Source organism: Podarcis muralis, chromosome 16 (assembly GCF_964188315.1).
Source record: "Podarcis muralis chromosome 16, rPodMur119.hap1.1, whole genome shotgun sequence".
Classification (NCBI taxonomy): Eukaryota; Metazoa; Chordata; class Lepidosauria; order Squamata; family Lacertidae; genus Podarcis; species Podarcis muralis.
Genome location: NC_135670.1, coordinates 26,001,841 through 26,244,061, shown reverse-complemented (window position 1 = coordinate 26,244,061; position 242,221 = coordinate 26,001,841). Strand labels below are relative to the sequence as shown.

Here is a 242,221-nt window from a genome sequence, read left to right as displayed (position 1 = left end):
CTTTATCCCCCTTTTGTAGCATCCTTTTATCCCAGGTCCCATTTGCACCATAAATTTAAAGCGCCATGATGCCACTTTGAACAATAGGTAAAGGTAAAGGGACCCCTGACCATTAGGTCCAGTCTTGCCCGACTCTGGGGTTGTGGCGCTCATCTCGCTTTATTGGCCGAGGGAGCCAGCTTACAGCTTCTGGGTCATGTGGCCAGCATGACTAAGCCGCTTCTGGCGAACCAGAGCAGCGCACAGAAACGCCGTTTACCTTCCCGCCAGAGCGGTACCTATTTATCTACTTGCACTTTGACGTGCTTTTGAACTGCTAGGTTGGCAGGAGCAGGGACTGAGCAACCGGAGCTCACGCCGTCGCAGGGATTTGAACCGCTGACCTTCTGATTGGCAAGCCCTAGGCTCTGTGGTTTAACCAACAGCACCAACCGCATCCTTTGAACAATAACTTTGAACAATAACTTTCTCCAAAGAATCCTGAGAAGTGTAATTTGTTACGGGTGCTGTGAGTTATTAGGGGAGCCCTGCTATTTCCCCTTCCTAGCAGTCTAGCAGGCAATCGTTTTTCCCAGGGAACTCAGGGAATTGTAGTTTTCGGGGGAATAGTTGGTCTCCTGACCTAAACAACCCTCAGTACCTTTAACAAACTACCGTTCCTACCATTCTCAAGGGAAAGCCATGTGCTTTAAAATGCATGTTGAATGCACATACTGTGAGGAAGCCACCTCAAAGAGGAAGGAGTCAGGGAACATTCACACCATACATTTAAAGCAGGACAATAACACTTAAACAAGCTTTCCCCCCAAGAATCCTGGGATATCAGAGTTCTTAGAATACCTATGTTTGTCTGTATTTTAACAGTATAACTGGTTTTTATATTTTGTAAACCACTTAGAAGCTTATAGCAAAATAGAAATCAAATAATAACATTCCAAAACTGCTATTATAATAAGGGGAAAAATCATGGTGTGCTGATTTACTCCACTGCCCAGCTCATCAGGGTGCCACTTCCCACGGGTCCCTCCAGTCAGCAAAAGAAGTCATCTCCAGACAAGTCAAAGAAGCAAAGCAGCGGCGCCCCAGAAGACGCCGGGGCGACAGGATAGTCAGAGGAAACAGTACGATACATGGTATCCACTTATTGCTACAATTTTATAGACTGCTTTTCTGTGCCTCTTTCCTGTTGTGTATGTATGGTGCTTGTGTAAACAGTCATGGTTCTGACCTTAGTTTGAGGCTGTGGTGGGGACTTGGGAATTTTGAGGAGCCGTTTAACTGCACACCCCACCCCTGATTTTAACTACAATCATCTGTCATACTTGTAATGGTACATACTTGTTCCTGGCACACACGGGAAATAATAAAAAGACAATTTAAAAATTGGCACTATGGTTTAAAAAAACCACCCAGAGTTTAAACTATCATAAAAAGAATTTAAATGACTGCAGGGCCTCTCGATGAAATATGCAAAGTTGAGACCACTTTGTTCCGATTTGTCCCACTCCTCAACTGTCACCTGACAGCAGCCACTCAGCCTTCCTAAACTTGGTGCTCTCCAGGTGTTTCCCCTTCAGCCCCAGCATCACATAGCCATGCTATTATTATTATTATTATTATTATTATTATTATTATGCTGGCCAAGACTGATGGGAGTTGTAATCCAGAACACTGCATCATGCTACAGCAGAGAGATGGGAAGAAGGCTCCTCCAGCAACCTTTTGGACTACTTCTTACCCTGATTTGTTTTCCCATTCTAGCTCGTATTTTTAGGAACTCTGTAACTAACAACTCTGATGCCTGATCTTTTTTTTTTAATTTTTATTTTTATATCTATCTATATATTGAAATGCAACATACAGATTACTGAAATATAGTACCGTAGATTTGTAGAGTTGGAAAGGACCTCAAGGGTCATCTAGTCCAACCCCCTCCAATGCAGGAATCACAGCTAAAGAATCCCTGGATGCCTGATCTTTTTTACCTGGAATTTGCTGCCACAAATTCCTTTGCCTACAAATTGAGAGAAGGCTACCAGTGGCAACTATGCTCTACCTCCATAATTGCTGGGAATCTTCAGTGGGGAGAGTTGCTCTTGAACTCAGGTCCTGCTTGCAGGATTCCAGCTGGGCAATCTGGATGGCCACTGTGGGAACAGGATGCTGGACTAGATCGGCCTTCTGGCCTGATCAAGCTGAAGGGCTCTCACTCCCCCACTCACCCCACTCTCAACATCATTTCATTCACAAGACCTCCACCCCTTCTGAAGGTCCCTCAGGGGCAATTGTGATAGTACCAAGGTGCATATGATTAACAACATTATTACGCTGATTAGACTTAAGAGACCCCAAATATCAGTAGGTGTATAAGTAGAGCCTTTACTTCAAACAATATGGCTGACTTGCCTCTTCAGCAACATTCCTATGGCTGCAGATGACTAAATGACAGTAACAAGAAGAATTCCACGCAGACGTAAGGTAATGTAAAAATGTGTTTATTCTAAATTACTTTCACAACAGTGAAAATTAGTGAATCACAATGGTGTTGCACAGTGGTGCCATCTTTTGCTAACCATAGGCCAAGTACAATCAATACATTATTTTTTTTGGGGGGGGGGGGAGAGAGAAAGAATACAAATACAAAAAAAAAAAGCACAGCAGGGGAAAAGGGAACTCCAGAGGCCATTTCAAACCCGCAAGTAAAATATGACATTCCAGAGGGGAAGCCGTGTTTGTATGCAGAAATCCAAACAGCAGAGTGTTTTTCTGGCACCTTAAAAAGCAGGCTAGACTGCAAAATCTTCTGCCCCCATTAAAGACAATTCCAACAGATGCAGGCAACAGAGTGGGGATGTAGAGTCCATGAAAGCTTACACTACAATAAACTTGCTGGTCTTTAAGGTGCCACAAGACCCTTTGCCGTTTCAGGAAAATATGGAGACTGGACCATTTGAACATTAAATATACAACCCACATGAGCCATTACCAGTGGGACTCACCCCAATCCAGCACCTTCTGAATCAGGCTAGGTACTTTTGTGGTCACCTTGGTTGACAGATCCCCTTCTGCTCAGGTAGCAGCTGGCAAAACTATAATACTCCACATGTTTAAAAGGTCCATCCAAGGAAGTTAAATCTGCTTTAATATTTTAAATCCATAACAATTTTCTCTTTGCCGATTGCCACAGATTTTATTCTTTAAAAAAAAAAAAAGCTTTACAGCAAACCGTTTAACAAGATTGCTTTCAGAAGGGCAGCTTTAGTTCCATGGTTCTCATTTTCATGAACTGTAAAAAGAAGGAAATGCCAGAGATCCCTTATATATTATGATGGTATTCAGTTTACCTTATCAACAGTAGGTGGCACCATCTTTCTCCCCAACAAAACAAATCTAAGATATGCAGGTTCTAGGAGGCAGCACAGGTTACAGTCTTTTTTATGTCGCTGACAGGCCCTTGAGCACTTTTTGGAAAACCATTGACAGAAGGATTTTACATTTTTAAAAAAGGGAAACGCTCTCACTGTGACTACTGGGAATGCAATGACTGGTTTTTACTATGCTATCAGACCTTAGTCAAAAAAAAGAAGCCCCCCTTATGCAATTTGTTCTTTTCAGTATTGCTGGCTGTGATTTGTTCAGCAACTCATAAAAAATTGCTGCTACAGAAATTGGGAAAGGAGTAGGGAGAAAAAAACGAGATCAAAAGCATTGCAAAACGAGAGAGAAACCCAGGAGTCTTTGAGAAGAGACCCTTAGATTTACAAGAAAGTGTGAGGTCAGGGAGTGAGGAAGGTTCATTTTTGGTCCTGTGAATCTCCCAGGATTCAGCAGCAACAGTTTTAAAGCAACGTTCCCAGGCTTCTTCCACTCCTGCAAAGGAATCCCTTGTGTAAATAGTTCAGATCCATTTAAGTGGGATACTCTTCCACGTGGGTCCCACTGAAACGAAGAAGACAGCTCCCCCAACCTGGTGCTCTCCTGAGATTTTGGATTAAAAATGTGGGGAACCCTTGGCTCTCCAGATGCTGTTGAACAAGAATTCCCATCATCCCTGGCCATTGGTGATATGCATTGTGGCTAAGAGGGGCCGCAGGTCCCCCCACTCCTAGACTACAACATATGGAGAGACAAGGCCAGGAAAGGTGGAAACCGGAGCATGGCTCTGATTTGTTTCAATGGGGCTTGTGTAGGAGAGCTTCCTGCTGGCTCATGCTCATGATCGACCCTTCAAAATATTATCTTTGGTCATCTGAAAAAGCTCACGCACTAACAAATGACCCCTTGGAGCTTGAGAACAAGCCCCCAAGTTAGGCTGTTATTCTCACTATGCAGAAACTCTTATGGGGGAAGAACAAAATGCTCAAAAGAAGATTGTCCTCCACTTTTCCCAAACTAACCATTCCAAGAAGTTGGGGGACAGGGAGACGACAATTTTGGATCCATCTCAGGAAGGAGCAAATGAGTGTCAATGACTACAGTAACCAGAACTCTCTATATCCAAATTAAGAGCTGAAAGCTGTTATACAAGTTTTAGGAAAACAACACTGCTTTCATCCATGCGGATGTGTGCTGTGCAACAAGCCCAGAGGGGACCCCTCTGGTGTCCAACATCCCCACCCCCAGCCCTGAGATGAGAGAACCTGCCCCATCTGGTTCCAGGAAGTTTAGGTATTTTATTGTTTCAGGGTGAGAGAGTCTCTTATCCCTTAACTTATGTTAAGTATCCCTGGGAAAAGGTCAGCCAGGTGGGAAACAGCAGGAAGAGAATACTCCTAAGGTGACCTCACCTGCCAAGTTGTACTCACATAAGAAGGCAATTTCCAGGAGCAAGTTGGGTTTCGGTCAATCTATGCAACTGGATTCTGAAGCAGTAGGTCCATTGATCTCCTTCCCTTCAGTGCTGTTGGGTTGCAAGGCTCATTTGAGAAACAGGGCAAGTGTTTCCATGCCTGGCCTTGCCACCCACTCTCCCTCCAGGGCCAGCACCTGGTTTAACGGCTTGGCACATGATTTCAAACAATGCTCCCTCTTGGCATGTGGAGCTCAAAGCTAGGTTCGCAGCCTTAGCCAGTTACCTGTTGCGTGACACATGGCTGGACTTTAGAATGCTTTTAAAGAGAGACCTTTAATTCCATTTACTCTGGCGTAATAAGCAAGAGTCCTCCTCCCACTGCAGCAGACATCGGGGCTTGCGGGAGCCCATGAGCTATGGAACCAGACACCGAGAGGCTGGCAGTGGGGCACGGAGAAAAAGAAGCAGTCGTCTGTGACCAGTTCGGAGCCCCACAAACCACGGTACAATACAGGGCAAGGTTAAGCGATCAAGAGCCAGAACATGATCACCAGGGCCACAAACAGGAAGAGGCGGGACAGGAACTGTTCGTCCACATACTGGGGAGTCCCTGGAACCGCTGGGAAGACAGAAAGAAAAGGGAACCTCTCTCAGCAAACAAAAGCAGTGTATTTCCAGATCCAGTAGCAGAAAAGCATGGAATCAGCCACCATTCTGCATCTTCATTGTAAGACTTCCCTAGGCTCTTTCAACTGTCCCAAGTTATCTGAAGGATTGCTTGAACCCATATCAACAATGGCAGCCTTCCTCATTTGCTCATGGCCTCAGTTAGTGAAAATGGCAGGGGTGACAGGGCCTTTTAAGTGGGAGCACCCTGGATCTGCAGTTTGCTGCCTGTCAACATTCAAAAGATTAGCACACTGCAGGCCTCTGAAAAGGCTCTGAAGACCCTGTTTCACCAAACGATACATTATATTTTTGCTCTGTGAAATGGATAAACCGGGTTGTTTTGGTTCTGGGTTGTGCACGTGTTTTATTATTGCTGGATCATTTCACTTTTATAGTGGCTCAGAATTTGCTGAAACGTTGCGTTTTGCACTGCTGTTACATTCTGGAAATGTATATTACATAAGCCACCCTGGGGAGAGCTTTGCTCAGAAAGCCAGCCTGTGATTTAAAAAATAATAATAATAATAGTGATATCCCCTATTGGGACGCTCCTTTACTAGTAATATCCCCACATCTTGCATTGTTGTGACTCCCTGCATATAGCCAGAGCTAAGAAGGACAAGGCAACAGCCGCAGTGTCCATGAAAAAAGCAGAAAGGTGATCAAGTAAGGATAGCGCGCCTGTCACTGAAAACACCCAGCACATTTCAAGTTGAAAGCGTTGGTTTTAAGAAGTCTCTGTTAGCAAATGGCAGAGTGAAAAATTAATTCTTAAGTAGTACAAAACCACAAGGGTTTTCAGTTTTGCTTTCAAATCTTAACATAAGAGACAGGAAACTTAATATATTCGGTGGTGGACATGAAATACATTTACGTCAAAGGCCACCAAAGCCCCAAAGTTATGTCAAAGGCTTTGGCTCATGAACAAAGGAGGGGGCCTGCTCAGGATTCAGGGCCACCGAAAGTGACTCAACTGGTTTTGCTCCATATAGAGAGCACTGATGCTAATCAGCTCGGAGGCTGTTCCTTACAAACTACCAGTGAGAATCACTTCACGGGTGAACTGCTAAGCAGAAATGTATTGTTCTCACTTTGTACTTAAAAAGCAAAACAAAAATGGAACAGAAGATAAGCAGCACTCATCTGATTGAAGTTTTAAAAACAGAATAGCTTATCTATATTTAAAGGGTTCTAAACAAATGAAACATCAGGACTTAGCCCTGGTTACACAAACAGCAATGTAAGTACAATGGACAGGTGCCAGCTTTTTTTTGATCTGCCAGTCCTATAATTATGGTGAGTGCAACCAATGATTTGCTGGCTTGCTAGGGTTTTTTTAACCAGCTAGGGGTTTTTTTATTCGAAAGTGCTCCTTACCTGGGGGAGGCCGACCGTCGTTTATGTTGAATGCTGTAGCGAATATACCAAAAGGAAATGCCCCAATTCCAAACGACATTTGAAAGCCTCCATCGCCAAACCCAAAACCCTGGAAGCCCTGGGAAGAAGCACAAATGGGGGAGGGAATAATGAAACCTTCCAAGCATGCTAGTTTACGAAGTGAAATGCTGACCTGTTTGCCTTCTCTATGATTTACTATGACTGGCCCCTGGCTGTGTGCCATGATTTACACACCCACCCACCCACCCTCCCACCCACACACTCACACACACCCGCACCTCTCTCATGAGCCCAAAGTGTCCCCTCACAGAAGAGCCTGCTCACTGTATCTCTGCACAATTTCCTGCTCTCGCCTCTTTCCACTTAGCCTCTGATGGGGACGTTTGGATTGCCCTGTCACTTCTAAGGCAGAGATGCAGCAAGACACCTGCTCTTAGAGACCATTATCTCTTTGCATCTTTATAAATTACAAGGCCTGCCTAGAGAAGCCACAACACAGGCAGAAACATAGGGACCCAGCTCCTTTCCTTCTTGCTACACTCTGAAAGGAATCCTTTTCAAGCTGGAGGGGTTTGTTTCCAATTTAGATCCAGAAAATAAGTGTGACACACCTATCAAGAATGTGGGAAATGTTGCACCAGGATTTCACCAGCCTTCCACAACCTGGAGCCTTCCAGATAGTCTTGGACTACAATTCCCATCAGCCTCAGCATCATATACGCTGGCTGGGGTTGATGGGAATTGCAGTCCAATGAGAGAACTTGCCACAGCTGAGCCTCTCTCTCTTCACGTGGGACAGGCCACATGGCTTGTACTACCAGCTGCTGGCCACCTGATCAGAGAGGGGGCATTCTGTGCTGATCCTCAAGGCCATGCCAGTAGAGCAGAATGCAAGCAAGGCCTTTTTGCTCCAGCAGTCTTAGTGCTGGCAGCAGCATCTGCTAAAAAGGTGCTCTCAAGTTCAGCTGCTGATTTAATAAGGCACCACCAACTCTGCAGGGAGTGCGGAGAAAAGAAAAAGGCTTCTTAATGACACCCAACAGAGCTGTTTGTTTGAAGCAATGAGGCCCACAGGTAGACCCTGGAGGCTCCAAGCTGCCTTGCATGGAAAAATGCAATTATTTCATCAGGTCAGGTGTGCTCCCCATCTTCATGCTAGGAAATTCTGCAGCCTGTCCAATATCTCTCAACCCCACACTATTTATAACCCCCATGTCTACACACACTGTATGTTTACACATATCAATCTTCATTCCCCAGTAGCACAGACTTGCTGGAGACCAAGTATAATCAGAGGCTGTTTACATACACAGTCCCCACAGGCTTTCAAAATCCACATTTTTATAAAATCCTACAAAAAGGAAACATGATTACTGAGAGCCAGTGTGGTGCAGTGTTTACAGAATCAAACTAAGAGACCTTAGGAGGCCAGGGTTCAAACCATTGTTCAGCCATGAGGCTCACTGAGTGACCTCTGGCCATTTACGCTCTCTGCTTAACCTACCTCACAGGATTGTTGTGAGGATGAGGAAGAGTGGGACAGGTGATCAGTGCTGTCTTCAAGTCCCACTTTTGGCAGGAATTGGCTTTGTTCAGGACCTCCGGTTGGGAGCTCTCAAGCAGAATCAATCCCAGCGACACTGAATTTAAGAACTGTGCTTGCCAAGAAACTATTCAGAGCACATTTTAAGGCTTCCAGTGGTTTCTTTGTGACTGTATCTTTACTTGCTCCACACCTGATGCAATATATAATGACATGTGAGGCGGATGGGTGTGGCTTGAGAGAAAACAGCCTCATGGGCCAAATTAGGTCCACGGGCTGGAGGTTCCTGACCACAGGGCTAAAAGAATGTACAAGGGGCCAACAGGGGCCCAGAGGAGAAGGAAAATCATTCTCCAACCCAAGGAAAAGTATGGGAGAGTGGCAGGTCACCCAGTCTACTGTCTCCTGTAGGCTTGCCCTGTCAGGCTGGCTGGGGCTGATAGGAGCTGTAGTCCAAGACATCTGGAAGGCACCAGACAGAACAAGGCTGTTCTGATGCTTTGGTTTAAGCTTGTACGTTGCACTTCATAGCCCTAAGGGTGAGCAATATGCCTTTTTGTCTCGTTTGTACTTCTGGGAGATACAGAAGTAACCCCCAAAGGCTGCAAATCGTAGCTTACTCACCCCTCTGTTTTCCGGCTCAGGTCTCTGGCCTTGAGGCCGTGGTGGTGTCTTCTCTCTGCAAGAGACAATTTATTCAGTCAAGCCCAGCCCAGCTCTGGTCAACTCCGGGACCTGATGAACACCACCTGGACCCAAGAGCTCCTTTCTTTCCTTCCACTGCATTCCAGCCATGGGGTGGGGTGGCTGAGGAGGTGTTCCCATGCCTATCTTCCTCTTTAATTGCTGGCCTGTGTTGAAACTCTTATCATTATTATTTGAGAGAAAGAGTGTATGTGTTGCACCACCAGTGCAACCATCACAGACTGCAAGAGGGTGGAGACCTTTCACAATAGTGGAATATAGGAAGCTAAGGTAAAGGTAAAGGTACCCCTGCCCGTACGGGCCAGTCTTGACAGACTCTAGGGTTGTGCGCCCATCTCACTCAAGAGGCCGGGGGCCAGCGCTGTCCGGAGACACTTCCGGGTCACGTGGCCAGCGTGACAAAGCTGCATCTGGCGAGCCAGCGCAGCACACGGAAACGCCGTTTACCTTCCCGCTAGTAAGCGGTCCCTATTTATCTACTTGCACCCGGGGGTGCTTTTGAACTGCTAGGTTGGCAGGCGCTGGGACCAAACAACAGGAGCGCACCCCGCCGCAGGGAATCGAACCACCGACCTTGCGATCGGCAAGCCCTAGGCGCTGAGGCTTTTACCCACAGCGCCACCCGCGTCCCCAATATAGGAAGCTACTTGACATCAAGTCAGACCACTGCTCCACCTAGCTCAGTACAGTCTACTCTTGACTGGCAGCAGCTCTTCGGGGTTTAAGGCAGGAAGTATTTTCCCAGCCCGCCCTGGAAAGGCCGCTGGGGATTGAACCCGGGACTTTTCATCTGCAAAGCAGATGTTCTACCACTGAGTGACAGCCCGTCACTATACTGAGTCAGACAACTGACCCATCCAACTCAGTACTGCCTACCCTGACTGACAGCAGATCTCCAGAGTTTCAGGAAGGAATCTTTCCCCAGCTTTAACTGGAAATGCCAAGGGCTGAACCTTTGCATTTGAGGCAAGGGGGCAGCAGCTGGGTGATGGAGCTGCAAATGACTATCAGACTTCGAAAAGCTGCTAATAAATAAATAATAATAATAATAATAATAATAATAATAATAATAATAATATACACCACCAATCTAGCTGGGTTGCCCCAGTCACTCTGGGAGGCTTCCAACACACATAAAAACATAATCAAACATTAAAAACTTCTTGTTACAGGGCTGTCTTCAGATGTCTTCTAAAAGTTGTATAGTTATTTATCTCCTTGACATCTGATGGGAGGGCGTTCCACAGGGAGGGCGCCACTGCCAAGAAGGCTCTCTGCTTGGTTCCCTGTAACCTCCTGTAACTTCACTTCTTGCAGGGAAGGAATCACAGAATTGTAGAATTGGAAGGGACCCCGAGGCTCATCTAGTCCAGCCCCCTGCCAGGTAGGAATCGAGAACATTTGATAGTCTAGTATATGAGTCACAACACTTTTCACTGCCACTTTTACAGTTTACAGCAATGCTTCATAGCATAATGAAGTGTCTTTTGCACTGATGTGCCTATTGGGGCTGATGTTATCAGACTGGGTTCTTTTAAAGACCAGCTCAAGATACTTATTCCTACAGATACACGTTGCATAATTCTAAATCTCTGCTTCCAGAACACAGAGTCCAGAAGCACTGAGTACCTTAGAAACACTCAGGATCTCAAATGCATTTTCATGAACAGTGTTGCCACCCAGTTCTCATGCTCTAATCAGCCTTGTCTATCAGCCTGCAGTGAAGGGGAATAGCGAAGTTCTCGTACACAGGCAAATGCTCCAATTCCAGCTCCCATTATTTCCTCAGGTTAACAAATGAAACTAAATAGTCTTAATTGGATTTTGGATTAATGTGCAACTAATTGTTGCAGTTCTCAAATAGATGGTGTTATTATCTTCCTTAGTGGGTTATGCAAAGCACCATTCTATATAATGCTTTTTTTAATAGTGTAGTACACTGGGGGGCATTGGGGATGTGTTTATGGAACCAAGGGGGTGGCAGCCCAAAAGGGTTTGGGAACCACTGCAACAGACAGTTCAAGCAGGGAGATTTTAAAAGATAAGACTACAGATGGGTGAAGGCTTTGCAGGCATTTGGCAACAACATCACCTAAACTCTCCACGTTCACTTCTGCAAATCCCACTCCATAAGGGCTTGTGGCTCCCACAAAACAAAGGCTGTTTTTGTAACACAGGCATGGGGCACCTTTGGCTCTCCTGATGTTGCTGAATTACAGCTCCCATCATCCCTGACCATTGGCCATGCTTCCTGGGGGCCAGTGGGAGCTGTAGTTCAGAAACACCTGGAAGGCCGCAGGTTTTGCACCCCTACGGCTGTAAGAAATGGCTTCCAACATTCTTACCTGGGGTCCTGCTGTCCGGTGCTGCCCCTTCCGTAAAGTGGGATGACCTTGTCGCGGCTGATACCTGCTTTACATACAGGACACACCTGCCGATTGGGCCTGGTCTCTAACCACTGGAAAGGCAGGAAAGAACGAAGAAACCTGAGCAAGAGACTAGAGATGTGCCTTGCATGAAGCACACAGGACTCCCTATTGTGCAATTCCCTTCCTAGAGAGGCTAGTCCGGCTCCTCCTTTATTATCTTTCCATCAGCAAGCCAAAACCTCCCTGTTCAGAAAGGCCTTTGGAAACGAGGTGCAATCAGTATTTTAATGCTGGTTCTGAATGTGATTTATTTTATTTTAAATATGGTGTTTAACTAGCTTGTTTTCATCCCTTTGTGTTTTAGAACGAGGTTTGTAAAATGCTGTAAAATCTCCTTGAATCAAATTTGGGAGAAAGGTGGGATTTAAATACATTAACGAATCAGAATCAGAATACCACCACCGAAAGCATTTGCTAAGTGTCATCGCATGTGCCATTCACAAAATCTTCTGGGCACAAGGAATCATCTCCACCTCTCCACCACTGCCAAACATCTTCTCATGCTCTCAGCACTTTGGGACCATTTTTACTGCATGGTTCTGTGGCAGCAATTTCCCAATCTGGCTCCCTTTAGATATTTCACTCTAAAGCACCTTCATTTCAGCCAGCATGTACTTCAACTCCCCAGCATTGTACAGCTGTGCTGGCTGAGGCCAGTGGGACCTGGAATCTACAGCATCTAGAGGGCCCCAGGTTGACAAAGGCTATTGTGTGGCATGCAGACCCTTCTACCCCTTTTGTGGCCTGACCCACACTTTTTCCTCGGCATCCCTTAACATACAACAGGCCACAACTCTTGCCTCAGGCCTTTAAGCTGCACACTAACATATGGCCTCTCCCACCCCAGTATTTAGAAGTTGGTGCAGGGCACAGAGATGGAAACTCCTCACTTTTGCCAGTGACAAAAGTGGGTGACACTGACGTAACCTCATTTTCATATTGATACTGACCTACCTTTACAGAGCTGTTGCACCAAGAGAATGTACAAAAGTGCTCTGAACACTCAGCCACCTCGCAGATACTTATTATTTATCTGTGCCATCTCACTGAAACCAACAGAAGCTTCCAACAAAGAACAATCACCCCCACAGAAAAAGCTGCAGATTACAAACTATTGCATGCTAACAGTTATTAGCAGATTGGGTTGCCCTAGAGATCTCTGGTGCACAGGCACCGTTTAGAAACTGAAAGGGATATTGCACCTTCTCAGTTCCCCCAGAGAGCTGAGGGGTTGACGGAGCAAGAGGAGCTGATGAAAGACAAAGCAAAAGAAAAGAAAAGCTGCCTTACCTGGTGTAAACAAGGCCAACTGTTGAGAATCCCAGAATGATTTGTTGACAGGGCAGGAGGAGAGCAGCGGTGGAGGCAGGAGGAGAAAAGGGAGAGAGATCAAAATACACTGAGCAAGCAATAGACTGGAATCCAGCCCTGCCGGTTCCACAGTTGGGTATTAAAACAATAATATTTAAGTAAGAAAGCAGCTAGGGGTGGTTTTTTTAAAAAAAAAATTGCTTCACTTCCAGATAATACAATTTGCTTCTCTTCTAGGTAGTACCAAGCCTTATGCAGTTGAAGGAATTGGATATGGTTAGCCTGGATATGATATGAAAGCCATCTTCAAATATCCAAAGTGCTGTCGCAACGTTGCATGGAAGATGGAGCAAGCTTGCGTTATCCTGTTCCAGAGGGTGGGACCCGATCCAACGGATTCAAATTACAAGGAAGGTTAGACCAAGTAAGCATTAGGAAGAACTTTCTGGCAATAAGGGCAGTTCGATAGTGGAACAGGCTCCTTCGGAAGGTGGTGGACTCTCCTTCACTGGAGGTTTTTAAACAGAGGTTTGGTGGCAGTCTGTCAGGGGTTCTTTGGCATTCCTGCATTGCACTCAGAAGGCAACTGGCCAGCCGGCAGATTTCCCCAGTGCATCAGAAATTCCTGTTCATGCATTGTTTTATTTTAAGTAATGATAGGAATGGAGGGAGAAGAAAAATCTGGCTTATACAGCTGTCCTGGGCACACACTCTGAAATGGGCACAAGGCAGAGGTGTGGAGAGAATCATCCCAACTTTACCGAGAGGCAGCTGAGCTTTACATTCAAGCAGCCTCAGAAAAAGAAAAACCCAACACAGTGAAACTTGAGTATGCAAATGGAGGATGAACTAACAGGACCACACGAGGGTATTTTGGGCTGAAAGTTGTTTCCCCACAGGCGTGGCAGCATCTAGAACTGGCTTCCCACCAGTGCTATGGAAAAGCAAGCCAAAGGCCTTCCTCAACCTGGCATCCCCTCCATATGACAACTTTGCCAGTGTTCAGGGACAATGGGAGTTATGTTCCCAATAAGAACAAGAATAATGATGATGATGATTTTTCCATAGCCGCTTTGTCTTATGGCCGATTTTATCATATGTGTTTGAATACACGTTCATTCACCACTTAAGGCATTCTATATTAAACAGTTTATACATTCACAATCAAATACGTAAAGCAGCAAAACTGCACTCATGCCAGTCCCCAGGCTCTGCCACCCTCAAGGTTTACCACAGCACTGAGGGCAGGGCTCTCTAGGTAAAGGTGTGGCACTAGGAAAGCAGGTCTTACAGCAGCTCTCATGGAGTTCCATGAACAAGTGCATCCGATACCACAGCAGGAGCCTGATCCTAGCACACCTGGCATCACTGTGCCCACAACTGCACCCCTTTCATACACCCTCGTGGGATTAAATGACTGCCATTCATTCCCATGGGAAGAATGCAAAGAGCCGCATGTGGGGAACTGAACTTCCCAACTGACGCCTGGCTTGCAGGGGCACTGCCAAGGAGAGAGATGAGTGAGGGGCACACACGGGGTTGGGGGTGGAGAAGCAGCATAAACTTTTCTAACATTTATGTAGGCAACTCAAGCGTGTTTGGCGTCGAAAGCAGATGAACAACTGGCCAAGAAGACCAGGATACTGACCAGAAGAGGTGCCCGCATAGGCTGATCACAGCATCCTTGGCCGTATCCAAACAGATGTTGCACTCGAAAGTGCTGTCCTGGCTTGCCCCGTCCCCGCTGCTGCTGTTGCCACTGGTCCCGCCAGCATTGTTGCTTTCGGTGGAGGTAGAAGCTGCTGGCCCTTTGCTGGCCATTCTTGTCACACCCAGTCAGGAAATTTTTAATGCAATTGAACTCTGAGAAAGAAAGAAAGAAAGAAAGAGAGAGAGAGAGAGAGAGAGAGAGAGAGAGAGAGAGAGAGAGAGAAAGAATTTAGGGGACGCCATTATATTATCTCCCTAATCCAGACCCAAGGAGGAGGTGGTGGCACTACCATATATCTCCAACTTGGCATCCTCCACAGGTTTTGGAGTAAAGCTGGGCTGGCTGGTGCTGAAGTACAAACACCTGGAGGGCACCAAATTGAGGAAAATAATACTCTACAGCGTTTGTTTTTGTACAGTGAAAGCCCTCAGGCCATTTTTTATCGTTGTCCAGAGAAATCTTGGGCAAGCTGAGCAACAACCTGGTTTTAATATGCCCTCATGACTGGCACTGATGGGACCAGAGCAATCTCTAGGCCTCCCAGTGAGTTCCCTGCTTGTTTCTTTTAACCAAGCCCCACAACATTTAGCATAGCAATTTACAAACACTCCCTGAAATTCAGTGCATGATAGTATTAATACATCCAAAGCCTTTTTTGGTTTTTAAATTCATGGCACTTCCCAGTGGGCTTGGCACATCTAAGGCTGGGGATGGGTTTAACAAAGATGCATGGATGCACAGCAGAACACCTTTGAGAATTAAACAGAATACGCTAAAAAAAACTTTTTTTAAGAGGCTTCTTTCTCAATTTGTATTCATTCAATTAATCTTAAGATCCTTCATTTCCAACTTAACAAAATCCACAGACAAGCCACCATATGTCTACAATGCAGGGTGTAAAAGCAATATACTGGCCCACTTATTGCAACAACATCCACCCTAACATTCAATTCAAAAGCTAAAAACAACCACCAACAATTAGACAAAATAATTGATTTCATCTGGCAGCTCCATGTTTTATGCATGAAAAAAATGACAGCAATTTAAACTGAGGAATCATTTACTCATTAACCAACTACTCAATGAATTTATTAAGATTCAAAGGTATCAAAGAAAACACAACCTGGAATTTAACAAACAGGACCCTCCCACTCATTGTTCAAAGAAAGGTTCTCCCTCTCATTTCTGCCACGTCAACAAACCAAAACATACATAAACATGCGTGTTCTTGAAAACTCAGCTCACCAATTATAATTTATCTGCTGGCAAATGACTAATCAAACTTTCGTAGATTACCCTACTAATTAAAGCTTACAGCACTTGTAAAACCCAGCAGTGTGTAAGCAGCTGAGAAGTCCACTTCTTACACAAGGGGACCCCCGTCTTAATATACTATGCGGCTCTTCCAAAAACAGAATCCCCACCCTGCTATCTTATCATTTTGCCTCGCTTACCTGAAGCGAATTCAGCCCCTCTCTGCTTCCTTTCCTCGCAAAAACGCCAAAGGAGAAAGCACAAGTACTGAACTGGGACCTTATCTGCATCGCCACTTGGCTCCTGTGAAATGGTGCTTTTTGCATAGGGGAACGCAGCTCCACAGTGGGTCCAGAGCAGCTTAATGCCCACATCACCAGAACTTCGCAAGTGGGAAAGAGGAGGCACCTATTTCAACAGAACTCTTTTCATTCAGTTACATCATTTTGCAGGGGGCTCCCAAAGGGCAGCCTTGCAATCAGCTAGCAAGCTTTAATAGATGCAGCTTCTGAGCTCTACAGATTTTTCAGTGGTTCAGCCACTGCTAGTAAAATCATGCATGCATTTTAAATGAAAAAAAGTGGCAAAACACACACACACACACACCTTTATTAAGCCGGGCACTTCTCATGAAACATTAAGCTGCAAGCTTATGAACGTACTAGTGGTTTCCTGCTTTGGAGAGAAGTTATCTAATCTGGACGTTACCCTTTTATATAGGTGTCTGCACCCAGGATATACATACACCTTGATTTACATGTTGACTTCTTGAGGCTCTATTTCCCATTCTACTATACTGCCTTGGACCTTTGCTCCAGTTTTGCAATTCTCAGCTATCCTGAGCCTTCAAGCCACTTTGACAGCACAATCCTATCTATGCTTATTTGGAAGTAACCCCAGTTTGTTCAATGGACTTACTCCATAGTAAATATGTTTGATTTTTATTTAAATAGTCTTTAAGTAAAATAGTGTATAAGCATTGTAACAAAGTCTGGTCATCTGTGACCACAAAATCTTTTGGATTAATTATGCACAGCTCACTAGAAGCAAACGAGCTAACATTAAAAACAAAACAAAATCAATGCCTGTGGAATAGGGTTGGAAAAATCTCAGGTGGTCACTCATCCAGGCAGCTAAAATTCGTATTTTGACACACATGATTTTTCAAACATTTCTTTGTCTCTTTGCAGGGCTGAACATTAGGGACCCAAAGCATTTTTCCAGACCAGGTGATTAACTGGATAACTTTGGGAGGGGCTGCCCAGATCACCTCAATATGATCTCCTGCACAGATGTTCGTTTCACGCTCTTAACATACTAGCTCCTAAGAAAATAAAAAAATTGTCCAGTAGCACCTTAGAGACCAACTAAGTTTGTTCTTGGTATAAGCTTTTGTGTGCACATGAAAGCTTATACCAAGAACAAACTTAGTTGGTCTCTAAGGTGCCACTGGATTATTTGTTTTTTATATATATATTTCAACTGCGTCAGACCAACACGGCTACCTACCTGAATCTAGTTCCTAAGAAAACATTTAGCATGCATTATTCCTTTATTCTGGAAAAAATATACATCCAATTTAACCTGTTAGATCAGTGTTTCCCAACCGGTGTTCCGTGGGACGGAGGCGGGCGACTCGGGCGGCGAGAGGCGGGGCGGCGGCGGCGAGCACACGCGGGGCGGCGAGCGAGCGAGCTCCCACATCCCATCGCCGCTCGCTTCGGCCGGCCTACTGGAGGAAGGCGCGAAAACCTCGCGCATGCGCAGGCCTTCCGCCTGCGACAGCCCAGTAGGCCGGCCGAAGCGAGCGGCGATGGGATGTGGGAGGGAGCTCGCTCGCCGCCCCGCGTGTGCTCGCCGCCCGACTCGCCCGCCTCCCTCCCACGGCACACCAGCCTACCTCCGTGTGCCTTTGCCCAAAAAAGGTTGGGAAACACTGTGTTAGATCATGCATGTAAACTACCGTATCTCCATGTCTGGAATAGTTCTGCATTAATACATTTATAGTAAAGTCTTTTGACTTCACCCTTAAAGGCACACTCCTCCATTGTCTCCCGAGCCAGACGGATTCCAGAAACAACAAAGTAAGGTCAATATCTGCACATGCCCAAGCATGGCAGAAGGCAGCCACCATCCTATGTAACTAATGTAACTATGTAACTAATTGGGAGTAAACCCTGCTGAACTCAATGGCACTTACTTATTTGTGCCATTTAACTGAGACACACAAAGGCCATTCTTGAAGAAGAATAGAGGAACAACATCAGAAAATTCCACAAGTCAAATGCAGCTTCTACCAACAGTCTTTGCAAAATGCTCTGGTTTTGAATGGAAAAAAATGAAGAAACACATAGGAATAAATCACCAGCACTTACACAGAATTTATAAACAATCTTAACAATGAACAACACTAATTGAATGGAATTAAGTAAGACCAGTTCACTCAATATTTTTCATGTATCAGTTAAGAGTCTTGCACTATGCCTGTACCAAGATGTAAAGGCTTGGGGCGACCCGAGAGATTCAAGATAACAGCAAATTTTTGCCTATACGGCCTGATACAGAGGGAAATGAAGTCTTTGGGAAACACACAAAAAACAAGCCTTTTAAAAGTTTAGAACTGAAAGCTATGGCTACATGCCATTAAAAAGCATACTGACAGCAATCCTGGCTTGGTTACATTGTGCTGGATATATCGCTAGTCTTTTAATGTTGAAATCTGTTCATTACAAGAAGAGGGTTCATTTTCCAAGCTGCTACTCTATTCTATTTTATTTCAGAATTTATTAGCCACTCTACAATCAGAGAATACCCAAGTGATGCACAGACCCAAGAGGGAAAACTGCAGGAAAAAACACTTCAGTCTGATAACATGGAAGTCTACACGCTATTCTGAATCCCAAAATCTTTGGTTTTTTTAGGCCTCCCTGTAACTGATCACCACAGGAATGCAGTGAGTGGGGAGGGGCACCTCTCTTCCTCACTCTGCACTACAAGGCAAGAAGTACATTTTAAAGTTTAAAAAGTAAAAGAGGTAGTGTGCTGGGCTGTTGGTTCATCTAGTCCAGTATCCTGCTTTCAAACATGGTCACCTTGGTGCTTTCAGAAAGGACATGAAGGTGTGCACTTTCCTAAATACCAGTAAAGTGTATTTTTTAAAAGAACTTGAAGTTGACAGCCCATCCCCCATACCCTATAGCAACTGATATTCAGAGGTAGATACTGTCCCTGAACATGACGGTTCCAATTTGCTACCATGGCCAATAAATGTCTGCAGAGCCCTCCTCCTCCTTGAATGCATCAAATCCTGCAATTCCTGTTGCAGACCATTTACAATCACAGAAATGAGGAGGGTCCCAAAAGAATACATCTCAAGTGTGAAGATTTTGTGCGAGTTTTAATCTGTTTGTTGTTTTTCAATGGTTTTATTTTTAAATGTTTTAAGCAGTTGTTTTTAACAATCATTATATATGAAGAGAAAGAGAGTAAACTGCTTTGAGGCATTTCCCCCCCCCCTTTTTTTTACAATCAAACAGTATATAGATTCTACGAAACAAATAAAAGCCACAGTGCAAACATGCCAAGTCTTCGGCATAAGACAGCCAGTATACCACAGCAGCTACAGTGTTGGACCAGGACCTGGGAGAGAGACTAAGGTTCAAATCCCACCACAGCCATGAAACTCACTGGGAGACTTTGGGCCAGTCACTGTCTCTCTAGTCCTAACCTACCTCACAGGGTTGTTGCGAGGATAAAATGGACAAGGGGAGGAACGTGCCAGACACTTAGAGCTCCTCGGAGAAAAGGTAGGATATAATAAATAATAGCAATACAGTGGTACCTCAGGTTACAGACACTTCAGGTTACAGGCGCTTCAGGTTATAGACTCTGCTAACCCAGAAATAGTACCTCAGGTTAAGAAATTTGCTTCAGGATGAGAACCGAAATCGTGCGGTGGCAGTGGGAGGCCCCATTAGCTAAAGTCAAACCTCAGGTTAAGAACAGTTTCAGGTTAAGAACTGACCTCCAGAACGAATTAAGTTCTTAACCCGAGGTACCACTGTAATAATGTTGGGGAAAATAAGGTTCTGTTCAGCTACAACAACAACAACAACAATGTTGGGGAGAATAAGGCTCTACAGTATTTGGCTACAACAACAACAATAACGTTGGTGGAAATAAGGCTGTATTCGGCTATCCTACCACTGATAGGCTCTCCCTCCCTACCCAGCTGGATTGGGCCAAGCTGGGATCCATGGAGATTCCAGTATTCCGTTTCCAACAGTGGTCAGCCAGACGAGCCCCCCCCCCTTTACAGTGGTACCTCGGGTTAAGTACTTAATTCATACCGGAGGTCCGTCCTTAACCTGAAACTGTTCTTAACCTGAAGCACCACTTTAGCTAATGGGGCCTCCTGCTGCTGCCGCGCCGCCGAAGCACCATTTCTGTTCTCATCCTGAAGCAAAGTTCTTAACCTGAAGCACTATTTCTGGGTTAGTCTGTAACCTGAAGCGTATGTAACCTGAGGTACCACTGTACATGAGGGGATGATGAAAGGCAACGTACTGAGCCTGACCAGCAGCCTCGACCCCTATACCCCCCACCCCACAGAGAGCAGGAGGCGAGACGGAGCCCCGGCACCTGATCCCAAGGCGGGAATTCTCTCCTGACAGGCCCCCGGCCCGGCCAAGGTCAAGCTCCCCCTTCGCCGACCTCGGGGGGCCTCCCCCTTTGCCTCCTGCGGGGCTCTCACCGGAGTCGGCGCGGGCTCCTCCGGCTGGCGCCTTCCGCCGCTCGCGGCCCTTCGCTCTCTCGAACTCCACCTCCGCCCGAACGGCAACTGTCACCTGATTTCTTCCCCTAGCCGGAAGCCCGGCCCCACAACAGGAAAGGGGGTCCCTTATCCCAAGGGCACACGCCGTCCCCCGGCGCAAAGGGCTCTCCCTACTGCCCCGGAGGCAGCCGCGACAAAGGTTCCGCCTGCCAAAAGGCCCGCCACTCTACGGAGGCGGCTGCTTCCTCGGAGCCCGGGCCTAGCTCTGTGAGAAAGGTGGGGCCGAGCCCAGGGCCACGTCACTTGAATGTATGGAAATAGACGACGAGGAGGAGGAGAATGAAGGATTCATGACACGGTGTGGCAGCATTTGCACTTCGGAACTCCCTGCCTCTTGATGAGGTGCTGCTGCTGTTTCTGACGCCTGCTATACATTTTTGTCTTGGCAAGCCTTAGCAGCGTGAGAGCAACACAGCATGCCATGGAACGTGGCATGTTATAGTAATATCATTAAACTAATAACTGGGTGAGACAAATGTTGAAATTTATGTGTAGCCAAAAAGTCTGCGAAGTTGAGATGGACATATGCAAGATATGTTATGAGGCGCCTCGGGCCAGTGGAGAAAAGCAGTGTCAGTATGGAAACCTTACAATTTCAAAAGACTGAGGAGAAGGCCACCTATGTGATGGATGGACGATCTAAAGCTATCAGCGGGGCTTATATATAATATAAATTAAGCCAAACCCGCCTTTCTTTGTTATTTTTCTTATCACTCTCTGACGGTGAATTAAGTGTTCTGTGTTCTGTATTCCACACATATGCTGACCAGCCCAATGAAGACATTTAGGGTCGTTTTCGCCATTCAACAGTTTTGGACTACAACTCCCATCAGCCCCAGGCAGCACAGTAATGCTCCAATCGGACCCAGTATCATCTGGCTATGCTACTGGGAGTTGTAGTCCAATTCCGAGGGCACCGGGCTAGGGAAGGGCTGAGCCACGAGGTCTGGACCACAGTCCCCAGGATGCACTGCGACCATGGGGATTTCCATCATGTCGGCTACCAGGAGAGCCAGCAGCAGCAGTAGCAGCAGCGAGGAGGAGGATTTGGGGCGCCTCCGGGAGGCTGCCTGGGACCCGGTGCTGCAGCGAGCAGCAGCAGCGGCCCTGCTGGTGCCCAAAGGCGGTAGGGAGAGCCCTGAGCGGCAGGCCTGCCAGCACCTTCCTCTCTCTAAATAGAAGCTTTACCCATCCCAAAAAAGCCCTGCAGGAAAGCCTTTTTTGTATGTGCCATAAATAGGGCTGTATCCAGTTGATCTCTTAAAACCAGGAATGGGGCACCTGCAGTTTCCTTGTACTGCAACCTCTGTTATCCCTGGCTGGGGCTGATGGGGGCTGGGCGCTTCAAAAGCCAATGGCCACATATGCCTGCCTTAGCTTGATGGATAAGAAGCCTATAAAATCAATTGGCACGAGGCACGTGACTCAGAAAAACGATCCACAAAGATTTTGATGCTTTTTTGCAGCACCAACAAAAATCTGTCAAAAATCAGTCTTCTAGCAGCACTTACGCTTTGGAACATCACTGTATTCTTACTCTTCGACACCTGCTAAGAACATTTTCATTTAGGCAAGCCTACCTAAATATCTAGAATGCTGATGTGTTTTTAGTTTGTTGCTGGTTTTAATTTTTTTAATAATTGCTTTTGCTAATAATTTTATTGCACCATTATTTTTGTAAACTGCTTTTGTCAAGGGCTCGCTCATGAATCTGAACTAACGTCGCTTCCATGTTGGGCCTAATTGTTAACTTTTTACAGGTAACTTTAAGAAGAGCAAGTTGCCATCCGCTGAACCTAGCATCAGGTAACTTTGCTTTTTTGAAAGTTTACTGAGTGTTGTGTTCTGTTCTACTAGAAACTAAAATTTGAGCTACATAGCCATAAGAATCATGTAGTACATTTGGCCTGCCACTTATGTGAAAGTTTGGTTCCAGGGGTCTGCACGCAAAGGCAAAATTGTGCAAAGTCAAGAACCCCAAGAACCCCCGGTAATAAAGTTTTTATTGAGGATAAAGAAATATAGTAAATATAATATATATAAATATAATAAATAAAACACTCAGAACAAGGGAACACTCTATTCTACAACCTTTTCCATTCTTTTTGACATGTTTTAGCCCCAAGAGGCTCTCACCAGGCATGCTGGTCTAAATGCATCCCTGAGTCCTCTGCCAGAAAGCTGGTCATAATTCTAGGTTTAATTATGCTTTTCTCCAATTTACCCAGCACAGGGGTAGGATAGCAGGATTGTACTTACCTGGATCTTAAAACAAAAACAAAAAAACCCTAGGTGAGTTATAAGTCTGTTTCTCATACCTCCATGTCGTGTATTAGACAACCTGAATTGGTGCCAAATGTGTTTATATAAGATCTTTGGCCTCTCTGCTTGGCATTCGCACTGAGGCCATAACCCAGATCTTTCATACTGCACAGCCCTCTGGCTGGCTCATTACAGTTTTCAGGATCTGATTCCAGCTTCTTCTTTTCAAGGCAAAGGGAACTGTTTGCTACAAACTTCCAAGATAATTTAGTAGTTTGTTCTCTTTAAACAGAGAGAAGGTCTCTGATCACGGGCAGGATGGGAATGAGCTGCAGACCACTCCAGAATTCCGAGCTCATGTTGCAAAGAAATTGGGAGCAATTTTGGACAGGTATATGTTCTCAAAGATGTGACATTGATGCTCCTTGAGCCCTTCCCTCAGATAAAATTCATATTTTTGGAGAGTTCTAAGTAGAAATTGCTTTGGTGCAAGAATTCTTAAGGACACATCCAGTGCTCCAAATTAAAGGCAGATGGTAAAGCACTGGCATAGCATGACCATGAATTTTTAAAATCATTTTCAAAGCCAGCCCCAAGTTTAATGCACTTCAGTCATCCAGGTCATGTATAACTAGCATATTTAAGGAACAAATACAAAGCTTTTTTTAAAAAGCAACTTTGTAAAATTAAATAAAAGCACCTGCCTTAGAACATAAACCCCTGTCTTTTTTACTTTTGTTTGAGGGAGGAAGGGAGGGGCAGGTCATGCAATCACAGGCATGCTAAAATCCTGGACTAAAAAATTACTTCCACTCCAGGTGAGAGGGGAAAATAGCTATGAAAGAAACCAGGAAGTTCCATCTCTGGGCAGCTGTAACTACATCTAGAATTTACTGTCTCTGTGGGTATTATTGCTGCTTCCTGGTCAATTCTAGCTGACTGCAGCAGGGAGTTTCCCCAAAGCAGGTGGGTGGAATAATGCCTGCACATTTCAGCTCTGGTTTTACAATCATAGAATTACAGAGCTGGAAGGGATCCAAAGGGACATCTAGTCCAACCCCCTACAATGCAGGAATCAGAGCTAAAGACTTGCTTCTTTAAATACAAAAACAAAAAACAAGCATGATAATGAAAACTGGGAATCTGGACCAGCAAATGATTACCAGATTGTCTGGCCAAAACCCAACCAACCAATGACTCCTAGGCTTGCTGTATCATTTGTGTCATGCCAGTATGACCCTTGGTTTCCCTTTTCGTTGTGCAAATGTAATTCTTTCTTTTAGCTCCATTACTATTTTGAAGCATTCTCCAGGACCTGCACAGGACGATCTGCAGTCCTCAGAAACTGAAGACGATGGTGAGTGGGTTCTCTGCATAATCTAAAATGCTTTACACCAACTTAAGTGTTGCTTTGGTTCTGTGTGTTTGTGCAAGCTAAATTTGCTGTGTCAGGAACTCTGGAGTTTGAAGCAAGGACCTTGGAGCCTGAGGCTGCGTATCCTCAAACCTCAAATATTTTATTGTTAGGTTTTTGTGTTTATTAGTCACATTTTTGTAGTTGGGTGTCTCAAAGCAACTTCCGCAATAAAAATAGAAAGAACTAATACATTAAAACCAAGCAGGAAAACAACAATACCCCCAAACTAAAATACTAACCCAGCAATATATTTTAAAAGAACAAGTCCTTTCCTGCCCCACTTAAAGGATGAGCACAAATCTCGTTAAGTACCTTCCCAATAAAAAATTAAAAAGGCTTGGTAAACAAGTGTCTTCTTGCCTGTTGCCTAAAGACAGGCAACAATGGCACCAGGCATTCTTCCCTGGTAAGACCATTCCCGAGGTAGGGAGCCACCACCGAAAAGGCCAGTTCTGTGCCACCACCCTCCATGCCACAGAAGACTTGGCCTCTGACGGCAAACACAGTACTCTGTGGAACACAATTCAGGCACAGTAAGGGATAGGTATATGCAACACCAGGCTCTCAGATTGACAGGCAGTATGAAGCTCCTGGATTGGTGAGGCCTGGTAGAATTCCGAGAAGCCATACCTGCTGCCCTGCTGGTCAACAGAGCAAGGCCCACTTGCGCTCCCAGTCTCTCGCTCCAATACAGTGTTACCTCTGGATGCAAACGGGATCCGTTCCGGAGCCCCGTTCGCACCCTGAGCAGAACGCAACCCACGTCTGTGCGTCTGCTGGTAGCAATTTGCTGCTTCTGCGCATGCGTGTGACGTTATTTTGAGTGTCTGCGCTTGCGTGAGTGGCGAAACCCGAAAGTAACCCATTCCATTACTTCTGGGTCACCACGGAATGCAACCTGTAAATGCTCAACCTGAAGCGTCTTTTACCCCAGGTATGACTGTAGTCTTTATTATTATTTTTATTATTTATTAAATTTATATACTGTCCTTTATCCAAAGATCGCAGGGCGGCTCACAGCACAAAAATATAAAATGGAAACACAAAACGCTTAGCTGGGTTGGATAACTTGCACTCCTACATGCCCTTTGGATATATGGTCCTGGTCTGACCCCAACACAGAGGGTGCCCTAATAACTTCCCCGCTTTTCTTTCAATGTCTTAGGCTTCCGCCTCTTCTCCTCATCAGTGCCAGGAGACTGTGGGGAGCCAGAACCTCAGACTGCAGGGAGGCGGCGGCAGCGGTACTGCAGCTCCAGGTGAGATGCTGCTCTGGCAGGTGTGCATGACAGAGGTGGAACTGGCCAGCCAGGCAGCTGGCTTGGAGGCTGCAGCTGATGCTGTGTCTGACCCTTGCGATGCTCCCAAGGCTCCCCCTCCCTTCCCCAGCACTTGGGATTCCCAGGTGTGTAGATAGTGATTAATTTATAATAAGCATGGCTAGTAGCCATCCATACCCCTCTTCTCCGTGAATTGGTCTGATCCTCTTTTTAAAGCCATCTTAAGTTAGTGGCCGCTGCTCCATATTGCAGAAGCAAATTCCAAGGTTTTAACTCTACCACTGTTTTGCCTGTAACTCTTTGCAGCGAGCAGGACAGTGACGAAGAATGGCAGAGGTGCCAGGAAGCCACGGTGACAGCAGCAGACATCCTGAAACATAGCAGCCTCCCAGCAGCGCTCCAGACTTCCAGCCAGGACCACCACTGCCCGGCCACGGAACCCAGCCAGAAGAAGAAGAGGAGGAAAAAGAAGGCAAAAGTGAATGGAGAGAATAGCAGTGAGCAGGAGGCCAGAGAAGGCGCACATCATGGGACTGAAGGGCCCTCGGGCTTCGATGGAGCAAGCAGGAGAGGAGAGAACGCGAGTACGGAGGATATGGCAGTGATGAAGAAGAGGAAGAAGAAGAAGAAAAGGGGGAAAGCGGAAATAAGGATGGAGTGATGTTTTACAGACACTTGGTACTAGGAAGAGTTACCTGATGTGACTCTTGATTGGTCTGGCCTGCATTTAAGGAAACACAGTTGTTGAATTTTATATTTTATGGAATCAAAGAACTTAGTTTGGCACTCCCTGCCGCGAGGGATGCCCTGTAAAAACGCAGGGAAAGCTCCCCATGTTACAGAGAACGAGGACTTGTTGGAGCTGCTTACTGGACTGCTCAGGTGGGCAGTGGGTGGATAAGACATCTGTGGATGGCTCTCCTGGGCTTGTGACCTCCCAGGCTGCCCACTAGCCATGGATCCAGTTCTCCCAAGTGCTCGACAACTCTCTCTACTTTTATATTCTCAAGCCACAAAACCAAGAGGTTCATCGGGGCCCCTGCTCAGCTCAGCTGCCCCATGTCGCCAGTGGGCTATGATCAACTTGGTGGGCAGGCTGAACTGAGGTCGTCGTCGTCAAACACTGATAATGGCAGTGGATGGGTGCCTTCCTGCCAGGCACGTCACAGTTTGATGCAGACTGATTCCATCTCCCCTGTAATGTCGTCTCAGGGATATTTTTTTAAATAAATAAATAAATTTTTACTGATTTTCTTTTTCTCATAACAAATATCCAATATCAATAACGTTCATTTTCCAATTTCCCCCCTCCCTATTGACTTCCCTCGGCTTCCATTTCTGGTTTATTACATCAAATGTTACATTCTGCTATTTGTATATATTATTGTGTTGTCACATTGTTAAACAAAGTTGTAAATGTTTATTTAAATCCTGCCAGCGGGTCCGTTTTTTTGTTGTTTCTGCAAATATGTTGTAAAAGGTTTCCATTCTTTTTCAGAATTACTATTTTCCTTTTCACACAGCTTATCCATTAACTTTGCCAACTCTGCATAGTTCATCAACTTTTCTTGCCATTGTTCTTTTGATGGTATTTCTCCAGTCTTCCAGTTTTGTGCTATTAAGATTCTTGCTGCTGTTGTAGCATACATGAATAATGTCCGTTTTTCTTTTGGCAGTTCTTGTCCTAAAATACCTAACAGAAAAGCTTCTGGTTTTTTACAAATGTTATTTTAAACATTTTTTTAATTCATTGTATATCATTTCCCAATTTTTTTAACAATCTTACAATCCCACCACATATGGTAAAATGTACCTTCCCCTTCTGTACATCTCCAACAGTTCTTTTGTTCTGTTTTATACATTTTTGCCAATTTTGTTGGTGTGACATACTACCTATACATCATCTTCATATAGTTCTCTTTCAACAATATACAATCCATAACTTTCAAATTCACTTTCCAAAGCCTTATCCAATCCTCAAATTGTATACTGTGCCCACTTAATCATTAACTTCTTCATCTTTAGTTTCCCATTCCAAAAGTATACGCCTTCTTTAATAATTTGGACTTATCTATAACATCCTTTTGGAATTTGGAAAGTCTGTAAGTGAATCCTCCCTTGTTATCCTCTTTGAAGATTTCATTTAATTGTCTGGGTCTCAGGGATATTTCCGACCATGAGCTCCATGGTGTAATTTTGGCTGCACTTGCCAGGCATGCAGAAGCGGCTACTTCAGCCTCTGGTGCTGAAATGACTGCTGAAAGTGTCCTTGCTCGAGGGACGTCAGAAGGGCGTGCGCAGCTGAGTTCACAAATGTTTCTGATGTTCCAGTTCGTGTCTGCTGCAGCTACAGTTTTACTGTAGCACGTACAGAATGGTTGAACCTTGTGCACAATTAACTTGTGGGATTTCAGCTGCTTGCAGTTAACCTTGCGCGGAAAAGGAGTTTTAGCTCTCTGCCTTGCTAGAGGGGCAAGACCCACTGAGCGTGCTGGTTCTGGGATGCTCTTGTGAGATCTTGTGGGGCCGTCAAAGTTCCCATGAGATCTCACATGACCATCCCTGGCCTTCCGTAGTTGGTTCTGTGTCCTTCCTGCCCACCGACCCATTATCAAATTTATTTTTGTATGATGTTAAATCTGCTTGAAGTGCGGTCAAATTTAACCAGAGCTGTCTCTCTCCATCTCCTTTCACAGAGGCTGATCCTTTTTCTTTTTTTTAATCTACCTTCACTGCACTTGCTCTGACGCCTGGTAACTAATGCAGGGCAACTTTTCCAATGGGAACTTGGTTGCCCTCAATATCATTACCCACTTAGAAGCAGCAGGGAAGCACGGTGATGATTCTGAGGGTTTCTGCAGAGCTGGCCCTACTGTTGGGCAATGGCCTCAAGTTGCGGGTTCTGCAGAGAGAATGTGTTTGAGAGCAGAGCTGTGTGTGCCTTGCAGCCCTTAAGCTAGCCTGCTCCTCTTAGGGAGACTGCTCCTCTTAGGGAGAGAATTGCAGAGAGCTCTACAATTCCATTATTATTATTATTATTATTATCATTATTATTATTATTATTTGTTTGCCAAGTGACTTACAACAAAGCAAAATATACAACAACAACTTATACTCCATCAACAACAACAACTTATACTCCGTCCATCTGGCCGGACCTCCCCAGCCAGTCTGGGCAGCTACCAACAGAATATTAAAAACATGATAAAACATCAAACATTAAAAACTTCCCTAAACAGGGCTGCCTTCAGATGTCTTCTAAAAGTCAGATACTTCTTTATCTCCTTGACATTGTGATGGGAGGGCGTTCCACACGGTGGGCGCCAGTACAGAAAAGGCCCTCTGCCTGGTTCCCTGTAACCTCACTTCTTGCAGTGAGGGAACCACCAGAATGGCAGTTTCTATGGAGAAATTATCTGAATGCTTTGGTGTTGAAATCGCACGTGTTAGAGGGAATTATAGGGACAGAACTACCTAAAATATATAGAAACTTATTCATGTATGCAACTACAGCAGCAAGAATGTTACTTGCCCCAAAATGGAAAGAAGCAGAAGTCCCGGCAAAGGAAAAATGGATACAAAAACTTACAGAATATGCAGAAATGGCGAAACTCACCGGGCGAATAAGAAATTGAGATAACAAATTTTTAAATAAAAGAATGGAAATGGTTTATTGAATATTTACAGATAAATTATAAACAGATAAAAACTTTGGTAGGGTTATTGTAATAACCTGTAGTTTTATAAGAGTATGTATTTAAAGAAGACAAATAAATGAGCAAATTAAGTTAATTTGGGTATGCAGAAGATATTAAAAATGAATTTAAAGAACTGCAGAAAGAGGGGGAAGGAAGTTGAGTTTTGAAATATTAAAATGATTGTAAAATTAGTGAAATGTATAAACCTGAAAAGCATATTATTTTATTTTTAAAGTGCAATTTCAACCAGACAGCTTTCAAGGCTGAAATTGCAAGAGTTAGATGCGTGCAATATGCGATTGTACAGTACCTTTAAATGGCAACAAATTCCCACTTGCGCCATTTATTACTCTGTTTTTGCCACGTCCACGTTAGAGCCATTGCCAGTCGTGTGGATTTGCTGATACCTCGGGCTGTTTCTGCTCCCAATGTGTTTCCAGCTTCTGGCTTAGCCTTTGCGTTTTCCTTTGGGGGGGGGGGTACCTGCAGTTAAAGTGGAAGCAATGAGCAGCAGCTCCTCACTTCAGTACCGGAACAGACCTGGTCATCCTCTCAGTCCATGTGGAGCCCCAGGCAAGGAGGGGGCAGCCGAGGGCATCAAAAGTAAAACTCCTCTGGCTGGCTTTGCAAGGGGGGGGTGAGGTGGGGAGGGTCAAAGGTGAGGGGGTTGTCTTTACCTAGTTGCTCCTGACAGTTTGAGGCATTTGGAGGCATTCAGGAGATTTGAATGGAGATTGGCCAACTATTGACAACAGATTTGGTGTGTCCGATGAAATTAAGAAGAGGGTAAATAGCTCAGAGGGACGCGGGTGGCGCTGTGGGTAAAAGCCTCAGCGCCTAGGGCTTGCCGATCGAAAGGTCGGCGGTTCGAATCCCCGCAGCGGGGTGCGCTCCCGTTGCTCGGTCCCAGAGCCTGCCAACCTAGCAGTTCGAAAGCACCCCCGGGTGCAAGTAGATAAATAGGGACCGCTTACTATTGGGAAGGTAAATGGCGTTTCCGTGTGCGGCTCTGGCTCGCCAGAGCAGCGATGTCACTCTGGCCACGTGACCCGGAAGTGTCTCCGGACAGCGCTGGCCCCCGGCCTCTTGAGTGAGATGGGCGCACAACCCTAGAGTCTGTCAAGACTGGCCCGTACGGGCAGGGGTACCTTTACCTTTAAATAGCTTAGAGGAAGAGTATTTCTCCAGTAGGAAGCAGCCTTATGCCTAATTATAGAACGATAGACCTGCAGAGTTGGAAAGGGACTCTGAGGGTCATCTGGTCCAACCCCCTGCAATGCAGGAATCTCAACTTGACCATCCATGACACATGATATATACCTGAAGGAGCGTATACATGTATACCTGAAGGAGTGTCTCCACCCCCATTGTTCAGCCCGGACACTGAGATCCAGCACCAGGGCCTTCTGGCAGTTCCCTCATTGTGAGAAGTGAGGTTACAGGGAACCAGACAGAGGGCCTTCTCGGTAGTGGCGCCCGCCCTGTGGAACACCCTCCCTTCAGATGTGAAGGAAATAAGTAGCTAACTTATCTTTAAAATACATCTGAAGGCAGCCCTGTTAAGGGAAGTTTTTGATATTTAATGCTGTATTGTTTTTAACACTTGATTGGGAGCCGCCCAGAGTGGCTGGGGAAATGGGCAGGGTATAAATTATTATTATTATTATTATTATTATTATTATTATTATTATTACCATCCAACCTCTGCTTTCAAAACCTCCACAGAAGGAGAGTCCACCACTTTCTGTTTTTTTTAAATAAGTAAAAGATATTTATTGAAATTTTGAACAGTAAAACAAACTTCACAATCAAAACCAAAAAAGAAAGAAAGAAGGAACATTATCACAATCAAATAAAAACAGAAAGATGCAATACAAAACATAAAAAGTAGAAGAAAAAGACATAAAAAAGACATAAAAATCCAGTTTCTTACTTATTGTTTTCATAACCCTCCTTCCTGACTTCCTCACATCTCCCTTTTCTGTGTTCCCTTTTACACAATCGTATTCAGCAGTGCCCTACCCTCTTTCAAATCTTATTCTATGTTATACATTTCAACTATTATGTCTCCAATTTTTCCCTTTATATCATTTTGTTTAAATTTGGCATAATGTTCTAGCTTTTTCACCCTTATTCTTATAAAACATTTTTTTACATATTCCTTTCAACTATGTCACTAATGCCATATTGTCTTTATATCCTTTATATCCTGGAGAGTCCACCACTTTCTGAGGTAGCCCCTTCCACTGCCAGACAGTTCTCGCTATCACAAAGTTCTTCCTGGTGTCTCTTTCAGAATCCCCTTCCTTGTCATTTGAATTCATTGTTTGGAGTGACCCCCTCTGGAACAGCAGAAAGCAAGTTTGCTCCATCTTCCATGCAACAGTTTTTCAGATATTTGAAGATGCTATTTTATCACATCTCAGTCTTCTCTAGGCTAAACATCCCCAACTTCCTCAACCCTTCCACCTAAGGCTTGGTTTCCAGACCCTTGATCATCTTGATTGCCCTCCTCTGCACACCTTGCAGCTTGTCAACATCCTTCTCAAACTGTGGTGCCCAGAACTGGACATATGACTTCAGGTGTGGTCTGGCCATCATTTGAAAAAGAAAATTCAGAGCCGCCTTGGAAGGGACCCCTAAGGGTCATCCAGCCCAACCCCAACTTTGCATCGAGATTTGATTCATGTGTGGGCACAAGATTTAGGACATAATATACAAATGAAAAATTGGGGAAAGTTATGAAAGGTGGACCTAAAATTTAAGGATTGTATAACTTTGAAAGAGAATTATATTAAAATGATGTATCAATGGTATATGACTCCTGTTAAATTTGCTAAGATGTATACAACAAGCTCTAATATATGTTGGAAGTGTAAAGAGAAAGAAGGAACCTTTTACCACATGTGGTAGAATTGCAAAGCAATCAAAAACTATTGGGAAATTATCTATAATCAGATGAAAAAAATGTTTAAAATAACTTTTGCTAAAAAAACAGAACCTTTTCTACTAGGTATTATAGGACAATAATTGCCAAAAGAGTTGAATAACTTATTTATGTATGTTACAATGGCAGATGGGGTCCGACTAGCTCAAAAATTGAATGACGATAAGATACCAACGAAAGAAGACTGGCAAGTTAAAATGATGGAATATGCAGAAATGGCGAAACTTACAGGAAGACTAAGAGACAAAGACAACAGAGACTTTTAAAAAGACTGGGATCTGTTTATGTTGTACTTGCAGAAATATTGTAAAGAAATAGACCTTCTTGCAGGGTTTGAGTAAACACTTACAACTAAGCAAATAAGTATAATAGATAAGGAACAATGATCTGGAAAGCAATTAAGTGCAAAATGTAATCTGAATGATATGGTATAAAAATGATAAGAAAATAAGAGCATTTAGTTAAAAGATTTTGAAATTAAGGTAAAATAATGTAAGCAGAAGCAGTAAATACTTAAAGAACCAGAAGGGGAAGTTGAGGGAAGTCGCTGGGTGGGGGATGGGGGGAAGAATGGGATTTATGCATTCTTGTTGTTTTTTCTTGTTTATGACTATGTTGATATAAAACTGTAAAACCCAATAAACAAATTAAAAAAGAGATAAATTTGATTCATGTGGCAAAAAGTTCTGGCCTCCTTTGCTTTTGCCAGTTGCTGTGGAACCATTTAAATGATGCTGTCTCCAAGGTGGCAGTTATGGAACTGTGTGAGAATGGAATGCTCAGGAATGCTTCATTCCCAGCAACAAACTGACGCAGCCATTACCCTCCAGAACCTTCCTTCCTTACAGACCCTCTTGGGTGCTGCCTCTCGGTAATTTCTCCTCCCTCAGAGGATCGCAGTGGGGCACCCCCCAGGGCAGGGCCTTCTCTGTGGCGGCCCCTAAACAGTGGAACTCCCTCCCCAAAGAGGTACTCCTGGCACCTTCCTTACACAGCTTCCAGAGGATACGGAAGACGCACCTCTAGAACCCGGCTTCTGACGTCTGAGGTGTCTGTTTTTAGGACCCGGCTCGTTTTTTATGCTTGTAAGGTAAAGGTAAAGGGACCCCTGACCATTAAGTCCAGTTGTGACCGACTCTGGGGTTGCGGCGCTTGTCTCACTTTATTGGCCGAGGGAGCCGGCAAACAGTTTCCGGGTCATGTGGCTGGCATGACTAAGCCACTTCTGGCGAACCAGAGCAGCGCACAGAAACGCTTGTAGGTTGTTTTAATACTGCGTTTTAATGTTGTATCCCAAACTGGGACCTAGGAATGAGGGGCGGCAACTAGGGAGGGGACTTGGAGTAAGCCCCAGGCCAAAAAACTCCATGATTACACAGGAGTAGTAGCCATGCAAAACCCAATTCAAAGAGGTGACATGGTCGGAGTTGTAAGAAAGGGAAATGTCACTTTTCCATAAAAGCAAAGGGTCTCAGAAAAGTTGAATCTGGGTAGAAGGATTGCAAACAGTGAGGTAATTGTGAATTAGAATGCTTCTATGGCGGTATCTCGGTTTACGTACAGCCCTGTTTACAAACTATTCGGTTTACAAACTCCACAAAACCGGAAGTAGTGTTCTGGTTTGTGAACTTTACCTCAGTCTACAAACGGAATCCAAACGGTGGAAGGGCACCGCCGGCAGGAGGCCTCATTAGGGAAAATGTGCCTCAGTTTAAGAATGGATTCAGTTTAAGAATGGACTTCAGGAACGGATTAAGTTCGTAAACCTGTTTTCAAAACCTTCACCACTTTCTGAAGGAGCCCCTTCCACTGTCAGACAGTTCTCACTATCATAAAGTTCTTCCTGGTGTCTCTTTCAGAATCCCCTTCCTTGTCATTTGAATTCATTGGTTGGGGTGACCCCCCTCTGGAGCAGCGGAAAACAAGCTTGCTCCATATTCCATGCAACAGTCTTTCAGTTATTTGAAGATGGCTATTTTATCACATCTCAGTCTTCTCTAGGCTAAACATCCCCAACTTCCTCAACCCTTCCTCCTAAGGCTTGGTTTCCAGACCTTTGATCATCTTGATTGCCCTCCTCTGCACACCTTGCAGCTTGTCAACATCCTTCTCAAACTGTGGTGCCCAGAACTGGACATATGACTCCAGGTGCGGTCTGGCCAAGGCAGAAAAGAGAGGGACTATTACTTCCTTGGATCAGGACACTAGACTTCTGTTGATACAGCCTAGAATAATATTAGTTTTTTTTTCTTTCCCTCTTTTCCCCCCCCTGCTGCTGCTGCATCACACTGTTGACTCGTGTTAAGCTTGTAGTCCACCAAGGCTCCTTGATCCTTCTCCAGGTGTCCCCCATCTTATATTTGTGCATCGGGTTCTTCCTGCCTAGGTGAAGAACTTTACATTTGTCCCTACTGAAATTAACTCTGTTAGTTTGGGCCCAGTTCTCCAATCTGTTAATGTCATTTTGAATTCTGATTCTGTCTTCTGTGGCGTTAGATACCCCTCCCAGTTTGGTGTCATCTGCAAATTTGATGAGCATCCCCTCAATTCCTTCATCCAAGTCATTTAAGAAAACGTTAAACAACAACTTGCCCAGGACAGAACCCTGCGGCACCCACTTGTCGCTTTTTTTCCAGGATGACGAACCATTAATGAGTACTCTGGGTTTGGTCAGTCAACCAGCTACAAATCCACCTAACAGTTACCTCGTTCAGCCCACATTTTACCAGCTTCCTCATGAGAATATCATGAGGGAATTTGTCAAAAGCCTGACTGAATTCAAGATGCACTATGTCCAGAGCATCCCCGATCCACCAAGCTTAACTTTGTCAAAGCAGATATTCTGCCACTGAGCTATGGCCCTTCTCAAAGGGACTTCAGGGGTGTGAATGTATGTTTGGATTCTGTTCTTTCCAAAGGAATTGATCTGAATATGGTTTGCCTTGGATTACCAGAAATTCTCAGGCAGGGTGGGTGATGGGGGGAGAGAAAAGATTAGGATTGGCTCCACTTTGACCCTGGTTCCCCCCTCCCTTGTTTTTTTGCAACAGTTAAAATGGAAGAGCAATTTGAGGATGGGAACCTTGTGCAAGACCTGAAGGAAGACCCTGAGGAGCGAGACCTGGCCTCTAGCCTCCCCGATGGAACCCTTGCTCACAGCAGCCCAGAGACAGGAATTGACCTATGGATATGGGTCCCCTATTTGGAGGGTGAGGCAGAGTCCAGACAGGGTGGGGCGGATGGACTGGTTGGTTCAGAAAACATGGGGTGGGAGGGTATTTGAAGGGAGGAGTGAGGCAGTCGCAGTGACTGGAGAAGGCAGATGGGATCTATGCTTGTCCACACTTAGCCAGGTCCTGTGTTCCACCCAGGGGGCTCATCCTGGCCTTGAAAACAGATATAGGAGAAATGAAAAAAGATCTAGGTGAAATGAAAAAAGAAATGAATGAAAGGGTTAAAGGACTAGAAGAGAAATTAGAATGGAAGGAAGAATGGAGGCAAACTCAAAAGTCTCAGAAGCATTTGTCGGGCAGGTGAATGAGCTTACAGTACAGAACAAAGAACACTAAAAAAATATACAAGAAATAAAAAACAAGACTCAAGGTTAGGAGGAAGTTGCGAAGAAAATAACAAAAGAGAATAGAGAACCAAGGAAAGAATATAATAAATTTTAAAAAGAAATAGATGAGTTTAAAATCAAACAAGAAGCTACCTAGGATACACTTGCAATTCTACAAATGCAAAGTACCGTGGTACCTCGGGTTACATACGCTTCAGGTTACATACACTTCAGGTTACAGACTCCGCTAACCCATAAATATTACCTTGGGTTAAGAACTTTGCTTCAGGATGAGAACAGAAATCGCGCAGCAGCACGGCAGCAGCGGGAGGCCCCATTAGCTAAAGTGGTGCTTCAGGTTAAGAACAGTTTCAGGTTAAGAACAGACCTCCAGAACGAATTAAGTTCTTAACCCGAGGTACCACTGTAGAGAGAAAATACTGAGATTTTGAGGGATACCCGAGGAACCTTGGGAAAATTTACAGAAGAAAATAATAGAGAATCTAACCACCTGGTTAGGATTACAGAAAGAGGACGTACTCAGACACACAGAAAAAATATTCAGAGTCAACTCCGTGAAAGTGAAAGCTAATAAATGGCCAGGAGATTGTATTGTAAGGTTTACTTCAAATTGGATTAAAGATAAGATACTAATGACAAGTAGAGAAATGAAATAAAAATCAATGGAAAGGAGATTATAATTTAAAAGGAAATCCCACCCTGTCTGCTTAAGAAAAGAGACAAATTTCAATTTCTAGCGAAGGCATTAAAAGCTAAGTCTATTGATTTTAGGTGGGAATTTCCAGAGAGAATTTCTATTTCAAAGGAAAAAGAAAATGATTTGAAACGGTAAAGGATGCTAATATCTTTTGGATAAAATACTGGAAAGAACTTGGGGGGGGGGGGGGGACACAAACAGCCCATAAATGGAGAAGATAGTGAATAATCAGTTGATGAACAATGAAAACACGACTGACTGCTAAAAAAGTAGAGTAATAATTATGCTTGAACCTCAACCTAAAAGATATTTCCCTCCCTCACACTAGTAAGTGATGTAGCAGAGCAGATACCCCTCAATATAGCTGGAAGCTAGTTTGCAGGTTCGTTTTAATCTCTTAGTTAAGTTTATTTCTGGTGTTCCCTTTTGATCCCTCTTAAAAGAATAACAACACAAGAGTCTTTCTGAGTAAAGTAACAAAAAGTTGACACATTTCAGTTTGCGATATGATCCCTGAAAAGCAGACTTTGCTTGATAGTTACACAAAGAAACCGTGTGAGAACTCAGGTGCTGCTGGCTGAGAGCCAGCAGATAGCAAAATCACATTAAGATCACAAAATGGCTGCAGGAGAGCAGCGTGGCAGCAAAAGATCAGCAAGCAAGACAAGAGAAAAACAACAACCGAGAAAATGGCTGCATGACTCGGCTCTTTTATGGAGTCAGCCAGAGCCAGGCGCATCTCCCAGGTCACATGCAGGAGGAAAAGGTCCAGACCAGTGGAACAGGCAGTTACACTGACTGGATGTCCCACTGCCTGTGCCCCTCTAGGTAGTGGCGTAGCAAGGTCAGGTGGTACCCGGTGTGAAAATATTTTTGTCACATCCCCCACATTGAAGTTTTCTCTCCCTCCCTCCACCCCCATCAAAGAATGCTGTGCAGGCAGCAATCTGATGTAGATCCTGCCTTCTCCTCCTCCCTCCCTCCACCCCCGTCAAATAAAGCCACGCCCTGCCCTCCTCCAGCAGCATATATAATGAATAAAAACAACAACCCAACAATAAAAACAGCATATATAATCAATAAAAACAGCAACCCAATAACACCCCCCCCAATAATAGAACATCAAACATTAAAAACTTCCCTATACAGGGCTGCCTTCAGAAATAATAATAATTTTCAATGTTTGATGTTTTAGGGAACGGCTAGTCTAACTATTTTAATTGTTACGCTGTATACATTATATATTTTAATTATGCATGTTTCAAACCTGTTGTTTTACTGTAAATTTTAATTCCAAGTAGCTGTGTTTCTGCAATCGGTTTGAGTGTTGTTTTGCTGTTGCCCTCCCATCAGATGTCAAAACGATAAACAACTACCTGACATTCAGAAGACATCTTAAGGCAGCCCTGTCCAGGGAAGTTTTTAATGTATGATATGATATTTTAGTGTTTTTTGGTTTCTATGGAAGCCGCCCAGAGTGGCTGGGGAAACCCAGCCAGATGGGCGGGGTACAAATAATAAATTCTTATTCTTATTCTTATTCTTAAGATACTATCTCTGTCTTGCATGGGGTTGGTCTAGATGACTCTATGAGTCCCTTCCAACTCCGTGATTCCATGATTCCTTGACTGTTTTGGTATTTCTTCTTGGAATGAAAGTTGGTACCTGGATAATAAATGAACAGCAGCATGGTGCAGTTGTGTAGCTGACAGCTTTGCATGCCCTTTCTCGGTAGGACCCAGCTGGAACAGCACCCCCTTGCAAGGCCTGGAGCGGTGCCTGAGGGAGCTGCCCCAGAACCCCCCCAGCCAGCTGTGGTTGCCAACTGCCATCTCCTCCAACAGCAGCTCCCCGGAGAGGCAGCACCCGTGGACCATGGAGGAGGTGGAGGCCCTGAGTTCAGCCCAGGAAGGTGAGCCTCTGGAGTTGCACCTCTAGCAAGGCAGTGGGAAGGGCAGACAATGGTGGTGGAGGCAGGTGATGTCACCTGCCTTGCACCTTCTTGGTAGGGCAGGTGTACATTTAAATCGGAGCTTACTAACCTGACATCAGTACCTGGAAAGCCTCTGAGCACCTACATCACCCCTTTAGCTGTGAAGGGCTGAGGAGGTTATCTTTTTTCTCTCTTGGAAAGTACCGTATTTTTTGCTCTATAAGACTCACTTTTTCCCTCCTAAAGAGTAGGGGGAAATGTGCGTGCGTCTTATGGAGCGAATGCAGGCTGCGCAGCTATCCCAGAAGCCAGAACAGCAAGAGGGATTGCTGCTTTCACTGCGCAGCGATCCCTCTTGCTGTTCTGGCTTCTGAGATTCAGAATATTTTTTTCTTGTTTACCTCCTCCAAAAACTAGGTGCGTCTTGTGGTCTGGTGCGTCTTATAGAGCGAAAAATACGGTAAATAGAGGTTTTCAGGGCGCAGATTCTATCAGATCTGACTTTGACCCAGATCTCTTGGAAAAGTTTGGGTACAAATAACAATAACAACAACAACAACAACAACAACAACAACAACAACAACAACAACAACAACAATTTTATTTATTTATACATACATACATACATACATACATACATACATACATACCCCGCCCATCTGGCTGGGTTGCCACCTCCATGTGGCTCCCAATAGAATATGAAAAACACGATAAAACATCAAACATTAAAAGCTTCCCTAAATAGGGCTGCCTTCAGATGTCTTCTAAAAGTCAGATACTTCTTTATCTCCTTGATATCTGATGGGAATACGTTCCACAGGGTGGGTGCCACTACCGAGAAGGCCCTCTGCCTAGTTCCCTGTAACCTCACTTCTAGCAGGGAGGGAACCACCAGAAGGCCCTCGGATCTGGACCTCAGTGTCCGGGCTGAACAATGGGGGTGGAGACGCTCCTTCAGGTATACAGGGACAAGGCAATTTAGGGCCTGAAAGGTCAGCACCAACACTTTGAATTGTGCTCAGAAACGTACTGGGAGCCAATGTAGGTCTTTCTGGACCAGTGTTATGTGGTCTTGGTGGCCACTCCCAGGCACCAGTTTAGCTGCCACATTCTGGATTGATCATAGTCTCTGGGTCACCTTCAAAGGTAGCCCCATGTAGAGCGCATTGCGGTAGTCCAAGAGGGAGGTAGCCAGAACATGTGCCACCCTGGCGAGGCAGTATGCTGGAGAACCATTGCTACCAGCTTATGTAGTCTTTCTCAACCTTGGGTCCCCAGCTGTTGTTGGACTGCAACTCCCATCATTGCTAGCTAGCATGTCCAGTGGTCAGGAATGATGGGAACTGTAGTTCCAAAACAGCCGGGGGCTGAGGCCTCGGAGAGGATAGGAGAGGCGTCCCATCCCTCAGCACCTTCAGTTGGAGTGTTTTTGTTCTTCCTAGACACGAGATCAAAGGTGGATTGGACTTTGTGGCAGAAGGGGACGGAGTTCAGGCCTTGGAGCGCATTGCTCACTCCAGAGGAGGAAAGGGGGCTTCCTTCCACCCAAGAACCAGAGCTTATCACCATGGGCAGCCAAGCTTCGTCAGCCTCCCCGCTCTCCATCCTGGAGAGATTCCTGGCCAACATTGCCATGAGCCAGCTGTTCCCCTCCAACATCCCACCTGGCGATGCCAAGGGTCTGGGCGACGGGGTACCCAGGGGATCCTGGCAAGGGATGGTTGGATCACATCCCACAAGTAAGTGAGGCTGTGGGTAGACCTTTATGGCAGTAGGTTTGACCAGGGACCTCCACCTTGCTAGTAATTCATTCATTAGTATGCTGTTCATCCTCCATAGATCTCAGCGGGGTTCATAACATAAAAATACAAGGTAAAAACCCAAAATGTATCCAAGCCAAGCCTCCTCCTCAAGCCACGCCCACCGACCCTCTGGACCGTCTTGCAGCGGGAGAGGCGGAGCCAAGCAGAGGAGGTCCTGAAGGATCCCCCCATGGAGGTAGAAGGAGAGAGGGAACCCCACAGTCCAGTTCAAAGAGGCGACATGGTAGAAAACGATAAACTGATGCCTGGCATGAAGAGAGGGGATAGTTCTCCCCCTCTCCCACTAGTGTGCAGGAATCTGAAGGTTGGAAGACTCAGGGGAGATAAAACAAAATCCTCCCCACAGCACAAAGTTGAACTGTGGAACTCCCTGCCACAGGAGGCAGCGATGGCCAGCGACTTGGATGGCTTTGAAAGAGGGCTAGACAAATTGATGGAGGAGGAGAGGGCTGCCGGGGGCTCCTGGCCAGGACGGCTCTGCTCTGCCGCCTCTGAATTACCAATTGCTCAAAACCGCGGGAGGGGAGAGAGCTCTTGGGCTCGGGTTCTGCTGCAGGGTTTACCACAGACATCTCTTTGGCCACTGTGAGAAGAGGATGCTGGGCTAGAAAGGCCATTGGCCAGACCCAGCAAACTCCTCACGTTTCTACATTTATTAAAGGTTAGGGAAAGAGTTCTATAGTCCTGGCTGTCTGGTTGGAGAGAGAGAAGAGAAGAAGAGTTTGGATTTGATATCCCGCTTTATCACTACCCGACAGAGTCTCAAAGCGGCTAACATTCTCCTTTCCCTTCCTCCCCCACAACAACCACTCTGTGAGGGAAGTGGGGCTGAGAGACTTCAGAGAAGTGTGACTAGCCCAAGGTCACCCAGCAGCTGCATGTGGAGGAGCAGGGAATCGAACCCAGTTCACCAGATTACGTGTCCACCACTCTTAACCACTACACCACAGAAGGCGGCCTTGCCCCTTTCCTCTCAGGAGGTAGATCCAAGAGGACCTCTCCCCCTGGAGGTCCAGATTAAGAATGGGAAGAGGAGCAGGGAACCGTAAAGCTGGATGCAACCTCAGGTTTCTCCCTCTAAACATCAAAGAGACAAGAGAGATGTCAGCATAGAGAAGATGGTCCAGGGGAGCTGGGGTTCCCCCACTCCATTAACCCATCAGGGCATGTCGAATTTCTTCAGCTTCCAGCATCACAAAAATAATAGCGGATTTGAATTCCTCACATCCCAGAAACATATTTTTAAGACCCTTCACCGAAGAAATGAACAACAGTTAAGTTTCACCTCCTAAAATGACAAACCCTGTTACTCCATGCAAACTCCTCTCAGCAACCTGAGTTGCACTCAGATTTATTTATTTGGTTTTTCAGATTCAAACTTTTCAGTCACATATCAAACATATAACATAGAAACAAGATTCCAAGGAATCTCCTGGACTTCCCTCCTCCCCTTTGTGTGTCCAAAATTCACCCTTAAACTGCAAGTAATATTCCAATCCTACTAACTGTTTGCAATAGTTTTTAAGACAGGTTATACATTTTCCCCATCCCTTATTGAAATTTTGGTCTTCCTGACTTCTGGTTCTTCCAGTCATTTGGCCATTTCGGCATAGTCCATCAACTTGATCTGCCATTTCTTCTCTGGGAGGGGACCTTTATCTTCTTCCCATCTAATGGAAAGAGTTACACCTAAAAATTCCAGCAGGGGACAGCCCCAAACGCTGATGCAATGCATTCCTTGATTTCTTTTGTTTCAGCAGAAGCTGCTGCAGATCCTGGCCACCAACCTGTGCTAGATTCCTGGAAGGAAGAAGAGCAAGGTTTGTAAACTTGGGAAGGAGGAGGTTTGGGACAAAGGAATGGACCTGTTCTCTTGGCTGTGGTCTGTGATGCTTGTTCCACCATCGAAGAGCTCTTCCCATCAGAAAGTCGTTTCTGTGATTGAGTCAGAATCTCTTTCCTTCTCTGTTTTCATTTGATTTTTTAAATATAAACATACAACAAACAACAATTCAAAATCCAAATACTGAGATTACTCTGAATCTCCTGACTTTCCCCCATCCCTTCCATAGGTCCTAATGAAAATAATTACAACTGCAATATCAATATTTTATCAAAAATATTTTTTCCTGCTGAATTGTCCATAGTTTCCTTTACATTACAAGTGTGTTTAAAATCCTGCCAATGTTTTTAACCTGCTTTGCAGTGGTCTCGTATATAAAATTACAAACTTTTCCCATTCTTTTTTAAAGTTATTGTCTTCTTGATTTCTGAGCTTCCCAGTTAATTTTGCCATTTTGGCATGGTCCATCATCCTGATTTGCCATTCTTCTCTGATCGGTGTTGTCTCTTCCTTCCATCTCTGGGCCAGTAGCATCTGTGTGGATGTTGTTGCATACATAAACAATCTTTTCTGATCTTTTGGAATTTTGGTACCTGTAATTCCTAATGAGAAAGCTTCTGGTTTTTTTAAACAAAAAGTTATTTTTGAAACCTTTTTTTTTCATTTCATTATACATCATCTCCCAATTTTTTCTTTACTACTTTACATGTCCACCACATACGATAAAAGGTACCTTTTTCTTTACATTTACAGCAAGTATTTGTACTTGTTCTGTACATTTTTGCTAATTTAACAGGAGCCAAATACCTCTGGTAGATCATTTTCCTGTAGTTTTCTTTTAGTGAACAACATGCCATGAATTTCAAATCTGTTTTCCATAGCCTCTCCCAATCTGTCCTTCTCATTTGAATCCATTGGTTCAGGTCCTGCCCTCTTGTTCCATCTTCCATGGTGGGACAGCCTTTCAGATATTTGAAGACAGCTGTTTGGGGGGCTAATGGGAGTTCTAGTCCAAAACATCTGGCAGGGACCTTTTGGGACGCGTGAAGGCTGACTGTTTTGCACTGTTTCCTCTGGATAGCAGTGAAAATTCCCTGAGTCTTCTTCACCTTCCTTTCCCAGCCTGGCTTGGTGCTGCTTCCCCAAACAATGACATGGCTTTTTCTTCTTCTTGTTCAGAAATGGTGGCAAAGAAGAAGCCCCTGAAAGGGGTGCTGAAGCGCCTGAAGGAACTGATTAACAGCCACCCGCCTCACATATTCCGCAGGAACCGCAACAGCAGCTGGCAGTCAGCCCTGCAGCAGAAGACGAGGAAAGGGACCTGTGGGTCTCCCCATGGCCAAGGTGGGTCTGAACACAGTGCAAAAACACGCTCTGGTTTAAGGATACCCAGCAGTTCCTTCTGGTCCACCCTGGCACCTTGCTTGGACTTCCTTGCGTTGCAGGGGTTGGACTAGATGGCTCTTGGGGGTCCCTTCCAGCTCTAAAAATTTCCGTTGTTGTTTGTTGCTGCTGCTGTTGTTATATCAGAAGAAGTGTGCAGACACACAAAAAGCTTATACCAAGAACAAACTTAGTTGGTCTTTAAGGTGCTAGTGAACAATTAAAAAAAAAATATTAGAGGAATTATTTTAAAGACTTTCTTAGGACAAAAAGACTTGATTCTTTTAAGGGAGTTTTCTTTGGAACAATCTTCTTTTTAAAAATCTATATCTATATATCTTATTAGTTGTTTGCCAAGTAACTTACAGCAAAGAAAAATATACAATCACCACCAAACCACCACCACCATTTACTTATACCCCACCCATCTGGCCGGGCCTCCCCAGCCACTCTGGAAGGCTACCAACAGAATATTAAAAACATAATAAAACATCAAACATTAAAAAATTCCCTAAACATGGTTGCCTTCAGATGTCTTCTAAAAGTCAGAGACTTCTTTATCTCCTTGACATTGTGATGGGAGGGCTTTCCACAGGGCGGACGGGGCACCAGTATCGAGAAGGTCCTCTGCCTGGTTCCTTGTAACGTCACTTCTCGCAGTGAGGGAAACCGCCAGAAGGCCCCTCGGAGCTAGACCTCAGTGACCGGGCTGAACAATGGGGGTGGAGACGCTCCTTTCAGGTATACTGGACCGAGGCTGTGTAGGGCCTGAAAAGGTCAGCACCAGCACTTTGAATTGTGCTTGGAAACGTATTGTGAGCCAATGTAGGTCTTTCAGGGCTGGTGTTATATGCTCTCGGCAGCTATAATACCATTGGGGGGAGGCGGAGGAATGGGGGAAATCGTATAGCGTAACATCCATAGGGTGGAAAAAAGCATACTATCCATATAAATAGGAGCAAACAACATTATCAATACTCAAATAATAAAATGAAAACTGGACTCATTAGCAAATAAACAATACCTCACCCCAAGAACGGCTTCGACTGGCCAGCTAAATCAGGTGAGGGTAGCTGATGGGTCTCAAACCCTCAGGGAGTTAGGGACCCAATTTCACCTTGGTGGTTTTTTTTAGGGGCGGTACTGGTAGTCTGAGATGGTCCCTGATTCCTTATTTCTGTGCATAGTTAATTGGATGCAGAGGATGAGGAACTGCCTGCCAATAGCCCTGAAAATGCTGCTGCACGAGGTGGATCCAGCCCTCCGATTGCTCCCTCAGGTCGCTCTTCCACCTTCCAGACTGAAAGAGGAAGGAAAAGAAGCTGGTCAGAGGCGGAGGACAGGAACATCTTTGCAGTGTGTAAGCTGTGGGGTTTGTTTACGTCAAGGACATATTTCCTGTTGCCAAATCCAGTGCCTGGTGAAAGGGGACGAGGTTCAATGGGCTCATAGCTCTAATGTGGTTTAAACTCTGGGTTTATCCACACTGGTGCTTCTTTTTATCCCCAGGGGAAACTGCTCTTTAGCACTCAGTCTGGAGCAAACAGCAATCTGGGTTTTCTCTGGGTTGACATCCACTCTGATTTTAGTGCTGATGTAGAGGTGGGTTTCTCCCTGGGAAAGGAGCGGGGCGAGGGGGAAAGCGTTTGGACACAGCATTCATGTTTTTGAGTAACCAGCAGTCCGTATTCCCTGAGCCTCTCCCAGATCTCAGGAGAGTGTCCCTGTCTCTTAAAGGCAGGAGACTAGATCACCACAGGGGAAGGGGGTTCAGCAGGGGGCTCTTGCCATGGGACATCCCCAGTGGAGAGACCGCAGTGAAGTTCGGGCAGCAGCCACTGTGATAAATTATCCAAGTATGGATGCGAGCTTAATGTGTCATGTAAAAGGTTTTCCAAGTCTGTTTCAATGCTGTGTGAATGCATGCAAGATTTTCACATCTGTACATGCATTTTGTCCCTGCAAGACAACACTTTAAGCTTGGTAATGGTTTTTAAAAAAACACCAGTTAAATTTGTAAGAAACAGTTGAAATGCTCAGGTGGAGAGCTTTGTCATGCCTGAAGTTGGTACACAGGTTTAGGGGCCCCCGTTCCCTTAAGTGGGGTATTGGGGGGTCGGTTCTGGAGTACAGTATGATCACATCGTATGCAGAGGCTTGGTTCCAAGGGTTCTGCCTATCCGGAAAAAACATGCATCCTCTGTACACCTTCCAGCTTGTCAACATCCTTCTCAAATTGTGGTGCCAGAATTGGACATATGACTCCAGGTGTGGACTGGCTAAGGCAGAACAGAGAGGGACTATGACTTCCTTGCATCAGGGCACTAGACCACTGTTGATGCAGCCCAGAATAACATTAGCTTCTTCTTTTTTGCTGCTGCTGCTGCTGCATCACACAGTTGATTCATGTTAAGCTTGTGGTCCACCAAGGCCCCTAGATCCTTCTCCAGGTGTCCCCCATCCTATATTTGTGCATCTGGTTCTTCCTGCCTAGGTGAAGAAGTTTACATTTGTCCCTACTGAAATTAACTCTGTTAGTTTGTGCCCAGTTCTCCAATCTGTTAATGTCATTTGGAATTCTGATTCTGTCTTCTGTGGCATTAGATACCCCTCCCAGTTTGGTGTGCATCCCCTCAATTCCTTCATCCAAGTCCAATTTATAAAGGCGTTAAACAACAACTTGCCCAGGACAGAACCCTGCAGCACCCCACTTGTCACTTTTTTCCAGGATGACGAGGAACCATTAATAAGTACTATGGGTTTGGTCAGTCAACCAGCTACAAATCCACCTAACAGTTACCTCATTCAGCTCACATTTTACCAGCTTCCTCATGAGAACATTATGAGGGACTTTGACAAAAGCCTTACTAAAATCAAGATACACTTCGTCCAGAGCATCCCCCTGATCCACCAAGCTTAACTCTGTCAAAGCAGATATTCTGCCACTGGAGCTATGTCTCTTCTCAAAGGGCCTCCAGGGGTGTGAATGTATGTTTGGATTCTGTTCCTCCTAAAGGAATTGATCTGAATATGGTTTGCCTTGGAGTACTGGAAATTCTCAGGCAGAGTGGGAGGTGGGTGGGGGGAGAGAAAAGATGAGAGCTGGCTCCACTTTGACGTTGGTTCCTCCCCCCCCCCTTGTTTCTTTGCAACAGTTAAAATGGAAGAGCAATTTGAGGACTGGAACCTTGTGCAACACCTGAATGAAGCCCCTGGGGAGGAGCGAGCCCTGGCCCCTAGCCTTCACTTGGCTGTGGAAGAAATGAAGGGACAAAACTTTTGTTAATTTGGACACAAATGAGAAGTTATTAAACATTTTTCTTATGTGGGTTTGAGTCTTCCTAGAGGTTAATGAATCCTGTTTGAAATGAAAAGTTATTTCCTGGAAAATCTCTGTCAGGAATGATGTTCCTATAATGCATAGGTATATACATACAAAACAAAACCTGATAAATCAATAAAAATCTATCAACAACAACAACGAGACAATTAAGAGTGGGAGAACTCTGAAATTTAGCTGTGGAAAGAATTTTGCATGTTATATTTGGAACTGGGCAACCTTTTTTGCATTGTTGATGGTTCAGTACTTAACCATTGAGGCCAACAGAAGCCAACCAGAGAATATTGAGAAGCAAAGCAGCTAGTAAGCCTGATCTTTATTAAAGCTGTTGCAACAGGGTGCTCCCCCACACGTAGGAGGGAGGAGACCCAGAACAAAGGTGTGCAAGCCCCCTTATATAGACTTTGAAATTGCCACCCTGTAGCTCAGTACCATCCCCCAATGCATACATCATAGAAGGAGGTGGTCCCTAGCAGAAATACAGTGGTGCCTCGCAAGACGAAATTAATTCGTTCCGCGAGTTTTTTTGTCTTGCGATTTTTTCGTCTTGCAAAGCACGGTGTCGGGAAAGTTTTGGAAAAGCATCAAAAATCACCAAAGTCTTCAAAAACCTCAAAAAAGGCTACCACACCGCGTGCTATGAGTTGCTCCTCGAAGTCAAGTTGCAACTATATTAACGGTGTTAAGAAAAAGGAAACAAACTTGCAAGACGTTTCCGTCTTGCGAAGCAAGCCCATAGGGAAAATCGTCTTGCGAAGCAGCTCAAAAAACAAAAAACCATTTCGTCTTGCGAGTTTTCCGTCTTGCGAGGTACCACTGTACATCACAGGGGTGTGGTCTACAGCAGAAAACCTGTTAATCTGTCTGCCAGGATACCTAATAATGGTCACAGATTGCATTACCTGGGCAGCCAGGCCACTCTTTTGTGATGAAAAATACTTAATTCCTGAGTCCAGGTCACAGGCGCACTCTATTCATATACAGATACATCCTTAAGACAAACACATATACAGATGTTCAGACTTATTTTGTATGCAGTGTGCAGCCATCCATGTGGCATAAAAAGAAACTTTGAAAATATTTTATATTACAGATTACGCTCATAACCACAAGGTATTGTAGCACCCTGCTCGTGGTTAACGCTTAGCTGGAATGAAATATTCAACGCAGCAATAGAGAAATTAAAATAATAATTTATTTGTCAGACAAATAAATGATAGGCACAGTGGTATATGGTTACCAAAGCTCTGCCTCTCTCCAGCCCTGATGGCCAGTACTTATATTTCCTCAGCCCAGCCCCCTTGCTCCTCCTTTGGCTGCCTCTGTCCAATCAGCCTGGTTGAAATTCCTATTGGCTGTTTGCTAGAACCAATCATAAAAGATACACCCATTTCCTATTACCTTTTATGGGAGACAAAGAGCTATATTTCCTTCTATCCATAAATGGCAGACAAGTAGCCATATATCTTACATTTGCCTCGACAAGGCACCTTAATTACCAGATCACCTTTTGCCCCTGTTGCCCCTGCATTCCAAAACAAATGGCTAAAACAAATGGCTCATGGTATTAAATTCTATCTAAACAGAGATCTTGGGTTCACATTCTCACACACCATCAATGAAATAAGAATCTAACATAAGAATCTAACATTTCTTACTTTCTAAATCCTTTGCATAATTACATTAAGCCAATAAATCTCATACATAACATAGATAGCTTTTTAGAAGAAAAGGCCTTTGCAAAGTAAAGAAGGAACTCAGTAAAAACAGCTTCAAAAGAAGCCTCTTCAGTTTACACCCCCCCTTTCCCAGCCAGCTGCTTTTCCCATTAACTCTTCCCAAAATTTATTGCCCTTTAACTCTCTCAGTATACCTTAAACCTTAGGAAAATATGGCTAGAGTCTGATGGGAGGCACATGGTATTATTTTCTGTTAAACAATAAATCTTACTATTTACCAACCCTTAATTAGTGTTTTTGCAGCTTGATTGTATTCTGTAATATGTAGGGTCAGTGTAACATTTGCCCCCAGCCTGTAATTTCCTTTTACAACTTTGAGAAACTTGTCTCCTGCTACTGCTATAAATCAGGGGGGCCCTTGTTCAGGAGAGCAGGAAGATAAACAAAGTACTTAGCCAGCTGGTTTCCGCCTGGCATGAAACATACAAACATTTGCAAATATATCTTTAAGCTCATTTTAAAATACAGGCCTTGATCAGATGCCTCAGTATACTTCACTCTAAAGCATTAAGACAATTTCTTCATATAGTTGCTGTTGCGACTGAGACGGAAGGGAGATTACTATTGTTATAGAAATAGGAGGGGATCCCCCTAAACACTAGGAACAAATAAATACTAGGATTTTGACTGGGATATGGATTAAAACATAAACTGCACGGCTGTGTCAGACAGAGAATTCCTGGGCTGCCTTATGCAAATCAGCCTGGCTAGCTGAGGGAAGAGCATTACAACAGAGAGCCATTGAGGGTCTTCAGGAACTTCTTGTCCCAGGTGTGACCAGAGACTGAGATTTGGAAGGTTGCCAGGGTAACTGTTCTGTGGGAGGACAAGGTGCTTCTGGGAAGAAGAAAGGGGAAGAAAGGCCGAGATCCGTCTTGGTGAGGTAGAAGGAAGGACTCCCTGCAATGCTTTGGGTCATGCTGTAAGATCTGGACCTCCTCCATGCAGACTGAGGGTGTAAATAGGCGAATAAACCCTATTTCTTAAAGCACAAGAGTCTCCACAGTGTCTTCTATTCTCCAAAGGGACACCTGTTGGCACCTGTTGGCGCCTGTGACCCCATGCGCTCTGGCCACTGTTTGGCAGAAAGAGGGGGTAGGCACTGGGCAGGCACTACAGTGGTACCTCAGGTTAAGTACTTAATTCGTTCTGGAGGTCCGTTCTTAACCTGAAACTGTTCTTAACCTGAAGCACCACTTTAGCTAATGGGGCCTTCTGCTGCTGCTGCGCTGCTGGAGCACAATTTCTGTTCTCATTCTGAAGCAAAGTTCTTAACCCGAGGTACTATTTCTGTTTTAGCGGAGTCTGTAACCTGAAGCGTATGTAACCCGAGGTTGTTATTGTTTAGTCATGTCCGACTCTTCGTGACCCCATGGACCAGAGCATGCCAGGCACTCCTGTCTTCCACTGCCTCCCGCAGTTTGGTCAAACTGTATTATTAATAAATGTGAAATATACTTGGAGTCGAGTGTGGATTTCATGCTTTTTATTCAGCTCATAGTAGTGAGGAATGGAAGTTTCCCCAAATTGTCTGCTTTATATACATTATTTACACAATGGGCCCCACGTGATTGGCTAATTCCGGGATTCTCCTGTAGGCCAATCAGGTTGTGGATTCACTTCCACCTGGAGTTGGTTTGGGTGGTTCCTGCGGACCAATCAGACTGCTGCATTCTGGATCCAATTGTTCTAGGACCAATCAGACTGCTGTAATTTGGATCCTATTCAACTCAGTACATTACAAAATGATATTGTTATGTACTGAAGCTCTCACCCTGGGCCAGCAGGGGGATACTGTAGATAGTTTTCACTCAGGTCCACATATGCAAATAAGGGATTGAAAGTGACGTTCAGTGATTGGATAGTTACAGAAAGTGGTTACTGTTGCGTTGTAGTGGAGCTCTAGTGGAGCAGGCTGTCTGAACCCTTCAGTTCAGTTCTGTTCTGGGCCTGTGAATAAACAAGAGCTGTTTGAAGAATCGCTGTGTCGTCCGATATGTTCACCCACAACTTAACAGATATAAATTACCGATAAGTCAAACCTGCCTTTCTTTGTTATTCTTCTTATCACTCTCTGATGGTGAATTAAGTGTGCTGTGTTCCACACATATGCTGACCAGCTCAATGAAGACATTTAGGGTCGTTTTCTTCATTCAATAGTTTTGGACTACAACTCCCATCAGCCCCAGGCAGCATTGTAAAGCTGCCATCGGCCCAAGTATCACCTGACCATGCTAATGGGAGTTGTAGTCCAAATCAGTGGAGAGCACCGGGCTAGGAAAGGGCTGAGCAATGAAGCCTGGACCACAGCCCCCAGGATGCATTGCAACCGATGGGATTTCCATCATGTCGGCTACCAGGAGTAGCAGCAGCAGCAGCAGCAGCGAGGAGGAGGATTTGGGGCGCCTCTGGGAGGCTGCCTGGGACCCGGTGCTGCAGTGAGCAGCAGCAGCGGCCCTGCTGGTGCCCGAAGGCGGTAGGGAGAGCCCTGAGCGGCAGGCCTGGCAGCACCTTCCTCTCTCTAGATAGAAACTTTACCCATCCCAAAAAAGCCCTGCAGGAAACCCTTTTGTGTGCGCGCCAGAAATAGGGCTGTATCCAGCTGATCTCTTAAAACCAGGAATGAGGAACCTGCAGCTTCGAATCCCCGCGACGGGGTGAGCTCCCGTTGCTCGGTCCCAGCTCCCGTCAACCTAGCAGTTTGAAAGCATGTCAAAGTGCAAGTAGATAAATAGGTACCGCTCTGGCGGGAAGGTAAACGGCGTTTCCGTGCGCTGCTCTGGTTCAACAGAAGCGGTTTAGTCATGCTGGCCACATGACCCGGAAGCTGTACGCCGGCTCCCTCGGCCAATAAAGCGAGATGAGTGCCGCAACCCCAGAGTCGGCCACGACTGGACCTAATGGTCAGGGGTCCCTTTACCTTTAAGCTTCTCTGAGAGCTGCTTTGGCTATACGGTGGGGTGAAAAAGTGCTGGAAATAAAATAAATAATATGGCCGTGCTGGGTGGGGCTCATGGAATATGTAGTCCAAGCAGATCTGGAGGGCACCAGGTTTGCTAAGAATCAAAAAAAAAAAAGAAAGAAAGAAAGAAAGAAAGAAAGAAAGAAAGAAAAGAAAAAAGAAAGATGCAATGCTAAAATATGGCTCTTCTCTGTCTCTTGGCAACTGGCAAACATTTTGTCTCCGTTTTCCTTAGGAATGGAACTCTGGACAAAGATCTTACCAAACCTTGATTATACTTTTTTGCAGGGAGGGAGCTATTAAAAGTCCATTGAGCCACAGCTTTGCTTAGCTTTATAAACAGGCAGCATGACACAGTAGTCTTATACATAACAATCCCTGCCCCACCCTCTCTTTGATTTACTGACAATTTAAATATATTTACAAGATAGAGCCAAACTGGCAATTGATGGCCGGAAGAGGCCCTCTGGCACTGGGTGGAACAGCAAACACTTTGGGCAGTGATGCTTGCTTTATTGAGACTCCAAATATGCAGAGTGATGGTTTAAAGTTCCCGGGGGTTATTGGGTGGGTATCATTGGGTGCTATTTCCCCCCTTCTGTTTGCAGTGCTTGAATACTACTGATTTCGCTTCTCCCCCCCCCCCCCCAGCTGTGGCACGTTTTGGTTTCATTTTAGCCACCAAAAAGGGCTTTTCCTGCTCTGGCATGGCACTTGAGAAATCGGTCATCATCACAGAGCCAAGGGGTGCCATCCCCCCACCCAAGAAATTATACAGGGAGGAAAATTGAATTCTGCCAACTTTGCAGCTGGCGTGATTTAGGACGGGAAGGAATGCTCACATTTCAGATCGTCTCCTTCTCTTGCTAGGCCAATGATGTGTCTCTATCTCTCTCTTGAGTGCTTTTCAAACTAAGGAATGATGAGAGCTACTGGGGTGCGGGGGGAGGAACTGAAAACCTGTACTTTAAAAAGTAATGTCTTGTGGTGATTCTGGTGCAAATTATGCATTTTAAGTGTCTTTATCAGGGTGTGTTGGACAGTTAATGCCGTAAATGGGATTCTGTGTAGGCTGGGAAAGGAGGCTAGGGGTTCTTCGGGTTAGGCAACGTTTCTCAAACTTAGGTCCCCAGCTGTTGTTGGACTACAACTCCCATCATCCCTAGCTAGCAGGCCCAGTGGTCAGGGATGATGGAAGCTATAGTCCAACAACAGCTGGGGACTCAAGTTTGAGAAACACTGGGTTAGGGTGTAGGGGGGCTTGCTGTGGAGATAACTGGGGAGGTTGAGGTTTCCATGTGTGAAGACCTACTCCCTGACTATTGGAAGCTTCAACAATGCCATTGCTCAAACAAGCTTTGGCTTTGCTTTGGGCGTTGTTTTTTTCTAGCTGCCATGAGGACTGGCAACTTGGTTTGCTTGTTTTGTAAGAGCAAAGTGAGGTTCTTAGAATGCAGCGCGCATTACCAGATTCTGCACCTGAACTGCATGTTCTAGGTTTCACAGCTTGCCTGTACGAATGCTTCCTTCAGTAGCAGGGACAGGGGAAAGCGGACTTCCAACCTCCTCTTTCTAGCCCTCATGATTCTTGTCAGGCCACATTCCTTACTGGCCTTGCTCAGTGCCCTTAAGTGGTTTTTGCCTGGCTGGAATGTGTCTCTGAACTGCACTTGATTGGCTGGCTGGAGGGACTTCTGTGTGTGGCTGAAATATTAACCTATCACAAAACAGTAAGAGGCACTTCCGCTGCCCTTTGCGCTTTTGCTTCTTGCCACACCCAAAATTGAGCTTCTGAAAATGCTTCCTGTATCATACGTTCTTCCTATTAAAGACTACTTTAGAGCAAGTTCATCTAGTCCAACATTGCAGAAATCACAGCTGAAGCTGGGCCTCTCTTTTCCCTCCCTTCTCCTGCAAAGGTGTCACACGTGGCTCCTGTAAGGCGATCTGTGGCTGCCAAGAGCCAAAGTCCTATTTTCTCACGCCGATGAGCAGGAGACTTTATAGGGTCTCTGGCTCTGACCAGTTGGCTTCGTGGCCTGGCTGAGCTCCTGAGTTTCCTCCTCAAGGGCATTTGCTTGACCCCGGGCAAGCTTGCATCTTGATGATCGGCAGGAACAATGAGTAAGAGGATGGTTTTCTTTCTCATTTTGCACCAAGATGCACCTACCTGCACAGGGTCTGCCTGAAGCTTCAACCTGCCGGCAGAAATGTATAGGACACGTGTCTCTCGCTGCTGTTGGAGCCCAGCCCTCCTTGCTTCTGCCTGCAGGGCTGGCTGGCTCTTGCCTGGTCTAAGCTGGGCTGCAGCTTCTATTGCAGTCCTGTCCTGAAGGCAGTCAAAGAGCATGGGCCAGCCAGCCTTTCCTCTCTTGTTTGAAAAGGCACAAAGTTCCTCTTGGCATTCATAAAACAGTTGTCTGAGAGGAGGCTAATCTAGTTCAACCTAAGAATCATGGCTAAAGAATCCCTGACAGATGGCCATCCAACCTCCAACAAAGGAGAGTCCACCATCTTTGAAGGGAGTCCGTTCCGTTCCTTGTGCGCATAGTTTCACCTCTTGAGGAGGGTTTGGGATGTGGAACAAGGGTGTGTGTGCACAACGTCCTGGAGGAGAAAAAAGGCCCCCTGGCTGGCTGCCTCCTCCATCCTAGGCAGGCAGGCAGACATCAGTGGGTGGTGGCAGCTGCGAATGAGGCTTCTCTCCACTTTGGGTCCTTGGGTGGTCATCAGGCTACTGAGTGGAAGAGGCCATCTGGGTGGAGATAAAAGTCTCTATCACGCCATGAGTGGACGGCAGCAAGTGGCTGTGACTGTTGGAGGAGTCGGAGCTCTGGTAGAGCACCAGGCTACTGGAGGAGACTGGAAGGAAAGGAGAAGAGGGGAGGGGAAAACACCCATAAGCACATGTGAGTGTAAGCAGGGAGAGATCATCACTTGATATGATATGATAATACGATAATCTTTATTGTCATTGTCCCATACAGAACAACGAAATTGAAAAAACCTATATCAGACATTCAAAAACCAACAAGCCTGCTATCCCAGCCTGTTTAGCCCCCTAAAAACTCTGATACCCCATAATTAAATACAATATACTCCCATAGAGACTACTTTATACTGCGTTTCCTTAGGAAGATAGGCTGGCTTACACTGCGATGGACCATTGGTCCATCTAGCTCAGCAGGGTCAACACTAGCCAGCAGCAACGTATTTCAGGTAGGGGTTGCTTCAAGCCCTACTGGAAGATACTGGGGATTGAACCAGCCATCGTCTGCAGGCAAAGCAGGCACGCTGACACAGAGCTACAGCCCTTCGTTCAGTTCCTACACCCGCAAAAGGGAATATACACACATGCACACACACACCCCTCCCAAGCATTTTAGGGTTGCAGTGCTTAGTACAACCTTCCCCAACTCCCATTGGCCCAGGCCAGTGCAACTATATGATACTGGAGCTGGAGAGAGAGCAGCTGTGAGTCAGTGTAGGCAATACAATGGGCCAACCTATAAGGTGGTTCTTTGTATTCCCACAGCACAGATGTGGTGGCTGGGGCTGATGGGAGTTGCAGTCCAAAACATCTGGACAGGCATCAGATTGAGGGGAGACGGCTTGGACAAACTCCAGGGATAGCCCACCAGAAGTGGACTACAACTCCCATCATCCCTGGTGAATGGCCATACTGATAGAGCTGATGGGGGTCGTAGTCCACATGGACTGCCCCAACACTAATCAAGTTACTGTCTTGAGGATACAATGTTTATGAAATCCACCTGCTCCACCAAAGAATGGAAAGCCCTCAAAGTTGGCAGGAGCTTCAGTTGCACATTCTTCAAAGCAGGGCTCCCCACCCCCACTTACCAGCAGGGCTAGAGGTGAGTCGATGGCTGGGCTGGAGGTGCTGGATGGTGGCATCCTGGTTCTGTAAGTGTATGGTGGAAGCCTGCACGGGGGGCGTGTGCATCCCAGTCTCTGTGTGTGCCTCAGAGTCTGATGTGAACACCTGTAAAATGTGGGAGGGAGAGAGAGATTAACAACACAATAAGAAATATGGAAACTGCTGGTTTTGGGAATTTCAGACATTAAAATTAAATTTATATTGATTGAATAGAAGAATATCAACAAGCTGCAAAGTGTGCAGAGAAGGGCAGCCAAGATGATCCAGGGTCTGGAAACAGAGCCTTATGAGGAACGGTTAAGGGAACTGGGTATGTTTAGCGTGGAGAAAATGGAGAGGTGATAGGATAGCCAAATATCTGTCGCATGAGAGATGGAGCCAGCTTGCTTTCTGCTGCTCCAGAGGGTAGCGCACGATGGATGGTTGAACTGATGGATTCAAATGACAAGGGGATTCCGGCTATATATTAGGAAGAATTTTCTGATGGTAAACGCTTTCCAGCAGTGAAGCAGACTGCCTCAGAAGGTGGTGGACTCTCCTTCCTTGGAGGTGCTTAAACAGAGGTTAGATGAGTTCGGATTTCAGGGCATCTTTCCCAGGTTCCTCCTTTCCTGGCTTCCCCCTCAGCCCATCTTACCTGCTTGGTTGGCGTCAGGCTGGCCAAGGCGCTGAGGTTGGCTGTGTCTGTAATCACCATGGTCTGCGGCAGCAGCCCAGTGTGGGCGTACTGAGCCATCTCTGGTTTGTGGCCATAGAGAGCTAGGGGACCAAAAAGGCATGAGAATAGAGGTTGTATGGAGGACTCTTGAGGGAGAAGGGAACCATGGAGTTAACTCCGGCTTCCAAGCATCTCTAGAGTGACCATTATCCCTTATTTGCTTTTTAATCATCCTTTGTACCCTGCTCTCCTTCATCCAAAAAGCTCAATGCTCTTAGTAAGGGAGCCTTTCTCATTTCATCCTGAACAACAACCCTGCAGGGTAGGTTCCCTCTCTCTACCACCACCACAGCTTCTTCTTCTGAGGCTGTCCTCCTGGGGCTGACAGAAAAAGGAGGAGGGTGTTATTTCAGAAGGCGACCAGGGGAAGGAAGGGAACGCTTTCAAGATGTCTGTACAAAGGTGTGGGGGTTAAGAGGAGGTGGAAGAAGGGAGGCCCAATGTGGTGTTGCGGTTAGACTAAGAGACTAGGACCTGGGAGAGCTGGATTTGAATCCCCACTCAGCCATGAAGCTCACTGGGTAACCTTAGGCCAGTTACCGACACTCAGCCTAACCTACCTCATAGGATTGTTATGAGAATAAATGAGGAAGAGAACTGCGTACGCCACATTGTGCTCCTTTGAGGAAAGGAGGGGAATAAATGCAAGGAAATATAATAATAAAACAAGGCGGGGGCAATTAGCTACGCTTTCCTCACAATCTGTGTGTTCCTTTTAAAAATGGGCAGCCTGATCTTCCTTTGCAAAGCTCTGTGTGGCTTATAGGAGCCTCTCCATTTCCTTCCATCCAATCGCTGTAGCATCTGATATTCGGAGGCAGACTGCCACTGCCCATGGAGGCTCAGTTTAGCTGCCAAGTCTAGTAGCCAAGGGTAGGTTCATCCTCTCTGCACTTGCCTTTTCTCTAAACCACCGCATCTTGCGGCAGGAACGTTCCACTCCAGCCTCCCCCCCCCCAACCTGATGTCCTGCAAGTGTTTTGGACTACAAGTCCCATCAGCCCCACCCAACACAGCTGGATGATGAGAACACAGCTGTGCTGAGTAGCTGGAGATGATGGGACACGGAGTCCAAAGTAGCCCGCATCGAGTTGAACAAGGCCTGTCGTGAGTCTTTGGCCCACAATTCCAGGGAGCCTCCCTCCCTGCCTTGCTGGCTCCCCAACCTACCGTGAGGTGCCTGGATCTGGGCCATGGTGGCCATGAAAGGGCTCTGGTTGAGATGGCCCTGGACCTGTTGCATGATGGGCTGCTGGTACGATGGGTGCAGCTGCTGGGAGAACTGGACTGGCTGCAGGGTGGTGAGGCTACTGCCCATGTTGTTGATCACTGGGACACTCTGGGGCTGGGTGGAGGCCAAGCCTGGAAGACAGGAGAGAGCATCTTCAGTAGTTCACTTTCTCCCCTCCCCCCCTCCAAAAAACACACCAGCTAGTTCCAGCCAGCCAGGGAGCAAAGTCTCCCTTTTTTTGCAGGAAATTTGCAGCGGTGGAAAGCGAGAATCAGTGCTTGTCATCTTGAAGCATCCTGGCACTGTTCTGCAGCTTTACTTCAGTGGGTCTTTGAAATATACTCAGTCGAGTGTGTATTTCATGCTCTTTATTCAGCTCACAGTAGTGAGGAGGAATGGAAGTTCCCCTGAAATGTCTGCTTTATATACATTATTTACACAATGGGCCCCACGTGATTGGCTAATTCCGGGATTCTCCTGTAGGCCAATCAGATTGCGGATTCACTTCCACCTGGAGTTGGATTGGGTGGCTCCTGCGGACCAATCAGACTGCTGCATTCTGGATCCTATTGTTCTAGGACCAATCAGACTGCTGCATTCTGAATCCTATTGTTCTAGGACCAATCAGTCTGCTGCAATTTGGATCCTATTCAACTCAGTACATAACAGTCTTGCTGCACAATGAGGACTAGAAAGCTATTTTTTGCTACTGTGTGCAAATGGCATGCCTTCCCTGTGTCTCTCCTCACTTACCGATGACCAGAGTGGAGGCCCCTGTGTTGGTGAAGGCTGGTGTGAGCGAAGACGTGTCTCCCGGCCCAATTGCCATGACGCCTGGGAGTGATGCCATGATGAGGTTCTGGGTTTGCTGGCTCAGGGTGTGGTTCTGCTCTAGGCTGTGCAGGGCTGTCAGGGTGCTAACTGGGGGGAGAGAGCCCCCAGGAGCAGAGATCTGTGCACAGGAGAAATAGGGAAGAATATCAACATGCTTTTTGAGTTGCAGGATTGTGGGAAGTACATTTGGGATAGCTTAGAAGTGGTGCGATATTAATTGCATTTATTGGCAAGCTTGGCAGTAAGTAGAACCACTGGCAGATTTGTGGATGACTTTCAGGAGATCTGCAAGGATTTCTGGTCCCCGGTTGTTCAACAAGAGCAGCAACAAAATGGCTCCCAACCGTCCAGTGGAGGCTAGTTCCCCTTTGGGACTAATAGGGCGCAAGGCAGGGAGCCCGACAGTAGGTGGTGCCAACGAGCCCAGGCAGTGCTTGACTCACCAGCTTTGCATCCCCTGCAGAACTAACTGAGCACAGGCCAGGGGAAGAAGCATGGTGCAAGATGGTCTGGGTGGTCACAATGGAATTGCTTCCCCCGTGCTGGTTGCCGTCTGAGGAATCTGTCTCACTGACGGGCTGCTGGTTGTACCTCATGCCAGAGTCGGAAAAGGAGAGTTGTTGCTGCTGCTGCTGCTGCAAAGGGGATTGTTCTATAAACAAACAAAAGAAGGGGGAGATAATTCTTAGTAATTTGTGCTTAAGCTGAGGACGCTTAGCTCTGATCTCAGACAGGGCCAGCCCTACCCTTAGGCAGAGTGAGGCAGTTCATTTAAATCATTAATTTCTTCCTCCACTGGTTCTGCTGAGAGACCACATGTCATAGACTCTTCCTCAACTGTCACCCAGCAGCAGCCAATCCATCCGGCTATACCCAAAGGAGCGTCTCTACCCCCATCGTTCAGCCCGGACACTGAGGTCCAGCTCTGAGGGCATTCTGGCACTTCCCTCACTGCAAGAAGTGAGGTTACAGGGAACCAGGCAGAGGGCCTTCTCGGTAGTGGCACCCACCCTGTGGAACGCCCTCCCATCAGATGTCAAGGAAATAAGCAACTATCTGACTTTTAGAAGACATCTGAAGGCAGCCCTGTTTAAGGAAGTTTTTAATGTTTGATGTTTTATTGTATTTTAAATATTTTGTTGCAAGCCGCCTAGAGTGGCTAGGGAAACCCAGCCAGATGGACGAGAAAGAAAGAAAGAAAGAAAGAAAGAAAGAAAGAAAGAAAGAAAGAAAGAAAGATCTGAAATGCTTCCACTGCAACTGGCCATTGTGTGAACTGTAACTTGTAACAACTTGACCTGGACTTTGCTTTCCCCCATTCTCCCTCCCTCCCTCCTCCTCGCTCTTTCCTTTTGGGCTGTGTCCTTTAGATTCTAAACTGGAGAGCAGGAACTGATGGTGGTAGTGGGGATTGATCCGTAAGCTACTCTAGGAGTCATTTTGGCTGAAGTCTAAGAGTTGTGTGGGTGGAGAGAGATTTCAAATAAATAAATAGTGCCTTGAAGGTACATTCTTTCACCTTTCACCTTTGGTGGACGTGCCCAAGGATTAAGGCTTTCTGGGAGATGATATCTAATGAAATGAAAAAGGTATTTAAATATACCTTCCTGAAGAAACCAGAGGCCTTTCTCCTGGGCATGGTCGGCCAATTGGTGTTAAAGAAGGATAGAACTTTCTTTATGTATGCTACAACAGCAGCAAGAATACTCATCGCAAAGCATTGGAAGACACAAGATTTACCCACCATGGAAGAATGGCAGATGAAAGTGATAGACTATATGGAATTGGCGGAAATGTCTGGCAGAATCCGAGACCAGGGAGAAGAGTTGGTGGAAGAAGATTGGAAGAAATTTAAAGACTATTTGCAGAAATATTGTAAAATTAATGAATGTTAAAATGATGTTGGATTGAAATGAAACGGCTTTAGCAATAAGGTTAAAAAGAATATGTAAAAATGGATTGATAATTAGATGAAAATATGAAGTTATAATATGTTAAGATATAGAATTAAGATAAAAACAAAGAGGGAAAGGATTTGCTGAATTAACCATGTGAACTGGAATACAAAAAAGGGAGGTGTGAGGAGGTCAGGAAACAAGTAAATGAAATATAAGATATGAAGATACTGATTTGTTTTTAATTGTTTTTTTACTTTCTATGTATTTTGTATTTTTTCTGTTGCATTTTTATACCTTTTATTTTTTTCCTTGTTACTTTTTTACTTGCTCCTTTTTAATTTTGTAACTCATTTTTGTCTGTAAAATCTTAATAAATATCATTTTTTAAAAAAACAACAACAAACAAACAAATAAATAAATAAATAGTGCCTGACACTCACCATGGACCTTGCTTGGTGAGAGGGGCGTTGCTGACTGGAGCGAGGAAGAGCCCAAGGTGGGCACAGATCCGGGCTGTGGCCCACTGTAGCTGTCCATGGCGAGCTTGTGCCGGAAAGCCTCCTCCTTCCGGCGGTTGGCAAACCAGTTGTAAACTCTCACCTCAGTCACCAGGTTCGAGCCCAGACCCTGGGCCTGGGAAGGGGAGACACCGCGCTGGATGCACTCTGCCCTGCCGAGAAAGGCCATGGATTTGTCAGGTTGGGGACGGGGGTTGTGTTAAGGCGAAGCCATTTCTCCAAAGGGAACCCCTTCAAATTAAAGGAGTGGTGTGTCTGTTGCACCATTTCCAAAGATATATGAGCTGCATGAAGAACATAAGAAGAGCTCTGCTGGACCAGACCAGTGGCCCATCTAGTCCATCATTTTCTTCTCACAATGAATCTCCTCCATGAATCTGTCCAATCCTCTTTTAAAGCCATCCCTATTGGAGGCCATCACTGCCTCCTGTGGGAATGTGTTTTGTTCCATTTCCCTAATGCTTTCTTCCCTGAGAGTTTTCTCCTTTAATGTGACCCTTCACTTGATGCAAAGGCCGCTTCCATAAATCTAGTAGAATCTAGTGGACGTTTAGCACTCCTTTCCATGTTAGGAAAATACGTCTGTTCCCACTTCCCTGGAAAATCATGGAATGAAATCTGGGGCGATATTTCAGCTACTCCCCCCCCCCCCCCCTTTCTCAAAGGATTCTGAGCCCTGTAGTTTGTTAAGACTTCTTGCTTCGAATTTTAACTTGGTGAAGGGTGAACCACCGTGTCCAGAATTATTTGAGGAGGGGAAAATGTGCTTTGGATGTAATTTAAAGGTGTGAGGAGCACACAGCTGACAGCCCCTGAGCTATGAAGCATTTCATAAGATCCCAGTATAGGGTGCAAAAGAATCCCATCGTCCCTGACTGTAGAGGTGCTTTCAGGTAATTACTTTTGGCGCCTCCTTTGCATTAATTATAGTCTAACCATAGTTGGCTCGGATCTCTCTGTACTTTTGCATTTTTAGTCCTGAGGTTCATAGACCTCATAGCTGATTATATGCTTAGGTCTAATTTGGGGTGAAATAGTTAAACTGGGGGCAGAATGAGCAAGGAATTATTAGCCTCAGCTCAGCCAAAACCAATAATTTACTTCCCCCACCCATTTCTTCCCACCCCCTACTTTGTGTAACATAAGTAAGAGCCTGCTGGATCAGGTCAATGGCCCATTCAGTCCAGGATCCTGTTCTCACGGTGGCCAACCAGATGCCTGTGGAAAACCCCCAAGCAGGATTTGAGCACATGAGCACTCTCTCCTCCTGGGGTTTTCAGCAACTAGTATTCAGAAACATCACTGCCTCCAACTATGGAGGCAGGGCATGGCCACTGTGGCTTGTAGCCCTTGATAGGCTTATCATTGCATGAATCTGTCCAATCCTCTGTCCAAAGCCATCGAAGTTGGTGGCCATCACTGCCTTTAGAGGGAGCAATCCCCATAGTTTAACTAACTCACCTTTCACCAGCCCTTTCCAGGCACAGTCCGCACCTTAAATATCCGTGTCCAAGTCCCTTTCTTTCCACTCTGGTGCTTGCCCTGCGAAAACCCACTCTTTAAAGCTCATTCGGAGCAAACAGCAATCTGTGAAAAACCAGAATGGACTTTTTCTCCAGTAGAGCGCTAAAATGTGGGCTTTTGCAGGGAAAACTCTGGGGCAAAACAAACAAACAAACAAACAAACAAACAAACAAACCCATGCTTGGACAAGGAACTTTTAAGCACAGACTTGTGCCTGGAAACAGCAGGGCAAAAGGTAATTGTGGATAAGTGCTATGTATTGCATCAGTTTTTTTCGTCTAGGAGAACAGGATGCTGGGCTAGATGGGCCAGTGGCCTGATCCAGCAGCGTCTTCTGATGTTCTTACGTTCTTAAAAGAGGGACCTTCCTCCATTCACCTGTTGCACTCCTCCACCAAGGCTTCCCGTTCCTCCTTGCTGGGATTCTTCTGCCTCTCATAGGCTTGGAAGAGGATTTGCTGTGAAGCTGGGCCCCACTTGAAGCGGTTGCGTCTGCCTTTCTTCGTTGGCAGGTCCTCTCCCATTGCATCTTCCACCATAATGCCCTGGCCAGCATGGGTGAATTCTGGAAGCACAGAAAGGGTGGGGTGCAACCATCGCTGGGGCAGCCCTTATGTTGTGGAACTCCCTCCTTCAGTATTATTATTATTATTATTATTATTATTATTATTATTATTATTGGTCAAACACACATCTCTTTGCCCAGGACTTTAGCACCTGACCCACCATATCCTTGTGATTCTAAATTGTTTTAAACAGTTTTTAATGCTGTATTTTAAATTGTTGTGTGACCGTAAGTTGAAGGCTGAAAATAATAATAATTATTATTAACTGTCCATTTCTTGAAGAAACCAGGTGGGAGGAGCCGGGGGGGGGGGGCAAACAAAGCAAGGCATCTAAAAAACAACTCAGCAGAAATACAGAAAGTTGAATGAGTTGGTGGCAGGGATGACACATGGGGGGGGGGGGAATGGAGTCACTAGAACATTTTCTAAAAAATGTTTAGGGGTACTCTCATTTTGACTCAAGAAAATCACTGTTTTATAGTTCAAATCGGGGAAAATAAATACAGTAAATGGACAAAAGTACAAAGATTCACAAAATGCTTAGGGTATGTGTACCCCTGCGTCCCCCCAGAAAGGTTTTCTGCATGGAAACATAGATATAAAAGCATGTGTTAAGGGTAGGAAAAAAAACCCATCTCATTGTCTGGCTAGGTCACTTCCTGGTTCATACTATTTTTAGCATCCCCAAAGACAGAAGCCCACCCTACAGAAAGTTGTTGCTCCCTGCATATCTTCTAAGGCTGGGTTGAAGAATGCTCCCCTGAGCCGGATCATTCATCTAGATACGCAACAGGCAGCCTCATCTAATAGATGGAGACTTCCTTTTGGTTCTGCAGTAGGAATGAATGAATGATCCCCACAGCAGGCTGACTGACAGGCCCAGGCAGAGGATCCGTGGTCAGCCTCTTCTTTGGGAGTGGGTCCTTTGGGTTCTGAGCAACGAGAGGCTCAGGCTCCCTTGTGCCTTTGGCAAGCACCTGTATCAGTGCTTCCCCATCCCTTGCACCCTTGGCAGTAGGGCTGGGTGATATATATCATCCAGAACTAGTTTGAAGTCCATATCGTGATATCGGTTTCGTAATTTTTGACCTGGCAATATATCGCAAATCATGATATGTGTGGGTGGGTGCTATGCAGAAATCACAATGTGGGGAAAACCATGCAGCCAGCCAATGCCTCTACATAGCTCCATCCTTATTTCAGACATGGTGATATATCAGTATATTGTGATGTTTAGCTGTTGATATAGCACAATGTTGAAAATCAGAGGAGCCTACCCACCTTGCCTGGCCGTCCAGGGCAGTGGTGGAGCTGGCTGCCAGGTTCCTAGTCACTCCAAGCAGGAGTGGAAAGGCACAGTTTTTGTGCCTGCTAGGCCTGCACCCTTGACAGGGGCCAACCTTGCCAACCCCTAGACACACCTCGGGCAGCAACTTTCAGTCACTGAATTCATTTATTCCTCACAGCACATTTGAAACTGCTGGCCATGTTTTGTCCAACTAACAGGAGCGACATTTTGCAGGCATGGAAATTCAGCAAGCATCATGGCACACGAGTGTTGCAACCTGGCCCAGAATCCCTTGCAAATGTTGGGCTGACCGGCTCTGCTGCTGTTGAGCAGGTACAAAATGGCCTTGCTCTGGTACGTGCTTTGGGGCTAGGAAAGAGCTGCTGGTTGCTGTACTTACGCTGAGCCACCTCTCGCTGCTTGCGGACGTACCAGGTGTAGAGGGCAGCCCTCTTCTGAGTTTTCATGGGTGTGCCCTTGTTGAGATGCTGGGAGAGGTGGGATTGATTCAGGCCTGTGGTGTCTACCACCTCCCGCTGGGGAATATTGTGCTGCTGTAGGTAGGATTTCACCATCTTGGCTACCCTCCAAGGATCCTCTCTGGAAGGAACAGAAAGCGCACACTACATGAAAGAGGGTTACTGTGGGTTGGACTACAGTAGATGACCCTTCATGTCCTTTCTCCCTATGAGTCCTGAGAAGCAAGGAGAATCAACCAATGACATTTCTGGTAGTAGATGTTGGGTCAACACTAGAAGATGCTGTTCAGTCTCCTCTGTTTAGCAGGCTGTCCCAGCTAAATAAATTTACATTTACCATGAGTGTCTACTTGTTAGGGTTTTAGTCTTGTTTTAAATTTATTTGTCGTTTTTGTGTTTATAAAGTGTTTTTCATTATCTTATGTGTAAAGGGCCCAGAGATGGTGGTTTAGAAGGTGGTTAATAAATTAATTGTAATAGTAATATTATTATATACAGTGGTACCTTGGTTCTCAAATGCCTTGGTTCTCAAACACCGAAAACCCGGAAGTAAGGGTTCCGGTTTTCAAATGTTTTTTCGGAAGCCGAATGTCCAATGTGGCTGTTGACTGTTGGAAGTCAAATGGACTTCCGAAATGGATTAAGTTTGGAGCTTTTGTTTTTGCTATTTATTTTGCATTTTTGTTGTTGAGGCTTTTCTGGTTAATTTGTTTTGGTGATCGTGTGGAACCCTGTTCAGCTACTGATTGATTGATTGATTATGTGACTGCAGAAATGGATAAAAGCCCCTCATCCAAACAATGACTATCATCAGTGCAGGTATAATCTACAATACTGTCTTATTTATTTTATAGTACAGTACATTGATTATTGCTTTCATTTTATGGGTCAATGGTCTCGTTAGATAGTAAAATTCATGTTAAATTGCTGTTTTAGGAGTTCTTTTTAAAAGTCTGGAATGGATTAATCTGTTTTACATCGCTTTCCATGGGAAAGCACGCCTTGGTTTTGGAACGCCTTGGTTTTGGAACAGATGTCCGGATCTGATTAAGTTTGAGAACCAAGGTACCACTGTAGCTATTAAGTATGTCTGCACAACATGGAGATTGTTGAGTCAACCTCTTTAGAACATTATGGCACATTATTCCTATCCTATTCCTGGATCAGGCCAAAGGGGCCTCACTATAGTCCTGGTCTCAAAGTGGCCAACAAGATGCTCCAGTAAGGAACCCTCAAGCAGGATTCGAGCACCAGAGCACTCCCCACTCATGCTTTACATTTTGTATTCTATGAATACTGGTCATTGGCGATAATAAAGAGCTGAACAGTTTTGTATTGTATTCCTGTGCTCCACTCCATATTGCTGTTTTACTGTGCTCCTGTATTTTGCATTTTTCTATTTTGTAATTTAGTGGAGTTGGGTTTTTTTAGTGGAGATTGTGAAGCTGCTTTGTGGAGGAAGTTCCTCAAAAAGCAGCAGAACACATTTTAAAAAAACAAAACACAGAGTTAAGGGAAACCCTGAGCTTCTTTCAAATGATTGAAGAGTGAACTAGCTCATTCTTTCATAGTGCAGTTCAAAGTGGTCCTGTTCAATGTTCACTGTCTCGCAGGCTGCTTCCCACCTGCTAGGCCTCGGCCTGCTGACACTGGTGCCCCTTATTATCCTTCTCCGACCCTTTTCCCAGCACCAGTTCAAGCTTCCCTTTTCGCTGGGCTTCTGAGGTCCCTTTTTTTAAGGGCTTCTCACCTCCCTTTTGTTACCTGAACAATAAGTAACCCAGGTAGTTAGTTATAAACTCAAAGGGAACAAGAGCCTGGTTGATAATTTATAGCAGCATCACAAATTTAAATGGAAAGTAAATATCAAGTTGTTAGCATTAAAAGAAAACCCAATCCCGGAGAACTGGGAAAGCAACATTCATGGGGGGGGAATGCCTCCATGTTCCAGTCCTAAAGAGCCTTTCGCTTAAATGTTAGTTTCCTTTTTTTATTTTGGTTTAACTTGCCCGCTTTCCAACATCTGTCTTCTTGCTATTCATTTTCTATGCTGCCTCTCCACCCCATTATTCTCCACCACTTCCTTGAGCAATGTTGAGCTGGGTTTCTGAGACCCATTCTTGGTACAAGAAAGAGGACCTTTGATCCCTTTGAAAACTAATTTGGTATTCCTGCTTCGGACCAAGCCCTGGATCACCACCGCTCTCACCATCCCTGGTCTTTGAACCCTGAAGCCTGCATCTTTGTTGATTTCATTGAATAAATTGGACTTGGAAAGGACAGAGGAGGAAGAAAGGTAAGAACTGTTCCTCCTGGTAACATTTCCCCCCTCTCTGTTGAATTTGGCCTTTAGGCTGGCCTGTGTACTGGGTGACACAACAAATATGATGTTGCAATTTGAGCCCAGAGCCCCAACAGCCGTTGCCATTCGCAGCAAAACAGAATCTAAATTTTAAAAAACTCCACCGCATCGAAAAATACAATCCACTTTCCTACTCCTGCCTTCCCAAATTGATTAACTTAATATTGCAATTTTAAATCCCCCCCCTCTCTCTCTCTCACACACACACACTATTTTCAGTTTGCTCTTCAAGGAAATATTCACATTTTCCTCTTGGAAAAAACGCAATCCTAACACATTTTAAAAATTGATCTTAAACACTCCATTTTAATTCTCCGCTTCTATAATTTGAACAAAGTAATGGCAGTAAGAAGCAACAGAAAATGATTGTTCTCTATAGCACAGAGATTTTCAGGCTTTTGGGATTCTGTTCAGCGCTCGTCTACCGGCAATTACCAGCACAGAGCATAGAGTCCTCTGAGGCTGCACATTGTAGGGTAAGATTGGTAGTGGTGAACAAAACTTGCTTCCAAGTGAGTTTTTCTGCCATTACTGATACTCTCCCAAGAGGAGGGGAAGGTAGCCAACAGGGTGCCTTCCAGATGTTTTTTGAGCCCAGCTCCCATCAGCCCCAGCCACATCTGGCGGGCATCACATTGGTTTGGCCAACCTGAGAGGAATCCTTGATCATCTTTTAATATTTCTGCAGAAGGACACTCCTTGGAAAAACCCCCCACTGCTGGAGCAGATTTACAGCACTTAAGATGGCTATATCGGTCTCCCCACTGATGTTTAAATTACATTCTTAGCTTCACTTGTCAGAATACTCGACTCTTACCAATGGAAATGCTGCTCTCATTCCTTCTTGTGCTGTATCAGTACAATAACTATTGTGGTGGATAGGGCCTGTGGATGGCTACTAGCCAGTATAGCTGCGCTCTGCCTCCAGTTAGAGGCAGCAAGGTTTTTGATTACCAGTTGCTAGAAACCACAGGAGGAGAGAGGGATCTTGTGCTCGAATCCTGCTCGCAGGTTTCCCTATGGGGCATCTGGCTGGCCACTGTGAGAAGAGGATGCTGGACTAGGTGGCCATTGGCCTGATCCAACAAGCTTTTCTGATGTTGTTAGGATTGTTCCAAACACGTCCTGGTCCTCTTTGTGAATGCAATGGCAACAACTTGTTCAGGGGAAGGGCTGTGTCTCAGGGGTAAAGCAACTGTATTGCATCCAAAGGTCCCTGACAGCATCTCCAGGCTAGGTTGGGAATGTCACCTGCCCGAAACCCCAGAGAGCAGCTGCCAGTTAGTGTCAACAACACTGAGCTTGATGGGCTGATAAGTCCTGACTCAGTATAAGGCAGCTGGTTCCTACGTGAGGCCATGCCTGATTCCAGTTATTCTTCTGTCCCTTTCCTTTATGGGGGGAAAAACCCCACCCTCTCCTGGTGAGGGAGTTAGCTCAGCTGTAAAACCTGCCTAGGTACTTTTGGTGTTATCAGGACATTTGCTACAGCCAAAGTCCAAACTGCTTCAGTGGATTGAGCAAACTAATCATCTGGCATGGCTGAGCATGTGTTTGCTCTCTTCCTGAGCTGTGGGAAGCACAAGGTAGTTAGCTATAGAACATGAAATTTCTATGAAGCAACCCAGAGGCCGGCCTGCTAATGTTACAGACCCGAGTTTGGGATAGAACTGGATCGTGAACTTAAAACATCAGATTTGCTGTGCGTGGCATGATTGATCAGGCCTGAGACACATAGTACAAAGTGAGGCAGCCACCTCAAGTGGTAGGTTTTGAATGCTATCATAAGCAGTACCTTGGAAAGACCTCTGGGGCACTGCTATGTTCTTGCCTTATCCCTGTTAACTTTATGTGCTTTGCACAGCAGAATTCCCTGTTGGCTTGAACTTAATGATTAATTTATTTATACTCTGCCTTTTACTCTGACAGGGACTAGAGGCAGCTTACAGATAAAAATAATAGCAACTAAAAACATTAAAATTAAACATTGTTAGAATTAAAACTATATATAAAAATCTATTTTAAACACACGGATAATTACAATAAAAACAGTGTGGTGCCAGCTCTTTTGTTAAAAGCAGTGAGTTCCTAAAAGCCAGTTGGAACAACAAACTCTTCACCTGTGAGTAAAAGGACAAAAAGGGGGCAGCCACTCTAATCTATTAAAAATAGTTCCCAAAACCCATTTGGGACAAAAAAAGTCTTTACCTGCCACAAAAGGGTAACGAGGAGGCAGCCACTCTCAACTATTACCACCCAAAGTCCCATAGCATTTTGGATGCATCCTCCAAAAGCTGTTGTATACATCTTAAATATAGTTAAGAACATAGGAAGAGCCTGCTAGATCAGAAGAGTGGCTCATCTAGTCCTGCATCCTCTTCTCACAGTGGCCAGGCAGATGCCCCAAGGAGGAAGCCCACAAGCAGGTTCTGAGCGCCACACCACTCTCTCCTAAAACAGGAGCTCAGGGCAGAGTTCATAGCCCCATCCCTCTCCACTTCATCTTCACAAGAACCCTCTGAGATAGGTCAGGCTGAAGGTTGGTGACAGGCCCAAGGTCACCAAGTGAGCTTTGTCACTGAGTGAGGATTTGAACGAAGGTCCACTCTGCCTCTCTAACTCAGTTTTCCCAAATCTTCCCACAGCACATAGTTAAATTATAGAATTCAGTCCCACAGGAGGCAGTGATGGCCACCAACTTGGATGACACCAAGAGAGGATTAGACAAATTCACAGAGGAGAGGGCTGTTGATGGCTACTAGCTTTGCTTTCACACTCATGTTTCTGGATACCAGTTGCTGGAAATGGCAGAAGGTGGTTGTGCTCTTGTGCTCAATTGAGTCCTGCTTTGAGGGTTTCCCTTAGGAGCACTTGGTTGGCTACTGTGAGGGCAGGATGCTGGATTAGATGGGGTATTTGCTTGGTCCAACAGGCTCATCTTATGTTCTTAACCTGGTTCCTTCCAGATGTTTTGTTTTTATAACTGCCATCAACTCCAGCATAATACAACCGTGTAGATATGTTGCAGCCCAAAACAGCTGGGTGGCACTGAATTTGTGGAGGCTGCTCTGACCAATACATCACACTCCCTCTCATTAAAATGCACCGAGCAGATATAGGTAGAACTAAGAGCTGGTTGTCTAAACCTGGTGGAGTGGTCTGGTGGAGTGGCTACAAGTGTGAACTGGTTCATCTCTGGTTCAGATCTCACAACAGTGGGCAGAGGGTCCGTCCAGACTGGTGTGTGTGTGTGTGTGTGTGTGTTCTGTAACACAGCATTGATGTAATAACAGTGCACCAGTGATGGATTTATACTGGACCATCCACACTAAACCATTCCAGTTTATTGGTTGTTCTACTCTGCTTCCCTTGTGTTGCTGCTTTATTGCTTTCTAGAGGGGCACTTTAGCACTATAGTGCAACACCCTTCCTCCCCTGCCCAGAACATTTGTGGTATAAAAGGTTACAGGATATTACCAGGACATTACTGGAGATCCACTGAATGGAAAAGAATCAGCATGCCCACCCTAAAACCTTTGCAGGCACAAATTGTATTCAAAGCAGGATCGGTATAATTGGGTATAGCATGCACAATACCATCATAACAATAATAATGAACCCCAAATTAAAAGGACATATGGGAGGCCCCTTAGAGAAGCCACTCCCTTAGCCTTGATCCTTTGCATATGAGAATAGTAATGCTACTGACCTACCTAGTAGGAGTGTCTCCACCCCCATCAATAAGCTGAGATCTGAGGTCTACCTCCGAGGGTCTTCTGGTGGTTCCTTCACTGCAAGAAGTGAAGTTACAAGGAACCAGGCAGAGGGCCTTCTCGTCGGTAGTGCCCTCCCTGTGGAACGCCCTCTCATCAGATGTCAAGGAAATTAAGAACTACACAACTTTTAGAAGACATCTGAAGGCAGCCCTATATTGGGAAGTTTTTAACATTTGACGTTTTGTTATGTTTTTATATTCTGCTGGAGATAATGCATGTGAATAGTAGTAGTACTGACCTACCTAATAGGGTTGCTGGAAGGATTACTGAGATAATGCCTGTGAAGTGCTTTGAATGCTCAAATATGCCATATGAAATGTTGTGTCCTCATAGTTGAAATCCATTTTTCATGAATTAGTCGAATTGCCTTTACTACAGCCCACTAAGCATCGGAGGCATTTTAAACCTGCCATCACTTGAGAGCCCAGTGTGAACCCACCCGCAACGCTCCTTTCCAAATCCTAATAGCACCATCCTCCTCCTCTTTCACCTTTTCACGGACGTCCATCACAAAAGAGGAGAGGAGAACAGGTGTTCTCCTGACTCCTTTGGCTTCCTCTGAGAGGAGACACCTGACAAATCATCAAAAGTTAATGATCAAAAAGCTTATCTGAGCCTTTTCGTTTATAAATTTATAAGACAAAAGAGAAATAATAAAGCCACTGGATAATTAGTAACCAGCTCAGTCCTGAGGCTTTGGAAATCAAACTGACCCTAGATCTCGACACAGACTCTGGGAGAGGTGGAGGGGAAAGGTGGGGTGATGCAAGGGGTCATTTAGGAGCCGGGGAGTTTTAAAGATCGACCCCAAAAAGGGGAAATGAGCAAAGAATGATGATTTGAGGGGGTGGATGTGGTTAAAAATAGGAGAAAGAAAGAAAATACAAGACAAGAAGGAACAATGGTGGAAGAAAAGGACTTTTGGAGTCTTGAGGCCTTTCTCCTTCCACTCACAGGTAAGAAGATCCTCTTGCTTTGCTTGTGACACTGGGCTCAGAAGCAAAAGCAGTACAGCTAATTAATGTGACTCAATTGGGATCTGCATCACAGGGGTGGCTATTGCAAGGTCTTTGCTTAGTTTTTGTCAATCTTTTTGTCCAACGTAGAGCTCGAACCCATGACCATGAGATTAAGAGTCTCATGCTCCACTGAATGAGCTATCCCACAGATTCCCCACTGACCCGCCTTCCATTTGCTCCCAAAATCAGAGCTGTGGTCTTCACAAGCTCTCCCTATCAGTAACAGAAGGGGCTGTTTTTGCATTCATATTTTCCCCAAGGAGCCCTTCCATAGGAGCTCATGTAAATCCCCTCCCTGCGTACAGAGATTCTCCCCCAGCCCCTAATAAATATTATTAGATCCAACAACAGTCTGGAGTTTTAAAAGAACGTTTTTACTCCCCCCCCCCCCAAAGGAGCTCATCTATAAGTAGGTTGTGGATATATTATGGTTAGCAAGAGTGGGAAAGAAAGTAAGGGAGATGGGAAAGAATGGTCACAACCTTCCTGCTAGGAACATTCGCATGAATTCCTAGGGAATCCTCTCTTTGTCCAAGGCTGGCAGCGCATACTTTGAGCATGCTTGTTTTGCCAGTAACAACAAGATGGCTTATCTGAGTTATTCGAGACTGAGGGCAAGAGTGTTGTGTGTTTGGAGAACATGTCTCATGATGGCAACTCTATGGCGCTTCATTTCACATCTTTGAACACTTCTGCTGTAGGAACAATTATGCGGACAGTTCCCCCACGCTCATCAACCCCAACTGCCCGAAGATAGTTCCTTGCTTGCTCAGGTTTAGAAAAAACAATTCTGGGTTCTACAAGGCTAACTCTTCTACCTCCCATGCAACATCTGAAATGGCGGACAGGATAAAAAAAAGAGATGTTTGCTGAGTGAGTTCCAAAGTTATTCCTCACCTAAAGAAGTACCTTCTTATCTGAATTGGTCTTTGGGGCACTCTGTTGGCATGGGCCTGAAATTTTAGGTTTTAACTATACTTTTTATTTAGAATGATCTCAGACAGGGAAGCTGGGTTCTTGTCCAGTTGTTGTGCTACAACATGAATCTCTATGCCTTTAGATCGGCTGCTAGCACTAAGGTAAGGGTTAGGGTGATTTGAGAAGGTAGAGGATAAAAGAGGACACACACACACACACACACACACACACAGAGAGAGAGAGAGAGAGAGAGAGAGAGAGAGAGAGAGAGAGAGAGATTAGGCAGGAGATGCCCTTACTGTAAGAGTCTTTCCACCACGGCTTTCTGGTGTGCAGCTTCTTCTGGGCTTAGGTTTTCCAGCTCCTTCATTATTGGCGGAGTGAAGTCTTCTCCATCATCAGAGGTCTCGTCTTCGGACATCCTGGACTCCCCCATCCCATTGGCAAGAGCCGTGAGTTCTGTGCAGGGTTCTCTTTTCTCGACTTGGATTGTGCTGACAGTCCGCTGCTGGCTGTCGCCATGCTGTGGGTAGGGGTCCGATTCCATCAGGGCTTTGATCAGTGTCTCCTTGCTCAGCCCGGATTCCAGGAGAGCCCCCAGCAGCTCCACCTGAAGATGAGTGAGTTTGGAAACCATGGTCTTTCAGTTCTGGCCGCTTCTCCTAAGGCCCGAGATTTTTCCGACGTGCTCGGCGCAGATCCCCGTGTTTGCTACACCATGTTTCTGAAGCCACCCGTCGGAGCGGAATAGAAATGGCAGCAGGTTCGGCCTTTGCAAACCCCCCCCCCCCCACAAAAAAAATTCCCCAAGAGAAAAAAAAAAGCAGCTTCAGACCCCCCACAACTGTCCTGAGTCAGTGCTGATAAAGGGACCCTCGCCTATCTGTTTACATTGGAGCAATGCAAATTCTCCAAGGTTCATATTTATCTGTGTGCTTAGGCAAGTTACTGAACTTTGGACTTCGGCATTGCAACAGCAGTTCACAAAGTGCCCGGGAAGGGAGGGAGAGGGAGAGGAAAAATAAGAGGGGGAAGAAGAGTGGAGGAAAAGGAGATGAGGCAGCACAGGAGATACCCTTGAAGAAAAAGAAGGGACCAGGTGGTGGTGGAGAGGAGCAGGATCTGGGCATGGGAAGAAGTTTAATGGCATCTCCTAGAAAGGTACATACAGTAATAGAACGATACCAAGCTCAGTAGCAGAACATCTGCTCAGAAGCAGAAGCAGTCCCTGGCATCTCCAAGTAGAGTTGGGAAATAATCTTGCCTGAAACCCCGGAGAGCTGTTGCCAGTCAGTGTAGACAGTACTGGGTGAGATGGACCAATGGTCTGACTCGGTATAAGGTAGCTTCCTATGTATCTTTGGGATGTGGCTGGAAAGTATAGAAAGGGCTGGCCCAGCACATTCTGAGATGTAGATGGTCCTGTCCTCCTCAAATGGTTCTCTCCCTCAGCTCCTAACTCATTGGGTCCATCAGGAGGTTGTCTTCTGGAAGAAGCCCTGTTGCAATGAAAATAAGCTGCGGAAGGGCATGGCCGTGCTGTTCATGATAGATTTGACTTGAGGATGACAACCTATCTGTCCCACGCTCTGCTGCCACCAGGGATGGGTGGATCTGTCAATCTGGGTTTCCCTCACTTGTTCATATTTCAAAGTGTAAATTCAGTTCTTCATATTTCCATATCAGTTTGTGTTGTTGTTTTTAAAGTCCTCGTGAAAATTCATCAGAATTTTAGTGCAAAGTTCTCCTAATTTGCACATTTTTTATTCTTCTTGTTGCTGTTTATATACAGCCTTTCCCCCAGACTCCTACTCAAGGGGACTTACACAAATTAAAACAACACAGATGAAATACAAAAAGCTAAAAAGATGATAGTTTAAAAGTAATTGTACTAATAAATTAAAACAATATACAAATTTCTATGCAATTTTCCATAATACGTTATATGTCCCTATGTTATTTTCTCCTAATGTATGCATGTTTATGCACACTGTATCCCAGCCAACACAATTTTTTTTCACATTCGTTGGCTAGAGAACTGCACTACAAAATTTGGGAAAGTGCACATTTTGAAGGAGGGTTCTGCATTTCAGTCTGTGTATTGTTTCAGAAAGTGCAAATTCAGTAGGTCTGTCTTTATAGGAGAACCAAAATGACTTCCAATGAAAAACAAACCTGAGTAATGCAATTCCCAGGGCACTTCTGCAATTACATATTTCCACCCATGTTTTAAAAAATAAGATAAAAGACAAGTATATATTGCAGCTACAGTGAGGAGATGTGATAGCCCTATATTCAAATATCTAAAGGTTTTCACATGGAGAATGGATCAAGCCTGTTTTCTCCTACTTCAGACGCTAGGATCCAAACCAATGGATTCAAAGTTACAAGAAAGGAGATTCCAACTTAACATCAGGATGAATTTTCTGACAACAAGTGCTATTTGACAATGGAACAGACTCCCACAAGAGGTGGTAAAACTCTTCTTTGTTGGAGGTTTTCAAACAGAGGTTGGATGGCCATCTGTCATGTATGATCTGGTTGAGATTCCAGTGTTGCAAGGGGGGACTAGATGACCCTCAGGATCCCTTCCAACTCTACCATTATTATTATTTTTTAATTCTATTATCAGGCAGGCACCTTCACAGTACTCTCTGGCACCTGCTTACAACATTTGGTTTAGACAAGTCTATCCAGATGTTTAGAAAGGTGATTAGAGTTTTAATCTATTTTTAGTCTATTATTTTAACTTTTAAGAAATGGTAAATTACTGTATTGTTGCTAATTATTCTTATTGATAATCTTAGGTAAAGGTAAAGGGACCCCTGACCATTAGGTCCAGTCGTGACCAACTCTGGGGTTGCGGCGCTCATCTCGCTTTATTGGCTGAGGGAGCCAGCGTACAGCTTCCGGGTCATGTGGCCAGCATGACTAAGCCGCTTCTGGCGAACCAGAGCAGCACACGGAAACGCCGCTTACCTTCCCACCGGAGCGGTACCTATTTATCTACTTGCACTTTGACGTGCTTTTGAACTGCTAGGTTGGCAGGAGCAGGGACCGAGCAACGGGAGCTCACCCTGTTGCGGGGATTCGAACCGCCGACCTTCTGATCGGCAAGTCCTAGGCCTGTGGTTTAACCCACAGCGCCACCTGCATCCCTTGATTGATAATCTTACCATAATCTTATTGTTTATTTATTATAATTATTATAGTAACACTTTGAACTTAGCCTAGTAACACTTCCACCTTTCTTTTGCAAAAGAGCCCAGGTTGGGAAATAAAGCAGGAAAACAGCAGAGCTTTTTAAAAATATTTGGGAACATCTGAAAACATTTCAAAGCAATTCAGTATCATCACAGTAAATAATTTAATGGCTGCCAACAGTGCTATTTTTCTAGAAAAGGAGGTGCTACTGCCAGAACTCACCATGAATGCCACCCTTGTTCTCTTAGAATGACAATGGTGCCCACCTAAGAGGTGCTGGAACTCAGTTCTGGCTGGAAAAAAAGCCCTGGTTGCCAGTAGCAGTATCTGTCAGCCTTCAAAGGCCTGGGTGAACATGGGTTGTTTTTTTTTTTAATCTTCCTGAATGTTATTAAGGTGGGAGACAGATGCACCTCTCCTACTGGGAAGGTGTTCCACAAACAGGGAGCCACCACTGAGAAGACCCTGTAGTTTATCAGCACCAACTGGATGGTTCCATGTTGTGGCACCACCGACAGGGCCTCCCCTGCTGATCATAAGGCCCAAGATGGTTGATATTGAGGGAGGTGGCCTGCCCTTGAATACCCTAGTTTTCAGCGTTTTTGAGTCCATGGCTCCCTTGCCCAACTACATTCTTTCTGTGGCACCCCTGTGGGGCTCAGGAGCCCAGTAATGTCACCCCTCACTTGCAGAGTTGGCAGCCTCTCACCCTTTTTCGAATACCCTCCCTTGTGGGGTGTTGCCTCTTCCTCCTCTCCCGTCTCCATGGGAGTCCTCTGGGCAGCTGCTGCTGCTGCCCCTGGTTTCTTAGCTGTGCCCCCAACCACAAAGAGAGGTGCTTTCTCCCACTGCCCCACAGGGGCCTGGGACTTGTCTGTCCATTCCCAGCAGCAAGGGCTGGTGGACTGGCTGGGATCCCTCACCCGCTTGCTTGCTTGCTTGCTTGCTTGCTTGCTTGCTTGCTTGCTCCAAGGCCACCTGAGCTCCTGGCAACCAGCACTCTCTGGCCAGCCCCAAAGGCACCATTTGCCCGGAGAACCTGTAGCCAGGGCTATTGCACAAACAGCCGCACAAGCCTTTGGGAGGCAGAGACGCAAGAGGACATCAGAGGAGGGAGGGAGGGAAGGAAAGAGGGACTGAGGCCAGTGTTGCCCGTGGCTCCCCTGACCATCATTCAAGGCACCCCAGGGTGCCACGGCACACTGGCTGAAAACCCTTTCCCTGGTGCTTTAATAGACAATCTGTGTATTACATACTCCTATTTGGCAGCTCAGGTACACAAAATGAAAGAGATCTTGACAGACCTCATCCTGCCCCTTTACTTCCTGGCCTGTGATTATCCCATTATAGAACCAAGCCAGGCGTCTCCCTTGGTGACAGGGCTGGTAGCTCCACCCAAAGTTTCTACGCCTACCTGTCCTCAGCAGCTGACAAGTAACTTATACAACCTGTCCGGAAAGCAGCTTTCCGCAGGGAAACTTGCCATGTCCAGGGCTTGGCTTATGGTTTAAAAGGTTTGTGGTCGTGTGGTCCTCAAGGCAATCTATATTGATAGCCATCTGTCAGGGATTCTTTAGTTATGATTCCTGCAGGGAGCTGGACCAAATTACCTTTTGAGTCTCTTCTAACTATAACTTTCTATGATGGCGACTTACAACAGATCAGTCTTCACCAACCTGATGCATGCCCGCACCCATGTTTTTTGGACTACATCTCCCATCATCTTACCTTTCCATCCCTTACCTTTCCTGCCCCGACCTGGCCACAGTGATCCATGCGACGGTCACCTCCAGGCTTGACTACTGTAATTCGCTCTACGCAGGGCTGCCCTTGAAGCTGTCCAAGAAACTCCAGCAGGTGCAGAATGCTGCAGCGAGGCTCCTCATGGGGTCTCTGCCATGGGAGCATATTCACCCAGTGCTTTTCCAGCTGCACTGGCTCCCGGTGGAGTACAGGGTCAGATTTAAGGTGCTGGTTTTGACCTTTAAAGTCCTTCACGGCCTAGGACCCTCGTACCTACGGGACCGCCTCTCCCGGTATGCCCCATGGAGAGCCTCAAGGTCCATAAATAGCAACACCCTAGTGGTCCCGGGCCCTAAGGAAGTTAGATTAGCTTCAACCAGAGCCAGGGCCTTTTCAACTCTGGCTGCAGCCTGGTGCAACGCTCTGCCTCATGAGACCAGGGCCCTGCAGGATCTGATTTCTTTCTGCAGGGCCTGTAAGACAGAGTTGTTCCGCCTGGCCTTTGGCTTGGAGCCAATTTGATTCCCTCCCCCTCTTTCTTTTTTCTTTTCCTTTCTCCTCCTGCGATGAGGCTACATTTTAATATTTTAATGTTTCGATATTTAAATGTTGTATTTTAATTTTGTTTTTAAGTTGTATTCATTCAACTTGTTTTTATTATTGCTTGTTAGCCGCCCTGAGCCCGGCCTTGGCTGGGGAGGGCGGGGTATAAATAAAAAGTATTATTATTATTATTATTATTATTATTATTATTATTAGCCCCATCCAGCATGGCTGTGCTTCCATTAACCCCAGCATTGCACGGCTGTGCTGGCAAGGCCTGATGGGAGCTGTAGTGCAAAAGATGCTTTAAATGTACAAGGTGTATGCAGCCAAGCGAACACATGCAACTGCTTCAGCGTAGGTGCTGAGTTGGGGCTAGAGAAGTTTAGAAGCAGTGAACAAATCCGAGAAACACAGGGCTGGGGGTTTCTGTCCTCGACTGCTGGCTTTCTGATTCTTTTATCCAGGACGGAAAAGCAAGAAGACCGAAGAAAAATGTGGATAGGATGTGCACATTGTTGGTATCGGAAAGAAGAGTGCCACTTAGTGGCCAAACTGACCTGTTGCACTACTTTAAAACAGCCTGCTTGATGCATCGGATGCAGGAGTGAGGAACTTTTTCAAGCGGAGGGCCACATTCCCTTCTGAGCAACCTTACGAGGGCCACATGCCAAAAGTGGGCAAGGCCAGAGGCAGAATAAAAAGTGGGTGGAACAATGAGTGCAAACTTTACCCTTGTACAGCAGGTTTGTTTCTACACACCTCACTCTCTCCTCCACCCAGACAAGCATGAGGCATGATCGGAATTCAAGGGCACGTTAGGGCTGGGTGATTTCTGATTTTCAACATCGCGATATATCACCAGCTAAACATCGCAATGTACTTATATATCACCATGTCTGAAAGGAGGATGGAGCTATGTAGAGCCATTGGTTGGCTTCACAGTTTTTCCCATATTGTGGTTTTTTTTTCATAGCGCGCATGCACACGTACACAGTTTCACAATACAGTATATTGCCAGGTCATAAACTATGAAACCGATATCATGATATGGATTTGAAACTGGCTTTGGGAGATCTGTCACCAAGTCCTAACACATCATGATTCGCCAGGTCAAAAACTATGAAACCAATATCATGATGTGGACTTCAAAACGGTTTTGAAGGATATATCACCCAGCCCTACTGTGAATATAATTGGATCTCACCTATTGACTCTAATGCCACTTCGAGAGACTTGGTTTTTTTTTACTGGATAGTGAGGTACATTTTAAATAAATAAACGTATGTTAAAATTGTGTAGATCTGTCATATTTTTTACATTTTACTGCACCTTGAAAGCACATGCTAAGGAAATTCCTCCCGCTCCCCCTCAAAGTATTCTGGGCACTGTAGTTTTCCCCTCACAGAGTTACAGTTCTAAAAAGCCTTAACAAACTACTATGCCCATAATAATTGGGGGAGGGGATGCCTTTTGAATGTGAGAAGAGGATTTTGGACCAGGTAGGCCTTCTGTCTGATCTAGCAGGCTCTTCTTATATTTTTAGGAAGCGACAGGACATGCCCAGTTCAAAACAAAGAATTATGTATGCAGGTAAACTTTCAAAGGTCCAGAGTCCAGACCATGAGTAGGCAAACTAAGGCCAGGGGGCTGGATCCGGCCCAATTGCCTTCTAAATCCAGCCCGCAGACAGTCCGGGAATCAGTATGTTTTTACATGAGTAGAATGTGTCCTTTTATTTAAAATGCATCTCTGGGTTATTTGTGGGGCATAGGAATTCGTTCATTCCCCCCCCCCAAAAAAAATATAGTCAGGCCCCCAGACAAGACAAGGCCTGAGGGACAGTGGCCCCCTGTTGAAAAAGTTTGCTGACACCTGGTCCAGACAGCATTGAAAGCAGACAGGTCTTTTATCACCTCAATGCCATCATGAGCACAAGTCATTGTGACGCAGGATAAAATGGACTTTGGAGGAGGGGCTCAAAGGCTGCTACTCAAGTGTTAGGTTCAGTTCCCTGTTAAAAAAGGAAGCCACGTTGTGTACTGACCTTTCCATTCTCTAGGAGAGGAATCATTTCAAACCAAAGCAGCCTCAGACAAACCCAAGTGCCCTTAACTATCAAACCACTAAAATTGGTTCCCACTGATGAATCAACCTGTAGCTGGTGCCCCAAGGCAAACTTGCAGCCTAGCAGAGCTGTCTCCTCCAGAACTACTCTCAAAGCAGCTCTGCTTACGTCAGCAGTAAAACAAGTGTAAAATGAGCAGCAGTTAAAAGACATGTGCAAAATTGTGAAACTTGGGCTCCAGCCTGTTTCACTTCATGCCCCCCCCACCTTCCTTCAATGTGGGAAACATTCATTTCCCATAGGCCAGACGACGACTAGCCCAGTTTCCATCCCGTCCCAGTGGGGAAAAAAGACTGCTGAGGAGGAGCAGATGAGGCTTAACAGTGTTTAAAGTAGATGAAGCAATTCCACTCATTATCATTATGGTAATAATAGTAATTATGCCATTAACCTTTCTAGCAACTTTCCCAAGAGAGCCAGCGAGTGCTGTAATGCAGACACATCATAATGATGCTGTGGTCATACAGGCTGCAATCTTCAAACCACTTACTCTGAAGTAGTCTTATTAAAGTCCCTTGGGCACTTCTCAAGGGTAAGAAGTGGGAAGAGACTGTGTTTAATGTGTTCACTTCAGGGTTCTGGAGTGATAGGAAGTGTGCCTCCTCTCTCTCTCTCTCTCTCTCTCTCTCTGTGTGTTGTGGTATCTTTTCTAGCCCCTCCTCTCTCTCTTCTTTGATAGACAGAATCATTTGGTGGGTGTGGGAAATGCATTATTTTTCTGCATTATTAAAACTGCAGAAATGGCAGTTCTACTGGGTTTTATCCAACTAATTTTTTTCTCAGACTAGATCAATTGAAATTAATGGGCCTAAATTAGTCTGAGCATTAATTTCAGTAGACCTACCCTGAGGACACTTGACTATCACTATCTTCAGTTGTATTGCAGCAAATTAAGGGTGCATAATGAAAGATGATCTGGAGCGCAAGAGCCTGCTGGTTAAGGCCAAAGGGGAACCCACCCAGCTCAGCACCCTGTTCTCATAGTAGCCAACCCGATTCCCCAAAGGAAAGCCCTCGACCAGGACCAGAGAATATCAGCACTACTCTCCTCAATTGTGATTCCCAGCAAATGGTTTTCAGAAGCATAACTGCCTCCTAGTATTATCAACCTTGGTGAAAGTCGGTGTAAAGAGAGAGAAAAATGACAAAAAAGTTTTACTTTTTAAAAAATACAATACATTGTTTAAATTGAAAAATATTTATTTCATTACAGATAATATAAATCTGTATATATGATATTATATTATAAATTTATGTCTTCTTCTTCTTCTTCTTTGAATTTATATACTGCCCTATACCCAGAGGCCTTAGGGCGGTTCACAGAACAAGCACAAAATATATACAGTGGACCCTCTGGATACAAATTTAATTCATTCCAGGGGTCTGTGTGCACTCCAAAAAATCCGTATCCAGATGCCCTGTTCTGCGCATGTGCAGCCGGCAGGAGCCCGCTCCTGTGCAGGTGTGGCGCTGAAAGCCTTCCTGTTACTTCCGGGTTCGCTGCGTGTGTATCCTGAAGAATATGCAACCAAAGAGGTACGTAACCTGAGGTTCCACTGTAATCGAAATAAAAACAACCCAATAACTTCCCCTCCAAAAAACACCCACATTTTAAAAGGGCATAGGATATCAGTCAAATCAACCAAAGTCCTGGTTAAAAAGGAACTTTTTTGCCTGGTGCCTAAAAGTGTATAATGAAGGCGCCAGGGGAACTTCTCTGGGGAGAGCATTCCACAGATGGGGAGCCACTGCAGAGAAGGCCCTGTCCTTGTGTTGCCACCCTCCAGACCTCTCTAGAAGGAGGCACATGAAGAAGGACCTCAGAAGATGATCTCAGGATCTGGGTAGGTTCATATGGAAAGTAAAATCCTTGAGGTATCGTGGTCAAGGCTTTATAGGTCAAAACCAGCACTTTGATTTGGGTCCGGAAACTAATTGGTAGCCAGTGCAGTCGGACCAGGATCGGTGTAATATGCTCAAACCGTCTTGCTCTGGTGAGCAACCTGGCTGCTGAATTCTTCAGTAGCTGAAGTTTCCGAACCGTCTCCAGAGGCAGCCCTACGTATAACGCAGGGCAGTGATCTAACCTTGGAGTAACCAGAGCATAGACAACAGTAGTTAGGCTATCCCTGTCCAGATAGGAGCGTAGCTGGTCCACCAGCCAAAGCTGATGGAAGGCACTCTGGGCCACTGAGACCACCTGAGCCTCGAGCGACAGCAAAGGATCCTGGAGTACCCCCAAGTTACAAACCTGCTCCTTCAAAGGAAGTGTAACCCCTTCAAGGCAGGTGACCTCCCAGCCATCTGGTCTAGAGAACCAGCCACTAACAGTGCCTCAATCTTATCTGGATTTAGCTTCAGTTTGCTGGCTTTCTTCCAGTCCATTACCGAGGCAAGACACTGATCCAGCACTTCCACTGCCTCACCTGCAGATGTAAAGGAGAAATAGAGCCAAGTGTCATCAGCATACTGCTGACAATGTACTCCAAATCTCCGGATAACCCCACCCAGTGGATTCATGTAGATGTGGGATAGAATTGAGCCCTGTGGAACCCCACACTGTAGGTTCCACAGGGCTGAAAAGCATCCCCCAAGCAACACCCTCTGGGAACGACCATCCAAGTAGGACTGGAACCACTGCAAAGCGGTGCCACCCACCCTAGTTTGGACAGTCGCTCCAGAAGGATACCATGGTATCAAAAGCTGCTGAGAGGTCGAGAAGAATTAACAGGGACAGGTTTCCCTTGTCACTCTCTCAACAGAGGTCATCATAAAGGGCAACCAAGGCAATTTCTGTGCCAAAACCGGGCCTAAACCCCAATTGAAATGGATCCAGAAAATCAGTTTCTACCAAAAGCACCTAGATCTGGCCTGCGACCTCTTGTTCAGGAAAGGAAGATTAGCAACTTGCTGGTAGTTACTTAGGTTTTCCGAATCCAGGGAAGGTTTCTTAATGAGTGGTTGTACCACTGCATCTTTCAAACAGGCAGGGACCACCCCCTTTCTTAAACAGGCATTGATCACCTCCCTGGCCCAGCCAGCTGTTCCTTCCCTGCTGGTTTTTATCAACCAAGAGGGGCAAGGGTCTAGAGTGCAAGTGCTTGCCTTGACTGATCTGAGCACCTTGTCCACATTCTCGAGCCTTACCAGCTGAAATTCATCCAACACAACAGGACTAGACTGTACTCTGGACGCCCCATGAGATTCATCTGCTGTAACAGCAGTCAAGGTCTTGGTGGATGCAAGCAATTAATATAACTAATAATTAATATTAGTTATATTAACTATTAAATTAATTCAATTAGATATATTAAGTATATTATTTTTATCTTACCAGTAGATACATCATTGTGGGGGAAACCATGTACATAAAAGAAAAGCATCTTTTTGGAGATCAGTGCCCCTTGTAAAGAAGAGTATCTAACAACGCCCCACCCCAATGAAATTTAGAGAATCTTCAACAAAAGGGGATACCTGTTGGCATCTTTTGAAATTAAAGAGACAAAACCTGAGTCAAAACTGCAAATGAATTCACTATCCCTGAAACTAAACCCATGGCTAAAGCCATATAACTTTTTGGGGAAGTCTTAACAGCTGTCAAAACTGATCTTCCTTCTGGTGTCTTGCAGGTGCTGCCTTGTGTAGCCTGAATTCCAATTGTATTTGGCTGTATGTCATCTGCATTGGCATCTTTTGTACCATCAAATGCGTCACTTAGAAATTTAAACCATCTGACACCTGTCAAATAACAGTGCAATCGTTTAAAGAAAACACTTCTTTCTCTGTAAAAAATGGTTAAGAGTGATGATACTTCTGCTTATTGGCAGAATATGACTACAGACTTGGTGACTGACTTTAATGGCAATGTAGAATATGTCCACCATTATAAGAGTACAAAGGGTGACGTTGGGCCAGCCACTGCCTCTTAACCTTACCTACTTCACAGGGTTGTTGTGAGGAAAAAATGAAGAGGTGGAGAACTATGTGTGCCACCTTGAACTCCTTGGAGGAAAGGTAGAATATAAATGCAGTAATAAATAATCATGTTTTAAGCAGTCATTGCAATTGTTTCTCTTAAACTAAGTGGGTGTCCAGAGATCCAGAACAAGGCTGTGTATACTTCTGGTCGCTTCACCTGAAAAAGGTTATTGCAGAATTGGAAAAGGTTAAGAAAAGAGCAATCAAAATGATAAAAGGGATGGAGCAACTCCCCTATCAGGAAAGACATCAGTGGTTAGAACATGATAGAAGTTTATAAAATTATGCATGGGATGGGAAAAGTGGATAGAGAAAGGTTTTTCTCCCTCTCTCATAACACTAGAAAGGGACACGGGTGGCGCTGTGGGTTAAACCACAGAGCCTAGGACTTGCCGATCAGAAGGTCGGCGGTTTGAATCCCCGCAACGGGGTGAGCTCCCGTTGCTCGGTCCCTGCTCCTGCCAACCTAGCAGTTTGAAAGCACGTCAAAGTGCAAGTAGATAAATAGGTACCACTCTGGCGGGAAGGTAAACGGCGTTTCCGTGCGCTGCTCTGGTTTGCCAGAAGCGGCTTAGTCATGCTAGCCACATGACCCGGAAGCTGTACGCCGGCTCCCTCGGCCAATAAAGCGAGATGAGCGCCGCAACCCCAGATTCGGTCACGGCTGGACCTAATGGTCAGGGGTCCCTTTACCTTTTACATAACACTAGAACTTATGGACATCAAATGAAACTGAACGTTGTTAATATTTAGGACAGATGAAAGCACATTATGGTACTTGCTTCTACAGGAGGCTGGGATGACCACCAACTTGGATGGCTTTAAAGGAAGACTGGACAAATTCAATAAGGCTATCAATGGCTATTAGTCACAATGGCTATGCTCTTCTTCCATGGTCGGAGGCTTCAGAATGCCAGTTGCTAGAAAGCTTAGGAGGGGAGAGTGCTCTTTGTGCTTGTGTCCTGCTTGCAGGTTTCCCACATGTATTTGGCTTGCCACTGTGAGAACAGGATGCTGAACTACACGGGCCATTGGTCTGATCCAGCAGGCTCTTCTTGTCTTCCAAAAGAGAGCCAGCGTGGTATAGTGGTTAAGAGCGGTGGACTCGTAATCTGGTGAACTGGGTTCGATTCCCTGCTCCTCCACCTGCAGCTGCTGGGTGACATTGGGCTAGTCACACTTCTCTGAAGTCTCTCAGCCTCACTCACCTCCCAGAGTGTTTGTTGTGGGGGAGGAAGGGAAAGGAAATTGTTAGGTGCTTTGAGACTCCTTAAGGGGAGTGAAAGGCGGGATATCAAGTCCAAATTCTTCTTCTTCTTCTTCTTCTTCTTCAATTGGAGAGTCCTTGTCACAGACTCTAGAGAGCTTTAGGGGGATCAGGACCAAAGGTTTACATATTTCCAAAATCCTCTTTCCCACTGTATAATGCAGCTTCCTATGTTCCCATCATTTGAACTACACCATTGCATTGAATCTACACCTAGAAGGCCTATGTATAATATACATAGGCTGAAGGAACAGCTCGTCCACTTTGTATGCCAGCAGCATCTTTGGATATAGTTCTGTGCTTCCAGTAAATGTGAAAAATATTCGGGAAGCACAAGTAGGGAGGAAGGACAACACAGTTCACTGGTCTTCACTGATGGCTGTGGAACGAAAAGAATGCAAACAAGTAGGCAGAGCCAACAAATTATAGGTTTCTTCCAATCCTCTTTCCTGCTGAGTTCAACAAGAGCAATGCTGAAACTGAGGAGGAGGAAACTACAGCCAGTTCCAAAAGAGAAGGCAGGCAGGTGGGAGCTGGCTGTGAGAGGAATATGGTTGGTGGGGCAGTACCCCATTTGCCCTAATGGACCAGCCTCCACTGTTCATCCACCATCTCTTAGAACAGAATAAATTTAAATAAAAACCCAAATTGAAGCTTAAAAACAAAATCCCATATATGGACATCTCCAAAGCCTACAATCAGATGTTTCAGCTGCTGTGGGTGCCGATAAGAAGAGCTTACTGGATCAGGCCCAATGGTCCATCTAGTCCAGCATCCTTTTCTCACAGTGGCCAACCAGATGCCCCATGGAGAATCCCACAAAGCAGGACCCCAGTACAAGAGCGTTTTCCCCTCCTGCGATTTCCAGCAGCTGGTATTTGGAAGCATTGCTGCTGCTGCCGGAGGCAGATGATAGCCATCATAGCTAGTTCCCATGGATAGCCCTCTCCTCCATGAATTTGTCTAACCCACTTTAAAAGCCATCTAGGTTGGTGGTGGGACGCAGGTGGTGCTGTGGGTTAAACCACAGAGCCTAGGACTTGCCGATCAGAAGGTCGGCGGTTCGACGGGGTGAGCTCCCGTTGCTTGGTCCCAGCTCCTGCCAACGTAGCAGCTTGAAAGCACGTCAAAGTGCAAGTAGATAAATAGGTACCACTCCGGCAGGAAGGTAAACGACGTTTCCATGCACTGCTCTGGTTCACCAGAAGCGGCTTAGTCATGCTGGCCACATGACCCAGAAGCTGTACGCCAGCTCCCTCAGCCAATAAAGTGAGATGAGTGCCGCAACCCCAGATTTGGTCACGACTGGACCTAATGGTCAGGGGTCCCTTTAGGTTGGTGGTAAGTTCCGTAGCACCACGTGCTCACTAGACGACCTTAGGGGCCAGTTGTGAACTCTCAGCCCAACCTAGCTCACAGGCTTGTTGTAGGGATTAAATGGAGAGAACCATGCCTATGAGGAAAAAGCAGGATGCAAAGGTAACAAATATAATACAATACAATACTGCACTATGCTATAAAATTATTGCAATTGTTTTAGATCCTCCTAGATTTTTAAAAAAATTCTGGTGTCTTTTTTATATATATAGCAATTTTATTGAAAGTTCTTTTAGCATTTTAAAAGACTAAAATTCAAACTCGTTTACAAGAAAATAGCAAAAAACGATTATCCCTAAAAAGAAAAATAATAAAGAAATAATATAAAACAATCTTTACAAAACACAATTGATTTTTTAAAACGCTGGTTTCAATGTATATATATGTGTGGTTTTTCGCTTAACATATTTTAAGTTGCTATGGCAGAAAAACACCGCCTAATAAATTTAATAAATAATAGTAACAATGCTATATAATGTATATTGCCAGCTCATATATAAACAGAACAATTTGTAAACAGCACGTGCTAATAACAAAGCAATACTAATAATTTTCGTTGGTGCGAGTGAGAGAAACAGCCCGCCCGCCTGCATTTTCCGAGGAAGCATCGTCGATTCCCGGCGGGGGAAACAAAAAAGAATCCCTTCTATCCACCGCGGGTGGATGCCGCGCAGGCGCAATGAGATCATCTTCATCATCCCCGCCCCCTCTTCTCCTTAAACTCGCCTCCATCTGCCGGTTCACCTTCATCCCAACAATATCCCACAGCGTGCTGCGCGCCGGGCCTCCAAACAAACACATAAAGACGACAAAAACCCCGTCTCTCTCCCCTCTCTCTCTCTGACTCCTTCCTCAAAGGCTGCTGCGTCGAAACACGTGAGCCTGTTGTGAGCACGTGACCCGCCAGCGTCGCTAGCCTGGCTTGGTGCGCGCGCGCGCTCCCCTATCAAGCCCCGCCCCCTCGCGCTCTCTCCTCCTCTCTCTCCCCCCCGCCCCCCGCCGCCCGAGGACGCGCGAGCGAGCAAGCGCGGTCTCGCCTTCGGAGTTGTTCGTTGGCCGCCCGTTCCCCCTCACACACCTCGGCCAGCGCCAGCGCCGCCGCCGCCTCCTCGTCGTGGTAGCCGTCGGTCATGAGGCCCGCCCGCCGTCGCTGGAGCGCGGCCCAGCTGCTGCCGCTGCGGTTCGTGTGGCGCGGCTGCCGCTGAGGCGTCTCCGCCCGGGCGGAGGGGGTTCCCTTCTTCGCCTCTCAGCCGCCGCCGCCGCCGCCGAGGCCGCCATGTTGGGCCGGGAGCCGCAGCGGGACCGCCGCTGAGCCCTCTGAGAAGGGAGAGGGAGCCAGGAGGACACGACGAAGACGACGACGGGAAGGACGAGGAGGGAGAGGAGCGGCCGGCGCCGGCGCCATGGCGGAGCAGACCTACTCCTGGTGAGGAGGCGCCGCTGCTGCTAGGCCTCTCCCGAGTGGGGGAGCATCTCTCTGCCTGCCTATGGAGGGGCTTCCATGGAATGCCCATCCCCGCCGCCTCGGCCTCTTCCCTCCCGCCATGGGAGCGAGAGCTCTCGGCCTCAAAAGCAGGCTCCGGCCCTTGGCTGAAGGGAAGAAGAGCGAGCGGGGCAGGTCTTTCCCCCATAGGAATAGTTTTCTCCCCACACCCCCCTGAGCGAGGTGGCTCTATATTCTACTACTGCTGCTGTTAAAGGCACAGGAGAAAAGGCCCGTGGGGAAGTTGGCATCTAGCAGCCGCCACCCCTCCTTTCTCTTTCTCCCCCCTCCTTTTCCTGACCTACCCCGCTTTAAACCCACCAGCTGGACCCGAAGGATGCCTCCTACAATGGACGTTCATTGCTGTGCATGAGGCGATAGGACGTAAACAAGCAGGAAAGATCTGCCCAGGGGAAAGGCCGAGCTGCAGCAACCTGTTGAGAGGTTGGCAGCCTTGCGCACCCCCCACCCCCAAGTTTATTTCGTCCAAACTTGACACTGTGTCAGAGAGAGAGAGCAGTGGGATCCGTAGGCTCCTGGCAAAGCTGCCCTTGCTGGTTCCTGCGAGTGGCTTGGCAGCCTCACTTGCCTCCTTTTGGGGCTGTTTATGTTTTGGAAGTATCAAAGCATATTATGGGGGTGAGATTCATTCATAGTTGTCTCCTAATTCCCAAGTTCTTGAAAAGTAGCCTGTAATAATGATCTTTTGAACATTTTACAAATTACTGTGAAGAGCCTCCTGATTCAGATGCATGAAGTAAGTGGGCAGTGGTGTTTGGCTGGTGTGTATTCAGTATCTGTTTATGCATCTTGCAAAATCTGATTCTCATACCATGAAAAAATTTACAAGTGTATATATACACTAGTTTCACTCCTCCCCGCGGTGCTTGCTACAGAAGATCCTGTTACAATAAACTACTTGGGTTTTAAGGCGCCACAAAATCCCAGGTGCACAACGTTGGGGTGGTGATGTATTTCACCACTTGCTAGGCTGAATTAGAGACACCTGTCTGTATGGTGCAATCTATTTTGTCATCAACCAGTTGTTATTTAGAAGCCTGGTCGTGAAAGAGCACAACTGTGCCTCTGAGAAGATAATTTCTTACATTAAAAATGCGGAAGTGTAGAAGCATCTTTCTCAGGGTCCAGGTGCAGTGTACCTGGATTAAAGGAAGAAGACAAATACTATGAACTTACGTTGTCTTGATGATGTGGTGGTTATAATTTGCTTGGTCATGGGGACAACTCCAATATCAGCTTTTGGTGAAGGGCGGGTTGTGAAATACTCTATAGTTTGTCACACACCTTGCAGATGTGGTCATGTTCTGATGTCTCCCTGCTGTAATAGAAGAGATTGTGTTTGAAAAAAAGCATTCCTATTTCTTTGCATATTTACTGAAAAGTAAGTATCACTTATTCTTGAGCAGCTATGCATAGTTGCAGCCTGACCCGAAGCAGATTTGCTTGGGATGTAAGTCCCATAGGCTTGAATGCAAGGTGGATGGATAACATTGGAGCTAATGTCACACAAAGTGCTTAAGGAAAAAAACTGTTGTTGGCTAAATAAGTGTTTTCTACTTAGTGCCTTCTATTATACATTATCTTTGTGATCATTGCAACAACCTACTAAGTCATGTTAGGTTGATATGAGCACTGACTGAAAGTTCTCAACCTATATAGGATGGAGTTGGTTTCTTATCAGACATTGTTATTATCCCACAGTAGGAGATTAAGTGAATGACCTGAGTTGGACTGTCTAGGGACTTCTGGCTGAAGTAAAATTTGAACTATGGTCTTGTGGTTCATATTCTTAGTCCCTTTGCTAAACTAAAGGGCTAGCTAGACTTACTTTCAGTTTGTAACAGTTGCCAGCCAGATGCCTCTGAAATTGCACAAGAGGGTGTGATGGGAGTACCATCTTCTCTTCCTCCTAGTATCTGGTACCCACAAGCACACTTCTTCTAAATATAGTGTTTCATAATAAAATTGCAGGGAGCTAGGTTTTAAAGTGATGTGATCGTCCAAGAAATGGTGTGTGAATTCTGGATGATGACTTAGATGGGGAAGATAATGGTTCAAATCAGTTTTTAACTATGAACTTTATTGGTTGGTCTTGGGCACATGGCAGTGACCTGGTTCAGATGTTACAGATAGCCGCCAATCCATGTTTGATGGTTAGGCTCGTGTCTTGGACTTCTTCCTTCACTTTGCTTTGCTATAACTATAGTTTGCTGTGATGCCCAAATCAGGTAAACTGGGATGGGGAACCTGTGGCCCTCCAGAAGTTGCTGGATGCCAACTCTCATCAGCTCCAGTCAACATGGCCAATGGCCAGGGATGGTGACAGGTGTAGTTGACCAACATCTAGAGGTCTAAAGGTGAGCCAACCTTGAGGTAAGCTATGGTTATTGCAAACCAAAGTTTGCTTCCAAATCAGATTTCTAACTATAGTTTCTGTTTTGGTGTGGAAGCAAACCAATAGCTGTAACAAACTAGGGATAATTGATGGGGAGATGTGATATTTCATTGAAAGTGTCTACCCTTGACTGATGTATATTCTGAATAGTGTCCAAATAGCTCTTATGTGCATCCTGGTATTAAATAAAATGTAGAAGGAAGGATATGTGTGCACAGCTTTTTCAGTGTACTGGGGGTGCTGAAGAAGCAGGTTTCCTGATGGTATGGAAAAGCCAGTATTGTGGGTTTTCTAGATTCAGGTAGGTAGCCATGTTGGTCTGATGCAGTAGAAATATAAAATAAAATTTAAAAAATTGTCCAGTAGCACCTTAGAGACCAAGTAGGTTTGTTCTTGGTATGAGCTTTTGTGTGCATGCACACTTCTTCAGATACTTCTTCAGGTGTCTGAATAAGTGTGCATGCAAACGAAAGCTCATACCAAGAATAAACTTAGTGGGTTTTCTAGAAATTTTTCTAGAAAGCCTTCAAGGCAATTTTACACAGAACTAAGTGGGCCTTGTTGAGCATGTTTAGTTGACTTGCATTTATATATTTATTTACAGCATTATTACTGTACATGCTGTTTTACAAAAAACAGGTATGACAGGTCCCAAGCCCAAAGGGGCTTACAGTCTAAAATAGACACAAGGAAACAACAAAGGAAGGGGGTTGGAAATGGAAGGCACAGGATTGCTTTAATGACATGTGCTAGTGGAGTGATGAAAAGGTTTACCAGGAAGGTTGAGTTTTGAGCTAGTGGAGTGATGAAAAGGTTTACCAGGAAGGTTGAGTTTTGAGGAGGAATGGAAAAGAGGCAAAGTCATAAACCAGAGTAAGAAATAAGGTCATGCTAATTTTGCATCCTTAATAAACACATGAAAAGCTTCCCCCACAAATAGCCAAAAGTAGTTGAATTGAAATATTAGGCTCCCCCTCCCTCAGTAATGTTCACTTGTGCTGCAGTCCTATAGGCATGTGTGATTTAAATATGATAATCAAACAAATTCAGAGGCTTATGTGATTATTTTTTTTTATGGGAATACTAAGATGTAATAGCTTATACGCCCCTTACATAGTTTAGATTTTAAATCAAAAATTGAAGACACTACAATCAACTATGTTCCAGTCCAGACACCAGTCCAAAAACCGCAGGTCAGGGTTTTTTTTGAATTTGCAAGGAGCTTGTGCATGAAGCACCCTTACTTTTGAGTGCAGTTTTTTACCTATGAAGGCGCCCTTTGGCTGCTCTCTCAGCTTAAGGGAGACATGGAGTAGGCAGCTTAAGGAGGTATTTTGATTTAAGGTTAGTTTTAACTTGTTTTATTTTTCTTGCATCTGTTTACTGTACACGACTTAGAGACTGAAGTGTTAAGTGGTATATAAACTGGGGAAATAATATTAGAAAGCATGACTAGCGCTTCACAGAAATATATATTATTTCTACGGATAGTTGCGTGAAAAGCATTAATTAAAATTGTAGTTTTAGATCTAAATAATATTGTAGGCATTTCAGTTGCCCAGTCTGATTTGTTATATTACTAACTGACCTCCTGAAATAGACATGGATATTTTTTTGCCAAAAATATAGCAATGAATTTTCTTCTAAAAAAAGAGCCCCCGCCTTAAATCACTGGTCCTTATGCACATACACCTCTTACACGTGCAGGATCTATTTATAACCTGAATGTAAGTAGTGGGTGGGAGCTGTTGCTATGATCCCACTTCCCTCCATTCAAGTGTGCATTCATTATCCTCAGCTTGTCATCTGAAAAGGACTTACGGTTTGCAGTAGCCATGATTTGGATGTCTCAGCAAATTAATACTGAGAGAGGTAACAGTGTTAAGTCTGTTGCAGCAAAAAAACCAACAAAGACTCATGTAGCTCCTCAAAAACTATCATATATAATGATATAAGCTTTTGTGGACCAGAATCCACTTTATCAGATGGCAATTATCATTATCAGAGAGGAGGGAATGCATAAATCTGAGGCCTAACCCTGCTGGGCAAACTGGTTTTTTCTTGATATCTAAATCTCAGCCTAAAATACTTTGTAGAATTATTATGCTGAAACTCTGCTTTGAGGCAGATAAAATCAGTGTTAAAAACTCATATATTATAAGATAGGCATCAAATGGCTCCTTAAACCAAGGCTACAGTTGCTAAAACAGAATGTCTAGTTGCCATTTTTTGGCAAGACAGCTCTAAAGTTTATTTTTTAAATGATGGACTGACTGTGATTGATTATCAGTTAAGTACCTGGTAACAGCTAGATTAAGAACTTGGAGAATATAAAGAAAACAGGCACTTGATCCAGTTATATATTGGCCTATTACTACCTCTTTTTCTTAATTTTGACAAAGACCATCCATAACATAAGAATATTCTTCACAACTGAGAGTACACCATTGGGGTGGGGTAAGTGAAAACAAGCTACAACAAGTAACTATAATGTTCACTGCTCCTGCTCAGGTTGCATAGAAAAAACACACATTTTGGTTCCTGAAATCATTCTGATTGTGCAAGTAAAAAATAACTGATCGAATTGTACAGGATGTGGTATTAGTGTGAAAACAGTCAAGATCAATGATCCTCAGGCATGCATCTCCAGATGGTGGAGATGTCAGATGTCATCCTGGCGCCCAGGCATCTTCACTTGGTCACAAGTGGCTGACAGCCAGATGCAAAATGTGTGCCTGGTGCCTGGCTAGTTTCGAACACTGGATAAAATGTAACAGGATGGCTAGAACTAGAAAAGAACGGATGTTCCTGATTTCAGGTTTCTCCAAATACTTAATTAGCTTTTGTGTCTCATTTTTTTGTTTTTGCTCAGAATGCTGATTAGCAGTATTTTACAGACCAGGGTTAGCCAGTAAGTTGTGACTTTGGAAGTGAAAACACTAATTCCAGAGTATCACAGCCTAATATAGCACTCCAGATTTTCTTTTAAACTGTGGCAGCACACCTGACATGTATAGTTTTTCACAGAACAAATATAGTACTAGTTTCAGAGAATTGCTTGTTGTTGAAATTATAAAGTGTCAATATGTAGAAAAGAGTTAATCATTATGTTACTATGTAAAATCATACTGACTTGCTTACAGAGTTATGGTAAGGATTACAGTTAGATAATGCATGTGAAGTGCTTTGACCACTTGAAAGTGCTATACAATTTTAAAATACTAAATCACTACAGTGCTCTGTGGAGCAGTTGTTGAGTTTTCCTTGCCTTTGAAAAATTGACAAATCTAAAGGTATGTCTAAAGTATGACGACACCATGTGCAGTTTAGTGGGGAAAGGGAGAAATGTTATTTAAGGGTTGGAGAATTAATATTTAAAAGTTAAGATGTGTATAAGAGGGCTAATAGTAATCCTTAGTCTCACCCTACTTTTGCAGTTGAAGCTGAGCTCCTGCTTTAGGCCTCAAACAAAAGACCAAGCTAATGTTCCCAACTGCATTTTTTTTTTTAATTTGATTTATAATATTCTTAGCTAACTTTTGACATCTGTCGTGTGAAGTAACTCACTAGATCAAGGACGGGAAACCTTTTAGGCCTTGTGGGCCAGACTTTCATCTAGCTCTCCTGCCACCTGTGGACCAGTATTTGACAGTTGGGCTGGAACACACCTATGAATAATCTGATGTAATAATATCAGGCGATTGACATGTTGGTTGCCCTGCCCACCTTCCAAAGTTGGCGCACCATGGAGATAGCGGCCAAGTAGAATTCAACTCATCATCAGCTGATGGGCCAAGTGTTTCTGGATATCTTAAAACATTTTCTCTTCATTTTGAATTTTTTAAAATAAGGTTAATGGGTGCTTCAGGTTCTGTTTTTAATGTAATAGACTAAACACTGGTTCTAAATTTATAATCTCTTGAGGATAAGCTCTTCAATCGTCTATGCACGGAGCAAAGGAAGATAACGGTCAGCTTGGATTTACATTGTTTCTAAATACTCAGTAGATTACTAAAGCTTAAATTCCTTTTGTATTGATGAGACAGTAGTCAAAAATGCCATGGAAAAATCTGTATTTGACTTTCACCTGTACAGTACTTGTCTTGTACTTGATTGCCTCTCCTTTGTTCTGTGATGCAGGGCTTGCTGGACCTCAATTCCTGTATGCAGGGCCAAATGAAATAAAACACACACACACATGCAGCAACCTAATTTAAAAGTGGAGTACTTTGTTCTTTTGTTTTATTTCTCCTCTTAACCTACGAAACCCTGCATTTTTTAAGATACAGATGTGTACAATTATATGGAACAGAACATATACCAATCCTTTATTTTTCCATGAAAATTTTTCCATTTCATGAATTCTTTAGTAAAAATGAGTGGATGCCAATTGCAAATACAATATTAGGTGAGCTTATTAAAGTTTTCAGCTTTATTTACAAGATTAGATCACTTTCTAGGGCATCAGAAAATTTTCTGATACAAATTACCTTATGCTGGGATTTCACAAAGATGAATAGTTCCTCTTTTGCTGCTGTTAACCCCTGTTCTTTCTAGTTATTAGACCTAGTTCCATTAGTTTGTAGTGGAAATAAATTACTTTCCTACCCTGTGCATTGGAGCTTTTGTGGGTTGAGGCTTCTGTGTTACAGCCTAAGCAACATTTTAAGAGAGGGGAAAGCTCAGCGAGACATTTATTTTCTGCATTCAAATTATTATACATGGGATGCAGTGGGGCATAAGGATTTGCTAATAGGCTTTGACTTTGGTGTTGAGATTTACTGCAACAAATATTTTCATTAATTTAACAAAGTTATTTGCCTTTGTTGGGAATGCTTGTGATGAAACTTCATGGTACCCCATGCCCATTTGTGAAGCCCTATAAAGGGCCAGAAAATAGTTTTGAGTTTGTTGTTATGCTTGTCTTCCATTGCTAAACATGAGATGCAAGAAATGTCATTCTCTGGTCCTCTGAGAAATGGCCTCCCTCAGGTCATGTTAAAATGATGCTGCATGTGTATGTTAGTGTGGGTGTGTTTCTAGAAAATTCTTAATTGAGAAAACTGTGGTATTCAGTGTCTTCAGTGCGATGCATGGTGTTTGACATTAATATTGCGAATATTAAATACTAAATACATTATATGACCTGATGTATAGGGATCGACCATTTTTGTCCACCTGTGCTACGCATGTCCAACATTGTAGTCACCAGGAACTGAGTTGGTCCTGCATGGGGACCAACCAGGAAAGTGTATGCCTGTTTGGCTCAGTGTTAGAAACGGGGATAGAAGGGACCTGGGTTGTGGGTGCCAAAACAGAATGTCTAGTCACCGGGGTGTGTGTGTCAGCAACACTTTTTATTTATTATTTTGATAAGCAGGAACTAATATGTAACATAAGCGACACATTGTTAATATGACATTTGTAGCAGAAATTGTTAATACATGCTTAAAATTGTGTTTATAATAAAAATATTGGTACTGTACTTTGGTTTTCAAAACACTCTTTATTGTTAAAATCCTTAACATATTGTCTGTCCTTAACATATACTTCGAGGCTTCAAAGCACATACAGTGGTACCTCTGGATGTGAACGGGATCCGTTCCAGAGCTCCCTTTGCATCCTGAAGAGAACGCAACCCGCGTGTACGCGGGGCGCAATTCCCCACTTCTGCACATGTGCATGATGTCATTTTGAGAGTCTGCACATGCGCAAGCAGCGAAACCCGGAAGTAACACATTCCGATACTTCCGGGTCGCTGCAGAGCGCAACCCGAAAACGCTCAACCTGAAGCAACTTTAACCCGAGGTATGACTGTACATTTCAATAATGCTTGAGTGTCAGCCAGGTGCAAAAAATGGCACCCAGTCTTTTTTAGGTGCTCACAAATGGAGACTTTAGGTGCAAAATGTGCATGGTGCCCTGCTAATTTCGAACCCTGGTTTGACTGCTACAATGTGTGCTGGGGTACCTCAGCAACTAAACAACCAAACAACTCCCCATCCTTCTTCCCAGCATTTGCGAGGGAGATGGAATTGCCATATAACTGCTGGGATGATGCCCAACCTCTTCTACGACTCCCAAGGAAGGGAGGAAATCTGGTTGCTTGTCCTGTTTGGCATAAAGTGGTAGCACAATTGCCATGGCAAACATGGCAAATAAAAAGTGGTATTATTTATTAGTTTATGTGTTGTTTCGTACACATATCCCACATAGAGAATCATAGAACCATGGGGAAATGTTGCAAATGATTGCAAAGGGTACTGGCCACTTGTTTGTTCTGCAAATTAAAGACTGTTTTTAAATATATTTGATTAGGGAGTCATGAATCTACATTTATTTATTTAGTGTAGCACCAGTGTTTGAAATTAGCCAGGTGCATTTTGCACCTGGCTATTGGCCACTTGCAACCAAGTGAAGATGCTTGGGCGTATTTTTGTTACTGTAACCTTGGTTTCAGGAGCCATTTGGCGCCTACCTTATATATCTGAGTTTCTAACACTGTATACTGCCCTTCATCCATAGATCTCAGGGAGGTTCACAACATAAAAATACAAAATTGAAACATGAAATACATAATAAAAACAAAAGAAACCCACAAAGCAATAAACCCCCTCCCTCTCATCCCACAAACACATTTAAAAGGTGTGTAAGATGTAAATCAGCTAACAGCCTGTAAATCAGCCATCTTGAGCAGCATCCTTCGATCTAGAAGGCTTCCAGCCTTTGTAGCTCAGGGTTACTAGGATGCTGGAGATTCCAGGCCACAGTTCTTACCTAGCTTGCAAATAATAGACCTGTTGCTCTGCCTTGATTGGTATGAATATTAATCACTGGGCTTGCAAGGACAGTGTACACTGTATAGGTTAGGGAGGATTCTTTGTGTGAAAATAGTGAAGGTGTTCATGGATAGAATGATTTGCATAGATAAGATTGCAGTAACTATCGGGGTGTTTTTGATTTGCTCTTTCAGAATGTTCATATTAAAACAACTGATTAAAATGCTGGAGGACTTTTCTAGAGTAACAGTTGTGAATAAAAAAGAAATCTTTTCTTATATTTTGATGCAACTGTTCTGAAAACAAGAGAATAATTGTTGAATCTCCTTACAATTGTGTCTATGATGAAGCATTTGGTGCTGTGGCGTTGGAAGTGAGAAGGAATTGTGTTTGAACTCAGACATTTTCCAGACAGCCTCCCACATGTTGGCTGCAACTTAAAGCATGGTTGGCAAAGAACAAGCAAAGGAAAATGGTTGTCTTTCCTACAGCAAAACTTAACAATTGCTCACCTGCTTGGTTATTGTTTCAAGATTAGAACTCTGGTTGTTGACAGAATCTCATGGTTGACTTTTATAATAACTTGAATATGTTGTGCAACTTCATTGGGTGGGGGAAATTAATAAAACAAGAAATCAGTGTACTTAAAAGTTGAGTAAAGTTTCATGTTAGAACAAATGTATTAAATCTTAATTGCCTTGCTGTCATTCTTGTGTTTGCTCATATGGAATCTCATGCTAGTATTGGCTACAGAGTCTACTAGGACATTGGATGAGACTTGTTTTTGAGTTTGTTCCATCAGCTGGAAACTAGTTGCTCCTCAGTGTACTTAGGTAATGAATAACCCTGCTGACCATTGAAGTTCTTCACAAAATTTCCTTCAGTTTTTTGTCTATATTCATTAAAGCACAGACCTAACACAAATGTTTGCATTCTGATGGATTGAGAGACTGTAGCTGTAGCGTCTACACCAGGCACCCCCAAACTTGGCCCTCCAGATGTTTTGGGACTACAAAACCCATCATCCCTAGCTGACAGGACCAGTGGTCAGGCATGATGGGAATTGTAGTCCCAAAACATCTGGAGGGCTGAGTTTGGGGATGCCTGGTCTACACTTTTTACCTAGTTTGGGAAGTTCCAAAGGCTTGATATGATTAAAAGAAATCCCACAGTATTCTACTTAGTAGAAGTATCATGTAAAAACACATATAATAAACCCTTTTCATACATGTTAACTCAGAGGTAAGCCACATTGAGTTCAATTGGATTTGCTCCCAAGTAAGTACATAGCATTTCAGACTTGGGCAAGTATACCAGTTGCAACCGTACATGGACAGAGGGAGCCTGGCTTCAGTTGTCCATGCTGTGGTGGTCTCTGGAATAGAGGCTGTAATGTGTTTAACATGGGACTGCCTTTAAAGACTGTTTAGAAACCAGTTAGTGCCGTGTGTCTTTTAGATTACTAACTGAGGCTAGACTTTATGATCACATTATGCCTGTCCTTTTCCGGGCCTAATTTAAAGTTCTAGTTTTAACCTCTGAAATACCATAATCTGGTGAGAGAACCAAACTTTTTGTGTTTTTTAACAGAGCAGTTGAAATCATTTTGCCTTTTGTGTTTTTCCACTTGCACTTTGCATTTTTTCTCCTATTCATGATAGTGTCATGTAATATTCTGATGGGAACAATGGTATTGATGGAGGATGGAATATAAATTGTATGAATGAATACCTTTACAATGCTATAATATGATTATTGATTGATTATTTTTTTAACTGTCAGGTGTATTCCATTACATTGTCTGGAAATGTAAACCTGACTGTGTGAAGAACTCCATTTTCTGGAGATAGCATTTCAGAGTCATAGAAGGCGTATAACATCTTCAATTGCATGTGATCAAGCTATTGAACAAATGTGCCATAAAGATGCAGAATGAAAATGTGACTTGACTCTAATAACTATGGGGTGTCAGTCTGTCTCACAACATCTTCATTTCTTTAGAAAACCATGCCAGCAAAATGATGCTCTGTACCATTACCACAGAAGAACAAATTGCTTTGCAGGTTAGAATGAAGCACATGTATGCTTCTTCCCACCTTAGCCAGGGCTGACATTTAAGCGAAGACATATTTGCTATCACCTGGTTGACTAGATGTCCAGCGACTGACAGTGTACAAAAGGCAGTGTGTACTGTAGCCTCAAGCAAATGACTAATCAAGCATTGAAATGTCCTGCTGTTGGGCATTTTTGCCATGAGTTATATAAACAGAGATGTGTGAGAACATTTGACAGAAAACAGAGAATCACAGAATTCATAAAGAGATATGTGATGAGACTGACTGTAGTATGATGATTTGAGTTAAGAGCAGAGATGGGCAGTGTTATCTTGGCTAGACTGAGAGCAGCTAGAAGGGTTGCTAAAGCTGAAACAACAGACATGATCAGTCATTGGAGGAAAGACTACTGGGTGCCCCAGTGGTATTTTAAGCCATCATTGGGATCTATTGGAAGGGCGAGATATGAATTCCTGTAATAGATAATGACAGAATGCAGTAAAATGATCAGAGAGTTTTCATTGAACTTGATAACTAACTATTTTTAGGATGCCATGGTAATTGCCTTAGATAATTAGCTGTCCCTTCATGTTTTTGTCCGTTCCTATTTTGTTAGAAATTAAAACATCTGTTGAGAAAGTACAGCATGATCTGTAAGCCTGTGTTATGTGCTATATTTGTTCACTAGCTTTGTGTACGCTATTTCTCTATAATGTCGCCAATCAGCTAACAAACACTATTTCCCCATGAAAACAGATGCAGTTGTCATTATTTCAAAATGCAGTTACTGTTAATCAGGTGCCTAACCTGTGGCTTGCATTTGCCCCTCCTAACAAGTTTTTTGTGGCCTTTAAGATTTTGCCTCCTTCGCTCCCATTCTAGCTATATCAGATTGCCAGTGTCTGACTTCCACTGAAAAGAACTCTGTCCTGAAGAAGTCAGTTGCAAGAATAGACAGTAAAAACCACAAAAATATTTTTAACTGTACTGACAGGATGGGCTTAGCACAAATGCTAGGTTTTGGTGTGTGCATATGGTAACCAGAGCTTTGTGAAAACATTGTAATTGTATCCTTAAAGTGAAAAGCCACTGGAGAAAGTTTGTGTGCTTGTACTTTCTTCTCCCAGTAATTCATTTTAAAACATAGGCTGGCTACATTGTGTATTTCACCCTAAGCAATAGGAATAGTTATGGCAAAGGGTGGTACGTTAGGCTAACGCAGACTTGCAAGTAGCCACTTGTCTTTGGCAACCTGATGAGTCCCCATTCTAGTTCTAAAAAGCTACTGGCTCTTTAAGACTAAAAATCTGCATCTTAGGTAGATTGTGTCTCTCTGGAAATACCCCTGGGCCCCTTCATGTTGGAGTTCACTACTTCCAGCTACAGCTCAAAGATTTAAAAAGTCAGCCCCTCTCCCTCTATGACAGTGGAATGGGTAAGGGGGAACTCAGAGGCTTGTAGCTGCATGAGCACCTTCTTGTGTGCTCCATTGCTATCCTTTCCCCTTCTACAGATAGAAAAAAGGGACTGTGCACCACATGGAAAAAATACAGTGGTACCTCAGGTTACACATGCTTCAGATTACATATGCTTCAGATTACATACGCTTCAGGTTACAGATTCCGCTAACCCAGAAATAATGCTTCAGGTTAAGAACTTTGCTTCAGGGTGAGAACAGAAATCGTGCTCCGGCGACGCAGCAGCAGCAGGAGGAGGCCCCATTAGCTAAAGTGGTGCTTCAGGTTAAGAACAGTTTCAGGTTAAGTACAGGCCTCTGGAACGAATTAAGTACTTAACCCGAGGTACCACTGTACTCAGATGGCTGATAGCCCAGGAGTAGAACCTGGTGACCCAAGCACTTGACAAATGGATATGCTCCTGCTGCATTTTCTGAAACTTTTTGCCTTCTGGCACCACTCCTTCCATGAGTACAAAAAGTGCAGGATGAGACAGAGCACTGAGTTGTATTTGCATCATTTGCCTGATGTGACAGCTATTTAAGTGAAATTGAGATTGTGATCTAGCTGATTGAGGGTTGTGGAAGATGGGTGTGTAGAAGCAGCAACAGGGGTGCCTGATGTGGCAACTGTCTTGGCTCTGCTCTCTCGTTTTCCTAGCAGGGTGGTGGTTGGAGTCTCATCTGGACTACAGAAACATAGCCATTGAGAGCAGGAGAAAGACATTCCAATTCCTTCAGCATCTTTCTGAAGGACATTCTAGCTGTTGGGCTTGATGCCTGCCTGCCTGCCTGCCTGGTTGCAGTTTTTCCTTTGCTGTAGTGGTTGGATTATTGCGCCAGGTGAGGTAAGGGAAGGGATGAGAGTCTTTTGGGGCATAGTGAACAACATTTGAGCCTTGCCCCGCATAGCCCTTGAAGGAGGTGTAAGGACTCTTACAGGTTTCTAGAGTCCTTCTGCCTCCTTCCCAAAGTGCTTTCCCAGCTTTGGGAAGGAGATGGGAAGACTCCAGGACTCTGCCAGAGCCTCACACCTCCTTCCCAAAGCCCAGCACCTCGCATAGCTGACTTTGGGAAGGCAGCATGAAGGCTGGGGTGTATATCAAATGTTGGCCTTTCCACTCCATGTGACAAGGCAGTGTGGCCCACAGGTCCCGTGTCGAAGTACTCTTGAGGTCCGCTTGGTATGAAAAGTTGGACTGCCCTGATTTAAGTATTTATTATAATTGTTTCCCACTTTTGGCAGCTCACTTGTAACAAAGCCCAAAGCCTTCATTTATGCTTGCACATTGGATTTACTGTCACAGTACTTTCCACATATTCCTAGTGTGTAAGTGTGTGTGTAACTGGATTTTCTTACAGTTGCTTCTTGCTGTGCATCTCTCTCCCTTCTTTGTTGTCCTTCTCACTGTCAAAGCATAGATGGGCACCTGCTGTTTTGCTGTTATACTTGTAAAGCACAGCACACATTAATGATGCTGGGTATATAGAAACAGTTCTAAGGTGATGAAGTAAATACTGTATGGGAAATCATCAGGGGTGGGGGGACCTGTGTCTGGTCTCCAGATATTAATTAAGACTCCAGCTTCTATCAGCCCCAGCCTGCATGGTGAGTGGTCGGGTGATAGGAGTGGAGTCAAGCAGCAAGGAGAAGGCTACAAGTCCACCACTACACTAATACAGTCAACAACTATTTTGTGCAGGAGTTCTGTTTCTGGCCCCTGTGTGCGTTGGAGGAGCATGTATAAGCGTATTCAGCTACATTCAGCCCTGTCCCCTTTCCCCCTGCCATGCCCCCATTCCACCCTTTTTGTGAAATGTTGAGTGATGTTTTTGGGTTACTACAGCATGGTGCGTGTGTGCGCAATCGTGCGTCTTTTGGATGAACGTTAATTGGTCGTTGCCTGTACAACAATTTCCCATGTCTCAAGATAACCCATAGTAATCATTTAAGTGAGAATGTTCTGCACAAATGACTTTTAATGCAAGTACCAATAGAGGTGGGTTGTGTATACAGAGACGTACATAAGAGTCCTTCAGCTGGATCCAGCCAAAGGGGGGCTGTCCAACCCAGCTGACACTCTTGTTCTCACAGTGGCCAACCAGAAGCCTGTGGGAAACCTGCAAATATATAATTGTAATTTATTTAATTTTTGCTACATGGGGCTCCCCCCCCCCATGTGCGTTTGTAGGATTAATTACTTTGCTATTCTTAGAATATGGCTTTGGGTGCATGAGCTACAGCATGACGAAACTTCTGGTTTGTCTGGTTTTAACTTGTTTTGTTTTATTTTGTTGTTGTTGTAATTTTGGAATTTTATAGCTGCCTTGTGGGATCATCCTTGTGGCCAAAATGTGGGACAAAAATGTGGGGTGGAGGGGTGTGGAGAGGGAGAATAGCAAATGGGATTCTCCATGAGTTCTTTGAAAGGACCAACTTGCCTGGATAGCCAGGATAGAGCTGCTAATGGATATCGAAAATGTAAGACATTCTGAGACTTGCCTCCCCATTCAGTTTTGTTTGCTTTGAGATGAAAAAGTTTGTGGGATCTTCTCCCCAGTCCCCAAACTACTGTATGCTTTGCAGAATATAGCAGATCTGCAGAGTTTGACAACTGTCACCAAAACCTGGAAACTCTTTTCATTAAAAAAACAAAACAAAATGTTTCATGATTTCAGAGAGATGCTTGGAAACAAATGAACAATATCTGCAAAATACAGTAGTTAATTTTTAGAGAAGTGGTGGAACTTCTAAACCCCTTTGATTCAGTTGGTCCACTTAACCTCTCAGGCTGCTATCACAATGGGCTGCAAAACCTTTCCCCCTCAAATTGCCCTTATTTGCATAGGATTTCCCCCCCTCCCCCAGTTTATTTATTTGTACAGTCAGACACAGATTTCAACAGATTTGGTGCAGGGCTGCCAGTTACTATCCCCTGTGTGGTGGTTTGGATGTCTTGTGCTAGTAAGGGCCAGGATGAGCACTGATAGTTCTGTGTGTCCAAGGGGGAATTTGGACATTGATATTTACCAATGTGGCAAACAAGTAAGTAACCACTTGCTCAGTTGGCTGTTTTACCTCAACTAGAGTAAAACATGAGTAGGCATGGAAACATTTGTAAATGAGAGAAGTGTTTGTTTTGTTTCCCCCTACAATTCAGGCCATCAGTAAAAATGTTTGTGGGCCAGAAACTTCAGTGAACTTATTTGTAAGGCTGTAACATGGTTTAATTTGTTCTGGAAGCTCTCTCCCACCCCCCAACTAGCTAACTGGCTAGCTATTTGACCCTAGCAGCTGCTCTTTCTCTGCCTACCATTCATTCTGACATTGTCCATTTTCATTGTGCACTGCTAGAAAGGTCGAGTTGGAATGTCTGGAAGGACATATTTTTCACGTTGGAAAACTTTGGAGCCATGTAGCTGTGCAATGTGAGAAGCAGAGTCATTCTTGGAATTGTTCTGTAGGTAAAGATCTGTGGAGCTGTCTGTGACAGGCTAGAGAGCTAACTGCTTGGTTTGTTGTTGTGTAGACAAGAATGAGGTCATTGTAAAACATGGGAGGCTGACACCCGGAGCTGTTGCAGAACAGTGCTTGTTGTGTGCTTCTGGGCATGCCCTTCACGGGGGCTGTGTAGCACTCTCCCCCCTTCTGTCATTAGCAAGCCACCATCATCCAGGGGGTCTTCCCTGGGATAGAGCAGCACATTGTGAACTTCTCTTTTCACTGTTCAGCTATTCTTTGCCCAGGCAGCCATTGGTGGCACCTTTTATGGAGAAACACTTAATATTTAGGGTGGGAGTACTATTTAGGGTGGGAGGAGAGGAATACATTAAAGCTCTTATAAGGTCACAGAACATTTTTTACAAAGTAGCTAACAGAGTCTGTAACACCAGAGGTGGGCAGACTTTAGACTTTAGTCTTCTTTACTCTTAACTAGAATCCTGTTTCAGGTAGGTAGCCGTGTTGGTCTGACGCAGTCGAAATATATATAAAAATAAAAAATTTGTCCAGTAGCCCTTAGAGACCAACTAAGTTTGTTCTCTGTATAAGCTTTCGTGTGCATGCACGTGAAAGCTTATACCAAGAGCAAACTTTGTTGACCTCTAAGGTGCTACTGGACAATTTTTATATATATTTAGAATCCTGTTGTTCACCAATCTGCGTGTTCATATGCAAAGGAAACATAAATACTCATGATCACTCATGCCTTAATTGCCTTAATTAAGGCAATGCCTTAATTGTTAAAAGACCCTGAGATTGCCCTCTTGCTTAAGAAAAGAGTGTTCTTCAAGCACATGGGGAGCCCCACCAAAAGCAGAATATTGGTAATGTGACAAAACATCAAGGTGTAACAAGTGAGTTAGGCACCCCTGTGAGAAGGTAAATATTATATAGTTATTTATTAAAACAATAGCTGAAACTGAAGCAATTCCACAGGGAAGGTGTCGTTCCATAATTGCAGTCTTGAGTGCCTGCAGCTACCAGAAATCTAGATTAAATTTAATTTTGAAGATTAGGGTAAAAACAGTGTATAATTCTACAGTGCAAACCTAGCTAGTGGAAAAGCCAGTTTATAATAAAAACATGTAGGCTTAGCTTTCTGTTCAAGCTCAGTGTTGGCTCTGTTTGAGTTATTAAGTGCAGCATGTAAACTTGAGTGTAGGCCTCAGTCCAAGTTAGAAGTTCAACTTTTAGTTCAGGTTTTTTCCCTGTTTTAAAAAACAACCTAGAGTGTAACTTACAAAAATTTGCATTGAGGCATGTTTTATAGGGATTTGGATCATAGCATTCCCAGAAAGGGCCTTAACTGCCCACATTCTCACCTTAATCCCCACTAAATCACCACCCACTGTCCACTTCTGACAAACTTTACATTCACAGTGACTGAACTGACCTAATTGCCTCTTCTGAATTTCTACGCATTTCATTTCCGTATATGAGCCCCTCAATCTTACTACAGTACTAGGTAGGAAAAGCTAGCCATGGCTATATGTTTAGGGTAAGGTAGCAAGAGAGCCAACCGTGCAAGTACAAAGAGACCTCATTCTTCATTTGTGTGGAGAGTCCCAGCTGAAGCACTGTTTCAGCTTAAGTGACAAAGTGTCTTGGTAATAAGCAAGTAAGGCACCTGTGCAAGTTCAGCAACATGTGGAAGAGGCAGGGTAGTTAACGCTCCCTGTTATTGATCTGCGTAATCAAAAGTTTTTAAAATAACTCTAAATAAAAACAACAGGTATGCAGGTAGAAAGCTAGCAGGAGTGTGGGGGGCGGCGGCTATGCAGTTTGTTCTAAAGAATGTTGCATGTCTGCTGAACAGAAGTTGCTTAACCAATGGGTTTGTTTTCCTTGTCATTGCTCATCAATCTGTGATATACATTTTTTATTGTAAACACAGTAATCCTTACTATTGTGGCTCTTGCAGGGTGATTGCAACCATCCTATGCTTTCTCTGAGTGTCTGCCTAAGAGAAATAAACAAGCAGGCATACTTTGTCATTCCTTGCTGTGCCTGCTCCTGCATTCGCTTAGGCAACCCATCAATTCATCAGCAGCCCAGGTTGCCTCAGTCATTATCTCCTGCTAAGCTAGTTCTTTTCCAGCTCACAGAAGGCTGTGTGTTTCCAGGGGCTCAGCCTCTTCCTGATAACTCCCTTCTGCTGACAGGTGAGGCTTAATCAGGCTTCTTTCCCATGTAGTTACAGAGAAAAGAAGGTTATCAGGTCACCCTGCTGAGAACCCATGATGTAATTTCACCACAGTGGTTTCCAAACAAGTAGCTTAGCACATACTTCTGAAGCTTGGCATTATGTCTACTGTATATTTTGAATCAACAGTATGTAATAAACATGCTGCACTTGCATTACTGCTGTGTATTAGAATTTATTTTATTGCTGTTCATTTCTTTGGAATTAATGTGTCACTCCGGCAGCCCTGGTGTTGTTGGCTCAGCCGCCAGATGTTTGGGTGCTTAGAACCGAAACACACGTGTTCACATGGGCATTGTATTGTGCAAGAGAAGCTTAGGCTTAATGTGGAGCTCCTCTGGTCAAACGGGTTACTTTGCTGTATTATGCATGTGAGAGAACTGATCCCTATAACCTAAGTACTAGATACCTAGATTTAACAAGCAGGCAGGCATTCTGTCAGTAGCCTCCTGCCTAGAGTGGAATGTGTGCTGATGCGACTTAGAAATTCCTGTGCTTGGGTCTTGTACCAAGTGACATGGAGATGGTATTGGTGACTGGTGGTCCTTTTATGTAGGTGGGAACAAGTAATCTTATCCAAAAACCGTTCAGATTTCTGGTCATAAATTGTAACTTGGCATCGTTCCCTCTTCCCCCAGCTTCAGGTTTGTGGGTTGTATCCAAAACTAGTCCTACTCAGACTTAGACTAATTGAAATCTTGCTTGTTAGTTGCAGGAGCTGCTGTTTCTTGTTCTTCTTCCCTTCTGTGCCTGAAGGTGGATCAGAATAGTTCACATGGCTATGTCCTGGCCTCAGGCCACAAGGCTTCTCCTGTAAATCCTGCCCCCACCTTTTATTTGAGTTTGCTTCTCTGGAATTAAAACAAAGTGCCTCTGGGTTATCTGTCTTTGGTGATAATCCAGTCATGTGAGTGGGTGAACAATGAGAAAATGAGTAAATTCCTGGCTTGTTTAACTTACTGTTGTGTTTAGACACCTCTTTGGGTTTGTGATAATTTAAAAACTGAACAAATGTTTATCAGTTTGGTTCTATAATAATATACTGTGCCTCTCTGTCTTCCTTTACAGGGCTTACTCCCTTGTGGATTCCAGTCAAGTATCTACGTTCCTAATTTCTATTCTCCTCATAGTTTATGGTAGCTTCAGGTACGATTATTTTCTTTGGTATATATAACAACCCCACCCCCAAAAGAAAAGTCATGAATTGCTGGCCGTATGTTGATGCATTGTTCCTTAAAGGTAATCTTGTAGAACCATAATACTGTATTTTTTGCTCTATAAGACTCACTTTTTTCCTCCTAAAAGCTAAGGGGAAATGTGTGTGCGTCATATGGAGCGAATGCAGGCTGCGCAGCTATCCCAGAAGCCAGAAGAGCAAGAGGGATTGCTGCTTTCACTGCGCAGCGATCCTTCTTGCTGTTCTGGCTTCTGAGATTCAGAATATTTTTTTTCTTGTTTTACTCCTCCAAAAACTAGGTGCGTCTTGTGGTCTGGTGCGTCTTATAGAGCGAAAAATACGGTATATTAGGTATATTCTATGTACCGTATTTTTCGCCCTATAGGGCGCACCGGCTCATAGGATGCACTTTTTGGGGGGGGGGAATAAAGGGGAAAAAATTATTTTCCCCCCCCCCCAGCCCCAAAGAGCAAAGAAGCCATGACAGCCAGCGGGATGGATCCCGCTCGCTGTCCTGACTTCATTTTTAGCCTCAGGACTGGGGGCCCGGGAGCGAAGGCGAGGTTGCGCAACCTCGCCATTGCTCCCGGAGCTTGCGGGGCTGGGGGCAGGGGAAGCCCGAGCTTCCCCCGACCCCAGCCCCCAGAACGGGTCCGAGAGCGATGGTGGAGTTGCGCGCAGCTTCGCCATCGCTCTTGGAGCTTGCGGGGCTGGGGGCGGGGGAAGCCCGAGCTTCCCCCGACCCCAGCCCCCAGAACAGGTCCGAGAGCGATGGCGAAGCTGCGCGCAGTGTGGTGTAGTGGTTAAGAGCGGTAGTCTCATAATCTGGGAAACCGGGTTCGCGTCTCCGCTCCTCCACATGCAGCTGCTGGGTGACCTTGGGCCAGTCACACTTCTTTGAAGTCTCTCAGCCCCACTCACCTCACAGAGTGTTTGTTGTGGGGGAGGAAGGGAAAGGAGAATGTTAGCTGCTTTGAGACTCCTTAAAGGGAGTGAAAGGCGGGATATCAAATCCAAACTCTCTTCTTCTTCTGCTTCTAAGCTTGTTCTTACGTTTGCTGCTTTTAAGGTTTTGTTGCAGCTGTTTATACATTGCCTTTGTAATTTTTTCTGCTTACTGTTTCATGTTTGTAAGCTGTTCTGAATGTTCTGCAGAAAAGTAGGGGGGTATCACTTTTGGGCAGCCTCTTAGTAACACTCATTAAATTTTGCGTTAAATTATATCAAAGCTATGTATTAAATTTCAGTAACCACTGCAAATATAAAGTAGAAGGTTTACATGTATTCTTTTGTCTGTAGGTCCCTTAACATGGACTTTGAGAATCAAGACAAAGAAAAGGACAGCAGCAGCTCATCTGGGCCCTTCAATGGCAACAGCACAAATAACAGTAAGAACTTCTTGCTCCATAAGCTGAGGATGCAGAACTTGGACCGACCTTGGTCTTGCAGGCTTGTGATTGAGGCCATCCTATCTGCTGTTGGAACAGGGCTACCCCTCCTGGGTGTGAACCACATAACATCTCTGTCCTGTACAAGCCCTGCCAAATTGAAGGGTGGATAATTGATTACAAAGTCTTGTAATAATTCATTTTGTTTTGCATTGTTGACTTGAAGTTCAACATTGCACTGTGTATGTGCTGTAGATGAGTGGTTCTGTCATTGGTGCCTGTAGTATAAAGTTTTGTTTGAGACAGGTAATGCTAAACTGGTAGAGATGGGCAAAGCTACCTCCTTTAGTTCTGAGGCACATTTGTCTTTCTTTACCTGCTGTTCTACTCCATTAATCAGTCATCTGATGAGTCACAGATTTCCCCCCTTCACAAGCACACACATTTTTTCCACTTCAGTACAGTATACAATATTATATCTAGTTTTCCATGCAAGCTGCACTGTGTCCTTTTTCTGCTTCTCCAATTTCCATTGCCTTTTCTTTAGAGTAGAGACCAATAGTGCAATCCTATGCAACTTTACTCTGAAGCAAGACTCACTGTGGAGCTTATGCTCAATTTAAACATGTCTGGGAGGTACATGTGAGCGCATCTGATGCAGGCAAGACCCAATCTGTGTATTTGATGAACACTGACAGTATGCTTTGAGGGTGGGTGGGGTGGTCAGCTCCTTGCCCTCCCAGTTATCTCAGTTTGCTACTTGGTGTTACCGAGAAAGAGAAGGTGAACAAGTGTGTAGAAGGTGGATTCTGTGCACATCCGCACGCCCCCCCCCATCTCTCTCTGGGTGGCATGGTGGAGAGTATTATTGGGATCGCAGAAGGAAGGGGGCAGAATTTTTTCCTTTCCTCTCTTGCCACAATCCTGACAAAAATTTCTCCTTTGCAGCTGCAGTTTGCATTGAGAAGAGAGCTCCCCTTGGCACCCTGAGGCAATTTTCTCCCAGTGTAAATAGCAGCTTTGGGACTGCAGCAAGAAAGGAAATGGTTTAACTCCACTGCCTGTTGCAATCTCTGATTCTTATCAGCTCCCCTCCTCACAAAGCACGGGCACACCAACTGCAAAAGTATATAAAACATCATGCCTAGTTAGGCCTAAGCTTTGGTTGTAAAGGGGGAGGGGTGAACATCAGGTAGGAATGCACCTGAACGTTAAATGTGTGCCCTGTGATGCCAAATAACAAATGTTTCCTTTCCTTTAAAAACTAATAAAATAAAATTCCTGCAGGTATCCAGACCATTGATTCAACACAGGCGTTGTTCCTTCCCATTGGGGCATCTGTGTCTCTCTTAGTCATGTTCTTCTTCTTCGACTCGGTTCAAGTTGTCTTTACAATATGTACAGCAGGTAACTGCCTTCTCTTCACTTTCCCCCATCTTACATAGGGACTCATTGTTGCTGTAAATTGACAGAGATTTGAGGATGTCATATGAAGAAACTGCTTGTAGAAATAGTGGTGGTTTCCTTCTATTTGTGTATATAACAGCTAGAAACTACCTGTCAATGTATATAAAATCAAGCATGTAGAGGCTGCAGTGTTTTGTCCATTACTTGCTTTAATATTTTTTTCTCTGTTACAACTTTCTCCACTTTAGCTGAGCAGCAGATTTTTAAAAACAAGTCTGGTTAAATGTACTTGCAAAATCACAGGCATCTTGGATCCTCTTAGAGGCACTTCCTCCTTTTTCTCACAAGAGCATAAATCTCCCAAGATGGTGCCTTTTGGGGCATCTTATAATCAGAGTATGGGGGGGGGGGCGGTTCTCCAGAACTATTGTGTTTGTTCATAATGCAGGTTTCATTGGTCAGCTTCCTGCCCTACAATGGCTTTTGTGATGAGGAGTGGCTAAAAATATTTTAAATAAATAAACTGGCAGTCCCATGCACATTTGCATAGAAATTCCATTAAGATTGGTTGAACTTCCTTCACAGGAAATACAAATAGAAATGGGCATATTGATAAGAGAAGATTGACTAACATCTTTAACAACAATTCATTCTAAGAAATGATTGAATTATCTACCACAGGATTTAGTAAAGACCACCAACTTGAATGGTTTTAAAAATGGATTAAACAAATTCTTGGAGGATTTACAGTGGTACCTTGGGTTAGGTACTTAATTTGTTCCGGAGGTCCGTTCTTAACCTGAAACTGTTCTTAACCTGAAGCACCACTTTAGCTAATGGGGCCTCCTGCAGCCGCTGTGCTTCCAGAGCATGATTTCTGTTCTCATCCTGAAGCAAAGTTCTTAACCCGAGGTACTATTTCTGGGTTAGTGGAGTCTGTAACCTGAAGTGTATGTAACCTGAAGCGTATGTAACCTGAGGTACCACTGTATTTAATAAACTCAAGTTGCTGATTCAAATGTCAGTGTCTATAATAGACTTTAACTTATATTTCTCTTGATGTGATCTGTCAAGCTATCAGATTTGGTAGGTAGTTACCTGGAGAGGAGCCTTCTCAGTGGTGGTGCCCTCCCAGTAGAATCCTCTCCCTAGGGAGGCTCACCCCAATACCTCCTCTATTAGAGGATTTTAAGCAGAAACTGGATGTTAATTTAGGGGCTTGTAGGAGTGAGGTTTTTTTTTGCATTTTGGCAAATGGTTGGACTAGAGCAGGCACGTCCAAAAGGCAGAAAAGGTAGACCGTGATCTACCAGTAGATCACTGGACTTCTGCGGTAGATCACTGCCCCCCCCCAGAAGCTCAAAAAATCCCTTAAAAAAGCTCAACAACTTTGACCTGAACCCCCCAAAAGTGGGTAGATCACTGCTAGTTTTTAACTCTGTGAGTAGATCGCAGTCTCTTGGGAGTTGGCCACCCCTGGACTAGAGGATGTTGAAGCCACTTCCAGCTTAATGATTCCAACTCATTTTTGCACCAGACAAAGCGAGTTTTATTTTCCCATGCTTTTTATCTTGCCTCTTTTATCTCTGCTGATTGCTTATACACTCTTTTGTATTTGTTTTATTTCTGCTATCGTGTTAATGTTTTTGCCTTTACATTTGCCTCCTCTGTATTTTGAATTATTTGCAAGTCACCCTGTGAACCTGTTGAGAGGTGTGGTATAAATTCATGAGAAGGTTACGGTAATTAAAAAGAGAACTGCAGAATTTTCCAAAGCCAATGGGCACATTCTTCTGAGAAGTTCTCCTGTAGAATACCCATTTAAATAAATACCATGCAAGGGCCCAGAGCCCTGTTTGTTTCAGTGGGATTTGCATGGGAGGACTTCCTGCAGGGTTGTGCTCAATATGTGGTGATGCATTTAGACGTTTGCAACAGTTAAATATCACCCATGGAAATTAGTCTCTGCGTGCCACATCTTTGGCCCACTGACAAAAATGTGGCATTTCAGAAGAGTTTCCTAGCCAGACTTAAATGTTTTGTGTCAGTCTTTTGACCAAAGCATTCTGTGTGGGCTCTCCCCACCTTAGGAACATACTAGTTTCATGATTATAATTTACTGATAAATTGCTTGGACTTTAGATGTTTTCCAGCAAAGTGCAAAAAGCCCTTCACAGACGTTTTAATTAAAGTTCAATTTGTGTTTTGGCCACAGATTATTTTTTTTCTTCACATCCTTGGCCACAGATGTTGACATGTGTTAGTTTTCTGTGCTTGTCTTGGAGTTTTTGCAACATTGGTCTGTATTAACATTGCCTTTTCTCTCTCTCTCTCTCTCCATTTCTCCAGTTCTCGCAACAATAGCCTTTGCTTTCCTTCTGCTCCCAATGTGCCAGTATTTAACACGACCTTGTTCACCTCAAAACAAGTAAGGAAGGTTGTTGTTTTTTTTGTTCTGTGCAGTGCAAAGAACCTGTTGTTGATTCAACAAGATGGGCCTCTCTGTTGTTGGTAGAGCTTTTGGCTCTGAGAAGAAGTTCAAATACAGTCCTGCCCCTGCTTTCCACGCCTGTGTTTATAATGCACAAAGAGGGTATTGCAGAGTTCTTCTGCGGTGAGCTCTAAACAGGGCCGACCCACATTTGAAACCTCCCCACAGTTAATGTGAGGCACGCTCTCCTGGGAAGTTCTCCTGCACAAATAGCACTGGAACGAAGAGGAGCTTGCACAACTTTCCTTCATCTCAAGGCTTTCATATTCAGAAGAGCATCCAAGCAGGCTTTGCCTTGGGAGTCACAGCTGCCTAATTCCCACTCGCCTGCTCACGGTGGCTTGAGACAGCTGCTTCCCCCAGGTCTTGAGGACAATGTGCTGCTCCCACCCCTGCAAGGCTCCCGCTTTTGATCTTACAGCAGAAGGGGTGGGGGCAAAAGTGTCACACACACTACTTCTCTTTTTTCGGCCGCTTCTCGGGAATCACCACTTCACCGTGCCAAAACTGATGTATATGATTATAGGCAGAAATAAGGACCTGTTTGGATTGACGCCAGTAGGGTTGGTTCATAGTGGTGGTACTTTTCTAGCTGGGGGACAGAAACACAGTTGAAATTCATTTTTTTGCAGGGGAGGGAAGAATTCTGGTCACAAGCACTGGCTCTAGAGATCACAGGGAACGTTTAAAAAAAAGTCCAGCTTTTATGACAGCTTTGGAATAATGTCTTCTGAAATAAATTGCTCTCTTCCTGGATGGAAAGCTGTATCTTAAAACTACGCCCCCCCACCCCCAAATTGGCATGAAGGGGTAGAACACTTCTGACACCCTCTCAGCAGAAAGCCCAATAATAGAGTAGCCAAAATAACCCTTTCGTCTAATTTTAGGATCTTGGCAAATGAGTCAGGTTTGTGGGGGAGATCCTTGAGTTCATGCCTTCAGCACCTTTCCTTTGACAAAAGCTTTGTCACTAGGGCATTTCTGGTGTTCTTGAATCCAGTCCAAATAAGAGCCGCGAGAGATCCCCCCCCACCACCTCCTCGCTACATACCAGAGAAGAGCCTTCATTGTTTTTGTGTTTCTGGTGGTGTTTTCCAGGATTTCTTTTGGCTGCTGTGGGCGTTTTACAGCTGCTGAGCTGCTCTCTTTCTCCCTCTCTGTGATGCTTGTCCTTATCTGGGTCCTAACTGGTCACTGGCTCCTCATGGACGGTAAGTGCTGCTGAATATGTGGTTCTGGTTACTTGCTTATAACAGTGACAGGTTGAAAAATGGTTAGTGGAAACTTTTCTTGCATTCTCTACTCAAAATGAACTCTGTACTTGCCATGGAAGTGCGTGTGCATGTGTGCATTGTGTAAGGCAGTTTTTTTTCCAAATAGTGGGGCAAAAGAAATTAATAAACTGAAGGTCCCTATGAACACAAAGTCCCCGTCCAGAGAGTATGCTGTTGCTGTGCCTCTGCCTGATTCACTGCTTTTTCTTTTGACTGCATGGGAAGTGACGAATCCTAAAATCTTGGAAGGCACCCAAGGGTCATCTAATCCAACCTCCTTCAGTGCAGGAATCTCTGCTGAAACATCCATATAGAATAAGAGAATCTTAGAGTAATCATAGAATCTTGATCATTCAATTGCTCCTGATGGCCCACCCTCAGAGGAGACTGCCTGTTGTATGTCAGCAGCAGAAACTGTTCAGGGTTTGGAAAGAAGCAGGCAGAAACACGGAGATCTGTACTATGACATAATTTTAGTGACTTTAATATAAAGCAAATATATAAGGAGGAATGAAGTTCTTCTACTTTTAATTTAGAAAAAGGGGGTGTCCAAGCTATCAGAAGCTTGGGAAATGCTCAGAAAAAGCTCACACAATTACTGTGAGCCAAAGAAAAGCGCTCTTTTCTGTCCGAAGTGGGGTGTGGGTTTAGAATTAGTCAATCTAACACTTGTCATTATGTAATAGACTGCAGAGAAGGAGAAGTGCAGAACTTCCAGGTTCTTAGATGTGGCAACAGCCTCACTGGTGCACTCATGGAGGAGTAGACAGTTGTGCAGACTAGTGACTGATTTTCAGAGACAGAACACATTCACACACATAATGAGTCATGGCTCAAATACAACAACAAGCTTAGCAAAGTGAAACATTTTTGAAGTGCTGGTGTCTCCAGTACTGTACATGTAGCACCTGATGCAGAAAGGGTGCAGCCTCCATCACTTGTCACACAGGCCTCAGCCGCTTTTCCAAGGGGCGGAACAGCAAACAGACAAGAAAGTTCTCTCTCTGCAGAAACTTTAGTTCAAGTCTATGCTAATGTTAGCTCAAGCCTGTCTGTTGTGGGGGAGGATTTCAGTTTTATAAGTAGCTTGGGGAGAGTGTTCTTCTTATTGTTCTGAAAATTAATTATTAAAGTCACACATGTTTCTCTTCAGGCAGCCCTTCTCATGGTTGTGATCAAACCATTAACATTACCATTTGGTTGATTGCCTTTCCCACATGTGGATAATTATTCCAGATGTGTCTTACCTTTCCCAACCTGTATAAAGAATTGGCAAAGGCACTTTTGCATTGCTGTCTCTTGTCTTGAACAGTGTATCTCATGTCAAAATTACCAAAATATTATTGCCTATATGGAGCTTGTCAGTAACTTTTGGCTAATGAATCGTGGAGTGCTGTGTACATTCTGTGCTGCTGCAGGTTTACTGAATGCTTTTCGTCCTCTACTCTCTTTGCTTTTAATCGTTCTTAATCTCTAACGTGTTACATTGTGTTAATATTACTGACATACCGTATTTTTCGCCCTATAGGATGCACCGGCCCATAGGACACACCTAGATTTTTTTGGGGGGGGGAGGGGGGAAATTATTTTTTTTTCCCCAGGCGTGGGGCTGGAGCGGGGGAAGCCCGAGCTTCCCCCGACCCCAGCCCCCAGAACAGGCAGCTCTCCGCAAGCTGTGGGAGCCCGGCGTGAAGTCACGCCGGGCTCCCACAGCTTGCGGAGAGCTACACGAAGCCCGCTCTGGGAGCTTGCAGGGCTGGGGGCGGGGGAAGCGGGCTTCTCCTCGCCGCCAGCCTCCAAACCACGTCGGGGGACAGCGGGATGGCGGCGTTCCGCCTCCCCGCTGTCCCCCGAGCTTGTGGGGCTGGGGTGGGGCTCTCCAGGCTTCAGCGAAAGCCTGCATTCGCCCCATAGGACGCACACGCATTTCCCCTTCCTTTTTGGAGGGGAAAAAGTGCACTTCCTATAGGGCGAAAAATACGGTAGTTGGCTTACACAGATACTGAAAGAGCAAGTTTCTAGGCCTTAAGATTCAGAGAGATAAACCGTTCCCTTGCATTCCCCCATTTTGTTCCCTGCCCAAAGCAATTTAGGATTTTTGAGAGGTTGATCTAGAGAAGCATGTTAAACTATGAAAGCAGATTAATTGCTTGGATATACAAATTTACACAACATATTCAGAGGACGAAACAGGATGTCTGCCTTGCAGAAATTTGATATTTTTTTTGCCAAATACACATAGCCCTATATGTCCGTAGTCTACACTGGCAACTTTCCTCCATTTTCAAGCTGCCACTTCATTTCCAAGAAGTATCCCTACTCTGGTGTGTCTGGGTACAGTAGATGTTTTGTCTGTAGTCTTAGGCTTATTTACCAGCAACTGTCACCTTGCATAGTGATCCAACTGTTTTGTTGCATTTCTGTTTTGTAGCTCTGGCCATGGGCCTGTGCGTTGCAATGATCGCCTTTGTCCGATTGCCCAGCCTCAAGGTTTCCTGTCTGCTGCTCTCAGGGCTATTAATTTATGATGTCTTCTGGGTGAGTTTCTTTTAGTTTCTTACGTATCCCTATAACCAGACAAAGAGTTCTTCTGACCTTGGAGGCAGGCTTGCAGGACCCATCACCTTGGACATCTTGAAATACTGTCACTGGGTACCAGGCACACCCCATTTTGTTGCTGCATCTTTCAGTCATAACTTTCTAAAAGACTTTCCCCTTCACTTACATTGTAATTTTTCCATATCACTCCCTGGGACCTTCCCCAACTCAATTTGATCTTTTTCATAAACTTCTTTGAGGTTTGTTTGTTTACAGTCTAGCAGCCTATAAGTTTAATTAATTAACGAATTCACTTCAACTTTGTGTAGGAAATAGGTGATGAAGATCCCCCCACTGTTCAGAAGGGACTGATTACACACCTTGGCACACCTTAGAGGGTACCACCTTGGTCTCACCCAGCAGCCACCCCCAGGCAGTCAGAGAAATTTGCCTCTTTAGAAAATATATATGTGGCTTTTCAATTAAAAAATGCAACAAGGCAGCCATATATCTCCACTGTTTGATTTTCACGTTTCATTGCATCTTGAAGGCCACATTGGTCAGATGGTATCAACACCTCTTTTTTTCCCTGAACACTCTTGTTGTTGGAGCTTCTGGGGGAACTGGTGTGAAAAGTTCTCACCCTGTCCTCTTGTTGATTACTTCTTTGTGAGGCTTGCAGTCGTCCTGGCAATGTGTTATTGACCACCAGGTCTAGATGGTACAATATACACTAAAGGAAAATCTTTTGAAGATGTTTTACAGGTGGTATATAACTCCCAGCAAAATATCCAAAATGTATAAAACGAGATCTCATACGTGCTGGAGGTGTAAATAGGCAGAAGGGACACTGTTTCATCTGTGGTGGGGTTGCAAAAAAATTAAGAATTTTTTGGATATTATATATGAGGAATTAAAAAAAAATGTTTAAGCAAACTTTCATAAAGATACCAGAAGCCTTACTCTTAGGCATTTTAGATTCAGATATTCCAAATGAAAAAAGATAATATTCTTATATGCTACAACAGCAGCAGCAAGAATATTAATTGCCAGAAATTGGAAAGGAGAATTAGTACCAACAAAAGAGGAATGGCAGGAGAAATTATTTGAATATCTTTAACTGGCAAAAATGGCGGAGACAATTAGGAGACAGCCAAACCAAAAGTTCAAAAAGGAGTGGGAAATTTATAAAGAATATTTAAAAAAAACAGTGCCCTCAAGTTAAAACCTGGACATGCTTTGATTAATTTTCGCAAACCACAATATGGATTATAAGTATAGTATTCAGATAACAAGAAGTGGCAAAATGATTAAAGAAGCAGTTTAGTAAACAGATAAGACAGACCTGCTTTGAGGAAGACAGAAGTCTATTGGGGAAGATAAGGAATTAGGAATTAAGAACATGGTGGCATAAGTTCTTTTGTAAGAACATACGGATTTATGGATGTATGTATGTTTTTTGTTATTATTTTATCATTTTTGTTAATTTCTTATGTGTGTTTATTAAGCAAGAAAACTAATAAAAAGCATATTAGAAATAAATAAATGGTGCAATTGGTTGGTGCCCCCAAAGGGCAGGGGTTGTTTCTCACCTGTGTGGGTGGTATCAACAGGTCCCTGTTGAGCCAGCAAACCTGAGTGTCCTTGTGGGTGTGTCCACTGCTGCCATCTTGCATCTCCTATAGATGCAGGTGGGCTTCTGTCTCTTTAAGGAACATAATGCTATCATGTATATCAGCCCCTCTTGAGACTAATCAAAAGGGTTAGTGCCATGTCACTGGGAACTGGCAAATCTGCAAATCCTATATCGTTTCATCTACTTGCTTCACTTACTGGTCTCCTGGCTCACAGGTTCTCTTGATCCTAGGCTGGATAATGAGAGAGATGCATAGCTTTTGAGGTGATCAAAAATAGCTTTTGTATTCCCCCTGCCCCCCCAGGTCTTCTTTTCCGCCTACATCTTCAATAGCAATGTTATGGTGAAAGTGGCCACACAACCAGCTGATAATCCGCTTGATGTTTTATCACGGAAGCTCCACCTTGGACCAAATGTAGGTCGAGATGTCCCCCGCTTGTCGCTGCCTGGCAAACTTGTATTTCCAAGGTAGGAGTCACCTTTTTGCCTCACATCCTTTCCTGAGGCTTCTTTACATTTTGCTCTTGGGAAATTGTTTTGTGGTAGATATTCTGTTTGAAGAAGAACCCAAGAACCTTTGGGGCCACAGTTAGGAAAGCGGTTTCCTTTTTGCTTGCACCCTAACCCGAGGGTTTGTGTGCTGATGGTTGATCAGAGAAGAAAGGTTTGTGGGGTGGGGAGGGGAGGGGAGCTGGCTCCCGAGTTAACCTAGCTCCTTGTTTTCCAGTTCCACAGGCAGCCACTTCTCCATGCTGGGAATTGGAGACATTGTGATGCCTGGCCTCCTCCTCTGCTTTGTCCTGCGTTATGATAACTACAAGAAGCAAGCCAACAGCGATTCCTGTGGTGCTCCAGGACCAGGGAACATCTCTGGCCGCATGCAGAAAGTCTCCTATTTTCACTGCACACTCATTGGATACTTCGTAGGTAAGGGGGAGGGACGTGTGCAGAAGTTGATGTGTGTGCAGTCTGGATGGATCTCCCCCCCCCCCCTTTAAAGTTTGATGTATCTTGCAATAGTGTGCAAGATGCTTTTAACTGTAATGTTTTTCCTAAAGGTTAGAAGGTGCTCACGCAGACACCTTGGTTTGGAGCACATTGGTTTTATTTGCCAGAAGCGAGTAGACAAAGTTGCTGTTTGTAAACCTGAACTGAAGAGTGATAGAAGAGAAAGTTTTAAAAGTGTGCTAAAGGATAAGATTCTGGGATTGAGGGAAAGAGCAACGGTTGCACTTTGGGGTGTGCTAAAGTTGTCTTTCTGAAGAGTGAATGGAGTTCAGTCACTTAGCATTAGGCTGATATTGGAAAAACAAGAGGACAGAAGTCTTTCATTGGCAGTGACTGTTAAAGAATTGGAATGGTTAAATTGCAAGGCTTAAAATTTCATTGGGAACTATTTTGTAAACACGTGAGCTCCATTTATAGACTTCTGGAACAGGAATTAAAGCAAACTTGTTTTTATTTTGAGAAGTTGTCTTTGTTACATGCAGGATTTTGATGTTTTTTTAAAAACTTTCCAACAAAGGGTATTTTAAAATCTAGATTCTGAAGGCAAAATACTGAGAATAGCCATGCATGTTTGATGTGTTGACTGCTTGCAAAGTATGTGTACAAAACATGTGTGTTTAGGGGATTTGCAAAGAGGAAATTGGTTTTGGAGTGCAGAGGGCAATTAAAGGAAGGAGCAAAAGAGCTCAGGGGCAAACTTGCCTTCTGTCTCTTTGCAAGGCTGCCACAGAGATCATTTCTGTGCTTTGAAGTTTTTCCTCACTACCATGAGATTAGAAGCCATTTGCTCTGGAAAGTTAAAGCAGAGGCTTATTATTAAAAAGCTGTTAACAGAACTTTAGTTCAGGAAGCCGTTCACTTGACCTTGGTGCAGTTTGCATTGTGGAATCATCCTGCCATGATACACAGTGTCTCTCTCTCAAGAGAAAACAAGACAGCAAATACATCATCTAAGAGAGAAAGGTGCCTACCTGGGTGCTCTCATGTCATCTTGTCTTTTCTTATATTGCAGGCCTCTTAACCGCGACGGTCGCTTCTCGCATCCACCGGGCAGCTCAGCCCGCCCTCCTCTACTTGGTACCCTTCACCTTATTGCCACTCCTCACTATGGCCTATTTAAAGGTGAGAGGAGTGTTGGGAGTCACGTCTGTGGGAATCTCCTTGGGCACGTCAGTGATGTACTGTCTAACCCCCTCCCCAGCATCTGCTGTGCTATTGCAAGGACCATCCTTTTGAATTGTTGTGCACAGCCACTGAAAGCAGCAAAAAAGAAGAAGTTATTTTTGTTAGGATATATGCATCCTACAACATACTACCATACAGTATACACTATATACCTCCCCACTTACACGTGCTTGACTTGGGCGCAACTGCATGTAGGGCAACTCCACGAAATAAATAAATATAAATCAGTTCAAACCTGGAAATGGTGGGAGAGAGCTGGAAAGTCCTTGTGACTTGCAAGGAGACCCTCCCCAGAGCCTGAAGAGGTTTTAAAGGCAGGAAAAAACTTGTGGGCTCCAAAATAGTGCATGGGAGCCCTCGCTGCTGCCAGGCTATCCCGCTCAACAGCTGTTGGGCGGGAAGCTGTAATGCGGCAAGCTCAGTCCTGTTCCCTGTCCGTTCTGGCGATCTGGAGGCAAAGATACAGTATAAAGGTAAAGGGACCCCTGACCATTAGGTCCAGTCATGACCGACTCTGGGGTTGCGGAGCTCATCTCGCTTTATTGGCCGAGGGAGCTGGCGTTTGTCCGCAGACAGCTTCTGGGTCATGTGGCCAGCATGACTAAGCTGCTTCTGGTGAACCAGAGCAGCACACGGAAACACTGTTTACCTTCCCGCTGGAGCGGTACCTATTTATCTACTTGCACTTTGACGTGCTTTCGAACTGCTAGGTTGGCAGGAGCAGGGACCGAGCAACGGGAGCTCACCCCATCGCGAGGAAAGATACAGTATAGGTTGCTTTTTGTTATGTAGGGTTCCAAAGAGCTCTGAACTTTTCTGTTGTAAAAGAAAAAGAAATCGCCCTAGTTCCCTGCCCTGACAAGGTTCCCCACTTACCTTTCACTTATGCGCACAGGGGTCTGGAACATAATCTCTGTGTAGGTGGGGAGCTGCCTGTACAACAACAACAACAACAACAACAACAACAACAACTACTACTACTACTACTACTCCAACTCTAAACAAATACAATAAAATAAATACCTGAAAGTCAGCATAAAAGCCCACTTAGCAGGTATTAAAGTTCACAGTTGTCTGGTAATGAAATGATGTCAAGATGGGTGCTAGGGGAGCATTCCCTGAGTTGGGTGATGCCACTACCTGTCGCTGCCTGTCCTACCTCCAGCTGGTGCATCCAAAGAGGTCTCTGCTGTATCAACCTGAGCTGCCGGAGGGCACTTGATGCCATGGAAGCACTGCAGGCCTGGCTCTTCCTTGTGGGCTGGGGCTGATGGGAGTTGTAGCCCCAAACATCCGGAGGGCGCCATGTTGGATCCCCCTGGCGTAAATGTTACAGAGCAAAATAGTCATTGTCCAGCTTCACTTTCTGAATTCTGCCATCTTTGAGCCCCTTGCCCCAAAAGGGAGCTTTAGCAGCCTGTTATAATCTGGGTGCAGGAGCAGCCCCTTTGAACTCTGTGAGTCTGTGCACTCTCAGTTGCTCACTCTTCTGTCCCTTTCCTTAGGGAGATCTGCGTCGCATGTGGTCTGAACCATTCCACTCCAAGACCAGCAGCTCACGTTTCCTGGAGGTATGATGGAACGGATGGAAAGTGACCGGAACTTCTGCCTGGTCCTTTTTTTGTGGCTCACAGCTTGGTTGTCCGTCCCTGTGGCTGGGCTGGTACTCAGGAGAGAATTACCAGTTTGTGGAACTTGTACAAATGGACTTGCTTTCTGGGAAAAGGAGGAAAGAGCAAAGGCGTTTTGGTGGTGGTGGTCGAGGGAGTGGGGGCTTTCCCCCTCCCTTCTTGGAACTGGAGACAGTTTGCCATGGCAGCCGCCTCCCTCTTCTTCCTTCCCCTCCTCCTCCTCCTTACGGATTAGTGCTAGGCCATCCGGTGTTCCTCAGGGGAGAAGGAGGAGGAGGCAGACTGACAGACACTTTCTGGTGAAAACGGCATAGAGTCATTGAGGAACTTGTGAACACTAAGAGGAGACAAATGGTCACTGCGCTTGGAGTTTCTTGGGAAACCCTACAAGTACTTTGGGACCAGTTTTCTGTTGGACTCCGGTTTCAGAGAGAACTGAGACAGAGGTTTTTCTGTCGCTATAATCTTTTTTTCCCCCCATTCAAATTTATTAAATATGTTCTGTGGTGTGAGGTGACTTATTAAATCCACAGACATTTGAGTGACTTCTTGCAGTACACGATATAAAGACTTTGTTGTAAACAAGTTACATTTCCACCCAGATGTCATGTTGCAGTGAACAAGGGCACGACTTTTATACACACACAAATGCATACACAGAAACACACACACACATGCAATGGGAAAACCTGCTAGGATCATGCTTTGTAGCTGACAGGGGCTTGCTGTAATTTTTAGCATGTAGAGCAGTTTACTCTGGGCTTTCTTGTATATGGATCTGCAAATATGCTGCTGTCTTTCCCATTTCCCTCCATGAGTGAAGCTTCAGTTAAAAAACAACAACAACCAGTGTAGTATTTTGTACTTAGTGTGCTCCTGGATTTTAGGGGATTCTTTGATTTTTCAATCAATGTAGCAGACTTAGGGGAGGGAGAAAGCTGAAGCCCTTGACCCCCCCCCCCCCGGCCGAACCCCTATTTTTGTTTGTGGGTTTGTTTTTTACAACTTAATCCATTACAGGTTTTTAGTAGCTCCCCTCTTGACCCTGTGCATGTATTATAGCAGCTGTTGTCTCTGTGCGTTCTGATCATAGTAATGTATGACTTGTAAATACATTTTTTCTATTTTCTATTTTTTGTATTTTATTTTTTTTGCATTGTTTGATTAGTGTGCTGTATTTCCCCCCATTCCCTTACGTTTAAAAAAAAAAGGGAGAGAGAAAGAGAGAATCCTGTCCTCTGCTGTTGTGATTGGTCAAAGTTTGTGATGACTGCTTTGTACCTGGGAGTCTCTTAAAACGTGGACTTTTCTAAACAGATTGTCCTGGCTATGTTATTTTTAACTGTTTCAAAGGTTCCTAAGATGAACTTAATCTTTCCTGTCAAAAATGAAAGTTTCCTTTCTGCCCCCTGGTTTAAAAGACCTGCCCCTGTATTGGGGTGTGTGTTAGCTTAGCCCAGATTCTGGGAATTCCTGGCATTAGGTGGTGGTTTTAAGACCCTTCTTGTCCTAGACCAGATTGGGGAATCATTTTACTGAATATTTTCTCCCCTTCCCCCCTTTTCTTGCTGCTTCCTCAATTCTTGCTGGGGAGGGCTGTGTCTTCATGTCCTGTGAGAGCTTTCCAGGAGCATCTGGCTTGACTACCTTGGGAAACAGGATACTGGGTGCACTTCTGGCCTGATCCAGCAGGGCTGGTCTTATGCTTTATGAATTAGAAGCTGCCTTGAGGGAGGAAACAGGACCAGAAGATAATAAATAATTATGGAAACCACATATTTTTATTTGTTTATTTACCACATTTATATCGTACCCTTTCTTCTATCGTGGAGCTCAGGGCAGCAAATGTGGGATCCTGAGGTGGTCTTCTCCTTGCTCCACCCATGCATTGACTGAGACCTGCTGAGTTCTCTTCATTTGCCCTCATACCATGCTGAGGACAAGCAAAATCTTGGAAGGAAATGCTTAAAGGAAATGCTGTTTCACCCCCATCTACCACTGCCTTTTTTTTACGTGTCAAAGGTTATGAGCTGAAAAGTTGGGATTGGTTGGGTCGTTCCTAAATGATTTAGGGAACAGCTGCATACAATTCTTGCATACGACTCCACACAGAATTAACTAAGCCCTGCTTTATCCTAAAGTTCTTTTGCCAAGAACAGTTCTTAACCATCCTTGTGGACACTAGGATTATTACTATTTTTTAAGATGCATTGTTTCAGGAGACATGCTGAGGAACCTCATTTGAACAGATCACAGTGTAAAGTTCTTTTGCAAAGCCGCAAATATTGAAAATAATGTTCATGTTGGTTTGTTCAACCGGCAGAGCAGGAGACTTGGCTTGCAAAAAAGGAGGGCTGTGTTCAAAAGTTTCATTTGTGGGGATTGGCAAGGTCCACTTATATGCCACAATACTGAAGACTCATTCTGTTTGGTCACCTGCAGAGAGGTAAGATTTTTATTAAAGGAACAGAACATCACAGTTGTGCGTGAAGAGCACCCATTTCCTACATTCTGCTGGGAGTTCTGTATCTTAAAACATTCCTTTTAATTTATTCTAACGTGCTTGCTTTGCATAACTTGTGCACCCCTAAGCCAAAGTACCTAGACTTTGGAAGTGTGAGCCGTGAGCCAGCTGTTCTCAGAGTTGGGTATGTGAAAGACAATACTAGGTTGGAGGTCTGGCAGTGGGATGGGGGGGGGCAGGACAAAGGGGCATTTAAACCCCCTCTAAATGAATGTGAATGTTTTATTAATACGGCCAAACAGCCAACATACCCCCTCCAAATGGTGGAACTTTTATTGATTTGCTGTCCTAATAATTACAAATTGTTACTTGCAGTTGTGAAGGATATATTTGTAATTTTAAAAATGAAAACCACCTGGTCATTAACTTTTTCAGACAGCATCATAGCATTGTTCATCCTCAGCTTAGCAGCCTAGTTGTCAGTATGAATTAACCTTGTTGCTTAAATGTATATATCAAACGATCAGTGCTCCTGTGAGGGTGGGCTTTTCTAGTGAATTTAGAATTGGTGCAAGGTGCCTGTGTTTTGAGTCAAGTAGCAAAGGCACCAGTGGGGCCAACCCAAGAGGATAGTAATTTGCTGTGGCCCTCCTGCCCTCCACTAGCTGCATGTGGCAAGCACACTTCGAAACATGCAGGAAGCAGGTCTGGCCATCTTCGGTAGAAGCAGCCTTCAGTACCTAAGACAAGCCTGCTGCGTCAGGCCAAAGGGGACCCATCTAGTCCAGCATCCTGTTCTCACTGTGACCAACCGGATGTCTGCGGGAAACCTCCCGGCAGGATTTCTGCACAAAAACACTCTCCCTTCTTCTGGTTTCCAGCAACTGGTATTCAGAAGCATTCCAACTGTGGAAGCAGAACATAGCCTTCATGGCTAGTTGCCATTGATAGCCCTCTCCTCCCTGAATTTGTCTAATCTTTCAAAGACATCAAGGTTGGTGGCCTTCATTATAAACCCAGATTACATGTAGTACAAACTGGTGGAAAGGCTCTCCATGCCATGTAAATCTTACTTTAAAACCCAGCAATTTCAAATTGGATTATATAGCAGTGGAATCTGACTCTGTCGTGGTGCAGTAATTAATGCCCCACCATCATCCAGAGTGCCTATTAATTTGCTGCCTGTAGTTCTCTTAAGATTTCCTAAAACCAACTGTGTGGAAATTATACATAATTGAGGCATTGACTCCCAAGGCCCTGTTTACTCAGAATTCTTTTTAAAAAACCTTTTGTAATAACCTGCTCTCTCAGCACATAAGGAGGCGAAACACTGTACAATAGTGGGTTAAATAACAGCCCTTACTTAAGACAGGTAGCATTTTCTGCTTTGACTTTCCACTGCAGAAGGAAGGTGTGATTTTATAGTTGATGTTCCACAACCTTCAACATTACGTACCTGCTGTGCATTTATGATCACTTAAAACTCTCATCTGGTTTAACTGGGTTTAAGCTAGTTCTGTAAGAGATGGATTCATTTATTCCACTACTAGTGATACTTCAAATAGGGCTTAAGTATACAGTGGTGCCCCGCAAGACGAATGCCTCGCAAGACGAAAAACCCGCAAGACGAAAGGGTTTTCCGTTGCGGAGGCGCTTCGCAAGACGAATTTCCCTATGGGCTTGCTTCGCAAGACGAAAACGTCTTGCGAGAGTTGCCATTCCCCCCCCCCCCGCTTTTCCCCCCTTTTTCAAAGCTGCTAAGCCGTTAATAGCCTTTTAACAGCTTAGCCGCTAAGCCTTTAATAGCCGCTAAGCCGCTAAATCGCTAATAGCGCTAATCCGTTTAGCCGCTAATGGGGTTGCTTCGCAAGACGAAAAAACCGCTAGACGAAGAGAATTGCGGAACGGATTCTTTTCGTCTTGCGAGGCACCACTGTATTCCTTTGTATTCTCTTTCTATCCTGAACAGCCATAATATCACCCTGTTATGTGCCCTCCTGCTGAGGGGGACAGTGGTCTGTTGTGTGCTCATTGCTGGTGGAACTGAAGCAGGAGGCTCCCTGATTGACAGCAGTCTTTGGAGCCATTTTGCCACACGAGCTATCACGATGCCAACTTCACCGTAATCAATTTGTCCAGTATCCTGGCTATCTTTACAAAGCAGGTTTTCCCGTGGAAGCGGCAGCTGTTAATCCCACTGTTGTGTAATTTGGGGTTGGGCCAGGAGGCGTTGGCCAGGGTAGTGCCTGCCCAACCTCATTGTATTGTGTTGACAAGTCTAGGGCTTTACTCAGCAGTCCTGTGCAGTTCCGGAAGCCCTTTGCTTGCTTCACTGGCACCGCCTTGGGGAATTAAGGGCACACAGTGCTGTTGAAATGCCTTTTGCTGAAAACCTATTCAACTGCCGCGTCGCCTCCCTTGTGCTCTCCGCAGAACCCTTCCAGGAGGAACAGACCACATTTAGTGGGTGTTCACATGGAGGGGGGAACATTCAATTGCTCAACAAGAAATCTTTACACGGTTAGGTTGAGAGTAGTGGCACCAAGTTGGATTCTACCCCTAGCAAGTGCCATGAATTCTACCGTGGCTGCAGCCGCATTGTATTGAATTGGAAGGGGTGGTGAAGTGTTCAGTCTTCAGTGGACAAAAAATGGCTTTGGATTTTTTTGGTGCTTCCTTTGTCTGCAGCATGTTGGGGGGCACAGCATCTGGAAGTTAAATTCTTGAACTGATGAGGATGCTTGTCCATCCTCATCATTATTTATTAATTAAATCTGTATGCCGCCCTTCATCTGAAGATTACAGGGCGGTTCACAACAAAAACGCAAGATACCTAATAAAACAAAAGCAAAGCAAAACAAAATAATAACACCCCTCCCACAGACACATTTAAAAGGTCGTAGAATGTTAATCAGCCGAACACCTGGGTGAAGAGAAAGGTTTTGCCTGGTGCCTAATGATATGTAATGAAGGCACCAGGCGAGCCTCCTTGGGGAGAGCATTCCCCAAAATAAGCTAGCGCAAAAAAAGAGAGGCCTATTCTCGTGTTTCAACCCTTCAAACCTCCAGTGGGGGGGGGGGGAGGAAACATGAAGAAGGGCCTCAGATGATGGTTGCAGAGTCTGGATCAGTTCATACGGGGAGAGGTGGTCTTTGAGGTATTGAGGTCCTGAGCTGTATAAAGCTTTATAGGTCAAAACCATAGAATAGCGCAGAATAGCATTAGCTTTATTTGCTGCTGCATCACACTGTTGACTCATGTTAAGCTTGTGGTCTGCCAAGATCCCCTAGATCCTTTTCACATGTAATAATGGCAAGCCAGATGTCCATCTAATATTGGTGCAGCTGGTTATTCCTGCCTAGGTGTAGAGCCTTGTCCCCATTTAAATTAATCTTGTTTGTTTGGGTCCAGTTTTCCCAAGGGCTTCAGTTAAGGTAATCGTGAATCCTGATTCTGTCATGATTATCTTTCCATTCTCCCTATGGGCTTGGAGCTTGCAGAGGCTGGTGTTTGAAAGTAAAACTGTGCAGTTGAAGAGCACTGAGAGCTGGCGGTAAACTATTTGGGGGAGAAATGTCTCCCAACAGTTTTTTGAGGAGCAAAAACTGTCAGAAATCACTTGACGTGCCCCACAAGGGTTATATTTGCAAAATGCTTGTTTACAAAGCTATTGTACTACCAACTTTACTATATGCTTGTGAAACATGGACCACTTATAAACGCCATCTCCAACTCCTCGAAAGATTCCATCAACCGTGTCTATGAAAAATTTTACACATCACTTGGGAAGACAGGCAAACTAATATCAGTGTACTGGAAGAAGCAAAATATCACCAAGCAATGATTCTTCAACATCAACTTTGTTGGACTGGTCATGTTGTGTGGATGCCTGATGATCGTCTTCCAAAGCAACTACTCTATTCCGAACTTAAAAATGGAAAGCGTAATGCTGGTGGTCAACAAAAGAGGTTTAAAGACTGTCTCAAGGCAAATCTAAAAAAATGTAGTATAAACACTGACAACTGGGAAACACTGGCCTGTGAGCGCTCCAGTTGGAGAACAGCCCTTACCAAAGGTGTCATGGGTTTGAAGACACTCAAACTCAGGACGCAAGGGAGAAATGTGCTAGGAGGAAGGCACGCTTGGCAAATCCACACCGTGATCAACTCCTGCTCGGAAACCAATGGCCCCACTGTGGAAGGACATGTGGATCCAGAATTGGCCTTCACAGTCACTTAGACTCATTGTTAAAACCGTGTTTATGGAAGACAATCTTACTCTGCTACGAGTGGATCGCCAAAGAAGAAGATGATATTAGCAAAGCAGTAGCTGTAAATTGCTCAGGACCGCCATACCTCAAAGACTGCGTCTTTTCATATGAACTGATCCCAGCCCTGCGTTCTTCCTCTGAAGCCCTTCTTTGTGTGCCTCCACATGAGGTCTGGAGGGTGGCAACATGAGAACGGGCCTTTTCTGCAGTGGCTCCCCATTTGTGAAATGCTCTCCCTAAAGAGGTTTGCCTGGCACCTTCATTATATATCTTTAGGTGCCTTGTGAAAAGGTTCTTCAACCAGGTCTTTGGATGATTAACATTCTACAGCCTTTTAAATGTTTGGTGTGTGTGTGTGTTGAGGGTGTTGTTTTCTATTTATTTGGGCTTTTACTTGTGTTTTGATGAAGGGTGGTATAAAAAATAGTAAATGGACAGGTTGCTTGCTGCATAGTTCCCAGGAAAGAGGCAAGGGAATTCACTGACCTTCACTTACCACAAACCGAACTGCAGATCTGGCAAGCTTGATAAAATGCTGAATAAGTTACACTGGTTGCTATTGCCCTCTTTAAATTAAGAAAAACTTGTTGGGTTAAGTTTGGTTTGTTTGTTTTTTTAATTAAAACTGGGAGCCCAAGTTGGCTTGTGAGCACAATGCACTCTGCCGGAAGCCATATCTTTCATTCATACTTTAGATGAGGCCATGCAGACTAATTCCCCAAGTAAACAAGAAAGCAGCTTTGGGATTTTTCTCAGGCATCAAATTAAACATGTTTATGGCCTTTCTAGGTTATCGTGGGGCGTGAGTGTCCCCAGAGGAGTGTTTCTGGTGTGGAGGAAGTAGGATTTGCATACAGAACAGGGATGGGCACTTCTACCCTGGCTTCTTACTGCAAGTGGTGCTGAGAGTATTCTGTTCCCACTAGGAGCTTGTTCTGCTGCTTCAGACCAAAGGGCCACCAAGTCCAGAACAGTTTCCGTTGTAACCAGCAAGTTATTTTCGACACATTCATAAAACAGGTTAGAAAGCTGACTTCTCTCATCAGTTGTCTAGTGCTAAAATCCTATAAAGGTAAAGGTAAAGGTACCCCTGCCCGTACGGGCCAGTCTTGCCAGACTCTAGGGTTGTGCGCCCATCTCACTCAAGAGGCTGTGGGCCAGCGCTGTCCGGAGACACTTCCGGGTCACGTGGCCAGCGTGACAAAGCTGCATCTGGTGAGCCAGAGCCGCACACGGAAATGCCGTTTACCTTCCCGCTAGTAAGCAGTCCCTATTTATCTACTTGCACCCGGGAGTGCTTTCGAACTGCTAGGTTGGCAGGCGCTGGGACCGAACAACGGGAGCGCAACCCGCCGCGGGGATTCGAACCGCCAACCTTTTGATCGGCAAGCCCTAGGCGCTGAGGCTTTTACCCACAGCGCCACCCGCGTCCCAAAATCCTATAGTAAGAGGTAGATGATGATGATAATAATAATAATAATTTATTATTTATACCCCGCCCATCTGGCTGAGTTTCCCCAGCCACTCTGGGCGGCTCCCAATCAAGTGTTAAAAGCAGTAGAGCATTACATATTAAAAACTTCCCTGAACAGGGTTGCCTTAAGATGTCTTCTGAATGTCAGGTGATTGTTTAGAGTGCCGCTGCTGCTTGAAGTTTGTTCTATTTAGTTGTCATACTGAATAGCCACACCTTATCCTGTATGTACAATGTTGTATTGTAATAATTGTTATCCATGGTAGGTAAGGTGGAAATCAGCCACAGATGGTTGTGTGTAATTCTAAACACTGATTTTAGAAATTGGGCAAGGAGGTGGGGTTTGGTTGTATTTTTAGAGTGGAGTAAGTGGCCTGCATCTTGAATCTCCTTGCCCAACTGAAGAGGAGCCATTAGCTGTGAGAGCATTTGCTATAGCAGTTACTCTTAATTGCTCTTTACACCAGGGGTCAGCAACCTACGGCCCATGAGCCACAAGTGCCCCACGGGGGTCGTTTAACCGGCCCATGGACCCCCGCCGCCCACTCGGGGAGTTCCTGCAGCCAATGGGAAGCTGCGCATGCCTGCTCCGTGCTGGAAATAGTGTTTGTGCGTGCGTGCATGTGCACTCCGGTCCACCGCGGTGCCTGCGGGACCGTGAACCGGCCCAAAGCCACAAAAACTTTGCCGACCCCTGCTTTACACTGTCAAAGGCCTTAACTGCTTTGATCGAATCATAGAGTTGTAGAGTCTGAGGATCCAGCCCCTCGCAATGGAGGAATATGCAGCTGTCCCAAACGGGGATTGAACCTGCAACCTTGGCATTATCAGCACTGTACTCTACCCAAGATCCAGGCTGAGATGTGGAAAGCTTTGCAGAGTCCAAGGTTGGTCTCTTTCTCCCCCTGCAAGCGAGAACCCACATAGCGGAGACCCCAGCAGAAGGAATGCTGGCAAGAGTCTGTATTGTATGTGAGAAAAAGATGCACAGGCACCTCAGTTTCTTTCCCAGACACTTCACATCACAGAGAGGATAAGGAGGCTGCCTTTCACCAACCAGCAGGACATTGCCTAAGTACCCAGAGCAGCTGTGACTTTTATCTGTTGCCACTATTAACAAACATGAACATAATCTTCCATTTATTGCCAATGGTCCATGGCAATAATTACTATGCTTCCAGATTATTTATTATTATTTATTAAATTTGTATACCTCCCTATACCCACAGGTCTCAATGGGTATTCTTAGTGGGTGCCCACCCCCTGCACCCTACTAACATATTCAGGGCAGTATCTGATGCTGGAGAAGAGTTTTCATTTAGCCTTTTATCCACACAACAGTTCTGCACTCCTGATCTCCGCTGCAGACAGAAGTAGTTTAAAGAAACATCACACAAATGAATGTCCATTAAACGCAACCTGAGGCTGTAGTGCAAAGTGGGGTGAGGAGAGAGAAATCAAACCCTTGGTAGTGCAATTTATTCATTTTGTGTATGCATATATATATATATATCTTTAACTAAGGCACCTTAAAGGCAGAGGACACTTTTATCTTGCTGTCTTGAGACTCTCCGCTCTGGCTTACTGTTCAACTCTCACAGTGAATGCTGTGGCATGCAGCAACTGGCGGCCCGAGTCTCTTACTCTGCCCAGACTCTGGCAAATGGGGCTCTGTGTTGGCTTGTAACCAGACCCAGGGTCTACCATCTCTAATCGCATGTGCATCTGCAAGAAAGTAGGAGGCGCGGAAACACAGATCTTCTCCCCCTCAGCCTCGATAAGCTTTCAACAGCTGCCCTGCAATGACCAGCCTCTGTATCTCGCTAGTTCCCTCGTAGATCTCCGTAATCCGAGCATCCCGGTAGTGGCGCTCCGCCGGCATCTCTGTCACGTAGCCCATCCCTCCCAGGATCTGGATCGCCTGAAATAAAAAAGCACCCCAAGTGCGTCAGCACTGGATGCTGTGGCTGCAGCACGGCAACAGAGATGAAAAATGGGGAGGGATGCACTTACATCCAGGAGATGGAAAGGAAGTACGCCACTCGCTCCCCCTACCGCATGCTCTGTTCATTTGCCACAGTCACTTAAGAGCCCCACACACCTACAGGGACTCGTTTGTGGCCACGGTGACAGAACGGTCCAAGGAGAGAGATTCCGGCTGTGTCTCTTGCTCCATGTAAGCCAGCAGCGTGCCAGCTGTACGGAAGGGGAGAGCTTCTCCCTCTGTGCTCATGGCACAGGCTTACCTGATGGGAAATTGAAGTTGCAGCCTCGGAGGCAGACAGCTTTGCCATCGCAGCTTCCTGTTTGGAGAAGAGGAGAGAAAAGTGCTACAGTCCAGGCAGACCTAACCCCACAGCCCTAAGTGTTGCGTGGTGATAAGGAGAGTCACTTGCCACACCAGCTCACCTTGCAAAACGGGTGGGGTGGGGGATTTTCTATAGCCCAGGGAATGGGTTGGTTTTTTTGCCTTTGCACACATTTCTAGGGTGCCTGCAACCTGTCCGTTATCTGTGAAGACAAGCACTATTACCTTTGTGTAGGGCTTTCCATTGTCCTTCAACATGGCGGCTCTCCATGTCAGCAGACGGGCGCTCTCGAGGGCCAGTGCCATGTCAGCCAGCTTGAACTACAGACACAAAACACCATGGTTGGCTGAATAACTCTGGTGGCCCTAGATATTCTGCACCAGCCTTCCCCAAGCCAGTGCTGTCCACATGTTTTGAACTACAACTCCTGTTTGGGGCTGCGCTGGCTGGGGCTGATGGGAGCTGCAGTTCAAAACATCAAAAGGCAAGGCTGCTTCTGCATGCAACAAATCAAAATGAGCACAGCAAGTACTTAACAGAAGCGCAACCACAATCCAGTTTCTGAATAAAGCAAAGCATATGCCTTGTCTCACTAATTTTGAATGTCTTGCAGGAACATCAAGTGGAAGACTAAGAAATCCATCCCATGTGGAACCATACACTGGGGATGATGGTTCTTTGAATGCCCTTGTGCCCCATGTAATTATAGGAGGAAGGGTGTGCCCTCTGGGCTGGTCCTGGTCAGGGAAACCATTTCACTTTTAAGATATTGATGTTCCCAAAGTAATCAAGTTGTGCAACAAGTACACAATGAATTCCAGCTCTTCTGTTTTGACATTTTTCTCTAAAACAGATTGGCAAACCTGCAGCCCATCAGCTGCTGCTGAAGGACAACTTCCATGCTGCTCAGAGCTGATGGGAGCACTAATAATAACAATAACAACATTTCTGTATCAGCCTTCATCCAAAGATCACAGGGAGGATTACAATATAAAAACACAAAAATACATAACACGGTAACAAATGAAAACAAATACCCCCCACAGTTTAAAGTGCCAAAGATTGTTTAATTAGCCAAAGGCCTGGGAGAAGAGAAATGTTTTTGTTCAGCACCTAAATATATGTAATGAAGGTGCCAGGCAAGCCTTCCTGCTCTAGTTCAGCAAAAACAGTGGGGCTGCAGGTTAGCCTCCCTGATTATGATTATTTTTTAAAGTATTGATGAGTCCTGGAACTACAAAGAGAATAGCCCCTGTAAGAGAGAGATCTATCTATGTACCTGAATGGCCTGCAGCTTAGTAATGGGGGAGCCAAAAGCCACCCTTTTCTCAGAGTAATCCACAGCACAATCGAGAGCTGCCTGGGCTATTCCTAATGCCTGAGATGCAATTCCTATCCTCCCAGAGTCCAGGGTTTGCTGAAAGGAAGGTGAAAAGACAAAAAAATGAGTTTGTGCACTACAACCATCCACATCTGAAAAAGCCAACTTTAGCTGAAGACAATCTTTAAGACTATGGAATGACTGGGCACACTTTGCAAAGCCCAGCATCCAGTAAATACAGGCAGCTGTTAGTGAACCATGGAGTGGGGCAGTTTTGCTACTACCTCCAGATGAACCACAATGAAGAGGCGCACACAGTACAAACTTATATTGTCTTACACTATTTTAAAACTATCCTGGCTTTGCCAGAAGATTCCTGGGAACTGCAGTCTGGCAAGGATGCTTAGAGAAGTCCAGTTCTCACAATCCTTGGGGTGGAAGCAGTATTATACCAGTGTAAGTAGATTATGGCTTCAGGCTTTGCTGTCTCAGACTGTGATCCACCTGACCTTATCTCTTATCTATGACAAGAGACTAATCTCAAGACCTGCCTTTCTATCTTTCCATTACTATTATTTATGATATGAACCACTTTGGAAAAGCAAGAACATTCTTAAATGGGGGGTTAAAAACCCACAGTGCAGCTCTTGGGTTTCCCCAGAACTACAAACCTTTCGGAAGGGGCACATACTGGAGGACCTCCTCTCCCACTGCCTCCCACTGCTTTAATCTCTGCCTTTAGCTCAGTCCCTTGGCAGCGTGGCCAGGTTGAGCCAAGGAAGGAAAAAAACATCCCTAAATCCCCTGGAGAGCTGTTGCCAATCACTGCCAACAATACTGAGTTTGGATGGACTAATGGTCTCAATATAAGGATGCTTAATAAGGACACAAGGTGCCTTTGCTGGATTAGGCCAGTGGCCCATCTGGTCCAGCATCCTCTTCTCACAGTGGCCAACTGGATGCCCCAATGGAAAGTCCTCAAGTAAAGGACCCCTGGATGGTGACTATGGGGTTGTGGTGCTCCTCTCGCTTTCAGGCCAAGGGAGCCGGCGTTTGTCCACAGAGAGCTTTCTGGGTCATGTGGCCAGCAGGACTAAACAGCTTCTGGCACAATGGGACACCATGACGGAAACCAGAGCACACAGAAACACCATTTACCTTCCCACCACAGTACCTATTTATCTACTCGCACCGGCGTGCTTTCAAACTGCTAGGTTGGCAGAAGCTCGGACAGAGCAACAGGAGCTCACCCCGTTGCAGAGATTTGAACCGCTGACCCTCCGATCGACAAGCCCAAGAGGCTCAGTGGTTTAGACCACAGCGCCACCCGTGTCCCATGCCCAAGCACAAAAGCCCTCTTCCGTCCTGTGGTTTCCAGCAACTGGTATTCAAAAGCATTGTTGTCTCCAGCTGTGGAGGTAAAACACAGCTAACATGGCTATTGGCGCCAACCTCTTTTAAAGTCATCCATGTTATTGTCCCTCGCTGCCTCTTGTGGGAGTGAGTTCCAGAGTTTAATTCCCAAAGTGGAGTAGGTGCCCCCCCCCTTCCTCAGCCAGGGGATACACATTATTATTTAGCAAGTTTTATATACCACTTGGGACGCGGGTGGCGCTGTGGGTTAAAGCCTCAGCGCCTAGGGCTTGCCGATCGAAAGGTCGGCGGTTCGAATCCCCGCGGCGGGGTGTGCTCCCGTTGCTCGGTCCCAGCGCCTGCCAACCTAGCAGTTCGAAAGCACCCCCGGGTGCAAGTAGATAAATAGGGACCGCTTACTAGCGGGAAGGTAAACGGCGTTTCCGTGTGCGGCTCTGGCTCGCCAGAGAAGCGATGTCACGCTGGCCACGTGACCCGGAAGTGTCTCCGGACAGCGCTGGCCCCCGGCCTCTTGAGTGAGATGGGCGCACAACCCTAGAGTCTGTCAAGACTGGCCCGTACGGGCAGGGGTACCTTTACCTTTATATACCACTTACAAAATTGTATAAAACATTTGTTAAAAATAACAATAAAAAACTCTAGGCGTAATAAAAAAATAGCAAAAACAGAAAATCAAATTTTAAAAAACCACAATGTTCTCATAGACATAGGCTAGTTTCTATGTACACTTGGGCAACGACTACGTATCCAGACAAGCAAGAGGCATTTATTAGCGTTCACAGACAAGCAGTGAGAGGGGTGCTTTGTCTGAGGAGGGGTCTGTGGGCCAGACAGAGAGGGCATGAAGGACACGAGTCTTCCCCAACACAAAGGAGAGGAAAGGAAAACTGCTACATAGTGATCCGCCAAATTCCCGAAAGGCTGAAAACAGGGCATGGAGGGGAAGAGGGTGCGAAGGCCAGAACCGCCACCCTTTGTGCTTCCAGTGCAGGCAGAGGGTGCTGCTTAACCCCATTCCCCCCCCCCCCTCTTCCTCACCGTTAAAAGAGTTTACTCACCATGGCAATCTTGAAGCCCATCCCCTGCTCCCCCAGGAGGTTGGCCTTGGGGATCCGGCAGTCCTCGAAGATCAGGTTGGCGGTGGAGGAGGCTCGGATCCCCAGCTTGTCTTCTTTCTTTCCCAGGGACAGGCCGGGGGTTGGCATGGGGACGAGGAAGGCGCTGATGCCCTGCGCGACAAGACAGAACAACGTTGGCAAGTTGCTCACGCAGAAGGAGGTCTGCTGGCATGACCGGTGATCCACCAGTGGCTTGACAAGTCTCTCCAGTGTGGTGTAGTGGTTAAGAACAGTAGACTCGTAATCTGGTGAACCGGGTTCGCGTCTCCACTCCTCCACATGCAGCTGCTGGGTGACCTTGGGCCAGTCACACTTCTCTGAAGTCTCTCAGCCTCACTCACCTCACAGAGTGTTTGTTGTGGGGGAGGAAGGGAAAGGAGAATGGTAGCCGCTTTGAGACTCCTTCGGGCAGCGATAAAGCGGGATATCAAATTCAAACTCTTCTTCTTCTCCTGCCTGCCTGAGCTGGGATCCCTGGCAGGCTATTTATGCATTGCATTCCACTTTTTCCTCCAAACAGCTCAAGGTAGCTCTGAATCCCCACAATGACCTTGTGAGATTATCAAGGTTGAGAGGCAGTGACTGGTTTACCCAGTGAGCTTCATGGCCATGTGGGGATTTGGATCCTAGCCTCCCAGATCCTAGTCCAACCACTCTAACCACTATACCACCTGGCTGGCTATAAACCAACCTTCCCTAACCTGATGCCCTACAAGTAAAAGGTAAAGGGACCCCTGACCATTAGGTCCAGTTGTGACCAACTCTGGGGTTGCAGTGCTCATCTCGCTTTACTGGCCAAGGGAGCCGGCGTACAGCTTCTGGGTCATGTGGCCAGCATGACTAAGCCGCTTCTGGCGAACCAGAGACAAGTATTGTGGACTAAAACTCTCATTGGCTTCAGCCAGCACGGGAGCCATACTCTTATGGGAGTCATAAGTCCAATGCATCTAGACCAGCGGTTCTCAACCAATGGGTCCCCAGATGTTGTTGGACTACAACTCCCATCATCCCTGAGCTCTGGCCTTGCTAGCTAGGAGTGATGGGAGTTGTAGTTCAACAACATCTGGGGACCCACAGGTTGAGCAAGGCTGATCTAGACCATCTATCCCATTTCTACTTCTGCTGGACAGAGCAGGGAATAAAGGCTAGCAGCAGAGTCAAAAGTTTCTAGGTCCCTCTTACATCACTGGGAAAGGCTGCATTTAAAAACAAACCAATACACCCATGGGACAGAGCCCCTTTGTGTGGGGACCTAGCTCGGCCCCAGCTTTCCTTGTTGTGAAGACTGACCCTAAGGGCTACACTCACCTTATGCTTCAGAGACTTGTCTGTGGTGGCAAGGACCACCGTTGCAGAGGCATCCCAGGCGTTTGTGATCCAGGCTTTGGTGCCGTTCAGGACCCACTCGTCCCCAACCAGCCGTGCAACCGTTGAAGCAGCTCCGGCGTCGCTGCCGTTGCCTTAGCAAGAGAAAACCAAAAGGGTTTCTGACCCAAAGACCTGGCGCTGCTCCCTCTCTGAGAGGGGACTGCGAAAACTCAAGTCTTGACTCGGCAGAGGAGTCCCATCTCCTTGTGCAGCCCCATCCTCCAGCTGTATTTCAATTGCAGAATAAGCCTTTTTAACACACCCACCACTCTCCGGCAGATCAGACTTTCTGGCTGCTGTTGGTAAGAATAAACAACCACCCTGAGCTAGAGACACCACCAGTTGTTTGTCTGTGTGTGTGTGCCCCTCCATCCTTGACCATTGGCTATGCTGGTTGAGAGTGATGGCAGTCACTAGTTCAACCAGCTCTGGGGACCCATGGCTGGCACGACTAAATGTCATAACACAGGTTCCTTAATGCTCCACATGCCTAGGGAATGGATAACAACTTGCGGGGATCAGAATGAATGCAAAATATGCTCATTTGTGGTTCCCATATCACACTAAGCTTTATCTCCTCTAGGTTATTCCAGTTACAATAGTTTTGTACGATTCTCCTATTACACGCAGGTAAGTCAGTCCAGACCTGCCAATGGATTTATATTTTTGCAATGTTCTTTTAGAAAAACTCTGTACACTTCCCACTCTCTATTAAATTTTTTAGCAGTAACATCTCGGAACCTTGCTGATAACCTGGTTAGCTCTGCATATGATCGCATCTTATTTTGCCAGTCTGATTTGGATGAGATAGCGTCTCCTTTCCATACAAGCACTGACTATGGAACAAATGTTTGTTTATATGATCTTTTTTCTGTTGATTACATATGCTACATAGTGTTTTTTTAAAACAAGAAAGCATTATTATTATTATTTTTAAAAGCAAAATATACTCATTTGTGTAATGTATGCAGGACACAGATTCTAGATTAAGAGCATCAGAGTAGCTCTGCAGATGGATAAGGCCAATGGGGGCTCCTCTAGTCCAGCATTCTATTCTCACAGTGGCCAACCAGATGCCCAAATGGGAAACCCACATGCAGGGCATGAGGGCAGCAGAGCTCTCCCCACTTGATTCCCAACAACTGGTATCGGAGGGATCCATTGCCTCTGACAGTGGAGGCAGAATATAGGTAGTAGCTGCTGATAGTCTCCTCCTCCATGAATTTGTCTCACCCTCTTTTAAATCCATCCAAGCTGGTGGCCATCACTCCCTCTTACGGGAAGCTATCTGAGTATAATTTCTTTTTAAGGACCCCAAGGTATTACCTGTGTGCCTAACTTACCTGGTTCACTTAGGGCAAAGCACCCTATTTTCTCCCCACTGGTGAAAGGTGCAATCCACTTCTGTTTCTGCTCTTCAGACCCAAACTTCAAAATTGGTCCTAAATAGAGGGACTAAATGGGGAGGGGAGGTAAGACAAGTTATATCAGGGGTCGGCAACCTAAGGCCCATGGGCCACAAGCGGCCCATGGGGGTCGTTTAACTGGCACACGAGCCGCCCCCGAACCAAGCCGCCCGCTCGCCAACTCCCCATGCGCTGCGCTAAACTGGCACAGCGCAGCGCGGGGACTCACTTCAATGGTGCCGGAAATCGCGTCTGTGCAGACGCCGGAAATTGTGGGTGATCCGGCCCACGGAGGGATCTCCGCTGGAGTGAACCAGCCCAGGCGAGGTAAACCTTGCCAACCCCTGAGTTATACTGATTTACACACCGCCCTGACCAGAATGCCAAGCAACCAACTCCAGCCCTCAGAAGAATTATTCAGTGTGGAGGGGCGAGGGAGAGATGGCACACTGGAGGAGGCTGCATGGAACAGCTCCTGGAGGCCTTAATATTATTACAATTTTACAAAACTTTTTATTAGGTGGCACAACAAACATAACAAAGCTCAGAAGAAGGAAAAAATAATACTACAGAAATCTAAACCACAAACAACTGAATGAAACTAGAAACAAAAAAACCCCAAGAGGTTTCTATGTACAAACTCTGCAGAAAACGTTCTAATAAATGCAGAGGTACAGTATTTTAATTGATATATTGGAGTACACTCTAGGGGATTTCCTTTCATTGCCTAAAATATTAGTCAAACCAATAAGGCTCCACCAGCCTTTTGCAAATGCGCCTCTGCTTTTTATTTCTCTAACTATCCTTAGTCTACATGTATGTTTCTCAACTAGAGCTTCCTGCTGAACCCTTGCGTTTCGTGCTGTTAAATTAGCTCCTTTCAGGTCCTCCTAAAAAGGCGACAGTCATATGTGCAGGAACCAAAAAGTATCCTATGAGGGGGTTTAATAGCTCAAGTCCATATTATCATCTGCAAATAAATTTAGTAGAGCAAGCGGACAGGTTCTTCCTAACCGACTGCCACGTAAGTCTGTCCATTTCATTGAATACTTGGAACACTGATTACCCTGACACATGTCTGTTAGATGTGTTTATAGCTATCCCTTTCACTACATTCCTGTCAACAAGTTGCTGAAACATTCCTATAAATATATGATCACTTTAACAGGGTAAGGTACCACTTTTGCATGAACTTCAAGCATCAGGCATTCCAGCTGTGCCGGCTGGTCAGTGTAGGAACAACTGTTTAGAAATTCGTGCCTGAATTTTGATGGTTTTCCTCTTCCCTCCCTGTCCTTTTTGCCTTGTGTGCCATGTTTTTTTAATTGTAAGCCCACCAGGCCAGAGATTGCCTTGTTTTGATTGTATCTTAGCCACACATGAGAAGCCACCTCATGAGAAGAGAAGACTCCCTGGAAAAGACCCTGATGTTGGGAAAGATTGAGGGCACAAGGAGAAGGGGACGACAGAGGACGAGATGGTTGGACAGTGTTCTCAAAGTTTGACCAAACTGCAGGAAGATGGGAGTGCCTGAAATGCTCTGGTCCATGGGGTCACAAAGAGTCAGACACAACTAAACAACAACAAGCCACTAACTCTTAGGTACAATGAATGAATGCTAATCAAGGTTAACATCTGTGGGAATCTCTTACATTATTTACACTCATGATCACGCCAGTAGATGCACAGCCTCGGCTGATTTCCTCAACAGCGATGGAATAGGCCAAGTAATCAAGACCAGCTCCTCCATACTTCTCAGGTACGTCCATTGCAAAAAGTCCAAGGCTACCCATTTTCTTGACCTGTAAGTGGAGAAGGAAATGATGATGTAAACTGATTAGGGGAGGCAGCACAATGGCAGAAACAACCCAGCTGAAAGCCGAATTAAAGCAATTCCACACTGGATTACGCTTGCCCTTGTCAGTCATCCAGCAGCAGCCATAACTTCTTCCCTTCCTAGCAGAACCATAGCAATTACTTAATTACAGAACAGCACATACTGCCAGGAGAAAGCGTACCACACGTCGTGCAATTCATTCTTTTATTTACATTAAACTGCTCTTTGAAAGAACATTTGTGCAAGGCAGCCTTACCAATAAAATCTAAGGAGTGTGAAGCCAGTACAATACAAAACAAGGTAATTTGTGAGCCGGCAGCTAGGATGGGCATGGCTGCTGTTTCTCAGGACAGAAAAACTGGTTATGAGAGAAAGCACAATTCAGTTTTGTGAATCTTGGCTTTCATTTTATTTTTTTACTCATTTTATAAAATTTACAAAGCACTTGGTTGCAGAAAAAATCTCAAAGTGGTTTACGAAAAAAGGTGTTTCAATGTGTGTATGGGGGGGAGGTGTTTGTTTTTAAACAAATCAAGTTCCTAGCCCTCATGGTAGAGAAAACATGCTTGAAAGCATATGAGGAAGGTAGCATCTTAGAAGCCAGGAGGATAGCAGAATAAGCAGGCAAGAGGAATGGGTTCAGTGCTAACAGAGTGCTCATGTGTTCAGGTCCTACTTGTAGCATTTAGTTAGTCATTGTGAAAACAGGCAGGATGCAGGACTAGATGAGCCCCTTTTGGCCTGATTCAACAGCCAGGCTTTTCTTATGTTCTTAGAATCAAAGAGGCAAATTTGGGCGTAATAAGGTAAACAGCCTGCATTATACAGGTTGCAGAATTCAGCTTTTCTGGATGCAGAATTCTGGTTCTAATACAGTCAAACCTTGGATCCTGAATGCCTCATTTTTGGAACGTTTTGGCTCCTGAACGCCAATGTTTAAATTTTTTTAAAAAATGCTCCGGTTTTCAACGTTTTTTCAGAAGCAAATGTCTGACGCGGCTTCCGCTTGAGTGCAGGAAGCTCCTGCAACCAATTGGAAGCCATGTCTCTGTTTTCGAACATTTTGGAAGCCGAACAGACTTCCAGAATGGATTACATTTGACAACCAAGATTTGACTGTAATCAAGTGGATATGAGCCAAAGGATTAAAAGTTTGTGCCTGCCTTGGGCATTGCCGAGACCAAGCTAAAAATCCCAATGGTCAAGGAGACCAGGGCATTAGGTCTCAGTCTCAACATGGATGCTCTTCTCAGGGACAAACTTGCTGGATTGCGACAGGCCTTTAGGGTCATTCAGAATATCAGACGGGGGCCTGTGTTACCTGAAGATGAGTCACATACATACCTGCTCTGCAGGGTAGCGATGCTCCTTGTCCAGCTGAGCAGCAATGGGGGACAGCTCCTTTTCAGCGAAGTCACGGCATGTCTGGCGAAGCATCTGGTGAGTTTCCGGCAATTCTACCGTCTGGTATACAGTGTGCAGCCTTCGCAGACATTGAAAAGTCCAAGCTGCAAATGGAAAAGCATGAAGAGCCCTTTCAGTCTGGCCCAGAAGACCTAGAGCAGGGCTACTAAACAAGACACCCTGTTGGGGACGGGGGGTAGCTCAGTGATAGAGCATCTTCTTTGCATGCAGAAGGTACAAGGTTCAATCTACAGCATTTTTAGGTTGGGCTGGGAGAGACGCCCTGCAGGAAAGCCTGGAGAGCCCCTGCCAGTCAGGATGAACAATACTGAGCTTGATAGACCAATGGCACAAGGCAGGGGTTAGCAAAGTTTTTGTGGCTTGGGCCAGTTCACAGTCCCGCAGATGTTGCAGTGGACTGGAGTGTGCACGCGTGTGTGCATGCACGCATAGAAAAAAGCTACTTCCAGCATGGATGAGGTGTGCACAGCTTCCCAGTGGCTGCAGGAGCTTCCTGCAGTCAATGGGAAGCCGGCCAGCATCACGGAAGGCGGTCCCCGCTCTGCTCCGGTTTAGTGCAGCGCACGGGAGCCGATCAAGCGGGCGGCAGGGGTCCATGGGCCGGTTAAACGACCCCCATGGGCCGCTTGTGGCCCATGGGCCTTAGGTTGCCGACCCCTGGTATAAGGCAACTTCCTGCAATCCTACTTGGGAATGGCTGAAGCTCTACGAGCTTGGCATGCAGAAGGTCCCTTACAGCATTGCTAGGTAATATAATAATAATACAGTGGTACCTCAGGTTACATACGCTTCAGGTTACATTCGCTTCAGGTTACACACTCTGCTAACCCAGAAATAGTGCTTCAGGTTAAGAACTTTGCTTCAGGATAAGAACAGAAATCGGGCTCCAGTGACGCAGCGGCAGCAGGAGGCCCCATTAGCTAAAGTGGTGCTTCAGGTTAAGAACAGTTTCAGGTTAAGAATGGACCTCCAGAACGAATTAAGTACTTAACCCGAGGTACCACTGTAATTTTATTGTTTATACCCCGCCTATCTGGCTGGGAATGTCCGAAAGCCTGGAGAGCTGTTGCCAGTCAGTTTGCACATTACTGAGCTCCATGTACCAATGCTCTGACTCTGTCTATGTTCTGGTCTCTGCAAAGGGGCAAAAAGAAAAAAAAGAGATGTCTCTAGCCATGTTTAGCAAAAGAGTCTGCAAGATTTCTTGCGGCATTAGCTGCTGAGTGAGCAGAAGAATTAGTCAGGCTAGGCTAGGCTGAAGATCTGCTCCTGTCCCTTTCCACTGGGGAGGTCAGGGTTAAAGTCCTCAGTTCACAAAACAAAGGGGGTGACACAAGCTCCTAAAACTCAAGCACCCAGAAGCTGCTTTGAACCTGCACACCCAGCACCCCGCCTCAGGGTCTTTTCATTTTACAGCACCCAATGCAGAGGAGACAAGTAGTACCGTCCAACTTTACAGCAGGGGCAAAAGTTTATCTGCCTATAAAAGACACCCGGCTTGTAAAGAACAGAAGAGGAATTGCAGGGAGATGAATTGCAATCCGAGAGGGAGCAGCAAACCAACAGACGCCCACGGGCTCCTGGCCAACTGAGCGGAAAGGTGAAAGGAGCCATGGCCCTCCCTCCACAGCCCCCTTGCTAGAGGTGAGAAAGCAAGCAAGGCCTCAAGGCCTGCATTTTCCTGGCTGGCCTTGCCAAGTCTGCCGTCTTATTAACACCCTACATTAGAAACATGCCTTCCGCACATCGAACAACAGTTACCACCCCCTTGCTTGCAGAGGGTCCCAAATTAAATCCCTGGCAGGGAGGGCTGGGAGAGGCTCCCTGCCTGAAATCCTGGCTTCTGATAGTGTTGACAATACTGAGCTAGATGGACCAGTAAGGTGGCAGCTTCCTCGTTACTATTTAAACCAGGTCTTTATCCTGAACAATGAGGACTGGAATCTTACTGTATTTATAGGAGAAGGGCTATAGCTTCTTTACTCAAACATGCATTTTGTTGTTTAGTCGTGTCCGACTCTTCGTGACCCCATGGACCAGAGAACATGCTTTTGGGGACTCCTAATTTATTTAAAACGAAATAAACGGACCTCCAGAACGAATTAAGTACTTAACCCGAGGTACCACTGTACAGAACTTAATTCATTCTGGAGGTCTGTTCTTAACCTGAAACTGTTCTTAACCTGAGGTACCACTTTAGCTAATGGGGCCTCCTGCTGCCGCCGCAAGATTTCGGTTCTCACCTGAAGCAAAGTTCTTAACCCAAGGTACTATTTCTGGGTTAGCGGAGTCTGCAACCTGAAGTGCCTGTAACCTGAAGTGTCTGTAACCTGAAATGTCTGTAACCCGAGGTATCACTGTATTTGTATGGTGCCAGTGTTGGGGATGCAAACCCCCATTTGGCTAAGGCTGTGACCTGGTAGTCCCACTCAGTTGAAGACTGGCTTTTAGGGGTGCTGGCTCCAAGCCATTTATGGCCACTCATGTTTTAACGGCAGCATCTTGGGCTAAGTCTGGAAATGCACAAGTGGGGCTGGTGCCGCAACACTGGCGTTTGGACAAGCATTTGCTCAGCTACAGTTTGCACCAGGAAAGGTTTCCAAACAGTCTTCAAAGGCAGGCCCACAGAGAGCTCAATACAGTATATTTTTATACATATACAGAGAGTGAGCGGGCTTGCCGACTGAGATCCAAAGGGCCACTGAGCCCGGGTGCAGCTTCTGGATACTTGCAATCTGGGCGTGAAGGTGGCTGTGATTTGCAGCCGGTATTACTGTATTTTGAGATAGACTGCCCCTGTCCATGGAGGGTCCTCTGAGCTATCCCACAGTGGTATGTGAAGGGTCCCAGGGGTGTGTGGAAGAAGCCCCCAGAAAGGGAGCCGCTCCTTAGATTCTCTCCCCCACCCCAACTGCTGCTGCCCCTCACGAAGTAAAAGAGTCTTCCCCAGTATTTTGCTCCCGCTCATCTAACCCCACCCCCCGCTTCCATCTCTCCTTGGTACGTGCCAGTCCCCCTCCGTAAAAGCCGTGCGGCTCCCGGCGTGTACCAAGGGGAGCGCTCAAAAGTTGCGGGGGGAGACAATTAAACTTGGTCGCCTGTTTACCTCCAATGCCGCCTCTGCGCCGCGCGAGGAGACCCGTCACCGCCGCCATGCTGAGCCCAGGAATAGACCGCCCTCTTTTGCTGCCCTTCCTGCCTGCCTCATTAAGCTCCGCCTCCTCATTAGCATTAATAAGCTCCCAGCCCCTCCCCCAACTTTTTTTTAACCATTGGAAGATTTTTTTTTGGAAGGTTTTTTTTTAAAAAAACACTTTTCAGCACTTTGCACTGGGTCGGTTCATTTAATTTTTTTTGAAATGGAAAAAAATGCCTGAAGCTAAACCTCCCCCGCCCCCCAGGATGAGAAAGAAAGTGAAGGGTCTGGGCCTGTCATGCTGGTTTTAATCATGTTTAATAACCATAAAGTAGATGCAAGTTTCTAATTTTTTTTTACCTTTTCAAGTCTTTAAATTATTGATAATTCTTACGTTTCTTTTTCGTAAACCACTTTTGAGTTGTTTTTACTATCAAGTGGTGTATAACTTTTATGAAATGAGATGCGTTTTATTTGAGGTTATTTCAAATGTTGGACGCGGGTGGTGCTGTGGGTTAAACCACAGAGCCTAGGACTTGCCGATCAGAAGGTCGGCGGTTCGAATCCCCGTGACGGGGTGAGCTCCCGTTGCTCGGTCCCTTCTCCTGCCCACCTAGCAGTTCGAAAGCACGTCAAAGTGCAAGTAGATAAATAGGTACCACTCCAGTGGGAAGGTAAACGGCATTTCCATGCGCTGCTCTGGTTCACCAGAAGCAGCTTAGTCATGCTGGCCACATGACCCGGAAGCTGTACGCCGGCTCCCTCGGCCAATAAAGCGAGATGAGTGCCGCAACCCTAGAGTCGGCCCCCTGGTCAGGGGTCCCTTTACCTTTACCTATTTCAAATGTTACATTTTGTGCAACCTCACATTTGAGGATTTTATTCTTGGAAAGTGCTAATAGGCGTTTATTAAGAATGTAAAGTATTAAAATTTACTGCAAAGAAGCAAAATACTAACAAACCCAAGCACGTGTATGCAAGGTTCACCTGGTGCGAAAAGGTATGTATCGAATATGCCAGAGGAGCCTCTCTGGGGAGAGCATTCCACAGACGGGGGAATATGAATCTTGACATTCCAGAGCACATCATGAAGATCACACAATCCGTGATAAATCTTACTGACAGATGCAGGGGATAAACAAGTAATGGCTTCTCCTGTGGTGCTATGCGCCTGGCAACTAACCAGAAGGTTGGAGGTTTGAGCCCACCTCGGGCTCAATTGCAGGGGGTTTAACTAGAAGACCCTTCTAACTCTATGATTCTATTGCTACATGCTCTACCTGGTCATTTCCCAAAGCCAACTGGCTGATCTTGTGTCAGGAAGAGCCCCCTGGGCCAGATGGAGCTTCAACCAATGCAGTTTTTATGTCCTCTTAAAAGGTATTCCCATGAAATCATGCAAACTCATGTTGTTGGAGCAGTGACAAAGCCACGTTATATTTGGATGCTGGAACCAAGAGGGCCTCTGAAATGCTGCTCCTATTCTAGTCCAGAAACAGCCCCCACCATAACCTCAACCAGGAATTAAAGGACACTGATGAGCCCCTATCTCCTACCTAGCCTCTTTTCAACAGCTAGCACCTATTCTAAGGTGATCTGGACCTTTTTATTACCCACTTGTATTTTCAGGGTTCTCAGTTTTCCAGGTCCACAATACGCAAGACCTGCCTGGTCACCACCCACCCAGCTCCCAGCACTAAGGTCACGCAACAAATAAGACAACAGCAGCTGTGTGTTGATGGTTTTTTTTGCTTTTTTGTTTTTAATTACTATTGCTTTCAACAAAGTAACATTTTATACAAACGAGTCAGCTAGTATACTGTAGGTTTAGGAGACACACAAGATGACAACAGCATGGCGACGGTTCAATGTGGTGATCGTAATGGTCACACAGACTTCTTGGGACACTCCTGTCATCCTCTATGGAAAAATACCTTGACAGAAAAATATAACGTCCGTGATCTCTTTTCTGGAATTCACAAGATTAAAAGGAACAACCTGCCACTCTCCAAACGGTCACAGATGCACACAGACAGACCAAAAATGGGTTTATTATTGTCAGGCAAGGACCACAATGGAATAGAAAACCCTATTTTAAAAACAAATCTTGCAGGGGAAATCTTTCCAATGGCCAATTCAGAGACAAACTGGAGAAAGATGCATTTTGTCACAGTCCTGCAAATGTTCTTCTCCCTGCTGGTAAACCGATCGCAGGATACCAGAAAAGTTTTCTTTTTCCAGTCATCCCAGGAACATCTCTGAAAAATCAGTGGGACTGAGAAATAAACTATCCCCTTGCCTGGGTCTGATGGCCTTATAAAAATCCCCATTAATTAAAAAATAATAATACATAGGAGGTCCAAGCATGTTTGCTGGTGCTTCACCAAATGGGAAATGTAACAGAGCAGCCCTGTTATGACCAGGTCTCTCCATTAGTTAGGGTGGGGCAAGCGGACAATGCAATGCAAGGACTTCAGTGCCTGCACAGCCACAGAGTATATGATGGAAGCAGCCGCTGTCAACACCATTGGAGGGCAACAGTGAACCTTACAGATTAATGCTTTTAAGGCAGATACTTTTCATGGCAAACCTGTCATCAGTATCAATCTGCATACAATACAGAAGTCAATGTATTTCCAGTTTCCCTTCCTCATAGACACTTCTTGCTTTCAAGTGTCCTGTGTGGTTTATTCAACAGGGAAGGGCTCAGTTTCATTAACAATTCTCCAGAGGGACGAGGACATGCAAAGAGGAAGACAAGGGCTTGAAATCAAGCCAGGGAGATGGCCTGCCAAACTTAGCAGAGGCCACGAGAAAGCCCCCGTCCCCCAGGTTATGGCTGGGGAGGAAGAACGAATCGTTGACGCCTTCCAATGGCAAGTAGGGAGATGGCCCATCTATTCCAGTTATAAATTTAGGTGCCCCTGTCTTTGGATAAACGCTGTTCTTGTATCTAGCCCCCCACACCCTGCACTAACACTATGGTCAACATGGCAGAAGCAGACCCTTCCCCTCCTCTTCCATATGCAACCCACGGATGCAGTGTTAGTGCGAAAGGAAGATGGCTCAGGGGGTGGGGGAGGGAGAGACAGGCTTCCACACAGGAATGCAGCATGTGGTCCCAAGGGGCAGCAGCCACATGAGTGACAGATAAAAGTGCCGGCTGGACGAGGCCAGGTTCATCTTCTATCAGGTGGGGTAATTCAAAGAGCCGCCCCCCTCTCTCTCTTGGTGCAAAGTGTTCCAGAGAGCTCAAATCCACACATTTGGCCACGTCCTCTGGGGCATCAGGATACCTGTCTCTCGCTGCCCCACACTTCCTTCCCCATTTCACATATTTGGTCCCACAAGGCAGAAGCAGCAACAGGCAGAATTTAACAAGCAAGCCCCTCGCCCCATTACTGTTTTCGCAATTCTCCTTGAAGAGATGGGAGCTTGCAAAGGACACACAGAGTATTAACACTCGGAAGGAATGTGGGGAGGCAGAGAGTTTCAGTTTTTGAGAAAGAAGAAGTGAGAAGGAGGAGAAGAGAAGAATCTGGAGCCCAGAGAAGGGGGCCAGCAGCTGGGAGTTTATTGCAAAGTACGGTACCTGCTCTTGGCTCAGATTGCTGCCCATCCTTCCCAACTGCTCCTGGGATAAATTCGTAAGAAAGCAAAGGCGGGACGTCCTCGGAAGGAGCCTGAGCAACAGTAAGAATGATGTTTAAAAGGCACCTGGTGTTTTTAATCACATTGACTCTGGAACCCCATATCACCACCACCTCCTCCTGTGGAATGAGGAAGTGTTTCCCTCAACTGTTCCTCTGGGAATGTGGCCTTGGACATGGGGAGAAAAGGCACCTTTCTGTGGAAAGCATCAAGCGGACTGCAGCAGAACTGACTACCATCATCAATCGGTAGAGACAACTGGGCCACACAGTGCAGGAGCTGGAACATCACAGGTTAGGAAGAAAACAAGAACAAAAATACAGAGGGTTTTCTTTTCTGTTAACCCACAAACTTGGCTACACAGGGACAAAAAGCTCTGGCCTTTTCACCTTTATTACATCCCCAATATTTTGGGAGTGGTTAAGAACATCCTACCTTACAGCTAAAGAGTCCAAGCCATTTTCCTCTTGCGTTTCGCCTCCTACAAACGCTCTAATCTGTAACTATCCTCCTCCCCTCTCTAAAAGGGTTTGTTTCAGGGTAATGTGCGTGTGCCTCCACCCCCCTCCAAAAAGGGCTAGTCTCAAGAGCCTGGAAGGCTTTCTCCCGTGCAGGCTGAATTAGCATCTGACACAGAACCGGCCCCTGACTGCAAGGCCTTTGAACACCAGCTTAACTTTGAAGCGAGAGAAAGGCCTGGGAGTGGAGTCCGACAGCAACAAAAATACTGCTTTGTAGTTGCCGACAGCCGTCTCAGGGCAAGATTCCCGCTTCCCTGGCTGATACACACCCTCCTCCCCAGGCCCTCATCCAGTACTCCCTCCTCACCTAACCAACAGGCATAGCGGCATCTCAGCAGCAAAAGCTGGCTGGTTTCCTACACATTTAAATGGAGCCAGTAAAAGCTCAGAGCTGCAGATTTCAAGAGGGAAAAGTCCCTTATTTTCACAGCCACGCTGATTCCGTCACATCTCATTGCACTGGGGAGCCTATGGAGCCCACTTCAACGGCGGCACAAACCAAGGCAGGCAATACAAGCTGGTTAACACCACCATTTCTTACACTAATACGTTTTGAGACACAAACAGAAGATTTCTCCTGGGAAAATCTGCCCTGCTGCTTGGACAGGCTCCACCAGGCAATTCCTGGCTTTTGCCCACCTTTGCCCACCTCCTTTTTTGCACTCCTTTCAAGGAAAAGAGCAAAACTGAGATGCAGAACGGAACCTAGGCTGAAGGCAGGATGGAGAAGTGTGTGGAGTGTTCAGGCTGAAATGCTCATCTCAGTCTCCCTCCCCCTAAGCTGGTTGGCAGAAAAGGCCTCAAAAGACCTCACAAAGACTCACAGTGGGACGCAGGCCTTTTTTTGCCAACCGGTACCCAACAGCGTTTAAGGAACATTCAAGACCACAGAACGAAGCCACAATCTGGAGCATCCCTTAAAAAAAAAACCAACACCTCTCCTCCTTTTTGTTTTGTTTTTTGGTTGGTTGTGAATGGTGGGCCCTTACAGTCAATCATACAGGCTGGGTCACCAATTTTGCCAAAGTGATTCACCAGCCCTGCCACACTCCTCCAAAGGGGGGAAACCAGCTATATACGTTTCATGGGCTACCTGGAAGAGGAAACAGCTTTGTGTCGGAGGACCCTTTGCCCACCGGAAAGGGGAAGAACATACAAGAAATACAGGCTAAGTGCGCCAAACTACAAGAACTGCTACATCAGTTTAACATTTAACAGACAGTCCAACCTGTAACCTGACCCAGGTGCCACTGGGGACCGAGCAGAGGACCAGAAAGGAACAAGGCTGGAAAGGGTTCGGGTTTGCCAGGGGAGCTCCTTTACTGTCACCAGTTGCCACCTCAGCCCCTTCAACATCACATCTTGAGCCTCACAGAGCTTTCCGCAAAAGGCCTCGGAGTCCAGGGCAGCTTCCCTGCTCTCCTCCAATGTGACCAGGATGGCTGGCGGTAGTGCAAAGTCCAATGGAGGGGGGAGGGGGATGCAGCGGCGGCGGCTACTGCCCTCCGTTGTAGGCATAGTCAGCCTTATTGTGCATAATCAGCTTGTTGTCCACAAAGTAGAAGCTGTCTGAGCGGGTCTCGTAGGGGTTCTCGACCATCAGACGGACTGCGTGGGGCGAAAGAGAGGGAGGGAGGGAGAGAAAGAGGAAGAGAGACAGAGATAGGTCAGTTAGCCTCAGCCATAGAACATAGCACGTAAGGAGATCTCTATATGTAACAACTCCCCTGCTGACCACTTACTAAAAAATTGAGACGTGCTACATGAGGTCGCTTATTTTACGTGCAAGAGCAACTGAACTACATAAGTGCAGCCAGTGAATGGAAAGCAAACATTTATTTATTGACTTTATATCCTGCACCCACCTCTAAGGAGCCCAAGGTGGCAAACACATCAATAAGAATCCAATTAAAATTTCCAAAAAAAGAATTTTAAATAGCTCAGTTGGAAGGTTGCAGGTTTGATCATTGTACGGGGCAGCTGCATATTCCTGTATTGCAGGGGGTTGGACTAGATGTTCCTCAGAATCCCTTCCAACTCAACAATACTAGGTTGCTATGACCTTCTAAAACATATTTTTAACACCCAGAGCTTGTAATGGAACAGAGAAGTCAACCAATTCAGTGCTTCTGCGTAACCACATTCTTCCCCTGAATGAGGAATCTTTTGAAGAGAGTGAGCTGTGCTTACTCAAACTGAAATTAGCAGCAATACTCCCCACTTTTCTCTCTCTTTTTAGGCTGCGGTGGCCACAATTCTAAAAGGCATGGTATTTGAAATATATCAAGTTCACACTTAAGATTTCTGTGTGAAGTTCTGTTTGGCCCTATCTTCTTCCTTGTGAAAAACAGCTTAAGCAGCTAGCAGGAAGAGGTTAGGTCAGGTTGAAGACTGTGCAAAGTTAGTGCAGAATACAGCGGATGGGTTACTAACCACGAGTGACCACTGAACAGCTATTGCTGGTGCTACAAGAACTCCATTGGCTACCAACCGGCTTCTGAGTACAACTCAGTTTGAAAGGTTTAAAGCAATGCATGACGTTTGGTAGCTGATACTGAAGCAAAGTCTACTGTATCCTCTTCAACGTCATGCCCTCCAATTTTGGACTACAACTCCCATCAACCCCACTCTGCAGCCTGCAGTGGCTGGGGCAGATGGGATTTATGGTCCAAAATGACTTGGAGGAGACCAGGCTGGTCTTGAGCCAGCTCTGGGTCACACAAGAGATACTTACTGAGGTCCTCTGAAAGTTGTGGGAACTCGTAGATGTGCTCACAAGTGTTCCTGCTGCTGGGGATGCAGAAGCCAAAATCAAAGTCAAAATTCTTGAGAAGGCGGTCTCTGAAGTAATGCCTCTCGATCATACGGAAATTCGACACAGGCTTGTCTCCTACTGTGAACTCCACGCTGCAGAGACAGGAGGGAAAGAGAAGAACAACCAGTTAGGTGGTCAAGATGGTCTCCTGACTAGAAGCCAAAACTCGGTTTCTGCAAGGACCCAGCCCTGGAGGCAATGCTGCCTGTGATGGGCACAGACAGAGCTGTAACTCAGTGTTTCCCAACCTTTTTTGGGCAAAGGCACACTTGTTTCATGAAAAAAATCTCGAGGCACACCACCATTACAGCCCCGTGACGTCAGCGCGCAGCGTCACGCCGGGACGGACATGATTTGCTAGCAAATTACATAATCACCTCCTTGAGGGCTGGCTCATCTTCTCCGAAGGCAGAACCCCATTAATTAACAGCACAGACTCACACCATAGCCAAGACGAGGGGGGAAAACCTCAGTCATGCACAGTCATGCACATGTGGGGGCTAAATGAGGACGAAGACCGGGCAGAGAGCAGGGTTCAAATCACCCCACCTGGCCAGGACAATCCCTGGGTGCTCCCTTGGGCCACTCGCCTGACCCACCTCGCAGGGCTGTTGTTGCGAGGATAACACGGGGAGAACCACGCGCGCCCCCGGGAGCTCCTTGGAGGAGAAAGCGGGCGATGAATGCAATGCACGAAATATATGAGAGGCGACCAGGTTTTGCAGGTGAGGGGCCCCCGCCAGCCTCCGCTTCCAACACCCGGCGCAACGACGGCGAAGTTTTCCCCCGGGCTCGGCTCGGGGAGCAGCGCTGCTCCCCCCCGGCTCCCCTTCACCCTCCCGGCTCTCACTGCCGCCCACTGGGGACCCCCCTCACCTGCCAAGTCCGGAGCGCCGGTGGAAGTTGCATGCAGGGCGCCGCGTTGCCATTGCATTGCACTGCACTCCATGCAACGCCTGCACGCATGCATTGCCTTGCACGCCCGCCAAGGGGTCTCCCCGCGGTCCGATGCGTCCCCTCCGGCGCGGATGCAGCATTGCAAAAATAAAAAACCCCCGACGCAGCCCTACCTGGGGGGCAGCCTCCGCCTCCGCCGCTCCGCCTCCGCGGGGATCCCCGGGCTCCATCCTGCCGCCCGATCTCCGGGGGGGCGCAGGCAGGCTGCGCGGGGTCTGCGCGGAAGAGCCCCTGCCTGCCCGGCCGCCGCCACTGCGCTCATTCCATGGCCGGGAGAAGAGCGCTTCAAACAAAACGCCCGGCCCGCCAGGAAACGTAGTTTGCGCACCCCGCGCGGGCGCGGAGCCCAAGGGCGAGGGGACTACGGATCCCGGCAGCCCCCGCGCCGGGGATGGAGGGGGAGAGGCCGGGTGCAGGGATGGAGGGACGGGTGGGCGAGCGAGTGAGTGAGTGAGTGGCAGCTGCCAAGCCTTGGCCGAGAGCCAGGAAGGGCCTCCGCGGAGGAGGAGGGAGGCACAGAGCGGGAGGGAGGGAACCCCAGGGGTCATCTAGTGACGGCGCCCCAATCGAAAATTTGACTTTAAAAAAAAAAAAATCTTTCAATTTTTTAATTTTTCCCGCGGCACACCAGGCAACATCTCGCGGCACACTAGTGTGCCGCGGAACAGTGGTTGGGAAACACTGCTGTAACTAACCTGCAGGAGCAAAACATGGGCTGCCCACAAGCACTTGTTCCTAAAGATAACAGCTTTCATTTCCTAAACAGAATAATAGAATCAAAAGTTCCTAGTGCCTATGATTGTGAAGGTATGTTTGAAAAATGAGGCAGCGCTCAATGACATCTCAGCAACTGACAACTATTTGCAGCAAACAAGCCTAGGGCTCCTTGCTCCTATCCACAACTAGCCAAATAAATTATGCAAAATAATGAAGATGGCTGGGTTGTGACAAGGAAGTGAAATCAAGCATGTTGTGAATTTTTACAATTTGCACAATGCCACTTCTAGTGTTGCAGATATATTGGGTTGTACCCAGCGTTGGTTCTCCTCCATATAGACCCAATGAAGTTAATGAACCAGACTTAATGTAGGTCCTTTAATGGGCCTACCCTGAGTAGGACTTAGCTGGATACAACCCATTCCTTTTTTAAACTATTTTTTTTATTGTGAATCACAGATTATACCGAGCCCCAGGCACAGCCACTTTTCCAATATACATTCTTTGTGAGCTGATGAACCTGCTTTATACAATCTCAGAATCATTTGATTGCACTCACAGGGTTAGCAGGGTAGCCCCCTTTCCCCCATCACTCCACAAGCTCCTACTCACGTTGCGCCAACTGTCCGGAGGCGCAGGAAGGCAGGTGTGAACTGATAGCGGACAAAGCGCCCTGCGCTGGTGTCCACCTCCCCGGCGTCACCGTCATCGTCCTCTTGCTCTGCAAGAAGCGACATTTAAGAAGCAAGTCACCCATGAGATATCATGCACACCTTTTGCTGGCACTCCCTCAGCCACACCTGTCAGGAAGGGGGCAGATTCTCCCATCAGGCCACCATGGCCTGCCACCCTGCAGGACCTGACATCCTTCCGCAGGGCCTGCAAGACAGAGCTGTTCCACCAGGCCTTTGGTCAGGGCGCAGCCTGACCCCCTCCTCTGGCAATCGGCAATCTGCACAGAATTTTGCTTGATGGTTGCCATTAATTTGATCTTAATTTGATTTAATTTTATAATGAATGTTTTTAGAATGTCGGATTATTTTGATTGTTGTTAGCCGCCCTGAGCCCAGCTTCGGCTGGGGAGGGCGGGATATAAATAAAATTTATTATATTATTATTATTATTACTATTATTACTATTATTATTATTATTATTATTATTATTATTATTATATTTGAGCCTTCTTTCTGGCAGCACCTTGCTACTCCCAGAACTGCACCAAGCACTTTTGACACAGAGCCCCCAACATCAGTTGAACAGGTTTAATTTACCCAGGTTGGTGACATTTTGCATGCTGAATCAATCACCCTGTGGTGTCTTTGTTTGTTTTTACTGCTCTACGGTCACTACTGGTGTTAATGTTTTGTGCGTTATTGATTGTAACAGAAATTGTTTGCATTTTAGTATTCTTCATGTATTTTAAACCACTCTGAGGCCATGGACGTGAGATGGTCTATAAATGAAATTAATAATAACAACAATGATAGCGATAAGCAGCTCTCTGCTGGCGATGTGCTAAGATGGTGACTTGATTCATGTTACAGACAGTGTTAGTTCAGCTGGGCTGAACTGCAGGGTGGGCAAAGCTGGTGGTGTTTAGATACAACAGTATCAGGGCCCTATTGTGCTGTATACTGCATGCAAGAGAAAATGTAATGAAGCCTTTCCCCAAACTTCTGTCTGCCAGATGCTTTGCACTACAACTCCCACCAGCTTGTCTATATTAGTGGTGAGCAATATATCATGCAAAGTAGTTTATATAAAAGTTATTGAGTTGCCTTCCTAATCCCTATGGAAAATTTGCAAACTTCTTTAAAATATTTGTTGGGAACTTTAATGTCAGAAGGGGGGAGGGAAGGAGAAAAAGAGGCGGAATTGCAGAAATCATTCAAATCTTTAGAAGAAACTATTTAGATTCTGAAATCCCAGCAATTTCTAGACAGAGACTGAACCTTAGGCTTTATGTACAAGCTCTCACTTTCTCTATTTTTTCTTCTTCAGGGCCCACTTACCTAAAGCTGAAGGTTTGGCAATTTCAAATAGCACCGTCCCTGTCTCCAGGTCCCTGATCTTGAATTTGGTGAAATCAATATTGTAAAAGTTGTCCTCTGGTCGGCAGAGATAGTCTAGGAGACAAAGGAAAAGGAAACCTGAGAAGTCCCATGTGGGGGATTACCATTTGGGAAAGACAAGACAGGTAAAGGGATCTTGGACTTCAGGGCTGGGAAGAGCCATTGCAGCCCAAAGCCTTGGAGGTCTACTGCCAATCTGATGGGTCCATCCTGCTAGAAATAAAGCTTCATGCATACATAAACCCAAGGACCTCATTTTTATATACAGGCGGTCACCATTTTAGGTGAGTCCAAGTGACGTGTGATCGCTGACACACAGGTCCTTTTGGACCCGCAAGAAGGCAGAACAGGATCGGAGCACACTTAAATGTGCTCCTTCGACGAGTGTGGGGGACAGGAATGGAACACCTGCACGAAATGGCTGCCGCCTGTATATAAAAGAAAGGAGAGTAGATATTGCGGCAACACTGCAAATAAGCCCACAAATGTTACTAGCCTGCTCCCTGCCCACCCCCCCAAGTACTAGCTTCCTATAAAGCATGCACAAAAACACAGGCTTCTAGCCACTTGACAAGCTAGTACAGTGGTACCTCGGGTTACATACGCTTCAGGTTACAGATTCTGCTAACCCAGAAATAGTACCTCGGATTAAGAACTTTGCTTCAGGATGAGAACAGAAATCGTGCTCCGACAGCATGGCAGGCCCCATTAGCTAAAGTGGTGCTTCAGGTTAAGAACAGTTTCAGGTTAGGAACGTACCTCCAGAATGTATTAAGTACTTAACCCGAGGTACCACTGTACTGCCTTTCCTTGCCCAGGTTTATTGAAGGAAGGAAGGATAGAGCAACCCGCCAGTGTGCACAATAGTGAGTTAGATGGACCAATTGTCTGACCGAGGAGCTTCCAATGTCCCTTCTCCACCAGCCCTCTGTCTTATCATACTGGTTGTGGAGAAAAATGTTAGACACAGAGAGCCAGTGTGTGGTGTTGTGGTTAGGTAAAGGTAAAGATACCCCTGACCATCAGGTCCAGTCGTGACCGACTCTGCGGTTGCGTGCTCATCTCGCTCAAGAGGCCGGGAGCCGGCGCTTGTCCGCAGACAGCTTCCGGGTCACGTGGCCAACGTGACTAAGCCGCTTCTGGCGGACCAGAGCAGCACACGGAAATGCCGTTACCTTCCCGCTCCCCACCAGAGAGCGGTCCCTATTTATCGACTCGCACTGTGAGGTGCTTTCGAACTGCTAGGTTGACAGGAGCTGGGACCGAACAATGGGAGCTCACCCCGCCGCGGGGATTCGAACCGCCGACCTTCTGATCAGCAAGTCCTAGGCGCCGTGGTTTAACCCACAGCGCCACCCGCGGTCCCTGGTGATGTGGTTAGGGTGTTGGAATAGGATCTGGGAGACCGGGGTTCAAATCCCCACTCAGCCGTGAAGCTCACCTTTGGCCAATAACTCACTAACGTACGTCTAGGATTGAAGGAAAGGTGGGGTATAAATGCAATCAATCAATCAATCAATCAGTCAGTCAGTCAATCAATCAATCAATCAATCAAAGAAAGGACTCAGAGGAGGAATGGGCTGGTCATTGGCCTGCAGGGAATTCCTGGTATGGAGTGGAACCCATTGAATGCATTACATCAGTACAAGGATTTCTGTTTACATCACAAATTCCCTCTCCATCTCCCTCTGCTCTCACCATATCTACTCTGAAGGAACAGATTTAGGGGTTGTGCTGGGGGGGGGGGAGAGGAGAGAAGTAGGGAAGTTCTGACGCACAAGTGGAAATTCTTGCACTGACAGAACACATTGATTAGCGTTATACTGGAACACCCTATGGTTATTACATGAGTTGTTAAATACAAGCCTGGGCAACCCTGTATTTCCACGATTGTAGGCAGACTGCAGAGAGAAAGTCATTCTAAGCCAGAAAGGACTGACGGCAGAAAGAAAAGAAGTTATTAAGAATTATGACTGCAGTGATGACTTTCAGGTGTGCTCACAGTTCTGCAAGTAGAAAAGCATAGGGAAGCTATTACCATCTTGTTAATTGAAAGTACTGTATTAAGTAAGAGGGAGTAAAGAGACTATTCAAAGGGGGGGGGGATGGAAATGCTGTTCAGAGTACCTGATATACTAATATGCGGCAGGGTGGTGCTAGGGTGCCTTGGGGCTCCCAGATTTTTGCGTCTTTGGTGGAGTTACTCTGACAGAAAAAGGGACTGGCTAGTTGGTAAGTAACTAGAGAGGTTGTGCACATGAAGTGGGTGGCAGCAGCAACACAGAAAGCTGATGGTGTACTCAGGGTTTCCCAGTTTCAGGGGCACCCAGGAGTGAGAACTTATCCATATCAATTCTTTAAATGAATGAATGAATCTTTATTTGCGTCAGCCTTACAGCTGGGGCTAGACAAAGCCCTGAGCAGTTAAATATACATATCCCGAGTTTCTCTTAGTTGCAAATAGGGGGATAGATTTTTTTGAGTGAAACAAGAAAGCAGGGTGCATGCTCTGTCTCCCACAAATTTCCTGCGCTCAGGGACAGGAAGGAAATGGAAACCTAACAGACACTTGGGGGCCCACGTTTATGGGTCTAGCCGGTGGGGCCATTAAAGGGAGGTTTCTTCGGAGCAAAATGCTAGCGGGCGTGTAAAGGGAGAATGTGCTCCGCCGCTCCCAATTTTCTGCGCCCTGATTGGAAAAAGAACATGACTACAGTGGTACCTCGGGTTAAGTACTTAATTCGTTCCGGAGGTCCGTTCTTGACCTGAAACTGTTCTTAACCTGAAGCACCACTTTAGCTAATGGGCCTGCTGCTGCTGCCGGAGAACGATTTCTGTTCTTATCCTGAAGCAAAGTTCTTAACCTGAAGCACTATTTTTGGGTTAGCGGAAGTCTATAACCTGAAGCGTATGTAACCTGAGGTATCACTGTATTCAGAGCAAAAGCATAATCGATGTTGGGGTGCCCAGAAGAGTCCATAGAAGGGGCAACCTTCAGAGGCAAGAGAAGATTTGGGGGGGGGAGCGTGAGGACCACCCCTCCCAATTCCCCTGGCCTACGGAGAGGGGGGGCAGGGTAGATACATGGGTGCCCACCTAAGTGAATCCACGAACTGGGGTGGGGCGGGGGCTCTGGGGAGTCGATACCGGGGCGCAGAGAGAGGGGGCTTGGCACAATGTCGGGGTTCGCCCGGGGGGGCTCCTCCTTCCTGCTGCTCCTCGGGGGCGCCCCTGCTACTCACTCTCAGTGACGCGGCTGAGCCCCAGGACGTGCTCGGGCCGGACCGCGTCCAGCGCCAGCAGCTCCGCCTCGGTGCGGGGCAACACGGCGGCCCTCAGAGGAGCCACGACCGCGGGCGACGCGTCTCCGGAGCCTCTCCGGCCTCGCAAGCGGCTCAGCGCCCCGCCGGCCCCCGACGCCACCCTGGGCTTCGAGCCGCTCATCGCCCCGTCGGGCCCGCCGCCGCCGCCGCCGCCGCCGCCGCTGCCAAGATGGCTGCCGCCTCCGCCGCCGCCTCCTTTCGTAGCTATGGGAGCGAGGGGGCGTGGCCAGGAGGACGCCATTGACGGAGGTCGAGGAGGGCGGAGCCAAAGGAGGCACGTTGGTGGGAGGTAGGGATGGTGGGTGGGGCGAAGGACGCCGCGCGCACGCGCACTCCGGAAGGAAGCACCTCGGAGGGGCTGTTGCGGTTTTGGAAGGGGGTGGCGGCGCGAAGCGGTTTGGGGCGCATCTGGACAGGGCAGGCAGGCAGGCAAATCTCCGTAAGGGGGATTTTGGGCAGCGAAACCGAAACGTTGCAGGACTTTCCTCCTCCGCAGCTGAATGCTTCATGGGGAAAGATAGCCGCGCGTAGAGGACAGTCCTCTGTTTTGAAAAGCTGCCGGGTCCTTGCCAGAAAAAAGCGGACCAGAAAGGGGCCTTGGAACTACCCATTCAGTTACTATTAATTAAATTAATTAGTTTGACTTTTTATTATATTTTTCTCTGTGCTGAAACTCGCCCAGAGTGGCAGGAGAAACCCAGTCAGATGTGCGGAGTATAAATAAGACTATTATTATCATTATATTATTATTACTAGCTTTTTTTCTTTTGCTATGGCAAGGCGGATTAGGTGTCTTCCCCACTACGATGAGATCTACTTCATTGTTTGTGAGTCATTGTTTCTACGTTTGCTTCCACACATGCAAATCATCACGTGCAAACTTCATACACATTTTTGTGTTTTCCACCCGGCTACTCTGCAAACTCCGGCCAGGCAGGCTGCTTCTGGGCCACCACCAAGAACCCACCGACAGTCATCTACAGCTGCACATAGCAGCAGGTCAGCAGCAGATTTCTCTTCTCCATGTGGTATAATGGCTGAAGTAACAAAACTCTGCACACTGTGATACCAGCACTGGCTTTCAGTCACTGCTGACTGGGCACTCACATCTCACCCTCCCTATGACATGGCAGCCAGGGGTGTTTTGGGTTTTTTTTTTTTTTAAAAAGAATGTTTCACCTTCCGTCTTTTGCTTTTTCTCTTAAAAATTGAAGCTAGAAATAAAATTCTGGTGCTGGTGAAGCCCACTTTAAATCAGGCTCTGTTATGTGCCTATTCTACTCTAGTGCATAACAAAATAAATATTTCCAAAGAGGGGATGATGAATCACACATTGATCATGCCCAGAGCCTTGGCACAAGACAGGAGAGAGAATTGAACAAGGCCCAGCCACTGGACCAATTCAAGATTTAAGGGTCAGGTAGGAATGGACTTCTTTGCTTTTCCTATGCTTGGGGTACTGTCTAATCCATTTCCGAATCTAAGGCGACACCACAGAATTCAGCCAGCTGCAGCTTTATTATCACATACCCTCTACAAAATACATTTCCCCTTTTTAAAAATTGGACCCACTATTTACTAAATGTATGCTTGCACCCATTCACAGAACGGGATTTGATGTGGAGGAATAGGACTCCCAACTCACACATGAGCCACTCAGGATCAGAAAAGTTTAAATGCACAAGCCACTAGAATAGAGAGAAATGAGATGCCACCGCCATAGGGATGAGCAACAGGGCAGTTTTCAGCAGAGGCAGGAGAAGAGTTGCTCGGATGCTGTAATAATTCTGAGTTGTGGTGATGGGGTTTTAAAAATTAAGTCTCTTTGGCAGCCTGCAATAGCTGCTGCAGTGCGGTTTAAGCCTCTGGCTCCATACAGCTGAGAGCTATGAACATTTTCTCTGACATAAATATGTCCCTCATTTATTTATTTATTTGTAAGAAAAACACCAGTTCCTTTGAGTGACAATATAATTTTGTTTTTATTTATTTTTAAACACACTGCTGGTTAAAACTGCCAGCCAGTAGATTTCTGAACATTTCCCCTCAAACCAGACATCCTGGGAGAAAGAAAAGTAAACCCAAGAAAATTTAATTTGTTAAAAAAAACCAGCCAGCTAAATGTATCAGGGGTGAAAATGGGGAGAAGAGAAATAAAGCAAGAATAATTCACTCATACCTGTTCCACTTCCCCAGGAATTTTTTTGGGGGGTAGTCCTTTTGCAAAGCCAGTACAATCACACGCACACACACACACCTGTGCTTTTTACCCTTTGCCCAAAGTTATTAAAAAACAAAACATATAGCAATAAGAAAAGCTGCAGATAATTAGACATAGAAAGCAAGAGATGGTTAAAGACACAACCCTCCTTCAAAATCAGGAATTAACTTTGAAAGTTACAGAACTACCAGTACAGAAACTGATTCCATAAAGCTTAGGCTTGTAACCTTCAAGCTTACATCTGGCTTGTCCTAAGAGCCCAGGAGATCAGCTGCCTGAAAGCACATCAATGCCTCATAAGTAAGCAGGGGCACAGATCCAAGCTTCATGTGTGGTGTGGGAGAGATTAATAGGATCCCAGCACGGTAAAGCAAGATGGGCCTCAATCATCTGAAAACTGCAGGAGTTCAAAGTTCCCACCTGCTTTAACAGTGATAAAGAGTATAATCTTGCCGAACAACTGATGGACAGGACAGGGGTCTAAGTTTGACCCTACCTGCTTAGGAAGTAAAGGGGAGGGGGAGGAAAATGGCCTTTCCCCTGGAGTAACAGAAGGCACTCCCTAAAGGCACCCCAAAGATCACCCCACGTAAATGTGAAAGGCACAGGAGAATCCCATGATGTGTTCAATAAAGGAGGACAAAATAGTCCCTGTCAGAGGCCACTAACCTGCTCCTGGATCTTCACTGCACTCATGACACAAGTTTTTTCCAGTGAAAGAAGGCATGCATAGCCTTTTAAAGCCTCCCCAGCTGGCCCTACAGACTATTAGTCTTCTTTCCTGCTTTTCTCCCCTTCCATCACTCAGTCCTTCAGACACCAGGTTTTCCTGGGCAGTCAGGAAGCTTTGTGGGGGAGTGGGTGATGAACCTCAAGGACTGGGGCAACTTGCCCCACGAGTTCTGGAAAGAGGCTGCGGTTAAGGATACCTTAAGACTTCTGGGTCTGAGATTTTCTGTGTTTCTATAGACCCATACAAAGCCTCTAAGGGAACAGGCTGCAGGCAGACAGTTTCTGTAAAACCTTTCCTTAATTGCAGACAACACTGACACACCCACGATTTCCTCCTCAAGAGAGAGATCTTTTGCGAGATAGTCAAGGTACCAGAGCATAAAAGCATCCATGGGAGGGTGGAAAGCACTTCAGTTTGTTAGAATAAAGCATCTGCCCAAGGCAGGGGGGAAGAAGGGACAGTAATAAAGGGGTGGTGGTAAAGCATTTGATCAACACTGGCCCTTTCTGAACGGACAAAGTATACGCAACACCCCATAAAAGAATATCATCTCTTCAAAACCATTTCTCTAATGTTTAACTATAAGTATCTCCCCAGCTCTGGCAGAGATCCTTTCTACAACAGCTTACCCAACCTGGTGCCCTCCAGATTTTCAGACTAAAACTTCCATCGGCTTCAAGCTAGCACAGCTGTGCTGATGGGGGATATAGCCCCAAAAATCTGAAGGGCACTAGGTTGGTGAAGACTGCTCTATGCTAATGCCAGCAGTTGCGATCACGATGAAAATGTTTTGGTGCTGCTGCTGCAATGGTCATGAGTTCCAGTGGCCTTTAAACACACTCTCCTTCTTCCTTAAGCTAAGATCAGGAAGTGCCAGACCCCAAGACAATAGTCTATTGACTAAAACTTCCTCTTGTTCCCCATTGGGTGGGGGGAGAGAGAACAACTGCAAGTTCAGACAGTATTTTGACCCTGCAAGCTTATGTTGAACAATCATTACTGAAGAAAGAAGCAATGCTTTAATCTGCATCCAACGCTATCATTGGAAGAAGCTTAGGCTCAGAGGCTCAGTTGATTTTACCCTTGTGGATGTCTTGGGAGACCAAGAACAGATGCATATCATACATTTAAAGGACCTCCAATGCATATTTAAAGCACATGACTTTAAAGGCGCTGGGACTTGTAGCTCTGTGAGGGGGGGGGGAAATAGTTCTCAGCACCCTTTGGAGGAAGTCATGTGCTTCAAATGTACAGGTGTGGATCTGCCCTAACACTTTTGCGACTGGTTTCTTTCCCAAGTCCTGACCCTCGTTTTCTCTTCATCATATATAAAGCCAGGCTGCCTGATCCAACGGCTTCATCTCATTTTCTGGATGCTTTGATTCATGGTGCACTTAAAGAGGATTCTGTTTCAATCCAATCATATGACTGCACCGTGATCTCAGGATGATATGGGAACAACATACTCCCAACATGCTGTAAGAGATGGTGTCTATCAGGAGGAGTCTCAAACTGCCTCATAAAACAGCAAACTCTCATAGCTGTGTCCCAGCACAGGAAAGGGCACTTGCACCAACCTGCTCTACCTGCCAGGAGGGCATGTATTAGTGCTGAGACAATGCAAGGTGCTGGGGAGGAAGTCTTGCCTGCTGTCACAGCATGGAGTGCTAGCAAATCCCAGTGCCTTGTAGAACTGGACGTTAACATCAAATCACCTGGGAGGCAGAAGGCTGGCCCCATGCTCCTCTTCTACCATTTTGTTCTAACCCAGTACCTGCAACACAAGAATCCAACATAGGGGTAGAACAATTCTGAAAGCCCAACCATTGACAGGCACTGAATATAAATATGCATGCTCTGAACTGATGCCAAGTCCCGGTTGTAGATCAGGATAGTCTCGATCAATGACTGTTTAGATCAGCCTTTCCCAAAGTGATCCTTCTAGGTGTTCTGAACTGTAACTCCCATCAGTCCCAACCAGATTGCCCAATAGTTAGGGATTATATTATGGGAACCTTTGCTAACTGGTCTCCATCAGATGTTTTGGAGCACAAGTTCCCACTGGGGACCGATGCAAGATGTATTTCAACATGTCTGAAGTACACCAAGTTAGCGAAGGCTGGACCAGAGGGTTCTACTCAGAAGATATATCTGGAATTGCTGAGGAATTAAGCTTCCATTCTACAGTTCAGGTTTAGATGTGCTTTGTGGCACCTGCCAGTTTGCCTTCTCCGAAGCACAACTAAACTTGAAGTGTAAGAATGGAAGCTCTCCCTAGCTCACCAGCATTTCCTGACAATGCATGGAGTAAGATGCACAGAGGCTGAACTTCACTGCGGTTTTTGCATTTGTAAATGAGGAATGTCTGGTTCACAGGAGACAGCTTTCCCACTCATCCCACACACATTTGTCTGTTTGAAAAAGAGGAAACAGAAGTTCCTTAGAACAGAAGCTTCATTACAAGCAGAACCTGTTGTCATTTCACTACCTGAAAAATAAAGAAGGCACAAAAAAGATGGAGACACATAAGATTCAACTTTGGCATTCCTTCGGTTTCCACCTGCAACGTCCTCCAAAATAAAAATAAAATAAAATAGTGCAGCTCACTGCTACCTCTTAGATGCCAAACATTAGGAAAGGAAGAAAGTGCCCAAGTTGTCTTGTTGCAACTTAATTCAAAAAGAGCAAGCTTATCAGAGGAGCTCTTTCTCAGATCTCCCAAAGCAAGGGCAGCATTTGGCAAACCCAAACTTTTCATTGCACAGCAACTGGAGCTGAGGGTGTCTTTGTAGGCAAAGTGACCAGATCATTTTTCATATCCCAAGCATGGGAATCTCAAGACAATCTCAGCCCTTTCACTGAATCTTTTTTTAATGGGACAGCTTTTGAATCAGCCAGTACTCTATCGCCTTTGAGAACCTTCAAGATTATAGGGGAGAGAAACAAAATCACATCATTTCCTCACTGCGTGCAAGTGCTCTTGCAGCAAGGACCAATTTCTGACCTCACCACCAAATCCTGCTCAACCGCACTGCATACATTTCAAGTCCTGCCTTACATCAAATGGCATCTTTCCCTCTTAATGAAACAGATGGGAACACAGACACATTCAGGGAGGCGGTTAGTACCCATCAGTGCCCTCAAAGCAAGAAGGTACAGGGCTGGAGAGAAAAGGGGATGAAAGTGGGCTTGTAAGTTCCTACTGGGTAGTGGAAACTTGGCCCTAAACTGTTGCCCTCCAAATGTTCTGGACTCCCACTTCCATCAGCCTCAGCCAGTATAGTCATAGGATGCTGGGTCTGATGGGAGTGGGGCTCCAAAACATCTGGAGGGAGGGCAATAAGTTGGGGAAGGCCAACGCTACCAATGAGTTACCTGGCAGGCAGAGGACTTGCTGCATGGTCCTCTTCTCCTGTGGCACCATTTTGCTTGAACCCTGTACTAGCTGCAGTTTTTCTTAAACTCTGGCCTTGTTCTGGGAGGGGTTAAACCTGCACTTCACCCTGCTTCGACCCTCAGAGGACATAAGATGCCCTGCCTGGGATGGAATCCTGCAATTCTAAAGGAATCAGGCTGCCTTCACGACATGCTAGCAGTTCTGTTTATCTGTCATTCCCAAATGGGCCCAGAAATAAGCAGCTGTCAAAAAGGAAGTTAAATATGCAGGATCATAACGCACGAATGGTATGAAGACAAAAGCAGCCACCCACACTCAAGGCCATGTACCTGAGCTCACATCCCACCTTCCTGCTGTGAAGAGATTAAGCCAGCCAGACCTAACTGTGGCAGAGTTCAAATCAAACCCTTTGGAAAAGAGCTGGTATTGAAAAGACACAGCGCTGCTTCCCTGCTCTGTATAGCAAGCTCTAGTACTGGGAGAAGGGGCAGATGGAAGGAGTAAACAGCAGGATGGCAGTGCAATGGGACACCCGGCTTCCAAGCTCAGGGATTATTCCACATCCCTGCCAGTATCTGCAGTTATGTGTTTAGATGAGGCTCAACAACCACGGAGAACAAAAACTGGGCAGACGGGTGGTGGTGAAAGAGGAGAAGCAGGATTCACTGGGGCCAAAGACGCAGCAGGAGGTTGAATCTGGACAGGCTCTCCTTTAAGCCAAGCAGCTAAGGGTTGGGTGGAGGAAAAGAAGTATCTGGTTGAGTTTAATGCATTTATTGGCAATGTGAAACAAAGGCCCCTTTCAGATACAATTTCCCCATCGAGACTGTACCTGGGAGGAAATCAGCAGAGGACCTCAAGGGGCACATATGCCCCAACTGTTAACACAGGACAACTTATAGTAACAAACTGCAAACTTCTGCACTCTGAAGAAGGGGTGAAGGAAGCTGCTCAGGGCTCAGGGCTCCCAAACTAGGCCAGTCTTGCCAAGGACTGCAGGACAGAGGACACAAAAAAGCTGCCAGCCACATACTAAGACATCCTCAAGTGACTGTGTAAGGAAATGGCAGGAAGTTTATTGTGTGTGTGTTTGGAGCAGAGGGAAATAAGGGTACAGGGAAGGAGCACAATGAAGAGGCGACAGTCTGGATCAGCCACAATGGTCGGTCTAGGCAAGACCACTTCGGCTGGTGACATGAGGAGAAAGATTGCCTGCAAAAAATGGGTGCAAGGGGGGCTCCAGCCTTGCCAGTTGCCAAGTGCCAACTAATGCCCAGTTCACAGTTATGCAAGAATCTTCACTGTGCAGAAAGACAAGACAAAAAGCGAAATCTGCTTCTTTAAGCCAACAACTGGAGATGCACCCTCTGTTTAGTTTCCCCATGAAAGGCCTTTCTCTATGGTGTTTTGTCCCTGAACTGGACTGCCAATTCTCACTCTCTTGTCATAGCAATGGAAAACCAGAAAGCCACAAGAACCCAATGTACAGATTTAAAATAATTCTCCCTGTTTTCACCGGGAAGCGGGAATCAGACAGGCCCTGCGATGTAGGTGTCACTGAAAACTGATCACAATCCAGGTCAATATGACAGCTCTCTCCTATACCACAGAAGGTTAAAGTGGGCATCTCTCTTGGTCATATTCTGAAACCGCCTCCCCAAAACGAGGAAAGGAGAAGATACCTACTTGGCTCATCCTTTCACAGTGCATCACAACTATTATGGCGGCACAGGATTTGCCACTATACAATCTGCAGTTCTTGGGATGGTACTCCTTTCTTTAAGGGCTATTTCAGACTGTTAATGTTAATCTCCCAGAATTGGGGGGGGGGGGGGGGAGAGAAACAACCAGAAACTGGTGGCAAGCAAACCAGTGAAAGTGAGATACACCTGATAATTCAAAAACAAAACACTGGCACTTGGTTTTTCAAGTCGATTTAAAAACACAAATACACAAACATAACACAACTGAAGCATTTCAAGGAGGTCCAGGGACATGGAGACAAGTTGTGACAGAGGTCTCCCTGTGCTGGTGCTCCTAAAAACAAATGAAAAAATGCCTTCTTCAGCTCAAAAGGTGGCAGGTCTCCTGGAACAAGGGAGATTAAAAGGCCACCAAGGAAATCAAAAAGATCCTAAATCTTTGCCAGAACTCCAATCTTTACGTACCAAGTTCTCATCAGGGACATGCAGAATGGAAAGGGGTCCTGAGTGTTGAAACAGGTGTGTGTGTGTGTACGCGTGTGTGCACGCACGTGCATTAGAATAGAGGGACATTTAAAGCAACAATTGATGGGGCATTAGAGGAAATCCCCCAAGGACAAGCAAATGGGAAGTGGGAACCATTCAGGGACAAACAAAGGGTGCTGTGTCGAGAAAAGAAACTGCCCTCTGGAGGCTTAAGCCTTTCCAGAGTGGCCGGTCAGATGCTGCAGTGACCATGGAAAAAACATTTCTCCCAGGCAGGGCAGCTGAACAAGACCAACCTGTTCATCCTGCTCCAGTCACCAAAAGCCTTTCTACCCAAACAGCAAGGGCGAGCCTCTCTCTCTTTCAGAAAAGAAAAGAAGTACCATGGGTTGAGTTACAAACATTTCAGCAGGAGTCAAAAAGCCAGCCTATTTTCCCCACCCCCGCAAGCAGTCCCAGCACAAACGTGGATTATTCCAGCCAAGGCTGTGTGATGGCAAAGTCTGCTTCTTCATGCCAACATTTGGAGACGTGCCCCTCCCTGTTCGTTCTCCCCGCTGCTCGCCCTTGCCCCTCCATCCTGCTGTTCTCTGGGAAGATAGTTCATCTGCATCTTAGAGCCAGAACTACCCAGGCTTTGCTTTCAAGATTCTCTGGACCAGAAAGGTGGCGGCTCATGGTGCAGCTGGGTGGCTCAAGGAGGCGGCAGTTGCTGCGAGGGTGGGTAGGTGAAGGCTGCCTTCCTCAAAGAGGATGATGCAAGCTTGCCCTTTATTGTACCTGCTGCTCCTTAACAAACCTTTAAAAATTTTCCTTAAATTATGAGAAACCGAAAGAGCCTCCGCGCTTGGTCCAACTCCTCCCCTCTGGCCGGCCACTGGCCTTGCAGTCTCGTGCTTCACAACCTGCACAGGCAGAAGAGGGTAGGAATGAAGACACCAAAGGCCACTAATATAGGGAACATGAGGCTGCTGTTGTCCGAGGCATAGGGGTTTGGTGTGCGGGGGCCTGACTGGACCCGGTTCTTATTGGTCTGCTTTTTAGTGCTGGAGCCTTCTTCATACTCCTCTTCGTCTTCCTCCTCTTCTTTCTTCTCCAGGCCGGGGTGGGGCTGTAGCTTTGGGACATCTGTGGGAGGGAAGAGAAGGAGAAATGCCAGGGTCTGTGATGTACGCAGAACAAAGCCAACTGGAGTGTCCTAGAAAAACCTTCTCCGACTTCAGGAAAACCACTCTGTTTCCCAAAATTATTCCAAATTTGGCAAAAACTGAAGTTTTGCCATCCAAACTGGTTAACACTGAACCATATCATTTAATCTTTTCTCTTTTTTGAAGTTTAATACTTTTTTAAACATTAAAAGAACACATAATTAGCAAGAGAGACTTTTGAGACTCTTCATATAGCGAGCTTATTGGGGATTAATTACTACCCGACACTGACTTTGCATGTAAATCCTGCAAATTAATTAGCGTTCTTTTAATTTTTTCCATTTAAAAACATTTGGTCTTCAGTATATTGCTTGCTTAAAAAAAAAGTCTTTGAAACAGGAAAAATAAAACCACAAGACAATAAAATAATAATCATAATAATTAGAGAAAGATTAAAGAAGAATGAGTGGTGTAAAATATATTCCACAGTAGAATTCAAGGTTCATATTTGTACCAAACATACCAAATATTCATGAATGCTGCCAAATAAATTCACATTTAGTAAGAATGTTGCCACACATCATTTATTCTAAGCAGAGAGATCTGTGTTTGTTGGTGCAACATTTGTCTAATGTGGGTGTCTGTACAGAGATGCACAGATGGAAATTGGTCCAAATCAGAGAATGTCCTGCAAGATCCACAAGGATGCAGAAGAGCCATGCTAGACCACATTAAAACGCCTACCAGATGCCAGACTAATTTCTCCACAATAGCCACCCAGATACCTCTTGGAAAGCCCAACAGCAAAAGCTCTCTCCCACTGTTGCTCCCCAGACACAGATACTCAGAATACTGAGAACCTCAACCAGGGGCAAGTTGAAGCTTTCCTTTGTTCCTATGAGGGTGTCATGGAATGGGGTCTAAGGGAGGAATAGGGTCTTACTTGAGCAAACTTTTTGACTGCAGTAACAGAAAAGGCAACTGGTGACCAGGAGGAGGTTGAAATTGGAGGGGTTATAAGAAATAAACTTACCGTCCACTGTTCCCCGGAGGACGTATAGTGCACAGACTTTTGGATTATCATAGTACCCCTGTAAAGAAAGAAGGAAGCAGAGATGAGCTTCATTCTCTGTCAGCTACTCCAAAATTGTCTACAATGCTGATTCATATAAACCATACAGGTTTTAGAAATTCTGAATATTGAGTGGTATATAAATACTTGAAATGAATGAATGAATGACTAAATAAGATAAAAAAATAGTTTGAAGTCATCAGTTCCTTTAAAAATTAGACCTTTATTTACAACAAAAACAAAGTTAAGTTTAAAGTATTTGAAATCTATGGGTCTGAATGGCAAAAAAGGGAGGGGGAATCCAAGTTTGAATATTAGGGGAACATTCAAATTTGAGGAAGGCAAGGGTTCTCAAATTCAGTAACACTTCCAATAAAGGCAGCTTAAACCACTGATTTAAAGTACGGTGGTACCTCGGTTTTTGAACAGCACAGTTCCCGACCAACTTGGAACTTGAATGCTGCAAACCTGGAATTCAGTGTTCTGGTTTGCAAACTTTGCTTCAGAAGCTGAATGTGCTCCTGAGCTTCCGTTTTCACTGTTGCACTGCTAATTTGCGTCCCCCCATTGTAATCAAAGCCTTTTTCCTCCCATTTTTACGGTTGGGCTGCTAATTTGTGTTCCCCTTCCCCCCCGTAATCAAAACCTTCCATTTCCAATTGCAGTGTTCTGAGGTGGTATTTGGAGCTTATATTTGGTGTTTTAGTTTTTGCTAATCTTTTTTGCGTTTTTGTGGCTTTTTTGTTTTTGTGACTGTGGTTTGTTCTTCGTTTTATGATTGATTGATTGATTGATTGATTGTGACTGCTGAAATGGATAAAAGCCCCCCATCCAAACAATGACTATCATCAGTGCTGGTAAGAAAAAGTAATAATTTTTATCATGTACATTGATTATTGTTTTCATTTTATTGATCAATGATCTTGTTAGATAGTAAAATTCATGTTAAATTGCTGTTTTAGGGATTGTTTTTAAACGTCTGCATTACTTTCTATGGAAAAGCGCACCTTGGTATTGGAATGCTTTGGTTTTGGAACAGACTTCCGGAACGGATTAAGTTTGAGAACCAAGGTACTACTGTAATAAAAAAGCACTGATCTATATCAAGTTTTCAACTTACTCATTCAAAGATTTAAAAGACAAATTCATGTGCAAATTCATGTGATTACTAGATACACATAAAATGTTTCTATTTGCAGCTATGCAGAGCCAAAAACCTCTGGGCATGCAATCCATGTGCCTTCTGTAATATACAGAAGCTTTGGTCAACATGGGTTTACAGGGGGTGGGGGAGACAAGACATCCAAGGAAAGGGATGTCGAGGGGGAAAATAGAGGATGGAGACCAGCTGGACAATGTCAGAACAAAGTGATGAGATGCAGGCAGGCATTTATAGCCAGGCTGATCTCTCCTTGCTGATGGGTGCTGAAAGGGGTGCTGTGGTTCCTGATGGTGCCAGAGGCAAGAACATGTTTCTCTTCATTTTTGCAATCCAAATATTATAGGCAGTGTTTTTTTTTGTTTTTTTTTGCAGGGGTGGATGCTGCTTCTCTGGCTAGTGGAATGGAGCCAGAATTGTTTCCCCCTTGTGATGCTCTATCTAGGAGCCAGATGTGTGTGTGTGTGTGTGTGTGTGTGTGTGTGTGTGTGTGTGTACACAAAGAACTTTCCAGTAGTCCTAGGCCCCTGTACTGCCTAACAGCTGCAGTCATGGGTTGCTTCTCTTGGCTTCCACAGCCTCAGGGCAACTATTCGGTTCTCTATGTACATGTAAGGCTCTGAAGAAAGAGCCATGAAGGCTCAGGGCTGAGAAGCTCCTAGACACACAAACTGGCAGTTACTGAGCAGGACAGTCCATTTCCACAACATGGAAGTAAATAGAGTAGCCATTTCATCTGATATCTGCCATGGCCCAAAATATTTCAGCAAAGCAGAAAGTGGAATATCCGAGAGCAAAACCTGTACACATCTCTGTACCTCTTGCTTGTTTAGTTGTATTTTAAAACACATATTGAAAGCCACCTTGAGAACTCTGGTTAATAGATGAGCATAAATACTCCAAGCAAACATATGAAGATTTACTTCCATATCATGCTTGTATTCCATGTAGATATAATTGTAAACCAAGTTATGTAAGGACACAATGTCAACACATTTTATTAAGACATTTTACAATTTTGTTTTGTTTTCTTTTTAATTCATCTGGGAAAGGGGTGAAATTCCTTAAATCTCTGTTAATATGGCCCTGGAATACTATTTTGGATAGCCCAAATGTTGTGGAAATTTGCTTACTCACTAACATCATTCCATTGTCAATAGGATTTCTGATCTTTTAAAAGAGGGATATTTTTCTCTCAGACGTAAGAAGGGAAATATGTCAAGGGAAAGCTTGCCCACACAGCTTGCAGGTGCAGTCCTATTGCAGCCCTTGTTTCAAATCCTGCTTGGGGGTTTAACATAGGCATAGACATAGGGGGTTTAGCATAGGTTGGCCATTGTGAGAATAGGATGCTGGACTTGGCCTGATTGAGCAGGCTCTTCTTATGTTCAGGACCTTTGCCAGCAGAGGCTGCATCAGATCTGACTTCCCTACAAACATTTCTCCATGTTCAGCACTTAACCTTTCTCAAAAGGCATGAGTGGTAGCCCTTTACCTGAATGAAGAGAGGCCGGATCAAGAACATGACAAAACCCATCATCACTGAGAATCAAACCTGCTCTTGCCTAAGCCTCCTCCTGGGGATAGTTGGGCCAGGGGGCTTAGCAATATATAAGGAATGAGTGAACCTTCCTAATCCATACCTTGTAAGAGAGAGGGGGGGGGGGGGGAGAAGCCACTTGTGAGCAATGGCCTTTTCTTACCTTGACAAACTCAATGTTGAGTTTTCCTGTGAAAGTTGAGACCTCTCCCTGGACGCTCAGCTTCCCTTTCTTGATGCCAATTGGAATAATCTCATCATGCGCTGTGCTGTGTCCGACTCGGTCGAAAATGTCCAAGTCCTTCACCACCACATGGCCATTCAAGCGCACATCAAAAACCTTTGGAAAGAAATATGGCAAAGGAATGAGGCCTCTTGCAGAGTAGAAGTCAGATCAGGAGCAAAGATGGGAGGACAACAAGCTATGGATTGGAGGAACGCCGATGCAGGAAAATCATCCTGACCTTGCTACTGTGCAGGGCCAGGAGAGCAGCCTAACTGACATCTTTCATGGGCGTAGCAGCATGCAAATTTTCAAGTTTACACAAACTTCTTAGGGAGGATGGAAGTAGCTGCCTTTCCATACTGCCCAGTGAAAAATCCTGTGTAACTCAAAAAGCCTACATGTGATGCTACCGACAGTCATTGAACTAAGAGAGATGCTGCCTGGCTGATTTTGTATCTCAGCTGGAGGAGTGTGTTTGTGCCAAGACCTGGAACTCATCTATTGGCAGAAAAGCAATTTCCTTAGCTGGTCAAATAAAGAAGACAAGCAACTTTTGGTTTTGCTTGTAAAATAGGTCTCTATTTTATGGGAAAGGGCCTGAACTCAGTGGTAGGGCCTCTAGCAGCCAGGGAGGTTGGGTGAGAGGGCTGCCCCAGGGTCATGGGGTCGTGGGTTCAAGTCCCAAAAAGATTCCTGCATTGCAGGGGTTGGACTAGATGATCCTCGTGGTCCCGTCCAACTCTACAATTCTATAACCACAACCCGTCAATACAACCGACTGAAAAGAGCAGCAGCAAAAACATATTTCAGACCTGCAAGGACACACTTTTGATCTCTAGTGCAATGGGTGACACTGTATAGGAAGGGTCTTGGCTCAGTGGTAGAGCATCTGCTTTGAATGTAGAAAGTTCCTGGTTCAATCTATGGTGCCTCCAGGGTGGTCTGGGAGAGACCCCTGTCTGAAGCTCAGGAGAGCTGTGGCCAGTCAGGGTACAAGCTAATGAACTAAATGACCTGGGTCATAAGAAAGTAACTTCCTATATTCCCATGACAAAGGTCAGTTAACCAACTGGTAACAGTGACTTCCACCAGCAGAAATGGTGGTGACAGGTCCTGGTCCCCCCCCCCCCCGAAAGAGCATCTGTGTGTATGACTCCAGGATACTTCATTTCGGGGGGGGGGGGGCATGAGTTCTGTTGTATGCTGGAAGAGTGAAGGCAAGCACCCCCACGCTGGGAAAGGTGTGCATGCTTGAGTCCCACATACGCTTATGGCAATACCAGCAGGCCTCTGGCACCTGACCCAACCACTGATGGGTGTTACTCAAGGAAGTCCTTCCAGAACACAGTACTTTTTTTTTACCTTCTGCTGGGACTGTGCAAAATAGACTTCAGCAAACTTCAGCACAAGAACGTAGTCTCCTTCCTCCTTGATGGGGACCTCATAGCCAAAGGTTTCCTCATTGTAGCGTTCTGTCTGGTAGAGAATCTGATCCTCTGGATTGGATCGCAAGATCGGCAGTTTCATGCCATAATCGGAGGCTGGATTCCAAAAAGAAATAGCAACTCTCTCAAAATACTTGCTGGAGTTTACCTCTGGCCTGTAATCCCTCCCTCCTTCCCACACTTCTGGCTACCCACCTGTCCCTACCAAGAGCTCCTCACCCAAACTCAGCATTTTAAGGGCAAAGTCCTAGATCAGGGAGCAGATCGGGTGGCTGGAACACTCTGTGAGAAAGACTACAGCAGAGGTGGGGATCCTCAGGCCCATTGGCTAAATGTGGTCCTCTGTGTTTCTCTGCGTGGTCCTCAGGGCTCTCTCCACGTCCTGCTCTGCACCTTCAGGGTTTTTACTTGGGTGGACTGTATCCTTGTGCTCTAACAATGCCTCTTGCTTACCTGGATATGGAGGTGTAAGTGTGTAGAAACCACTGACTTTTGCATGGATGGAATACAGCCTGCCCACTTTTGCCTCTGGTCCTGCCCACCACTGGCATATCCCCCACGCCAAGTTTGCTCACAAAGAAATTTGGCCCTGGACCATGACATTCGAAAGAAATCCCCACCCCTGAACTATGTCACACATGCACATATATGCCTTAATTTCTCACTTATAGATGTCACTATCTGAAAAAGAGATGAACACAAATGAACTCCTTGGGTGGAAGTTCCTACAAACTCTCACATGAAAGACACACTTGATGCTGCGATCCACAAGTGACAAACACATAGGTGAACTGGTCCTCTTTGGGGACCACTTGCTGAGCTTTCAGTTGGGTCTGAGTCAGCAATGATAATCCCCTCTACATGTTCCTCTTTCAAAAAGATGATCTTTGAGAAGCTTTTGTGTTCCAAGAAGACCTCTGACACAAGACCACAGAGTCACTTCACAGTTTTGCAGGGCACTGGAGTCTTGCTCTACATGCCAGAAGCAACTAGTCTCTCTCATTGAATTTGGGGCAGGGTGTGGGGAGAAAAAGCTTTTATGCACAGTGTTACGAGGCCCAAGTTAGCTGTACCTTCCATGTACCTTGAAGAAATGACATTGGACTACCCACTTTTTCATGATCAGATATCTGGGCCTATGTTACCATGACCAACCGGAGGCGTGAAGTTTGTTATGCTTCCACAGAAGACTTTGCAATTTTCATAATCAAATTTAAGGGCAACCAACACACTACCCCTAGAGGTTACTGCTGGGCACCTGCCAGATCAGCTGCTCCAATCTGCTCTCCTTTCCATCAGCCTCTTCTGAGGGATGGACCACTCGGCTATATGGGAGCAACTGAATAATCCAAAGACTCCTGAGTGCAGAAACACCACAAACAACTCCTTCAGGGGAGGCTGCCCACTGCACCTCTGCATGAACCAAGTAACACAGAGCTTGGGCTCTTCTGAGGGTTATGAAAGTGTGTATTGTTTCCTTCTAAAAGTAATGCTTTCCAGGGTGGGGGATGCCTCAGCTATCAGCAGTTTGAGAAAGGCCTGCTGCAAACTGCAGGGTGCATACAAGCCGAGCAGCTAGAACAGCTGTGGACTCATAGAGAAATACTTCTAGAAGCAGCCAAACATAGCTCTTCCAAAGAAAGCCTGCATGAATGATAGAAAATTAAAACCATCACCACCTCCTTGCTTTTGCTAGCAATGAGTAGCATAGTTTGGGGAGGGGGAAATGGTCAAACTGAAAACGGTGGGGTTGAGTGGATCACCCACAAGAAAAACAGGCCAATTCCTCTCTCGACTTTTCTTTCAGAATAAAGACTGGTTAATGTGTGAGTTCTGTGTTTCTGCTGGGCTACAGATTTGAGTACAGAGTCAAACCCCTCTCTGCAGCTGTAAATACAGGAGGAAACTGCTGCCAGCCCCACCTTTGATGGAGCTTTGAAGGAGGCTTACATGCGGTCTAGCCCTATGCCACTTCAAACACCTGCCTGAGCACAGTGACACCAATGGTCCTGAGTTCACTGACAGTCTGTTCCTTCCTTCCCACCCACCTCATAGCACTTTGGAAATAGACGTGTTGTTGGTTTGGCTATTTTAGCTACCAGGAAGGCTGTGCTCAGAACCAGTGTGACAAGGTGTGTCTGAACCCACATGGATGTCCTGCACTTATGTGTACTCCTGCAAACACTACCAAGAGGTTTAGGACCTTTTGCTATAGTTACAATGTGTGTTTGTTATGAATATGTGTTTGTCCATAACCTTATACCCACAAGAAATTATCTGGCAAAAGGAATAGTTTGGCTTATTGCATGAAATGAACGTTGCAGAATATACAGATGCTGCTTCGGACAGCAAAGCTACAATATAAGCAAGCAGCAAATTTTATAGTACATACACATCCTGATCTAAAGAGTAAAAGAAGAGTCCCTATCAAAAGCCTAGAGAGAGTATGTGACATTTGTCACAGACCCACGCTAAAAGTTAAGCAAGGGAGTACTTTACTCCAATGAACATAAAGAGTGCCCGGTGGATCAGATCAAAGGTCTACTGAGTTCATCACTCTGTTCCCACATTGGACAAACACATGCCTCCTCTGGAAAGCTCATAATCAGGATATGAGTGCAAGAGCACTCTACCTACTTGTGACTTCCAGCAGCACTGGAGGCAGAGCATAGGCATTGTGGCCAGTACCCACGGATAGCCTTTATCCTCCATGACTTTGTCTAAAACCCTTTTAAAGCCATCCAGGTTGGTGGCCATCACTACATCTAGTGAGAGCAAATCCCAGAGTTTAACTATGCACCGTGTGAAGAAGTACTTTCTTTTCTCTGTCCTGAAGCTTCCAACATTCAGCTTCAGTGGATGGCTCTGAGTTCTAGTATTATGAGAGTGGGAAGCAAAGTTATCCTTGTCCACTTTCTCCATACCATGCAAAACTTTTTAATGCCCTCACTATATTTTCTTTCTAAAGTTAATGCTCCAACCAATGTAACCTTCCTCATGTAGGAGGGGTTGTTCCAGCCTTGATCATTCTGTTTTCTCTTTTCTGAACCTATTCCAGTCCTACAATAACTTTTGAGGTGCAGCAATCAGAATTGCTCTTGCTTGTAAAAGAAATTGTTTTTAATCCTCATTTCTTGCCGAACAGAGCAATTTGAAAGGGAGGAGGCAGGTTGTACGCACAGAAAAAATAAATCTTTAGCAGTGACACTTAACTATTCAAGGTAAGCAATATTTGTACTAACTTGGCATGGCTCTGAGTGAGAAATCTGGATTTTTACTTGGTACAATGGTGCTAAGAATATTTGAAACAAGAAGACAAGAAGCTTCTGCAACATGATTACAAGAAAGGGATATACTTCAAAACCACATCCTAGAACTTTAAGTTTGGAAAGTGATTCTAAAGGTAATCTAGTCCAACCCCAATACCCAGTACAGGAATCTTACAACACCTCAGAGAACCATCCCACCTCTGCTTACAGACTTCTAGCAAATGAGAGCCTGCCATCTGCCAAGGCAGTCTATTCCATTGTCAAACAGCTCTAATCATTAGCAAGTGTCTCCTAACATTTCATCCAAATGTGCTTCCTTGAAATTTCCACCCTCTGCTAAGCAAGATATTGAGCAAGACTAGAATGCATGGTAGACTAGAAACATGACTGCAGCTTACAACCTGTATTGCACAATCATGGAGTCTGTTAAGACGTTTTCCCCATCATGCCTCCCCACCCCAACGAGACGGAAGTGTACAACTGTGCACTGCAGTGTTGTGGCAAAGTCCTTTGTACACTTGAAATCTCCTTGCAGAAGTTTGCCTCTCAGCCTAGATTTGGCTGGCTACCTGACAATTAGCAGGCACAGACGCCAGCAGCCAGCGTAAGCCAAGAGTTTGGATTAGATGTAAGAAGAAAAACTGCAGCCAAGCGAGAGAGAAAGCAACACGCACATGCACCTTGGTGAAATTAGCCTGGAAGGATTGTGAACTTCTGGGTAAATGACAGAGAACACAAGGGGCTCTCTTTAAGAAGCTGAGCAGTGGCTTAACATATGGTGTCCTCCAACACCTGAAAGGATCAGCACAGCACAGAAGGAAGGAGAAGGTTAACAGTGAATATGTAAATAAAAAGGAAAAAAATGGTTGGGGCCGTCTTGTAACACAAGCAGCTATGAGTCTGATAATGAGCAGCTTCCGGCTTACAGTAACCACAAACGGTTCCCAAGAAAAGCACCTGGAACCTTCGCGGGACTCATTTTAGCAAGAGTCAGCAGTCACCCTACCCATCTCTACAGAAACCCACCCCACCCTGTGTCGTGCACCAACCAAAATGGGAGCAGACCACATGCTCATTAAGTGTCCAGTCCCCATGTTTGCTGTTCCCCGTTCATAAGCTAGATTATAAGGGAAAGGGGGACAGCCCCTGAAGGGACAAAGTCCAGCCGCAAGAGAGGCCAATGCAGTGTGCATTTAGAAAGGGATCTGGGTGAAAAGAGGACACAAATGGAGGGGTTGTGTGGAGCAAAAGAGACAGAAGCTGGCTCAGTCCTGGGTGAAGGAAGAGCAGAACGAAGGGAAGCAGGTCATTGCAGCAAACAGGAGGAACAGTGGGAGCAGCCTTTCAAGGTCACAGGAGATGGGTTACCCTAAGCATGTGTTCACTCCCTTCATTTCATAGCTCAAGAGAGTGGCAAGGTGGAGTAATATTGTGCTGCTTTGAATTTCTACTTCTAAAGAAAGGAGAGTTGACATCATGACAGCATAGGAAATATGGTGGGGTTCTGTGAATGCAAATATGGGTGCAGGAGAGGTGGAATGTGGGACAAAAAACAACTTGCCCAGGAGACAAGGCAGGAGCCCAGAGGACAAAAAAAACCCCCTGAGGACAGGGATTCTCTCTTTTTAAAACTGGTCTGTAAGCTGCTCTGAGGGCTTTTTAAAGCTGCAAATTGGGGGATTGGGGGTAAGAATGCTTTCAACAAGTAAAAAATAAAAGCAGAGACAATACTTTATTCTAGCATAAAGAAAACTAGAATTTATATGGCAAGTAATATGATTTTTTTTGCAATTGACTCAAGTGTTTTGGAGTGTTCTAAGCATTTTGCCTACATTCTCTCAGAACCATCAGAACAACTGTGCAAGGGTAGGCCATTGTCCCAAGTTTGCACCTCGGTGGGTGGGGTAAGAGACTGGCTGTGCATCAGAGAATAGCTTGCCTAAAGCAACCCAGGGAGTTCACTGCTGGGGTAATATTTGAACTGGGGACTTTCCAGGCTACCATCTCAGCTGCTACACCAGCTTCAAACTATTATTAACCACTATTGCATCATACAGTAACGATAGGGTCACATAACCCACTTTAGCCAGAGTTTTGTTGTTAAGAGCAGAGTAGTTTCTTTCTCAGTTAGTGTTTCCAATTCATGTTAGCAGGCATGAACATTCCACATGGCATCTTACTGCTACTAATGACATTAATCCAGCTCAGTCAATCTGGAGCTAAACAAGAGCATGGCTTTATAATTCCAGTGGAAAGGGCTCTTAGGAAAGGAAGCAGCAGCAGACTTGCTGGAGTAATAATATAAAGAATTGCCCTGCTGAACCAGACCAAAGCCCCCTTAGTTCAGCATTCTGCCTCCAAAGGAGCCACTCTAGTTGCATCACATTCACAGATGTGCTGCCTCTGCATATAGTTCCACGTAGTTAACATGGCAAGCAGCAATTGATAAGATTTGTGTAGGTATGCCTACACAAAACCACCTAGTGGCTGGCTATGCCATGCCTTCTAACAACTGCAAGTTCCATTATAGCAGCCTTCCTCAACCTAGTTGTTTTAAGCTAAAACTTCCACCAGCCTCAGCATCATAGATGGATGTGCTGATTGGGGTTGATGGGCATTGTAGTCCCAAACAACTGGTGGGCACCAAATTGTCAAAGTCCATATTATGTGTTATATGAAGAAGTGCTCCTAATTCTGAACCTATCTGCCAACAGCCTCCATTGACAACTCTGAATTCTAGCACCAAACAAGAAAAGCAACTATATGCACCATGCATAACTTTATAAGCCTCTACCCTCATCTGTCTTCAACTGGTGGGTTGTGACCCTACCTGGTCACAGCCTGATCCAAGGTGAGTCACAGCAGCAGCACTTCCACCATAGAAATATACAGAAGAAAATTAAGAAATGGGCCCCCAAACACATGTCCAGATTAAAGGTGGGTGCAAAGTAAAAAAAAAAAAAAAACCATTGATGACTACCTAGCACCCAGTGTCTGCAACAAATGCTCTAAGAGCTGGTATGAGGGCGCCATAGTTGTTCTCACCGCTACCACATCAGGCATCCTACCCCTGCGCATGAAAGCTGCATTTTACTATTACACCCAACAAACCACCCCATCTCTCCCTGCTGCTTTTAACAGAAGCCACCTAAGGCAACCTTTTTCCAGGAAAGGAGTGGGTTGGTCCAGATGTTTTGGGCTACAACTCCCCATTTTGGGCCAGTAGTGCAAAACCTATGGTGGATCCCCTTTCCCTGCTCAACTCAGTTGGCTGCCTTAAGTCCTTTTTAAAAAAATTAAAATGTGGGTGTAAGGACTACGATTGCTAAGGACAATCCTTCACCTATAGGTGTATTATTCCTGGTGGTGGTGATGGGAGATATTGAACTACGCGTCCCCCCTCAACTCCCGTGGCAGTGAGTTCCACAGGCTGACCAGGCCCGTCTGGACGTTCTCACCTCGTCCCACCCGTCCTTCGAGGGGGTCCTTCCGGAAGTGGATGCCGTGGACGTCCACATGGGCCTCTCCGCCCGCGTTGACCGCCCAGATCACGTTCTCCGTCAGGCCGGCGCCTTCCACGGCGTGAGGCGGCTGCGGCGGGAGCAGCAAGAGCATCAGCGCCGGCAGCAGGACGGAAGCGGCCAGGAGCGGCGGCCCGCTTGAACCCGCCGCCGCCACCGGAACCGCCGCCACCACCGCCATCTCTGGCTCCTTCCTGGCTCCTCAGCTCGGCAACGGTCCCGCCCCGCCGCGGCCTCAGCCGCCGCCGCGGTGCCTCCTGCTCATGCCGCCCGCGCCTCACACCGACACCGCCGCTTCGGCCTCAGCCGCAAGGGGGCACCCTAACCCGCTAGCCTTTGCCGGCTGCCCGCGACGCCGGCCAATCGCCGCGCGGCGTGGCGGGCCCTCTTCTTCCCGTTGGCTGCCGGAGCCCCGCTATTTGCATATCGGCAGAGCGCGCGCGGGGAGGGAGAAAGAAGAAGCAAGTTGCGTTGAGAGCGCACCAGCCGTGGGAAGTGGAGACGGGCTGGCGGACAGGCAACTCTGGAGGAGCAGGACCGGGCGGTTGGGGTGTACCATTTGCTCAATGACGCGAGGGGGGGGGGAGAGAGAAAGCGTTTCAACCGTCACAGCGCGCGCGCTTCCCGCCTTCCATTCTCAGAGTGCGTGGCGCGTTCCATGTGGTGTGGTCCATTTTATTAACGCGGTGGAAACAATTCGCTTTCTACTTCGGAATGCCTAAACTGTTTGTATAAAATTTGTATAAAAATAAACCACGATAGGAGAGGAGGGGAAACGGCGTTGCCTTTTTCCTGGTAACCCATTTGGCTTGAACGGTCCCTTAGGAATTCACCCCCCCTTCCTCTAAACGTGTTGGTAAGCCCCGAGATCGACCAATCACAAAGCTACAGCGCGGCTGATGAGCGCAGGTAATGATGGGGATTTAGCGCCAGAAGGAAGCCGGAAGCCGGCGCTTGGGCCCTCGGAGGCCTAGTTGTAGTCATGGCAACCGACTCCACTCCTCCACCAGCCAGTTTTTATAGTCCTGTAGACTCTTGAGTGTTAGACTCTTGACTGACATGAGTTTGATCAAACTGCGGGAGGCGGTGGAAGACAGGAGTGCCTGGCGTGCTCTGGTCCATGGGGTCACGAAGAGGTGGACACGACTAAACGACTAAACAACAACAGATGGCAGGACTCTTGGAACTGATCTCAGAAAGTTGAGAGAAAAATTGTTAGAACGATTATACCTTAGAACTGTTTTTAAAAGTATACAGACTAAACCAGCTGCAGCCCCTAACTCAATATACCTGGGAATAAACCCGATTGAATTCAATGGGACTTCTGAGCAATGGTGGTTAGAAGTTCAAAGGAGGAAGTTTCATTGAACTCAGTGGGGCTTCCAAGTATCCATACACAAAATTGTACTTTTAGGACAGGAGGAAAGCCCGTTGAGGCTTCATATGGGATCAGTGTACAAAATAGCCAAATAAGTACAGTGGTACCTCGGGTTACATACGCTTCAGGTTACAGACTCTGCTAACCCAGAAATAGTACCTCGGGTTAAGAACTTTGCTTCAGGATGAGAACAGAAATCGTGCTCCGGTGGTGCGGCAGCAGCAGGAGGCCCCGTTAGCTAAAGTGGTGCCTCAGGTTAAGAACAGTTTCAGGTTAAGAACGGACCTCCGGAACAAATTAAGTACAGTACTTAACCTGAGCTACCACTGTGAAGGTAAAGGACCCCTGGACTGTTAAGTCCAGTCAAAGGTGACTGGGATTTGGTGCTCATCTCACTTTCAGGCCGAGGGTGCTGGCGTTTGTCCTGCTGGGTCATGTGGCCAGCAGGACTAAACCGCTTCTGCTGCAACAGGACACCGTGATGGAAACCAGAGCGCACAGAAAAGCTGTTTACCTTCCCATCGCAGCGGTACTTATTTATCTACTTGCACTGGTGTGCTTTTGAACTGCTAGGCTGGCAGGAGCTGGGACAGACCAATGGGAGCTAACCCCGTCGTGGGGATTCAAATCACTGACCTTCTGATCGGCAAGCCCAAGAGGCTCATTGGTTTAGACCACAGCACCACCCACATCCCCTAGCCAAATAATGCAGATATAGGATTAGGCCTCCAGAAAGATAGGAACTGAGTTGGTGGCTTGTCTGAAGGGCATTTGCATGTCCCAAGGGAGGTATTTTATAGCATAGGTGTCGCCATGGAAAAGGCCTTGCCGCTAACCTTTTATAACAGCAGGTCTAGAACAGCCTCAGGAGAACAAGAAAGGCCCTGCTGAATGAGGCCAAAGCAGGAAGGGGATAGGGGGCTAGTTCAGCACCCTGTTCTTATAGTGGCCAAGCAAATTCACCAAAGGGAAGCCCACAAGCAGCACCTGAATTATTATGTACCTCTTGCATGCCAAAATGGTTTCTATGCAGTTTAGAAGTATAAAATCCATTATTAATAAATATAGTCCATACATAATTAAAATACATAATCAAATGCAACAGCCCTCTCCCCACTTGCAATTCCAAGCAATTTGTATGCAGTAGTGTACTTAGAGGAGAACTTTTGGGAATGGAGCAGCTGAACAGGAATGGCTGGTCACTGGCGACACGCAGGAATGTCACATTAGTTTGGTAAATGGGCTGTGCATACTGGAAAGCAGAGCTGCAGGGCAGGTGGAAGTAAACTGAGATGCTGGGAGCGCAAAAATGCCAAGATTATGCCCCAGCTGTGTGTGAATGCCCTAGGCTAGGGACAAGCACTGCCAGTATTTTTGGAGGAGGAGGAGGAGGTACTGTGACAGCTTGTAGGCTAGGTGGAACTCCAAATTCCAAGCTGAGAAGAGCCTGCCTGTTCTGATCTCCATTAACCACATGGATCCATTGATGCAATTCAAAGGGAGTGACATGAAGTACCAAGGGACATCAAGAATGGAATTGCAAGAATCATATCTGAGGCAGCTCTAGATCTTTCAGTGTGCAGGTAATGCTGCTCAGTAGGACTTGGTGGGGCAGAGTGACACCAATTTCAATTTGCCCCAGAGCAACAACAACAGAAATCTGAGGGTGGAAACAGTGATAGCCGCACACATGCACATTTTCACAACTAGACTGAGCTCCATGATATTACATACCTGTGATTTGCCTTGAATCCCACCATATTAGATAATTATCAGCCAATTTCCAACATCCCATTTTGGGGCTAGGCACGGCGGTATCTCAGCTTTAGGGGTTTCTCAAGGAGACAGATTTTTTTAAAAAAGATATTTATTAAGATTTTCAAAATATTACAAAAAGAAAAAAGAAAAATACAAAATAAAAATAGTTAAAAACAATTCCATCTTTCCATTACTTATCTTTCATTTGCTTGTTTCCCGGACCTCCTCACACCTCCCTTTTTTGTATTCCAATTCAATTTGTTAATTCAACAAATCCTTTCCCTCTTTGTTTATCCTAGTCTTTAATCTTAAAGTATTATAACATTAAATTTTTACCTCTTAATAATCCATTTTTTCATATTCCTTTATAGCATTACAGCTAAAAACCACTTAACTTCTTATCCAACATCATTCTAACATTCATTAATTTTACAGTATTTCTGTAAGTAGACTTTAAATTTCTTCCAATCTTCTTCCACCGACTCTTCTCCCTGGTCTCGGATTCTGCCGGTCATTTCCGCCAATTCCATGTAGTCCATCACCTTCATCTGCCATTCTCTCAAGGAGACAGATTATCTAGATTCACTTCAATCTGATTTCAGGCTTTGTTATGAGATGAGACTGCTTTCATCACCTTGGTGAATGACTTATGCTGGGAATTGGACAGAGGGTGACCCTGTTGGTTCTGCTGGATCTCTCAGTGGCCTTCAATTCCATTGAGCATTGTGTCCTTCTGGGCCACCTTGCTGGAATGGCACTTGGAGGCACTGTTTTACAGTGGCTCCTTTCCTTCTTGGAGGGGTGGACCCAGAAAATGGTGCTGGGGGACTCCTGTTTGACATCTTGGTTGGTAGCTTGCCTGCATGGTCCCTCAGGGTTGTGTTCAGTCCCCCATGCTATTTAACATCTACATGAAACCACTGGGAGAGGTGGTCTGGGGTTTCGGGGTTCGGTGTCACCAGTGCGCTGATGACACCCTGCTCTAAATCCAAGGAAGCTGTCTGAGTTCTAAACCAGTGTCTGCTATCAATAATGGCCTGGATGGGGGTAAACAAATTTAAACTTAATCCAGACAAGACAGAGGTGCTCTTGGTCTTTTGGAAGGCAGACCAGGGAATAGGGATTCAGCCGGTGCTAGATGGGGTAGCGTTCCCCCTGAATACACAGGCTTGCAGTTTGTGTGTGCTGGACTCAGTTCGGAGCCTGGATGTCCAGGTCGCTGTGTTGGCCAGGAGTGCATTTGCACAGTTAAAGCTAGTGCGCCAGCTGCGCCTGTTTCTCCAGATGTCTGATTTGGCCACAGTGACACACACCTTAGTTCCATCCCATTTGGATCGCTGTAATGTGGGGCTGCCTTTAAAAAGTGCTCAGAAACTTCAAATTAGCTCAGAGAGCTGTAGACAGAATTATTGACTGGCACTGGTTACAACAGCTCCACTGCCTACTGGTCTGCTTTCTGGCACAATTTAAAATTCTGGTTATGACCTGTAAAGCCCTGTATGACTTTGGTCCAAGCTATCTGAATGACCATATTCCTTCATAAAAACATGCTGAGACTCGGAGATTTTGGGGGGAGTCCCTTCTCACATGCACATTTGGTAAGGATGCGGGAGAGAGCCTTCTCTGTGGCTGCTTCCAGACTTGGCAAATCCCTAGAGATGTTAGACTGGCTCCCTCCTTGTTGTCCTCCTTGTTTCCTTTGCTTTTAATGAGGAGGCTGGTGCCTTGCTGTTTTTGTTGTGATTTTCTGTATGTTTTAAAGAGATCTTATACAGTTTTAATTTTATTAATACTTAATTGTTTTTCAATGATTGTTGCCCCCCACACTATGTTTTTAGCTGTTCTTATTTCATCAGTAAAATGCAGTATATAAATAAATATATTCCAATAGTTCTTATTATAGTTCAAACACAGATTTAAGCAAGCTCAGAGGAAAACATAAGCCCCCATTTATGATAGTATTTTTCTCAGGCGACAAAATCATTTCTTTCCACCATCTCTGAATAAGTAGAAAAGCCGTATAACGAATTGACAGGCTGGGTATGGATTTCCCCTGTGTTTCAGTTTGGGTTTTTTTAGTTTGTGCGTCACTAGTTAATAGCCAAAGGAAAAAGTATTTGCTACTGCAGCTTCTGACACAAATTTCATAAAAAATTAAATTGCCGGAAAATTGAAACCCTGGAGAGGGACTGGAAAAGCCCCCAACTGATTCACATCAAGGTGATCTCTCTCCTGCCTTTCTTGATAGCCCTACGGCCACTTTGCAGTCTGCAAACTCTTGTTAAAGTAAGATGCCAGTTTGCAGACTTAGTGCAGAAAGCATCGATCTGATGTGTAGAGATATTTCCTATTCTGATTAATTCAAGGGGGTTCTGGAAGCTTCTCTGAGAAAGAAACAAGCAGAAGGTTCATGATGTTTGGGTTATTCCTTCTGTGCCGCGAGTTCGGGGGTGACCGAGCCAGCGAGACACTGAGGCAGCTGGCCGGCTCCGCTCTCCTGCGCACCTAGGACTGGGCAATCGGGGGGGGGGGGGCAGGCAGATCTTTGCAGCCTGGCGCCACATATGCTTAAGACAGCCCTGGATGGAGCCTCTATTTTTACAGCTACTAAACAGTGGATAGCAGTGGAATGATACTGCAATCCTATACATGTCTACTCAGTGATAAGACCCGCCCCCCTATGTTCCTGCCACTGGGAAAAGATCAGGATAAAATATATTGTACATCAAGAGGATTATGATCAATTAACCACCCTTCACCCTAAGGTCCTAGGACTGGTTAGAACATTAAAACACAATTTCAAAAAAGTTTAAAACAACTCACAATAACAAAACTAAGGTGGGTCCTGAAAATATGCACCTCAAGTATGCCAAAAGCATATTCAACATCCACTGGAAGCTGCATAACGAAGGTGTCAGATGCACCTTTATGAGGAGGGAGTTCCACATTAGGGAAATGGTGCCTTGTGATGTCTTTTTATTTATTTGCACCCCATCTTTCTGCAGCGGAATTCAAGCCAGCCTCACACAGGGCCCCCAGACAGGTCTCCCATCCAGGCACTGATCAGACCCAGGCCTGCTTAGCATCAGCGAAGGTGTTGCTGTGGCAGGGACTTTCAAACAATGCGCTTCTCTCCCTGCTTCAGCAGACAAGGTGATCCATAGGCTAACTCAAGCCCAATCAGGCCCTTCTTCCGGTGAACTTATTCAGTTCTTTTGGTGGTGGTGGGCAGCCAATTAAGAGGGAAGGGAAGTTGGGAGGTGAGAGTGGAAAGTGAAGCAGTGCACTTAATGCTTCCTTCAATGACATTCTGGTTTCAAAGAGGTGTTTGATCTTTGACTTTTCAGACTCTCCAGTAAATTATTCAGCAGCATTTCCAAAGTCTGCGGGGAATGCCCTAAAAGCTGAGTCGCTTTAGTGAAAGGAGGCCTCCACAAGAGCCAAAGCATTTGTAATGAATGTAGGAGAGCGTTCCCTAATGTACCTTTTCATTCAATTTGGGCAGCCGGTACTTGAAATGCACAGATTGGGTGCTTGGTGGCGCTGTGGAGTTATAAATCCCACTCAATCGCTCCATGCCCTCTGCAGATTTCGGAAGAAAGGCTTTAGCAATCACTTGTTCAAGGCATGTTGTTGTTTTTAATCAAGCAAGCGAGCAACCTCCAAAGAAGATGGTCCTAAAGCAGTCTTGCATAGCCTGGTATGTGCAGCAAAACCCATGTCATTCTGGCTCAAGTTCGCAGAAGCAAGCCCCTCCAGGTTTGCTCAGATCCTGGTACAAAGTTAGTCAAAGCACACTCATCCCCAGAAGGAGGGAAACCTACAGCGAGACAGATTTAGGACCCCGGTGAAGGTGGCAGAGTTGCAGGCTTTAAAAAAAAAAAAAGATATTCCAGGTATCAGGCATTCATTGGTAGAATTCCATGGCCCCACAGCCCAGCCCCTACACAAATGACAGCCCAAATAACAGCATTTTATGGGGACAGCAGCAGACAGACCTGGCAACCAGCACCTATTCTGACATAGACACTCAGGAGCTACTACTGGTCACTAGAACATCTTTTCTGACATATTTTAAAATTATTAAAGCAACCAAGCATGTATGCAGGAGCACAGGAGGCTGCTTTTTACTGAATCAGACCTTTTGTTCACCTAGCTCAGTATTGTTACAAAAGTTGGGTGCCTCCCACTCTCTGCTGAGCGGTAGAAGGGGCCATAGGGGGTTTCAGACATTCACCCAGGGTCTATGTTCCTTTGCAGAACTGAGACACAGCGGAGACTGTCGTAGCTTTAAGAAATATGGTTTATTCACCTGTTTACACCTTCATTCTTCATGGAGGGAGTCCAGATCTTACAGCATGGTCCTTTCAAGAGGGGCTTGTCTCCTACAGCAGTGCAGCCAGCCTTCAGCCAGCCTGCCCAAGATGGAGCCCAGTCTTTCTTCTTCCTTCTTCTTCCCAGAACGCCCTACTAAGGAACTCTCTTTTCCTGTCACCTCACACTCAGTTACTTACAAACTCCCAGTCTCTGTTCACACCTCAGGGCAAGGGGGTTCCCCTGCATTTCCTTGCATTTCCAATGGCTCTCAGTTGCCCTGTATTGTTTCTTAATGACCCTGGCTTGACTAGGTCATTTTGCACATGCAGCTTCTGTTTCTCCCTTCACATTCCAAATTCCACATTTATTAATTTATAGGGTTTAGTGGGATCCCACCCCCCAAAAAATCTATAACAGTTTTGTCTACAATAACTGGCAGTGACTCTCCCTCTCTCCTAGGGCTAGAACTTGTGGACATCTAATTACGCTGAATGTTGGAAGATTGACAAAAGGAAGGACTGCTTCACCCTACAGAAGGCAGTGATGGCTACCAACTTGGATGACTCTAACAAGAGGATTAGACAAATTTATGGAGGAGAAGGCTATCCATAGCTACTAGCCCTGGTGCCTATGTGTTACCTCCATGTTCAGAATCAGTTATGTTTCTGATTTCCAGTTGCTGGAAACCACAGGAGGGGACATTGCTTTTGTGCTCGGATTCTGGTTACTGGTTTACCAGAGGCATCTGATTGGGCACTGTGAGAACAGGATGCTGGACTAGATGATCCAGCAGGCTCTTCCTATGCTCTGCTGCCCCTTTGCCAGTGTTGAAATAAGGCTCAGCTGCCTGTGTTGCCAGTTTCTCCGCATGGAATGAAGGTGGCACCATCTCAGGCAGCAAAAAATCTCAGGCCGGCTGGCCAGAGGCAGGCCTTGTTAGGGCTCATTTGCACTGATTACAGCCAATCCTCACTAATCCCTGAAGATTTCTCAGTTTAAGCTGTGACTAGTCCAGGTCGGCCACGGGGCTTTGAAGCACTTAAACGCGGCCGGGGTGACAGGTCAGTGGAACAAGTTATTAGCTGAGAAAGGGAAATTAAGCCCCAGCGGTCCCCCAGGGTGAAGGAGCAGCTCAACGTGTGTTATGTAGGACTGTTACTTGATGAATATTTTCCTGCTGTGTTTGTGTTAAATCAGTGATGTGATTCTGTTGTTCATCCTTTGCAATACCCAGGGCTCTTTAAGTGTGATGCATAAATAAAATTAATATAATAATAATAACAGCAGCAGGAACAACTTTGCAGCTGAAACAAAGCTCTTTCATTGCCCTCTCAATAATGGTCCACATTTTGACATAATAGACTCTCTTGGGCAAGGGCCATAGCTCAGTGGTAGAGCATCTGCACTGCAGAAGGTCCCAATTCCCAATGGCAGGTAGGGCTCCTTGCCCAAAATCCCAAAGAACCACTGCCAATCAGCATAGAAAGTACTAAGCTGAATGGACCAGCTGTATAAGGCAGCTTTCTGTGAGGCCTTAAGTAGCCAAATTACCTGCCAGCAACTTGGGAGCTATAAACGGGTTGCCACCTTTTCAGTGGGTCACTGCAGCTGTGCTTTGAACAGCAGCTTAATATGTGGGCATCAGTAATAAGTGATGGTGTTTCCATTGTTTTTCGATGCCTAAATTGTCTGTGTCCCTGTGAATGGGAGCCAAGCCCATCGCTGCCTATCAACTTAAGGAAGAGGTGGTGGAACTGATGCTGGGATTCACCAGGAGAGCGACCAAGTCTGCAACAGAGCTTGTCAGCAGTGTAGCCTCCTGCATAGACTACTAGACAATGTGTCCCTGTGCATGCTGCTGGAATACAACACTCATGATCCCTGACCATTGGCCATGCAGGCGGCTGGGGATTCGGGGTACAGCAACCAAACCTGCAGGGTCACAGTGAGTGAGCCAGTGTGGTGTAGTGGTTAAGAGCGGTAGACTCGTAATCTGGTGAACCGGGTTCGCTTCCCCGCTCCTCCACATGCAGCCGCTGGGTGACCTTGGGCTAGTCACACTTCTTTGAAGTCTCTCAGCCCCACTCACCTCACAGAGTGTTTGTTGCGGGGGAGGAAGGGAAAGGAGATTGTTAGCTGTTTTGAGACTCCTTCGGGTAGTAATAAAGCGGGATATCAAATCCAAACTCTTCTTCTTCTTCAAATGCTGCCAGTCACTCTGAATGTTGAACTATCAGCACTGCACACTACACAGCACCTCTGTATCCTGTTTATTGCTAACATGCTTAGCCACCGCATCGCCTTAGCTCCTCTGGATTTGTGCTAGTGACCTACAAGTGAAAGGCTCAGAGGCCTCTGTTCCTGATCTTGCACCACTGTGGTTAAATCAGCATGAGTCATAGAATCATAGCTGAAAGCCATCTCAAAAGTTAGCCCTCTACCAGAACTGGACATTTTATTTTGGTTTTTTAAAATTTTATTTGTATTTTTTAATCTATTGTTGGTGTTGCTGCTGCTGCGGCTGTTGTTGTTATCTTTATATTTCATATTTCCTGCAAGCAGCTCAAGGTGACAAACGTAGCTCTCTGCCCATTTCTTTACAAGTTGATAGAAGTTTTTAAAATCACATATGGCATGCAGAAAGAAGTTAGAGAAAAGTTTGTCTCCCTCTCTCATAACATTAGAACTCACAGGCGTTCAGTGAAGATGAATGATGTGAGATCCAGGACAGATGAGAAAGTTCTTCACAGAGTTAAGCTATGGAATTTGCTCCCACAGGAGGCAGTAAGGACCACCCACATGGATGCCTTTAAAAGAGGACATAGTCATGGAGGAAAAGGCTATCGGCTATCAGTGGTTAGCAGTCACCATGGTTATGCTCTGACTCCATTGTTGGAGACCGTAACAGTTCTGAAAACCAGTTGTGGGAAGCCACAAGAGGGGCAGAGTCCTGATGAGCTCAGTTCCTTCTTATGGGCCTCCCATTGACCCATCCAGTTGGCCACTGTGAAAACATGGGGATGCTGGATTAGATGGGCCACTAGCCTGATCTGGCAGGCTCTTCTCGTGTTCTTATACAAGGTTCTCAGGCTCTAGGAACTTGGTAAGCAGTATTGGACTCAAACTATGTTGGCAGCCTCATATATCCAGCCACTTAGAGTATGGCGCTGATAATGCCAAGGTCGCAGGTTCAGTCTCTGTATGGGACAGATACATATTCCTGCATCAAAGGTGGTTGGGCCAAATGATCTTCAGGGAACCTCCCAACTCTACAGTTCTATGATTCTATTATTGTGGTTTCGTGGTATACACAAGCTTTGCGTGAAGAGGGTTCCACAGTCAGTTATGCTTGGGTCCTCCTTTCTGGTTTTCCTTTGCGGCATCTGCTTGGCCAGTGGGAGAAGAGGATGCTGGTTTATCCTTGAGATAGGTGAGGCTGAGAGAAGGTCACCTACCTAGTGAGATTCATGGCTGAGTGGGGATTTGAACTCTGGTCTGCCAAGCCCTCACCCAGCACCCAAACCACTGCACCATACTGGTTTACACTGCAACAGCATCAAATAAGTGGCCAGCCAACCCCCCAAAAAACCCCTTCTAATGGAGGAGAGTCCACCAGGTTCCCAGGCAGCTTGTTTCACCAGACCAGCCTTGGCCAACCTACTGCTTTCCAGATGCTTTTGACTACAACTCCCATCAGCCCAGCCAGCATGCCCTTTAGAAAAGGTCCACTGCTTTGTGTTAACACCGGTAGAAAGAGGTCCGCTGAGAGAAAAGGGCTGTGGGTACCACGAAGTGCTGCAGCAACAGAAGTCAGATTGAAATTAATGGATCTAAGTTAACCATGTCCATTCAGTGGGTCTACTCTGAGTTCGACTAACATTGGGTGCAAACCATGGTTTTTATCTTTAAAAATATATTAGCCTTTTCTATAACAAAATGGTGCGAATCCCCAAATAAATGGGTTTAACATCAGGGCAGCAGAACCAAACACCGTCTTATTCCTGCAGTCATGATGGTGAATGAGTTTAAAATGCAATATTGCACATGCTCCAAGAGTATTTCTTTTTATTTTCATCAGGGTTGGCAAACTGCTTTGGGAGGCATCTCTCTCTCTCTCTCTCTCTCTCTCTCTCTCTCTGTGTGTGTGTGTGTGTGTGAGAGAGAGAGAGAGAGAGAGAGATAAGGGGAACCACAGGCCTGAGGACCAAATCTGCACTCTCCACACCCATAACCAAACCCCTCACTGGCCCTGAGTGGTTTTGCCTAACTAGGTAGACTGTTACAGATAGGTAGCCGTGTTGGTCTGCCATAGTCAAAACAAAAAAAAATCCTTCCAGTAGCACCTTAAAGACCAACTAAGTTAGTTCTTGGTATGAGCTTTCGTGTGCATGCACACTTCTTCAGATATCTGAAGGTATCTGAAGAAGTGTGCATGCACACGAAAGCTCATACCAAGAACTAACTTAGTTGGTCTTTAAGGTGCTACTGGAAGGAATTTTTTTAGGTAGACTGTGTCATTGAGCTCTGCTAATACCTCTTGTTTGCCTGAATGGAGGGGGTGAAAATCTGTGTAGGAATCAGCGTTCTCCACAAAGGTAAAATTTACATCCGTTACTCCACCCACTTTTACCTCTGGCCCCACCTGCCACTTGTATATGGCCTCCCAGAAGGTTGTTTAGAGCACAATGTGGCCCTTGAGCTAAAAAAAGGTTCCCCACTCCTGCTCTAACCTATCAGGAAAGTAAAAGCAGGCATAAAGTTTGGAATGGCAGAAGGGTGGCAAGAGAAGTGTTTCTTATGTGCATCTCACAACTAATATACACAGCTGTCTGAAGGAGGCACCATCAGGTTGTTAAGACCAGGGTCCAAACTTTCCTGGCTGCACTCCTAGCTGCAGCACATAGCTAAAGGCAGAACCATGGGGGCAAGTCACACTAGTATGGAGACATGGCGCTTGCATGCTGAGCCGCCTAGCTGGGCGGGTTCTTGCTCCGCTTGTGTATTGTCTGCAGGGCAGCTTGGAATCTCTCCCAGTGCTGGCCGGGAGATGAAAGCAGAGGAATAATCCCTGCAATGAGATTATTAGATTGAAGGTTTAATCCCTGAACCTGCCTGTACAAGAAAACAGCCTCTCTCCTGCTGAATTTGGCTTCCAGAGACTGAGTTATACAGAGAAGGAAGCCATCCTTTGGTCTGCAGAATGGTAGGGCAACTCTCACACTCTGGCTTATTCCCATTTTGGCTAAGGCTGGTCCAATAATACTTGGGCAGGTACAGGAGGGCTGGGTGGCTGCACCACCAGTGGATGTGAACTGTGCTTTATAATGTATGTTGGAAGCAGAGCACGTCCTTGAAGGCCAGCAGGCCCAGTGGTATCAGCACCTAAAAGGGTTGCAGCTGAGGACGATACCTGGCTGAGTCAGTCCAAGGAGAGTTGCTGCTGCTCCGAGTAAACCAGCCTTCGCTAGCTTAGTGCCTTCCAGATGTTTTGGACTACATCTCCCATCATCCCTCGCCAGCAACAGTCAGGGATGTGCTTGCTACGGAGGGGGCCTCTTGGTTGCTCCACTGTCCTCAGAATCTCAAGGGCTGGTGGCCCATGAGAGGACATCCTCTGTGCCACCCTGTTAGTTGTGCAATGCTCTCCCCCCAGAGGTGCATCGGGTGCGGTCAAAGTACAGCTTTTGTAAACAGCTGAAAACAAACCTCTTTCTGCTGGCCTTTCCCACTAGAGAGGCGTATTTTTAAGACCCACCCTGTTCTTATTCTGATTTGTTTCAAACTGTTTTTAATACTGCATTTTTATTTGTTGCGACCTGTTGCGGGACCTCGGCGTGAATGGTGCGTAATAAATCAAAGTAATAATAATAAATACATCTAGAACTGGGGTTCCCAGGGAGCGGTGGTGCTACCTAGGGAGGTGATAAGGGAGGTGGCAGCAGAGTTCTGGAGGTATAAATGGCTTTCAGACTTTGAAAATCACTGGATGAAGTTTGTCAGTTTTGTTGAATTGGATTTTGAATAAATGTGCATTCATTGTTGTTGTTTTGGATATTATGGTGCAATTATCTTCCTTAGTGGGTCGTGCCTACTGTTGTTCTGGATAATATTTTTCATAGGGTAGGATAGAGGCAGTGCTTTTTTTCTGGGGGTACTCAAGGGTACACAGCACTGGCACATCACCCTCCCCAATGTTCAAAGCGTGGCACTTACTGTAACAACTTCATGGTGAGTACTGGCGCGTCCCCCTCCCCCAAAAAGAGCACTGAATAGAGGGCAGTGGGGATGAGCTTATGGAACCAAGGGGACAGCGGCTTGAAAAAGCTTGCAAACCACTGCTCTCACGAGCAGACAATACAAGGTTAGTTGGGCCGACGATCAGCTCCACAAAAAGACAGTTTCATGACACATGTAAGAGCTGCAGGGCATATCTTCAATCAACTCAGTTATGGTTCCCCCACCCCTTTTTCAGTTACTGTATTGTACCATCAGGGACACAGGTGGTGCTGTGGGTTAAACCACAGAGCCTAGGACTTGCTGATCAGAAGGTTGGCGGTTTGAATCCTCGCGACGGGGTGAGCTCCCGTTGCTCGGTCCCTGCTCCTGCCAACCTAGCAGTTCGAAAGCACATCAAAAGTGCAAGTAGATAAATAGGTACCACTCCGGCGGGAAGGTAAACGGTGTTTCCGTGCACTGCTCTGGTTCGCCAGAAGCGGCTTAGTCATGCTGGCCACATGACCCGGAAGCTGTACGCCGGCTCCCTCGGCCAATAAAGCGAGATGAGCGCCGCAACCCCAGAGTCGGCCACGACTGGACATAATGGTCAGGGGTCCCTTTACCTTTATTGTACCATCAGAAAGAACGTGGGGTGGGACTCTGCTGCATTTAGAATATTGCAAACTGTTCTGGTAGTTCCTCCTTAACCACAGTTTGTTAGAAAAGGGTAAGAAATATCAGCCAGGAGTTGGAGCCTCTTACCTGCATAACCAGGGATTTCTAGTTTAGAAAGAAAAGGCCCAGGAGCTCCTTGATCCATGTTGGAGGTAGAGGGCTGTTATCTTTTTTGCCCAATGGTTGGGCTGGCATCAAGGCTCAGCATGGTATAGCACCTGCCAGGAGGGCTTACACCTCAGCAGCAGGACCTGCTGACAAGATCCTGCTCCTCCCCTACCCCCCCTTGCAGACTGCTTGCTTGGTTCATCCACTTCTTACTCTTACTCTGACCCAGACTGCGGCAGTGGTGAAAGAAGGAGGGTCAGAAGATGCCCCTGGTCTGCTTGCTGACTCACTGGGCTCTGCCTGGCAAGCAAGCAAGTAGTACCAATGATGATCAGGAGGAGAAGCAGCAGCAACAACAACAACTGGTGATTACAACACCCTGAGGAGCGGTTAGGCTCACTTAGCAAAGGGGTCCATGGAAGGTATCTTGCTGACAGGCCCTCTGGAACCTGAAGTGCCTCAGCTTCACACCTGGGACCCACTTTTAGTCCAAACGTTCATTTGAGGACTTGCTTCTTAATTCATTGCTTTTTAAAAACCATATATTTCCATGCGGAGGCTGTGACTGAGCTTAGGTTAAGCTGAGACCCGTCTGTGGGTTCTAATCCACCAGCTGAAAAGATCATTGGCCCAGGGCAGGCATGGGCAGACCTCATGCTTGTCAGATCTACTCAGTGATTGGTTTCCCCCCTACTAGAAACCCAAGATGTACCTTACAGTGTCAGGTGGGAAAGACTTAAAGCACATCTCCCCATGTGTCTCTGCAATAAATCCTGGGAACTATGGTTTATACACTGTAGCTCTGTGTCTGCTTCCCTCCCCCTCACTTTGTTCTGCTGCCACCAAACCCTATGGGGTCTTGAGGTTTACTTAGGGGGCTGGATCAGGCCCCCAGGCTGCTGGTTAGCGACCCCTGCAATAGACAGTTCTTCTAAGGAGATATGCTCAGGATTGTGCTGCCTGGTGTGTTTTGACTGCCACTAGAATGGACAAGAGATCAACGTGTGCTAACGTGCTTCCTCTGCTATCTGTGGCATCAGGCAAGTGATAGCTGTGACTGCTGGAATTTACTTTGATTATGCCAGGCTCTAAGGCTGCCTTGGAAATGTGACCCCTGGCATCAAGCTTGCTGGTTTCAGACAGAACTTCTGCCCCACCCATTCCTCAGAAACTGGAGTGGAAATAATTCAAAAGAATCCCAGAAACTGTAGTTTAAGGGTGCTTGGAATTGTAGCTCTGTGAGAAGGAAACTACAGTTCCCATGATTTTTGGGGGCGTGTGTGTGTGTGCTTTAAATATATGGTGTGGATGCAGCCAGTGAGGCAAAGGACATGTTAGTACCCTTTCCCCCCATTCCGATATACAGAAGCCAAGTGGACTAGCAGCTGATTCTCTCTTCGGTACTAGCAAAGCGAGCATCCTCCACGGCACCTAAGGGCTATTGGTTAGTTTGTGCGGCACACACAGCTCTGGGTTTCAACAGAGGGATAAAGAGGAACAGATGGGGAGGGGCTGCCTTTTCCTCATCAGAGGAGCCCTGATGGGTCTGGTCAGTGGTCCATGGAGTCCAGCCTCCTGTTCTCGGAGTGGCCAGCCAGATGTCTTGCAAATGGAACCTGAGCAAAACAGCACTCTTCCACCTGGGAATCCCAGGATTGGCATTGGGGGCTTTTACTGCCTCTGACAATGGAGGTAGGACAGAGCCACCGAGGCTTTCCTCCTCCTCCTCCTCCTCCTCCTCCTCCTCCTCCTCCTCCTCCTCCTCCTCCTCCTCCTCCTCCTCCTCGCACCTGCTGTCTCAAGCAGCTGTCTAATGGTAGGGCCGGCTCTATCGCTGTCGCCATCCCCACTGCCTCAAGCCACCTCTCCCCCTCCCACAGAAGAGCCAGGCCTACCAAAGTCTTGCTCTTGTTATTTATGTTTTGCATTTCAAAGATATATTTGCTCTCATTAACATAACCGCAGGGAGACACAAGAACATTCCGGGGAGGCTATAAATAACTCAACACAGATGATTAACAACACAAGGAGGCATGAGGCCAATACACAGTCAGTTCACCAAGGAAAAGAGTGCAATCCGTGGCAGGCACCAATCCCAGGTGGCTTTTTGCCATAAGCCACCAGTTTGAGAGAACCCCTTCCTTCTCTTTCACCTTTGCAGTGCTTGCCGGAAGAGTCAAGGCAGGGAAAGAGTTGTCACCTTCGCTTGCAAACGTGGCTGGTCCTGGAGCCCAGCGTCACCCAGGAACGCTTCCAGTTGCTGGAGATCGTCTTTTTTCACAGTGTGGAAGGGTGAAGGAGCATCAGGGCCACTTTGGGTCAGAGAGGCAGGTTGGCGTCTCGCACTGTCTCGAGCGCAGCCAGTGCGTCAGCCTTTGCATAGGAACATTGGGGCTGGGCGCTCCATTCAGGTCCTCGTCTTCCCTCAGCTGCTGATTCGTTTTCAGCCCAAGAACCATACTCAGCGGGACATCATCCTGACAAACTCTGCAGGCAAGAAGGAAAGAGAAAAAGGAAAAAGAGGTCACACCCACATCATACGTTTAAAACACATTTATGTAGCAGTTCAACAGTCCCAGCTTTCCCCAATAACACTGGGAACTGTAGTGCATCCCTCACTAGGGCTGGGCAATATGTCATCCAAAATTGGTTTGAAGTCCATATTGTGATATCAGTTTCATAATTTTTGACCTGGCAATCTATCGCAAATCATGATGTGCGTGCATGCTATGCAAAAATCACAGTGTGGGGGAAACTCTGAAGCCAGCCAATGCTTCTCTTGATTCCTGCAGCCCCTGCTAATTCTGCTGGCTCAGTTCTCCCCTGCTTCCCGCAGCAGGCAGCAAGCCACAAGAGCAGGCACCAGCAAAAATCACAATGCAGGAAAAACCATGAAGCCAGCCCATGCCTCTACATATCTCCACCTTTATTTCAGTCATCGTGATATATTGATATATCGCGATGTTTAGCTGGTGATAAATCAATGTTGAAAACCAGTTTTCGCCCAGCCCTATCCTTCGCAGTGCTACAATTTCCAGCACTCCTAACAAACTACAGTTCCCAGGATTCTCTGAGGGTGTCATTTGCTTTAAACTTATGGTACGGATGTGAAAATAGAGAAGGAAGGTGTGTAGAAAGTGGCCTTATACTGAGTCAGGATGCTGGTCGATTAAGGCAAGTAAGGCACTGCTCTGCTAGTCTCAGTCTGCCGACCTCAGACATTCTTCCAGCTGCCTGCCTTCTTGCAACTAAGCCAGGTGGTGGCCCTGTTTGTCAGCTTCCTCCTCCTCCTTAGTCTCAGTGTTGCCCCTTGTAGAACTCAGCAGGGGGACAAAACTAGAATTACTTAACTATTATAGGCTCTGGTGCCACCTAATGTTGGCCCTACCAGTCCCAATGGGCACCAACCACCACTGCCTACACCAGCCTCCGCCAACCTGGTACCCTCCATATATTTCAGGCTACAGCTCCCATCAGCCCCAGTCAGCACAGTGTGTGCTCTTATGAACCCCAGCATCAAATGGCCATACTAGGGTCTGATAGGAGTTGCAGTTCAAGACATCTGGAGGCCATCAGGTTGGAGAAGGCAGCTGTAAAGCACTAGATGATCCGAGGGCTGTGCAGGAATAGTGATAATGAATAATCAATCACCTGCTGCTTCAAGCACTGAATATTATTCAGGACATTTTTTTTTTTTAATCTTTCTTTGGTCTTCACCAGCTTCCAGATAGCAGCTTCTTAGAAATGTTGACATTATGAGCTGACTCAGTTGAGATTGGTCACAGATGGATGAGAGCCAAAAAGCTAAAGGAGGTTGTGTGGAAGAACGGTTTGCCTGACCAGGGAGTGGATTTGGCCCTTTCTGTAGGGGGTTGCATGCCCCCTTAAGGATCAGGTTTACACTGTATGTGTGTTTTATTGTCAGATCCAGGCTTCCTGTTGGAGGTCCAAATGTCCATGGCATGAAACACTTTTCACAAGTTTAGGAGATCCCCAATGGGCAGAGGTCGCCTGGCCACAAATATCCAGGATGTGTTCCTCCAAGCCTCTCTTTCTGGCCCTCAGGACTCTCCCTAAGGCCCTGCTCCGCACCATTATTGAGTGCTTTTGCCTGCCTCCAATGTTTCCTGCAAGGACAATTCCTGACGGGACCTATTGTCGGGTGAGTGCCAGGAGCAGGTCAGTAATAACTCACAGTGAAGCTGACTCTTTATTCAAAGAAACAAATAGCTCAGGAGGCCAGGCTTAACGAGCACAGCAACTCTTCCTGGTAGATCTTGCCCCAATAAGGCAGTTGTGAGGACTGAAGGCCCCTGCCTTCCCATAGATGCCTCAGCCTCCTCATCCCCTGGGTCCTTCTCAAGCAATTTGAGACTCAGTCAACAGGTCTGTCTCTGCTCCACCCTCTTCATGCCTCTTCTGATCCTGGGAAACTGGGGGGGGGGGGAGGGCAGTTGGTTGCAGTAGGAGGGCATTCCCTTGAGGTTTACCCACTGGTGCCTGCTACCACTCCTCTGAGTCCAGCTGGTTCATGACTCACGTTGGGCATGCCCTTCATTGGAACCAGGTGCAGATCTGCTACTTGTCCAGTGGGAAACCCCTCACTCACTCTCTCTCTCTCACCTTCAAAATCCACTCGTCCGTCTCCATTCAGGTCGACGTCCCTTATTATATCTTCTATGTCCCGGTGCCCCACTTGCTGCCCGAGCAGCTTCTTCATTGCTTCTCGTAGTTCATTGGTGCTGATCTCTCCATCACCGTTTGTGTCAAACTGCAAGGTAGCAACAGATGTCAGGGACTGTTAGGATGGAACTGGTCAGATTTCTCAGGACCCACCCCTCTCATCTCCACAGTTTCCAATGTCCTTTCTCACCTCTTGAGCCACTCTGGCAAGAACATCACCTGATTGAAACCAGACTGGTATCTCTGCTTTTTGCTTTAAGTTATTTATATCCTGCCTTTTGTGAAAAACACTTTAAAGGTGCATTGCAAAGGTAGGGAGGAACCTGTCCACCCCCATCCTCCCCCAGCTCCCACCAAGCTCTGTTAAATGTTCTGGATGGTGAGAAGTCTAGCAATATCTGGAGAAGGGCACAGAGGAAGATTAAAACTCACATTTTGATTTATATTAGACTGCCCACATGCAATTCAGCTTTATTAGTTGTTCCGAGATGCTTCCCCATTACAGTGGTACCTTGGGTTACAGACGCTTCAGGTTGCAGATGCTTTAGGTTACAGACTCCACTAACCCAGAAATAGTATCTCAGGTTAAGAACTTTGCTTCAGGATAAGAACAGAAATCACGCAGCGGCAATGGGAGGCCCCATTAGCTAAAGTGGTGCTTCAGGTTAAGAACTGACCTCCAGAACAAATTAAGTTCCTAACCCGAGGTACCACTGTACTTCACTTTTGCCATCTGGGATGCACCCTTGCAGTATAGCACAACAAATGTGGGACAAATGCTCCCCAAACATTTGTGGTAAGGAAAGTTACAGGCTTTCAGCAGGAAGTTATAGGACATGCACTGACTGAAAGCAAAGCTATATGTGCATCCTGAAAATTTTGCAAAAGTATTGAGAGTGGGATCACACATAACTGCCCTGATGTCACCAGGAACACAAATCATGAATGCATACAAAAAAAAAGGAGTGTCTGGAGGGGTCCTTGGAGAAATCCATGGCTCTCCATGGCCACGAGCCGTGATGGCTACGTATGTTGGAGGCAGTGTGCTTCTGAATACCAGTGGCTGGGAATTACAAGTAACTAGGAATTACAAGAGTTCCTGCTGTGCTCGGGTCCTGCTTCTGGATTTCCAGTCAGGGCATCTAGTAGGCCACTGAGATAACAGAATGCTGGACTAGATGAGCCCCATTTGGCCTCATCCCACCTCAGGGATTTACCTTTATTCCCTGCCTGTGAGCTTCCACAAGGCATCTGATTGGCTAGTGTGGGAAGCAGGATGCCTGATCCATTTGCAGGGTACAGAGATGGGTTGTGCATATAAGGAGCTAGATGATCTTTCAGGTATCCTGATCCCAAGCTGTATACCACCTTGAACTTGTAGATCGTTTGCAACACACTGAAGGGGCTGCACAATCTGGCTCTCACCTCCCTGAAGGCATCGCGTAGCTCCTTGACCCCAATCATGTCTGCCGTCTCTGCCAGAAGCTTTGGTCCCATCAGCTCCACAAAGTCATCGAAATCTACGTGGCCACCCTCTAGGAACACAGAGCGAGGAGGGAGTACAGTAAGATACTGACCACCATTTTAAGAAGAATACAGACAAATTGCAATGGGTTCAGAGGAAGGGCAACGAAGATGGTCAGCTGTATGGAAAACAAGTCCTGTCAGGGCTAGGAGAAAGAGCCAGTTATGTTCACCCTGGAGAGGACTCAGGGGGAACATGTTTTCAAATACTGCCAAGCATCCACAGGAAGGGGTCCCATTCCTGACTGTGAAAAAAGGGAATATTGCATCCACGGCCTGAACCCAACTCAGTCCTACTTAGAGTAGACCCACTGAAATGGATGGATGTGACTTACTTGGCTGTGCTGTGCCTCCATGGCCAGAGACAGTAATGCTTCTGAATACCAGTTGCTACAAATCATAGGAGGGGAGAATGCTCTTATGCTCAGGACCTGTTTGTGGGTTTGATGTTTTAAATCAGGCATCCTCAAACTCAGCTGTTTGGGAACTGTAACTCCCATCATCCCTAGCTAACAGGACCAGTGGTCAGGGATGATGGGAACTGTAGTCCCAAAACAGCTGGAGGGCCGAGTTTGGGGGTGCCTGTTTTAAATTGTTAGAAGCTGCCAAGAGTGGCTGCTGCAACCTAGTCAGATGGGCAGCATATAAATAATAAATTGTTGTTGTTGTTACTAGCAGAACTTAGTTTGATACAACCCCAGGTCAACTTTCTACAGATTTCTTTGACAACCCTAGTTGGAATAATCCAGTCTGCAAGTTTGCCAGAGTGTGGAGTACAGCAGCCAAGCATAAGCCTAGTCTAGAAGTGGCCTGGGGAGTTGTGCTTGTGCAGAAAGGCAGCCCAAAGGGAGATGATGAAGAAGAAGAGTTTGGATTTGATATCCCACTTTATCACTACCCTGAGGAGTCTCAAAGCAGCTAACATTCTCCTTCCCCCTTCCTTCCCCACAACAAACACTCTGTGAGGTGAGTGGGGCTGAGAGACTTCAAAGAAGTATGACTAGCCCAAGGTCACCCAGCAGCTGCATGTGGAGGAGCGGAGACGCGAACCCGGTTCACCAGATTACGAGTCCACTGCTCTTAACCACTACACCACACTGAGGAAGACATTGCCCAGAAGACTGGAAAAGCCTAACCAGGAGTGAGAGTGGCACTGTGGAGGGAGGAGGGATGCCCCCTTGGCAGGTGGCTGGCACTCACGGTTCATGTTGATCTGCTGGGAGAGCTCAATGAGTTCCATTTCCGTTGGCATGTAGCCCATGGTGCGCATGCAGTTGCCCAGGTCTCGGCAGTTGATGTAGCCATCCCTGTCCTTATCAAACTCCTTGAAGGCTTCTCTCAGTTCTGTTGAGGTGAATCCAATCAGAGAACGTGGCTGTCAGTGGAGGTGGCAAGGCATGGTCCTTGCTACGAACATGGCCTGGAATGAACCCACTTTGGAAAAGAAGGGCCACAGGTCATCCGTGGCAGAGCAGCGGCTTGGCATGCAGAGACCATGTTCAACCCCCAGTGGCATCTCTAGTTAGGGCTAGAAATTTCTCCTTGGTCTGACACCCTGGAGTCAGTGTTGACAGTGTTCTCAATGTTTTCAACTAAGGGGTGATTTAAATAGGATGCTACCTTATACTGAATCAGACCTTTGGTCCATCTAGTTCAGTACAGTGGTACCTCAGGTTACAAACGCTTCGGGTTACGAACTCCGCTAACCCGTAAGTAGTTGCTCTGGGTTGCGAACTTTGCCCCAGGATGAGAACGGAAATCGTGCGCGGGCGGTGCGCTGGCAGCAGGAGGCCCCATTAGTGAAAGCAAGCCTCAGGTTAAGAATGGACCTCTGGAACAAATTAAGTTTGTAACCCGAGGTACCACTGTAACATCTACACTGATTGGCAGCAGCTCTCAAGGGTTTCAAGAGTGGAATCTCCCCCAGCCTGACCAAGAAGTGCCAGGGATGTAACCTGTGACCTTCTGCACGCCAAGCAGATGCTCTACCACTGAGCTATTTTCTTTACCGCTGGGGTTGACTGTGCCTCAAATTAATGAGTAGGAGGAACATACCCTGTGGATTTTCTGTCACAGGCCCTGGTCCTGCATCATGTTGTCTAGGTCCTCCTGCTATTGAGGCTAAGCTGTGTGAGGTGTCCACAAAATGGACCGCGCCGTATGATTTGACATGTTGCTGGCATGGAGACAGAAAGGAGTGTGTGAAAGGTCTGTGGCAACAGAGTATTTTAGCATTGCCTTCCCCAGCCGGGTGCCTTCCAGGTGTTTTGTACTCCAGCTCTCATCAATCCCAGCCCAGTGCTACCATCTGTCTGATCCACATGGAAGGAAAGGGGAGGCCATGAGTTCCAAGCAGACAGGAAGGTGAGGCATCAAGATCAGCACCTTGGAGAGGGACATATAGGTGAGTTTCAGGAACATGGTCAGTAATCCTACAGCTGAGACACAACACACACGTTGTTTCAGCAGTGTCCTGGAGCAACTAGGAGATCTTTATAGCCTGTGCTAGGTATTCATTGGCCAGAAGCCTTACTCCCTGTACGCTGCATCTGGCCAGTAAAGGGCTACTACTTTCTGCTTCTAGGTCCTGGGGTTTCAAGCTGTGGGATATCTTCTCAGGGCTCTCCTGACGCTAGAGGAGACTTTAGACCAGGCTTCCTCAAACTTGGCCCTCCAGATGTTTTGAGACTACAATTCCCTGACCACTGGTCCTGCTAGCTAGGGATCATGGGAGTTGTAGGCCAAAAACATCTGGAGGGCCAAGTTTGAGGACGCCTGCTTTAGACCAATCCTTGGCCCCTCCTCTCTTCTTATGGTTCTTTGAACTGGAAGTAAACTGGACAGTCCTTGAAACAGAAAGAATGCCTTCAAATACCAAGGCTGTGCTTCTCATAGTACAGGAGTGGGGAACTTCAGGCCCAGGAGCTACATATGGCCCTCTAAACCTTTCTATCCAGCTCCTGGGACTCTCTCCCTGAACCACACACCCTCACTAGCCACACCTCTCAATGACTCCAGTTCACAGTCTCTGAGAGTGTTTTCACCTGACTGGAATGCATTTCATGGCCTGCTGCCCCAGCTAAGGAAGGCACACACCTGATAGCTGTCTCTTTATTGACAAGTGAAGCACCTACAGCAGCTCCCCCAGTGCTCCAGATATACACATGCACCCATATTTTTAGCCTCTGGGCAGCTGTCCACAGATCTGGACCCTGCGAAGCAGTTGCAGAAATAGTGGGTCCACTCCCCTCCTTTGGCTTATATGCCCTCCTCTGATGGATTGTGTGCCCGCAAACCGAGACTTCTCCTACATGGAAGTCGTTGCTGCTCTTCCCTCTTCAAGAGCCTCTTGATTCTAGGTGGCGAGTCGACCGGCTGTTCCCTTGTCTGAATAGTTTCCTCTTCCTCTACCACATCCTGCTTGCCTTCCTCTGTCTCAGACTGCCCTGACTCTTCCTCCTCCCATGGGCTTGGCTCCTGCCTTGTGGGTGGCACCTGACCCCATTAATTGCTGGTCCCCTCTCCTGAGTTGCACTCCTAGCCCCCGGCCTTTGCCACACACTCTTCAGACCCCTGCCAGTCTCTGACAATGCGCCCTGGAACTCGTGCTAGTCTGGATGGAGAAGAGAGGTGTTTTGTTTGTTCCCCATAAAGAAATGTGAACTTTAGCCTGAAGAAGGTTCCCCACCTCTGGTGCAGTAGGATACATGGCTACCCTAGTTTAAATAAAAGCATGCACCTCCAGATGGATAGTGAGACAATGCAACTTCTTACACTTCCTCAAATTCAAGGAGGATAGGACTATCAGTGGCTACTAGGCAGGATAGCTGTGCTCTGCCTCCACAGTCAGAGGCAGTAATGATTCCAAATACAGTCGTACCTTGGAAGTCAAATGGAATGTGTCCAGAAGTCTGTTCGACTTCCAAAACGTTCAGAAACCAAAGTACAGCTTCTGATTGGCTGCAGGAAGCTCCTGCAGCCAATCGGAAGCCATGGAAACCCCATCGGACGTTTGGCTTCCCAAAGAACATTCAAAAACTGGAACACTCACTTCCGGGTTTTGATCGTTTGGGAGCCAATTTGTTTGGGAGCCAAGGCGTTTGGGATCCAAGGTACGAGTGTTTGTAGGAATCCCAGGAGAGGGCTCTCGTGTTCAGGTCCTGCTTGCATGTTTCCCACAGGCATCTGGTTGGCCACTGTGAGAACAGGATGCCGGACTAGATGGGCCATTGACCTGATATAACAGGCTCTTCTTATGATCTTAAATAATTTGTGAATTATCATTCAGGTCGGTACAAAACCAGGAAGTGAGGGTGGCTGGCATCTCGTTGTTGGAAACCCCAGAAGGCCAGCAGTGCTGTTTCAGCAAAAGCAGCATATGAGCATCAGAGCTGCCCTGCAGCCGAATCAGGCTAAAGCTGTGATTCCTACGCTGCAGGGGGTTGGACTAAATGACCCTTTGGATCCCCCTTCCAACTCTGAAGTTCTGTGATTCTGAAGGCGCATGTAGTCCAGCCTCTCACAGGGACTATTAGATGCCACTTGCAGATGCCCTGCTCCCACGCTTGTAGCCTTGTAGCTGGCATTCAGCTGGCCTGCTGCCTCTCATCTGGAGGTATCATATAGCCAGCATGCCTAGCTGTCACAGTCTTAATCCACTATGAATTTATCTACTCCATTTTTATAGGTATAAAGAAGACAATCAAGAACCTTACCATCTATTTCTTCTGGCCGTAGCTCTCTGTCCTGCAAGGGAACAACATCAGGGATTAAAGCCAGCTCCTTCAGATGAAATCAGGGTTAAGGCAGGAGCCTCTGAGCATATGTAGAGGCCAATGTCATCCCATTGGTCCATCAAAGCCAGAGTATTGTCTCCTGCAGACTTCACCAACTTGGTGCCCTCCAGAGGCTTTGGACTCCTCCTGGCTACAGCCATATTTTCTCCTCCAGCACAGCCATGCTTGCAGGGGCTGATGGGAATGATAGTCCAAAATATCTGGAAGGCATCAGGTTGGCCAAGTTGGTCTACTCTGACCAGCAGCAAATCTTCAAGATCCCAGGCGGGGACATAGGGTTCTTTTCTGGCCCTGGTTCCAGAGAGAGCATGTTGAGTGGAGATGTTGCCAGGAATTGACCCTGGGACCTTCTGCATGCAAAGCAGGTGCTCTGCCAGTGGCCTACTGTCTCTCTCCCAAGGGAAAAAGGCACATGGAAGAATTAAAACCCCATGACATTATCCTTCCCAGCAAGTGAACCTGAGAAAGAGCTGCCTTTCTGAAGCCTATCCCACTAGCCATGTCCTTCCACATCTCAGATTTACACCAGCTCATTAGAGATGCTCACGCCAGAGAGCCAAGATTGCCTTGTTTCCAGGAACAGAAAGTGGAAGGCAGAATTAGGCTGTTGGCCATGATGAGCTCTGCCTGGAAGAGCTGGGAGCTGCTGGTACCTCCCTCCCAGCAGCCGGCTAAACTGGTGGAAACATCTCGTGCCAGTTGAGCCCCTCCCATGTTGCCCTGAGATCTCAAAAAACAAACAAACCCTGGCTGGTAGGAAAAAACTGGGGCTCTGGAAGCTGTAGGCACCATCTCAGGAAACCTAGGCAGCTGCCTTCTTCTGAGTCAGACCATTGGGTCCATCTAGTTCACAGTTATCTACCCTGACTGGCAGTGGAGAGCCACTTCTGCTCCAGGGTTTCAGACTCAGAAGTCTCCCCCAGGCCTACCTGGAGATGCTGCTGGGGATTGGACCTGGGACCATCTGCATGCAAAACAGATGCTCTACCACTAAGCTATGGCCCCATCCATTCCTCAGATGCCTAGGGCAGAAAGGCAGCTCCTGAGAGAGACTGGAGCATCTGCAGACAAAGGTAACATGAGACAATGATTCAGCCCAGGCAGGAAGTACTTGCAAACGCCCAACATTTTGTTTTCAAGGGTAGATGGGATGGGTGGAGAAAGCTGCAGCAAGAGAAAGGAAAGCCCAGGCTGGAAATGCACTGCTGGCTGCCCAGGAAGAAGGGGCAACATCTCCAGATCTCCAGGCAATTGAGGGCAGAGGAAGGTGGGCAGACCACTCCCAGTTCTCAGTCTCTACCTCCTTGCCCCCATCAAGCTGCTCTAGGCCCACAGCAGGTTCCCACAAAAGGGTGTCCTCCATTTCCTGGGTCTCAAGCCCACAAAGCTAGTTCCCCACCGACTCCTGTGCTTGTGAAAGAACAGCAGGTGCTCAGAGTCTCCTTGCAGTGGGGCAAGCCCACTGGGTTGCAGAGGGGTGGGCCAGAGATAGGTAAAGGTAAAGGTACCCCTGCCCCTACGGGCCAGTCTTGACAGACTCTAGGGTTGTGCGCCCATCTCACTCTATAGGCCGGGGGCCAGCGCTGTCCGCAGACACTTCCGGGTCACGTGGCCAGCGTGACAAGCTGCATCTGGTGAGCCAGCGCAGCACACGGAACACCGTTTACCTTCCCGCTAGTAAGCGGTCCCTATTTATCTACTTGCCCCCGGGGGTGCTTTCGAACTGCTAGGTTGGCAGGCGCTGGGACCGAGCGACAGGAGCGCACCCCGCCGCGGGGATTCGAACCGCCGACCTTTCGATTGGCAAGTCCTAGGCGCTGAGGCTTTAACCCACAGCGCCACCCGCGTCCACCCGGGCCAGAGATAGGGCTGGGGAAATCCCTCCATTTCGGTTTCTCTCAGTTGCTCATCTGTCCATTCCGAAGTTCAGTTCTCTGCATTTCCACATCAGTTTGTGATTGTTATTTAAGAAAACAAAAGCCCTAATGAAAATCCATCAGCAATTTAATGTAAATTTCTCCTAATCAACTCATTGTTGTATGCAGTTTTGCCTAATGTAGCACATTTTTGCAATTCAGCATTCCCCTTACATGATGCATTTTTTAATGTTACAATATGTGCATTTTTCTGGACTCGCATAAGCATTTTTCACGTGTTGCTTAGCTGGAGGACTGCATTGCAAAATTAAGAGAGATGTGGATTTTTCAAAGGACAGCCGTGTTTGGGTTTGTATGTTGTTTGGGAATGTGCAAATTGGGTAGGATTCACTCTTCTGGGAGAAATTAATCACATTCCTGCCCGCTCCCTAGCCAAAGCAAAGATTCCTCTCTCCTTGTTGGAGGAGGATCTCTTGAGCTGAAAATCTCCCTCACCAAGCCAGCAATTTCAAAGTGTGCCATTATCCAATTTCTCCTGCTGCTTTTATTAAGACTGATCGGAAGGGGTGGCGGCAGTAAACCTTAGTGGCAGTTTGCCCGGTTCTCTCTCCCTAAGGATTCCCCTCCCCATGACACAGGAAGGGCCAAAGTAAGGGTTATTCTCATTGACAAACCTGGAGCAATAGATGTCCAACTTTACCCCATAAAACAGGGTTGGGGACCCTTTTTCAGACCGAGGGCCACATTCCCTACTGGGAAAGCTTCAGAGGGCCACATGCCGGTGGTGGGCAGGGCCAGAGACAACAGTGGGTGGAGCAACACTTGTAAATGTTACCTTTGTACAGTCAGCCAGTCTCTACACTCACAGCCCTCCTATGTACCCTCCTTCCAGGGAAGCAAGTGCCATGAGCAGAGATCAGTGACACATTCCAGCCAGCCAAAAACACTTTGGAGACGGGCAATGAGGGGTGTTGTCAGGGGAGAGTTCTGAGAGACAGCTAGGGATGTTGGGGGGAACATTTGACCCCTGGGCCTGAGGTTCCTCACCACTGCTGTAAGGAATCATAGATCTGTAGAGTTGGAAGGGACCCCCAGGGTCATCTAGTCCAACCCCCTGCAACGCAGGTATCTCAGCTAAAGCACCCATGACAGATTGACCGATGTAATGATTCAAAGTTGGCCCTGTTGATGTGGCAAAGTGAAGTGACAGGTTTTGGATGCTACTTAGCTGGCCCTACCATTAGGACTGGCCCGACCACGAACCAGAATGAGGCAGTTGCCTCGAGCAGCTGATTTTGGGTCTCGTGAAAGGGCTGCACGTTTGCTTTATTAGCATTGCGTTTTATTGAACCACGGGTACGAGAGGAGAAGCAATTGTTGGACGTAGTGCTGACCATTTCTCCCCCCATTCCCCACACCCCAACCATTCCGTGCTGGGAAGGAGGTGATGGGGATCTCTTGAAACCCAGGTGGCGACATGCTTTTTTTTTTTGCTTTCAATCCACAGGAGGGCGAGGGCACATGATTCCACACACCCTCTGGGCTCTGCAGTGTTTGCCTTGCCCGTCCGGGTGCAACTTACGTACTGGCTGCCTGTTCTCTGCGAATCCCTTCCTGAGGAAGATACACGCCGGCCCCAGGATGTTGTGCATCACAGCGCAGTTCTGGGCCAGCACCATGAGCGGGCCTTGGTACTCCCCGGCTGTTGACCCCTCCTCGCTCGTCTGGACAGCTGTATAGCATGTCTTGTCCTCATGGTGGATCTTCTCCGCCAAACCAGCAGCAAGCAAATGATACAATAGAGGAAGTTACCTCCCGGTTCCTCCCAGGTCTGCTCCAATGCTTTCAGTGAGCAGAGAGGCCAGCCTAGCCCTCGGCTAACCTTTTGCCCATTGAGGTGTTTTGGACCACAACTCCCATCAGCCCCAGCCAGCATGGCCAGGCCGGGGCTGATGGGAGTTGTGATCAAAAACGCCATGGAGGGCACATGGTTGGCGAAGGCTAGTCCAGACTTAAGGGGAAGACAGACGTAACCATCCGAACAGAGACTCTTTTCCTGCCACAGGAACCTGGCGTCACCATTTGCAGCGCAAGCAGAAACTGTGGACTGACTCTTTGAGCTTCCCTTGTGCTTTTAAGGACTATTGAAATGTTTTAAGTATCACATTTCCCGCCCCCTTCCCCACACCACCTCCACCCACCCCTAAATAACACTCTAAAACTACTGAAAACTGTAAAGCTGTTGAAAATGTACCACAGGGATTTGTGCAAGGGGAAATATGCTGGCGACATTCAGATACTAGCCAGTAGGTGCTCGGCACCTACCCCTGTCTCCTCCCCTGCAAGGACTTGCTAAGAAGTTGCAGAACCTTTCTCCCCTCCCCGGAGAGGTATATGTGTGTACAGGACAGCAAAGATGTGTATAAACCATTTCCACCTTGCTTAGTAAGTTACGTCTGTCTCCCCCACCCCCTACCCCTCATCTTTCAATACATACCACTTCACACATACACACCCCTTCTGTTTGTTACAGCTCTGAGCAGCCAGGGACTAGAATTCACTTCCAGCGGCCAACAAAGGTCGTCGTCCCCCCTCCCCACTTTGGAAATGACATCAAAAGCCCTCTGTGCACTGCAGACATCCTTCCAGCAACAGACTAGAAAGAGGGCAGAGAAGAAGAAAGGGTTTCTCTGATCTCGTCTGCTGCCTGGACCAAAACAATTGGAGGTGAAATCATGCCTAGCCTGCAAGGCACAGGCGTAGCTCTTTGTGAGTTCAAGAGAAGGCTGATGAGAGAAGCGTCTCTTGGGGCTCCTGCTGAACATGAATTGGGCGGCCCGTACATCCTGGCAAGACACTTGGAGCAGCTGCATATTAGTAACCACAGCGCTTCCCATGTGTACCGATATAAGTTTGCTTACAATACACAGGGCAGCCTGGTATTCCCAAGGTGACGCCGCTGGAATGTCGGAACTGCATACGGAACTAAGTTCCCTGAGAACATCGGTGGGCATTTTTTTAAAAGGGAAGGATTTCCAAAGTTGCTAGTCTCTATGAAGCCTGAGAAAGAGCAGGGTGCTGGAGAGGCCTCAGGCCCAAATTGGGCATTGGAGGGGCAGGTGCCACCCACCTGCGTCTCTCCAATCTGTGTCTACTCTCGGTGACACCTAGGAAAAGATATTGTGTGGAACACCAGCATCGCAGCTGGGTTTCCCTACTCCATTTCAACAGCTGTCTGTATGCAGGAGACGTAAGGACAGGCTTAAGTGGTCTGTTCAGAAGAGCCAATGAATAAACTGGTGTTCTAGTGGGGCCATAATCCCACCTTTATCTCCATGCATTCAATATACACTATTTGGTCATTTGATCAGGAGTTAGGTCTGGCCATATGGGAACAGGAACAAAATGGGCAATGGCCACAGAGGTAAGTGTCCTGCGACTCAGGTTTTTTTAAAAAGTAAGTTTCTAGTCCTTAAAGTTACCTACATGTTATTTGTGCATTTCAGGTTGTTCTATCCTTGGTTTTTAATGTTCATTTTTTAAAAAGATGCTTTGGGTTTCGTTTTTGAAAATAGTGAAATAAATAAATAAATAAATAAATAAATAAATAAATAAATAAATAAATAAATAAATAGATAGATAGATGTAAAGAAAGATAGCAGAAGGGCAGTGCCTGTTGAAATTCCAGAAGTGACTGTCTGTGCATTTATATGATCAGGAGTTCAAAGAGCAGGGCTTCAATGCCGAGCGTATTTCTTTTTAGCAAAATATCAAGTATTACAGAATCAGTGGCAAAGGGCACAGTGGGCCTTTGGTCATTCAGTCAAACCTAATGCAGGCCTGTTCGGCTCCCTCACCATCAGAAATCCCACTCAGCCTCCACCACCCTCTTCTGTTCCACATTACGTGGGGTGCTGTCTTGTTTGGTTTTCACAAGAGGCACCTCCCAGCAGCATTCTGGGACCCCGGAGTGGAATCTGGTCTTGAGAGTTCCTGGCCCCACTGGAGAAGCAACGGCTGCCTTATATAGCAATGCATCGGCCTGGGCTCTGGCAGAAACGTTTCATCCTGACATTCTCATGCAGCTATAAAAAGCTAGCCGTCTTCCCTTCACAGGGACCTTTGGATCGTACGCAGTAAACATTAACAACCCCATCGTTGTTTTCATGGGGGACAGGGAAAGGGAGCTTGTTTCTTCATGGTGCTGCTGGCAGCTTTGGGCAATCTCCTTCCCAAAATTAAAAAAGGCAGTGCTGCAAAGCATTGCACCCTCCTTTTGGCAGGGCTGAGAACACGGACACAGATGCTCACAGATTTGCATGCACGGCTGTGTTTAGAGGCCACGTGTGTTTGTTGCACGACACACATATCCAGCTTGATGGGAGCTGGCATTTTTCTTTTTTTTAACAAAAACACACAGCCCTGAGTCAATCTGCCAAGGTATGATGCTATTGGCATCACGGCGCAAGAATAGCATCGAGGCCAGAATCCACAACAACACATATGTAACAGAAAGCAAAGTACACGGCTCGGAACAGAAGTGTCCTCGTGACCACACAGCAGAAGGGATGTCCCTCTGTTTGCTACATGGGACAGAGAACAAAGTTTTCCAGAGACGGAAGCATGGATGGCATCGTGCTCCATGCCGAACAGACAGGTGTGTGTGTGTGTGTTTCTATGTTGTCTCTGGTGAAACCCAAAACAGGCTCTCAGCAAGCAAATTTAGGAAGCATTTTGCCCAGAAGTTTATTCTGAAGTTTGCAACGGTGGGGAATCAGCTCCATTGCCAGCTCAACAGCCACCCATGTTACCGCTACACTGCTACTGCTGCTGCTGCTGCTGAGTCCACAAACTATTCTGAGCACTTCAACGTAAAGCAGTCCACTGGCTGAATGCCAACACTCACACAAACCACCTGGGAGAGGGAGGGATCTGAAACACAGACATTTACATACCAGGAGCACATATGTGGGGGAAGCTTAAACACATGCCGGGACAGACATGTGTTCATAGAGGAGAAGGCTACCCCACAGAGATAGGTGTGGGGCATAGATGTGAGCATCTGTCCATATGTGTGGCTACGTCACTGTGCATAACTGGATCAATGTGCGCACAGATACATGCAGAGGAGCACAGACGTTCATCCCAAGCACCATCTGCACAATCCCACAAACTCACACCCTTTTGAACCTGCGCAAATATCTGCATCTGCTTACAGGGTGGGCTCACTTCACTTATTCCTTCTGTTTCAATAATCCCTTGCTCCACTTGTCGTTAAGAACACAGGAAGCTGCTTTATACAGAGATCAGTACTGTCCTCACTGGGTGGCAGCAATGGCTCTCTAGGGTTTTTAGGCAGGGAACCTTTCCTGGCCCTACCTAGAGATGCTGCCAGGAATTGAACCTGGGACTTTCTGCATGCAAAGTGGGTGCTCTGCCATAGAGCTATGGCCCTTCCCTGTATCACCAGCACCATCCAATTACTAACAGATGGCTACTGTTCACGCACTGCCACTGATGCCACAACAAGTTGGAAGTGCCTGGTTGTGTTATTGGGCAAATGTGTGCCCACCTTCCAGGTTGAACTCCATTCACAGTTCAGTCGCAGGGTGTGTGTGTTACTTATTTCCACGAATATACCTTTTTGCCGGAGCATAGAAATGGAAGGGGAAGCGGGGAATCAGTAAATGCTATGTGGGTGCTCTGCTGTATTGCTGGCTTTATTTATAAAGCCTATCTGTTGCATTCTCTGCCAAAAGTTACTTGAAGTGATTACAGCAGAAAATCACAGGAAGATTCAATAAGAATGTATGGGGGGGGGGGGGAGAGAAGAACCTTGAGCAAAACTGATCACGCAGCTAAAATCCAAACACTTCGCTATAGACGAAAACACCCACTGAAACCCTCAGCCGAGTTATAAACACAGAACTTAACAGCAGCATCAACAGCCAGTTATGATTAACTACTCAAAAACGCGTTTTAAAAAAAAGCATCGACAGTGTGCTGAAATTAACATTATGGTTTTCCCCTAACAAATAATTCCAAAGGGTACAAACTATCCCAGAAAAGGCCCAGCAACTTACCCTCATGGGTGGGGGAGACAGGACAAGGCCTCAGAGAAAAGGGGGTGTGAAGCAGCACATAGGAAAATGTGCACCCTAAACGATGCAAAATCCAGTCCATTTCATGCTTTAAAGGTCATTGTTGTTTACCATGGAAGTGATTCTTCCAGGGTAAATGAGGACTGGCACATAACTGCCGGAAGGGCTGACCTACATTAATGCAGAAGGTGGGGCTGAAGAAACAGCGGCTGGACCCACCTCCCAACAGAAAAATGGGGAAGGGCAGAGGGGGATTTGGGAAGGAAGTCACATCTTCCCCTGTCCCAGAGTGCAGTAGCTGCTAGCAATACCCTAAAATCTTTGTTTCAACAGGGATGGCAGATCACAGACCTTCATGGAAGCACGGGGGACAACCTAGCCAGAATATGTGCTTGTGGCTCAAACAAAATGCACCGCAAACTCGACACCCTTTAGTTGTGTCCCTAAGGAAGAATATGCACTAATGGATTTGCACTCTGCACATCTATGCACCAAGCCACAAGTGCACCTACACCCATAGAAAGATGCTTCAGTTGGTAGCTTTGTACAAAACATGTGTTATGCTAGTATGTTTAGGTACAGAAACGTGAACACACTTGTAATCAACCAACAAGGTGCACAACCAGTGCTTTTTTCTTTAAAAAATGTTTAGGGATACTCTCATTTTCCTACTAGTATTGAAATACTGTCCCTCAATGAGGCCAAACTTCACAAAACATTTAGGGGTATGCGTCCCCCCAGAAAAAAGGCACTGGGCACAACAATCCCGAAAGGATCTCCTGCACAATTCTCAAGGCAATTAATGGCACCTATACCAAGAGGAGCATCTCCTGATCATTTATATGCAGCTTGTGCTGGAGTGCTTCCTAGTGCCTCATGTCTCATGTTTTGCAAACAGGTGCCCACAACTGCACATACCTCTGTGTCGACACACAACTGCACATGGACGGGATCATGCTTTCATGCACACAAACACCCACAAGTGACTGTTCTCAGCCCCTGCGCTGCCCGACCGATGACCAACTTTAGGTGGGGAGTTTGGGAGACACATCTCCACTTGCTTCCCACCAGCCCTCCCTACCTGTTTAAGCGACACCAAGTGGTCACCCTGTCCCAGAGATGCTGGGATGGCGACCCAAGCAGCGCACATCTAAGCAGTGGGGGGGAAACGTACCTTTTTTGAGAGGTTTCTCAGTGGAGACTTCACACAGTTGCCCATAATATGCTGAAGCTGCCCCTCCGGGAGACAGGCTTAGAAAGGGAAGCGGGCAATTGGTTCCATGAAAGGCAGTCCTTAGGAGCAAAGGGAGAGAGGCGGCAGCAGTCAAATCTAGAGCTCCACTGGGCACAAGTGGCAGGGCGCCTCTCTTCTGAGAGCTCTCTTCTTCCCTTCCTTCACTCATTCATCTCCTTCCTTCCTTCCCTCCCTCTCTTTCTTTCTGCTTGTTAACTTTATGCTCACTTCTTTGAAGAGATGAAGCAGGAAGGGAGGGGAAAGGAAAGGAGGGGAGCAGCAGCAGAGAGGGAAGGAGGGAGAAACGGAAAGAAATAGGAAGAGAAGGAGGGAGGGGGTGGATGGATATAATCTACATCAGATTAAAGTTCTGATCCCTCCCACCACTCAGGATAGGAGGAGGAGGAGGAGGAGGAGGAGGAGGAGGAGGAATCTGGTTTGACTCATTGGAGGGAGGATGAAGAGCAAAGAAGCCCCCACAAGAAGTCAGTTTCTACCTTTGCCCTCAGTGCTCAAGAGACTGCCACAGTGCTCAGTTCTATCCCCTCAAACACTGAGCATTTCGATGCCCAGAGAAGACAGCTGGGAGGAGCACAATCCACTTAGAGGCGCTAAGAAGGGCCTGAGCAAATTGAGTGCAAGAAAACAGATGAACAGAACACATCCACCACCAGTGCAGGGCTTCTTGAGAGGTTTGGCAAAACTCTCTCCTTGAGCAGGGCCTGCATCACACAGATACGGACAGGTGTGGAATGACCCTACCCCTCCAACATTTGGGGGATTCATTCCCCTCCCCCCCCCCTCTCTCTCTCTCTCTCTCTCTCTCTCTCTCACACACACACACACACACACACACACACTGTAAGGGGACGGACAAAACCAATATTTTACACTAGGCTTTGAACAGTTTCACCCGCAGGTTAATCAACTTAATTTTTTTGTTGATTAATTGGTAGTGGCTGAGGGTGACGTAAGCTAAGGGTTTGCACTTGGGGGCTCTTTGGGTTTTGGTGAAAGGGAATAGAATATGCCAGTATGAAGGATGCCCTTCCCCTCTAGTAATACACGGCAGCTTTTGCTTATACAACATCATCATTTATCTCACAAATCCTCTAATAGTTGAAAACAGAGCCTATATGGGTGTTTAAATGTGCAAATTGATGTGAATTTAATCAGTTCATGAATCTGCTGAAAAGCAGAGGATTACGCAACAAAATTAGACTTTCTATCTTTGGGGATTCTTTCTGTATCACAGAAACCTACAAAGCTGCCTTATACCAAGTAAGAACACTGGGGTCCATTTTCTCTACACTGACTGGCAGCAGCTATCCAGGGTTTCAGACAGGTGTCTTTCCCAGTCCTATCTGGAGACACCAGGGGCTGAACCAAGGACCTTCTGCACACAGAACAGATGCTCTGCCACTGAGTTATGGCCCTTCCCCTTGTTTTCTCCCAGCTCTATACTTGAAATTGAGAGCCATCTGTAATTGACCCTGGAACCCAAAGCCTTGCATACACCATGAAGCCAGAACTAAGTGGCTGAAGTATTTATATATGGGGCTGCCAAAAAAAGTTTGAGTCCAAGTTCCTAGAGCCTGAGAACCTTGTATAAGAACACGAGAAGAGCCTGCCAGATCAGGCTAGTGGCCCATCTAATCCAGCATCCTTTTCTCACAGTGGCAAACTAGACCCCTCAATGGGGTCCTGCCTATAAGCAGGGCCTGAGCTCCCCAGCACTCTCCCCTCCTGTGGCTTCCAGCAACCAGCATTCGGAGGCATTTAGTGGCTCTCACAGTAGAGGTAGAACAATAGCCTCCATGGCTAGTAGCCATCAAGATGAATTTGTCTAACCCTCTTTTAAAGCCATTCAGGTTTGTGGCCATCACTGCCTCCTCTTTAAGCAAATTCCACAACTGAACTATGCACCGTGTCAAGAAGTCCTTCCTCTTGCCTCTCCTACATCTCCCAACATTTGTAACTGGAGCTGCAGCCCACGTGCTCTACGACGGAGCCACATCCACCCACAGCATTTGCCGGCCTGAGATGGCGTTTCCTTTTCTACTTCACGTAAGTGGTTTCCTATCTTATCACAGCACTGATGAGAAAATGGGCCTGGGAGAAGAGAGAAGGGCAAAAGAGAAAGAGGGAGAGATAGCAGACCCTCAGACCTCGGGGCACATGAGTCCCTGACCCCATCTGGAATGGTCGGTGCCACCATTGCATTGCTGGCGCGAGTGCTTCCTCTGAACCGGTGCCCATAAGGATGAGAGAAATGGATGGTGGCTGACGGAAGCAGATCCAGACTTGTAGAAATGTGTGCACAGAACATGAGGAGCAGCAGCAAGGCCTCTAGCCGTATGAGTCATTTTAAGCAGTAGCTGAGAATCTGAACTAATTACAAAGGGGTTTGCTCCGGGTCTCAGTTTGGCTACCTTCTCAGGTCTGGAGATCATGTAGCAGAAGAAATCTCTGTGTGTATCTTGTAACAGGCTTGCAGAAGCCAAATTCAGCTGCCACCACCGCCACCACACACTCTCTTCTGTAACAGTGTGCCTTTGGTTATTTTATTTCAGTTTTTCTACCCTATTTTCCCAAAGAGACTCATGGCAGCTAAGAGACACTCGTAATAATAAACCAAGCAAAACAAACATAACCCCTTAAAAATGTTTTTAAGCTCCACCTAGGCTTTAATTTTATTTTTTTATTTCATTCATAATATTATACATAATAAAAACATAGATGTTTTAAAGCAAAATCAGAAGCTTTACAGAAGATAGCAATTGCTCCCTTTTAATTTATTTACAGAAATCAGAAGCTTTACAGAAGAAAGCAATTGCTTCCTTTTCATTTCTCTGCCAAAAAAAGAGAGAGAAAATATGAGGACAAGATATACACTGAGATGTCAACACATTGCAGCTCCAAGGCTCCTATTTAACATTATCCAACCTGTTTAACAAATTGCAGCGGCACGAAAATAACATTGAACTGAACATTGAACTGAACCAGAAAAAAATGACACAATTAACTGAAAATTTCTCAATGGCAATGGGGCCTGACAGACCTTACCTGGGAAAGCATTCCATAGGGTAGGAGCTGCAGCAGAAAAAGCTCTGCCCATAGCTGACACCACCCTTGGCTGCTGAGGGATTTGGAGCCGGGCCTCAGATGTCAATCAGAGGGTGCAAGGAAAAGGCAGCTCCCAAGGTACCCAGATCTCTAGCCTTCTGCACTTTCAAGATTAAGACCAACACCTTAAGTTGAGCCCAGACAGCTAGTGCAAATTATGTAGAACTAGAGTGGTAAAATCAAATTTCCAAGCCCCTACCGAGCAGGTGGCAAAGACATGAAGCCAGTTGCACCTGTAGTGGCCGGCAGACACTGTTCAGCTTCCCGAGTCACCCGTAAACATAGGAAACTGCCTTCCACCAAATCATTGTCAGTCTACCTCAGGACTGTCTGATCTGACTGGCTTCCCGGAGTTCATGCAGGCAGGGATTTCCCAGCCCTGCTAACTGGAGAAATGGGGAATAAAACCTGGGACCTTCTGCACACATAACATGTGCTCTGCCAATGAGCCACACAGCTACCAGTGATTTCTGGTAGATTCAGTGCATCTTGGTAAGGTTGTGAATAAGCAATCAGAGAGGGAAGCAGTGCAGTCCAGGAGGACAAGAAGGCTTGGGAGATCTATTAAGGACCAGTGCCTCTGAGGATGCCAAAAGGGGCAACTGATGACTCTCTGCTGATTTATTCTGGGACTTCAGTGCATCAGCCTGTGGCGGCCAGTGTCCTGGTAGAGCAGAAGGCATGGAGTCCAACAGTAGATGGAGCCAGAGCCAATGGCAGACAGAGGCAGAGTCAATGACTGGTGGAACCAGCTAAAGCCACATTCACACCATATATTTAAAGCACTATGATACCACTTTAGACAGACATGGCTTCCCCCAAATAATTATGGGAGCTGTAATTCAGGGTGATCAGGGTTCTATGGAAACAATGACAATAAATATTATCGTATCGTATGAGCACATTTGCTACTATGGAATCCATATTCCATGGCTCACTAGAGGAAATTGCTGTCCTCCTTCGGGTTTTAATGCTCCTGTTGTTTTGTGTTTCCTCGCTCTGCTGATTTATTGCGACCCAGCGGCTGCTACTTGGGCTGGGTCACTCCGTTCTTTCCAATCTTGCCTGAGCTCTGCCTGGAGAATGTGACTCATTGGCCACCATTCCTTGCCTTCCGAGGCTGTCTGATCGGTCCACCCCCCCTTATCAAAGAATCTGAACATCTGCACTCCCTACGTCATGCCTCTGACAAAGTGGGCTCTGGTCCACAAAAAGCTGATGCCGTAATAAACTTACTCGTCTTTAAAACAAGCCTTTTGGGGAAGGGTCCCAGCTCAGTAGAAGAGCATCTTCTTTGCATGCAGAAGGTCTCAGGCTCCATCCCTCTGTCCTCTGCATCTCCAAGTAGGGTTGTGAAAGGGTGTTTGCTTGAAACTCTGGAAAGCTGATGCCAGTCAGTGTAGAACAGGGCTGAGGAACCTTTTTCAGCCCAAGGACCACATTCACTCCTAGGCAACCTCCCAGGGGGCCACATGCATAGGCACCGACTCCATGGGGCTTGAGGGGGCCCGAGCCCCCTCAAAAATTCGTTTGGGGGGGCTCCGCCCCCCCAATAATCTCCGGCGCCCCTCCAGCAGAGCGCCATCGCCGCCCCTCCCCCAGCCCAAAATGCACAGGGAGGGGCGGGCTGCATGCCTCCTGCCCTCCCTCCCGAGCAAAAGCTCCACCCAATTTCCTTTGGAGCTGATTAATAGGCGCAGCACGCTCTCCCCTATTCGCTCACGAGGAGGCGGCGCCACTTTATTTGCATATTCATGAGCTTATTTATTATTCATGAGCTTTCCCGGGCCCCCCCAATATTTTTTATAAGTCCGCGTCCCTGGCCACATGCCAGTGGTGGGTGGAGTCAGAGGCAAAAGTGGGTGGAGCAACTGATGCAAATTTTACCTTTGTACAATAAGCTAGTTCTCTCTCTCTCTCTCTCTCTCTCTCTCTCTCTCTCTCTCTCTCACACACACACACACACACACACACATAGCACCTCCCTTTCCTCCATCCAGGCAGACAAAAAAACCCCATTTATATGCTTTTATACTGTATTTTTATTCTATGTTTATACTTTTTGTGTTGTGCTTTTTAAATATTAAGTGGTTTGTAAATGTTTTTAAATAGATAGATAGATAGATAGATAGATAGATAGATAGATAGATAGATATAGATAGATATAAATAGATAGATAGATAGATAGATAGATAGATAGATAGATGATAGATAGAATTCAAGGAAACATTCCATCAGAGGACTTAGTAGGCTAGCAAGCCCTGTGCCGCAGCTGACCTCAAGAAGAAGGCTCATTGATCAGTGGTACGGCATCTGCTTTGGATGCAGAAGGTCCCAGGTTCAATTCCCAGGTAGGGCTGAGAATGTCCCCTGCCAATCACTGTAGACAATCCTGAGCTAGATGGACGAAAGGTCCAACTCAGTAGAAGGCAGATTCCTATAGCACAGCACCTGTTTTACATGAAGGCCTCAGGTTCAGTGCCCGTCGGGCTAGGAGACACCCAACCTGAAATCCTTGATCACTGCTGCTAGTCGTAGGCAATTTGAACTGGATGGAGTAAGCTTTTGACATTGTGTAAGGTTTACATTCCTATGACCCACTTCCTTGGGGAGCTGTTTGTGCCATGTGTAGGAGACCTTATCTGTTTCTGCAGACATAAGAAGAGCCTTCTGGATCCAGCCAATGATCCATCTAGTTCAGGTATCCTGTTCTCTCACTGGCCAAGCAGATAAGCCAAAGGGAACTCTCTGCAAGCAGGACCTGGACACAAGAGCCCCCTCCTCTCCTGTGGTTTCCAGCGACTGATATTCAGAAACATTACTGCCTCCAACTGTGGAGGCAGAGCATAGCCATTGTGGCTAGTAGCCACTGATAGCCTTGTCCACCATGAATTTGTCTAACCCTCTTTTAAGGCCACCTAAGTTGGTGGCCATCACTACCTCCTGTGTGAGTGAGTTCCATAGTTCAACTGTGGGCTGACCTCTGCACCATAGCGGGTGTGGAAATATCTCCGAGAAAGGCAGAATAGCTCCCTCCTCAGGTCAGGGGGACCAAGGGGGAAGCACTGAGGATCATCCTCTGAATGCAGCAGCCTTGTTTCATTGCCACCTGAATCGTCCCCAAAGGGGCCAAATCTGAGAATCATGACTGAGGACAGAGTTTTTCTTCTTCTCAATGTTACGGCAATGGCATAGCAAAGATCCCCCCCCCCCCACTGCTGCTGCTGGGAAGTGCAATCTGACCCCAAAGGCAGATTGAAGCACATTTTATTCTTTGCAGAACACTGGAGCACTTTCTGCAAGGGTCTGGCGTCAGCAGCCAATAGCACTTCCGGTCCATCTGGAGCAGCTGTTGATGTTATGACCAACAGGCTGGCTTCACATCATGCTGTGCGTTGTGTGTGTGTTTTTTTAAAAGGTCCCTGGCTTCAAAGAGATTTGGGGGGGACATAAAGCAGTCTGCTCAAACCACACTGGAATTCCTCATTTGCAAAGGAATTAATTATTTACACACACACGAACACACACACACACACATCCCCTTTTTCCAGAGACGTCAAGCGCTCTCTGCATCTGGCATTTTTATGAAGTTCTGTGAGCCTGATGTTGGAAATGTCGTGAGCAAAGTCATCTTCATAGGCATGGCTTTTACCATTTAACCATCTTTGCCAATTATTGAGGCCACATCCTTGTTTAGATAGCAATTAAAACCTTTCTATTCTGAGTACAAAGTTCAGTTCATAAGTTTATTGTTCTAGAGACAAAGGCCATGACAAACTTGTATTAAGCAATAGTATTAATAAAATAATTCAGAACATACAGGCAAAACATTAAAAAAAAAATGGTAAGATTCTGAGCATTAAAACACAGCTTCCCTTGTGCATCTCTGACAGCTCCAATTCTAATACTATTTTGCCTTTTTAAAATGCAATTTGCCAACATCCATGGTGTAAGAGAGAGAAGTTACCAGAGACACCAACAAACTCAAATCCAGCTTGATGTCAAATTAAATCTCTGAATCACCACATCAACGTATATATTTTTTATCTAACTCCTTTTGCCATGGTTGTTTTGTTTTGCCTGCATTTTTTTTTTTTTTTTGCAGCCAATGCATAGAGGGCCACTCTTGTGTGTTACAAAGCTATTATTGCCACTCAAAAGAAATTGAACCATTTCTGCCGGGCGGTGCCTGCTTGCTTGTGTGAGCAAAGGTTTCAGAAAGCAATCTCTGGGGTCTCTATTTAAGGCTAACAGATAGTGAGTGAAGTCTTCCACCTGCGGTTGACCACAGATACAAAGGCTGTCTGCTTATGGGACCTTGCTGTAGCAGCCTTCCAAGAATGCAGTGGTCATCACTTGGAAACACAGTGCAATAAATGCAGTTCTTAAGGAAACTGGTCAGAATTTGGTCATATAACAAGCTTTAAAATGCTCTCTTCTCAAAAGTGGATACCAAAGGGGAAATCTGGTGTTTCCAGTTTAGTTGTAGGTCCCTCCTGGATTCTGTCCAGAAAAGCCAATTCCTTAATTGACACTTATTTAATGTCAAAGCAGAGTTCATTTCTAAAACACCTTGACAAGCTGCTTTCCAGAGCTGGTTATCACCCAAGTCCATACAGCACAGGAAAACTCTCAATAGGCATAGTAGCAATTTTTAAAATATTAAAGGAGCACTGTCCGCTCTTGCCTTAATTGTTGACCATGAGGATTATGTATGAAGAAGAGCTTCTGATATTCCTGATGGTAGAGTATAGTTATTTAGTTATTTAGTTAGTTATTTATTTAGTTAGTTAGATATAATATATTCTGCACAGTTTCCAAAACCCAGACTGCAAAACCTTAGAGCATTTGAATAAGCACTATCCTACCAAATATCTTTAGGGCAGGTTCAATCAGCTGCCCTCCTTTATTGTAAAAGAACTTCATCAATGCCCCATGGTTTTCTGTGCTTTAACTTTCACTGCTTCCATATGACACTTCCAAGAAAGGCTTTCACTAAAGTGTACACCCAGGTATCTAAATGAGTAAGTTTGTTCAATAGCTCGCTGATCTAAAACATCATTTATACCTAGGACTGTCTTTGCCAAAAATCATAATCTTGGTCTTAAGAGTAATTTATAGATAGGCTTTCCTGTTTACAGCATGTGCTAAACACCCCTCAAGAGATTTTTGAGGTCCAATCAAGAAAGAGAGAGGAGCAGTAATTCATCTGCATACATCAATAAGGAGATCTTTCGGTTCCTAATTACTGGAGAGGTGGAGCTTGCATTGGCTAAATATTTCCCCAAATCATTGCTATAAAAGTTAAAAAGAGTGGGAGCCAGAATGCAACCTTGCTTCACTCCTTATGACATTTTTAAAGCATCAGTCATGCCATCATTTAAACCTCTTTTTTGTATTGCTGTATAGTTTGTGGATGAATAGCAGAATTCTGTAGTCAATGTTAGCAATTCGAAATTTCTCCCTGTCTGTTTCAATTAGTAGTTGAATGCTGCAGAAAACTCAATAAAGGCTACATAAGGATAATTCTTAATGTTCTTAGTATATTTCCTTATGGTTAAGAGTAAAACATCGATCATTGATGCTGTGCCCTCCTCTGAATCCCACTTGTTCTTCACGAATAATGTTGCTATTTTGCAACTAGTCTGATAATTTTGAAGGAGATATCATGCCTATAGCTTTGAGGAAGTGTCTAACCAGCTAATTGGCTGATAGTTTTCTGGATTCTTCCTATCTCCTTTCTTATAAATCAGGAAAATAATACTCAATTTTCACCCAGAGGACATTTGGCTTGTGTTGTTTATGGTGGTAAATAAGCCAGCCAGGTTAGACTTCCATGATTCCATGTATTCTTTATAGAGCTCAGGTGGAAGAATATCTTCTCCAGGTTGCCAATCAGGTAGGTTTGAGAAATCCTTAAACACTGCTGGCACATAAGTTTGCCCAGATTTTGTTGTTGTTGTTGTTGTTGTTTAGTCATTTAGTCTTCGTGGCCCCATGGACCAGAGCATGCCAGGCACTTCTGTCTTCCAGCTTGGTCAAACTCATGTTTGTAGCTTCGAGAACACTGTCCAACCATCTCGTCCTCTGTCATCTCCTTCTCCTTGTGCCCTCAATCTTTCCCAACATCAGTGTCTTTTCCAGGGAGTCTTCTCTTCTCATGAGGTGGCCAAATATTGGCCACCAAATATGTTGGAGAAACATTTAACACAATTAAAGGGAGGAATTGAGGCTTCTTGTAATGATCTCACTTCATTTAAACTCTGGGCCACCAGTTCCCAGAATCTGTCTTCCTTATTTTCCATTACTGCTAGTCCCAGTTCCTGCCACTGGGTTTTCGTATATTCAGCTTTCTTGCTTTTGAGCAGAGTCTTGTATTCCAATCTACGTTTGATCACATTAACCAGAACTTTCTTAGCTACTTTGCACTGACCATCAAACCAGTCAAGGCGTGTTGTCTCTGCGTTGTTATTAATTGTATAAGCTATCAAATAGGGCCTGGGTTCTGTGACAATTTGCTGGAAGACATCAACAAGATTTGGAGATTTGCTCACAAAAAGTTGACTCAAGTTTGTCATGCCCTGGTAGCTAGTATGTTTTCTGTTAAAGGACATGGGATCACTGATATTGGAAAGCAGTTGCTTTCTGTTTGTTCTAGCACTTCAAAAGTGTTCACAAAAGTGAATAAAAATGTAAAGGTAAAGGTAAAAGACCCCTGGAGGGTTAAGTGCAGTCAAAGGCAACTATGGAGTTGCGGCACTCATCTCGCTTTCAGGCCAAGGGAGCCAGCGTTTGTCCACAGACAGATTTCTGGATCATGTGGCCAGCATGACTACACTGCTTCTGGTGCATGGAGGACCATGACAAGTGCCAGAGCGCACGGAAATGCCATTTACCTTCCCACTGCAGCGGTACCTATTTATCTACTTGCATTGGCATGCTTTCGAACTGCTAGGTTGACAGGAGCTGGGACAGAGCAACGGGAGCTCACTCCATAGTGGGGATTTGAACCGCCGACCTTCTGATCGGCAAGCCCAAGAGGCTCAGTGGTTTAGACCACAGCACCACCCCTGTCCCCTACAAAAGTGAATAATGAAGGAGAGACTATAATGTAATTGAAAGCACTTCCAGCATGCTTGTTCAAATAAGTATATTGACCCTTAGATATGTCTAGAGGACTCTTGCGAAGAACATATAAATTATGTTGGAATACAAATTGCAACAGTTTCAGGCTCTGTGCGTGCATCATCTTGTCCAAAGAACAATGTGAGGTTAGGAAAATATCTTCTGAGTAAAAGTACCAAGAGACCCTCTGCAGTTGCTACAACTGAGGCATTAAAATCTCCACTAAAAAGTACAAATGCTGTGAGGAATTTATGGCTGATCTGCTCTAGTAGGGATGTTCAACCTGACTAAACGTTGGTGGTCGGTGACATACTATTAGTAGGAGGGAGGTAGATATTTATTTATACAGAAAAGAAATGCTCCTAATTCAATTTTGATTTCTACTGACATAAGATAGTTATTTTGAATTCGAAAATCTGCTATCAAAACTTCCCCTCCTAAATCAAGTGATAAAAAGTAGTCAGGCCCCCACTTCCTTGGCCCTTTTTAAATTACGATTAATAATATAGCCTTCCATAATAATTAATTGGTGTATGTTTTTAGCTTTATGGTTTTATGTTTTTAGTGCTGTAAACAGATTTCATATACTATCTTATCATATACAAATATATTTTATAAAGAAGCAAACAAATTTCTATAAAACAAAATCACCACAATAGCTGGCAATTCAGCTGTCCACAGGAAGTGGCCCCTTTGGACCTTGGTGCGGGGAATCAACAAATTTGTCGATTTTTGTCTCTCTGATGTGCTCACTTTTAAATCTTAGATTCATTTCTCCACATATCCACATCAGCTTGAGATTTATTTCTTTTTTAAGTTGCTCATGAAAATTCACCAGCATTTTAGTTTCAATTTCTCCTAATATACACATTTTCAAAGTAGCTTCCCAGGATATAATGCATTTTTAAATGTGATTTCCCCTAATATATGCAATTATATGCATACTTTATTCCAGTATATGCATTTTTGTGCACATCACTTGGCTGGAGAACTGCACTGTGAAATGTGGAGAAGTGAAGGGTGGCTGTGTTTCGATTTGTGTATTATTTCAGAAAGTACAAATTAGGATCAAGCAAATGGCTCCTCTAGTCCAGAATCTTGTTCTTTTGGTGGCCAGTCAGATGCCCCATTCAAAAGCCCCCTAGCAGGACTCATGGACAAGAGCATTCTCCCCTCCTGCGGATTCCAGCAAACTGGTATTCAGAACATCGCTGCCTAGGCCTCCAAAGCAGGCCAGTAACAGACATTTCCCAGTGGATTGCACCCCATCGGTCAGATTGGCCCATCTCCTGATACACCCCAAACCTGGGAACCAGCAGCTTCACTTTAGCTCCTGTGAGGGCCACTTCAGCTTGCTGTGCACGTCTCACATATCATAATGCCAGCATCTGAGTCCACCTCCACCAAGGCCCTTTGCTAATATTAAGCAATTATGCTCCACCACACCCACATCCTAACCTGTCATTAGCCTAATGCGACACTGCGGCTGGTGCTCAGGCACAATGACAGAGCATCTGTTTCCCCCCACACCTCCCCCCTGGTATTGCTCCGCTGCAAAGAGAGAGAGAGAGAGCTGTGCCAGGACTGTCAGCTTGGCCAAGCGTCTCAGAAAGCACATTATTGAGACAACCACTGCAGCATTGATGAGATGCCTCGCTCTGTCTCCTGTTGCCTGCACTGTGAGCCTCTTCTTTTCTCCTTGGGACGCCCTCTTCTCCAGCTCAGGGACACTTCCCCCTGCTCCAAACAGCACGCTATGTGTGAAGTCACCCCTCCAGCTTGGGGCGTTTCGCTCGATGGCTGTACATACTGTTGCAGAACTAACAGGAGGAGCTGGGCTCCCTCCTCTCCTCAGATGGGGAGAGGTACACTATTGGGCTGTGATGTATTTTGACGGTGAGAGGAGCAGGACATGTGTGCTTCAAGGAGTTCTTTTCTGCAGAGCTTTTAGAGAAAGGAAGAAACCGCCCATTTTGCTCACTAAGAGTCATCTGCATGATCAGGGGCACAGCATCTGCTCTGCATACAGAAGATCCCCCAGGTTCAATCCTCATGTAGGGCTAGGAGAGATGCCCTATCTGAAGGGCTGCTGGTCACAATAGTCCAAATGTTAGGAACCTATAGCCATCCAGATATTGCTAGACTACAGATCCCCTCATCCCTGACCATCCTTGACGGATGGGTCCATAATTAAGACCATGTTCATCCATCAGTCTAGACTAGGGGTTCAAGGGTGAGGGTGTGGCTTGCTATTGTCCATATAACCACCAACTCCTTTGCCAGAAAACTTCTTCAAGATCAAGAAGTTAAGATCAAGACTTAGAGCAGTGGTTCTCAACCTGTGGGTCCCCAGATGTTGTTGGACTACAACTCCCATCATCCCTGAGCTCTGGCCTTGCTGGCTAGGGGTGATGGGAGTTGTAGTTCAACAACATCTGGGGACCCACAGGTTGAGAAAGCCTGACTTAGAGGGTCTTAGAGAGACCGCTTGGGTATGCTCCTGGTCTATTTATTGCCCTGTTGCCCAGCAGTATCCCTGATTGGGCTGTCCAAGGTAGTCTCTGGGGTATTGTTGGATTTCAGAATGATCATCCCGAGTGACCTCAATATCCATGTGGAGGGAATCAGTTACAGTGGGTCCAATCCTAACTCCAGGACCAAATCAAGAGAGTAGCATTAGGTGAGTGCTTCTCAGCCCTGGGTAGTTACATTAATGGGGTGCCGCAGAGCACTATCTTATCTCCAATGCTATTTAATATCTATATGAAGCCACTGGGAGTGGTCATTAGGCGGGTTGGGGCAAGGTGCCATCAGTATGCTGATGACACTCAGCTCTATTTCTCCATAACATCTGAACTGGGAGAGGCTGTGCAGCCCTCTGGACCAGTGCCTGGATGCAGTGATTAGATGGATGAGGAAAAACAAGATGAGCTTGAATCTTGGCAAGATGGGGACACTGTGGATGTGTGGTTCCTGTGCCTGAGAAATAGGTCAATTGCCTACCTCTGAAGGAGAAGGTTCGGAGTCTGGGGGTGATTCTGGACCGATCTTTGTTACTGAAGGCCGAGGTAGCCTCAGTGGCTAGAAGTGCCTTTTACCAGCTGCAACTGGTATGGCAGCTACAGCCGTTCCTGGACTGGGAAGGCTTGGCCACAGTAGTCCATGTACTGGTTACTTCAAGATTAGATTACAGTGGTACCTCTGGTTACGAACTTAATTCATTCCAGAGGTCCATTCTTAACCCGAAACCATTTTTAACATGAAGTGCGCTTTTGCTAATGGGGCCTCCTGCTGCCGCCGCACCATCGGTGCGCGACTTCTGCTTGCATCCCGGGGCAAAGTTCGCAACCAGGAGCATCTACTTTTGGGTTAGCGGAGCTCATTACCTGAAGCGTTCGTAAGGAGGACAGTACATAACCCGAGGTTCTAGGTAAAGGTAAAGGTACCCCTGCCCGTACGGGCCAGTCTTGACAGACTCTAGGGTTGTGCGCCCATCTCACTTAAGAGGCCAGGGGCCAGCGCTGTCCGGAGACACTTCCGGGTCACGTGGCCAGCGTTACAAAGCTCCATCTGGCGAGCCAGCGCAGCACACGGAAATGCCGTTTACCTTCCCGCCAGTAAGCGGTCCCTATTTATCTACTTGCACCCGAAGGTGCTTTCGAACTGCTAGGTTGGCAGGCGCTGGGACCGAGCAACGGGAGCACACCCCGCCGCGGGGATTCGAACCGCCGACCTTTCGATCGGCAAGCCCTAGGCGCTGAGGCTTTTACCCACAGCGCCACCCGAGGTTCTACTGTACTTTAATGTGCTCTAAGTGGGGCTTCCTTTGCATTTGATCTGGAAGCTGCAGTTGGTGCAGAATGCTGCAGCATGACTGCTGTCAGGAGTGAGACCCTGTCAACATATAACATCTGTGCTCAGAGATCCGCACTGGTTGCTGATTTGCTACCAGGCCAAGTTCAAGACACTTAACAACTTGGGACCAGTTTACCTATGAGATAACCTTGCCCCACATGTGCCCTCTCATCCACTTTAATCAGCAGAACGGGCATTACTATGGATGCCATATGATACCCATTCTGCATTTATAAGAACTCCATCATTTCATATGGCAGCGCTTACCCTTTGGAACTCCCTGCCTATTGACACCAGGCAGGTGCCTTCACTGTACTCTTTCTGTGCCTGCTAAAAGCGTTTTCCTTAGACAATTTTTTGTTTAGTCAAAGCCTAGCCAAAAGATGTAGAATGTTGACATGTGCTTTAACCTGATTTTTAGCTTATCACTGATTTTAACTATTTTTGAATGTTTTGAATTATATTTTTTTACTAACAGTTTTATTGTTTTGTTCTCTTTGTAAACTGCTTTGAGGACTTTTTACAACCAAGCAGTATTTCAATCCAGCGAAACGAAACAAAAAAGCTATGCTGACTGGAACTGATGGGAGTCTAGCAATACCTGGAGGGCCACAGGTTCCCCACCTCTGATGTAGACAAGGCATTACTGAGCTGAGTGAACCAGTTTTCAGTTCTTGATATAAGACAGCTTCCTATCCTCCGACAAGACTGACGCAGGGAGGGGGACCAGTTTGCCAGCTGGTATGGTTTCTCTCCTTGACATAACACATGTAATAAGAGGAGACTGGCACTCTGCAATCCTGATCATTAAGGCGCCCCCTGAGGTGCTCAGTACTCCTCTCCACAGACTCCTCCAGGCAACCATTTCACATCTCCATAACTCTGTGTAGGGGGGAAGTGCATGCGGATGGACAGTTAACCACTCTACTCGCTCCAGTTCTGCCGTCATGAACCTGCTAGTCCCTCCTGTGTTAGGGTTGCTAGGGGGTTGCCCAGAAGGCTTGAGCCCTGGCTGTTTTCTCCTGGGCCCCTGATCTCCTTCCCCTCTGCTTTAAAAAACTTAGTTCTGTTTTTTGTTTTTTTTAACTTTGCTTAGTGATAAACATGAGGATAAGGCTCCAAATGGCTATAAACCTTGATGGTTATGTTCTGCCTTCACTGTCAGAGGCAGTAATGCTTCTGAATACCAGTTGCTGAAAACCACAGAGGGGAAAGGGGAGAGGGCTGTTGTGCTCAGGTTCCCCTCCTAGGCTTTCCTTTGGGGGCATCTGGTTGGCCACTGGTAGAACTGGACGCTGGACTAGATTAGGGGCAGTCTTTGGTAATCTTTCGTAATACGGTGCCCTGTGCGAGGCCAACATTTGGTGCCCCCAAATGGATCTTCTCATTTTTGTATCTCTTTGGATCAGTGCCCTGTGCAGGGGAACAGCTCACACAACCCTAAATCCGGCACTGAGTAGATGGGCTACTGGCCTGATCCAGCATACTCTTCTGGTGGTCTTATGCTCTTGGGAAGTCCACAAGTAGGAGGTCTGAACAGCCTCCCCAATTGCTTGCCTCCAGAATCTCGCCACTAAAACCCTACCTAGATATGCCAGGGATTAAACCTGGGATGTTATGCATGCACAGCAGATGCTCTACCATCAAGCTACAGGTCCCCCTAGTTTGTCTGAAAAAAGTGGTGTCCTGCCTTTCCACCAAATGGTACTCCCAAGAGCACACTTCAAGGAGAGCACATAGATTGGGAAAACTGCTCCTGCAGACATTACCACACACACATGCCAATCTAATGTATGAAGCGCTTCCCCAAAGAAGACAAACTGTGTCACACAGAGCTTTAGATGCACTTACTCTGCATCTCCCTGGAGACACCCCCAGCTCCTAGTCTGTCATCTCCTCTCCCCAGTCCCCAGCTGCATGAGAAATACAGGTTGGGCTTGTGATACAATGCATCATTGGAGAGTCAAATCCCTCTCTCCTTGCATTTGCAAGATCCTCACTTTGGTTTCATGGACTACTTGTGCTAAGACAGTGTGTTGTCTGGGGCTGATGGGAACTGTAGTCCAAAATGTCTGAAGAGCACTGAGTCAGGACTGGTTGGTTAAAAGTTACACGCTGTAACCCCACCAAGATTGAAATAGGTTGGCAGGGGTTGTATGAAGCCTGAGCAGAACAGTTGGGGGTGTTAATGCTTCTCTCTCTCCCCAGAGGGGAGCCGGTGGTGGCATACTGGTTACATTGTTAAACTAGGACCCGGAAGACCAGGGTTCAGATCCCCACGCAGCCAGCAAACTCCCAGGGTGACCTTGGGCCATTCACCATCTCTCAGCCTAACCTAACTCATGGAGTTCTTGTGAGGATACGTTGGGGAGGAAGAGAACCCTTGAGCTCCTTGGAGAAAACGTGGGATAAAAATGTGATAGATAAACAAACAAACCATAAAATAAATTTTCTTCCTTATTGTGAAGGAAAGAAATTAATTCCTCCTTCCACCTCCCTCTTTTTCAGAGTTTTCAGGAATTTAATTTGGACCTGCCTTTGCCATCCTAAGGACCTCCAGATGTTTCAGACTACAACTCCCAGCTGTGCTGACTGGGGCTGATGGAGGTTGTAGTCCAAAACATCTGAAGAGCAGCCAGTTGGTGAAGAGCTTGCTAGACTACTTCTGGGAGGGAGCATCTTATGGAGCAGTCTTTCTGCCCCTTCCTGCTCCATCCCTACAGATAGGCTGCAGAAAGGGACAGGTTAGAGACAATTCCTCTCTTTTTAGCCTCTCCATCACATAGGAAGGATTCATTCCCAGCAAGAACACTTGGACGCCATCAACTTGACACAACAACATCAAGAGCCAGCCTAACCTACCTCACAGGGTTGTTAGGAGGATAAAATGGAGAGGAGGAGAACAGTGTATGTCACCCTGACCTCCTTGAAAGAAATCTAACAATAAATAAATCTAACAATAAACAAACAAACAAACAAACAAACAAACAAACCATTCTACACATCCTGCTCAGTTTAAAATCCTGACTGTCTGAAGATTTCAGACCTGGATAAAAAGGACTTTTTAAAAAATACTCATGCAGAGAGAGCTGTTATCAACCAAATGTTTTGCGAGTGGCAGTGGACCCAGAGCACAACTTAGCAACTGAAGCAAACACTCCCTGTCCCGCTCTCTCCACCATGTCTAATTCTGGTGCTCTTTTATTTGGCTGACACATCAAAATAAAAATGCATTTTTAAAAAGGGTCAGTTAAATGGCTGGAATTGGCATTTGTCACTCCTGTAAACTTAAATGTCAAACCTTTCTGGGTGGAAAGATACAGGGGCCACCTGCAGGGAGAAGATTATCAGCACTATTAAAAGGTGGCAGAGAATGAGATAGAGATGAAAGTTGCTGAGGTTCTCTTGCACAAGCATCCCCTGTTCATTTCAATGGGACTTGTGCAGGAGACCTTCCTGTTGAACTGGGCCTCCTCTTACTTTGCCAACGGGGCATCCTCCAGATGTTTAGGACTACAACTCCCATCAGTATGTCCATACTGGCTGGGGCTAATGGGAGTTGTCATCCAAAACATCTGAAGAGCACCAGGTTCGCAAAGCCTTGCATAGCTTGTGGTCATGCATAGGTGTTATCCTATGCCGCTGGCATCCAACCCAGACTTGGTCCTGAGGCAGTTTTCACAAGTGACACACCCAGAAAAAAGAAGCAGGGGAGGTTTTCTCACCTTCAAAATGCATCTATGTGAAAATGGTCACCAGTGGACGTGAACAGAGCAGTGCTAAAATCAAACCCAATATTCGAAGGTCATCCACAGGAGCTCAAAAGACAAATAAAGGGATAAGCAACTCATCCTTAGGTTTGCTTAAAGTGTCTATTGCATGTTTTTTTTTATTAAAAAAATGTATTATTTTTAACTGTTTCACTAATTCACCATCTTTGCACTTACAGTCTCTCCAACCTTCAGCCCGCCCCAGCAACACACAGGACGGAAGCATAAGCGGTGTCTCTCCTCTCACTCAGAAAGACGGGTTAACTTGACCCCAAAGCTTCGGGGCCGATACCCAACACACAGGGGGTGCGCTCAGGCACAATTCGCACACATACACACACCAAACCGCTGAGCACGACCCCTTCCCGCTTGCTGCGTTCTCTTTTGCTCTTCACCAGCTTCTTTTCCACGGGGATTGCTTTAGGTGGCTTGTTGGTCCCTGCCAATGTCTGCCCGACTCACTTCCTTTCCCTGGCGACTCCTGAGGACTAGCTGCTTAGCCCTGCCTCACTTTACCGGTGCTCTCTCGCGCGCAAACCTCTAACCCGGCGGTTGCCTTGCATCACTTTACCGGTGCTCTCGCGCACGCACACTTCTGACCCGGTGGTTGCTTCCTCCTGAGAACCTGGGGAAAGGTGCACAGGGAGGACTCCAGGAGATTTTGGAGTGGGGGCTTTGAAGGGAGGAGGAAGAGAAGCAGCACCAACGTCTGTTTTCGCCCCCTCTCGCCCCCTCCTTCCCTCCCAGCATAGCTCCGCTGGAGTTTCCTGCCAGGCAGCCCCGAAGCAGCGCATTTCCAGCCAGAAGTTTCCGAGCTCTCTCTCCCCAACCCCGCATCCCGTCCCAGAAGGAAGCGCAGGAAAGAGAGGAGTGGCAAGCAGGGGGCAGCGGAGTTAGAGGAGGGACGAAGGGCCCCTTACCTGGCCAAAGACCGAGCTGAGGATGGGGTGGAGCTGGTGGAAGAGTGGGTCGACTTCCGCGCCGGGTTTGGAGGCGGCGGAGCTCTTGCTGCTGCCGCCGCCTCCGCTGCCACCGGAGGTGCCTTTGGGGGACGCTCCGTCGGGCAGCTGGAGGGACTCTCGGCTGGCTCGTTTGCCGCCCAAGTCCTGCCCCCGACCCGCCGTCGCTACCCCGTCGCTCTCCGCCTCCTGGCTGGCACTCCGAGAGGAGCCGCGCGCCCGGCCGCTCCCGCGTCTCCGCGGTGCCGCCTCCGCCTCGTCGGGCTCCCCCAGGCGATTCTGCTGCTGGTGGTGCCTCCTCAAGCTGCCGTTGGAGGAGACTGTGGCGCCGGCTCCTGGGTGGCACAGGGGCCTCCTGGCGCTGGGCTCGGGGCTGCCTTCCGTGCGGCCCCCGGAGCTGCGCGGCTGCGGTTCGCTGGGCGCCCGCCTGCCGCTCCCGCCGCCGCCCGTCCGCAGTAAGGACGTCTTGGACTCGCTCTTGCGCACCGAGGAGGAACTCATGGTCGGCGCCGCCGCCGCTCAGCGGACCAGCATCTCTTAAGCCGCCAGGAGGAGGAGGAAGCCGGGAGGGAGGGGGTAGAGAGGAGGAGGAGGTGGGGGGGACGCGTCTTTATATCTTCTCCCCCCCCCCCACCGCCCCACGCCTGAGGAAGCTCCTGAGCTGGAGGCGACTGCCGCCGCCGCACTTCAGCACCACAGCCCTCGGACAGCGCCCGGAGCAGCAGCAGTAATAGTAGCAGAGGCGCCGCCAGGCACAACCGCCGCCGCAGGTGAAGCGCCTGCAAAGCTGCCGCCGCCGCACTTCAGCACCACCGCCCGCGGACAGCGCCAGCAGCAGCAACAGCAGCCGTGAATGGAGAGAAGAGGCTACGCCAGGCAGAGCCGCAGGTGAAGCTCCTCGCCCCGCAGAGCCGCCGCCGCAGTAGCCGCAGCCTCCCTCCCTCCCTCCGACCGCCGCATCGGCTCCCCGAACCCCGCGGGAGCCCCGGCAGTGGGTGGGAAGCGCCGCGCCGGTGGCGGGATGAAGGCGCAGCGCTGGCCTTGGGAAGGAAAGAGGCGAGGAGGGAGGGAGGAAGGAAGGCGACCCTCACTTCCCAAACAGGAGTAGTGCGGAGGGTGGGGAGAACCTTCGCCAAAAGATGCACCAAAGCTTCCCCCCCCCCACTCCCCGCCTTAGCAGACACCGGATCCCCTCCCTCCTCCTCCCTCTCCTCGCTTCCTCACCTGTGGAGTCAGCCAACTTTCAACGCCAGGCTCACCCTGGACCAGAGCATGAACTCGTAGATGGGGAATGAAGGCAGAGAGGCACTTTGGAGAGCTCCAGCAGAGGAGGAGGAGAAGGAGGAGGAGAATGGCAGCAGCAACAGCGCCCTGATGGAGGGGGGGGGGGCTGTCGCTTGGCACAGCCAGATTTAAAGGGTCCCAATAATGGCACCCTTGTCACAAGACCATTCTATTGCTCTAGGAGAGATAAATAAGTACTCTTGGCATCCACGGGGGTGAGGTGTATCCTGAAGCCTGCCTGTTCTGCTTCCCTATGGTCAGCTCAGGAAACAGAATGTGGATGTCACAGAGGGCATCAGGGTGGGAGGCCTCAGAGCCCTGGGTCAAAACTGAGTGGGACATCCTCAGGCACAAGTCCCACCGGTGTGACTGCCACCCTGTTCTGTGAGCACCCCCCACATTCAGTCCGAAGGGGGCCTGTACTGACATTCATTTATGACAGTCATCATGGAGCTCAAGGTGAGGCACAGGAGCTTTTGCCAACCTGGCCCCCCCCCCCCATGGGAGTTGTAGTCCAAAACATCTAGAGGGGACCGGGTTGGCAAGTACAGGTTTTCAAGTACAGTTCTAGCCTAGAAATAGCTGAGAACCTCCTGGTGATTGATAAGGACAGCCTAGACAACCAGTGGTGATCTGAGCTAGCAACAAAATCGGGCAGAGCAACAGACACGACTGTTATCTTTGCACACTTGGCCACACTCCAGTCAAGCAAAAGTCAAAAGTTCTTTACATCCATTCCCTCCCCTCCACACACATCTCTCCATCCTCCAACTGGTTATGCAACCCCCTGAGCTCTGGGCCCTATTCAAAGTGTTCACATTAGTGCTTTATGCTCTAAATAACTTTGGCAACAAATATCTGAGAGACTGCCTCCTTCTGGAGAAATCCTCTTAGAGGATAAGATCAACAGAGGAGGCCTTGTTGGTAGTTCAACCATCCTCAGAAGTTAAGAGGGTGTTGGCCCAGGAGAGGACATTCTCTGTGGCAGCCCCAAAGTTGTAAAACTCCCTTCTCCCCACACAGGTGCATCTGGCACCTTCACTTTATGGCTTTTGGGGGATGCTGAAGAGGCACCTCTTTACTCTAGCCTTTGACACCTGAGAGGTGTGTTTTCAGGACAGCCTCTGTTTCTGTGCTTGTAACTTCTTTTACCTGTTCTAGATTCTTGAAATTATTGTAAACTGCCCTGGGATCTTAGAATGAAGGGTGGGTGAAAAATGAAATTAATAGTAAAAATAATTAGCAACAATCACGCAAGCAGGAGGCATTATTACACTTCATGGAGGCCACATCCCCATCAAGGAAAGGCATTCTAGGAGGGTGCAGAACAGGGACAATGATGGTGTAACCCAGGGGGAGGGGATGTGGTTTGGAGGGAATCCTGAGAGCCAGCTAGAGGAGACTGGAGGGTCATATTTGGCCCATGGGCTGGATGTTCCCCACCCTTCCTGTAGCTATTCTGCAACGGTGTCTACTTGTAAATTCATTAGGTCAGGTGGTCTGGCTCAGATCCATTGTGAAGCCCAAGATGCCTGACTGGGAACATCTCATCAAGTTCTCAAGTTCTGTAGTGTAATCAATCTTGGGTTAACTATCCCTCAGGGGGTTGGGGAAAGGGTATTAACATGTAATTGGATTCTCTTGTGCAAAAGTAAATGAGGAAACTGTCCAGGTAGATACCCAATATCAGCAGCCAAAGGTCACACCCTTTTCCACCCTTGTCATTCTCATGTACCTTATTGACAAACATCCAGGCAGATAATCTCTCCCTGGTGGAGTTAGCTTCCCTGCCAGCTATTTTTATGTCAGGGGAACCATCTGAGACTCAAACTGAGTGTAGGTCCTTTGGACCATACTCCACACCACCAGGAAGCCCTCCAGCATGATATGAAAATGACCTCCTTTCCAGGCTTTTTGCTTCTGATGCCCAGAAACACAGATTGCCTCTGAAGAGAGAGGTTCCATTTTGCTGTTGAAGTTATCATCAAAGCTGGTGGCTATTCCCACATCTTACATGGTAGGTGATGTCCAGCGATATAACATAGTCTGGCCTCCCCTAACCTGGGGCCCACCATAGGTTCTAAACTACAATTCCCATCAGCCCCAGCATCATAGATCCATGCAGGCTGGGGCTGCTGGGAGTTGTCATCCAAGGTACGTGGAGGACACCAAGTTGGGGAAAGCTGATGCAGTCAGTGCCAAGCTAGATCTAGCAATGTTTCAGATTCCAAGTAGTAATTGCTTCAAGGAAGCTTTACTTTCCAGCTGGAAACCTCATCAGGGTTGAAAGCAGTTGCCTTATTAATAGAGAGGAAATCACTGAGGCAGAAATAGGAACGAGACATTGGCTTTGGAAAGCCCTCCGGGGATCAATACAGCAAAAAGTTCCACTGGCAGCAGATGGGCAACACTCCTTCCCAGGAGGAAGGCTACATCAAGGAGGCCTTGGTAGATTAACCAACCCACTGATACTTTATCACAGGGCTGGGACACCTGCTACCCTGCACATGTTGCTGAACTCCTCCTGTGACCCTGACTATTGGTCATGTTGGCTGGGCTAATGGCATACAAAGCACATGCTCTGCCACTAGAACATAAGAGCCCTGCTGGATCAGGCCAAAGGTTCATCAAGTCCATAGAATCAAGGAACCATAGAGCTGGAAGGGACCACAAGGGTCTAACCATAGGGACCATCTAGTCCAACCCCCTGCAATGCAGGAATCTTTTGTTCAACATGGGGCTCGGACCCACAATTCTGAGATTAAGAGTCTCATGCTCTACTAACTGAGCTATCACAATGGACAACCAGATGCCTCTTCTAGGAAGACTACAAACAAGATCTGAGCACAACAGCAACCCTCGCTTCCTGTGATCTCCAGCAACTGATATTCAGAAGTGTTTTTGCCTCTGACCATGGAGGCAGAGCACAACCATCATTTTGTGGACAGCTGCTGTGTTCTATTATACTCTAGCTTATGATCACAGTCTCTTTGACAGCACAAGGCCCAGGTCCAGCCCAGGCACAAGGAATGTCTCCTGCAGTGACTTCCGTGGGAGGGATTTTAATGGGCCTGCTGTAACCTGGTCCAAAACAGGTCATAAATGGGAGTCAAACTTCCCATGTTGGCTCATTTACTTTTTATGTTCTCAGCTTCTCTCTTCCTGAAGACCGTGTTTAATTTCAGATCGGCACATAACAGGAGAAGGACATTATACTTTTGGAATGCAAAAGAGGTGGCTGGCTGGCTGGATTGAACAAGACCAAGGAACAAGCCCAAGGAGGAAAAGAAACTAACACTGTTAAACTGCTCTCTGCAAGAACCGCCTCTCCAGAGGGAGTATGGATTATTTGCCATCTGGCTGGACAGAATTGTCAAGACACTTAATATCTTACATAATACGCTTATTCGCTGCTTGCTTCCCAAGGTGGAACAAACATTTCATTAAGTAACGTCATACAAAGTCAGAGGCAAGACCTACCCTTGATGCCGCTAAGGTGGGGTTACAAGTCATGGCATCCGGATGCTAGTGCAGCAAAACAGGACAAGGCATCATTGGTACAGCAACTTAGGACAGCATTACATCACTCACACAGAGGGCAATGTAAAGAGGGGCTGCAGAGCATCTGCTTTGTATGCAGAAACTTCCCAGGTTTAATCCCTGGCATCTCCAGGTAGGGCTGGGAGAGACCCCTGTCTGATATCCTAGAAAGCTGCTGCCAGTCAGTGTGGCCAGTACTCAGCTACATGGAGCAATGACATGCTGTGTTGTAAGGCAGCTTCCAATATTCCTGTGTAGTGCAAGATTGTGGCAGGGGTTGTTCTAGGGGCTGGAAATTTCTCAGCTTCAATGTGGTTCATATTCAGATAGTACCTTCCCTACCTGGCTAATTAACACAGGGTAAAATCTCCACCACAAACCTCATTGAATTGAAACAAAAAAAATTCCTTCCAGTAGCACCTTAAAGACCAACTAAGTTAGTTCTTGGTATGAGCTTTCGTGTGCATGCACACTTCTTCAGATACACAAACATTTCGTGTGCATGCACACGAAAGCTCATACCAAGAACTAACTTAGTTGGTCTTTAAGGTGCTACTGGAAGGAATTTTTTTTGTTTTGCCTATGGCAGACCAACACGGTTACCTATCTGTAACTCTCATTGAATTGAATGGGACTTGAATGAAAGCAGAAGGGTGCAGTAGCCATTTACTTCAATGCAGCGAACTTCCCGTGCAATTTGGCCCATTTTAATTACCCAGAGGCAGGATGGGCCGTTTGAATTTTCCACCTCATGTGGGCACCAAAATATCCTGCGTGCAGATTCCAAGGAAGGATCATTTCACCTTGATTCATGCACATGACCTCCTTTTCATCTGAACTGCAAAAAAGTCAAACCTCTTAATGAACCAGTGAGAAAACCGATGGTGGGGGAAAAGGAATAGAATCACAGCAGAGTTGGAAGGGGCCCCAAAGGTCGTCTAATCCAACCCCCTGCAATGCAGGAATTACAGTTAAATCTGCCTTTGTGTTGTCTGCAACGGTGGCATTCAGCTGCTGCTGGGAGAGAGGAAAACAACCTCAGTGGCAGAGCATCCCCAGCCTAAAACCCTGGAGTGCTGCTGTCAGTCAGTGTAGACCAATTGAACTAGAGGGACCAATGGTCTGAGTTGGTCCAAGGCAGTTTCTTGTGTTGCTATGTCATTCAGCTCAGCACACAATACCCTTTTAGCTGTCTTCTCAAACTTTTAATTTCCTAGGTACTGAGTGCTTGAAAGGGCCCTGAGACTGACTATAGGTCCACAGAGAAAAATGTTCCTTGAAACAGATTGTCTGGAGGGTGCTAAAGATCATTACTTGATTGGAAATGCTTTGAGAGTGCTCAGAAACAGGGAGATTTGCTTTATGGAATAAATTCTGCTGGTTAACCAATGAATATGCTATACGAGTGTCACAGCAAGAATGTGTTGTGCTAGCTAGATATTGGAACACTGGAGGAAAGCTCAAATTCCTGTCCTAACAGAATGGGAAGGGAAATTGTACACATAGGCACTTATGGCAAAGCTATTAAGAGTCAATTGAGGAAAGTCCCTTCCAGCTCTACAATTCTGTGTTTAGATAGAACTGGAAAGTGTTTACCAAATGCTGTCTTTAACCAAGCACATTCTCCACAAGATCCAAAATATTTATTTTAGATGATATAATACACCCCCTTCTCTCTCTCTCTCTCTCTCTCTCTCTCTCTCTCTCTCTCTCTCACACACACACACACACACACACACACCCAGATGAGAACCCTCCCACAGAAAGACAGAAAGACTTTTGTGCACACACTCACACACTTCAGTTTTCCAAAGGATCTCGGTAAGTCAGATCCAGTAGAATTAATCAGCACCTTGAAAATTACATAGGGATGAAAGAGGAAGTGAGAAAGAATGTCATTTTTCTAACTTCCTCCTTCAGCTGTAGGTACATTTCAAGCATTTCAAGGGACAAAAAGGTGACTACACTC

General features: G+C 46.1%; 9 protein-coding genes across 20 annotated transcripts; 3 read left to right on the top strand and 6 right to left on the bottom strand.

Moving 5' to 3' along the window:
* Positions 1–2,479: 2,479 nt before the first annotated feature.
* On the bottom strand, positions 2,480–20,720 carry RNF185 (ring finger protein 185). Its single transcript, XM_028709491.2, has 7 exons — positions 20,566–20,720; positions 14,496–14,710; positions 12,827–12,845; positions 11,453–11,565; positions 9,027–9,081; positions 6,839–6,956; positions 2,480–5,411 (listed from the first exon to the last, which is right to left on the bottom strand). Exons 2-7 carry the CDS (start codon positions 14,666–14,668, stop codon positions 5,314–5,316), a joined length of 576 nt encoding a protein of 191 aa, XP_028565324.1. The 5' UTR covers positions 14,669–14,710; positions 20,566–20,720; the 3' UTR covers positions 2,480–5,313.
* Positions 20,721–21,607: 887 nt separating this feature from the next.
* On the top strand, positions 21,608–27,378 carry C16H12orf43 (chromosome 16 C12orf43 homolog). Of its 2 annotated transcripts, XM_028709489.2 has the most exons (6): positions 21,609–21,772; positions 22,407–22,452; positions 23,201–23,299; positions 24,192–24,265; positions 25,491–25,584; positions 25,912–27,378. In XM_028709489.2, the coding sequence occupies exons 1-6, from the start codon at positions 21,625–21,627 to the stop codon at positions 26,264–26,266; spliced, it is 816 nt and encodes a 271-aa protein (XP_028565322.2). In that variant the 5' UTR covers positions 21,609–21,624; the 3' UTR covers positions 26,267–27,378. The 2 variants fall into 2 exon arrangements, with proteins under 2 accessions (XP_077776818.1, XP_028565322.2); XM_077920692.1 differs by lacking the exon at positions 23,201–23,299 and having other exon boundaries at positions 21,608–21,772.
* Positions 27,379–29,920: 2,542 nt separating this feature from the next.
* On the top strand, positions 29,921–47,276 carry LOC114587065 (uncharacterized). Of its 4 annotated transcripts, XM_077920689.1 has the most exons (8): positions 29,965–30,063; positions 32,380–33,340; positions 35,301–35,459; positions 38,263–38,439; positions 39,903–40,199; positions 42,041–42,103; positions 43,306–43,470; positions 46,665–47,274. In XM_077920689.1, the coding sequence occupies exons 3-8, from the start codon at positions 35,306–35,308 to the stop codon at positions 46,793–46,795; spliced, it is 987 nt and encodes a 328-aa protein (XP_077776815.1). In that variant the 5' UTR covers positions 29,965–30,063; positions 32,380–33,340; positions 35,301–35,305; the 3' UTR covers positions 46,796–47,274. The 4 variants fall into 4 exon arrangements, with proteins under 4 accessions (XP_077776816.1, XP_028566813.2, XP_077776817.1 ...); XM_077920690.1 differs by having other exon boundaries at positions 29,921–33,121; positions 46,665–47,276; XM_028710980.2 differs by having other exon boundaries at positions 29,927–33,340.
* Positions 47,277–51,866: 4,590 nt separating this feature from the next.
* HNF1A (HNF1 homeobox A) lies at positions 51,867–73,684 on the bottom strand. The gene is made up of 10 exons (XM_028709802.2): positions 72,879–73,684; positions 64,426–64,625; positions 62,550–62,736; positions 60,570–60,799; positions 58,675–58,883; positions 58,151–58,349; positions 57,337–57,528; positions 56,086–56,207; positions 55,412–55,553; positions 51,867–54,412 (listed from the first exon to the last, which is right to left on the bottom strand). The coding sequence occupies exons 1-10, from the start codon at positions 73,214–73,216 to the stop codon at positions 54,285–54,287; spliced, it is 1,947 nt and encodes a 648-aa protein (XP_028565635.2). The 5' UTR covers positions 73,217–73,684; the 3' UTR covers positions 51,867–54,284.
* SPPL3 (signal peptide peptidase like 3) lies at positions 66,412–124,221 on the top strand. Of its 2 annotated transcripts, none has more exons than XM_077920327.1 (11): positions 66,412–66,800; positions 107,781–107,858; positions 109,189–109,277; positions 110,565–110,684; positions 113,034–113,112; positions 114,274–114,386; positions 116,881–116,987; positions 118,928–119,091; positions 119,351–119,550; positions 120,644–120,753; positions 122,322–124,221. In XM_077920327.1, the coding sequence occupies exons 3-11, from the start codon at positions 109,199–109,201 to the stop codon at positions 122,391–122,393; spliced, it is 1,044 nt and encodes a 347-aa protein (XP_077776453.1). In that variant the 5' UTR covers positions 66,412–66,800; positions 107,781–107,858; positions 109,189–109,198; the 3' UTR covers positions 122,394–124,221. The 2 variants fall into 2 exon arrangements, with proteins under 2 accessions (XP_077776453.1, XP_028565110.1); XM_028709277.2 differs by lacking the exon at positions 66,412–66,800 and adding an exon at positions 87,828–88,245.
* A 7,892-nt stretch (positions 124,222–132,113) lies between these two features.
* Positions 132,114–146,049, bottom strand: ACADS (acyl-CoA dehydrogenase short chain). The gene is made up of 10 exons (XM_028710299.2): positions 145,921–146,049; positions 142,734–142,897; positions 141,205–141,354; positions 139,490–139,601; positions 138,087–138,238; positions 136,719–136,889; positions 134,245–134,382; positions 133,190–133,285; positions 132,903–132,959; positions 132,114–132,577 (listed from the first exon to the last, which is right to left on the bottom strand). The coding sequence occupies exons 1-10, from the start codon at positions 145,967–145,969 to the stop codon at positions 132,425–132,427; spliced, it is 1,242 nt and encodes a 413-aa protein (XP_028566132.2). The 5' UTR covers positions 145,970–146,049; the 3' UTR covers positions 132,114–132,424.
* Positions 146,050–147,689: 1,640 nt separating this feature from the next.
* UNC119B (unc-119 lipid binding chaperone B) lies at positions 147,690–160,262 on the bottom strand. The gene is made up of 5 exons (XM_028709410.2): positions 159,926–160,262; positions 156,624–156,737; positions 155,224–155,332; positions 152,857–153,029; positions 147,690–151,730 (listed from the first exon to the last, which is right to left on the bottom strand). The coding sequence occupies exons 1-5, from the start codon at positions 160,245–160,247 to the stop codon at positions 151,618–151,620; spliced, it is 831 nt and encodes a 276-aa protein (XP_028565243.2). The 5' UTR covers positions 160,248–160,262; the 3' UTR covers positions 147,690–151,617.
* A 1,707-nt stretch (positions 160,263–161,969) lies between these two features.
* On the bottom strand, positions 161,970–182,246 carry MLEC (malectin). The gene is made up of 5 exons (XM_028709012.2): positions 181,864–182,246; positions 175,054–175,232; positions 173,629–173,805; positions 170,728–170,785; positions 161,970–169,674 (listed from the first exon to the last, which is right to left on the bottom strand). The coding sequence occupies exons 1-5, from the start codon at positions 182,105–182,107 to the stop codon at positions 169,445–169,447; spliced, it is 888 nt and encodes a 295-aa protein (XP_028564845.1). The 5' UTR covers positions 182,108–182,246; the 3' UTR covers positions 161,970–169,444.
* Positions 182,247–198,278: 16,032 nt separating this feature from the next.
* CABP1 (calcium binding protein 1) lies at positions 198,279–236,755 on the bottom strand. Of its 7 annotated transcripts, XM_028710602.2 has the most exons (8): positions 236,653–236,744; positions 216,534–216,652; positions 210,845–211,021; positions 207,301–207,331; positions 203,786–203,929; positions 202,487–202,596; positions 201,002–201,149; positions 198,279–198,865 (listed from the first exon to the last, which is right to left on the bottom strand). In XM_028710602.2, the coding sequence occupies exons 2-8, from the start codon at positions 216,576–216,578 to the stop codon at positions 198,840–198,842; spliced, it is 681 nt and encodes a 226-aa protein (XP_028566435.1). In that variant the 5' UTR covers positions 216,579–216,652; positions 236,653–236,744; the 3' UTR covers positions 198,279–198,839. The 7 variants fall into 7 exon arrangements, with proteins under 7 accessions (XP_028566435.1, XP_028566437.1, XP_077776348.1 ...); XM_028710604.2 differs by lacking the exon at positions 216,534–216,652 and having other exon boundaries at positions 236,653–236,755; XM_077920222.1 differs by lacking the exons at positions 216,534–216,652; positions 236,653–236,744 and adding an exon at positions 235,390–236,543.
* Between the last annotated feature and the right edge of the window lie 5,466 nt (positions 236,756–242,221).

Excerpts from the sequence above, each read along its gene's own strand:
- SPPL3 (XM_028709277.2), top strand. The coding sequence starts at position 88,223 with ATGGCGGAGCAGACCTACTCCTG. Across the intron at positions 88,246-107,780 it reads GCGGAGCAGACCTACTCCTG|GGCTTACTCCCTTGTGGATT; the intron begins GTGAGGAGGCGC and ends CTTCCTTTACAG. Across the intron at positions 107,859-109,188 it reads ATAGTTTATGGTAGCTTCAG|GTCCCTTAACATGGACTTTG; the intron begins GTACGATTATTT and ends TTTTGTCTGTAG.
- ACADS (XM_028710299.2), bottom strand. The coding sequence starts at position 145,969 with ATGGCGGCGGTGACGGGTCTCCTCGCGCGGCGCAGAGGCGGCATTGGA. Across the intron at positions 139,602-141,204 it reads TGATCATGAGTGTAAATAAT|TCCCTCTATTTAGGACCAAT; the intron begins GTAAGAGATTCC and ends CTCCCCATTTAG. Across the intron at positions 132,960-133,189 it reads ATGGAAAGCCCTACACAAAG|GAAGCTGCGATGGCAAAGCT; the intron begins GTAATAGTGCTT and ends TTCTCCAAACAG.
- HNF1A (XM_028709802.2), bottom strand. The coding sequence starts at position 73,216 with ATGGTTTCCAAACTCACTCATCTTCAGGTGGAGCTGCTGGGGGCTCTC. Across the intron at positions 64,626-72,878 it reads GTGGTGGAAAGACTCTTACA|AGAGGATCCTTGGAGGGTAG; the intron begins GTAAGGGCATCT and ends TGTTCCTTCCAG. Across the intron at positions 55,554-56,085 it reads GCCTGACGCCAACCAAGCAG|GTGTTCACATCAGACTCTGA; the intron begins GTAAGATGGGCT and ends CACATTTTACAG.
- UNC119B (XM_028709410.2), bottom strand. The coding sequence starts at position 160,247 with ATGGCGTCCTCCTGGCCACGCCCCCTCGCTCCCATAGCTACGAAAGGA. Across the intron at positions 153,030-155,223 it reads CTCCGGACAGTTGGCGCAAC|CGTGGAGTTCACAGTAGGAG; the intron begins GTGAGTAGGAGC and ends CTGTCTCTGCAG. Across the intron at positions 151,731-152,856 it reads ACAACTTTCAGAGGACCTCA|TCCGTCTGATGGTCGAGAAC; the intron begins GTAAGTATCTCT and ends CGCCCCACGCAG.
- C16H12orf43 (XM_028709489.2), top strand. The coding sequence starts at position 21,625 with ATGGGGATTTCCATCATGTCGGCTACCAGGAGAGCCAGCAGCAGCAGT. Across the intron at positions 22,453-23,200 it reads TCCGCTGAACCTAGCATCAG|AGAGAAGGTCTCTGATCACG; the intron begins GTAACTTTGCTT and ends CTCTTTAAACAG. Across the intron at positions 23,300-24,191 it reads TTGGGAGCAATTTTGGACAG|CTCCATTACTATTTTGAAGC; the intron begins GTATATGTTCTC and ends TCTTTCTTTTAG.
- RNF185 (XM_028709491.2), bottom strand. The coding sequence starts at position 14,668 with ATGGCCAGCAAAGGGCCAGCAGCTTCTACCTCCACCGAAAGCAACAAT. Across the intron at positions 6,957-9,026 it reads CTGAGCCGGAAAACAGAGGG|GGCTTCCAGGGTTTTGGGTT; the intron begins GTGAGTAAGCTA and ends GCTTCTTCCCAG. Across the intron at positions 5,412-6,838 it reads CGACGGTCGGCCTCCCCCAG|CGGTTCCAGGGACTCCCCAG; the intron begins GTAAGGAGCACT and ends CTGTCTTCCCAG.
- CABP1 (XM_077920222.1), bottom strand. The coding sequence starts at position 235,929 with ATGAGTTCCTCCTCGGTGCGCAAGAGCGAGTCCAAGACGTCCTTACTG. Across the intron at positions 201,150-202,486 it reads TACGCGATGCCTTCAGGGAG|TTTGACACAAACGGTGATGG; the intron begins GTGAGAGCCAGA and ends GCTACCTTGCAG. Across the intron at positions 198,866-201,001 it reads CGGACGAGTGGATTTTGAAG|AGTTTGTCAGGATGATGTCC; the intron begins GTGAGAGAGAGA and ends TCTTGCCTGCAG.
- MLEC (XM_028709012.2), bottom strand. The coding sequence starts at position 182,107 with ATGGCGGTGGTGGCGGCGGTTCCGGTGGCGGCGGCGGGTTCAAGCGGG. Across the intron at positions 170,786-173,628 it reads TCAACATTGAGTTTGTCAAG|GGGTACTATGATAATCCAAA; the intron begins GTAAGAAAAGGC and ends CTTTCTTTACAG. Across the intron at positions 169,675-170,727 it reads CCTCCGGGGAACAGTGGACG|ATGTCCCAAAGCTACAGCCC; the intron begins GTAAGTTTATTT and ends TCCCTCCCACAG.
- LOC114587065 (XM_077920690.1), top strand. The coding sequence starts at position 35,306 with ATGGAAGAGCAATTTGAGGATGGGAACCTTGTGCAAGACCTGAAGGAA. Across the intron at positions 35,460-38,262 it reads ATGGGTCCCCTATTTGGAGG|GACCCAGCTGGAACAGCACC; the intron begins GTGAGGCAGAGT and ends CTTTCTCGGTAG. Across the intron at positions 40,200-42,040 it reads GGTTGGATCACATCCCACAA|CAGAAGCTGCTGCAGATCCT; the intron begins GTAAGTGAGGCT and ends CTTTTGTTTCAG.